The sequence below is a fragment of the Rhinolophus sinicus genome, chromosome X, assembly GCF_036562045.2.
Source record: "Rhinolophus sinicus isolate RSC01 chromosome X, ASM3656204v1, whole genome shotgun sequence".
NCBI classification, from domain to species: domain Eukaryota; kingdom Metazoa; phylum Chordata; class Mammalia; order Chiroptera; family Rhinolophidae; genus Rhinolophus; species Rhinolophus sinicus.
Window position 1 is genome coordinate 44810307 of NC_133768.1, and position 249307 is coordinate 45059613.

A 249307-nucleotide genomic window follows, 5' to 3' on the forward strand; every position below is an offset into this window, starting at 1 on the left:
CATTTACTGGGATCAAAGGATATAGCAGGGGGTTTGGGGGGGGTGTTGGATTTATGGGGAAAGAAGTTTTGGACAGGTTGATATTGAGTACAGCAGGCAGCTGATTACATGGACCTAGAGCTCCAGAGAAAGATTAGGACCAGAGCTGGAGACTTGAAAGGCATTAACATATAGGAATATACTCAGTAGGGGCCTCGGGATGGCCTTTAGGTAAATGGGATGCACAAAAGGGGGCTGGGGAGTTAGATGTAGGTGAATGGTAAAACAAACAAGGGGAAGCAGTAGCTTGAAGACAAATTTGATCAACTTCAAGATTTCATAGGCAATGCCTTAGACTTGGAGAGTGCTTGTTTAATTCAAGTCCACTGGTACAACTGAAGGTGTCCTGCAGCACCACATGCCTAAGGATTCTTAGGATTGTTGAGCATGTTGAGCCAGGATGGATTCCATAGTGCCTATAGTAGGGTGAAAAAATCACCCCTGTCCCCCAAAGATACCTACAGCATAATCCTTGGAACCTGTGTGCGCTACTTTAAATGGCAAAATAAAGAAAGAAAAAGAAAAAGAAAGAAAGAAAAAGAAAGAAAGAAAGAAAGAAAGAAAGAAAGAAAGAAAGAAAGAAAGAAAGAAAGGAAAAGAAAATGCTTCTTTGTTAGGTAAAATAAATTTTAAAATAAATTTAATTGCAGATGTAATTAAAGATCTTGAAACGGGGAGATTATCCTGGATTATCCAGATTGGCCCTAAATACAATCACGTGTATTAGAGGGAGATCTTACACACTTAGAGAAAAAGTGAAGACGGAGCTGAGAGACATTTGGAGATGCTGGCCTTGAACATTGGAGTCATGTGTCTACAAGGCCAAGGAATGCCAGTAGCTACCAGAAGCTGGAAAAGACAAGGAATAGATTCTCCCCTAGAGCAGCCAGAGGTACTATGGTCCTGCCAGCTCCTTGAGTTTGGCCAAATAATACTGATTTTGGACTTCTGACTTCCAGAACTACAAGACAATAAATTTCTATAGTAAAAACCACCAAGTTTGTGGAAATTTATTATAGCAGCCACATGAAATTAATATAGTACTTCCTCAAAGCTATCACTACTTAACACATTTGATCCAGTAATCCCTAATTTTCAATAGGTCTCAGGCCTCATTTGCCACATATTAGACTTAGTGCTCTTGTTATGTGCTTTGGTCAAGTTTTCTTGGAACACATGGAACAGAGAGATCTTCAGTTTCATGGAGAAGGGGAAGGACAAGAGTCTTTACCTGAAAAGCATTATCCATAATTAGCCTGTAACCACCCAAAAAGTTCATGAATGATTCCTGCAGACATGGCAGCTCCTCTGACTGGACTGGATCTTGAAGGGTCATATAAGCCATCTCCCTGTCTTTGGCTGCATACAACCAAGATCCTGCAGGTGAAAGGGTGTCAGGTTTCTGGCAGACACCTGGCCTACTGGTTGGCATGACTACTCAGGGAAGAATAACCATCACATTCAAGAACCATAGGCAGACTGCATCTTAGGAGAAGCTGGCTGGAGAAAGAAGCACATAAGGAGAATAGATTGGAATTTGTTGCTGTAAAAGTGAAAAAGAGCCTACTCACAGCAATGCTGTTAAGATTGCTAGCAACAGTTATCTCTCTGAATGTTAAGATTGGAAAACAACATCTGTGAAGATTGGGACAGAGTCCTGAACACATTTTAGCCAACCTGTAAAATCAGAAGGGTTTCGTAAAATTGCTTTCCTCCCAGAACTCCAGAAATTATCCAGAAAAACTAAATATTCTTTTGTGGATGTTGAAACCAACCTAGTGGTGGAATGCTGGCAGAGTAAACTCCCTACAATTTTCATCTATGGAAGAGAAGCTAGACATCACCCATTCTAAGCCACACACTGTACAGATGTGAAAACTCAGCAGATTTTTCAACCCAATTTAAGACGTTTATATATTAGATATTTGGTAGTCTTGCTTTAGTGCCAATAGTGTTTTACTGGGTTAGGCGCTGATATGTGGCCATGGAAACGTACTTATAAACGCATTTCCAGTACACAGGGCAAGCACAATCCTTCCACTGCCTACCAGGGACAAAGATTAAAATTCCTCCTGCATTCCAGATACCCGTTTCCCGCCCCCTCCGCGCCCGTCTCTGGGACAGAGGAAACCAGGAAATTAGTGGAACGTTGAGCCTGAATGCTTGTAGCTGGTACAACTGCTTTCAGAAAAGAACACTTCCGGCCGGCGAGGACGTACCCCTAACTTGTGGTTCGGTCGACCCCAGCTTTCACATTCCGATTTGCCACGCTAACGCTGGGAGGCGGGCTTGCGTCGGGGTCACGCTCTCCCATTGGCTGCTGGCGCGGCGGCGGTTTGGAGTGAGGCTTGCACGTTGAGCTGAAGGCTGTGTGGAGTATCGCGGCACAAGGATTGGAGACTAGCCCAGGGTCTGGTGGGAATCCGGGACCGGGTCAGGTCTTGGTCCCCGGGGGATGGATCGCGTGTGTAGTGCGTGGTGTGGGAAGTGCGTCAAAGAGAAAGAGTTGCCACCATTCTGGGCCCAGCGCGTCGTGGTCGCTTGGCTCAGTAGGGCCGAATGGGACCAGGTGACGGTGTATCTGTTCTCCGACGACCATAAATTGCAGCGGTACGCGCTAAACCGCATCTCGGTGTGGAGGAGCAGGTAAAGCAACAGGCTCAGCCCTCCTGTCTACGTGCTGGTGGAGCCTCACGTCTTCCTTTGTGGAATTCCTGTAAGGCCTTATTCTCCAGTCTTCTCCCAAATTGCCTAGTGGTGCCCCTTTGCGTGGTTTGTGCGTTGCCTCTCAAGTACCTGGGGAAAGTCGCAGCCAAGCTCTTGCACTAATCCGGTTTGCAGAAAGAAAGGGGGCGTGCCTCAGCAACCCTCTTGTCAAATCTGCGAGCTTTTCCCCTTTCCCCCATCTTGGGGAGGGTGCGGGAGGGACCAGTGTGGCTGATACAGGGCTTAAGGAATAGGTTAACACCCCAGGATGGATTTCCGATTTGAATTAAAGAGGTTTCTGGTGGAGAGCTCACGTGTAAAATGCGGGCGCCTAGTCCAGTTGGTAAGATTGATTTGGGAGTGGACAAGGGATAAAGGTTTCAGGGATAGGATCTTCTCTACCAGAATGAATTGAGGGTTTCAGGGTGAAAGAAAGGGGTGTGTCTATGCTGAATTTTGGGTTGATTGTGAGTGGTTAGATGTCCTGTGTGTAGCTTAGCCAGCCTCTCATGCCCTGTATACTATTTTATCCCAGCGACATTACCCTCCCTCTTCCCACCTTCTTGATTTGTGTCCATTTGTGTGCTCTTCAGCCGGTATATATTTGTAGGCTATTCCAAGTATGTATATATATTCCAAATACATATATTTTGAATAGCCTACAGCTGTTCCAAATATATAGGTTCTGAGGTGGAGGGTGGACCAATGTAAGGGACCTTTATGATGGTGCTGGACTGTGGCCCTTTAGGTTAGGCAACGAACTCCCCCTGGCAGTCGCTTCTACTGCTGACCTGGTACGCTGTAAGCTCATGGATGAAACTGGTGGCGTGGGCACTGATGAACTTAGACTGCTCTATGGCATGGCATTGGTCAGGTAAGACCTACGTGGGTAGGGGTGGAGGGTGCTTTTGAGGGCAGGGGTGGGGTGGGGTAGCATGTGATGAGCAAATCTTGGCGTCAGGTGCTACTTAAAGCAGAAAGCCTTGTGTGTCCCAGTGTATGGGTCACCATGTGATTATTTGACTTGACAGCTTCTGTCAACACACATTCCTCTTTTTCTTTTCCTAAGACCCTTCTCTCTTATTTTTCTTTCTTTCTCTTTCTTGGAATGTGGGGTGGAGGTGGTTCAGACCAAGTGATCTCTGTGGAACTCTTCCTGCTTTGACAGTTGATTTTTTTTCTTCCCCTTTAACTCTTCATGCAGAGGAACTTTTTGAATGGTTCAATGTCCTTGGCCATGGTTTAATGTGGATTTTTCCAACTGTACCCCGTACTACCCTTTTCCCCTTCTCTCCACGAACACTGAAAAGTTGCTAAGCTGTGGAAGCAGAGATGTGGGCTGGGAGTTCCTGGCTTACAGAGTGACTCAGAGCAGTTTTAGCTGTCTCATGCACATTGGCAAAAAATCTGCTACTGAGTTTTCTCATCTGTCAAAGTCTTTGCTCATCTCATCCTATTCCCCTTGTCAGCTTTGAAATCCTTCCTAGCTCTTCTTACCTTCTCCATTGTTTAGCTGTGCTGCCTGTATCATTTGATGTAGTCCTCTGTTCTGGCATTTATAACAGTATGTTCTAGCATAATATGCTATATTGTGGCATGACTGTTTCTCCAAGACTGAACTCTTCAAGGGCAGAGCAGTTGTCTTATTCACCTGTATGGGTTCAGTACAGGGCAGACTCAGTAAATGTTGGACTGGATGGAACCATCCCTGCTCTCACTGATACTAACCATAAGAACAGGACAGAATAGTCAGTGGAAAGGTTGTAGAAAAGTAAGGTGTCAGTAACTCAGCAACATGTTTTGAAGTCCCAGTGGTTTGAGTAAAACTGTTACTTGGGCTATGCCACTTACTTCTCCCCTAACCCCAGGTTTGTGAATCTTATCTCGGAAAGGAAGACAAAGTTTGTCAAGCTTCCCCTCAAGTTTCTGGCTCAGGAGGTATGTATGATAAAATGTTCTTTCTCAACTCTCTCCCCAGGAGGGCTCACTAAGGGGCATGGAGTGATGTGGGCACAGTCAGACTAGCTCATCTCACCACTACCCACCAAGCCCAACAAGAACCCCAGAGCCTCAGCCTCCAGCTTGAAAGAAGCAGACTTGCTCCCTTGCTCATGGCTGCTATCTTCAGTGGGCTTGGCCTGCCCAGCTTGCTGAGGATGACCCAGTGAAGCTGAGGCGCTCAAATGGAATGCATTACTGGGTGGGGACAGGAAAGAGGTGGCAGTCACAGCACCTGCCTCCTGGGAGCTGACAGTCTGAGGGAGGAGACAAGCTCAGCCAAGCTGCATGAAAATGCCAGGCATTCCTGCCCTGAGTGAGTATGTGAGCTGTGTAGAGGCCAAGAGGGCAGGCCAGTTCTCAACCATCAAGAGAAGCTTCCTGGAGGAGGTATAGGAAGGAGAAAGAGAGGGAGGAGGGGTAAAGGGAATCCAGGGAGAGGGACTGGTACAGACAAGGCAGAGGGAGGCTGGAGAAGGTGATTGTTAATGCTCATTCACAGGAATCTCTTTGTGGGAGGAATGTGGTTGGTGGTTGGGGGAAGCAAGTATCTTCTGATTTTCAAGATTAACCTCCTCAGAGCAGTAAAAGGAATAAGGAGACCTGGTTTCTCATCTTTGCTCTGCCACTAAGACCAGAACCTCTCAGGACCTCAATTTCTCTGTCTGTAAAATGGGGGGAGGCCAGGCTAATTCATCTCTGTGGTCCCGCCAGTTTTAATAATTTCTAATTTCTGCACTCATACCCTCCCCCGCAATCAGGTGAACATTCCAGATTGGATTGTTGAACTTCGCCATGAGTTGACCCACAAGAAAATGCCCCACATAAATGACTGCCGCAGAGGTGAGTCCCCAGGGAGTATATCTATCACAGTTAAGCCCAGGGACCTGGGCTGGGTGGCACTGTGGAGAGAGGGAAAGGGAGGAGGGTCTCCACCTGGGGTCAGAGCCAGGACTAGGGTGAGGCAAGTGTGGTGCTTGCCTTGGACACAAACTTTAAGGGGGCATAAGCTAAGTAATTAAGATAGATAACATTTTAATGTGGAAAACCCACGATGAACAAAATACCAAATTTTTAAATGAAGACAGTATTAGTGTTACTGAATTCTTCTGCTTTAGGCTCCAATATGATCCTCTTTGATACCTCGATTACTGAGTTTTTCTAGCATTCCCTTAAATTTTGTGCCTAAGAAGGAGGTGGGGCGGCGGGGGGGGGGCGGGTTGAGAGGTGCGAGCCATCAAATGTCATGAACCCAGGGGTTCTTTGGATACCCCATTCCAACTAAAAACCCCTGATCCAGCCTAGCCCCTTCGTATTGGGGAAAACTGAGATCTAAAAAGGGGAAGAGACTTGGCCAAGGCCATATAACCAGCTGGTGGGGCTGTCCATGTTCTCCCACTTGTCAGCCCTGTGCCATTTTTGGCATCCCATCTCTAAGTCCAGTATTAGTGTTTTGTTTTTTCTAGGAAAAGTGCTAGTAAGCAAGAGAAAGCAGAGAACAGGAGGTTAACCCAGAGCAAGAGGTGCTGCTTCAGATATTGGAGATTTGTGCCTTCTTGGAGCCCAGCCTCTTCTCTGGGGCCTTCCTATAGTGTTTGCAAGATGAGGCTGCTAGGAGCTGCTTGCCTGTAGCTGCTTCTGTGGCACTGCCTTCCTTCTTCCCCTCCTTTAGGCTGCTATTTTGTGCTGGGTTGGCTCCAGCAGACCTACTGGAGCCGCCAACTGGAGAACAGTCTGAGAGAGACCTGGGAGTTGGAGGAGGACAAGGAAGAGACAGATGAAGATGACCAAGAGGAAGAAAAGAAAGTTGTTGATGATGTCACAGAACAGAGATCGGAGCCTAAGGATGAGGGGAAGGGTGCAGAGCTGGATGTCAGAGCTGATGGAGACAGCAAAGAAAACAGAGAGGTTGACGAGCATTTGGAAAAGGCTCAGAGACATAAAGAACTATATGGTAGGTGTCCTTCAATGGGCAGAGAGGGGCCCAGGATCCTGGAAGATTCAGGTGTAGCATTTCCTCTGGGGATGTGGTGAATCTTGGCTTAAAAGAATTACTGTCACAAACCAACTTCCTTAAGCCCTGTGAAGTAGGAGAGGCAAGAATTCTATTTACTCAAGAAATGAGGTGAGAGGGGCTCAGAATCCTATCAGGAAAAGGGGCTGAGCTGGCTGTCCTACCTATTTCCCCATTCTGTTTTCAGAAAGAACCCGAGAACTGCTGGTCTCATACGAAGAGGAGCAGTTTAAGGTAAGAAAGTGCCCTTCACTTGGTGTGTTGTCACCTGCCCCAGTCGTTTCTTTCCTCTTGCCAGCTACCTGAGAGAAGTCCTGAGAAGGAATTGGAAAGAAAAGTGGCAAAGCTTGAGGGAACTTCCCGGAAAGAGAGAGGGGGGAACTAGGAAGGAGACAAGAGGAGCAGAGTTCAGTTGGCTGATCCTCTCCACTGATGGAAGGGAGCAGATGATGGAAGTTTGTGGATAATCTGTCCCACTGGGTGGTAGGGAACAACTGGGCGTACGTAGGTAGTTGCATAGCCCTGCAGTACTGCAGCTGATCATCAGATGGTGCCCAGGAACTTTCCTAGATCAGGTGAGCTTGAGGGGTATTGCTTTTAGCAGGAAGGGAGGTAGCTTAGAAGCAACGTAGCTCAACCCTTCCTTTTCAGAGACGAAGAAATTGAAGCCATGCATAAGTGAAGAGACTGGCCCAAGGTCACATATGCAGTTAGTGATAGAACCAGGATTAGAACTTGGGTCTTCTGATTTCCTTTCTTCCATAACCCATTGTTTCCCCTCACCCCTTGGCCCAAGGGTCTGCCCAACTCCAACCAAATGTCCCCACTGAATATCTCAGTATTGGGGTATCTGGTCATTGGGAGCCACAAGGAATTGGGGGGGGCAAGGGGAGGAAGAGGAGAAGGTCTGGCATTTGAGGGCCAGATACTTTCAGTTGCAGGGCCAATAGGGGAGTGATGGGCCCACCCCTGCACACCCTGCCCTGTCCCCTAAAGGGAGGTGCTGAGAGGTCCTATGGGACGGGGTCCTGAAGGTGTGGGGGCGGGTTGCCTGGCTAAACCAGCCTTCTGATGGGACCTTCTTTGCTGGCAGGTGCTGGAGAAATTTAGGCATTTACCTCAGGCCATTAAGGCATGGAATAACCTGTCCCCACCTGTAGAATGCATCCTGGCAGAGCTCAAGGGCATTACATGGGAGAACAGGTGTGTAACTAGGTAATCAGGGGCCACCTACTCTCTAGGGTAGAACGTAGCAGCCTCACTGATACCAGTTTGCATATCTCAGCTTGCCAACCTCTGCTGTAGGAAATCTCAGGGATGATCCTTATACCCTATGGGTGACCCTGCATTCTGCATGACCCTTTTCCCCTGGCCCTGCCAGCTACCAGGTGGGGGTTGCCAACTCTGAATCACTAAAATGGCCAGGGGCAGGAATGTGTCCTGTCAGCCAGCTTTGTTTCTCTCTGTCCAGTGGTATGTGCAGCTCTTGGCAACTAGGAAAAGTTTTAAATCCTTACCACCTCGCTGCCTAGCCCTTGTCTATAAGTTTGAGGTAAGCACTGCTTACCTCATGGCTGGCACTGCTGGTCTTTTCTTTTGAAATGTTATTGGAGAGTATCAGCATCCCCTGTATAGTCATGGTTGGGGAACAGGAGGGGCCTTCCAAGGCCTGGCTCCTCAACCCCTCAGTATGTCCATGAGCCTTCATTTCCCCCACCCCCCAAAAAACAGTGCTTAGTTAAATCCAGAGCAGTCAAACAATGTCTATCCATTCCTGTCCTTCCTAGCTCTTGGGTGCTCACTACCTAAAAATTCAGCTGGAAAGGGCTTTGGAGAACTTTCTTCTGAGAACCTGTGGAGGCAGTGCTAGACCTTCCGAGCTGCAGAGGTTGGAAGGAATCTGGGATGGAGCAGAGAGTGTAGGAAGGTGATGAGTAGATGGCCGAGTGCGCCTGGGTAGGAGCCTCAGTGCAGGTTGGGGTCGCCCCTGGAGTCTTCATTTCCAGGATGCTACTTAGTCCAAAGGTGTTTTATCAGTGTCTGCCCAGCCTACGCTTCTTTGCTGCACCCTTCAGCAGAGGGGTGGTTGGTGGCCCCCTCAGCAGGTGGAAAACTATCCTTGTGCCCCTGTACAGTAGTATATGCCTGGTTGTGCTGAGTAGGCAGCTGGCTGTCTGCTTTAAGTGCTCTTTCTGGATACTGGTATGGGATACTGAGGAGATACTGAGGAGATGGGAGGTGGATAGAAGGACAGACAACTCTTTCCTCCTCAAGCCTGGTGGAGGGAGGGATCTGAGCTCATGTGACAACTCTCCAGGCACTGAGACACCTTGGGACCGCTCGTTCCCCTCCTAGGCCTGTTCAGCTAGGAGAGCCTCTTGGGGAACTGCTAGCTCTGGAGGAGACAGCTGGCTGCTGCTGGTTTCAGTTTAAGGTAGATGAGGATGAGGGATTGCCCCTAGAACCTGCACTTTCAACCTCTGTAACTTAGTTCTGGGTTTTTGGAGTCCCTAGGATAAGGATCATATTTGGTCCAGCAGTTGAGTCCCCAAAGTTTCTGCTTTTAGGATGTGAAAGAAAGCAACTGGGGAGAAGGGGAGGGGGTAAGAGACTGGAGGAATGTCAAGAGAAATAGTCTGAGTAGGAACTAAAGTCTAAAAGCACTTAACCCTGTGACCTCAAACATTTAACTCCTCTGGGGGCCAGAGACTTTTCTCCATCTGTGCTTTCAGGCTTGTTCAGCTGCTGCTGCTCTTATTATGGGCCTTAGATCAGCTTGTGCTTGGTAAACGCTTGTTCAAAACTCACTGATCCATCTCTGGCCCAGCCCCTGCCCCAAGAGGCTGAGGCCTGAGAACCAACTGTCAGCTGCGTTCCTTTTGCCCCATGCTGCTTTGACCACTTGAGCCAGAGGCATTAGCTGCTTTGGGAGTGGGGCAAGGGGGGGAGGGCGTAGGAGAGAGTCTTCTGTCTACTTCAGTTTGCTTAATTGAGCGTCCTCTTGCTCCAGGGAAGCTGTGCTGGATGCTTTTCTGGATGATGGCTTTCTCATCCCCACGTTTGAGCAGTTGGCAGCTTTGCAGATAGAATATGAAGGTAGGGTCCTGAGGGCTCACTGCAGCCTAGGGTACTGTGTTTGCGGGGCAAGAACACCAGGGGTGTGCTGGGAGGCCCTGGGCTGGGGGGCAAGGGCTCTTACCTGCCATTCCTTAGCCTCTGGAAGCCCCTCTGGGCTGAGCAGAACAGGGAGCCTCACTAATAAGCCCTTGCTGGGCTTTTCTTAGGTGGCCTGGAATTGGGTGGGGTGGGGTGGGATGGGATGGAGAGTCTGTGTGCCGTTATTGTGCTGTGTTAATTGTGATTTAGCCACTTGCTAGAGAGCTAGAACAGCAGAACTGGAAGGGCCTTGTGAGGCCATCTAGTCCAACATCCTCACGTTACAGATGGACAGACTGAGGTCCAGAGAGGGGAAGGTACTGACCCAGAGTCACACAGTGAGTTACTGACAAAGCTGAAGCTAGAACCAGAGTTCTTTTTCTTTTATACTCTGTTTTGAGTCAATTTGTTTCCAGATACTAACTAGTTTCTCTCCCCGCTGTTCTGCTCTTCTCTTTCCTCCTGTTCTGCGGTGGGAACTTTTTTTGTTGTCGGGGCCTCCTTTCTTTTTCCCTCTCTTTCCTCCCCTTCTTTTCTCCCTTCTGTCCCTCCTTTCTGCTTTCTCTCTCCCTCCTGCTCCCTGTCTCCCATTGCCCACTCCTTGCCTTTCTCTTTCAACGGGTGTCCGTTGCAACCAGAAAACATGGACTTCAGTGACATCGTGGTGCCAAAGCCATTCTCTCAATTCTGGCAGCCCCTGCTCAGGGGCCTGCACTCCCAGACCTTCACGCAGGCCCTGTTAGAGAGGATGCTCTCCGAGCTGCCAGCCTTGGGGAGCAGTGGGGTTCGGCCTACCTACATCCTCAGATGGACCGTTGAACTGATCGTGGCTAACACCAAGACTGGTGAGGGAGACTAGCCCTAGCCCCAGGGCCTAACGCAGCCCAGACAAGAACATCTGCCACTGTCCTCAGCTCGGCTGAATAGCGCCAGGCGGACACATCCCTGGTTAAAGGTTTAAGTTTGCCTGAGAGGGCCCTACAGCATCAGTGGAGAAATCTCCCTCCACCTTTTTCTTCTTAGAGCCAACTAAACTGAGCTGGGGACACAGGGCCTGGAATGCTTTGAGCAACTAGGAGGTATAGAGTGGGGAGTATGGGAGGATAGGGAGGGACAGAGCCAAGGTTTTCAAAGTGGACAGGGTGGGGGCTTACTGGTTCCTTCTCACGCCCTCTCTTCTCTCTCAGGACGGAATGCCCGCCGATTTTCTGCAGACCAGTGGGAAGCGAGAAAGAACTGGAGGCTATTCAACTGCTCTGCCTCCCTTGACTGGCCCCAGGTGGTTGAGTCCTGCTTGGGCTCACCTTGCTGGGCCAGCCCCCAACTCCTTCAGCTGTAAGTCTCTTGAATTCATCTTGTAAGAGGGTGATGCCCTGCAGGCCTCAGAGCTGCACAGCCCTAGAATGGCAGAGTTAGACGGGCCCTTGCAAGGACACCTACTCGCGTCTCCCTCCTACTATCCGATAAGAGAACTGAGTCCCAAAGAGGGGAGGGGTAGAGTATTCTTGCTTGAGATCACACAGCTTAAGGCCTGGCTGAACTGAGTCCAGTGTGAGAATGGATGAGACAACTCCCTTAGAGTGCTTAGCACAGTGGCCTGTACAGAGTAAGTGCACAATAAATGGTAGCTGCTGTTTATTACTGAACCTGTCTTCTGACTCTAAGCCCAGTACTGTTTCCTCTGTTATCTTACCAAAGTATACCTCTCATAGGTGCTCAGCAACCTTCAGTGGCTCTCTATTGTCTTCCTGATGATGCCTGGGCTTCTTAGCCTGACATTCAAAGATCTTTCTAATGCTGCTACCCCAACCTATCATGGGGCAGATTCCCCTTTACCCAATCTGCCCTGTGCACTGTGATTCCCCTTTACCCAATCCGCCCTGGGCACTGTGGTCAAATTGAATATTGCACTGGTTCCTGTAAATACCTGTGGTTGTCTCCCTTTCCTTTTCTCTGTCATTTCCTGACCCTGAGCTACTTCCCTCATACTCATAGAAGGCTTTAGCACCTGATTCTCTTCCTGCTTTCTGGAGCAATATCTGTTTCATTTGAGTGACCCATCTGACACTCTGCAGCTCCTCAACTCTGGTGACTTTCATTCTCCATGACACTCACTATTCCATTTCCACCACTCAGAGCTGTTCCATCTCTGAAAGCTGACACCCCAGCATCCCACTCGATGACCACCACCTCTTGTCCTTCCAGTCCTCACCGTCACATCACATGGCATCTGCTCTTTGCCTGCATCCAGACTCCATCCCTCCATTTCCTACCTCATTCAACCTTGCTTCCCCTTGATCCTGTCTGTGGTTGATCACTTCAGCCACTCATCAGGACCCTTGGCTCTGCCCATCCTTTGTCATATCTGACTTGCAAACCCCCAAGCTGGGATTGATCCCTACTCTGCTTCCCCCACTCCTCAGCCCGAGGAGCTGAGCTCTGCTGGAGAAAACCACATAGCACTGCGGATTGCTGCCACTGCAGAGGTATGATTTTAAATCTCGGGCCAGGCCTCAGTTCTGCTTATCTGAACTTTTACTTGTTTTCTGCCCACTTTCCCATTTCCTGACTGTTGTAAACCCTTACCACTCACCTCAAGCCCCTCCCCCTTTCCCATTTCACCCTAGCTTCCTCGAGCACATGGAGGCATCCAGCAGGGCCCCCTCGACCCAAGGTCCAGTCCTCGTGAACTGATCTACAGCTCCACTCAACCTTCTCACCAGTCTCAGAATGAGGTGGCCTTGCCCCACCTCAGAGCCTGCTCCTCCACCTGTGCTCTGGAGCCACCTCTGCCAGCATCGCTGGGGCCTCATCCCAGCCTCTCCCTTGCTCTACTGGCTCTTGCTCTTCAACCTATGAACGTGCCTGAGTTTTTCTCATCTTAAAACAACAATAACAACAATACAAGCAAAATCTCCTTTGACCCTGCATCCCTCTGTTGGGTTATCACCAGCTTATCCCTCCTTCCTCTCCCATCAGAACATCTCAAAAGAGTAATCTACACTCAACAATCTCGATTTCCTCACTACCCTCTTACACCTCGACCTGCCGCAATTTGGCGTTCACCCCTAGAGCTGCTTTGACCTCCTAATTACCAAATCCAGTGGGCCCTTGTCCATTGCTATGTCTGCTGCATTGATGCTGTTTACCACTCCCACCTTGAAATGCCTGTGCTTTTTTACTAGTTCCTATAAAGTGCCGAGGCCCAATTCTCTTTATCTAGCCCTAGCCTTTCCCCCAAGATTCACCCTCCTATATTTGACAGCAAATCAGATATCTCCCCTTGGATGGCCCACAGGTACCTTATTGTGACCAAAAGAGAATTGGTCATCTTACTCCCCACCCCAACCCCAAAGTGGTCTTCCTCCTCTGCTCCCTATCTCATTTGGTGCCAGCACCATCTATCCTGTCATGTTGACTCTCTCAAATACTTCCCAAATCTGAGATTTTGTGTTGCTGTGTCTACTTCCCTAGTGTCTCCTTCCCTCTCTCAGACTAAGCGTTTCAAGGGCAAGGGGTCTGCATAGCCATCTGTACCACAGGACACCACACAAGTCCAGGTCCCAAATAGGCCTCAGTAAACATTGTTGAACTAAATTATACTCTGCTGTCTCATTGCCAGCAGTTCTGTCTTTGGTAGGAGCCGAATCCATGCCTGGGGAATGAATGAAGTGGGAGTCTGGATGCCAAGACCCTCTTAGTCCCCTGATCGCCCCATAGAGCCAGAGAGTCTTGAGCCCTGATGCCATTCAGGGCACAGTAGTAGCTGAGAAGAGAAAAAAAGTAGACTTATAGACAGGGTCAGCCAGGGCAAGACTGGCAGGAGATGGGACTGAACCAAACAGCCAAATCTCCAGATGTGTGTGCTCTAGACCGGAAGTTATATGGATGGGTGGGAAACTGGGAGGAGAACTACAAAGGCCTGGAGGGGTAAGGAAAGCATCACAGACATTTGAGCAATTCGAGCACGAAAAACAATAAAGGAAGTTTAAAAGCCAGAAGGAACACGGCATGTGTATGTAATGGGGGGAGGGAGTGAAAAAAGCAGCATGGAGAGGTTTGGATAGGTGGCCTTCAAGGTACTTTCCAATCCTAAGTGCCTGCAGAGTGGAAGCTGCTGGTCTTGGAGAAGTCTGGACCACAGAGATCTCCCAACCCAAGCATACCAGAGGGATGCGACACATGCCAGCAGTAACAGCGGCTCACTTGGGTACGATTCCTTGTGCACAGATCCTGCTTTTGCCAGATAATCAGTGAATCTAGTCCTAATCACCCCATTACACAGAATGGGAAATGGGATTTCCCCAGGTATGCTGCAAGTCAGTAGCAAATCTGCAAGTCAGAGCTGGGACCAAAATCCAGGTAGTCCAGTCCTTACTCCTGTGGTGTTCTATTAGATCGCATTACTGCAAAAAGCATGTGATTAGGCACATACAAAACAGGGCTTTTGTTTTCTCCAGAGGAAAAATAAAAGATACCACTGGCAATTGTCAGGCATGGTGCTGTGTTTTTTGTAGAAGTTATTTCACTTGACACAGCAGTCTTTGGAGATGGAGGTATAATACCCTTATTTGACAGATAAGAAAGACATTGAGGCTCAGAGGAGCGTAGTGACTTATCCAAAAGTCATGTGGTTTGTTGATGGTGGGGGCAGGGATTTGGGCCCAGGTCTTGCGAGTCCAAAGTCCACCTCCTTTCCACCAACCTGACCTGTGACCCAACAAACCTGAGCAAGGAGATGCATTTTAAGATTCGTATCACCCCTGCACCTCAGTGGTCAGACTAGACAGCTCGAGATAGTAGGTAGGTAATAATAAACAGCGGTGATATGGCATCTTGCCAATGTCAAGTGCCTGGGAATATTTATTATTAATCATATTAATGGGCCACAATGACAGAAGAGAGTTTCTCTCTGGCTTTTCTTCTAGTAAGGCTGGAAGCTTTTCAAGAGCTTCCCCCAGCCAGCCAATATCAATTCAGTTTGAGCCAGTGTCCTCTTGGATATGAAATTAGCCCTACAGAGAGGGTCTACCAGTTGAGTCACTAGCCCCCAGCAACCAGTGACCACGCATATGTGGCCAGACTACCTGTGGGGCCCAGAGAGAAAACAGCCCCCTGAGAATATGTGGCCCCTCTATGAACGGCCCACAGTTCACCTTACACCATACACCGAGAAGAAACCGTCCCATCTGTCCGCTCCACCCATGCCTCCATCAGTGGCCAGGTGCCTTCTAGGTACCTGGTTCTATGTGAGGCTCTGCGAGGGGTTCTCACCCTCTTCCTCCCCAGAAGCTCTCCTCCCCAGCGGCTGTGTATCTGTTGGTGGGTTTGCTGTTAGCGCCGTCCTATGTGTGCACCATGTCACCATCTTTAACTCCCCTGCCTGACTCCTGCCATCTGGTCATCAAGCTGTGCTCTCCGTCCGTCCGTCTGTCTGTCCGTCTGTCCTTCACAGCTTCTCCCTCTCATCTCCACTGCCAGTGCCCTAGGTCAGCCCTCACCAACTCTCCCTGGTCTCCCTGCGTCCAGCCTGCCATATCCAGGCCCTCCTCCACATGGGCACCATGGAGATCTCCAGAAACGCAGCCTTCCCTTGTGCTCAATCATCAGGTGACCCCTCCGCCCAACACACACACTTCACCTTTGTAGCCTGCTCTTCCTCCCACAGCTCCTCAGCACAGCCCTTCCCCCTGGAGCCAGGCTTCTCTCACCACATGCACACAGCACAGTGTGCTAGCTCTTGTCTCTGCATAAAGCCGTCCCTCAGTCTCTCCTGTTGTCCTATGCTCTCTGCCTCCCCCAAGCTCCCGTAGTGCCCGGGCTCTGCAGTGCTCATCTGGCCTCCCTCCCACATCCTGCTTTGTCTTGTCGACTGCTGCTTTTTTTTTTCTTTTCCTCCATTCCAGGCTGGGCTGTAGTTGTTCCCGGAAAGGTATCCCACTTTCGTTTGAGGCAGAAGGAGCCCAGCACACTTCCAGGCATATCTTCGGAGCTCAGGACAGATTGCTCAGCTAGGCCCGGGGAAGAGAGGGATCTGCCATTCTCAGGTCCAGCCCTGCAGGCCTATTGACTAGTTTGTGTATTTACATGGCATTTTAGTACAGATTAATAATAGCTATCATTTATTGCATGCCCACTATGTGCCAGGCACTGTGCCAGGCATTCTATAAGTCGTGCCATTATTGTCCTCATTTACCCAAGAATGGAAGTGAGCCACAGATGAATCACAGAGCTTGTTCAGGGTTCATGGTCTTGTTTCTGTGTCCTGTCTGCTCTACTGCACTGCCTTTCACAGGCAGGTCTGGAAGCTCAGAGACCAAGTTCAAACCGTGGAGTGTTGGGTATGAAGTGACTTAAGATTTTGAATCTTTTTACCCCATCCTTCCCTTTGCTCAGAATCTTCAAAGCCATGGGGCAGCTCTTGCCAGATGAGGACCAGGAGAAACTTCTGGGCATCTGTTCCATTTATACCCAGAATGGAAAAAACAGTCTGGCGCAGGAGGGCTCAGAGGCCTCCCCCATTGGGAAGTCTGCGTACACCCTGGACAGCCTGTATGGGAACCTCAAACCTGCTGGCTCCTGCTCTGGGTCTGAAGGAGAAACCCAGCCACAGAAGGAGCAGGGCAGCCTTAATAATGTCAAGGAAGATGAGAAGGAGGTGAAAGAGGTCATCGAAGACCATGTCGAAGAGGAGGAAGAAGAGGGAGAAGAGGAAAATGATGACCGGGAGAAGTGGAGGGAGGATGATGATGCAGATGATGATGATGACGATGACGATGACGATGATTATGAAGAAGACGAAGAAGATGATGAAGGCAGAATGGATGTGGAGCCTTTCTCTGTGGAAGTGGAGTCCCCCACTGCCGAGAATGCCAGGCTCCTGGCCCAGAAAAGAGGAGCTTTGCAGGGCTCTGCATGGCAAGTTAGTTCGGGTAAGAAGCCTGACACCCACTTTCTCCTCACACCAATCTGCCCTTACTGGCTGGCTCTTGAGGCTTCCTTCCACCCTAGAGCAGAGATGGAAAAGTTGCAGGAGATAGCCCGCATGAGGCAAGCCTGGGTCGCAGTCTGGTGTATGGATAACAGCTAGCTTCCCTACCCCTTAGGATGAAGAGTGTAAGCACCAGGGACCTAAGCACTCATGCTGCAGGCTGCTTCACGCAGAGAGCATGTTCAGAGAGGATGGTGTGGGTGTGGGCCCTGCTCAGCAAAACCAAGAAGGATGCGAGAGGTAGGGGGTGGATGTATGTCTGATTCAGCATGTGTTTTTCATATGCAGTGACGCAGGGCAGGGAGAACACAGTACTTTTTGTATATACGAGGTCTGGCAATTAAGTTCGCGAACTCATCCTAGAAAAAGTGCTACATACCTCATTGCTGAATATCACTATGGTCACCTTTGAAGTACTCCCCTTGGGAAGCTATGCACCAATGTCAGTGCTTAGTCCACCCTTCAGAGCAATTTTGGAACTATTTTCTGGAATGGCCATGAGAACTGTCATCGTATTATCCTTGATGTCCTGAATGTCATTTAAAATGTCTTCCTGTCACTATTTCCTTTATCTTCGGGTAAAGAAAGAAGACATTGGGTACCAGATCAGGTGAGTAGGGAGGGTGTTCCAATACAGTTATTTGTTTACTGGCTGAAAACTCCCTCACAGACAGTGCCATGTGAGCTGGTGCATTGTCGTGGTGCAAGAGCCATGAATTGTTAGCAAAAAGTTCAGGTTGTGTAACTTTTTCACGCAGCCTTTGCAGCACTTCCAAATAGTAAACTTGCTTAACTGTTTGTCCAGTTAGTACAAATTCATAATGAATAATCCCTCTGATACCAAAAAAAGGTTAGCAACATCGTTGCAACAAGTTCTTGAACCTAATTGTCAGACCTCATATGTGCGCGTGCATACACACATGGAGGCTGGGTGGTGATGAGACAGGATTTTGCTGTGTGCGTGAGAAAGAAGGAAACCAGGGGCATTAAATCAGGAAGTGGAAGTAAGATCAGGAGAGTGAGCATAAAGAGTGACATGGTTTTTAGGTGAGCATACAACTTAGTGAGGCAAAGCTGGGAAGGGGACAGGGAGGGCTGGGTGATAAGAAAGTGGGGGAACATGAATCTGCTCCTCCTGAGGGTGGTCTTTTGAGTGCCCTCATTTAGGTTAAGGACCAGGAACCTTAAGCCAGGGCGACCCCAAAGGAATGAAGAGTCTGGTATGTGTGTGCGTGTGCGCACTTGTGTGTGTGTACATGTACAAACTTAGATATGGGGCACAGCCTGTGTGATGGAGCCTAAGGGAGGGACAGAAAACAGCTAGGACTGGGTGTGGTGTAGGGTGGGTATGGTGGGGAACCATAGCAAGAGAGGGGAGGCAGTAAAGGAACTTGGGGGAAAGGTGGAGCCTTTGCCCTTGTGTAGATGTGTGTGCAAGGGCTGGGGCATAATGACAGTGCTAGGGGTGAGGGAACATGTTTTTGTCTGTGTGTGTCAATGGGTATGTGCCTGCCCGTGCTGGACAAAGCAAGGCACAGTGAGAAATCTCTTAGGGCAAGGAGGTCTGTGTTTGTGGGTCTTTGTAAATATCGAAAGTGAAGGGCATTGACACAGGCAGAGAGAGTGTGTGTGTGTGTGTGTGTGTGTGTGTGTGTGAGAGAGAGAGAGAGAGAGAGAGAGAGAGAGAGAGAGAGAGAATGGGCTATGAAAAGAGATCATTGTGAAGTCACTGTACATGCATCTGTGCATACACACATACGTAGTTATGGATGTTTTTGGAAGAGGAGGCTGGAAGAGGAGGCAGGGTTGCCAAGACCCATGGGGACCAGGAGGTATCTGTATGAGGGAGAGAAGTGGCAGCAATGAGGTGGGAGTGTATGGAAATTTGTGAGAACAGGCAGTGAGACCGCCATCCAGAGATTGCTTGTGTGTCCATGCTGTCACTGACGGAACACATACAAGAGTGTAAAGCTAGAGAGACGAGGCAGTGATGTAGACAGGGTTGGGGATGTTAGCGATGGAGAGGGAGGATAGTCAGGTCAGTGACATGGGGACGTTGGTCCTTGTGTACACAACTATCTTTGTACACACAGGGCAAGGAAGGACTTCGTTCCTATAAAAGAGCCGGGGGGGGAGATAGGCAGGCAAAGGAATAGCCCTTCCTGATAGGCTTCTATGGGTAACATAAAAAGCTAGTCCAGGGTTGATACTTTCTAGAATGCATTATGACAGGGAGAATTCTTTGGGTACCAAGAGGCCAGAAACTGAGTCTACTTGGAGAAGCTCATTAGTGAAGGCTTCAAGTGAAAACACTGGATGTATTGGTGTAAGCATGGGGGTGGGGATTTAATGTAATACTGTGTGGACAGTGTGTAAGGCATGGGGCAGGGCAGAGGGGTTGAGAGTGTCTGTCATAGTTCATTCTCCAGTGGAGTATCTGTGGGATGGGGAAAGGAAGGAGTGGTTTGTGAATGTGGAAAGGCTACGACATTAAAACCTTTCCCTCTCCCCTTTGCCATTGCTTTGTCTGTGTGCATACACATATGGGGGGATGCAGTGACACTAAGATTACTGGGTTGTGTGCTTGTATGAGAGGTGTAGGAGGAACAGAGTGAAACTGGGAACATTCATTGAATGGGGGGCTTGATATGTGTGCTTGTGTGTACACGTAGGCAGTGGTGGGGGTAGGGTATGCAGTAAGACAGCCCTTCCTAGACAAGGAATGTTCTTTGTGTACAGCTAGGGGCAATAAGACTGCAGGGGGCAGGAGGAGCATAATGTCTGTGAGGAAGTCCACCCTGAGGTGCTGTGTGTGTGTGTGTGTGTGTAAATCTGTCAAGGCAAAGCCACAGAAATGGCATGGCATTCAAACCTGTCAGAGTTTGTGTACACATATGTAGGAAACCTAGATCATTCAGATACTCTGTGAGTTTGGGGAGGAGGTACAGTGGGAATTCTGGGGCACCCAGACTCTCCAGGACATATATGTGTGTGGAAATGGGGGTGAGGGTGAGACGTTGAGGTAGCGATATAAAGCCAGGTCTGAAGCAGATGTCATTGTCTGTGTCTGTGTGGGGACATGTCTGGGGATGTGGGAGAAGAGTGGAGAGGAAGAGAAGTGTCTGTAGTTCTGTGCCTGTTGTGCAGGTGAGTTGTGGTGGTGGTGGTGTGTGTGTGTCTACACACACGGGAAGAAGGGCCATAAAGAGTGTATGGGGGAGTGGGGAATGGGTGGGGACTGCTGAGGTGGACAGGAGCTCTGGAGAAATGATGCAGAGAAGAGTGAGGCTTTAGATACACGGAGGCCATGCTGAGTGGGCTCACTGAGGTGGGTGGGTAGATAGGGGAGGTGGGCCTGAGAACTAGCTAACCAATCCGCTCTTGCCTCCTCCCTTCACTCCACAGAAGATGTGCGGTGGGACACCTTCCCCTTAGGCCAAATACCAGGTCAGACCGAGGACCCAGCAGAGCTTATGCTGGAAAATTATGACACCATGTATCTGTTGGACCAGCCTGTGCTAGAGCAGCGGCTGGAACCCCCATCATGCAAGACAGGGTGAGTGCCCATGGTGGCAGGATTTATCTCCCCTTCCTCTGCCTCCTGCAGGAGGGAGGAAAGGAGGAAGAGGACACAAAGTGGGGTGGGTGGGGGAGGTAGCTGCCCTTGGTCAGGGCCTAAATTAGTGAAGTGTAAGCTCCAGTCCCTGGCTGGGCCCTTGCCAGGACTGCCAGCCCCTAGTGGGGGAGCCACTGAGGCAGCCACACAGAACTGGCTTGACACCCCTCTCAGATTCCATCCACGTGTGAGTGTATGTGTGTGTGTATGTGTGCATGTGCATCTTGGGAGGAGATAATTCCATAACTTTCAACATGTTCTCTAAAGGGTCTACAACTTTCAAAAGGTCAAGAACAGATGCTCTAATCCAACTTCTTCGTGTTCCTAAGGAGAAAACTGAGGCCCAGAAAGGGGAAGGGATTTGTCCAGAGGTGCACAGAGTAATCAATAGGTCTCCCCACATTGTCCAGGCATCTTGGTAGCAAGGCCTGTGCAGGGCTTCATGCTCTCCCTCAAAACTTGCCTCTGAATCACAGGTGTGGGAGCCCTTGGGTCATCTGAGAGCCTCAGGAACCAAGTGGCCCTTGCTGAGGGTCTCTGCTGGTAACTCAAAAGGAGCCCGTCCAGGAGGCCCATACATTCTGGAATGTGGGGCAGTCATGACTGGGAGAATCCTGTGTGTACCAGAGACAGACCTCTGTGGGCCCATGAAACTGAGAGTTTATCCTTGGGTTACCTGACCACTCCCTGGGAGATGAGCCCATCTTCCTCTGGACATTCAGAGAGAGGGCCACAGAACCCAGGGGCCCAGCAGCAGGCCAAGCCTAAAGCAGTGACATGGACTCACTGTCCGAGGCCAAGGCGCAGCAGGTCTCTTGGAGAGGAGAGGAGGCAGCTGGGGAAGCCAGGTGGTGTAGTTGGGAGTGGCACCCACAAGTCTGAAAGAGGGAGGGAGGGAAGGAGGGAGGGAAGGAGGGAGGGAGGGAGGGAGGCAGAGAGACAGAGAGACAGAGAGAGACAGAGACACCTCTATGCTTCGGTGAGGCAGGCTTGATGAGCACCAAGGTACCAAGGGTGAAATGTGGGCAGGTGGAGCTGATTTGACCCAACAACCATACCCCCTGTAGTAGGAAGGCTTCTTCCACTGGAGCCGGCATTCCCACCACTGCTCCTTGTCTCAGCTCCACCCACTTGGCTTTGTGCCTTGAGCAAGTCCCTCTTCATCTCTGGGCCTCAGTTCCCTTGTCTGTAAGATGATGGGTGATGGGCGGGGCTGGGATTAGATCTATAAGGGTTTTTTCAGCTGCAGTAGTGTAACCATGGATCTGCTTGAGAGGAGGGATGATGGCTTTGCTCTCAGCTGTCACCCTCACCAACCTGGAAGGACCTTTGACCTGCAGGAAGCAGGGGAAGCAAGAGTGTTCTGAGCAGGGCCAGGGAAGGTGAGAGGGCAGTGTCTCCCTAGAGCAATCTTAAAATCCTGGGGTGGGAACTGGGCCCAGCCCTGTAGCCTAAGCCTGGCCTTGGGCCTTTTAACCAGTTGTTGGAGGTGGGAGGGATCCAGCCCTGGGTCCTCTGGGTTCCCAAGCTCTAGGGCCTTGGAAGAAGGCCTGTTAAGGCAGCCACTTTCAATATCTTCCTGTGTGTGGGGTGGTGCAGGTTCCCCTCCTACCTCCACCTACATATCTCTGCTTTAATCTGGTTTATATATTGGGGCTCTGCATAAAGTTTCATTTGAAAAGTTCCATTTGAAAAGTTCCATTTCTTCCCTATCTCCTTCAAGTGAGGGGAGGGCAGAGCCACCACTGGGTCCCATCTGAAGTGGTTTCTCAGATTTGCTCTAGTCCCTTCTTTTTAAAGCTAGGTGAGAGGGAGGGCCCTTCCCACAGACACACACATCAAGCATCCTTACCCCTTCTAGAGCCTAAAGTTGCCTCCTTCCTTAACTGAGTCCCCTGCCCCTCTCCACAGCTCCCTGGGCCTGAGCTGTGGCACTCGCAATGGCAACTGCAATGGCAACTGCAGTGGCAACTGCAGCAGCTGCAGCAACGACAGCAGCAACTTGGAGGGCCTTCTCTGGAGCCAGGGTCAGATGCACAGGCTCAAAACTGGCCTGCAGCTCTTCTGATGCCTGCCTTGGTGCCATTCTTGCTGAGACAGCAGCCCACCCTACCAGTCCACCTGATGTTCCCTGAAAACAATCTGGGAGACAGCCCGAATCAGCAGCATCAGCTCATCTTTCACCACAATGGCATTTTAATTATGTTTTGTGTTGGTTGGGTTTTTTGAAAAAAATAAACAGGCAACTGTTGTTTTGGTGTTTGTGAGGTGAAGATGTGTATGCTGGAGCAGATCAATGTAGTTAGTTTTCCCTTTATTCTGGGGTGTCCAGAGAAGGCAGGATCATAACAGGGCTTTGAGTGGGAGGTGGGTCCTGAGGCCCTTGGGCCCACTGCCCCTGATTGTTTCCACCACCAAGCTCCATTAAGATCTTAACTGAAACCATTTTTGCTCCCCTCAGCTATAGTATGAGGCCAGATCACTTGGAAGCATCAGACCCCAGAAGAGAGGCATTGCTGGCCATAGAGCCCAGCCAGCATCAGGGGAATGTGCTCAGAACCTCCCTGACAGTGGGAAGCCCCAGGCCTTCCTGATGCTACCCAGCAGGCTTCTGACTCATTTCCCTGCCTGCCCTCACTGGGCACCAAACAGCAGTTGACAGCCAAAGAGAAAGTTTTCTTTGTGACTTTCACACTCCACTGGCCTAGACAAGATAGAGTGGACTTCCTGTGGTGGGCACTGGAGCCAGAGAAATCCCTTAGGGACTGACCCAGAGCTCCTTCTCTATGGTCACCTAATTGCCTCAGACATTCAGGGTGCCTATCCTGTGTCACCCAACCCTGAGCTGCCAAGAGGCAGATGAATAAATCATGTTTTCACCCCTCAGAGACATCTGCCTGGTGAGAAAGGACGGTACCCATTATGATAACCCGATTTCCTCTACTAAATGCCTCAAGGGAGCTCCGGTGTGCTACAAATTTTTTGTTTTTCTCAGAGTGATATTTCTAGGGTGGTGGTTGACTGAGGTCAAGTCTGGCTACAGTATCCCCCACCCCCACTCTGGGGAGTGATTAGCTGGGCAAGACAGTGGGCATCTCTGTCAGACCAAGTTTGGGCCCAGATAAGGGGAGCAAGGGACAGAACCAGACAACATTCCAGCCAAGAAGCTGGCCCAAGAAGTGGCTGAGCCAAGGAATGATGGAGAGGGCTTATGCTATGAAAATGCCAAGGAGAAATTTAATGGAAATGTCATGACAGCCCTCAGTCAAGGGTTTTAACTGGGAACCCAAGGGAGTCCCCAACACCTTTTAAAGGATATCCTGAATATCTCTGGGTATGTGTACATAATCGTTTTTCTAGAGTGAGTCCACAGATCGAATCCAGTTATCAAAGGGGTCCATGAGCCCACCAGCCCAATAGGATTACGATTTCCTGTCCTGTATGGACCCAAGCATTAGGCATGGGCAGAGCAGTCTCCTGAACTGATTCACATGAAGTCAGTTTCCCTCCAGCTCTTCCCTCTCCTGCCACAAGGGTAAATGCTATATGTCACATCCTGGAGAATGTCAGGGATGAAGGAGCCCTCAAAGAGCATCTAGGCCACATCTAGTCAAGGGATTTGCGAAAGTACTCTGGGAGATGGCTCAGCGCCTGCTCCATGGGAAGATGGGTGTTGCAAGCTCTTGGTTCCCCTCCACCACTTCCTCTAGAACAGCCTCGATTTTATCCATCATGTATGTATTGGTCTCCTACATAGGATTTTTTGTTTTTCAAAATGGGTTTTGTTGCTAAAAAAAGATTGGAAATTATAGTTTTAATGTAGCCCCCTCATTTTATGCATTGAGACACTGAGGCAGACAAAAAGGGAAGGGATTTGCCCAATGGCAAAGAACAAGTTAATAGGTTAGTGTAGATCCACATTTCTTGCAACATCAGCATCACCTGAGTACTTGTTAAAAATGCAGATATTGAACCCCACTCCTGAGCTGAATCAGAAGGGTTGAAGGTGACCAGCAATCTGGTTTAACAATCTTTTCAGGTGATTCTGATGCACGCTCAAGTTTGAGATGCACAGGTATACCGTGTTTCCCCGAAAATAAGACCTAGCCGGACAATCAGCTCTAATGCGTCTTTTGGAACAAAAATTAATATAAGACCCAGTCTTATTTTACTATAATATAAGACCGAGTCTTCTAATGTAATGTAATATAATATAATATAATATAATATGCCAGGTCTTATATTAATTTTTGCTCCAAAAGACGCATTAGAGCTGATTGTCCGGCTAGGTCTCATTTTCGGGGAAACACGGTAGAGGAGAAAGCTACCTGAAGACCTAGGTTCCAGGTAAGCTCCACCACTTAACGGGAGCAGCCTGGGGCAAATCATGCCACAGCTTTCTTCATCTGTAGAAGGAGGATAATATTTGCCTCACAGGCTTGTTACAAGGATCAAAAAAGATAACAGACGTGAAAGTGCTCTCTGAAGCTCATGCTTTGTATGTATGAGTGATATGAATTCATGCCAGGGTTGGTGGGCCTTGAACTCAGGAGTCAGGTCTCCATATAACCCAGGACAAAGGCTGTCCCCTGGCCCTCAAAGACTGACCTAGAGATGAGCAGCAGGCTGTCTGAGCTCATTTCTAGTCCAGGTCTCGGGAGAGTAAAAGCCAAGGGTCATTGTTGGCCGGAATCTTCCTGAAACCTGGGATTTGTGAAGCCAAGTACCTGGGTGGGCTGCTTCAGATGACAGGGACGGGTGGAGGTGGGGGATGTGGGAGGGGGGTGGCAGAGGACCGGCCAGGGAGCAACCTTAGTCCACTGTCCTTGGACCTTTTCCTTCTGGCTGGAGATCAGAGTAGGAAAAGTCTTTCAACTGCACGCATTTAACTGGGGAACAGGGTTGGGGATCAAGAGGAGGAAGCATAGATTATATTATTATTCAACAACAGTAATTGAGAGTCACCCCTTCTGAATGGAGATAATTCATCAATGATGAAGAACATGATTGCTGCCCCTAAGGAACTTCCTGTTTTGTGGGGGAGTCTGTGTGCCAACATAATTATTACAGAGTGGCAAGTGCTAAAATAAAGGTATTGTTCAAGATGACTGCAAGGCCCACTGGGGGAAGGACTAACAATGTCTAGACAAGGATGTGGGGCAACTTAATAAAGGAGGTGACAGCAATGAATCAGAACAAGGAGTAGAAGGAAGGTAAAAAGTCTGGCGTGGATAGGATAAGAAAGAGCATGTCACATTGTGGCACCTGTGAAGGGTCCAAGATGATTGGTACATGGGTTGTGTGAAGAAAGTGCAGGTTCTGAGGCCAGAAAGGTAAGCTAAAGAGGGATATGGTCAAACTAGTTGATTTTCCACCTATGATTAGGGAGAGGCATGGAACATTGTCATGCGGGAGACCCTGCCGACTACGCCATGTGTCGTGCGGGGTATCCGGTGGGGTCTCTTGCATGACAAATGCCACAGCGAGCAGGGTATAGTGCCAGCCAAAGCTCTCCGAAAGGCGGTGGAGCAGTTTGTGCGTATAAACAGTCAGTCTCAGGAAGACCAGGAGGAGCAGCTGCTGGAGAGCTGGAGCCCCGTGGAGGGGTGGAAAGACGTGGACCGTTCCCCTACCAGCATAGGTCGGAGAAAGTAAAGGTTGTTGCGGCCCTGTGAGCTGGGAAGTTCTTGCTGAGGCAGCCGGGATGAGGGACTTGTCCCAGGAGGAAAGGCTTGCTGAGTTCTCCGTGGGAGATGAGGGTGAGGTCAAGGTCGTCCCTCTCCCCCAGGACAACCCTGGCGAATGACTATGGACTATGGGGAATTGCCTTCCATCCCTAATTTAATGGTATTGTTTGGGAACATACCACCATGTAGTGGAACTGGGGGATATTTGCTTTTGTGTCTTGACTGGCGGCCATCGAGAATATGTAAGCACCTTGTCGTGCGAGAGACCCTGCTCGCTGCGCCATTTGTCGTGCGGGAGACCCTGCTGGGTCTCTGCTCCCGCTCCCCACACAAGAATGCAGGACACGGTGAGGCCAAAAAGGAACACCCACGGAGCCATAGGTAGGGGAGTCATACCACTATATTCTCTCTGGCGGCACTATACTCTCACTGGAGGCTGGATCCACACTGTCCGCAAACCGCCATCCACACTTGCCAGCCCAGCTGCCATCTTCTTGCTAGCCCCCATTCTTCTCTCTTCTCTTCTAGCGTAGCCACAGCAGTTATATTAGTGGCCAATGGCTCACTGGTTACAGCTGACGGCCAACTAGCCACAGCTGATGGCCATCCAATCACAGTTGATGGCCATCTACTACCTGAGCCAGCACCTTTCCACGTGAGGCCGAGAGCCTGGAAACTACTTTCTGGGGCTCTGTCCCCACACACCTTGATTGTGAGTCGCTGTTGTTCCAGCAGGGTACCCTGAGAGGCCCAGAGAGAGGGGCAGTGCCCTGAGAGCCCTGGCTGAGTCCAGGAAGTCTGGCTGAGCCCTGAGATGCCCTGGCTGTTCCCAGGAAGTCGGGCTGTTCCCAGAGAGAGAGTGGCAGTGCCCTGAGAACCCTGGCTGAGTCCAGGAAGTCTGGCTGTGGCCAGAGAGAGAGTGGCAGTGCCCTGAGAAACCCTGGCTGTGTCTGGGGAAACTAGTGGTACCTAAGAAGTCCAGGAAGTCTGGCCGTGCCCAGAAGTACTGGTGGTGCCCTGAGAAACCCTGGCTGTGTCCAGGAAGACTAGTGGTACCCTAAGAAGCCCAGGAAGTCTGGCTGTGCCCAGAAGCACTGGTGGTGCCCTGAGAAACCCTGGCTGTGCCCAGAGAGCCTGGCTGTGTCCAGGATATTGCATTCACCTCCAGGCTCCTCGCACAGGGCCCCTCGCGGAAGACGCTTGTCACGTAGATTGTGAGGCGAGAGCCTGTAGGAGTGGAGTGTGGGGACAGAGCCCCAGAAAGTAGTTTCCAGGCTCTCAGCCTCACATGGAAAGGTGCTGGCTCAGGTAGTAAATTGCCATCAACTGTGATTGGATGGCCATCAGCTGTGGCTAGTTGGCCGTCAGCTGTAACCAGTGAGCCATTGGCCACTAATATAACTGCTGTGGCTACGCTAGCAGAAAATGGGGGCTAGCAAGATGATGGTGGCTGGCTGGCAAAAGTGGATTGCAGAGAGGTGGATGCCGCCAGCGAGGATATAGTGGTATGACTCCCCTATCTATGTCTCCGTGGGTGTTCGTTTTTGGCCTCACCATGTCCTGCGTTCTCTTGTTGGAGGCGGGAGCAGAGACCCCGCCGGATACCCCGCACGACAAATATTGAATTGTCCCTTCTTGGAATTCTAACTATTCTTATCACTCCCTACCTTCATGCTGCCACTGTCCTCCTTTTTTAAAAAAATTAAGTGTATTGGGGTAAGATTGGTTAATATGTTTCAGGTGTACAATTCTATAATAAGGAAAATCTTAATTTATTAATTTCTTCTCTAAGTGTACTTCATTCCCTCACGAGAGTGCAAATTCCAGAAGACAAGGACTGTTCCTCCTCCTAATCCAGTATAGGCCACGCCCCTATTTGGTACTCAGAAAGAACTTGATACAAGCAAGCCTGAGAAATGTGAGAGAAGGCAGCAAGAGTAAAGAGAAAGAGGGTCAGGAGAAATGAGCTCTTAGTCTCAAGAAGGATGGTAAAAGAACAAACGAGATTCTCAGATTCATGAATAGCCACTCCCAAAGGCTCTGTGGGGGCAGAGCCCCAAAAAGTAGTTTCCAGGCTCTCAGCCTCACATAGAAAGGTGTTGGCTCAGGTAGTAAATGGCCATCAACTGTGATTGCATGGCCATCAGCTGTGGCTAGTTGGCCGTCAGCTGTAACCAGTGAGCCATTATACTATTATAACTGCTGTGGCTACGCTAGAAGAGAGAAGAGAGAAGAGAGAAGAAAGAATGGGGCTAGCAAGAAGATGGCGGCTGGGCTGGCAAGCGTGGATGGCGGTTTGCGGACAGTGTGGATCCAGCCTCCAGTGAGAGTATAGTGCCACCAGAGAGAATATAGTGGTATGACTCCCCTACCTATGGCTCCGTGGGTGTTCCTTTTTGGCCTCACCATATCCTGCGTTATGTGGGGAGCGGGAGCAGAGACCCCGCAGGCCGCCCTGCATGACAAATGGCACAGTGAGCAGGGTCCCCCGCATGACAAATGGCGCAGCGAGCAGGGTATGGTGCCGGCCAAAGCTCCCCGAAGGGCGGTGGAGCAGTTTGTGTGTATGAACACTCAGTCTCAGGAAGACCAGGAGGAGCAGCTGCCGGAGAGCTGGACCCCCGTGGAGGGGTGGGAGGACGTGGACTGTTCTCCCACCAGCACAGGAAAAGCCATGCAGCTGCTGGAGAGATGGAGCCCCGTGGAAAGATGGAAAGATATGGACGGTTCCCCAACCAGCACAGGCCGGAGAAAGCGAAGGTTGTTGCAGCCCTGTGGGCTGGGGAAGTTCCTGCTCGGGCAGCCCGGATGCAGGACTTGTAGTCCCAGGAGGTAACGCTTGCTGAGTCCTCCGTGGGAGATGAGGGTGAGGTCAAGGTCGTCCCTCACCCCCAGGACAGCCCTGGTGAATGACTATGGACTATGGGGAATTGCCTTCCATCCCTAATTTAATGGACCGCTTGACTGTTTGTTTGGGAACTGTTGTTAGTGGAACTGGGGGATATTTGCTTTTGTCTCTTGACTGGCCGCCATTGAGAATATGTAAGCACCTTGATTGTGAGTCGCTGTTGTTCCAGCAGGGTACCCTGAGAGGCCCAGAGAGTGGCAGTGCCCTGAGAGCCCTGGCTGTGTCCAGGAAGTGTGGCTGTGCCCACAGAGAGTGGCAGTGCCCTGAGAGCCCTGGCTGAGTCCAGGAAGTCTGGCTGAGCCCTGAAGATACCCTGGCTGTGCCCAGGAAGTCGGGCTGTTCCCAGAGAGAGTGGCAGTGCCCTGAGAAATCCTAGCTGTGCCCGGGGAAACTAGTGGTACCCTAAGAAGTCCAGGAAGTCTGGCCGTGCCCAGAAGCACTGGTGGTGCCCTGAGAAACCCTGGCTGTGTCCGGGAAGACAGGTGGTACCCTAAGAAGTCCAGGAAGTCTGGCCGTGCCCAGAAGCACTGGTGGTGCCCTGAGAAACCCTGGCTGTGCCCAGAGAGCCTGGCTGTGTCCAGGATATTGCATTCACCTTCAGGCTCCTCGCACAGGGCCCCTCGCGGAAGACGCTTGTCGCGTAGATTGTGAGGCGAGAGCCTGTAGGGGTGGAGTGTGGGGGCAGAGCCCCAGAAAGTAGTTTCCAGGCTCTCAGCCTCACATAGAAAGGTGTTGGCTCAGGTAGTAAATGGCCATCAACTGTGATTGCATGGCCATCAGCTGTGGTTAGTTGGCCGTCAGCTGTAACCAGTGAGCCATTGGCCACTATTATAACTGCTGTGGCTACGCTAGAAGAGAGAAGAGAGAAGAGAGAAGAAAGAATGGGGCTAGCAAGAAGATGGCGGCTGGGCTGGCAAGCGTGGATGGCGGTTTGCGGACAGTGTGGATCCAGCCTCCAGTGAGAGTATAGTGCCGCCAGAGAGAATATAGTGGTATGACTCCCCTACCTATGGCTCTGTGGGTGTTCGTTTTTGGCCTCACCATATCCTGCGTTATGTGGGGAGCGGGAGCAGAGACCCCGCAGGCCGCCCTGCATGACAAATGGCACAGCGAGCAGGGTCCCCCGCATGACAGGCTCTTAGGCTGGGCTTCCCTGCAGCCACTGTGGCTATCTCTGCCTGTAGAATGAGACTGGCCTGGAGTAGCAGGGATGAGTAGGAGGCTTCAGAGAGGCCTGAGGGAAGAGCAGACACCATTGTGATAAAGGGCTCCCTGGCCTGGAGCAATGAATGAGACTACTGTTCCAATCCTGACTTTGCCACTAACTCCCTGTTCAACCTTGGTCAAATCTCCAGTTTTTGGAGTCTCAGTTACCACACCTATAACCTGATGTAGTTGATGCAGCTGAACACTCCCCTAGTGACTTTTCTGTGAAGTGTAGGGGTGCCAGGCCACTTCTAGCTCTGATATTCTGGCTAAGGCTCAGCAGATGATGCCCCTGTGATACTGAGGCTATTATTATTCAGGGGAGAAACTGTAGGTTGTTTACAGAAATAAGTCTGGGCTCTGAGCCCTCCAGCTGGTTCTGACCCACCAGTGGGGAGGCCTGGTGCAGCCCAACCCCGTGGAAAACACTAGTTGACTAGCATTTGGAGCTATATTAGTATACAAAAATTAGAGGCCATATGCTGACTATGATAAAATTCAGATGAACTCATTTGGGGAGATCCCTCTCCTTATAGCTTATCTCGAGATACAAGTCCCAAGGACAGAAATTTAATTTTTCAGGAGCAAACTGGAGTGTGTGTATATGTAGACGTGGTATAGTTTTGGTGTTGATGTTCTTAAAGAAACAGAGCCATTAGTGGTTAGTAGACAAATAGTTTATACAGTAAATAAGTGTGGTTACAGTTCATTGTTGTCAATGATACAGCATTTTTCATCATGATGAAAGGTGAAACAAATTAAAACCTCATGAAGTAGTCATAGCACATTCATGCTAGTATGAACGTATTGCAAAGCATTGCACGTGCACTATAGGGGCAGACAAGACTGGGGATGGAGTATATTTTCACTCACCTCTGGTTGGCTTTGTATATTTTGTCATTGAGACTTACATTATGTTTGGGTCAAACAAAAAACCCAAAGAGGTTTTATAAAAGTTTACAACCATTAAACAGTATTGTTTAATCCCACAAATGGATAAAGCAAACTACTATAGCTCAATGATTCACAAACCAGGACTAAAAATAGTCAGTCTGCCTATGTATATAGCTAGCTACAATATGATAGATATTGAATATGCTGAGTCTTTTCAAAGGCATAGACTACTTTAGACAAGCGGGTTCCTGAAATATACTGGTTTGGTTTCCAATGAGAACTAACTGTAATGTCATTTCACTTGAAGACTATGCACTCCTCAGTGTCAGACCTGAGAAGAAGCAAACTAGGGGAAGGCAGAGAAGGGTTAGGAGGAGACCTGAGCAGGACTCTTTGGACAGCTTGACATTACTTAGCCTGTGCAGTTCCAGATCTGGTTCACAGAGTAAAACAAAGTGTATTGAAATCGTTGCCCCTCAAAAAGGGCATTTGTACAAAGTCTCATACTTACAGCATAGATATAATGGTAACTGAGCGCCTCTCAAAATGAATTATTTTTATTAGAAGAAAACCCAGTGCCAAAGGTTAAATGGATATCAATATTTGAATATCGTATAAAGATAATTTATCTAAAATAGAAAAAATGAGATTTAGAAGTATTCTCCTGAAAACTAGCAGAGAGAGAAATTATATATATATATATATCATATATATATATGATATATATCACATATATATCATATATATAATTACTTAGAAGAAGAAAAGTTTTGTAGACCATTTCCGTAAGGCATCTCTCTTTCTCTATCCCGTACCTTGTACCTTAAGAGAGAGTGCAATGGCTGTATGTTACCTTTGAAAAGTCTCCCTGGATTGACCATGCCACTCCAGAGTCACACTTCTTCAGGTCGAAATAAAACATAATAACAACAAAAAGAAAAAAAAAATCACAAAATCTATAAAATCTAAGGCCTGAACAGGCACAGACTTCCTATGAGTTCAGAAACTCAGTGAAAGAATTAAAATTGCAAAGCACCTCTTGCAAAATGTACTGTTTCTTGAAAACCACACAAAACACTGTGCAGTAAACCTGCTGAGTGTTTGGAGGTAAAAATCGGGAAGGACACACACTTAGCCTCAGGAAGGAAGCTTGAGGTTTTTGTTTGTTTGTTTGTTTTTGTTTTTGTTTTATCAAGGGAGCCAAGAGAGTCCCAATGCTTTTGCTATTTTATAATTACAGACAAAATGGAAAAGTAGTGTGCAGACTTCAATATAAAAAAAATATTTCTCTAATAATTTCACTAAGAACCAAGCTGGATTTATGCATTCATAATTAACACAGCTCCATTTATAGATTCCTGCAAATGATTCACTACCACTGACATTTTTTACACAAAATACCTTTTGCAAGGACATATTAAATTGAATGGGCTAAAGAGAACTTGTTGCAATATAATGGTTGAAACTACACACAATAGCTGTGCACATAGTAATAAAGAGGCCTTGAAAAACTGTCTTTGTCTATAAATTATGACTGCCCTTTGGAAATGAAAGCTCCCTCACGACCCTTGGGCTACATACCTGTGACACACAGTGCCACAAACATCATGGTGAAAAGTCAGTACCAAACCTAGTTTAGGATGAGTTTTGTACATTTGTTTCTATACAGTCAGGAAAAAAAGAGATACAATTTGTATCAACAAAAGGTCATTTCTGGTTATTTGAGGCATTGTTCCTAGCCGCTTTGGTTAATACACATTTTATGAGAAGAGAAGAATGACAATCGTTTTTAGGAAATAATACATATTTTGCCTTGGAAAAAAAAAAAAGCTGTTTCTTGTGTTGGGAAAAGCTTACAGTTTTTTGAGTACTGAACGTGAACATGTTCCAGATGACGTGCAGCTGACAAGATTAATCTTGTGCTTCCCTAAAAATTGTGCAGCTAATGGATACTGTGGTACCATTGCTGATTTGGGTAGAAAGATGAACTAACTGGCACAAAGGCAATAGAGTCATCTAAGATTGTTGAATACCCTGATTTAGACATAGGACAGGTTTAGAAGGTCCAACAAGTTGAAAGTATGAAATGGTGTTTGTGTGAAATAGCAAGCACTTCAGTGGCAACTGTCACTCTCTATGGACCTACCTGACAGAAAATACTTTTACACCTTAATATGCTGGGGGATGGAAAGATCAGAGGGTAGGAGATGAATGTGAAATTGTGGTTAACCGAAGAGAAACAATGGTTGAGATGCAGTTTTGATCAACGAGGACAGAGACAGAAAGCCAGAACGCAGCATGCAAGCCATTATCAAACCACCAGAAACAACCCTGACTACAGCCTCACATTCTGAGTGTTTCAGAGTAAGAAACATAGGCAGTGTCACACCTTCTCATGAAGAAATAAAAGGCCAATACTAGGCCTTCTTAACTTTCATGAAAAAACGACCATAGAAATTAGCAAATTCCAGCTCAAGAAACAGTGAGCTGATGTGGTTCAAAATGTTGAACTATACAGTGGATTCAGAAAGGGGGTTCATTTAGCGCAGTTAAAAACAAACAACAACAACAAAAACCCCCAAAAAGTGCCTCTTCTAGAGGCATTTAGCTACAAACGTTCCCACCCTGAGCAAGATACAAGTTGCGCAAATGGTACCACTCAACCCAAAGTCCTGCCTTCTTTAGTAACACATTTAAGAATTATCTAAGGACAAGTACACTCTTTGTGTGAATTTGAACTGCATAACTGAGCCAGCTATTAGCAAAGATGTAGCACTCCCTTTTGGAAGCTGCCTTTCTCCATCTAGAAAATCCCCTGGTTTTGTTTTCTAAGGAAATTCTGCCCCACCAATGATCGACCTTATTGCCCAGAGTGGACAGCAGGAGAAAGTGGATTACATGACTGTACACTGTCCTCCATTACTTTTCATCTTGTGATGTTGAATACTGCATAGATCAGAAGTCCAAAGAGCATCCATTAGATCCTCCTTGAGTGCAGCTTTTGTGTTCATCATTTAATACTCCATGAGTTTGGCCATCTCCCCTGGGATAAGGGAAGCGGGCTCTGGTAGTAAATCCCTTGGCCCTGGTCAAACTCTTCTGCATTTGTCTAGCACACAACGCTTGGAACTTGAGCTTATCCATCAGCTACTCTGCAGAGGAAGGCAGCAATCTGATCCCTAATTTGCTGAGGTGAAGAGACTTAAAAGCTAAGAACTGTCAATAAATGTTGACAAGTAAAAACAGCAAAGGAACTCGAGCTAATTTGCTCTGGTGCCTAAGAAAGCAATGTCAAATATTGGCATGTAATTTCACTTTGAAAACTAGTGAAACTATGAAGTGTGACATAAAATCATCAGGTCAGATTTGTGATCTATACAGCTGTAGACTAGGGACCATGTAGAGCCTATCTTCTCATCATCACTATATAAAAGGTTACACAGAGATACACACACATCTCAGACTAAATACATACAGTCATACATGCAATATGATTGCTAACAATATGTTTGAAATATAGTTCTAGAAGCTTCAATGTGACCTTATAGGTTGGTTAATAAAGATATTGAATGATCAGATCCATGCAATAAAGTATGCATTTACTTTTAAATAGCTTTAAGTATTCCTATTAAAAATCCTAAAAGGTTAATTCGACATATGATCTGATCCTGATGCTCTCTAAATTAGATTTATCATCAATACTTTATAATATAAAATGTGTGACTAAGACAATGTTCATAACGGAACCCTTTGGGGTTTCTTGCATTTAGGCCTCTCCCCTTGGGTTTTGCCCTCCATGACCTGCATGGTGCAGTGCAAAAGGGCATGAGACTTGGAGTCAGAGGACTTGGGTGTGAGTCCTGACTAGGTCATTCCCGAGCAGGTTGACATTGGCAAGTCACTTAATCTCACTGAGCTTCAGTTTCCTTGTCTAGAAAACAAGACATTAATAAGACTTACCTCACAGGGTTGTTATGCGCTTCAATGACATAAATACTCTGTAACTTGTAAAGCGCAACACAAAATTATTAGTCACTATTACCATACTATTAGTGCATATTAGTATTAATATTCATATTTGTATAAAGGAATAGGTCCTATGTCATGTCAACGTGCAGCCCTAAGCTTAGAAACAATCAAGGCTGCCAGTTGTTGGGCATCTGCTGTGTGGGGATTCTTCTCCATCACTGCAAGGACGATGTTGGATGGGAAAATATTGCAGAGGTTCTTGTAGGTCTGATACTGGTGCTCTGGGATCATATGCTCCCTGGAATCATTGCACATTCCAACCCAAGGATTCCTCCAAAGCTGCTCCATCTTTTCAGGCACACTCCGTACCATGACTGGCTCATAGCATGGTTGCATGAGGCTGTTACTCAAGGGATAGGAGTGGTAGCCATAGGAGTCAGTTGCACAAGGCAGTGGGTCCCAGCTGGCATGTTGTTCCCGGCACAAAGGAGGTCGTCTTTGCCTCATGGGGTTGCTCTCATAGAGGCGGGAGTCAGAAATGCTGTCCATCCGAGTCATCACCAGGGCACGTCCTGGCTGGGGCGTTGCCCCAGGATGGATAGTAGGAGGCGTGGGATAGTCTCCAGGACAGCTGGAGCGTGCTCCAGTTGCTGGGTGCTGGGCATGCAGAACTAAGTGGGGCACTGACTGCTTGTGGGGGGCTTGCTTAGAATCCTCCGCACCATAGCTCTGTACTCGCGTTAAGGCTTCATGGTAACCATGAGGAAAAGGCTGAAGACGGTTCTGAGATGCTGAGTGATGCAGCTTCAGACTTCCTTCAGGATGGGCATCAGTTACAGCCATGTACAGGTTGTTGTAAGAGGAATAGTTGTCGTTCCTGGTATGGCTCATACGGCTCTCTGGACAGAGGTTGGGATTCCTGGTGTACACCCCCCGGTCTGCTTCAGCCATGTAATACTCTCGATTATGCATGCTGTTGATGTTCAATTTGGAGAAGTCGCCTAGCATTGAATAGTAGCCATGGTCCCCCACGGACTCAAACTTTGGGTATTGCTCAGCATAGCTAATAGGGGTCCCATGGCTGTTGGTGACCAGGATAGGGGGGTACTGCATGCTGGCCATGTGCTCCAATGAGGACTTCTGGTGGGGGAAATGAGAGGATCCTGGCACTGGGCTGCTGGCTGAACGGGTGTTGAGTGCACCCACTGGATGGCTTTTTGGGGGTGAAATTGTAGGGACACTTAGGGCAGTTACAAGTGAGGGGACAGAACTGGCCTCGGGTTTACGGGCAATGGACAGCCATTCCTCAGGTTCCATAGCCACAGACCGGATGCTGGGATCTGATTGGCGCTTGGGGGCCACACGCTTGACTTCTGAGGTTATCTCACCTTTGGCATTAGACATCCCTGTGCCGCACTTGGCCAGGGTACCTTCGCTCATGGTTTTTACTGTGGACAGTTTGGCACTGATGCGGAGCTCATCAGCCACCGAACGCTGGGGTTGGTTGGCCCGCTCCGGATGGTAGTATTTGCATTTGTGGCCGTAGGTGCATTTTTTGCCTGAAAAATAATGCCTTGGGGTAAGACTCTCTCTCATAGTGGTGCAACGCTCTGTGCCAGAAACTGTCGTAACAATGTGGTCACTCAGATTAGACTTTTACTGTTTAGGGTTAAGGCAAAAAATCAACTTTCCATAAAGATGAGACAGACAACATCAAGGAGGCATCACACACTGTGAGGGGAGAGGGAAGAAGTTAGAGCTGGGAAGGAGACTGCAGTGTCAAAGCTAGGAGCTGAGCAGTTGAACAGCCTTCATTTTTCTATAATTCACAAATTTTCCTAGGCATAACCTGCATGCTGAGGTGGTGTAAAGCAGCAGCAGGCAGCATGGTGCGATGCAAAGAGCACAGGCTTGGAGGCCAGTCAGACCTACGTTTCAATTCCAGCTATGTCACTGAGTAGCCGTGTGACCTTGGGAAGTGAGTTAACTTCCTAAGTCTCATTTTCTTCTTCTGTAAACAAGGTTTATAATATATATAATGCCTATATTATAGGACCATTGTGAAGGTTAAATGAAGATAATGGACATGAAAATACTCTATGATTTAAATAAATGTTAATTGAGAACAAAACCCAAGATGTTCTATAAACAAAATGATTATCCAAAAAGAGTAAACATCCAAAGTAGCCTCAGACCAGGCAGCCCATACTGCACTGTCAAGCTGACAAACTTTGTAACAGAGGGAGTTGGGTGAGATCACGAAAGTACTCTAGAAAACAGTTATTTAAAGAAAAAAGTGTAAATGGAAACAATGTTCAGAAGCAAACTAGAAAGTACAGATCCGAAGAATAGGGTATTATTAGTTGACAGAGGATGCAGTCACCTGCGTGAGAGACATGTCTTTCTTGGGGCCAAACCCAGTTTGGCACTGTCCTTTCTGCTTCTGTAGGCCCTGTGAGGTTCTGTACTTCCCTGCCCCCAGCAACAATGCTCAGGACGAAGGCAGCTAGAACACATGCATCATTTTAACAAGTGATAACTAATCTTCCCTTCAATTCTAGTTACCTTTTTCTTATGCCGTTTCTAGGATGTTTCTTTAAATGCCTAAATGAGAATACATGAAGACACAGACTTTAACACACAGAAAGTGGACAAGCCAGAATTTTCCATTTGAAAGAGAAACCTGGAAGGGAAAACTATTCACAGAGACCTTATGTTTCCCTTAGTAACATAACACTTTACAAGAACTCAGTTTTTCACATTGCTACTCACCATAAGGGCATGGTTGCTTCTTGTGCTCAGGAACAACAGGTCTCTTTCTTAAGAAATTTTCAAGGCTTGGACCATGGCGTCCTAAGGGATCATCTGGAGGCATAAATCTGAAAGCAAGCAAGCAAGAGGTAAATGTTTTCCTTTCTGTCCCCACTACCCCTTACCAGAAATTCAGACCTTCATTACCTCATACCTATACTATTGTCACAGCCTTCTAATTGTCCTTACTGCCTCAAGTCTATCTTTTGCTAAGCCAGCAGATCTTCCCTCTGTTCCTATTTGATCACACAAAAAAAGGATTTTTCCTTTGCATAATTCTTCCATGGACTATGTTTCAGTCATATTGGCATGCCTGCTGGTTTTCCCAACATACAACCTACTTTCACATCTTTATAGCTTTATTCATGATGTCCCCCTTACCTGTAATGCTCAGTAGCCCCCCTTGCTCTGTAAACTTCATCTCAAATGTCATCGCCCCTGTGAGGACTTTTCCTATCATTTCACATACATAAAGGAATTTAAAAAATTCTAACCATAGCACTTATTACAATACATTGTGGTTGTCTCTTTCTCTCTCCCCATACTTTGCACTTCTTAAGGGTAAGCCGTGTCTTATTCAGCCTTTTAGCCCCATGGAAGCCAGTATAATGCATGATACACAGTAAGCGTTCAGTAAATGTTTATTGACATGAAATGAAATCTACTCCTAGTGGTCACTTGAATTTAGGCTATTCAGAGCCCACTGGAAAGAAGCGTACTTGTCGTTCACAAAAGAATACATCAGCAATCGCTCTTCTATAAACTTCTTCCATTCTGGCTTTTCTACTTGAAGGTCTCGATAGTTATCATTGGATACAATGATGCCGTCGGAGTCAAAAGCCAATTTGACTATGAACCGGTCATCATAGCAGACAACTCTCCTGCCCTGGACCCTTCGGGATGGTGTGAAGACAAGAATCTTTTCCTTCTCCAGTTTACGTAGGATATCTTGATCTGTCAAAATATGGATTATATATTACAGAGTAGAAATAATCTTTGCTAATTAACAGCATTATCCCCACATTACGAATACATAATTTGGTACTAGATGAATATTTTATTTGCCCTTAGAGAGAAAGTGGCCTCTATCCCTGGCTATGGCACCAATCTGAATTGTGACCTTAGGCAAGTCATCTATATTCCTCTTTGGACTTTAGTTTTATTTGCAGTAAAATGAAGGAACTGGATTCAATGACAACTAAGTTTTAAAAACTATCACAAAGAGTGAGAAATATGTAATACTGATACCCTAGAATTATTGATGCTTGTTTTGCCCTTTGGCTGAAGCATCAGCTTTTGACTGCTGAAAAGAACAGGGCAGTATGCTGAGGATGTGTCTGCCAGGAAGGGAGTAAAGCATCACTCCTCTGGACTTACATTTTTGCCTTCTGCCTAAAGGAAGGCCATAGCTAAGGGAAAACATTAAGCTGTAGTGTGTGAATACTGACCCCTGTTTCTTTGTGCCTCTTAATTTCTGGAGAAAGAAAGCTTGCAGGCTGGGCTCACGCAGGGCCAGGATCCATTCTCAGACTGAAACTGGGAGCCTATTCAGTTGCTGGCAGGCAGCAACATGACACAGTTCCAATCATTCACTGGACTTTCTCATTTGCCGCATCAGGCAACGTTGATACTCCTAGGGCTGTGGTCTATCTGCTCTCAATTGTTGTAAAGAGCTAGCTTCACATATTGTTGTTAGTGAATGTAGTGATCCTACTGCCATTAGGGCTGCATATGATTTGGGGGAAACTAAGGTACTTTTGCTTTCATAGGACCCTTCTTCCATAAAGAAATATTAAAAATTACACTTTAAACTACATTAGTATAGAGACAAATAATCTAGTTAGATACATCATTATACATTCATTGTTATTATATTCAACTTTTCCTCCTAATGTTAAAAGAAAATAAAATTAAAACATTTCTATGGGACCCTAAAAGTATCATGGGCCCTAGGCACTGAGCCTACTGTGTCTCACAGATAAGTTGGCTCTGACTGCCATGGGACTTTTCTCTCTATATATCCCCTAATTTGCAAACCCACAGTCACGTTTCTGGTACAGAATGAGAGTCATTGTCTATCACAGTTTCTTTAGTCTTTTGGGAAACTTGGTCACATTTATAACCAGATCACCCCCTTTTAGTCTGAAGTCTATGGTCAAATAGAAAACCACACCTTTTTTTTTTTTTTTTTTTTTAACTGTGTGCTTATTCTTTGCTGAATTAAAGTTGTCTCTATTTAACTGTCATATGTCACAATATAGTGATTTTATTTGGATCAGGAAAAATATGTTTAAAATGCACTTAATAAAATACATTTTTAATTAATTTTATTTTTATATTAGTTTTAGGTGTACAAAGCAACGTAATGATTAGACATTTACACCCCTCATAAAGTGATAATGCCTCCAAGTATATTATCTCTCTGACGTCATATATAGCTATTACAATATCATTGACTATATTCCCTATGCTGTACTTTACATCCCGTGACTATACACACACACACACACACACACACACACACACACACACATACATAGGGTGCCAAAAAATGTATACACATTTTAAGAAAGGAAAACTGTATTAAAATTGTAATACCCAATATATACCTATAACAAAAGATGAATACAACTCACATTTGACTTCTGACTTCTGCAATTACAAGTGGTGCTCAAAGTAGATACCATCAGCGTCCAGACATTTCTGATTATAGCTAACTACTGTTTGAGCAATATTGACCAAAGTGTCCACTTGTGTACATTTTTTGGCACTCCCGGTATATATATATACACACACACACATATATACGCATATACACACATACATATATATACATATATATATACACATACATACATACATACATACATACAGAGGGTGCCAAAAAATGTGCACACATTTTAAGAAAGGAAGAAACTGTATTAAAATTACACTGATGGTAACCACTTTGAGCACCTCTTGTAATTGCAGAAGTCAAATGTGATTTGTATTCTTCTTTTGTTGTTGGTATATATTGAGTATTACAATTTTAATAGTTTTTTTTCCTTTCTTAAAATGTGTATACAGTTTTTTGGCACCCTTTGTGTATACACACACACCACACACGCACACAGATATTTAATTATAGTTTGACATGTAATATTATTCTACTTCAGCTTCAGGTGTACTTTGCAACATGGATGGACCTATGCTAAGTGATACTATGTTAAGTGAAATAAGTCAGAGAAAGACAAATACCATATGATCTCACTTACATGTGGAATCTAAAGAACAGAATAAATGAGCAAGGTGAGCGGATTAGAAAGCACAAATTGGTAACCGCAATATCACCATGGGGATACAAAAGACAGTTTGGGGAATATAATCAATAATGTAAAGATTTTATAGGGTGACAGGCACTTGTCTTATTAGGGAAACCACTTCTTGGATGGTGTAGATGCCTGGCCATTGTACTGTACACCGGAATCTGAAGCTGAATAATACTGAATGTCAACTATAATTTTATATATATATATATATATATATATATATATATATATATATATATATACACACACATATATATGTGTATATATATACATATGTGTATATACACATATACATATATACATACATACATATACATATACATGTATGAATTGAATCAATGGAATTGTAACAGCTATATACGATGTCAGAGGGGTAGTAGATTGGGGGAGTGGTGTTATCACTTTGTGAGGGGTATAAATGTCTATTATATTGTTTTGTACACCTGAAAGAAACAGACAAAAAAACAAACAAACCCAGAAACAAAATACATTTAAGTATACTTAACAAACTTAGGAAAATAATTATCTAAATCAGGACCATCAACCTCTCCCCAAACTATCTTACAAGCTTTGCCTCTGGATGAGAAAAAAAATGTCTTATTTGAAATCAGACCTGTAATTGGTGCATCAGGTCGGGATTGCTCCTTTCTCCATGCAGGCACAAATACAGTAATATCTTTATGGCCTTTATCTAGAAACCAATCCACAGCAAGTTGTATTCCTCTGCAGGAGAACTCTTCTTTATTCCCATGGCTTTAGAAAGAAAGAATTTGAGAGGAGAGAGGATTTACAACAGATAGCAAAGAAATACTCCTTAGTATCAAGACATTAATAACAGACATTTTCTTTCTTGATAATGCCAAAAATGTATGTTTAAAAAGAGCAAATCAAATTCTTCTTATTCAATCATTGCAAACATTGCCGTTATTATTATAGTTACATTCAAGGCCACAGATTGTTAATATCAACTCCCAATTTATAGCAGCCCTGGTGGTTATTTCCTATCACTACTTCCATTTTCTCTCTTCTCTTTCTGTTTCTATTAACACTTTCTTTTCAAAGACTGAGATATTCTCAACAGATGAAAAAAGAAGAGGTGTCACCAGAGGTTTAGATAAAGTTTATATGGAGGGTTAGTTGGAGATGAGTTGTAAGCACATATACTAAGCTTAAAAAGGAACACTGACAGCAAAAGACACACATAGATGCTGACTGAAAATAGTTATCACATTTAATTAAATATAAAGCACCAACAAAAATCACATTATTGAAAATTTTAAGATGTGGGAAATGCTCACAATATAATGCTAAAAGAAAAAAGAAAGGGAGTGACGTTTGGCAGCGCTGGGCTGGTGGCGTAGGCCCATCGTCCTGGTAGGTTCCCGTCCAGTGCCTGGGGAGTGTCCGGCCTCGGCGCTGGCCCTGCAGCCATTTTAGCTTAGGTTTGCCCCGAGCCTGCGTGCCTGGCCGCCCAGTCCTTCCAGGGCGCGCTGTGAGGGGTTTGTTAACGGTCTGTCTCTTGTGGAAAGTGGCGCCGCCGCCGCTGGAGGCCTCCTGTATGGTGGAGAGGCCTCGAGCTGATTAGGACCCCTATTTCCCGCCGGGATGGGTGTTGTCGCCGCCGCTGTGTCCTGCGCTGGCCGTTCCGGACTGGGGCCTGCCGATTGTGGCCGAAGCCGCTGCCCTCTGTGGCTTTTCTGCTGGCCCGGGGCCCGGCCTGGGGCGCCGACAACGCCGCGAGGCGAGGCCGGGACCGTGTAGGCCTCTCCGGATCCTGTCCGAGCTCCTGCCTCCTCGTCCGCGTACCTCGCTGAGACACTGTCAAGAGCCGGGCGATGGAACCGGGAACGGACGGGCCACGAGGCGGGCTGGCGCCGCGGACGGGCCCCCTGTTCCGCCTGTCCTTGTTTCGTCGGCGCTCGCCACCAAGCACCGTCAGGTTCCCCACACCTCTTGTCGCGGAGCATCCCGGGGACCCCAAAACGGCCTCCTCTCCCTGGCCTGACGCTCGGACCAGCTACTGGATGAAACTCCTTTCCCAGCTCTTCGCGCCTCTCCCCATCCTGCTTCAGAAGCTGCTGATTTGGAGCCAGCTTTTCAGTGGGATGATTCCGACCAGATGGATAGGTTACACTGGAGGCTACAGCGCCCTGAGATCCCTGAGAGCTCGGGAGGAACCGGCTGGCCCCGCATCGCAGAAATCTCCGAGTTCGCTGCGGCTGGACCCCTCGGCCGACTCGACTGCCGGTCTCCTGGACTGCCCAAAGGAGGAGATCCACTGGCAGCGCTCGTCCCCTGATCTAGAATTGGAACTGAAAGCCCAGGGAAGAGCCATGAACCCTGCGGCCCACGCATTTCTCCTCGAGCAGCAGCTGTGGGGAGTGGAACTGTTGCCGAATAGCCTTCACACCCTGCTGCTCTCTGACCGGGAACTTGGCCTTTCCTCCTCAGGGCCTCGAAACTTTCAGCGCTTAAGCAATTTCAACGCCGTCTCTTATTTGCTGAACCCCTCTTATCGGGACTGCCTGCTGCTGGTAGAGCTCAGCTATCAGAACGGCATCCAAAGTGGGAAACTACTTAACTTCCAGACAGTGAGCCTAGAGTGCAGCTGTCTGCCTGAGGACCATTCTCATCCCCAGCCACTGAATGCAAAGATCATTAGCGCCTTGTGGCAGGGATGTCCACCTCTTTCTAGAGAAGGTCTGCCAGAAATCCATCATGTTTGTATGAAACGGCTGGAATTCCTTCAGCAGGCTAGCAAGGGGCAAGCGTTACCTACCCCTGACCAAGATTATGGCTACCACAGCCTGGAGGAGGAACACAGCCTTCTCCAGATGGACCCGAAGCCCTGCAGAGATAGTCCAACACAGTTTGTTCCCCTTCCTGGAGCCATTCCTGGAACCGCCCAGGAACCCACGGAGGAAAAAATAGAATTGACTAAAGAGGTTCCTCTTGCTTTGGAAAAAGAGGGCCCTTTGGAAAGCTGTGCATCTTGTGAGGTACCTGTGGAAAGAAAGCCAGGGGAAGACCAAATAACTATAGTTGACTTCTCAGACACAGACGATGACCTTCCCATTTCTGCCAGGCCAGCGTGTAGTAACAGATTGATAGATTACATTTTAGGAGGTGTATCCAGTGACCACGAAACAAATTCTGATTCAGAAGGTGTGGACTGCGATGAGGAAGCTAAGGATGACGGTTTTGATAGTGATAGCTCACTCTCAAAATCAGACAAACAAGACTCTGACGGGCTTCACCTTTGGAACTCTTTCTACAGTGTAGATCCTTATCATCCCCAAAACTTTACAGCAGTGATTCAGACTGCTGCCAGAATTGTTCCTGGAGACTCCTTTGACTCAGAGAAGGATTTGTCTGACGAGTCTGATCTACAGAATTCTCTCCAGACTGGAAATCTTCCTGAGTCTCCTGACCATAATTCTAGGGAGGAAGATGACTGGGAATCTAGTGCAGATGTAAGAGAGAGTCTCAAGCTGTGGAACTTTTTTTGTAATTCGGACGATTCCTACAACCTTTTAAATTCTAAAGCTCTCTTTCAAACATCAGGGAAAAATTGGAAAGGCTGTCGTGACTCAGAGAAGCCATCTGAATCCACTGTGGCCATTTCTGAATGTCACACCTTACTGTCCTGTAAGGTGCAATTGTTCGGGAGCCAAGACAGTGAATTTCCAGACTTGTTACAGGGTGGGGTTCTTTCTGGAGAAAGACACACACATATCAAGAGAAAAAAAGTAATCTTCTTTGAAGAAGTTACTCAGTATTATATAAGTGGTGATGAGGATTGCAAAGGACCATGGGCAGAATTTGCACAGGATGGATGCAGGTTCCAGAAACCAATTCAAGAAACACAAGATGCTATTGGATATTGCTTCACATTTGAACACAGGAAAGAATGTTTCATAGACTCCAGGAAACATGCTTCAAAGGACTTGATGTTTTCGAGCCATGTTCAGATGATTTGATAGTCTCTGTCCCTAGCATATACTAACTCTTACTTCAGAGAGGTTTCTTTTAAAATAAAAATTGGCAGCTGTCCTTTGACTTTTTTTTTTTTTAGAGGCTCTATAACTTGGATCCAGCGACCTTTTTTAATATTGTTTTGCAATATATCCCACTCAGAAATGTCCAGGTTTGAAGCCAAGCCTTGATAATGAAGGGTGAGATGGTGTGATTTCTAATCCTCCCCTGTTTTATGTAGTTGGATGTGTTTTTGGATGTTGTTTGCTTGCTGAGGTGAAAAGGGAACTTTTTAAGGTGTAATTTTGCACTTCCAAAACTTACTTTCTTGGGAAACAATACAGGGTTCAAAGCTCATTTTCCATTTTAATTTAAATTCTGTATACCTATCTAAAAACTTTGGGCTCTTTTTTCTCTCTTCAACAATCTGAAATTAATGGGCTTTTGTATTTTCTCTATATTTTCTTAGTGATTTGGCCCTTCTACCTTAAGGCTAAGAAAATAATCTTGCATATGCTACCAACTTAAGGTACATCATCCTGTGTCATTTTTTTTCCTTCTAAAAATGATTTGTGTTGAAAAAAAAAAGGATACAGACTAGTAAATATAATGTAATCCCAATTTTTTAGAAAACAGGCTACGTATAAGTTTAGAGAATAGATATATCAAAACACTAATAAAAATTGTTATTCTGTGTGAAGGTAATAAGTGATTTATTTTCTTTCTCTAATTCTAAAATTCCCTCAAAAATTAAGTATTCCTTTTATCATTAGGACATGATGTCAAAAGAGAAGGTATTCTATCACAATTATTTGTAGGAATAAGCACTGTAAATAACTTTAAAAAGCCAAAGAACTCATTTGACTGGAAATTGGAGGAGGGAAAATTAGCAGATGAATTGGGAAGGATATTTATTGTCATCATCTTAAAAACTCACAAATGGTGTACTAGTTTGGCTGTGAAAATTTTGATCTCTTAGCATAGAATCTGGTGCTCTGACATATACATAAACCACACTAAATTACAGTAAATTCAAACAGCTTGGATGGTAAAACAAAGTGGCTCACACGTACCAATTTTATTGCAAAAAAGTGAATATTATGTGTCAAGATTGATCAGAAGAAAGGAACCCTTTTCCTAGAAGGCTAATTAAGACAATGTGATGAGAGCTCTCTCTTTAGAGTCTTCACTTTCTCACTAATACTCAACTACAAGCTCCAATTATATTGTTTACTTTGGGTGAATTCATACATAACCTCAGGGGCCCCATTAATACATGCACTGCAAGACTTCCCACAATCTTATCACTCTTGAGGCACATGACAAAAATTTATTAAATGCCTTTGTTAACATTTCCAAACATGTTAATCATATTTAAAAGTCTCCAATGAGTACCATAAAGCAATTATACTACTCTACTGAAAGTCAAAGTACTTAGAAAAAAAAAAGAAAGGTAAATGTGTTTAACTGCCAATCTACTGCAAGGTAGCCTTGGAGACAGCTACCACTGATTCCTTCTAAAAAGTTGAACAATGGGTAAATTGGGCAAGCCCATGGCTCTTAAATGGTTAATACTGGATGACACCAGCATGAAACAGGCAGGTAGGGAAAATGTTCAGCTGTGATTTTTCCCACTGCTATAGCACTGGTAAGTATAAGAATAACATGAACTACAGAAAATCATAATTGCCATAAAGGAGAGATTTGGAGAAATGGGATGGGATTTCACTTGCTCTGTGGTACTAAAAAGCAATTGTAGGAATAAACACAGTTTAAAACTAGGAATAAATACAAGAGTAACATTTGCTGTTGGATCCTCCAACTTTATACTTTATACTACAAAATTCTTTCTAAAAATGATTTTTTTAAAAGATTTTATTGGGGAAGGGGAACGGGACTTTATTGGGGAACGGTGTGCACTTCCAGGACTTTTCTCCAAGTCAAGTTGTTGTCCTTTCAATCTTAGTTGTGGAGGGTTCTGTTCAGCTTCAACTTGTTGTTCTTTCAGTCTTAGTTGTGGAGGGCGCAGCTCAGCTCCAGGTCCAGTTGCCGTTGCTAGTTGCAGGGGGCACAGCCCACCATCCCTTGCGGGAGTCGAACTGGCAACTTTGTGGTTGAGAGGACACGCTCCAACCAACTGAGCCATCAGGGAGCTCAGCGGCAGCTCAGCTCAAGGTGCTGTGTTCAATCTTAGTTGCAGGGGGCAGAGCCCACCATCCCTTGCGAGACTCGAGGAATTGAACTGGCAACCTTGTGGTTGAGAGCCCACTGGCCCATGTGGGAATCGAACCGGCAGCCTTCAGAGTTAGGAGCACGGAGCTCTAACCGCCTGAGCCACCGGGCCGGCCCTCTAAAAATGATTTTTGTTTAAAATTATTTTTCATCATTATAAAGGTAATTACTTATAGTAGAAAATATGGAAAATACATAAAATGTAAAAAAAAATCCCTGCGGAATCTGTTCTACTACCACCCAGAGACAAGCATAGGCAATATTTTGATGCATCTGTATTTTGATATGAAATTTTTAGCATACTGAGAATTATGTTAAGAAAAAAAATGTAAAATATTTATAGCATTCCATTGAAAATATATTAAAATCATGCCATTGGAGCATTCCATGAAGTGCACCAAAAGCCTAATGGGAATCAGAATTCATTTCAACATTTATCAAGGTGGCAATGAAGTCCTACACAAAGGCCCAGTTTGCAAAGTGTAGTGCTCAATAAATATTTAAGGAATGAATAAATGAAAAAAAGTGGGAAACAAAGTAACACAAAGATGATGTGTTTTAGCCCAAACACACAAAATGTCCTTTTGCAATATAAAAAAGCTAGAAACTAAAAGCCTATCTAAAAAGCAATCTAAAAGCCTAGGACCTACAAATCACAGAGTGCCTTGGTGACGCTAGAGTTCACTTTGTCCTGTAAACTGGCTTAGATATATATCATGATTCAGGTTCCAAGCCAAATTCTGCCTAGCATATGGGTCCCTGGCCTCCCCCTCTGAGGTTTTTTTGTTTGTTTTTAAATAGGGCTCACATATTTGGGCTTCTCCCAGACTTAACAAAGAATATGGTGGCATTTACATTTGAAAGCCTTAATTCCCTTGAAATTGATTTTTCCTCCCAAAGGACACAGCTTGCTGAATGAATGCACCCTTTAGGATCTTAACATATATGAGTATGTGATTCACAGGTACACCACTACTGTAAATGTTAAACAAATGCTATCAAAGACAAACAAAACATTACTATGTCAATGCAGGCTTCACCTAACGTGCTTGGGAAGAACAAATGTTATAAGATACCAACCATGATAATGTTACAGCTAACCAACAGGAAAAACAAACCAAATTTAGATTAATGGCACTAACAAATTCATAAGCAGACTATGGTGCTGAACTTTGACCATGTAAAATGTGATTGCAGAATAAATAGGACTCATCAGGAATTTACCCAGTTGGACAAGGGAAGAGATGTTAGCAAGGACAAAGCTGGAAATTAAAATAAAATTATGTGGTCCACTATGCACTATTTTAATATGCTCCTAAAAATAAGGTTGTGCTGTTGTTGGTTTTTTTGTGTGTGTTTTTTTTGCTTTATTTAAATTGTGTGAGGTATCCTTAATTTAGTAAGGCAACTCCTACAAAAGATAAAAGTTTATCTTCCTATCAGTATGACAGTTTGCTACTGGCACAGACCAGATATGTTTAAAACAACTACCTTGGTAATTAATCTCTTCATTATTCCTTTCAAAGCAAGAGAACCATACACTATCCTTCACAACTATCAATCCTTGAACAGAAATCCAGACAAGGAAGTTTGTGTATTACCATGAAATTAAAGTCCTCAAAGAAGTCCTGAGTTCATCTCATCCTCACCTCCAAAACAAAACCCCTAAGGAAGGGTAGGCCTTGGGAAGCAAGTCCAATTTAAGGTGTGTTGGGTGGTCTGATCTGATAAGAGATTGAGTTTAGCAGATCCCATACCTCTTCCTCTCAAGAATCATTCTAGTTTATGCTTGTTAGGAGGGGCACAGAATTACCTTTGGCCCTTTGAACATAGAAATCACCCTCTGCTTTTCACTGGTCCACTGCATCATTCTGATTACTGTTTTGTGTACAGGTCATTTTTTTCTTTCTTTCTTTTTTTTTTAATTAAATTTATTGGGGTGACAATTGTTAGTAAAGTTACATAGATTTCAGGTGTACAATTCTGTATCACATCATCTATAAATCCCATTGTGTGTTCACCACCCAGAGTCAGTTCTCCTTTCATCACCATATATTTGATCCCCTTTACCCTCATCTACCTCCCCCCTCCCCCTTTATTCTCTGTGTACAGGTCATTTAACTTCATTGTTATTATGTTTCTAGTGACTCCCCATTAAAACAGGGGAGATGTCTAGCCTGCTTTACCCACCTTGCAATGATGCTGTCATGATTTTAAAAATTTGAAAAAGGAAATCTGTAAATGTTTTGTCTGCTACTAGGAAGGATCCCAAATATTCTTATTAACACTAATAGCCATATACCGTTGCATGATATTGTCAAAGGAGCTTTGGAGTCAGATTCAGGTTTTGAGATACGCGTTGTCACTTATTTCTTGCATAACCTTGGGCAGTTACTCAACGTTTTTGAACCTGAATCTGCTCACCTGCAAAAATGAACCTAATTAGTCCATTCTTACTGGGTTTGTAGTGAGGATTAAATTACATATGCAAAAGTACCGGGCATAGAATATATATTTTAAAGTGTTAGTTTCATTTCATTCTTTCGAAGCCAGAAGACTTAAGTTCAAGTCCTTACTTTGCTACTTACTAGCTACAGCAAGTAACCTTAAGGAAGTTACTTAAACTTGCTGAGCTCTAGTTGTCTCATCTGTCAAATAAAGTTGCTGTGAGGATTAAATAGAACTATATATTAAAGTGTACTTCCAGATAGTCTGCTAGGCAACCCCTGCATGCAGCAATAGTATGGTTCATAAGACTTGCTTCTATCCCCACTCCCTCATATCTCTGTGGGAGCATCCAATACTAGTGTGTTATGTGCGGTGGGCAGGGGGTGGGAAGGAGGTGAAAAGGAGGCAGAAAATAAGGTCTCTGCCCTCAAAAATGATGGGATAGTCAAATGAAAAATTTGTTAGTCTAAGGCTTTTTACTTTGTTTTGATTGTGTATAGTCTATGAATTCTAATGAACTCATCAAGCAATGATGGACTCAATAGAAAGTAAGCTCCTGATCACTAGGAATTTTTAAGCCAAGGCTGGATGACAACTCATTTGAACAATAGAAGGGATTCTTAAGGCTCTTTGACATGAAGTAAAAAAAAATTATATGAGAGAGTTGGAATAAACTATAAAGGTACTCTTGGTTCTGTATTACATTCCTATTGCTGATGTAACAAGTTACCACACATTTAGTGGCTTAAAGTAACACCAGTTTATTTTCTTATAATCCAGAAGGTCAGAAGTCTAAAATCAAGGTGTTGGCATGGCTATGTTCTTTCTGCAGACTTCAGGGGAGAATCCATTCCTTGCCCTTTTCAGCTTCTGGAGGCTGCTCACATTCCTTGGTTCATGGCTCCTTTGTTATATCACTCCTACCTCTTGTTCCTGTCATCACATCTACTATTCATTCTGATCCTGCTGCCTCCCTCCCTCTTATAAGCACCCTTGTGATTACATTGAGCCCAACTTGAGAATCTAGGAAATCTCCTCTACCTCAAAATCCTTAACTCAATCATATCTGCAAAGTCCCTTTTATCATGTAAGATAACATATTCACACATTCCAAGGATTAGAATGTAGACATCTTTAGGGGGCTATTACTCAGCCTACCATAAGTACTGCAGCTTAGAGGTAATCATTGGGATCAGAAAAGTCAGAATGGTGTTTGTGGAGGTGGTACATCTGGAAGGGTATGAAGATAAGGAAGAGGTCACTTCTAGGTTGGGAAATGACATGAACACAAGTAGTGGGTGAAGAAATCAGCATAATTTACATGGAGACTGTTAAAGAGACTGATGTAAATGCAGTATGTGTGAGAGATGCAATCAAATGGGAGGAAGCAAAGGTCAGATCATAAAGCCAAGCAAAAGGACCCAAATTTGATAGAATGGCAATTGGAAATTACTGCAACTTCCCAAGTATGTCCCCAAGTTACATTATACAAGTAAAAGCAATATTTTCAGGATGATTGGTCTAGCCAAGTATAGGTGGGAGAGGGAACCCCTAGAAGAATACAAGCTGAATGGTTATGGCTCCTCCGAAGCATCACTGATGTCTAAGCTACTTTCACAACACCTGAAAACAAATCGGCAACAATTTCAAAGGAGAGAAAAAAGGACAGGGCAGAATCATCTCTGTTCACTTGGAGGAGCACAAGCCACAGACAACAACCAAGGACTCTTATAGTGTTCTGCAAAGGAAGACAATTTCTATGAGCTCCGAGCACTTTTAAAGAAAGAGAAAGAAAATATACCAGTCTTACCTCATTGCCACGTTACTTCCATCGATGACAACTGGCCTCAAATTGTCACTGTTGTCTATTTCATCTTCAAGAGACAGTTCAGGGCTTGCAATCTCTCTGGAGCTGGGCCCCCGAGGCACTAGCAGACTCAAGTTGACCTGCCCTTCCGAATCACCTTTGTTCCCGAGCCTGACAAGCTCTGCCAATACATCATTAATAAGTGATTCTGCGCCCAGCTTGTTCAGCACTGACTGAATCTGTTCCTCTGCATAGCCCAGCTTTAGAGCAAAATCCATCTTGGCTTGGTATTCCTTTTCCAAGTCAATTTTCCCATCCTGTAGAATGCTGCTCTGGGAGAAGCTTGGACGATCTAGGCAGGGTGATCTACAGAGCTGGCGGTGTGGCTTGGAAGGAATTTCCTTTTTCTTTAACTGAACATCCCCGGGTTGGCAGCTATTGTCATTGTTGCTACCACTCTTAAGGCTCATCTGTTCAAGGTCACTCTCAGAGCTCATCCACTCTTCAGGGTCAGCATTGCCCTGCTCCGTGCTGTCCTGCTTAGGCTGCTGCTTCTCTTCCTTGGAGGCACTCTTCTTCATTTTTGTTGTCTCCACTGCAGCTGTGGCCGTCATCCCGTTCAATGAGTATGAGATCTAATCAGCTCTTTTTCTTTTTAGCCTGTTTGGAATCCACGTGCAGTGGCATTTCTTCGTGGTAAAATTTAGTGGTAGCGATGGTTCAAGAGTTTTTCTGTTTGGTTTGGTATGTTCAGATGTTACCAGTCTCTACAAATGAATACACATACCACAATCATATTTCATAAAATTCTGGTAAAGCATTTTAGAATATAGAGGCTTCTTCCTAAGAAGCTACATATTGTCTGACATTTTATTTTTCTGCTTAAAACTACTGGACTCACCTTACATTAAAAATATAAAGAGTCTTTAATTCTACACATGACTTTCATTGGTGGCAATAATGCTGTAATTCCCACACACACAAAAATCACAGGTAAAGTTAACTGCTTATCACAACAACTTTGAAAAAGAGAAATGTGGCATTTCAACAGGGTACAGGAATATATATATCCTTGAAAGGACTCTCCCTCTTCCTTTCTGCCAGGTAAGTTTTCCAGATCCCACATCAGATCCTTCTTGATAAAGCTGAGCTACACTCCTGTAGAGTAAAATCTCTCCAGCACTACTCTTTGCAAAATATTAGGGACCCCATCTACTATGGAAATTAGAAAACCATTTACATTGCTTTCAAGCGATTGAAGCAGGCTGTAAGGGTAACCAATAGAGAGGTGTGCTCCAGATAAGAAAACAGTTTTGTGCATACTCATGAATTCTATCTGCAGCTTCTTTTATTTTTATTTATTGTAATTGTAATTATCGAACTGTAAAAAAAAAAAAAAAAAAAAAAAGAAGGAACCATCAAGAACTGGAAAATCTAAACAGACGGATCACCAGTAAGGAAATTGAATCAGTCATCCAAAACCTTCCCAAAAGCAAAAGTCCTGGACCAGATGGCTTCACTAGTGAATTCTACCAAACCTTCAAAGAGGACCTAATACCAATCCTGCTCAAACTCTTCTGAAAAATTGAAGAGACAGTACTCCCTAACTCATTTTATGAGGTAACTCATTACCCTGATACCAAAACCTGGTAAGGACAACACAAAAAAAGAAAACTACAGACCAGTATCTCTGATGAATACCGATGCAAAAATCCTAAACAAAATTCTAGCAAATCGAATACAACAATGCATTAAAAAGATTATTCATCACGACCAAGTGGGGTTCATCCCCAGGGCACAAGGATGGTTCGACATCCGCAAATCCATCAATGTGATACATCACATAAACAAAATAAAGGACAAAAATCATATGATTATATCAATTGATGCAGAAAAGCATTTGACAAGATACAACATCCATTTATGATTAAAACACTTAATAAAATAGGTATAGACGGAAAATACCTTAACATAATAAAGGCCATATATGACAAGCCCTCAGCTAATCTCATAATTAATGGCAAAAAAACTGAAGCCCTTTGCTCTACGTTCACGAAAACGACAGGGCTGTCCGCTATCACCTATGCTTTTCAACATAGTGTTGGAAGTCCTTGCCAGAGCAATCAGGCAAGAGAAAGAAATAAAAGGCATCCAAATTGGGAATGAAGAAGTTAAATTATCACTCTTTGCAGATGACATGATGCTATATATAGAAAACCCTAAAGACTCCACCAAAAAGCTATTAGAAACAATCAGGGAATACAGTAAAATCGCTGGCTACAAAATCAACGTACAAAAGTCCATTGCTTCATCACCCAGAGTCAGTTCTCCTTCCATCACCATATATTCGTGTAATACAGAATTGTATACCTGAAATCTATGTAATTTTACTAACAATTGTCACCCCAATAAATTTAATAAAATTAAATTTAAAAAAAAGGCCATTGCTTTCCTATATACTAACAATGAAATCTCAGAAAAAGAAATACAAAACACAATTCCTTTGGCAATTGCAGCAAAAGGAATAAAATACCGAGGAATAAACTTAACCAAGGATGTGAAAGACCTATATGCTGAAAACTATAAGTCATTTTTGAAAGAAATTGAAGAAGACACAAAGAAATGGAAAGACATTCTGTGCTCATGGATTGGAAGAATCAACATAGTTAAAATGATGGCCATATTACCCAAAGCAATATACAGATTTAATGCAATCCCCATCAAAATCCAAATGGCATTTTTTAAAGAAATAGAACAAAAAATCATCAGATTTGTTTGGAAACACAAAAGACCCCAAATAGCCAAAGCAATCTTAAGAAAAAAGAACAATACTGGAAGTATCACACTCCCTGACTTTAGCTTGTACTACAAGGCTACAACCATCAAAACAGCATGGTATTGGCAGAAAAACAGACACATAGAACAATGGAATAGAATTGAAAACCCAGAAATAAAACCACATAAATATGGACAGATAATTTTTGACAAAGAAGCAAAAAACATACAATGGAGCAAAGACAGCCTCTTCAATAAATGGTGCTGGGAGAATTGAATAGCCACATGCAAAAGAATGAAACTGGACTACTATTTGTCACCATGTACCAAAGTTAATTCAAAATGGATCAAAGACTTAAGCATAAGACCTGACACAATAAACTGCCTAGAAGAACACATAGGTACTAAACTTATGGACCTTGGGTTCAAAGAGCATTTTATGAATTTGACTCCAAAGGCAATGGAAGTAAAAGGTAAAATAAACGAATGGAACTATATGAAACTTAAAAGCTTCTGCACAGCACAAGAAACCATTGACAAAATAAAGAGGCCACCAACTGAATGGGAGAAGATTTTTGCAAACAGTGCCTCCGATAAGGGGCTAGTTTCCAGAATATACAAGGAACTCATGCAACTCAACAACAAAAAAACAAACAACCCAATTGACAAATGGGCAGAGGACTTGAAGAGACATTTCTCCAAAGAGGACATACAAATGGCAAATAGACATATGAAAAAATGCTCAACATCACTAATCATCAGAGAAATGCAAATAAAAACCACAATGAGATATCACCTCACCCCAGTCAGAATGGCTATCATCAACAAGACAAATAGTGACAAGTGTTGGAGAGGCTGTGGAGATAAAGGAACCCTCATACACTGTTGGTGGGAATGCAGACTGGTGCAGCCATTATGGAAGGCAGTGTGGAGGTTCCTCAAAAAATTACAAATAGAATTACCATATGACCCAGCAATCCCTCTCCTGGGCATCTACCCAAAAAATCTGAAAACATTTATACATAAAGACACGTGTGCTCCAATATTCAGTGCAGCTTTGTTTATGGTGGCCAAGACATGGAATCAACCAAAATGTCCTTCGATAAATGAATGGATAAAGAAGTTGTGGTATATATACACAATGGAATACTATTCAGCAATAAGAAAAGATGATATACGAACATTTGTGACAACTTGGATGTATCTTGAGAGTGTAATGCTGAGCGAAATAAGTCAGACAGAAAAAGCAGAGAACCATGTGATTTCATTGATATGTGGTATATAAACCAAAAACAAGAAAAGAACAAGACAAACAAATGAGAAACAAAAACTCATAGACACAGACAATAGTTTACTGGTTACCAGAGGGTAAGGGGGGAGAGGGGTGGTATATGAGGGTAAAGGGGATCAAATGTATGGTGATGGAAGGAGAACTGACTCTGGGTGATGAACACACAATGTGATTTATAAATGATGTAATACAGAATTGTACACCTGAAATCTATGTAATTTTACTAACAATTGTCACCCCAATAAATTTAAAAACTAAATTAAAAAAAAAAAAAAAAGAAAAGTGAATAGAACATAGTAGGTTTTCAATATATGTAAAGCATGCAAGAGACACCACCAGGGGTTTGGTTTTTGTTTTTAAAGAAAAAGAAAAAGAAGGAGAAAGAGGAAGAGGTGAAGGAGGAAGTTGGGGAGGAAGAGGTGGGGAGGGAGGAGGAGGAGAAGGAAGAAGAGGAGGAGAAGACTGACTGCAAGGCAAGGCTGTAGAGCTGTGAGCACTGACAACCTCTTTGGATAGCAACTGTACTCACTAATTTAATACCAGACTATCTATGTAAACAGTATACTAGGGCTTTCCAGTTACACTTCAATCTTATTTATACAAACAAGAAGAAAAGCTACCAATAGCTCTAAGAATAATATGGATAACTGCATGCTTACCTAGGAGAGTCACATTTGGAAATATCATACGCACACAGAATTGACATCTCAGAACTGACATTCAGGGAGCATATAATAACTCCTCTAATGATCATACTACCACTTGTGACTTCAACATTTTCCTTAATGAGTTAGCCAACACATAGACACCCATTTCACTTTTACCTCTCCATTAATCTTTGCTATTCAAAATTTAAAGACTATTTTCTTTATAAATTCCACATTTACTATTGATTTACATTTTATTCTCTTCAAAATAATTCTAGAGCATTGAGATTTCCCACTCTGCATTTATTGAAAGCTCCAAAGTCACTTAAAAACAACTGTTTACAAGACTAAATGTACATTTTTCTTGGCAAACGAAAGGTACCTATAAAAAACACATTTTACTGCTCTTAGCTACTGGACCATAGAATATTTTCCTCCTTCTCTACTACTTGATTTTCGTTCTGTTCAAATTGACATCGGTGTGAGCACTTTTACCATGTTCACATAGATATACAATAGCAAATTTAAACTCAGGGGAAATCCTACAACATAGGAAACCCTCATTGAAATTACTAGTTATTATTGTGAAATTTACCTACTCAATAACCTAAAGTAGAAGAGAAATAAGTGACTTAGCAGACATAAACTTCAATTTGCTGTTCAAAGCCTTAAGCAGTGAAGTTTTTTAAAAATGTTGGTTGTCTGGCCTACACACTATGTAGGTGTATAAGTATCATGTTTTTTGTGTTTGTTTTGTTTTACAATGCAAACTTCTTGAGGGAAAGATTTCAGGAATATCTTTTTATTCAAAAGAACAGTCATTGAATGTCAGACACTGTGTTTAAGACTGGGGTCTAGGAAGAGAAACCAGAACTGATCCTGTCCTCAGACACCTTGCAAACTAATAAAAATTGGCCAGAAGAGGCCCTAGAAAGTGCTGAAACACAATTCTATACAGGGTTACCATTTAATTATAGTATAAGCTAGGACATTATGAAAGGAGCATTATTATTATGTCAGAACAATATGCATAAACTGGGGATGTCCCAGGTAAACCTGATGTATAGTTGGTTTGTCCTTCAATTTACTTGAAAATTTCCATTGACATACAGAAGAGGGAATGTTCAATTCTGTGCATTGGGTTGTAGATGGGGGTGGTGGTTAAAGGGATTAGGAAAGGATTCAAGAAGGATATAATATTTGAAGTCATTTTTTGAGTTATTAATGAAGTAATTAATTGACATTTACTTAGAGCTGACTATGTGCCAGGGTTTCCTGTTAGGGGCTAGGAATATAAAAACAGACATGCCTGGGGGAGGCCAGTTAGCTCATTTGGTTAGAGTGCAGTGCTTTTTTTATTTAATTAAAGTTTATTGGGGTGACAATTGTTAGTAAAGTTACATAGATTTCAGGTGTACAATTGTGTAATACATCATCTATATATCATATTGTGTATTCACCACCCAGAGTCAGAATATAAGTCAGACACACACAAAAAGTCGAGAACCATATGATTTCACTGATATGTGGTATATAGAACTAAAAACAACAAGACAAACAAATGAAGAAACAAAAACTCAAAAATACACAGACAATAGTTTAGTGGTTACCAGAGGGTAAGGAGGGAGGGGGGTGGTAGATGAGGGTAAAGGGGATCAAATATATGGTAATGGAAATAGTGCAGTGCTCTTAACAACAAGGTTGCTGGTTAGATCCCCACATGGGCCACTGTGAGCTGTGCCCTCTACAACTAGATTGAAACAACTACTTGACTTGGAGCTGATGGGTTCTAGAAAAACACAAATAAATAAATAAAAGTTAAAAAAAGAAAAGAACAGACACAGACCCTGATTTTAAGGTTCTTATAGTGGTCATGGTGGGGAATGGAGACAATAATAAAATACATAATTCACAATTACAAACTGTGACAAGTAATTAAGAGACAGAGAAAGACAAATACTGCATGATTTCACTTATATGTGGTATCTAAAAAACAAACAACAAAAAGATGAACAGACAAAACAAAGCAAAACAGACTCATAGAAACAGAGAACAACAATAGTTTAGTGGTTACCAGAGGGTAAGGGGGGGGGTGGGAGATGGGGTAAGGGGGATCAAATATATGGTGATGGAAGGAGAACTGACTCTGGGTGGTGAACACACAATGGGATTTATAGATGATGTAATACAGAATTGTACACCTGAAATCTATGTAATTTTACTAACAATTGTCACCCCAATAAATTAAAAAAATAAATTATAAAAAAAAAAAGAAACAGAGAACAAAACTGATGGTTGCCAGAGGGGGGAAGGTTGAGAGCATGTGCGAAAAAGGTGAAAAGGATATAATGAATAATATTATGATAACTTTACACAGTGAAAGACAGTTAGTAGACTTAGTGTGGTTATCACATCGTAAGGTACATAAACGTTAAATCACTATGTTATACAACTGAAAGTAATATAATATTGTATGCCAGCTATAATTTTAAAAAGTATAGGGAGCTATAAAGGAAGCTCCCTAGAGTTGAGCTTTAAAGGAAAGAGTAACAATTTGCTGGGCAGGGAAGAGTTTTTAAAATTATAGATATATAAATATTAATATGACATTGTGCCCTTAGTCAACACCTCATGCCTAACATTACTGATGAGCAGTGGTAAATAAAAGCATTGAAGATGGCTAAAAGAAAATAGTTACTTTTGCCCAAAAAGGAAGTGAGTGGGAGAAAAGTTTCAAAGATGATGTTCCAGCAGCTACTTATGATAGGTGTTGAAAAGGGTTTTATCTTTCATTATTATTGATTGAAAAAAATCACAAATGAATGCATTAAATAATAGCATACTTTGGAAAATCACATTAGTCAGATGAAATTATAAGATTGGATATAATTTGTTTTAAGACGTTAGAAACTTTGTTACAGAAAGCCATGTGTTATAGGTACAAAGCTTGCCTGTAATTTGCTTAATATAATTAAGCCAATGATTGCAAACTTGCATTTGAATCTAAAAAAGCAGAGAAACATAAGCAGGCAAAAGCTGCCAATAATGACCTCAAGAAATTTTCACCAAGGGAAAAAAAAGTCTTCTCCTTACCATTTAGTCTGCTCAGTGTATTTTCTTCCTATACCCCTCCCCTATCTTTCTATTAGGAAACAGAATTCATTCATTTTGCATTTGCACAGAACAATTTTCCAAGATCAATCTTCAGGTTCTACTAAAAATTCTGCTTCATTTTTTTTTTTACCAAAATATGCCAGACACCCTGTATGGAGACAGAAATATCTGGCCACATCTAATGAGCCAAAACCATTGGAAATGTTCAAAAAAGCCCAATATCCATCCATGAACGACAAAGTCTATCCAGCAGATGCCAAGTCAAGGACAGAATAATAAATTCTCAATCATCTACATGTGGTTAAGCCACTTTATTATTTGTGGAATTGTTGAATCTCAATCTGTGTTCTGTGAATGTATGTTTTGAGAGAGATGTAGGAACACCTTTCCCTTCTAAAAATTTTTTAAATAGTATGAATCCTCAAAGAAAATACACATATCAAAAATTATCTACTGTGTGGGATTTTTAGTGGGGCCCAGATAATTGAGAAGTGACTATAGTTCAGTCATCATAAGAATACTAAGCTCTTTTCTTGGTTTCTACTTTTTGAACTGCACCATTGTTTTCAGAATTAGCTTTAAAGAAAACAAATTCAAATCTACATTGTATCAATCCATCATATTTTACTTTAAAAATGACAAAAAATAAAAGTTATTATGAAACTTTAGTAACAGTCATAAAATATGAACAATCATTTACATTTCCATTGCAGATTAGGGTTGTTTAAGTGCTTTAACATACACACTTTCAATCAATAGGGCCACATCATTATCTACATAACTCAGATTTGGGTAGTTATGACTTATATAGCCCACCTTTAATTCCCTGTGTCAAGCACATCAGCTGAAGAAGTCACACAAATCCCAGGGAGAAACATAATTTGTAAGCTTTCTCAATGCTTGGGAGGCAAAGGGGATTGAAACCTTTACTGATTCTCAAAATGTAAAAGGTTCACATGAAGGCGATCTAAGAAAATCCAAAATCCAAATGTTTCCATTTTCATTTATGTTAAATGAATTACATACAGCAATCGTATCATAGAAGTGATAAAGACTTGCTTCACTGCTTCTTCAATCTCCAATTACACCCACTTGTTCATGCGCTCTTGGTTTATAGGTAGTAACACTTAGCAAAAGAATAAGTATAAGAAATAGCATATTTTCTATGGTTTGTAAAACTGAGATTTCCCTCAAGCAATGAGAATAAGCTTTTCAGCCTGTCTGTGTATTTTTACACTACCCTCTAAAACGAAGTGGCTTTTTCTTTCTTTTTTTATTTTTTTTAAAATCTTCAATGCATTCTCAATATGATGTGTATCACAGCAAAAATTGTCACCACCAGAACTAAGCATAACTGAGCTTATTTAAAATTTAGGATTTCAATTCACAGCTTTGTATGATTAAATGACCTTAATTCTTATCCCCTGCCCCCATATGAAATGTTGAAGCTTTAGACAAAATGTTTATAGGAAAACAATAGTATGTTGATTTTCATTATCCATTCATCCTTCTAGGATTTCAAACATAACAGACACACAATGATTTGATTTCAAGACCCATTCTTCCCAGGTTTTGAACTGGAGCTCACATTCCTGCTACCTTCCATCACCATTTATCGCATTAGGAAGGACTTATGTCCGTAGCACATCTAAAACACCTTGTACTACAGGCACTTTGTTGTTCAAATTAATTAAAACCACATTGGTAAATGTAACGTGAATTTATATTGGATTCAATTTCCCATACAAAAAGCATTTCTAGTGCTCAACCTTCCAGAAGGACAAGAAAGCTATAGGTTATATACTTACTAGTTTCTTCTTGCTATATAAAGAAGGTCTGGAAAAATATCAGTTGAAATTCATGTGGGAAAGCTGCATCATACACTACAGAAGATGGTCTCTGTTAGAAGAACTGCAGTGACTACGTGTTCTCTGGTCACTAGTGACGGCTGGGGAGCTGTTTATTAAAGTGGCTTCTCCAGAGAAAACACGCCCACTTCTCTGACTCATTGATGAAGTTTCTTATCTCTTTCTCTCTTTGCTCTTTTCTCCTCTTTCCCCCTTTCTCTCCTTCCTCTTCCTTCTCTATTTTTCTCTCTGTGCCACATGCTCCCACCCCTAAGACTCTTGGTTGAAAGCTGTAGTGAAATGTGGCTATGTTATTCTATACTTCCAGTAAATTGAAAAAAAAAAATGCCTGTTTTATGACTTAATCAGCAATAAACATATCTTGAGCATCACATTCAGTTAATAATACTGAGCTCGATCTTTCTTGATTCTCTCCAATTTGATTGCTTTGAAAAATGATTGGAATAGAGTATATCCTATTTTATTTCTTCATATCAAATTATTAGACTAAAATGAGAAAGGATCAATGATCAGGACAATACTGAGGTGTAGCTGCAGTATTGCAGCCGTGATGTCATCAACTTAGGCCTGGTAAGCCCAAAGATCTCCAAGAAGAAATCTGAAAGGTATTGGGAGGCAAATGGCAATAGAAGGAAAAGGGGGAGTGGAACAGTCTTAGAGGTCATGAGACTCTCATAAGTCTTAATTCTCCTTATTTAAACCAGCACATTATTTGTTTTTACTTCTTCAGACAGTTACGTGTTATTGTTGTTTTCAACAGCTACTCTGTTCTATCTCAGCAGCACTGCATTTCTGTGGTCAATGAAGTTCATAAGAAACAATTTAAAAATATTTCAGAGACTTTCAGAATAAGTAATGCTTAATAACGCAATATGCTATACGAAATAATATGTCAGCCGTGTTATGCCATAGGCACTCTCCTGGCTGTTCCATGAGCCTAGGTATGGTGTTGGTGATGCTTGAAGGTTCCAAACAAGAATAGGAGAACCGAATACAGTGATAAGCCTTCTGCATTTGGAGTTGGAGTCAGGAGACATGGGTTCAAATCTTCCTTCTACTAACAAGAGCTGTGTGACTTTATGCAGTCAGCTCACCTATGAGTCTGTTTTCTCACTTGGAAAACGTGGATACTCTTATCTGTCTGCTGAGAGGACTTGTGTGTGGATCAAACAATAACATGTATGATGAAAGTATGTCATAAGCTGTAAAACTGTACAAATGTAAGACATTGTTACTATTGGTTACAGCAGAGAAAGGTATGAAACTTAATAATAAGCAGTGACAACTACAGTAGAATGAGACTCAGGAGACTGAAGTGTTAGTCCCAACTCTACTGTGACTAATTGTGTGATCTTGGGCAAATTATAATACCTCTCTAAGCCATAGTTTCCTCATCTGTAAATTGAGGACAATGATGACACGTATTTCATAGGGGTTTGTAAAGATTGAATGCAAAACAGATGCAAAAGCTGCTTATAAACTGGAAAGCTCTATGCTAGTTCTCCATCTAGCCTATTTTCATATCCCCAGACTTGGTAGGTTGCTATACTATTGAAACACAATGTCAAAGTAGTATTTCTCTTGGGCTTGCATTCCTCTCTTATCTAGACATTGCAACTAGGAGGATATCCAAAAACTGCCCTTCCATATTATATATATATAAAAAATGTAAATTTGGACTTTGAAATTAGGAAATTCTAACTTTTCACTCCCGCTCTCTGCACAATCTGTGCCCAGCACTGTTCCAGGTTCTGAGAGTTCTAAAACAAGTATGTCCCTATAAGGTCTCACATTCTATTAGGTGAGACAAACATATAAATAGTTACAGAACAATGCAATATGTCTTCATAATGTTGTTCATAAGGGAATACCAAGGAGGGAATAAGTAATTCTGTTATATGAGGCAGGAAATAGAATTTGAGCTGGCTTTGAGGGTTCACTGGGGAAAGGATAAGGAAATTGTAGAAAACATGCTGGCCAGAGGGAATACCACATAAAAGGGTATGGAAGTGTGAAAGACCACGGTAGGGTCAAGAATAGTGAGTAATGCTCTTCAAACTCAGTATACTCTCTCCTCTATTTCTCCCACTTCACTTCCTCCCTCATTTGTTACAAGTTTGTCTTTCTCCCCCACTAAAATTTGAGCTCAACTGAAGGCAAGAACCATTCAAATACATGTTTGTATCTCTGCTTTCCCCAATCCCAACACTTCGCACATTGCTATGTACATGGTAGGTTTTAATTATTATGCTAAGCGAAATAAGTCAGACACAACACATCAAGAATGATATGACTTCACTCATATGTGGGATATAAAAATGAAAGCAACAAAAAAAACAAGACCAACAAAAACTCATAGACACAGGGAATAGTTTAGTGGTTATCAGAGGGTAAGGGGGTGGGGGGTGGTAGAGGAGGGAAAAGGGGGTCAAATATATGGTGATGGAAGGAGAACTCACTCTGGGTAATGAATATACAATGCAATATATAGATGATGTATTATAAAATTGTACACTTGAAACCTACGTAATTTTACTAACCAATGTCACCCTCATAAACATAATAAAAACAAAAAACCAAAAAAAATCAATTAAATATTTGCTCTTTGTATTATTGTGGCCTATATATTCATAGAAACCTACCACCAAGTTCAGCTGATCCAAGTTTTAAAATCCATTTGATTTTATGTCAGTTATATTAGCCCTGACTTTTACTTAAATAATGATTAGTTGGGTTAAAATGATTTCTCATGAGTCACATATTATCTAGGGGTTATTTCCTAAAAATATGCATATAATGGATTTTGTATTTCAGTCAACATTAATACTAGGTTTTTTTTTGGAAAGCACTTGTTTTCACTGCAGAGATTAAAAATAATGAAAACAACGGACAACAAACGTAAACCCTCAAAAAAAAAAATCCAGAACTGAAATATGTAACATGATAAAAGAAGAAACAGAGGGAAAAATCATAGACTACGATCATACTGAAATAATAGACAGCAAAAAAATGCAAAGAAAAAATGGAGACACAGTCTTACCAGAAAACTAAAGTACAATGATATGACATCTTCATATATCAATAACCACACTAAATGTAAATGGAACGAACTCACCAAAAAAAGGCACAGAGTAGCAGATTGGATCAAAAAATTAACCACACCATATGCTGCCTCGAAGAGACATCTCAGCTACAAGGACAAACATAGAATCAAACTAAAAGGGTGGAAACTGACACTCCAAGAAAATGGTGTCCAGACAAAAGCAGGAGTATCTGATGATATCAGATGAAATAGAATTCAGGATAAAAAAGGTAACAAGAAACAAAAATGGACATTTCATAATGATAAAGGAGACTATACAAGAAGAAGACATAACAGGCATCAATATTTATGCCCCCAATCAGGGAGCACTGAAATATACAACGCAACTACTAAGAGAACTAAAGGGAGAAATTGACCAAAACACAATTATAGTATAGGACCTATATACGTCACTGACAGCTATGGATAGATCATCCAAACAGAAAATGAATAAATAAATAGCAGCACTATATGACACATTAAATGAAATGGACATAATTGATATTTACAGAGCACTTCATCCTAGAACATCAGACTACACATTCTTTTCCAGTGTACATGGAACACTCTCAAGGATAGACCATATAATGGGACACAAAAATAGCCTCAGAAAATTTAAGAAGACTGAAATCATTCCAAGCATATTCTCTAATCACTAGGCTTTGAAATGGGATATCAACTGCAAAAAGAAAGCAGGAAAAAACACAAATATGTGGAGATGAAACAACATAGCTTTAAAGAACGACTGGGTCAAGAAGAAATTGGAGGAGAGATCAAAAGATACATAGAAACAAATGAGAATGAAAATACATACTACCGACTTTTGGTCATGAAAAAGGCGGCGTGAGGTGAGCCTCTGTAAAGCTCTCCTGGAATTCACAACTAATCAAACAACAATAACTCCACAAAGGACTCCCTGCACAGCAGACAGGCAAGACGAAGAGGCCCACTACTGAATTCACCTACAGGTAGGAGAATCGCACGAGCGGGGGAGGAGGAAAGGAAGAAGTGCGCGGAGACGGAGCCGTGCGAGCACAGGATGCAGACCTAGCTCAGTGCTCCGAGCTCGCTGCTTCCCAAAACTACCGCAGCTGCAGGAGAGGGAAGAACTCGGACTGCTAGGGCTCCACTTATGGCCAACAGGGCTGAGGGGGCAGCATATAACACAGCTGAACCCAACGCTCATGGCAGAGACCTTGGAGAAAAGACTGAGGGAAGAAGGCTGAAAACGGTGGTTTAAGCCCTCACTGCCAAGCAGAGAACGGAAGCCTTAAGCACTGAGACTAGCCGCCACCTCCCTACCCTCCCAGAACTCGCCCCGCCCCCACCTGCCTGGTGCTAGAAGTGGAACAGTAGCAGTGTCAGATCAAAAGAACAGAATATTTGCTGTTCTGAGAACTGTGGACCGCAGACACAGATACACAGCCCAACTAGTTACGGCAAAGGGGAGGGAGATGTGGAAACAGGATCAGCTGTACTTTTAAAGAACGACTGGGTCAAAAAAGGAATTAGAGGAGAGATCAAAAGATACATAGAAACAAATGACAATGAAAATACATCCTACCAAAAGTTTTGGGATGCAGCGAAAGCAGTTTTAAGAGGGAAATTTATATCATTACAGGCCTATCTCAAGAAACAAGAAAAATCTCAAATAAATAACCTCATGTTACACCTTAAAGAACTAGAAAAAGAAGAACAAGTGAAACCCAAGGACAGCAGAAGAAAGGAAATGACAAAAATCAGAGCAGAACTAAATGAAATAGAGAACAAAAAGACAATAGAAAAAATTAATGTGACAAAGACTGGTTCTTTGAAAAGATTAACAAAATTGACAAACCCTTGGCTAGACTCACTAAGATAAAAACAGAGAAGACACTAATTAACAAAATCAGAAATGAAAAAGGGGAAGTTATCACGGACACCACAGAAATACAAAGGATCATCCAAGAATACTATGAAGGACTATATGCCACCAAATTCAACAACCTAGAAGAAATGGACAAGTTCTTAGAAACATATAGCCTTCCAAGGCTGAACCATGAAGAACTGGAAAATCTAAACAGACCGATCACCGATAACGAAATTGAATCAGTCATCCAAAACCTTCCCAAAAACAAAAGTCTGAGACCAGATGGCTTCACTAGTGAATTCTACCAAACCTTCAAAGACGATCTAATACCAACCCTGCTCAAACTCTTCCAAAAAATTGAAGAACAGACAGTACTCCCTAACTCATTTTATGAGGCCAACATTACCCTGATACCAAAACCTGGTAAGGACAGCACAAAAAAAGAGCACTACAGACCAATATCTCTGATTAATACAGATGCAAATATCCTAAATAAAATTCTAGCAAATCGAACACAACAATGCATTGAAAAGATTATTCATCACGACCAAGTGGGGTTCATCCCCGGGGCACAAGGATGGTTCAACATACGCAAATCCATCAATGTGATACATCACATAAACAAAATAAAGGACAAAAATCATATGATTATATCAATTGATGCAGGAAAAACATTTGACAAGATACAACATCCATTTATTATTAAAACACTTAATAAAATAGGTGTAGAAGGAAAATACTTAACTTAATAAAGGCCATATATGACAAGCCCTCTGCTGATCTCATAATTAATGGTGAAAAACTGAAGCCCTTTGCTCTACGTTCAGGAACACGACAGGGCTGTCCCCTATCACCTCTGCTTTTCAACGTAGTGTTGGAAGTCCTTGCCAGAGCAATCAGGCAAGAGAAAGAAATAAAAGGCATCCAAATTGGGAATGAAGAAGTTAAATTATCACTCTTTGCAGATGACATGATGCTATATATAGAAAACCCTAAAGACTCCACCAAAAAGCTATTAGAAACAATCAACGAATACAGTAAAGTTGCTGGCTACAAAATCAACGCACAAAAGTCCATTGCTTTCCTATATACTAACAATGAAATCTCAGAAAAGAAATACAAAAATCAATTCCTTTTGCAATTGCAGCAAAAAGAATAAAATACCTAGGCATAAACTTAACCAAGGATGTGAAAGACCTATATGCTGAAAACTATAAGACACTTTTGAAAGAAATTGAAGAAGACACAAAGAAATGGAAAGACATTCCGTGCTCATGGATTGGAAGAATCAACATAGTTAAAATGGCCATATTACCCAAAGCAATATACAGATTCAATGCAATCCCCATTAATATCCCAATGACATTTTTTAAAGAAATAGAACAAAAAATCATCAGATTTGTTTGGAATCACAAAGACCACGAATAGCCAAAGCAATCTTAAGAAAAAAGAACAATAATGGAGGTATCACACTTCCTGACTTTAGCTTGTACTACAGGGCTACAACCATCAAAACAGCATGGAATTGGCAGAAAAATAGACACATAGACCAATGGAATAGAATTGAGAACCCAGAAATAAAACCACATAAATATGGACAGACAATTTTTGACAAAGAAGCAAAAAACATGCAATGGAGAAAATACAGCCTCCTCAATAAATGGTGCTGGGAGAATTGGATAGCCACGTGCAAAAGAATGAAACTGGACTGCTATCTTTCTCCATGTACGAAAATTAATTCAAAATGGATCAAAGACCTAAGCCTAAGACCTGACACAATAAACAGCATAGAAGAAAACATAGGTACTGAACTTATGGACCTTGGGTTCAAAGAGCATTTCATGAATTTGACTCCAAAGGCAATGGATTAAAAGCTAAAATAAACGAATGGGACTATATGAAACTTAAAAGCTTCTGCACAGCAAAACAAACCATTGACAAAATAAAGAGGCCACCAACTGAATGGGAGAAGATTTTTGCAAACAGTGCCTCCGATAAGGGGCTAGTATCCAGAATATACAAGGAACTCATGCAACTCAACAATGAAAAAACAAACAACCCAATTGAAAAATGGGCAGAGGACTTGAAGAGACATTTCTCCAAAGAGGACATACAAATGGCAAATAGACATATGAAAAAATGCTCAACATCACTAATCATCAGAGAAATGCAAATCAAAACCACAATGAGATATCACCTCACCCCAGTCAGAATGGCTATCATCAACAAGACAAATAGTAACAAATGTTGGAGAGGCTGTGGAGAAAAAGGAACCCTCATACACTGTTGGTGGGAATGCAGACTGGTGCAGCCGTTATGGAAGGCAGTGTGGAGGTTCCTCAAAAAATTACGAATAGAATTGCCATATGACCCAGCAATCCCTCTCCTGGGTATCTACCCAAAAAATCTGAAAACATTTATACATAAAGACACATGTGCTCCAATGTTCATTGCAGCTTTGTTTACAGTGGCCAAGACATGGAAACAACCAAAATGTCCTTTGATAGATGAATGGATAAGGAAGTTGTGGTATATATACACAATGGAATACTATTCGGTGGTAAGAAAAGATGATATAGGAACATTTGTGACAACATGGATGGATCTTGAGAGTATGATGCTAAGCAAAATAAGTCAGACAGAAAAAGCAGAGAACCATATGATTTCACTAATATGTGGTATATAAACCAAAAACAACAAAAAACAAGACAAATAAATGAGAAACAAAAACTCATAGACACAGACAATAGTTTAGTGGTTACCAGAGTTAAGGGGGGGTGGCGGGTGGGAGATGAGGGTAAGGGGGATCGAATATATGGTGATGGAAGGAGAACTGAGTCTGGGTGTGAACACACAATAGGATTTATAGATGATGTAATACAGAATTGTACACCTGAAATCTTTGTAATTTTACTAACAATTGTCACCCCACTAAATTTTTTAAAAAGCCAGTCCATGCAGATTTTTAGTTTGTAATATTTTTTCTATCAGATTTAAAAGACAACTGCGTAATGAAATAATTTTAAAATTGAGTTAGAGACTCAATGTACAAACATGTAATTTGTATGTGAAAACAGCACAAAGGAGAAGGGAGGCCTAACTTACATATGTTGGAGCCAAATTTTTGTACACTGTTGTAATTAAGTTTGTATTAATATAAAGTAGATTGTTATAAGTTAAAATGCTCATTGTAATCCCCACAACCATTTCTTTAAAAATTGTAAAAAGGAAAAGAAACGAATTAAAATGATACACTAGAAAGTACGTATTTAACACAAAATAATTCAGTAATGGAGTAACAGTAACAGAAAAAGATACAACAGTAACAGAAAAAGGTACAACAGTAACAGAAAAGATACAGCAACTGGAGTGGCTATACTAATATCATATAAAATAGACTTTATGACAAACATTCTTACTAGAGACAAAAAGGATATTTTATGATGATAAATTGGTCGACCATCAAGACAAAACTATTATAAACATATATGTACCTAAAAACAGAGGCCCAAAATACATAAAGCAAAACCACACAGAATTGAAGAAACAAACAATTCAGCACTAATATTTTGAGTCTTAAATAACCCATTTTCAATAATAAAAAAGCCAACTTAGCAGAAGATTAACAAGGAAATAATGGTTTCAACACCATTATAAATTAACTAAATATAATAGAAATCTATAGAACACTATATCCAACAACCTCAGTGTGCACATTCTTCTCTAGCGCATGTGGAACATTCTCCAGGATGGACCATACATTAGGCCATAAATAAGTCTCAGTAAATTTTGGAGTATTAAAATCCTACAAAGTATGTTCTCTGTACATTGGAATGAAATAAAAAAATATCAACAACAAAAGGAAACTTGGGATATTCAAAAGTATCTGGAAATTAACCAAATGCCCCTAAATAACCAGTCATTCAAATTATAAACCACAAGGCAAATTTGAAAATACTTTGATATGAATCAAAACAAAACTACAACATACCAAAACTAATGGGATGCAGCAAACGCAATGCTTAGAGAAAATTTTTTACTCATACACACCTACATAAAAAAATGAGAAAGATCACAAACCAATAAGCAATTCTTCCACCGAAAGAAAACTAGAAATAGAAGAACAAACTGAACCTTAAGTAAGGAGAAAGAAGGAAATAATAAAGATTAGAAGATAAATAATGAATAAGATATAATAGAGGAAAATCAATGTAACTAAAAGAAGATTCTTTGAAAAGATCAACAAAATTAACAAACTGGCTAGACTGACCAAAAGAAAAAGAGAGAATATTCAAATTACTGAAATCAGGAATGAAAGGGGATATTACTGTCAAACTTACAGAAATAAAAATGATCATACAGAACACTGTAAACAACTATATGCCAACAAATTATATAATTTAGATAAAATGAAAAAGTTCTTAGAAAGATATAACTACCAAAACTGACTCAAGAAGAAATTGAAAATCTTAAGAGATCTATAATAAGTAAAATGATTAAATTAGTAATAATTTAAAAATATTTCCATAAAGAAAAATCAACTCAGATAGCTTCACTGGGAATATTAACAAATGATTTAAGACTTCTTCCAAAAAATAGAATAGGAGAAAAGACTTCCAAAATATGGGGCAAGTATTACACTGATACCAAAACCAAAGATATCACAAGAAAAGGACATGACAGTCCAATATCCTTTATGAATATAGATGCAAAAATCCGGAACAAAATACTAACAAAATGAATCCAAGAACATACCAAAATTGTAGATCATGATCAAATGGGAATAAACTCAGAAATATAAGTTTGGCTCAACATATGAAAATCAATCAATGTAATATATCATATTGATCAAATTTAAAAACACATAGGGTAATCTCAAGACTCAGAAAAGGTATTTGACAAAATCCAACATCTTTTTATGATAACATTAAATGAAAAACTAGGAATGAAGGAAACTTTCTCAATTTGACAAAGGGCATCTAAGAAAAACTCACAGCTAACATCAAACTTAATGGTGATAGATTGTAAAGTTTTCCCTTAGACTAGGAACAAAACAAGTATTAACACTCTTGCTAATTCTATTCAACATTGTAATTGAAGTTTAGCCAGGACATTTAGGCAAGAAAAAGAAGGAAAATAGAGCCAAACTGGAAAGGAAGGTGTAAAAGTATTTCCATTTGCAGAGGATATATATTTTTTATGAAGAAAATTCTCAGGAACCCAAAAATAATTAGAATTAGTAAATGAATTTAACAATGTTTTGGGATATGAAATCAGTATACAAAAATTAATTATAATTCCATACACTAGCAATAAACGATCTCAAAATTAAATTAAGAAAATTCCATTTATAATAACTTCAAAAAATACCTAGGAATAAAATTAACAAGTAAGGGCAAGACTTGAGAACTGAAAATAACAAAACCTCATAAAAAGAAATTAAAGACCTGAATAAATGAAAAAAAAAACACCTATGTTCATGTAATGGAAGACTTCATATTGTTAAGATGGTGATACTGCCCTCAAATGATATACAGATTTAATGCAATTCCTATCGAAATCCCAGAGCATCTTTTTGCAGAAACTGACTAGCTGATACTAAAATTTACATGGAAATGCAAGTGTGAATATCCAAAACAATCTTTAAGAAAACAAATTTGGAGGACTATTACTACAAAGCTACAGTCTTAATTATACTTTACTAGCTGTGAAACTCTGAGAAATTTGCTTAACTTCCCTAAGCTTCAATTTTATGGTCATTTTTGCTATGTTCATTTTTTAAACATTTAAATGAGTTATGTACCATTATTACCATGCTGTAGAATCTAACTATGACTATATATTTATTATTACCAGTGAGATTTATGCTACCTTTTTGTGTTTTTCCCCCCTTCTTCCACCTCATCCCCCACTCCAGTTCAAGCTGTTGTTTCTCAGTCTAGTTGTGTAGGACACAGCTCCCTGGCCCAAGCTGGTATTATGAGCCTTGTGCTTCGCTCCCCCTCAGCTGAGGCAGTCGGTGGCCAGGGTCATCGGTAGGCTGCTCAGGGCAGCTCTCCTGGCTGCCGGCCACTCACACTGGCCACCGGCTGCTCCTGGCAGTACACAGCAGCCCAGGGTAGCACAGTAGCCCGTAGCAGCACACAGCAGCCCACGTCAGCTCACGCTGGCTGCTGGCTGCTGGCTGCTCACACTGGCAGTGCACAGCAGCTCACGCTGACCTCCGGCTGCTCACAGCAGTCCAGCTCCAGGGAGAGCCGTTGTTCACAATCTTAACTGTAGAGGGCGCATCTCACTGGCCCATGTGGGAATTGAACCAGCGACCTTGGCCTTAGGAGCATGGCTCCAACGACCTGAGCCACCGGGCTGGCCCCCGTTTTCTGTTTTTATTATGTTAATTAGCATTACTTTACTTCCACTTAAAGAACTCCCTTTAGCATTTCTTGTAAGGCAGGTCTGGTGGTAATGAACTCCCTCAGTCTTTGTTTGTTCAGGAAAGTCCTTATTTCTTCGTCTCTAAAGGACAGTTTCACTATGTATTGAATTCTTGCTTACGTTATTTTCTTTCATAGTTTGAATATGGCATCCTATTCTTTCCCGGCTTGAAATGTTTCTATTGAGAAATCTGCCTAGTCTTATGCAGGGTTCCCTTGTATGTAACTTTTCTCTTTTCTCTTGCTGCTCTTAAAATTCTTTCTTTGCTTTGACTTTTTTAAAAGTTACAAATTGTATTTAAGTTAAAATCTTACCTTTAAATTAAAAAGTACAACCTATCCATTCATCTATCGAAGGACATTTTGGTTGTTTCCATGTCTTGGCCACCGTAAAAAAAAAGCTGCAATGAACATTGGAGCACACTTGTCTTTATGGATAAATGTCTTCAGAGTTTTTGGGTAGATACCCAGGAGAGGGATTGCTGGGTCATATGGTATTCTATTTGTAATTTTTTTAAATTAAAATTTGTTGGGGTGAGAATTGTTAGTAAAGTTACATAGATTTCAGGTGTACAATTCTGTATTACATCATCTATAAATCCCATTGTGTGTTCACCATCCAGAGTCAGTTCTCCTTCCATCACCATATATTTGATCACCTTTACCTCATCTACCACCTCCCTCCCCCCTTACCCTCTGGTAACCAATAAACTATTGTCTGTGTCTATAAGTTTTTTTTGTGTGTGTGTTTTTTTTAATTTTATTTTATTAAATTTATTGGGGTGACAATTGTTAGTAAAATTACATAGATTTCAGGTGTACAATTCTGTATTACATCATCTATAAATCCCATTGTGTGTTCACCATCCAGAGTCAGTTCTCCTTCCATCACCATATATTCGATCCCCCTTACCCTCATCTCCCACCCCCCACCCCCCGCCCCCCTTACCCTCTGGCAACCACTAAACTATTGTCTGTGTCTATGAGTTTCTGTTTCTCATTTGTTTGTCTTGTTCTTTTGTTGTTTTTGGTTTATACACCACATATCAGTGAAATCACATGGTTCTCTGCTTTTTCTGTCTGACTTGTTTCGCTCAGCATTACTCTCTCAAGATCCATCTATGTTGTCACAAATGTTCCTATATCATCTTTTCTTACTGCCGAATAGTATTCCATTTTGTTTCTCATTTGTTTGTGTTGTTTTTTTGTTGTTTTTGGTTCATATACCACATATCAGTGAAATCATACAGTTCTCTGCTTTTTCTGTCTGACTTATTTCGCTTAGCATCATACTCTCAAGATCCATCCATGTTGTCACAAATGGTCCCATTTCATGTTTTCTTACCACCGAATAGTATTCCATCGTGTATATATACCACTACTTCTTTACCCATTCATCTATCGAAGGACATTTTGGTTGTTTCCATGTCTTGTCCACCATAAATAAAGCTGCAATGAACATTGGAGCACCCTTGTCTTTATGTATAAATGTTTTCAGATTTTTTGGGTAGATACCCAGGAGAGGGATTGCTGGGTCATAGGGAAAGTTAATCTTATTTTAGACTACATTTAAATAGAAAAATCACTGTTAAAACACAGGAGGCATAAGTCATTTTCACAAACCACATCACAGTTTTTGAACTGTTAATTACTTCTACATCAGATGATAATGGCAAACCATATAAAGCATAAGTAATTGAAACAAAAACAGTAAGATGAGGAGCCTGAATGCAAATATATTAATCTCACTGACATGATTTTTGAAACATAAAGTATACTAATTTCTTTGAAACAAACCTGAAATATATGTTTTGTCCATTAAAAATAAAAGTATAACTAATTCACACTACATATATATATATATATATATATATATATATATTAATGATAAAATAGAGAACAGCTCATCCATCAAACCAAGATTATTAAAGACACTTAGCTAATGTTCCTTAAGATATGGTATAGTACAGGGCAGGGGGTGGGTGGATGGGAAACAAAACCACACTCAGTTTTCAAATTTTCATATATTCTGTCATATATTCAAAACTCATTTACTTGTTTTTTGAGAGAAAGAGAGTATGTGCTCCTCTCATATTTAATGGCAGTTTAGGTGAAATGAAGTAAAGGGAAGGAAGAGAGTATAAAAAAGAAGGGCAGAACATAGGGCACCTAGGATGACTAAAGTATGGACCTGGGACTCAGCTGCTGCTATGTCCCAGCCTTTTGATAAACCACCTTGATGCCTTCCACTCTCTACATCCTGTTTTCTCTGAAATCAAATGAGATTTCTTAAATTCTTTTGACTTTATACTGATTTTCCTGTTCTTAAATAGACAATTAAATAAGCAGTATTTTAAAGTTGGGACATACGGTAGGCTCCAGTTGTTAAGACTCTGAAATTTCAGACTTTAGGCTCAGAGGCTATTAGGACTCTTCCAAAAATGCTCAGAATTAGGATATAAACAATTGATTGATCCATATGTGTTCTCTTTGTTGCATGTATAATTAATAGAAAAGCATTAGAAACAATATTGATATAAATAGTATGCACAATGCCTTTTGATAAACAATGGAGCACAGAAGATCCTTGACAGCAGATAAAAATAGTTACTAGGCTTCAGTGGTAACACTCTCCTGTGTAAGGCCAATTTGCAGTAAAAATGAAATTGTATGCACTGAGCCTCTGGAGCTGGTGAGTGATGGTGCACTGAAGCTTCCATTAGAGAGTTGGGAAGAGAATCCTGTCTTAGGACTGAACAGGGAGAAGGAGTTGGAAGCACAGCAGGAAGAGTTGCAGATAATACAGACTTCTGGGCTGATGGAGGGGGATTGTTTGCAGACATCTGCCTTTCTTTAATCTTTTAAAATAGTTGTCAATTCATTTTCAATGGTATGAAGAGGCTTTTATAATCACAGCATTAAAAATTATGACTGTAGTTTTGGATTTAGTTGAAAGCTTCTTTATTTCCTTTTTAAGCTACTCATGTCGATGATTGTAAGTTCTACAACTGTGAGTTGAATATACAAAAGGTCCTACTTTCCTTAATATCAGTCCCATCAAAAAATTCTTGGTTTTAGGACCACAACCAGGGATTTGAAAAGGATTTAACATCACTGAATTATCCTCATCAGAAAAATAAATTGACATTGCTTAATTACTAAATATCTATTTTCTTTTAAGTCTATTCCTGTCTCTCTTTTAATTTCAGAAAATACATATTGAATAAAAGTTCTTTTTCTGTCAAGATGAAATATTCCTGTTTTTTTTTTATAAGGTAAATGTTTAGGTTTAATCTTTTAATCTATTTAATACTTATCCTTTGGTTTACTGATTTGATGGGACACTTTCTCACATGTCCGCACCTTAAATCACCTTGTCAAATGTCTTCATTTTCATTTTGGGGAGTAAATTTTCCCATCATGAAATACAAATCTTTTAAAAATAGTGCAGGCATATTTCATTTGATGAATGAATCCATTGATAAAAGTTGATTCTTTCTGAGATGTAATTAGCAGAGGAGGGCTCCACCAGTTTGAGAAACTCCGTGCCCACCTGCGTTTGGGTCTCTGACAAGATGTCAGCGAGATTTCATGCACCTCTCAGGATACCACCCTCTGCTGGCCTCTTTGACTTTTGAAAATTTAATTATAATGTGACTTGGTGTAGCCCTATCTGGATTCAACCAATTTGTGATCCTCTGGGATTCATGGATATGAATGTTCATTTTTCTCCCTAGGTTTGGGCAGTTTTCAGCCATTGTTGCTTTAAATACGCTTTCTTTCCTTTCCTCTTCCTCTTCTCCTTCTGGAATTCCCACAAGGCAAATATTACTTCTTTTTATTGTGTCCCAGAATTCCCATAGGTTTTCTTCACTCTTTTTCATTCTTTTTTTTTTTTCTGTTGCTCCTCTGACTGTGTAATTTCCAGTGCCCTATCCTCCAGGGTACTGATTATTTCTTCTGCATGGTTGTGTCTATTTTTGAAACTCTCTATTGAATTCTTCAGTTCAATTATTGTATTTTTCAACTCTAGGATTTCTTTCTTTTTTTTTTTTTTTTTTTTTGATGGTTGCTATTTTGTCATCAAACTTCTCATTTTGTTCATTTATTGTTTTCCTAATTTTGTTTAGTCATCTGTATATGTTTTCTTGTAGTTCACTAAACTTCCTTAAGAGGATTATTCTGAATTCTTTGTCAGTTCATAGACCTCCATTCTTTAGGGTCAGTTATTGGAGCTTTAATTATTTTCCTCTGATTGTGTCACATTTACCTGACTTTTTAATCCTTAATTCCTTAGGTTGCTATCTGCACATTTGAGGAACGGGACTCTTTTTCCAGACTTAACAGGTTTGCTTTGGCAGAGATAGTTCTTCACCAGTCAGTTCAGTTTGGGTTTCTGGATGTGTCCGCTGGTAATGCCGTGTTTCCCCGAAAATCATACCTAGCCGGACAATCAGCTCTAATGCATCTTTTGGAGCAAAAATTAATACAAGACCCGGTCTTATTTTACTATAATATAAGATCGGGTCTTTAATATAATATGATATGATATAATATATCATCATATCATATCATATCATATATCATATCATACCAGGTCTTATATTTTACTATAATATAAGACCAGGTCTTAAATTAACTTTTGCTCCAAAACATGCATTAGAGCCGATTGTCCGGCTAGGTCTTATTTTCGGGGAAACATGGTGTCTTTAGGCAGACGGAGCCTTCTGTTATGGTCTGTATTTGAGTGAGGAAACTTTCCGAGCTCTGAAGTCAAGGATGGAGGTGTGTGTGCCACTGGCTAAGACCAGTTGGATAGGACTGCTGGTTTACTTCCATAACCAAGTGAAGCTATAGGATGGGCTCCAAGGTTGTCTGTATTCTCTGGTCAGGCTTACTAGATGGTTGGGACTGGACACTATATTCAGTAAGTAATAGATGAGGCTATTAATTAGCTTCCGTGCCCTGGCAGGGCAGCAGGCCAGAACCCAGCGACTGTTATAACTTGTTTGGGGGCCTGAATCAGTCTTCATTGTGCACTGAATTCTTTGGTCAGATGCGGCCATTGATTTTGCTCTCCAGATGGCAGAAACCATTAGTTGTGCTCTCTGTTCAAGTGCCACTGTTCACAGGACTGTTGAATGGGCTACACAGCTTCCCATGTGCTCTAATTAGGCTTGCTTGTTGGACAGGCTGAAGACTGTATTCATAAATGAGCAGGAGTATGAATCAGATTCCCTGCCTGGGCACAGCAGGAGAAGCACCTCTAAAACTGGTAAATTGCTTTGTTTGTTGTCTTAACTCAAGCCAAACTGCACCCCAAGTTGCCTGGCCCCTGGCTAAACAGGGCCATTGGTTTCGCTCTGCAAACTATTGGCTCTATCTGCCCTTCCTTTCGCTCAAGGGCCACTGGGCTGCACAGCTTCCTGGAGTTGTTTCTAGCTCTTCATGTCAAATGGAGCTAGAAGACTATCTCCACAGCAGTTAGGGCTATGTCTCAGCCCCCTTGCCTGGAAGGGGTGAGAGGGGATGCTCCAGGCTACTCTCAATTTCCCAAACATGCTTTCTAGTTGGGAGGGGCTGGGAGCTACCTTAAGCCTTGATTATGAATTAATCCCCCCATCATGCATAGCAGGGAAGCCTTCATGCTTAGTACTGACTTTGCTCTGGGGTAATCAGTTCTGCCCACAAACTTCTTGGCTTGAGTGCCACTGTGCAAAACAACTTCTAGGAGTTGTCATCAACTCTTTTGGTCAAATGGGCCTGAAAGGCACTCTCCACAGTGTGTGGTGTTATCACTCAGTACCTTGCCTGGGACTGGGCAAACCAGGCTCCAGGGTTGGCAATACTCATTTGAGGACCTGAGGCAGGCAAATCTGCACCCTGCCTAGTTCCCTACTCAGAGTGTGCCCTTGTCTTGGTTCTATAGACAAGAAAAGCTGCTGGTGGGATGACTAATTAAGCAATGAATGTATGAACTTGGTCCACCTTCATTGCTTAATTAGTAATCCCCTCAGTTTTTGCAAGCTCCAACCCTCTTCTCTGTCACAGTCAGATTCCCAGTGGCTGGGCCCTACAGATTTCTCTGCAATCGTCATGGTGCAAGATCAGAGTAGGGGTTCCCACAAAGTGACCTACAATGCTGGATGAGACTAGTTGGCCCCCTGTGTCCTCTTTTCCTATTGGAGGAACCAAAGGCTCAGAACTCAAAGACCTTTCTGTGGTGATGCATTGACCCTGGGGAGAAGCAATGCAGTCAACATGTAGCTGCTCCTCTTACCCTTCTAATACAGTCTGTCTTGGTCTCTGAGGTGCAGGTAGGTGCTTCAGACCCATACCCATGTTCTAGGATTCTCTCAGTGGGGTCTTATTCTTGAATAGATGCTAGTTGCTCTTCTTGTGAGGGGGAATGAAGTCAGGAATGACCTATGTCACCACCTTGGTGACATCATTCTAGGCTTCAATTTTAATATCTGTAAAGCAGGGATAATACTTTCTGGTTATGGTAAAGATTAAATAAGACAATAAATGTAATGCACTTTGTAAATTACAGATCAGTTTAAAAGTCTAGTAAATATTTATGAAGTACTTGCTATAGGCCAGACATTATTTGTGACACAATGATGTGTAAATAGTCCCTGGCCTCAAAGAGTTTATAAAATTAATGAGTTGTTATAAGTGGTGTGGCATAGTGAAAAGAGCGCAGACACTGTAGTCAGAGACCTATGTTCAAGTCTTAGCTCTAATACTTCTCAACCAAAGGATGTTATTAAAAAATTCCCACAAGGACATCATAGAAATGGCGGTAGTGAGGTGGGCGTCTTGAGTTCTCCCCTGGAAGTTACCACAGATTGAACATCTATAACTCATCAAAGGATTCTCTGTTCATCACACATAACAGCTAAGAGACTTGCACGAGGATTACGTGAAAGTGGGCAAACCTGAAGGTGGGCAAACTGGGCAAACGGGGGAAGAGGGAAAGGAGAGGTGTGGAGACCAGCCCTCATTCACGGCCGCGGAGATGCAGGGGTCCCAGGACGCAGATGAGAGATTGCAACAGCCAAGCTGTGGGCTCTTTCCCTGTGCCCCACAGTCCCACTGAGAAATCAGCATAGAGGACTTTGGTGCCCAGTGTTCCAGGCAGAAACCTCAGCTAAGAACAGCAGCTGGGCTCTCTTGGTCAGACATAAAGCAAACTCCATACCTGGGCCCCTCCCCCCACTCTCCCACAGCAATCCTACCCCCCACCCTTCCAGAGTCTTAAACTGGTCCCCAGACAGAAAGGAGTAGTGTCAGATTACAGAGGAGCTGCAGCTCTCAAGAACTGGTAAAAGCTGGTTTGCAGCTGTGACCTAGGGAAGAGGCTGCGCAGGGAGACAGAAGACACCTTCCCAGCCACCAAGTTTTCTGGGCAGCTCAGGGCAATTACAGCTGAGACCCATGCAGGGGTCAGCAGCAGGTGGCAGAGGCAGCTCTGGGCTTTCAGCAGCTCAGAAATCTCAAGCCCTCCACACTCCCGCACAGAAGAAGTGCTCTAAGACTCAGGAAACCTGCACACAGGGAAGAAGCCCACTTCCCAGTGGCTGGCTGTGGTGCTCTCATTGCACATTTGTGCAGGTGAGAGCAGAAACTGCACTGACTTTGTAAAAACTGCCAACCACACCCCATAGCCCCACTCATCTAGAACTGCATTGCCAGGGCCACTCTGCGTACCAGGTGGACTGCTCTGCCTCCAAAAGAAGCAGAGAAGTTTTTGTACAGCGGAGGACAACCTGGAGATAGCTTGGTGGGCTTAAGCCAAGACTGGTGCTGTTTTTTTTCCTTTGGTTTTTTCTTTGCTTGTTTGTTTTTCTTATTTTAGTATTATTATCATTTTTAGTAGATAGATACACATTTGTTTTCCCCTTTCTCTATCTCTTCTTTTTTCTTTTCCTTGCTCTACTTTTCCTCCTTCTTTCCATTTTTCTATATTGATTGTTTGGGGGGCTGCTGCTATTTTTTTGTTTTGTTTCTTTTATTTTGTTTGTTTCGTACTTTTGATATTTCTGTTTGTGTTGAGTGTTGGTTGTTTTTACATGTGAGTATATTTGGGTTTTTTGTTGTTGTTGTGCTTGTTGATTTGCTTTGCTCTGAAATTGCCTTGCACCAGGGCCCAGCCCAAGAGGCACAAGAATCAACAAACTCAGAAGCCAACTCCAGAACGAACAAGAGCATTACTGAGTTTGACCTACAAATGACACACCCAATGGGAATTCTCTACAGGCACAAGAGCCCATAGGGGCCAAGCCTCATCTGAGGGGTCAACCCTCACACAGCAATTCATACACTGTGGGCACAGCGAATTCTCACAGCTAGTCAGCCTTGGAATCAATACCACCTACTGTCAAGCCAAAAGCAATTAAAGCTCAACTTCAACAGGAGAATACAGACAACACAAGGGACACCTCTGGAACACACACACAGGAGAATAGGGAGACTGTGCATTTCAAATATAAAGGACACATACTACATAAATCCACCTTGCAAAGACTGAGAGACCTAGGGGATGTACTTAATACATAGAAGCAAACACAGAGAGTCACACAGTATGTGGAAACAAAGAAACATGTCCCAAACAAACAAACAAACAAACAAACAAACAAAAAACCAGAAGATACCTCCAGAATTGGAACTTAGTGATATAGACGTAACCAATTTATCAGAGACAAAGTTTAGAACACTGATGATAAGAATGTTTAAGGAACTTAGTGAGAACATAAAGAAGGATAGAGAAATCATAAGAACAACCAGTTAGAACTAAAGAATAAAATTACTGAAATAAAGAACACATTCAAAGGAATTACCAGCAGGTTAGATGAAGCAGAGGATAGAATCAGCGATTTAGAAGACAAGTTAGCAGAGGTCACCCAAGCGGAACAAAAAGAAAAGAATAAAAAACAATGAACATAGTTTGAGTCCTGTTGATAACATCAAGTGCAACAACATGCACATCATAGCAATACCAGAAGGAGAAGAGAGGGAGCAAGGGATCGAGAACATATTTGAAGTAAGAATGTCCGGAATCTTCCCTAACCTGGTGAAGGAAATTGACATACAAACCCAGGAAGTGCAGAGAGTTCCAACCAAGATGAACCCAAATAGGCCCACACCAAGAAACATCGTAATTAAAATGGGAAAGGTTAAAGACAAAGAGAGATCCTAAAAGCAGCAAGAGACAGACAGCAAGTTACTTACAAGGGTAATCCCATAAGACTTTTCTACAGAAACTATGCAGGCCAGACGGGAGTGGTAGGAGGTATTCAAAGTGATGAAAAACAAAATCCTACAACCTAGATTGGTTTATCCAGCAAGGCTATCATTTAAAATTGTAGGACAGATACAGAGCTTCCCTGAAAAGAATAAGCTAAAGGAATTCATTACCACTAAGCCAACACTGCAGGATGTTAAAAGGGCTTCTTTAAACAGAAGAAAGATGAAAACAATCTAACTAATGAAGACCAGAAATACAAACAACAAAATGGCAATAACTATGTACCTATCAATAATCACTTTAAATGCTCCAATCAAAATATATAGGGTGGATGAGTGGATAAGAAAACAAGACATTTGCATATGCTGTGTAAAAGAGACTCACCTCAGATCAAAAGACACACAAAGGCTGAAAGTGAAGGGATGGAATAAGATATTTCATGCAAATGGAAATCAGAAAAATTCTTGAGTAGCAATACTTATACCTGACAAAATGGACTTTAAAATGAAGAATATAATAAAACACAAAGAAGGGCACTACATAATAATAAAGAGAGCGATCCAGCAACAGGACATAACCCTAATAAACATCTATGTATGCAATGTAGGAGCACTTAAATATATAAAACATATATTGACCAACATAAAGACAGAGATCAACAGCAACACTATCATAGTAGGGGACTTCAACAAACCACTGACAGCAAGGGACAGATCCTCCAGACACAAAATCAATATGGAAACAGCAGCCTTAAATGACACATTAGGCCAGTTGGATTTAACCAATAGTTTTAGAGCATCTCACCCCAAAGATGCAGAATATACATTCTTCTCGAGCGCACATGGAACATTTTCCAAGATAGATCACATGTTAGGCCACAAAACAAGTCTCAATAAATTGAAGAAAATTGAAATAATATCAAGCATCTTCTCTGACCACAGTACTATGAAACTAGAAATCAATTACAAGAAAAAAACTGGAAGAAACACAAATTCATGGAGGCTGAATAACATGTTACTAAATAATGAATGGGTCAACAATGAGATCAAGGAAGAAATTAAAAGACACCTCGAGACAAACGAAAATGAAAACACAATGACCCAAAATCTATGGGATGCAGCGAAAGTAATCCCAAGAGGGAAATTCATAGCAATGCAGGCCTACCTAAACAAACAAGAAAAATCTCAAATCAACAGTCTATCCTTACACCTAAGGGCACTGGAAAATGAACAGCAATATAAGCCCAAAGGGAGTACAAGGAAGGAGATAATAAAGGTCAGAGCATAAATAAATGAAGTAGAAACCAAAACTAACATTACAAAAGATCAATGAATCCAAGAACTGGTTTTTGGAGAAGATAAACAAAATCGACAAACCCTTAGTCAGACTCATCAAAAAAAAGAGAGGACCCAAATTAATAAAATCAGAAATGAAAGAGGAGAAGTGACAACGGATACCACAGAAGTATAAAAATATGTAAGAAATTACTATGAGCAACTATATACCAACAAATTAGACAATCTGGAAGAAATGGATAATTTTCTAGAAGCATACAACCTTCCAAGTCTAGCTCAAGAAGAAACGGAAAATCTGAATAGACTGATTACTAACAGTGAAATTGAATCAGTAATGAACAGGCTCCCAACAAACAGAAGCCCTTGACCAGATGCTTTCACCAGTGAATTTTACAATACATTCTAAAAGGAATTATCACCTATTCTCCTCAAACTATTCCAAAAAATCCAGAAGGAAAGAAGGCTCCTAAACTCTTTTTATGAGGTCACTATCACCCTGATCCCAAAATCAGACAAAGACATTACAAAAAAAGAAAACTAGAGTCCGAGATCCCTAATGAACATAGATGCAAAAATCCTCAACAAAATATTAGCGAACAGAATTCAGCAATGCATTAAAAAGATCACACACCACAATCAAGTGATATTCATTCTGGGTATGCAACATTGGTTCAATATCCGCAAATCAATTAATATGATACACCACATTAACAAAATGAAAAATAAATATCATGTGGTCATATCAATAGATGCAGAAAAAGCAAGTGACAAAATCCAACAGCCATTTATAATAAAAGCTCTTAAGAAAGCAAGAATAGAGGGATCATTTCTCAATATAATAAAGGCCATATATGATAAAGCCACAGCTAACATCATACTCAATGGGGAAATGGTAAAACCATATCCCTTAAGATCAGGAACAAGGCAAGGTTGCCCACTTTCTCCACTTTTATTCGACACAGTTCTGGAAGTTCTACCTACAGCTATCAGACAAGAAAAAGAAATAAAATGCATCCAAGTTGGAGTGATGTCATAGGAATGGTGCCAGCTGGGCGCATTTTTTGAGTTCTCCTCCGGATGCTATCACAAACGGGACTTCTATAACCCATCAAAGGACTCTCTGCTCATCACGTAGAACAGCTAAGAGACTCGTGCAAGGATTAATAGAAAGTGGGCAAATTGGGCGAGCAGGGGAAGAGGGAAGGAAGCGGAGTGGAGATGTGGTCCACATCTGTGGCTATGGAAACGTGGTCTGCACCTGTGGCTGTGGGGACGCAGCCCACATCTGCGGTGGTGGAAACGCAGCCGGCATCGGCAGCTGCAGAAATTCAGGCGAATCCCAGGACGGAACAGAGAGTACAAAAGCCAGGAGGTGGGCTCTTTCCCTGCGTCCCACAGCTGATCTCTCCCACCGAGGAGGCAGCATATCCAGCATTTGAGGCAATAACCTCAGCGGAGACCTCCAGTTGGACCCTAGGCCAGACAAAAGACACAAACTCCATACCGGGACCACTTCCCCCGCTCTTCCAATCCTACCCCCGCCCTTCCAGAGATTTAAACTGGCCCCTGAACTGAGGTGTAGTGTCAGATTACAGAGGAGCCTTAGTGCTCAGGCTCTGGGAAGACTGGCGTGCAGCTCTGACCCAGGGAAGAGGCTGGAAAGAGTGTGATTTTTGCTGGGCTAGGAGAGAAGAGACTCCTCCAACCCCAGCCACCACCTTTTCTGGCCTGCGGGAAGAGTGTGACACACCTGGGCTGGGAGAGAGAAGACCCCTCCATCCCCAACCCCCACCCTTTCTGGCGTGCCTAGGATGGGGCAATTACAACGGCAGAGGCAATCCCAAGGATCAGCAGTAAGCGGCAGACACAACTCTGGGCTTTCAGCAGCTCAGAAATCTCCCGCCCCCCCCCCACACACACACACACATACATGGAAGAAGTACCCTAAGACTCAGGAAAAATGGGCACAGGGCTGGTGGTGCTACTCTCAGTGTGCATATGTGCAGGCAAGGGCAGAAACTGCACTGACTTTGTAGAAACTACCATCCAGACCCATCAGCCCCACGCATCTAAATCTGCAGTTCCAACGTCACTCTGGGCAACAGGTGACCAGCTCTGCCTGCATAATACACAGAGGACTCTTTGGTACAGCAGAGGACAACCTGGAGATTACTTGGTGGGCTTAAGCCAAGACTGGAGCTGCTTTTTATTGGTTTTCTGTTGTCTTTATATCTTTGATATCTTTGCCTGTGTTGAGTGAGTGTTGTCAGTAGTTTTTACATGTGAATGCATTTGATTTTTTCTTTGTTGTTGTTGTTGTTGTCGTGCTTGGTGATTTGCTTTGTTCTGAAATTGCCCTACCAGGGCCCAGCTAAAGAGGCACAACATTCAACATACCCAGAGGCCAACTCCAGACCAAACCAGAGTACTACCGGGTTTGACCTACAAGTGACACACCCAGAGGGAATTCTCTACAGGCACAAGAGCCCATAGAGGCCAAACCACATTTAAGTGGTCAACTCTTCACAGCAGAACACCCTGCAGTGGGCAGAGCCAAGTCTCACAACCAGTCAGCCTAGGAGTTAACCCCACCTACTCACAAGTGAAAAGCAATTACAGATCTTCTTTAACAGGACAATATACACAACACAAGAGTCAACTTTGGAGCACACACAGAGGAGAAGAACCAAGTAGTACAAATCAAATAAAAAGGACACATAATACATAAGATAACCCAGCAAGAACTAAGAAATCTAGGGGATCTACCTAATACATCGAAGCAAAGACAGAGAGTCAGCCAGGATGGGGAAACAAAGAAACATGTCCCAAATAAAAGAACAGAAGAAACCTCCAGAAATGGAACCAAATGAAACAGAGGTAACCGACCTATCAGAGACAGAGTTCAGAACACTGATGATAAGAATGTTTAAGGAGCTTAGAGACGACATAAAGAAGGATGTAGAAATCATAATGAACAACCAGTTAGAACTAAAGAACACAATTACTGAAATAAAGAACTCACTTGAAGGCATTAACGGCAGGTTAGATGAAGCAGAGGATCGAATCAGCGACTTAGAAGACAAGTTAGCAGAGATCACCCAAACAGAACAACAGAAAGAAAAAAGAATAAAAAACAATGAAGATGGTTTAAGAGACCTCTGGGATAACATCAAGCGCCAACAACATGCGCATCATAGGAATACCAGAAGGTGAAGAGAGGAAGCAAGGGATTGAGAACATATTTGAAGTAATAATGAGTGAAAACTTCCCTAACCTGATGAAGGAAACCAACATACAAGCCCAGAAAGTGCAGAGAGTTCCAACCAGGATAAACCCAAACAGGTCCAAACCAAGACACATTATAGTTAAAATGGCAATGCTTAAAGACAAAGAGAGAATCCTAAAAGCAGCAAGAGAAAGACAGACGGTTACATACAAGGGAACTCCCATAAGACTATCAAATGATTTTTCTAGAGAAATATTTAAGGCCAGGAGGGAGTGGAAGGAGATTCTCAAAATGATGGAAAACAAAGGCCTACACCCTAGATTGCTGGCAAGGCTATCATTTAAAGTTGATGGAGAGTTGATGGACCTATCATTTAGAGTTGATGGAGCTTCCCAGAAAAGAATAAGCTAAAGGAATTTATTACCACCAAGCCAGCATTGCAATAAATACTAAAGGGACTTCTGTAAATAGAAGAAAGATTAAAACAATCTAACTACACATTTAAAAATGGCAATAACTATATACCTATCAATAATCACTTTAAATGTAAAAGGAATAAATGCTCCAATCAAGAGACACAGGGTGGCTGAGTGGATAAGAAAGCAAGACCCTTGTATATGCTGTATACAAGAGACTCATCTCAGATCAAAAGACACACACAGGCTGAAAGTGAAGGGTTGGAGTAAGATATTTCATGCAAATGGAAATGAGGAAAAAGCTGGAGTTGCAATACTTACATCTGACAAAATAGAATTTAAAATGAAGAACACATAAAAAGACAAAGATGGGCACTATATAATAATAAAGGGATCGATCCAACAAGAGGACATAACCCTAGTAAACATCTATGCACCCAACATAGGAGTACCAACAAATTTTACAATCTGGAAGAAATGGACAATTTTCTAGAGGCATGCAACCTTCCAAGGCTAACTCAAGGAGAAACAGAAAACCTGAATAGACTGATTACCAGCAGGGAAATTGAAACAGTAAACAACAATCTCCCAATAAACAAAAGCCCTGGACCAGATGTCTTTATAGGTAAATTTTACAAAATGTTCAAAAAAGAATTATCACCTATTCTCCTCAAGCTGTTCCAAAAAACCCAAAGGAGGGAAGGCTCCCAAAAACTTTTTTCAAAGCCACTCTCACCCTGATCCCAAAATCAGACAAAGCCACCGAAAAAAAAAAAAAAAGAAAACTAAAGGCCGATATGTCTAATGAACATAGATGCAAAAATCCTCAACAAAATATTAGCGAACAGAATTCAGCAATACATTAAAAAGATCATACACCATGATCAAGTGGGATTCATCACTCATATGCAAGGGTGGTTCAACATCCGCAAATCAATTAATGTGATACACCACATTAACAAAATGAAAAATAAAAATCACATGATCATATCAATAGATGCAGAAAAAGCATTTGATAAAATCCAGCAGCAATTTATGATAAAAACCCTTAAGAAAGTGGGAATAGAGGGATCATATCTCAACATATTAAAGGCCATCTATGATAAACCCACAGCTAGCATCATACTCCATGGGGAAAAGCTAAAACCATTCCCCTTAAGATCAGGAACAAGGCAAGGTTGCCCACTGCCTCCAATTCCATTCAACATAGTGCTGGAAATTCTAGCCACAGCACACAGACAAGAAAAAGAAATAAAAGGCATCCAAATTGGTAAGAAGGAAATGAAATTGTCATTATATGCAGATGACATGATACTAAATATAGAAAACCCAAAAGACTCCACCAAGAAACTATTAGAGCTGATAGATGAATTTAATAAAGTAGCAGAATGCAAAATTAATATTCATGAATCAGTTACATTTGTACATACCAATAATAAAACATCAGAAGGAGAAATTAAAAAAGCAAACCCATTTACAATGGCTCCAAAGACTATAAAATACCTGGGAATAAATTTAACCAAAGAAGTAAAAGATCTGTACTCAGAAAATTATAAGACACTGAAGAAAGAAATGAAAGAAGATACAAATAGATGGAAACACATACCATGTTCATGGATAGGAAGAATTAATATACTTAAAATGTCCATACTGCCTAAGGCAATACACATATTCAACTCAATTCCCATCAAACTACCAATGATGTTTTTCACAGAAATAGAACATATAATCCTAAAATTTATATGGGACCATAAAAGACCCCAGATAGCCTCAGCAGTCTTGAGAAATAAGAACAAAGTGGAAAGTATAACGATATCTGACATCAAATTATACTACAAGGCTACAGTAATCAAAACAGCATGTTACTGGCATAAAAACAGACACATAGATCAAAGGAACAGAATAGAGAATCCAGAAATAAATCCATGTATGTGTATATGGCCATTTTTCTATGACAATGGAAGCAAGACTGTACGGTGGGGTAAAGACAGTCTATTCAATAAATGGTGCTGGGAAACCTGGACAGACAGATGCAAAAAAATGAAGCTGGGCCACCTCCTTACACCATATACAAAAATAAACTCAAAATGGCTTAAAGACTTAAATGTAAGATCTGAAACCATAAAATTCCTAGAAGAAAATATAGGAAGAAACTTCACAGACATTACCCAGAGTAAGATTTTTACTGATATATCACCTCAGGCAAGAGAAGAGAAAAAATAAACATGTGGGGTTACATGAAACTAAAAAGTTTTTTCACAGCAAAGGAAACCATCAATAAAACATAAAGGGATCCTACTGAATGGGAAAATATGTTTTCCAATGATATATCTGATAAGGGGTTAATATCACAAATTTATAAAAAAAATTCACTCAGCTCTACTCCAAAAAAGCAAACAACCCAATTCAAAAATGGGCAGAGGACATGAAGAGACATTTTTCTTAAACGGACATACAGATGGCAAACAGACATATGAAGAAATGTTCAACCTCACTAACCATCAGAGAAATGCAAATAAAAACCACAATGAGATACTACCTCACCCAGTCAAAATGGCTATTATAAATAAATCAACAAACAACAAGTGCAGACGCGGATGTGGGGAAAAGGGAACGCTTGTGCACTGTTGGTGGGATTGCAGATTGGTGCAGCCACTATGGAAAACAGTATGGAGGTATCTGAAAAATCTGAAAATGGAACTACCTTATGATCCAGCAATTCCACTTCTAGGTATCTATCCGGAGAAATCCAAAACTCTAATTCAAAAATCTTTATGCACTCCTATGTTTATTGCAGCATTATACACAATAGCCAAGACATGGAAACAACTGACATGCCCATCGGTAGATGACTGGATTAAGAAACTGTGGTATATTTATACAATGGAGTATTATGCAGCCATAAAGAAGAAAGAATCTTACCATTTGCAACAACATGGATGGACCTAGGGAACATTATGTTACGTGGAATAAATCAGATAGAGAAAGACAAATATCATGTGATCTCTCTTATATGTGGAATCTGAAGAAAAGAATAAGTGAATGAAATAATCAGAAACAGTTTTGGAGGCATAGAGGAAAAACTGAGGGTTGATAGATCGGAGGGGGGCGTGGGGATAAGAGGTTAGGTGAGGGGATTAGAAAACAGGCAGTAATCACAAGATGGCCACGGGGTTTTGAAAATTAATTTGGGGAATGTAATTAATAATGTTATAAAGATTTTGTAGGGTATCCGATGGACACTTGTCCCATTTGGGAGATCACCTCAGGGATGATGTAGATGCCTGTTCACTGCACTGTACACCTGAAGCTAAACAGTAATGAATGCCAACTAATAATTTTATATACATATATGTACATATATATATGTATGTATATATGTATATATGTATATATATATGTATGCATATGGTTACAGGAAGCAGAGTACAGCATTAGGAATAGAGACAGTGGAAATGTAATGGCTCTGTGTGATGTCAGAGAAATAGTGGATGGGGGGAGGGGGTTCACACAGTGTGAGGGATATAAACGATAAACGTCTAAGTATTACTTTGCCTTGTGCACCTGAAACTAATAAAAAAAACTTAACATAAAAAAAACTTAACATAAAAAAAAGATGAGGATCTTTAAGTACTCATGGAAAGAGCTCCAATATATATTCATTTTAAGTTAAAAAGAAAAAACAGAAGTTTTGAATAGCATGTAGTACACTATCTTCTGTGTAAAACAGAAATAAGAATATAAATTCACATTTGTTTATATATGCATGAAGAGACTGAAAAGAAACCGGTAATAGTGGTAACTTGTATGTGATAGAGGTAAGGGATGGGTGGGAAGTGAGCCAGTGGGAATGAAGGAGGAAGGGACTTTTCACTGCCAACTACATACATATGTACATATGCATGTAAGTGTACATGTATGAGTCTGACTGCATTACCCATTTATTTAAAACACAAAAAAATCTTGTGTGCAAAAGGGCCCTAAGTCGTAGTTTCTATCTAGTACCAGTAGTCATTTTCACACTCTTGATAAAAAGTAAAATCTGATCCCATTTTGCTTCAGTTTACCTGAAAATCAACATAACAGATCTTCCGTTTTGCTTATAAATCACCACCCTTCACACAATGAATATGGGCCCAATTAAATAGCCCTTAGCAAAAAAAGCTTGTTGTCTGCTTTTACCCACATCACTAGTGAGTTAACCACATCACTTAATCTCCAAGATGCTGAACCTGAGCTGTCTGATGTGGCTATGACTTGAACTGTGGGGCTAGCTCAAATTGTCATGTGCTGTAAGTGTAAACTACACATGAAAGTTCAAAGATTCGGATGGAAAAAAAGAATGTAAAATACCTCATTCATTTTTAATATAGATTACATATTGAAATGATCATAGCTTAGATATAGTGGGTTAAATAAAGTGTGTTATTAAAATTTAAAAAAAGCGTCCAAATTGGAAAGTTAGGAAGTCAAATTGTAATTATATGCAGATGACATGATAGTATATAAGGAGAACCCCAAAGACACCACCAAAATACTATTAGAACTGATCAATGAATTCAGTAAAGTGGCAGGATACAAAATTAATACTCAGAAATCAGTTGCATTTGCATACACCAATAATAAACTATCAGAAGGAGAAATTAAGAAAACAGTCCCATTTACAATTGCTTCAAAAACTGTAAAATACCTAGGAATAAATTTAACCAAACAAGTAAAAGACCTGTACTCAGAAATTATAAGACACTGAAGAGAGAAATTAAAGAAGATGCAAATAAATGGAAACACATACCATGCTCATGTATAGCAAGAATTAACACAGTTAAAATATCCATACTGCCTAAGGCAATATACAGATTCAACAAAATTTCTACCAAATTACCAAGGACATTTTTCACAGAAATAGAACATACAATTCTAAAATTTATATGGATCCATAAAAGATACTGAATAGCCACAGCAATCTTGAGAAATAAGAACAAAGTGGGAGGTATCACAATACCTGACATTAAATCATACTACAAGGCTATAGTAGTCAAAACAGCATGGTATCGGCATAAAAACAGACACATAGATCAATGGAACAGAATAGAGAGCCCAGAAATAAATCCATGCCTATATGGTCACTTAATCTACGACAAGGGAAGCAAGAATTTACATTGTGGTACAGACAGTCTATTCAATAAATGATGCTGGGAAACTTAGACACATACAAAAAAATGAATCTGGACCATCTCCTTACACCATGTACAAGAATAAATTCAAAATGGATTAAAGATTTAAATGTAAGATCTGAAACCATAAAAGTCCTAGAAGAAAAGATAGGAAGTAAATTTGCAGACATTTCCCTTAGTAACATTTTTACTGATATATCCCCTTGGACAAGGGAAGTAAGAGAAAAAATAAACATATGGGATTACATCAAACTAAAAAGCTTTTTCACAGCAAAGAAAACCAGCAACAAAACAAAAAGTCATCTTACTGAATGGGAGAAGATATTTGTCAATGATATATCTGATAAGGGGTTAAGATCCAAAATTTATAAAAAACTCATTCAACTCAACACGTAAAAACCAAACAACACAATTAAAAAATGGGCGGAGAGCATTAAGAGACATTTTTCTAAAGAGGACATACAGATGGCAAACAGACGTCAAAAAATGCTCAACCTCACTAATCATTAGAGAAATGCAAATAAAAACCACAATGAGATACCACCTCACTCCAGTCAGAATGGCTATCATCAACAAATCAACAAACAACAAGTTCTGGTAAGGTTGTGGAGAAAAGGGAACACTTGTGCACTGTTGGTGGGAATGCAGATTGGTGCAGACACTATGGAAATCAGTATGGAGGTATCTCAAAAAACTGGAATTGGAACTACCTTATGACCCAGCAATTCCACTCTTAGGTATCTATCCAGAGAAATCCAAAACACTAATTCAAAAAAATTTATGCACGCCTATGTTTATTGCAGCGCTATTCACAATAGCCAAGAAATACATGGAAACAACTGAAATGCCCATTGGTTGATGACTGGATTAAGAAACTGTGGTACATTTATACAATGGAGTATTACTTGGCCATAAAGAAGAATGAATCTTACCATTTGCAATGATATGGATGGACCAAGAGAACATTAGGCTAAATGGAATAAGTTGGACAGAGAAAGAAAAATACCATATAATCTCATTTATATGTGGAATCTAAAGAATTAGAATAAATGAACAAACTAATCAGTCTCAGAGATATAGAGAAAAAACTGAGGGTTGCTAGATGGGAGGTGGGTGGGGATGAGGGAGAAGGTGAGGGGATTAGAAAGCACAATTGGTAACCACAAGATTGCCTCGGGGATACAAAACAGTTTGGGGAATGTAATCAATAATGTTGTCAAGATTTTGTAGGGTATCTGATGGATACCTGTCTTATTAGGTAGACCACATCATGGATGGCATAGGTGCCTGACCCCTGCAATGTACACCTGAAGCTGAAGCTGAATAATAATGAATGTCAACTATCATATATATATGGTCACAGGATGTGGAGTACAGCATAAGGAATAGAGTCAGTTGAACTATGACAGCTATATACAATGTCAGAGTGGTAGTAGAGTGGGGGAGGTGGTTGTCACTTTATGAGGGGTATGAATGTCTAACTATTACATTGTTTTGTACACCTGAAACTAATAATAAAAAGAAAAAAGAAAAAGAAATTCCCACAAACTTATTGCACTTTAGTTTCTTGATGTTAGGTGGAAATAATGATAATTGTGCTACATTACAAAAAAATGATTTTTGAGAGGATAATATGATAGAAACTATAGTAACAAAACCATATTTATTATGAAAGTTAGGTAGCATATGGAATAGTCTGAGATTTACAGCACACCAAACTATCACCATGTCTTTACATACACAAATCCGTAGGCGTAGATGTTGGTATGGACACTGTACTTTCAACTTTTTTTCACAAAAGGATTTATTGAGATATAATTAACATACCATACAATTCATCCATTTACAAGTGAAGTGTTCAATTCAATGGTTTTTGGTATATTTACAGATATGTGTGACCATCATCAGTCAATTTTAGGACATTTCATCACCTCAAAAGGAAACCCCATGTGTTCATGGATTGGAAGACTTGATATTATTAAGATGGCAATACTCCCTGAAGTGATCTACAGATTTAATTCAACCCCTATTAAAATCCCAGTGGTGGTTTTTGCAGAAATATAAAAATTTACCTTGAAATTCATATGGAATCTTAAGGTAACAAGAATAGCCAAAACAACCTTGACAAAGAACAAAATCAGAGGTATCACACTTACAGATTTCAAAACTTACTACAAACTCAGCAATGAAAACAATGTGGTACTGACATAAAGAGAGAAATATAGACCAATAGAATACAACAAAGAACCCATAAATAAACCTTCACGTATATGGTCAAATTACTTTCTACAAGGATGCAAAGACCATTTAATGGGGAAAAGACAGTCTTTTCATTAAATGGTATTGGGAAAACTGGATATTCACATACAAAAAATGAAATTGTACCCTTGCCTTATGACATATACAAAAATTAGCTGAAAATGGTACTATGTGTAAAAGGTAACACTATAAAATTCTTAGAAGAAAACATAGGGGGAAACCTTCATGACATTGGTTTTGGTAATGATTTATTGGATATAACACCAAAAGAACAGACAACAAAAGTAAAAAATGGATAAACTACATTAAACTTAAAAACTTTTGCGCAACAAAGGATAGAACCAATAGAGTGAAAAGGCAACCTACGGAATCAGAGAAAATATTTGTAAAATATATATCTGAAAAGGGTTTAATAGCCAGAATATGCAAATAATTCCTAAAACGTCAGAAAAAAAATGACACAATAAACAAATGGACAAAATATGTGAATAGACATTTTTCCATAAAGAATACCCAAATGGCCAATAAGTACATGAAAAGATGCTCAGCATCACTAATCATTAAAGAAATGCGAATCAAAACCACAATGAGATACCACCTCACACTCATTAGGAGGGCTACTATAGAAAAACATAAAATAAATATTGGCAAGGATATAAAGAAATTGGAATCCTTATGCACTGATGTTTGGAGTGTAAAATGGTGCAGCCACCATGGGAAATAGTATGGAATATCCTCAAACAAGCAAACCAACAAACAAAAACAAATTACTTACATGATCCATCAATTCCAGTTCTGGGTATAAACCCAAAAGAATTGAAATCAGTGTCTCAATGTCATCTTTGTACACTCACATTCATTATAGCATACTCACAATAGCCAAGAGGTGGAAGCAATCCAAGTGTCCATCAATGGATGGATGAATAAAAAAATTGTGGTATATACATACAATGGAATAGTCAGCCTTAAAAAAGGAAGGAAATTCTGACATGTGCTACAACATGGGTGAAAGTTGAGGACATTAGGCTAAGGGAAATAAGCCAGTCACAAAAAAAGAAAACAGAAAAAAAAAGAAGTACTCCATGATTCCACTTCCATAAGGTATCTAAAAGAAACAAACTCTTAGAATCAGAAAGTAGAATGGTGGTTGCCAGGGACTGGGGTAAAAGGGAAAGGAGGAACTATTGTTCAATGGATATAGAGTTTCAGTTTTACAAGACAAAAAAATTCCAGAAAGCTACTGCACAACAATATGTGTACAGGTAACGGTGCTGTACTATGTATCTAAAAGTGGCTGAGATAATAAATTTTGTTATATGTTTTTATTATAAACAAACAAACAAAACTTCCAATGCACATGACTTGGTATGACAGAATGAGGAGATAGTCTGTTTAAACTAAAAAAAAAATGGTTAAGGTGATAAATTGTATGTTATGTACATTTAACCACAGCTGAAAATAAAAAATAATACCCTGAAACCTTTAGCTTTCACACACATATCCCTCCATCCTCAGCCCAAATCTAAGTAATCACTAATCTACTAATCTCTATAGATTTTCCTATTCTGGATTTTCATGTGAATGAAGTCATACAGTATGTGGTCATTTGTGACTGGCTTCTTTCACTTAGTGTAATGTTTTCAAGATTCATCCATGCTGTAGCATGTATAAATACTTCATTCTCTTTATGATTAAATAATATTTCATTATATTGATAAAACAAGTTTTGCTTATCCATTCATCTGCTGATGGACATGGGTTGTTACCACCTACTGGCTGTTAAAAACAATGCTGCTAAAAATATTCATGTAAAATTGTCTGTGAAAACACATTTTCATTTCTCTTGGTTATAAAAATATGAGTGGAAGGAATTGCAGAATTATGTGGTAATTCTAGGTTTAATCATATGAGTAAATGACATACTGTCTTACAAAGTGACTGCACCATTTAACTTTCCCACCATCAGTGTATGAGGATTCTGATTCTTCCACTTCTGCTTGTTTATTATCTGATTTTTTTTTATTTTTGACAATTTTTGTGGGTGTAAAGTGGTATCTCATTGTGGTTTTGAGTTGCATTTCCCTGACGATTAATGTTTCCAAGCATCTTTTGATGTGATGTTGGCCCTTTGTATATCTTCTTTTGAGAATTGTCTATTCACATCCATTGTTCATTTTCAAATTGGGTTACTTGTTTTCTTATTGTTTAGTTGTAAGAGTTCTTTATATGTTTCAAATAAAAGTTCCTTGTCAGATACATGATTTTCTAATATTTTCTCCCATTCCATAGATTAGTTATCTTTTCATTTTATTGATGGATTCTTCTGAAACACAAAAGTTTTTAACTTCGATGCAGTCCATTTATTTACTTGTTCCTGGGGCTTTTGTGTCATGTCTTAGTATCCATTGTCAAAAATCCTAGGTCATGAAGATTTGTCCCTATCTTTTCTTCTAAGCTTTTAAAAAAATGTTTTTAATCCATTTTGAGTTAACTTTTATATATGAGGTAAGTGTACAATTTCAGTTACGCCAGTACTATTTTTGGAGAATACTATACTTTTCTTCACTGAATAGTCTTGGCACCCTTGTCACAAATCAGTTGGTCATAAATGTATGGACTTATTTCCAGACACTCTATTCTATTACATTTATCCATATGTCTATCCTTTTGCCAGTAACACATTGTCTTGATTATTGTTACTACTTGATTACTTTAAGTTCTAAAAGCAGGAAATGTGAAGTCCCCTAATTTAGTCTTTTACAGGATTGTTTTGGTTATTTTGGGTCTCTTACAGTTCCATGTGAATTATAGAATCACATCACCTATTATGTTTCTACAAAGAAGCCAGTTGGGATACTGATACGGATTGCATTGATTCTACAAATCAGTTTGGGGATTATTGCCATTTTAACAATGTTAAATCTTCTGATTCATGAACATGGGATGTTTTTACATTTACTTAGATCTTTAATTTCTTTTGACAATGTGTTGAATTTTTCAGATTATAAGTTTTACACTTCTTTTATTAATTTATTCTTATGAATTTTCTTTTTAATGCTGTTGTGAATGGAATTGTTTTGTGTGTTTTTTAATTGGAGAAGGGGAACAGGACTTTATTGGGGAACAGTGTGTACTTCCAGGACTTTTTTTTTCCCAAGTCAAGTTGTTGCCATTTCAATCTTAGTTGTGGAGGGCGCTGCTCAGTTTCAGGTTGTTATCCTTTCAGTTTTAGTTGTGGAGGGGGCAGCTCAGCTCCAGGTCCAGTTGCCCTTGTTAGTTGCAGGGGACGCAGCCCACCTTCCCTTGCGGGAGTCAAACTGGCAACCTTATGGTTGAGAGGACTTGCTCCAACCAACTGAACCATCCGGGGGCTCAGCAGCAACTCAGTTCAAGGTGCCGTGTTCAATCTTAGTTGCAGGGGGCGCAGCCCACCATTCATTGCGGGACTCGAGGAATTGAACAGGCAATCTTGTGGTGGAGAGCCCACTGGCCCATGTGGGAATCGAACCGGCAGCCTTTGGAGTTAGGAGCATGGAGCTCCAACTGCCTGAGCCACCGGGCCAGCCCTGGAATTGTTTTCTTAATTTATTTTCTGATTGTTTATTGAAAGCGAGAGACAAATACCATATGATCTCACTTATATGTGAAATCTAAAGAAAAAATAAACAACAACAACAACAAAAAGAAAAACAGAAATGGACTCAGATACAGAGCACAAACTAATAGCTATCAGATGGGAGGGGATGGATGGGTGAAAAAGGTGAAGGGATTAAGAAGTACAAATTGGTAGTTACAAAATAGTCATGGGATGTAAAGTACAGTATAGGAAATATAGTCAATAATATTGTAATTACTATGTATAGTGCCAGGTGGGTACTAGACCTATGGGAGGGATCACTTCATAGATTATATAAATGTTTAAGCACTGTGCTGTACACCTGAAACTAATGTAAAATAATATTGAATGTCAACTATAATTGGAAATAAAAGAAAGCGTATGGGAATACAATTGACTTTTGTAAACTGAATTTGTATCCTGCAACCTTATTGAACTTGTTTATTAGTTCTAACATATTTTAGTGGATTCCTTAGAATGCTTTAATGTATAAAATCATATCACCTGTGAATATAGTTTTGGTTCTTTCTTTCCAATATGGATGCCTTTTATTTCTTTTTCTTGCCTAATTATCTGGCTAGAACGTCAAGCACAATGTTGAATGGAAAAGGGCAAGAGCAGACATCCTTGTCCTATTCCTAATTTTAAAAGTATTAGCTAATTGGGTTGTTGTTTTTTTATGCCCTTTAGAAGATTGAGGTTTACTTCTACTCCAAATTTGTTGAGTGTTTTTATCAAAAAAGGGTGTTATATTTTGTCAAATGCTTTTTCTTTGCCTATTAAGATAATCATGTGATTTTACTTTTTTTATTGATATGATGTGTAACATTAATTGACTTGGGATGTTAAACCAACCTTGCATCCCTGGGCTAAATCCAAATTAATCATTACGTAAAATTCTTATTAAATGTTTCTAGATTTTATTTGCTAGTATTTTGTTGAGGATTTTTGTGCCCATATACATAAGAGATATTGGCCTATACTTTTCTTGTGATGTCTTTGTCAAATTTTGGTATCAAGGTAATATTGACCTCATAAAATGGGTTGGAAAGTTTTCCCTAGTCTTCCACTTTTTGGAAGAGTTTGTGAAGAATTGGTATTAATTCTCTTTGAGTGCTTGATGAAATTTAGCCATGAAGCCATCTGGGTTTGGGCTATTGTTCATGGGTAGTTTATTAGTAGTAGTATTACTAGTAGTGTTGTTATTACTGATTAAATCTCTTCACTTATAGGTCTATTTAGACAGTCTATTTCTTTTTGAGCCACTCTTGGTAGTTTGTGGTTTTCTAGAAATGTTTCCATTTCATCTAAGTCATCTAATTTTTTGGAGTAAAATTGTCATAGTATTCCTTCATAATCCATTTTATTTTTGCAAAGTTGACAGTGATGTCCCTTCTTTAATCTTTGATTCTAGTAATTTGAGTATTTTGTGGTTAAACTAACTAAAGGGTTGTTAATTTTGCTGATCTAGTCAAAGAACAAGCTTTTGGTCTCATTGATTTTTCTCTATTGTTATTATATAATTTATTTCATTAATTTCTACTCTAGTCTTTATTTCCTTTCTTCTGCTTATTTTTGGTTTAGTTTGCTGTTTTTTCTCTAGTGTTTTTGGTGGAAGGTTAGATTATTAATACGATTTTAGTTCTCTTACTATAGGCATTTACAGCTATAAATCCATCTTTAAAGAGTGTTTTGGCTGCATCCCGTAAGTTTTGGTATGCTGTGTCTTTATTTTCATCCATTTCAAAGTATTTTCTGATTTCCCTTTTGATTTCCTTTTTTAAAAATTTTATTGGGGAAGGGGAACAGGACTTTATTGGGGAACAGTGTGTATTTCCACGACTTTATTGGGGAACAGTGTATTTTCCCCAGGACCCATCAGCTCCAAGTCAAGTTGTTGTCCTTTCAATCTTAGTTGTGGAGGGGGCAGCTCAGCTCCAAGTCCAGTTGCTGTTGTTCCATTTTAGTTGCAGGAAGCACAGCCCACCATCCCTTGTAGGAGTCGAAACAGAAGTCTTGTGGTTGAGAGCAAGCGCTCCAACCAACTGAGCCATCCGGCTGCCTGGGAGCTCAGTGGAAGCTCAGCAGCAGCTCGTTGTCTTCATTCTAGTTGCGGAGATTGCAGCTCGCTGGCCCACATGGGAATCGAACCAGCAACTCTGTTGCCCAGAGCTCATGCTTTAACCAACTGAGCCACCCGTCCACCCCAGCTCCTTTTGATTTCTTCTTTTACCAATTGATTGTTTAAGAATGTATTGTTTAATTTCTACATATTTGTAGTTTCTCATTTCTTGTTATTGGTTTCTAACTTTATTCCATTGTGATTAGAGAACATACTTTGTATTATTGGATTATGTCCTCACACATGGTCTATCCTAAATTGAATGCTCCTTGTGCACTTGAGAAGAATGTACATTATGTTGTTGGTGGTTTGAGGGTTCTATGTCTGTTGGATCTAGTTCATTTATTGGGTTGTTAAAGTCTTCTATTTCCTTACTGATCTTGTCTCATTGTTCAATCCTTACTGAAAGTAAGATAGGCTTTTCTATTTCTCCTTTTATTTCTGTCTGTTATTGCCTCCTGTATATTCATGCTCTATTATTAGATGTATACATGTTTATAATTGTTATATCTTCCTGATGGGTTGACCCTTTAGTCATTATAAAACATCTCTCTTTATCTCTAGTAACCTTTTTTTCAAAAGACTATTTTGTCTGATATTAAACCACTCTAGTTTTTTGGTAGTGCTGTTCACATAAAATACAATTTTCCACCATTTTTCTTCCAAACTATTTGTGTCTTTGAATTTAAAGTGTGTTTCCTGTTGTCAACAAATAGTTGGATCAGGGCCAGCCCAGTGGCTCAGGCGTTTGGAGCTCCGTGCCCCTAACGCCGAAGGCTAATGGTTCGATTCCCATTTGGGCCAGTGGGCTCTCAACCATAAGGTTGCTGGTTCGACTCCTCCACTCCCGCAAGGGATGGTGGGCTGTGCCCCCTGCAACTAACAACAGCAAATGGACCTGAAGCTCAATTGCGCCCTCCACAACTATGATTGAAAGGACAACAACTTGACTTGGAAAAAATCCTGGAAGTACACACTGTTCCCCAATAAAGTCCTGTTCCCCTTCCCCAATTAAAAAAAAATAGTTGGATCATGTTTCTTTTTTTTAAATCTAGTCTTTCCATCTCTGGCTTTTGATGGAATTGCTTAATCCACACATATTTAATGCTATTATTGATATAGTTATATTTACATCCACAATTTTACTTTTTGTTTTCTGTATGTCTCAGCTTTTTTCTTCTTCTGTTTCTCTTTTACTGCTTTCCGGGACACTTTTAAATGTAGGATTTAAATATAATTAACAATTTTTCACCATTTTTAATTTTATATTTTTAGTCATTGTTTTAGGACTTAAGATATACATCTTAACTATCAGAATAAGCTTCCGATTTAAACTATCTTAATTCCAGTGATATAAAAATTTTACGCCTATATAGCTCTATTTTATTTTCTTCCATTTTTTTGGGTGTTGTTATTATATATATTGCATCTATAAATATTACAAACTCAACAATACATTGCTATAATTATTACTTTGCCATCTGTATTCATTTCCTTTTTCTCCCATTCACCTCCTTTGTAATGTTATTGGAAAATATATTACACATGTATTATATTTGTACTTATTATAGGCCTAACAATACACTATAAATTATCTATACTTTTACATTTTAAATCAGCTAAGAGAAGAAGAAAAAATTTATAGTGTATTTTATAATTACCTTTACTGGTGCTGTCTGTTCGTGTGGATTCCAATTACCTTCTGGAATCACTTGTTTTCAGCCTGAAGAACTTCCATTATTATTTTTTGTAAAGTTGGTCTGCTAAAAAAAAATTCTCTTAGTTTTTGTTTGTCTGAGAAAGTTTTTATTTTACCTCCATTTTTCATGATAGCTTCTTTGGATATAAGATTCTTAATTGATAGCATTTTCTTTAAGTAATTTAAAAATTGTACTACTATTGTCTTCCAGCCTCCAGTGTTTTTGATGAGAAGTCAGTCGTAAATCTTATTGGGGTTCTTTTGTTCATGATGTGTCATTTTTCTCTTGCTGCTTTCAACATTTTCTCCTTGTCTTTGACATTCATCAAATTTAGTATGATTGTTAGTTTCCGGGTGTCTTTGTATTAGGTTGGCGCAAAAGCAACTGCAGTTTTTGCAATTATTTTTAACCTTTTAAACTGCAATGACTTTTGCAACAACCTAATATTTATTTTTCTTGGACTTACTGAGCTTCTTGGATTTGTAGACTATTGTCTTTCAATAAATTTGGAAAGTTTTCAGCCATTATTTCTTTGATTATTTTTTCTTCTCCTTTCTGTCTCCTTTCTTTCTGCTATCCCCAGTAGGCTTATAATGGTGTCCTTATTAGTGTCACACATTTCTCTGAGAATACGTTCATTTTTATTCATTCTTTTTGCTATTTGCTTTTGGCTTGCATAATTTTATTGACCTAATTTCAAGTTTGCTAATTCTTTCTTCTGCTAGTTCAAATCTACTGTTGTGCTCCTTTAGTTAATTTTTTAAATTTCAGTTTTTGTACTTTTTTAATGCCATATTTTCTATTTGACTTTTAAAATAACTTCTATGTCTTAATTGATATTCTCTATTTGGTGCAATACTGTCATTATACCTCCCTTTACTTCTTTAAATGCTTTCCTTTACTTCTGTGAACATATTTATAATGATGTATTAATTTCCTGGGGCTGCTATAACAAAGTACCACAAACTGATTCATCTAAACAGTAGAAATTTATAGTCTACAGTTTTGAAGGCTAGTAATGTGAGATTAAGGTGCCAGCAAGCCCATGTTTCCTCTGAAGGAGCTATGGATGAATCTGTTTCAGTCCTCCTACCATGTTTCCCCAAAAATAAGACCAGGTCTTATATTAATTTTTCCTCCAAAAGATGCATTAGGGCTTATGTTCAAGGGGTATCATCCTGAAAAATCATGCTAGGGCTTATTATCTGGTTAGGTCTTATTTTTGGGAAAACGGTAGCTATTGTCAGTTCGTTGGTTTGTGTCAGCACAACTCCAATCTTTACATGGCATTCTCCTTGTGTGGCTGTCTGTCCAAATTTCACCTTTTTATAAGGATATAAGTCTTATTGGGTTTGGGGCCCATTCTACTACAGGTATGAGCTTATCTTAACTAATTTCATCGTCAATGAGCCTATTATCATATAAAGTCACATTGTGAGGCACTGAGGATTAATACTTCAACATATGAATTTTGGGGGGACACAATTAAACTCATTTTTGTTGTTGTTGCAACTAGACATTTCAGATAATGTATTGTAGCAACTCTGGATACTTTCCCCCTCCCCAAGGGCTTGCTATTTTCTTATTTGTTTATTGACTGGCTGGAATTCTTTCAGTTAAGTGTACTCCTCTACTCCCAGGTTAAGCCTCTAACATTGTTCCTCAGGGACACCTTTGGGTATGTCCATAGTCACTCTGGGATGACAATAGTGTTGGCAACATTCACTTTTTCTCTTTACCTTACCTTACCCAGTTGTGAAACTCCATTAATTGCTGGCTGATTGTCCTATTGTTTTCAACAGGGCCCTGGGGCATAAGTTCCTTTACAAACTAATCCAATCAAAATTGTATCTCCTTTGATGGAATCGTTTCTGAGGTCAGTATTTGATATCTGTTCTCACCCTAGCTGGATTCTTAACTACCTTACTCCCTGGTTCCCTCTTGTGAGCTTGCTGGCCTATAGTCTAGGCTATATTTTCATTTGCTTTACAAATGTCCTCCCAATTGTCTTTCATCAACCTCCACTGTTCTTGAGCGCACCCTCAGGTTTAAATTTTTCCTTGCTTTGTTGCAAATGAAGTCAGTTCCTTTAGGAAAATATTTGGAACTCTTTGTTTTATGGCAAAACCACTGTGCCAGGCCTCTGGAGCTGGGGTTGGGATAATGGAAAACTTCTCTTTGAATGACATTCTTACTCTAGTAGCTAAGTACGTGGTGGGTGGGAAGTAGCCTGAAGTCCCTTGCCTTTTGTGGTGTAGAACCACAGCCTCATGAGCTCAGGAAGGACTATCAGTGTACCACGTCCAGAGTAAAGCTTCTGTTCCATTAGTGGAGGTTGGTCTCCACTTCTTTGGTAGTCCGTCACCTCTCTCCTTTACTTGCCTACGCCTTAGCCTCAACAACAGTTAGCTGGGAGAAGGATGAGAAACACTGAGGTCCTGCTCTTCCAAGGAAGAAATCCCTCTGGATGGGAGCTGGGGTAGAGGGAGCCCTGTGTTCTTGGTTGAAGCAGTCTGGAGTAGTTTCTGCCTCACTGAGCTAGGAGTGTAACTGCAGTACCAGCTCAATTTATTCCTATCCTGCTTCCAACAAGATACAGAGTTGCTTTCCAGAGACAATAGACCAAAACTGTAAGTCATCTTTCTCCTCCAGTTGTACATGGAACCAAAGTCTCACTTCCACCACCATGGAACCAAAGGACCAGGAAAAACATGACCAGAGCTTGAACACCAGAATCATTTCAGAAGCCAAGGGTCCATTGTCCAGGAAGATCCAGTTCTGAAGCCCCTTACCATATCTTACCATAAATGGCCAAGTTCCAAATCTCTCTAATCAAACCTGCCCTGCCAACACTCTGCATATGAACCTGTTCTCCCTAACCTCTTTAAACTTGCTCCAAACTCTGAATTGGGGAGACATATTTGAGCCTTGCGGCCTGTCTCCTTGCCAACTGACTTAGCAATAAAAGCTTCTTCTTTTTTCAAAAGATGGTGCCATAGCATTGGATCCTATGCGAATTAGGCAACAGGCTCTTGCTCAGTAACAGGAAGGGGAAAGGAGAGAGCAGTGTTGGTTCTAATACCACAGACTGACTTTTCTTAAAATATTTTCATAGATTTTCTTAAATAGATGTTACTAGGTTTGCTGATTGCTTTTAGGACCATTTCCAAAGGCTTTAAATGGCTGTTTTTAAAAAGATTTCACCAGTTGCACTAGGGAAGTCATCAGAGCTGCTCATGTTGTCATCCTGGAAGTTTATTTCCTGTGTATTTAATCTTGGTAAACATTTATTAAAATAGTTAATTTCTTAAAGATCTTGCGCCCATGCTAAAGTGTCTGGTAGAACTTCTGCACATAACAGCAAATTACATCCAATGAATTTGCCTTATAATGCAGATATATTTTTCAAGCAATAGACGGTAATTCTTGCAGCTAATAATTTGGACCTACAATCGATTTCATTTAGTTTGTGAGTGTTAAGAGCTGTCCTCCTTTAAAAATAAAAAGTGACCAAAGAATTATAGAAAACTTTAAAGTACGCTTGGATCTCAAGGATAATCTAATTAGGGGTAGAGGTAGACTAGAGCCCAAGTGTCCAGATGCTCAGCTTTGTTGTGCACTTTGGAGTTAAGCATAATGCCTGTCAGACAGCAACAAACAGATTGTATATGCTTCAGAGTGTAGAAAACATTTTAATCTATATTATCTAATGTGATCTTCACAACAACCCTGGAAGGGAGCTTGGGAAGTACACTATTATTTTCAATTCACAGATGAGGAAACTATAGTTCAAATGTCCAATATGGAGGTAAAATGACCTTACATGGTAATCTCACTCAAACCTCCTCCTATTCTTTCCATTAAACCAGATTTCAAATTAGGTACCCAAGTTGGTGCATAAACTTTCAACCTTGAAACAAAGAGTCTCACATTCTAATCATAATAGCAACATTAATTCAGAGGGATAAACTGAACTAGGAAAATTGACACTTGGTGCAATTTTTATTTTATTTATTTATTTACTAATTTACTTATTTATTTTAGGAGGACACATCTAACAGTGGCCGATATGGGGATCGACCTGGCAACCTTGGTGTTATTTTTTTTTTAATTAAAGTTTATAAGGGTGACAATTGTTAGTAAAGATCCACAGATTTCAGGTGTACAATTCTATACTACATAATCTATAAATTCCATTGTGTGTTCACGACCCAGAGTGAGTTCTCCTTCCATCACCAAATATTTGATTCCCTTTACCCTCACCTACAACGATCCTCCCCCCTTACCCTCTGGTAACCACTAAACTATTGTCTGTGTCTATGAGTTTTTGTTTCTCATTTGTTTGTCTTGTTCTTTTCTTGTTGTTCGTACATATACCACATATCAGTGAAATCATATGGTTCTCTGCTTTTTCTGTCTGACTTATTTCGCTTAGCGTTATATTCTCAAGATACATCCATGTTGTCACAAATGGTCCTATTTCATTTTTTCTTACTGTCGAATAGTATTCCATTGTGCATATATACCACAACTTCTTTATGGATTCATATATCAAAGGACATTTTCGTAGTTTCCATGTCTTGGCCACCATAAATAAAGCTGCAATGAACATTGGACCACACGTGTCTTTATGGATAAATGCTTTCAGATTTTTTGGGTAGATACCTAGGAGTGATATTACTCAGTCATATGGTAATTCTAATTTTAATTTTTTGAGGAACCTGCACACTGCCTTCCATAATGGCTGCACCAGTCTGCATTCCCACCAACACTGTATGAGGGTTCCTTTTTCTCCACAGCCTCTCAAACACTTGTTACTATTTGTGTTGTTGATGATAGCCATTCTAACGGGTGAGGTGATATCTCATTGTGGTTTTTGTTTGCATTTCTCTGATGATTAGCGATGTTTAGCATATTTTCATATGTCTATTTGCCATTTGTATGTCCTCTTTGGAAAAATGTCTCTTCAGGTCCTCTGCCCATTGTTCAATTGGGTTGTTTGTTTTTATGTTGTTGGGTTGCATGAGTTCCCTGTATATTTTGGATATTAGACCCTTATCGGAGGCACTGTTTGCATAAATCTTCTCCCATTCAGTTGGGGGACTCTTTATTTTGTCAATGGTTTCTTATGCTGTGCAGAAGCTTTTAAGTTTCATATAGTCCCATTCATTTATTTTAGCTTTTACTTCCCTTGCCTTTGGAGTCAAATTCATAAAATGCTCTCTGAAACCAAGATCCATAAGTTTAGTATCTATGTTTTCTTCTATGCAGTTTATTGTTTCAGGTCTCATGACTAAGTCTTTCATCCATTTTGAATTAATTTTGTTACATGGTGACAGATAGCAGTCCAGTTTCATTCTTTTGCACGTGGCTATCCAATTCTCCCAGCACCATTTATTGAAGAGGCTGTCTTTCCTCCATTGTATGTTTTTAGCTTCTTTGTCAAAAATAATCTGTCCATATTTATATGGTTTTATTTCTGGGTTCTCAATTCTATTCCATTGGTCTATGTGTCTGTTTTTCTGCCAATACCATGTGGTTTTGATTATTGTAGCCCTGTAGTACAAGCCAAAGTCAGGAAGTGTGACACCTCCATTATTGTTCTTTTTTCTTAAGATTGCTTTGGCTATTCGGAGTCTTTTTGTGGTTCCAAACAAATCTCATGATTGTTTGTTCTATTTCTTTAAAATATGCCATTGGTTTTTTGATGGGGATTGCATTGAATCTGTATATTGCTTTGGATAATATGGCCATTTTAACTATCTTGATTCTTCCAATACATGAGCATGTAATGTCTTTCCATTTCTTTGTGTCTTCTTCAATAACTTTCAAAAATGTGTTATAGTTTTCAGAATATAGGTCTTTCACATCCTTGGTTAAGTTTATTCCTAGGTATTTTATTCTTTTTGCTGCGATTGCAAAAGGAATTGTTTTTTGTATATTTTTTTCTGAGATTTCATTGTTAGTATATAGGAAAGCAATGGACTTTTGTACGTTGATTTCGTAGCCAGAACTTTACTGTATTCGTTGGTTGTTTCTAATAGCTTTTTAGCGGAGTCTTTAGGGTTTTCTATATATAGCATCATGTCATCTGCAAAGAGTGATAATTTAACTTCTTCATTCCCAATTTGGATGCCTTTTATTTCTTTCTCTTGCCTGATTGCTCTGGCAAGGACTTCCAACACTATGTTGAAAAGCATAGGTGATAGCGGACAGCCCTGTCGTGTTCCTGAACGTAGAGCAAAGGGCTTCAGTTTTTAACCATTAATTATGAGATTAGCAGAGGGCTTGTCATATATGGCCTTTATTATGTTCAGGTATTTTCCTTCTATACCTATTTTATTAAGTGTTTTAATCATAAATGGATGTTGAATTTTTTCAAATGCTTTTTCTGCATCAATTGATATAATCGTATTATTTTTGTCCTTTATTTTGTTTATGTGATGTATCACATTGACGGATTTGCGGATGTTGATCCATTCTTGTGTCCTGGGGATGAGCTCCACTTGGTCGTGATGAATAATCTTCTTAATGTATTGTTGTATTCGATTTGCTAGAATTTTATTTAGGACTTTTGCATCGGTATTCACCAGAGATATTGGTCTGTAGTTTTCTTTTTTTGTGCTGTCCTTACCAGGTTTTGGTATCAGGGTAATGTTGGCCTCATAAAATGAGTTAGGGAGTACTGTCTCTTCTTCAATTTTTTGGAAGAGTTTGAGCAGGATTGGTATTAGATCCTCTTTGAAGGTTTGGTAGAATTCACTAGTGAAGCCATGTGGTCCCAGAGTTTTACTTTTGGGAAGGTTTTGGATCACTGATTATATTTTGCCACTGGTGATCAGTCTGTTTATATTTTCCAGTTCTTCATGGTTCAGCCTTGGAAGGCTATATGTTTCTAAGAACTTGTCCATGTCTTCTAGGTTATTGAATTTGGTGGCATATAGTCCTTCATAGTATTGTTGGATGATCCTTTGTGTTTCTCTGGTGTCCGTGATAACTTCCCCTTTTTCGTTTCTGATTTTGTTAATTAGTGTCTTCTCTCTTTTTATCTTAGTGAGTCTAGCCAAGGGTTTCTCAATTTTGTTAATCTTTTCAAAGATCCAGCTCTTTGTCACATTAATTTTTTCTATTGTCTTTTTGTTCTCTATTTCATTTAGTTCTGCTCTGTTTTTTGTTATTTCCTGTCTTCTGCTAACCTTGGGATTTATTTGTTCTTCTTTTTCTAGTTCTTTAAGGTGTAACATGAGGTTATTTATTTGGGAGTTTTCTTGTTTCTTGAGATAGGCCTGTAATGAGATAAATTTCCCTATTAAATCTGCTTTAACGGCATCCCAAAAATTTTGGCAGGATGCATTTTCATTGTCATTTGTTTCCATGTAACTTTTGATCTCTCCTTTAACTTCTTCTTTGACTCAGTCGTTCTTTAAAAGTATGTTGTTTAATCTCCATGTATTTGTGTTTTTTCTTCCTGTCTTTTTGCAGTTGATATCTAATTACAAAGGATTGTGATCAGAGCATATGCTTGGTATGATTTCAATCTTCTTAAATTTGCTGAGGCTGATTTTGTGTCCCAATATACGGTCTTTCCTTGAGAACGTTCCGTGTACACTAGAAAAGAATGTGCAGTCTGATTTTTTAGGATGAAGTGCTCTATAAATGTCAATTATGTCCATTTCATCTAATGTGTCATTTAGGGCTGCTATTTCGTTATTTATTTTCTGTTTGGATGACCTATCCATGGCTGTCAATAATGTATTTAAGTCCCCTAGCATAATTGTGTTTTGTTCAGTTTCTCCCGTTAGTTCTGTTAGTAGTTGCTTGGTATATTTCGGTGCTCCCTGATTGTGGGCATAAATATTGATGACTATTATGTCTTCTTGTTGTATAGTACCCTTCACATTATGAAATGTCCATCTTTGTCTCTTGTTATCTTGTTTACCTTGAAGTCTGTTTCATCTGATATCATTATGGCTACACCTTATTTTCTCCGGATAGCATTTGATTGGAATGTCAATTTCCACCCTTTCACTTTAAGTCTATGCTTGTCCTTGTAGCTGAGATGTGTCTCTTGGAGACAGCATACGGTTGGGTTTAGTTAGTTTTTTTTTATCTAATCTGCTATTCTGTGCCTTTTTATTGGTGAGTTCAGTCCATTTACATTTAGGGTGATTATTGATATGTGAGGATTTCCTGTGATTCTATCTTTAGTTTTCTGGTAAGGCTGTGTCCCCATTGTTTCTTTCCCCGTTTGTTGTTGACTGTTGTTTCTGTGTGGTGGTATTCTATGATGTTTCCCTCTGTTTCTTCTTTTATTACAGTATATATTTCAGTTCTGGATTTTTTTTTGAGTGGTTACCCTTAAGTTTATCTAAAAGAATCAGTGACATCGAAGATAGAAACCTGGAAATTACACAGATGGAAGAAGAAAGAGACTTTAGACTTAAAAGAAATGAAAGAACTCTACAAGAACTTTCTGACTTCATCAAAAAGAGCAATATAAGAATAATGGGCATGCCAAAAGAGGAACAAAGAGAGAAGGGAACAGAGAGTATATTCAAACAAATAGTCAATGAGAACTTCGCAGATTTGTGGAAAGAGCTGGATCCTCGAAAACAAGAAGCAAATAGAAAACCTAATTACCTCAACCCCAACAGACCTTCTCCAAGGCACATTTCATTGAAGCGGTCAAAAATCAATGACAAATAAAAAATCCTCAAGGCAGCCAGGGAAAGGAAGATGGTAACCTACAAAGGAAAGCCCATTATACTATCAGCAGCTTTCTCAGCCGAAACTCTGCAAGGCAGGAGGGAGTGGAACCAAATATTCAAAGTATAAAAGGAGAGAAATTATGATCAAAGAGTAATATACGCAGCAAAGATATCCTTTACATATGAAGGAGGAATAAAGACCTTTCCAGACATACAGAAGCTGAGGGAATTTTCTAATACACGACCTGCACTACAAGAAACACTGCAGGAGGCTATTTGACCACCATCAACAGGGACAATTTATGGCAACCAAAACATAAAAAGGGGGAGAGTAAATGCCTGGACCCGAACGTGGGAATGGAGAAACTAAGCATTCTGAAGAAAATGGACTACTCTAAATATCAAACTTTGTTTTACATAAACTTAAGAGTAACTGCTCAAAAAAATCCAGAACTGAAATATATACTGTAATTAAAGAAGAAACACAGGGGAAAATCATAGAATACCACCACACATAAATAATAGACAAAAACAAAAAGGCAAATAAACAGTGGAGACACAGTCTCACAAGAAAACTAAAGAAAGAATGATAGGAAATTCTCACATATCAATAATCACCCAAAATGTAAATGGACTGAACTCATCAATAAAAAGTCACAGAGTAGCAGATTGGATAAAAAAAACTAAAGCAAACCATATGCTGTCTTCAAGAGACGCATCTGAGTTACAACTACAAGTATAGACTCAAAGTGAAAGGGTGGAAATTGACACTGCAAGCCAACGGTAAGCAGAGAAAATCAGGTGTAGCCATAATGATATAAAATGAAACAAACTTCAGGGTAAAAAAGGTAACATAAGAGAAAGATGGACACTTCATAATGGTGAAGGGGACTATACAATAAGAAGACATAACGGTCATCAATATTTCTGCCCCCAATCAAGGAGCACCGAAATATAGCAAGCAACTACTAACAGAACTAAAGGAAGAAATTGACCAAAACACAGTTATACATGGGGACATAAATACATCATTGAGCTATGGATAAATCATCCAAAGAGAAAATAAATACGGAAATAGGAGCCCTAAACGACACATTAGATGAAATGGACATAACTGACATATATACAGCACTTCATCCAGAAACATCAGACTATGCATTTTTTTGTAATGTACATAGAACATTCTCAAGGATAGACCATATATTGGGACATAAAATCTGCCTCAGCAAATTTAAGAAGATTCAAATCATACCAAGAATATTCTCTGATCACAAGGCTCTGAAATTGGATATCAACTGCAAAAAGAAAGGAGGAAAAACCACAACTAGATGGAGAAAAAATAACATACTTTTGAAGAACGACTGGGTCAAAGAAGAAATTAGAGGAGAGATCAAAAGATACATAGAAACAAATGACAATGAAAATACATCCTACCAAAATTTTTGGGATGCAGCGAAAGCAGTTTTAAGAGGGAAATTTATATCATTACTGGCCTATCTCAAGAAACAAGAAAAATCCCAAATAAATAACCTCATGTTACACCTTAAAGAACTAGAAAAGAAGAACAAATGAAACCCAAGGTCAGCAGAAGAAAGGAAATAACAAAATTCAGAGCAGAACTAAATGAAATAGAGAACAAAAAGACAATAGAAAAATTAATGTGACAAAGAGCTGGTTCTTTGAAAAGTTTAACAAAATTGACAAACCCTTGGCTAGACTCACTAAGATAAAGAGAGAAGACACTAATTAACAAAATCAGAAATGAAAAAGGGGAAGTTATCACGGACACCACAGAAATACAAAGGATCATCCAAGAATACTATGAAGGACTATATGCCAGCAAATTCAATAACCTAGTAGAAATGGATAAGTTCTTAGAAACATACAGCCTTCCGAGGCTGAACCATGAAGAACCGGAAAATCTAAACAGACCGATCACCAGTAACGAAATTGAATCAGTCATCCAAAACCTTCCCAAAAGCAAAAGTCCGGGACCAGGTGGCTTCACTAGCAAATTCTACCAAATCTTCAAAGAGGATCTAATACCAATCCTGCTCAAACTCTTCCAAAAATTGAAGAAGAGACAGTACTCCCTAACTCATTTTATGAGGCCAACATTACCCTGATACCAAAACCTGGTAAGGACAGCACAAAAAAGAAAACTACAGACCAATATCTCTGATGAATACAGATGCAAAAATCCTAAATAAAATTCTAGCAAATCGAATACAACAATGCATTAAAAAGATTATTCATCATGACCAAGAGGGATCATCCCTGGGACACAAGGATGGTTCAACATCCACAAATCCATCAATGTGATACATCACATAAACAAAATAAAGGACAAAAATCATATGATTATATCAATTGATGCAGAAAAAGCATTTGACAAGATACAACATCCATTTATGATTAAAACACTTAATAAAATAGGTATAGAAGGAAAATACCTTAACATAATAAAGGCCATATATGACAAGCCCTCTGCTAATCTCATAATTAATGGTGAAAAACTGAAGCCCTTTGCTCTACGTTCAGGAACACGACAGGGCTGTCCCTATCACCTCTGCTTTTCAACATAGTGTTAAAGTCCTTGCCAGAGCAATCAGGCAAGAGAAAGAAATAAAAGGCATCCAAATTGGGAATGAAGAAGTTAAATTATCACTCTTTGCAGATGACATGATGCTATATATAGAAAACCCTAAAGACTCCACCAAAAAGCTATTAGAAACAATCAATGAATACAGTAAAGTTGCCGCTACAAAATCAACGTACAAAAGTCCATTGCATTCCTATATACTAACAATGAAATCTCAGAAAAGAAATACAAAAACAATTCCTTTTGCAATTGCAGCAAAAAGAATAAAATACCTAGGAATAAACTTAACCAAGGATGTGAAGGACCTATATGCTGAAAACTATAAGACATTTTTGAAAGAAATTGAAGAAGACACAAAGAAATGGAAAGACATTCCGTGCTCATGGATTGGAAGAATCAACATAGTTAAAATGGCCATATTACCCAAAGCAATATACAGATTTAATGCAATCCCCATCAAAATCCCAATGGCATTTTTTAAAGAAATAGAACAAAAATCATCAGATTTGTTTGGAACCACAAAAGACCCCGAATAGCCAAAGCAATCTTAAGAAAAAAGAACAATAATGGAGGTATCACACTCCCTGACTTCAGCTTGTACTACAGGGCTACAATAATCAAAACAGCATGGTATTGGCAGAAAAACAGACACATAGACCAATGGAATAGAATTGAGAACCCAGAAATAAAACCACATAAATATGGACAGATAATTTTTGACAAAGAAGCAGATAACATACAATGGAGAAAAGACAGCCTCTTCAATAAATGGTGCTGGGAGAATTGGATAGCCACGTGCAAAAGAATGAAACTGGACTGCTATCTGTCACCATGTAAGAAAATTAATTCAAAATGGATGAAAGACTTAAGCATAAGACCTGACACAATAAACTGCATAGAAGAAAACAAATGTACTAAATTTATGGACCTTGGGTTTAAAGATCATTTTATGAGTTTGACTCCAATGGCAAGAGAAGTAAAAGCTAAAGTAAACTAATGGGACTATATGAAACTTAAAAGCTTCTGCACAGCAAAAGAAACCATCGAAAAAATAAAGAGGCAACCAACTGAATGGGAGAAGAGTTTTGCTTACAGTGCCTCCGATAAGGGGCTAATATCCAAAATATACAAGGAACTCATGAAACTCAACAACAAAAATCAAACAACCCAATTGCAGTCAAATGCTCTACCACTGAGCTAAACCCCCAGAACAACCCAATTGAAAAATAGGCAGACAACGTGAAGAGACATTTCTCCAAAGAGGACATACAAATGGCAAATAGACATATGAAAACATGCTCAACATCACTAACAATCAGAGAAATGCAAATCAAAACCACAATGAGATATCACCTACCCCAGTTAGAATGGCTATCATCAACAAGACAAATAGTAACAAGTGTTGGAGAGGCTGTGGAGAAAAAGGAACCCTCTTACACTGTTGGTGGGAATGCAGACTGGTGCAGCTGTTATGGAAGGCAGTGTGGAGGTTCCTCAAAAAATTACGAATAGAATTGCCATATGACCCAGCAATCCCTCTCCTGGGTATCTACCCAAAAAATCTGAAAACATTTAGAGATAAAGACACGTGTGCTCCAATGTTCATTGCAGCTTTGTTTACAGTGGCCAAGACATGGAAACAACCAAAATGTCCTTCGATAGATGAATGGATAAAGAAGTTGTGGTATATATACACAATGGAATACTATTCGGCAGTAAGAAAAGATGATATAGGAACATTTGTGACAACATGGATGGATCTTGAGAGTGTAATGCTGAGCGAAATAAGTCAGACAGAAAAAGCAGAGAACCATGTGATTTCACTGATATGTGGTATATAAACCAAAAACAACAAAAGAACAAGACAAACAAATGAGAAACAGAAACTCATAGACACAGACAATAGTTTAGTGGTTGCCAGAGGGTAAGGGGGGTGGGAGGGTGGGAGATGAGGGTAAGAGGGATCAAATATATGGTGATGGAAGGAGAACTGACTCTGGGTGGTGAATACACAATGGGATTTATACATGATGTAATACAGAATTGTACACCTGAAATCTATGTAATTTTACTAACAATTGTCACCCCAATAAATGTAAAAAATAAATTAAAAATAATGAATTAAAAAAAGAGATGTTGTGGTATATATACACAATGGAATACTATTCGGCGGTAAGAAAAGATGATGTAGGAACATTTGTGACAACATGGATGGATTTTGAGAGTGTAATGCTAAGCGAAATAAGTCAGATAGAAAAAGCGGAGAACCATGTAATTTCACTGATATGTGGTATAGATACCAAAAAGAACAAAAGAACAAGACAAACAAATGAGAAACAGAAACTCATAGACACAGGCAATAGTTTAGTGGTTACCAGAGGGTAAGGAGGGAGGGGGGTGGGAGATGAGGGTAAGGGGTATCGAATATATGGTGATGGAAGGAGAACTGACTCTGGGTGATGAACACACAATGGGATTTATAGATGATGTAATACAGAATTGTACACCTGAAATCTATTTAATTTTACTAACAATTGTCACCGCAATAAATAAAAAAATATATACTATGAAGGAAAAAAGCAGCTTCAATCTAATCAGTTATATATATTTCTTAATCTTATCATATCTTGCTATTCAATAAGATATTAATACAGTTTGTGTATTATTTTTTAAACTACAAATGCCTGGGTAAATAGTAATCCAAGTGATCACATCCGCATGGGTTCTTCCCTTTCCCTAATTCAAGATTTGTTGTATTTTGAATCTTGTAGACCCTGGTTCAAATTTTGACTCTGCCACTTGCTAGTTGTGTAACCTGTAGCTTCAGGCTCCTTATCTGCAAATGGGGTTAATGAAACAAATTAAAGTGCTCTCATGAGAGGAAAATGAGGTAACGTGTATGAAGGAAACAGCACATTGACTAGAACACAATAAACACTCAGTGGGTATTCTTTCTCTTCCCTTTCTTTTACAATTAACAGTGAGGAAGTTAGTAACCATGAAGTTCTCAGAGAACAATTCAGTCTACAGGTATTTCATGGTATTGATTCTGTGTGAAAAATTCAGAAAAGCCAGACTAGTGAGAAGATTGCAATGATTAGAGAAGTATTCCTGAAGGAGGTGGGAGTTGAGTTTGTCTTTAAGGGATGGATACCCTTTAAATGGATACTCCAGTGTATCTCAAAATCCTCTATTTGAGCACCAGGATTCTGCATAATGGGCCAGGGTGTCCCATTTAAATAAAAGATAACATTCTCTCAATTTGAAATTTCCGTTTTATACATGTCTTTAATTCTCTGACACTTGCTACAGCTTCTCTAAATTAAAATAGAGAATAAGATAGTAATGAATTTACTCTTATAATGAGTTATTTTATGTTCGATAAAGTTATTTTGTGATATTCTACAAAGAGAATCATGACTTCAGTTGTTCTGCCACCTGGACACATTTAAGACTCACTGAGATGGGTGAAAAACATGAAGCAGATGAGGAACAGCATAAAGATATCATAAGAAAAAGTATTTGATGGTATAATGAACAGACTTACATGGAGTGAACAGCATGGGTTATGGATTCATAGAAAATAATGGTTAGGTAATAATAAGGTATAGTACTATCCTGAGTATAGTAGTTTATAATTTGCAAAGAGTTTACACATATCCGAGCTCACTCTCATAACTTTGTGAAATGAAGAGGGCAGGTAATAATGTTACAATCAACACTGAAAGCTTCTAATTATTGAGCATTTACTATGCACCAGACATCATTGCTAGATGCTTTATATACAGAGGGTGCCAAAAAATGTATACACATTTTAAGAAAGAAAAAACTGTATTAAAATTGTAATACTCAATATATACTGATAAGAAAAGATGAATACAAGTCATGTGTATACATTTCTTTGGCACCCCCAGTGTATTATCTCTAATGCTCATAACAACCATGCAATATGCTGTTGTTATCTTAATTTTACAGTTGAGTAAACTAAGGCTTAGAAAGATTAAGTCATTTATCCCAGGCCTGCACCTAGAAAAGAGCAGGTGCTTAAATTTGAACCTCAGGTCTGTCTGATATCAGCTCCACTATCCTATTCTAACAGCACGAAGAGAGGAAAGAGGTAAAAGTGTATAGGGCAGTAACAAGTACATGACACTGTAGCTTACCTACAATAAACCTAAGTTTGGGACTTCTCGAAAATAAACTAGAATAATATTTAAGTCTGTTTTATATAAATAGCAGCAGTGCTCTCAATCCTGAAACTCAACACATCCCATTTTGAAGGTCCAATTGCCATACTGAAGTATTTTGGGGACACTGAGTTCACTTCAGAACTCATGCTCTGGAGTAATTTATCTAACCTGAAATGGGAGAAATGAAAAGCTTTCTAGGTTGACATCCTTTACCATTTATTTGTTTTCCTCCCTATGGGAAGCAACCAACACAAACCCCTTATGTAACAGTAATGTTTAAAGCAATCCACAAGGTGAAGCATGAGTACTTTCCATGACGGGCTCCCTATCAAGGCATTTTCTTTCCATAAGGAGAGGTTCAGAGATTGCCAAAGCCAGGCATCAGCAGCAAGGCCTGCCTTGAAGTTCCATTTCCTCTTGAAAGAGTGAAACATTCATGATACTCGTTCAGAGGGAACAAATGGTTTCACCCATGGGAAAAGGTTTGGATTGTCAATACCCTTCAGGGAGGAGATAAATGCTGACACTAGAGTTGAGACTAGAGAAAAAGCAGCATCTATTTTAGCTGCCAGACAGAATGATGTAATCTGTCATAGAATGTTGACCCTGTGGTAGGGAAGCTTTGCTACCCCTTCCCTACTGGAGGCATACTTAAAACCCAGAAGACATAGTATTAATAAAAGGCCCCTGAGAAGCTGAAAAGATGACACTGGGTCTAGAAACTAAAGTTCATACAACTTTACTCATAGGAGAGTTCCTCTGTTCTGTACATAAAGCCACTGATTAACTCATATTATGATTTTAAAACTTCATTTTTTTAATTTAAAAAAATATGAAAAAACACCCTTGAAAACTATTTGATTTTTGGAGAAAATTGCATCTTTTGCAACAAGAAAGATTGATACATTTTTACTTATAGACAAAATTCTGGGTTAAAAACATTCAAAAACAAAGTAAAATAAAAACACTTATATAAAAGTACCTACTATATAAGATTCTAGGGCCTTACTACTCAAAGTGTGGCCCACCTGCCAGTAGCATAGGTATAACCTAGGAGCTCATTTAAATGCTGAACATCAGACCTCTTAAATCAGAATATGCATTTTAACAAAATCCCAGGAAAATTTGAGAAGCATTGGTCTAGGCTTGGGAAACATTTCTCCAAGTGTGTCTTTTGACTACTTTCATTAGAATAATCCTGGGTATTGGTTAAAAATTAAGGCTCTTGAGTTCTAATCCAGACCTACTAAATCACATCTCAGAGTGGTACGCAGGAGTGTGAATTACTAACAGGTATATTAGGGCAGTAAATCTCAAACTTCAGCATACATCAGAATTAGAGGGCCTATTAAAACACAGACTACCGGGATCTACCCCAGAGTTCTCTGATTCAGTAAGTATGGAGTGCAGCCTGAGATTTTGCATTTCTAACATGTTTCTCAGTGACGTTGATGCTACTGGTCCAAGGATCACAACAGGAGAACTACTCCATAGACATAATTTTAACAAGTTTAATTATATGGTTCTCTAGTCTAGGTTAGCAGGTAACAATGAGAAAGGGAGTAGAGGCAGGCATACCAATAGCAGCAAGAAGCAATATCTGACAGGCTGAGGATGGAGGGGAAAAACAGGTACTATGAAAAAGAAATATAAGAAATAAATGAATATATATTTCTCAGGCTACTGAGTGTAAGTGTCAAGAACCTTACGTGTCTCACTCCCACCCCTCTTCCATGACTACCAGTCTCCTACTCCTTGAGGATAATCACTGTTATCTTATGTGATAGTGATGTGAGATAATGGATGCTCATTAATAATGAACCCCAGTCATCAAGAAGAGGTTTAAATCTGTTTAGTTTACTGTTTAAGCAGGTAGAGAATTGTACAATACATTTTAGAAATATTTCCATTGATGGTCAACTTTTAAACACTGTTTAAGTTGTCTGATAAATTCACTTTTGAAAACCACTCTATCAATTCCAAATGATGCAGGATAAACGGAGATTACCTAAAACTGGAGTCCAGGAAATCCAAAGATGATAATAACAACATCTAACATTTAAAAACCAAGTTCATTTTTTTATGTAATACTCACAATAATACTTTGAGACACATATAATCATAGTTTCTTAAATGATGACTATCTAAACTAAGGTTCAGAGAATTAAATTAAATTGTTGAGATCACACAGGTAGTTAACTGGTAGTGGAGCTAGATTTGAACTTAGGTCTATCTGACTCCATTTTTTTTTTTAATATCATGCTGCTTTCTTTACAGGGAATAAAAAAGCTCAGGCTGAGAAGCTGGATACGTAGACAGTTCTTCTGGGTCTCTGCAGGCCGTACTCCTTGTAGAGCGTCCTGTAAGACAGGCATCCAAACTTCATTAGCATGAGCAGTTTCTTTCACTTACAGAAACCAGAAGAACTCTCTTAATGCTTCTGTGTGCCTTAACTTACAATATGCCCTTTCTTCCTCCTTCACCACTGTGCATTTCACTGTTGCCTGAAACCACTCCTATCTCTTCCTACACCAATTCTTCTTGCCCTATGCTCCAATTCTTTAGTGACAACACAGAGAACTAATGGGGATAGGAGAGGCAATCAGAAATAAAGAGAGAGGAAAGACCTAAGGTCTGTGTAGCTGTCTCTCTTCTCCCATTCCCTACTTCCTTAGTGCCTGGCCTGATCTCCACATCCCTCTCACAGTCTGTTCCTGCTCCTATGGTAAATGACTCAAACTCTGAGGCTGGCCGGTCATGTTATAAAGATAAAGATCACTTATCCCTCCAAGGATTTAGGCCCCTCCATTCACACATATGCACACATTCAATTTTTCTGAGAGGACTAACGGAATCGGGTGGTTTAGAGAAGAAACTCTTTTCATATCTGTCTGTTTCATGTAGTTGTTGGCAGTTGGTAGTCTTCAAAACCTTCAAAAGAGCAGAGTGCTTGCTTCATTCAGGATGGGCTACTGAGAAGAGATATTATTTTATTCCGTAGTGGGTCTCAAAAGAAAGAAACTGGGAAAAACGAAAAAAGCAAAAGTTTTGTGTGCAGCAGACCTAGATAAAATTCCTTTTTTAAAATTAAAGTTTATTGGGGTGACAATTGTAAGGTAACATAGGTTTCACGTGCACAATTCTGTATTATATCATCTATAAATCCCATTGTGTGTTCACCACCCAGAGTCAGTCCTCCTTCCATCACAATATATCTGATCCCCCTTACCCTTTTTACCACCCCCCACCCCCTTACCCTCTGGTAACCACTAAACAATTGTCTGTGTCTACGAGTTTTTCTTTCTCATTTGTTTGTCTTGTTCTTTTGTTGATTTCCATTCATATACCACATATCAATGAAATCATACGGTTCCTTGCTTTTTCTGTCTTATATCGCTTAGCATCATACTCTCAAGATCCATCCATGTTGTCACAAATGGTCCTATTTCATCTTTTCTTACTGCCGAATAGTATTCCACTGTGTATATATACCAGAGCTTCTTTATAAATTCATCTATCGGAGGATACTTTGGTTGTTTCCATGTCTTGGCCACCGTAAATAAAGCTGCAATGAACATTGGAGCACATCTGTCTTTATGTAAAAATGTTTTCAGATTTTTTGGGTAGATACCCAGGAGAGGGATTGCTGGTTCATATGGTAATTCTATTCGTAATATTTTGAGGAACCTCCACACTGCCTTTCATAGCGGCTGAACCAGTCTGCATTGCCACCAACAGTGTATGAGGGTTCCGTTTTCTCCACAGCCTCTCCAACACTTGTTACTATTTGTCTTGTTGATAATAGCCATTATAACTAGGATGAGGTGATATCTCATTGTGGTTTTGATTTGCATTTCTCTGATGATTAGTGACGTTGAGCATTTTTTCATATATCTATTTGACATTTGTACGTCCTCTTTGGAGAAATGTCTCTGTTTGTTTTTTTGTTGTTGAGTTGCATGAGTTCCTTGTATATTCTGGATATTAGCCCCTTATCAGAGGCGCTATTTGCAAAAATCTTCTCCCATTCAGTTGGTTGCCTCTTTATTTTGTCAATGGTTTCTTTTCCTGTGCAAAAGCTTTTAAGTTTGATATAGTCCCATTCATTTATTTTAGCTTTTACTTCCTTTGCCTTTTGAGTCAAATTCATAAAATGCTCTTTGAACCCAAGGTCCATAAATTCAGTACCTATGTTTCCTTCTATGCAGTTTGTTGTGTCAGGTCTTATGCTTAAGTCTTTGATCCATTTTGAATTAATTTTGGTACATGGTGACAGATAGCAGTCCAGTTTCATTCTTTTGCACGTGGCTTTCCAATTCTCCCAGCACCATTTATTGAAGAGGCTGTCTTTCTCCATTGTATGTTTTCTGCTTCTTTGTCAAAATTATCTGTCCATATTTATGTGGTTTTATTTCTGGGTTCTCAATTCTATTCCATTGGTCTATGTGTCTGTTTTTCTGCCAATACCATGCTGTTTTGATTATTGTTGCCCTGTAGTACAAGCTAAAGTCAGGAGTGTGATACCTCCATTATTGTTCTTTTTCTTAAGATTGCTTTGGCTATTCGGGGTCTTTTGTGGTTCCAAACAAATCTGATGATTTTTGTTCTATTTCTTTAAAAAAATGCCATTGGGATTTTGATGGGGATTGCATTAAATCTGTATATTGCTTTGGGTAATATGGCCATTTTAACTATGTTGATTCTTCCAATCCATGAGCACGGAATGTCTTTCCATTTCTTTGTGTCTTCTTCAATTTCTTTTAACAATGTCTTATAGTTTTCAGCATATAGGTCTTTCACATCCTTGGTTAAGTTTATTCCTAGGTATTTTATTCTTTTTGCTGCAATTGCAAAAGGAATTGTTTTTTGTATTTCTTTTTCTGAGATTTCATTGTTAGTATATAGGAATGCAATGGATTTTTGTACATTGATTTTGTAGCCAGCAACTTTACTGTATTCGTTGATTGTTTCTAATAGCTTTTTGGTGGAGTATTTAGGGTTTTCTATATAGAGCATCATGTGATCTGTAAAGAGTGACAATTTAACTTCTTCATTCCCAGTTTAGATGCCTTTTATTTCTTTCTGTTGCCTGATTCATCTGGCAAGGACTTCCAACACTATGTTGAAAAGCAGAGGTAATAGGGGACAGCCCTGTCGTGTTCCTGAATGTAGAGAAAAGGGCTTCAGGTTTTCACCATTAATTATGAGATTAGCTGAGGGCTTGTCATATATGGCCTTTATTATGTTAAGGTATTTTCCTTCTATACCTATTTTATTAAGTGTTTTAATCATAAATGGATGTTGTATCTTGTCAAATGCTTTTTCTGCATCAATTGATATAATCATATGATTTTTGTCCTTTATTTTGTTTATGTGATGTATCACATTGATGGATTTGCGGATGTTGAACCATCCTTGTGCCCCGGGGATGAACCCCACTTGGTCGTGATGAATAATCTTTTAATGCATTGTTGTATTCGATTTGCTAGAATTTTGTTTAGGATTTTTGCATCTGTATTCATCAGAGATATTGGTCTGTAGTTTTTTTTGTGTTGTCCTTACCAGGTTTTGGTATCAGGGTAATGTTGGCCTCATAAAATGAGTTAGGGAGTACTGTCTCTTCTTCAATTTTTTGGAAGAGTTTGAGCAGGATTGGTATTAGATCCTCTTTGAAGGTTTGGTAGAATTCACTAGTGAAGCCATCTGGTCCCGGACTTTTGCTTTTGGGAAGGTTTTGGATGACTGATTCAATTTCGTTACTGGTGATCTGTCTGTTTAGATTTTCCAGTTCTTCATGGTTCAGCCTTGGAAGGCTATATGTTTCTAAGAACTTGTCCATTTCTTCTAGGTTATTGAATTTGGTGGCATATAGTCCTTCATAGTATTCTTGGATGATCCTTTGTATTTCTGTGGTGTCCGTGATAACTTCCACTTTTTCATTTCTGATTTTGTTAATTAGTGTCTCCTGTCTTTTTATCTTAGTGAGTCTAGCCAAGGGTTTGTCAATTTTGTTAATCTTTTCAAAGAACCAGCTCTTTGTCACATTAATTTTTTCTATTGTCTTTTGTTCTCTATTTCATTTAGTTCTGCTCTGATTTTTCTTATTTCCTTTCTTCTGCTGACCTTGGGTTTCATTTGTTCTTCTTTTCTAGTTCTTTAAGGTGTAACATGAGGTTATTTATTTGGGATTTTCTTGTTTCTTGAGATAGGCCTGTAATGATATAAATTTCCCTCTTAAAACTGCTTTGCTGCATCCCAAAAATTTTGGTAGGATGTATTTTCATTGTCATTTGTTTCTATGTATCTTTTGATCTCTCCTCTAATTTCTTCTTTGACCCAGTCGTTCTTTAAAAGTATGTTGTTTAATCTCCATGTATTTGTGTTTTTTCCTGCTTTCTTTTTGCAGTTGATATCCAATTTCAAAGCCTTGTGATCAGAGAATATGCTTGGTATGATTTCAATCTTCTTAAATTTGCTGAGGCTGATTTTATGTCCCAATATATGGTCTATCCTTGAGAATGTTCCATGTACACTAGAAAAGAATGTATAGTCTGATGTTTTAGGATGAAGTGCTCTATAAATGTCAATTATGTCCATTTCATCTAATGTGTCATTTAGGGCTGCTATTTTGTTATTTATTTTCTGTTTGGATGATCTATCCATAGCTGTCAATGATGTATTTAAGTCCCCTAGTATAATTGTGTTTTGGTCAATTTCTCCCTTTAGTTCTGTTAGTAGTTGCTTGGTATATTTCGGTGCTCCCTGATTGGGGGCATAAATATTGATGACTGTTATGTCTTCTTGTTGTATAGTCCCCTTTACCATTATGAAATGTCCATCTTTGTCTCTTGTTACCTTTTTCACCCTGAAGTCTGTTTCATCTGATATCATTATGGCTACACTTGATTTTCTCTGGGTACCATTTGCTTGGAGTGTCAATTTCCACCCTTTCACTTTGAGTCTATGCTTGTCCTTGTAGCTGAGATGTGTCTCTTGGAGACAGCATATGGTTGGGTTTAGTTCTATGATCCAATCTGCTACTCTGCGCCTTTTTATTGGTGAGTTCAGTCCATTTACATTTAGGGTGATTATTGATATGTGAGGATTTCCTGTCATTCTATCTTTAGTTTAGTTTTCTGGTAAGGCTGTGTCTCCATTGTTTTTTTGCTTTTTGTTGTTGTCTATTATTTCTGTGTGGTGGTATTCTATGATTTTCCCCTGTGTTTCTTCTTTAATTACAGTATATGTTTCAGTTCTGGATTTTTTGTGTGCGGTTACAATTAAATATATGTAAAAGAAAGTTTGATATTTAGAGTAGTACATTTTCTTCAGAATGCTTACTTTCTCCAATCCCATGTTCAGGTTCAGGCCTTTACTCTTCCCCTTTTTATGTTTTGGTTGCCACAAATTGTCCCTTTTGATGGTGGTCGAATAGCCTCCTTTAGTATTTCTTATAGTGCAGGTCGTGTATTAGAAAATTCCCTCAGCTTCTGTATGTCTGGAAAGGTCTTTATTCCTCCTTCATATCTAAAGGATATCTTTGCTGGGTATATTATTCTTGGCTCATAATTTCTCTCTTTCAATAGTTTGAATATTTGGCTCCACTCCCTGCTGGCTTGTAGGGTTTCTGCTGAAAATCTGATGATAATCTAATGGTCTTTCCTTTGTAGGTTACTGTCTTCTTTTCCCTGGCTGCCTTGAGGATTCTTTCTTTGTCGTTGATTTTAGACAGCTTCAATACAATGTGCCTTGCAGAAGGCCTGTTGGGATTTAGGTAATTAGGTGTTCTATTTGCTTCTTGGATTCGAAGATCCAGTTCTTTCCACAAGTTTGGGAAGTTCTCATCGACTATTTGTTTGAATATACTCTCTGTTCCATTCTCTCTTTCATCTCCTTCTGGTATGCACATTATTCTTATATTGCTCTTTCTGGTGGAGTCAGGAATTTCTTGTAGATTTCTTTCATTGCTTTTAAGTCTCAAGTCTCTTTCTTTTTTCATCTGTGTCATTTCCAGTTTTCTATCTTCGATGTCACTGATTCTTTCCTCCATCTGGTCAACTCTACTACCTAAATTAGCTATTTCATTCTTCATTTCTTCTATTGAGTTCTTAATCTCCAGAAATGACCTTTAGTTCTTTTTGAAAATTTCAATCCCTTTGTTAAAATGTTCATGTTGTTCTTTGATTGTGTTTCTGAGTTTAATAAACTGCCTTTCTATGTTTTCTTGCATCTCATTGAGTTTTCTCATAACTGCAATCTTGAATTCTCTGTCATTTAAGTCACATATTTCCATATCTTTAAGTTCCTTTTCTGGAGACTTTTCACTTTCTTTCTGAGCTGTCTTGTTGCCTTGGTTATTCATGGCAATTACTGATTCATTATTTCTTTTCCTAGACATCTACAGGAGTGGCTTCTGCCACAGATTGATAAGAAGAGGTCTTTCTTTTGTTTTCCAGTATGTGTTGGTAGAATGTATATTTTCTCTCTGACTGCAGCCTTTTTTTTCTCTCTCACACTGTAGTGTTATGTTTTCTCTGCACTATTCCAGCTTCTCACACAATGGGGGGATTCCCTGGGAGACGGGCTTCTCCTCTGTTAATAGTTCATCTGGGTCACAGCGTGCAGTGTCCGTGTGGGTATGCAGAGAGCTTTTGAAGTTCCAAATCTCTTCCTGCACCAGATTCAGAGCCCGTGTGTTTCAGCAGCTCTGTTCACTCCTACAGGGATCTGCACAGATAAGTGGGGACAGGGGCGGAGTGGGTTGTAAGAGGTGGCCCAGGGCAATGGCGGCGACCACCAACATAGCCGGTCCTGCTTCCACAGCTCCCGCCCCTTTGCCAGCACTAGTTGCACTGCCAATCTGTGTCTGGGGACCACAGTTCTCAGAGTTGCAAATATTCTGTTCTTTTGATCTGACACTGCTACTGTTCTGCTTCTCGCAATGGGCAGGTGGGGGTAGGGTGAACCCTGGGAGGGTAGGGCGGTGCAGCTAGTCTCTGTGTGTAATCCTTCCCTTCTCTGCAGCAGTGAGGGCTAAAACCACCATTTTCAGCCTTCTTCCCTCAGAGTTTGCTCCGAGGTCTCTGCTGTGAGCGTTGGGTTCAGCCGTATTATATGCTGTCCCCTCAGCCCTGTGGGCCATAAGTGGAGCCATAGCAGTCCGATACAAACCACGTATCATCTACAACAAAGTGTTGGAAAAATAAAACAACATACACTGTTTGAGGACCCTAATTTAGCAAGAGGAGTGTGGTGATCCTAAAGAAAATCATTACCTGATCAGCAGTACTTGAAGCAGTTGTTCTCTTCCAGTGTTACATAAGACAATGCTCAACCTGAATGCAGGAGAATAGTGTGAACATGGAAAAAATCAGTCCTTGATATATGGAAAAAGTTTTTCATATATATCACAATGGACACTCACAGATGAAAAAATGAGGATATTGTCCCCACAACATAATGGACCTGAGATGTGGTGCCTATCCATGAAATGAGACAGAGCAGGAACCACATATTTCCTATGAGAAAGGAAATGTAACAATCAAGAGGGAAAGAGACAGGCAATGCAGTAAAGACAGCAAGATCTTCAGACATTCAAAGGGAGCACTGTGAGATAGGAGTATGTAGGTCCAGAAATATTGACAGCCATCTGTTGAGACAGAATACACAGTGTGAGAATGATGTACATAGATCCTCAGGTATCACCTGAACATTGCAATTTTATTTGTAATTGTCTGTAACTTAAAGCATCAAAAACAACATCTTTGTAATATAAGACATTAAAACTATTATTTTATAATTTGAACTCAGATAGGAGCAGTAAAAGGAAGATAATTAGGATATTTTCTAGGACCAAAGCTCTCCTAAGTCTGAAACTGTGAATTAAGGCAACAATCACAAGAGATTGCAAACATCAGATGACTAGGCTAATCTAAAATTAAATGTTCATATTTCTCTAAAACACAAATAAAAAAAAAACCTCCAAAATTGAAAAATGAGCAAATGAATTAGACATCTCCCAAGAACTACAAATGAAAGATATATAGCATGGTCTTCACTAAAGGAAAGAAATAAATCACAATGACTCACCTCCTGCTTACTGTATCATAAAATCAGGCTCATGCTTAAATAAGTTTGGTAAATTCTTGGAGAAAAGGAACAAACTGTTGGTGGAAATCTTAATCAGACATAGCCACATATACAGAATATGAATATTAAGAATTAATTGCTACATTATCTGACCAATTTATCAAAAATCTGAATCTTATATAGGTCTTGTATGTAGCCTGCCATAGTGATCACAGAGTCATGTGCTTTGATGATTATAAATAAGTATGTGAGATGTGAATATCATATGAAAGACAGGACATACTGTTTGTGGATGACAGAAATGGATTTATAGATGATGTAACACAGAATGAGACAGGAATTCATGTGAATGAAAGAACTCTCAACACTGATACTCAACAAATGACTGAAAAGAAAAAACATAAACACAGTAGTAGTGTCTACAAGTTACTGGGAAGGAGATAGGGAATGAGGTCTATATGGTGATGTATTCAGCATTTAGCTCTAATTCTGAATCCCCATGAATGTCACACATCAAATGTACTCATTTTAGAATTGGAAATAAACATACATAATGTTCAAATGAGTCATGTTTATGATATATTACTGAACATGAACCTATATTATTTTCTGTTAAAAAAATGCCCTGTATCAAAGTAGTAAACCCATTTGTCTGCCAATTACATGAAATACCATAATTCTGAATTTTCTTTTGGTAAAAGGTATGTACTTGTACATCAGTGGAAACATTTGCACAGCACTGTTTATTTTAACAATTCAGCAAGTGTTTTCAGCTGTTCAGACCCTTATAAATGGACTGAATTTCAGAGCCATAAAAGAAGATACTGATACATTTTCCAGTGGATGGGAGATGTCTGAATTCACATGAAAGTTGAAGAAGTGACTGAGCAGATTTATAAATGAAATTCAAATCATGAAATACTCACTATCATAAATCAACAAATATATATCATTAAACAGAGAATAAGTTTCACTACAGTGTTTTTCTAGGCTTTGCAAATTTTTTCCAACTAAAGACTGGGGTTGGAGAAAAACATGTTGATCTGCCACATTGATTAACTTTAGATTTATGTGTGAATTCACTTAAATAGAATTTCTAAATTTATTTGAATCAAAACTGAGTCTGTTGAAAAATTCCTAAACTAAAAAACTGCTGTGCATGAAAGAAAGTATGTAACTGAACTGTAAATTTTGGCTGTGCCATATGAGTAAATTATAAGTTCATCTGATGTATTTAACTACATTTTGAACAGTATCTGAAGAAATTTGTCACCACCCAAATCAAGATTGGAATACTCTTTGGATGCATAATTTGAAAGGACTGCTTCTATTTGACTCTGAACCAAACATGAAATTTGTGAGTTTTAAATTTTGTAAAAGCATGTCTTTCATGTCAGACCATAAATGAAATTATATATTCTGAATTTTTCTGACCTTTTTGGCTCACTGAATCATGTCATTCTCATGGTCCATGGCTGGATTTCTTTTGAGTATATATTTGATAACAAAAGAAATTTAACATTATTTTATAAACATACACTTTAGTCAATGGTGGGTGTATCTAATGAACATCTAAGCAGGGCTAGATAATATTGCCACCATATTAAACATTGTAGCTGAGATCATGATAAGTAAACTTTCATCCAGGGAGAACTCCAGTCAAAATCTAGTCCTGCTTTCACATACAGAGGCCATGAGTGATAAAACCAGGAAATGTTATACCAGTCTTATATATAGTCACTATAGTCTTGCTGTCAAAGATTGTTTTCATGTGTTAAGATGTTTCATCTCATAGTGTTACATGTCTTCATAAAAATCTATTGAGCCCTTGATATCTTTGCAAGTAATCATACTCACCGCCATAGCATTTGAAACACTTTGGTATCTGTTCAAATTATAACTCTGTTGATAATTGTCATCATGAAATGGCCACTGGTGCAATTACGAATGATCCTGATGCAACTAGTGAGCCAAGACATCTCTCACATCAAGCTCTTACAGCTAGCTCATCAAATAGAATGCTCTTGCTACCCCGTGTAACTGCGAGCCAGAGATTATGCATTTAAATGTTTCAGCTAATGTCACCAACAGTTGACAGGATTTGAAACTAGCCACAGGATGGCCATTACAGATACTCCAATCAATAACATGGCTCAGAGCCCCAGAAATTGCAACAGCAATTCTGAAGACCTGCATGTTGGCTTTATAAATTAAGACATACTCTGCTTTTAGGTAATTCATGCAAAAATGATATAAGTTTCTTTTATAGCCTTAAACTATAATTAGCAGGAAAAGGCATTTGGATTTCTGGTTTCAATTGAGACATGTTCAAAATATTTTAAGCTTTAATTTTGCTTGAAAAAGTACATAATGCAGAATTATAATCAGATAAAACTGCCAGCTCTTAGCATCTGCATTCAAAAATGATATATTAAGAAAATTAGGGACTTCCGAAAAATGGCGGTGAGGTGAGCCTCTGTAAAGCTCCCCTGAATTTACAACGAATCGAACAACAAAAACTCCACGAAGGACTCCCTGCACAGCAGACAGGCAGGACGAAGAGGCCCACTACCGACTGAAATCACCTACAGGTGGGAGATTCGCGTGAGCCGGGGAGGAGGAGGAAAGGGAGAAGCACGGAGACGGAGCCCCGCAGGCACAGGACGCAGACCCAGCTCAGTGCTCCGAGCTCGCTGCCTCCCGGAGCTACCGCAGCTGCGGGAGAGGGAAGAGCTCGGACTGCTAGGGCTCCGCTTGTGGCCCACAGGGCTGAGGGGGCAGCATATAACACGGCTCAACCCAACGCTCACGGCAGAGACCTCGGAGAAAAGACTGAGGGAAGAAGGCTGAAAATGGTGGTTTAAGCCCTCACTGCCGAGCAGAGAACGGAACCTTAGGCACTGAGACTAGCCGCCCCCTCCCTCCCCTCCCAGAGCTCGCCCCGCCCCCACCTACCCAGTGCTAGAAACGGAACAGTAGCAGTGTCAGATCAAAACAACAGAAAATTTGCTGTTTTGAGAACTGTGGACCGAACACAAATTCACAGCCCAACTAGTTCCAGCAAAGGGAGAGAGCTGTGGAAGCAGGACCGGCTGTGGTGGTGGTCGCCGCCATTGCTCTGGGCCACCTCTCACAACTCACCCCGCCCCTGACCCCACCTATCTGGGCGGATCCCTGCAGGAGTAAACAGAACTGCTGAAATATACGGGCTCTGAATCAGGAGCTGGAAGAGCTTTGAACATCAAAGCTCTCCGCATACCCACAGGGACACTGCGCCTGTGACCTAGACGAACTATTAACAGAGGAGAAGCCCGTCTCCCAGGGAATCCCCCATTGTGTGAGAAGTTGGAATAGTGCAGAGAAAACATAGCACTACTGTGGGAGAAGAAAATAAGTTGCAGTTGGAGAAATAATAAAACATTCTACCAACAAGTACTGGCAAACAAAAGAAAGACCGCTTTCTATCAACCTGTTGCAGAAGTCACTCCTGTAGATGTCTAGGAAGAGAAATAGTAAACCAGTAATCGCCATAACCAAGGCAACAAGATAGCTCAGAAAGAAAGTGAAAAATCTCCAGAGAAGGCACTTAAAGATACAGAAATATGTGACTTAAATGACAGAGAATTCAAGATTGCAGTTCTGAAAAACTCAACGAGATACAAGAAAACACAGATAGGCAGTTAAATGAACTCAGAAACTCAATCAAAGAACAGCATGAGCATTTTACAAAGAGATTGAAATCTTAAAAAGAACCAAATAGAATTTCTGGAGATTAAGAACTCAATAGAAGAAATTAAGAATGAAATAACCAGCTTAGGTAGTAGAGTTGACCAGATGGAGGAAAGAATCAGTGACATCGAAGATAGAAACCTGGAAATGACACAGATAGAAGAAGAAAGAGACTTGAGACTTAAAAGAAATGAAAGAACTCTACAAGAACTTTCTGACTCCATCAGAAAGAGCAATATAAGAATAATGGGCATACCAGAAGGAGAAGAAAGAGAGAAGGAACAGAGAATATATTCAAACAAATTGTCGATGAGAACTTCCCAAATTTGTGGACAGAACTGGACCCTCGAATCCAAGAAGCAAATAGAACACCTAGTTACCTCAATCCCAACAGGCCTTCTCCAAGGCACATTGTATTGAAGCTGTCTAAAATCAACGACAAAGAAAGAATCCTCAAGGCAGCCAGGGAAAAGAAGACGGTAACTTACAAAGGAAAGCCCATTAGATTATCATCAGATTTTTCAACAGAAACTCTACAAGCCAGGAGGGAGTGGAACCAAATATTCAAACTATTGAAAGAGAGAAATCATGAGCCAAGAGTAATATAACCAGCAACGATATCCTTTAGATATTAAGGAGGAATAAAGACCTTTCCAGACATACAGAAGCTGAGGGAATTTTCTAATACACGACCTGCACTACAAGAAATAATAAAGGAGGCTATTCGACCACCATGAACAGGGACAATTTGTGGCAACCAAACTCAAAAAGGGGAGAGTAAAGGCCTGAACCGGAATACGGGAATGGAGAAAGTAAGCGTGCTGAAGAAAATGGAATACTCTAAATATCAAACTTTCTTTTACATAAACTTAAGTGTAACCACACAAACAAAATCAAGAACTGAAACATGCAGTGTAATAAAAGAAGAAACAGAGGGAAACATCATAGAATACCACCACATATAAATAACAGACAACCACAAAAAGGCAGAGAAACAATGGAGACACAGGCTTTCCAGAAAACAAAAGATAGAAAGACAGGAAATCCTCACATATCAATAATCACCCTAAATGTAAATGGACTGAACTCACCAATAAAAAGGCACAGAGTAGCAGATTGGATCAAAAAAATAAACCCAACCATATGCTGTCTCCAAGAGACACATCTCAGCTACAAGGACAAGCATAGACTCAAAGTGAAAGGGTGGAAATTGACACTCCAAGCAAATGGTACCCAGAGAAAATCAGGTGTAGCCATAATGATATCAGATGAAACAGACTTCAAGGTGAAAAAGATAACAAGAGACAAAGATGGACATTTCATAATGGTGAAGGGGACTGTACAACAAGAAGACATAACAGTCATCAATATTTATGCCCCCAATCAGGGAGCAATGAAATATACCAAGCAACTACTAACAGAACTAAAGGGAGAAATTGACCAAAACACAATTATACTAGGGGACTTAAATACATCATTGACAGCTATGGATAGATCATCCAAACAGAAAATAAATAACGAAATAGTAGCCCTAAATGACACATTAGATGAAATGGACATAATTGACATTTATAGAGCACTTCATCCTAAAACATCAGACTATACATTCTTTTCTAGTGTACATGGAACATTCTCAAGGATAGACCATATATTGGGACATAAAATCAGTCTCAACAAATTTAAGAAGATTGAAATCATACCAAGCATATTCTCTGATCACAAGGCTTTGAAATTGGATATCAACTGCAAAAAGAAAGGGGGGGAAAAACACAAATACATGGAGATTAAACAACATACTTTTAAAGAAGGACTGGGTCAAAGAAAAATTAGAGGAGAGATCAAAAGATACATAGAAATAAATGACAATGAAAATACATCCTACTAAAATTTTTGGGATGCAGCGAAAGCAGTTTTAAGAGGGAAATTTATCTCATTACAGGCCTATCTCAAGAAACAAGAAAACTCCCAAATAAATAACCTCATGTTACACCTTAAAGAACTAGAAGAAGAAGAACAAGTAAAACCCAAGGTCAGCAGAAGAAAGGAAATAACAAAAATTAGAGCAGAACTAAATGAAATAGAGAACAAAAAGACAATAGAAAAAATTAATGTGACAAAGAGCTGGTTCTTTGAAAAGATTAACAAAATTGACAAACCCTTGGCTAGACTTACTAAGATAAAAGAGAGAAGACACTGATTAACAAAATCAGAAACGTAAAAGGGAAGTTATCACGGACACCACAGAAATACAAAGGATCATCCAAGAATACTATGAAGGACTATATGCCACCAAATTCAACAACCTAGAAGAAATGGACAAGTTCTTAGAAACATATAGCCTTCCAAGGCTGAACCATGAAGAACTGGAAAATCTAAACAGACCGATCACCAGTAACGAAATTGAATCAGTCATCCAAAACCTTCCCAAAAGCAAAAGTCCGGGACCAGATGGCTTCACTAGTGAATTCTACCAAACCTTCAAAGAGGATCTAATACCAATTCTGCACAAACTCTTCCAAAAAATTGAAGAAGAGACAGTACTCCCTAACTCATTTTATGAGGCCAACATTACCCTGATACCAAAACCTGGTAAGGACAGCACAAAAAAAGAAAACTACAGACCAATATCTCTGATGAATACCGATGCAAAAATCCTAAATAAAATTCTAGCAAATCGAATACAACAATGCATTAAAAAGATTATTCATCACGACCAAGTGGGGTTCATCCCCGGGGCACAAGGATGGTTCAACATCTGCAATCCATCAATGTGATACATCACATAAACAAAATAAAGGACAAAAATCATATGATTATATCAATTGATGCAGAAAAAGCATTTGACAAGATACAACATCCATTTATGATTAAAACACTTAATAAAATGGGTATAGAAGGAAAATACCTTAACATAATAAAGGCCATATATGACAAGCCCTCTGCTAATCTCATAATTAATGGAGAAAACTGAAGCCCTTTGCTCTACGTTCAGGAACACGACAGGGATGTCCCCTATCACCTCTGCTTTTCAACATAGTGTTGGAAGTCCTTGCCAGAGCAATCAGGCAAGAGAAAGAAATAAAAGGCATCCAAATTGGGAATGAAGAAGTTAAATTATCACTCTTGCAGATGACATGATGCTATATATAGAAAACCCTAAAGACTCCACCAAAAAGCTATTAGAAACAATCAACTAATACAGTAAAGTTGCGGCTACAAAATCAACGCACAAAAGTCCATTGCCTTCCTATATACTAACAATGAAATCTCAGAAAAAGAAATACAAAAAACAATTCCTTTTGCAATTGCAGCAAAAAGAATAAAATACCTAGGAATAAACTTAACCAAGGATGTGAAAGACCTATATGCTGAAAACTATAAGACATTTTTGAAAGAAATTGAAGAAGACACAAAGAAATGGAAAGACATTCCGTGCTCATGGATTGGAAGAATCAACATAGTTAAAATGGCCATATTACCCAAAGCAATATACAGATTCAATGCAATTCCCATCAAAATCCCAATGGCATATTTTAAAGAAATAGAACAAAAAATCATCAGATTTGTTTGGAACCACAAAAGACCCCGAATAGCCAAAGCAATCTTAAGGAAAAAGAACAATAATGGAGGTATCACACTTCCTGACTTTGGCTTGTACTACAGGGCTACAATAATCAAAACAGCATGGTATTGGCAGAAAAACAGACACATAGACCAATGGAATAGAATTGAGAACCCAGAAATAAAACCACATAAATATGGACAGATAATTTTTGACAAAGAAGCTAAAAACATACAATGGAGCAAAGACAGCCTCTTCAATAAATGGTGCTGGGAGAATTGGATAGCCACGTGCAAAAGAATGAAACTGGACTGCTATTTGTCACCATGTACCAAAGTTAATTCAAAATGGATCAAAGACTTAAGCATAAGACCTGACACAATAAACTGCATAGAAGAAAACATAGGTACTAAACTTATGGACCTTGGGTTCAAAGAGCATTTTATGAACTTGACTCCAAAGGCAATGGAAGTAAAAGCTAAAATAAACGAATGGGACTATATGAAACTTAAAAGCTTCTGCACAGCAAAAGAAACCATTGACAAAATAAAGAGGCCACCAACTGAATGGGAGAAGATTTTTGCAAACAGTGCCTCCGATAAGGGGCTAGTATCCAGAATATACAAGGAACTCATGCAACTCAACAACAAAAAACAAACAACCCAATTGAAAAATGGGCAGAGGACTTGAAGAGACATTTCTCCAAAGAGGACATACAAATGGCAAATAGACATATGAAAAAATGCTCAACATCACTAATCATCAGAGAAATGCAAATCAAAACCACAATGAGATATCACCTCACCCCAGTCAGAATGGCTATCATCAACAAGACAAATAATAAGAGATGTTGGAGAGGCTGTGGAGAAAAAGGAACCCTCATACACTGTTGGTGGGAATGCAGACTGGTGCAGCCGTTATGGAAGGCAGTGTGGAGGTTCCTCAAAGAATTACGAATAGAACTGCCATATGACCCAGCAATCCCTCTCCTGGGTATCTACCCAAAAAATCTGAAAACATTTAGAGATAAAGACACGTGTGCTCCAATGTTCATTGCAGCTTTGTTTACGGTGGCCAAGACATGGAAACAACCAAAATGTCCTTCGATAGATGAATGGATAAAGAAGTTGTGGTATATATACACAATGGAATACTATTCGGCAGTAAGAAAAGATGATATAGGAACATTTGTGACAACATGGATGGATCTTGAGAGAGTAATGCTGAGCGAAACAAGTCAGACAGAAAAAGCAGAGAACCATGTGATTTCACTGATATGTGGTATATAAACCAAAAACAACAAAAGAACAAGACAAACAAATGAGAAACAGAAACTCATAGACACAGACAATAGTTTAGTGGTTGCCAGAGGGTAAGGGGGGGGGGTGGGGAGATGAGGGTAAGGGGGTCGAATATATGGTGATGGAAGGAGAATTGACTCTGGGTGGTGAACACACAATGGGATTTACAGATGATGTAATACAGAATTGTACACCTGAAATCTATGTAATTTTACTAACAATTGTCACCCCAATAAATTTAATAAAATAAAATAAAATAGGAAAAAAAAAAAAAGATACAGATAAATTCTGTTAAGAGACAACACACCTTTTTCTACTCCAGTTTCCTTTTATATATATTCACAGGTTCCATATATATATATATATATATATATATATATATATATATATATATATATATATATGTATATATGTATATGTATGTATGTATGTATGTATGTATGTGTGTGTATATATATATATATATATATATATATATATATATATATATATATATATATAGTGGGGACAGAGCCAGGAGTGCAGTTTCCAGGCTCTCGGCCTCAGGTAGAAAGGTGCTGGCTCAGGAAGCAAATGGTCATCAACTGTGATTTGCATGGCCATCAGCTGTGGCTAGTTGGCCGTCAGGTGTAACTGGTGAGCCATTGGCCACTAATATAACTGCTGTGGCTATGCTAGCAGAAAAATGGGGGATAACAAGAAGATGGTGGCTGAGCCTGCAAGAAGTGCAGTGACAGTTGTGAATAGTGTGGCTTCTGCTTCCTGTTTTTCTAACCCAGCCGCCAGTGAGAATATAGTAGTATGACTCCCCTACCTATGGCTCCGTGGGTGTTCTTTTTTGGCCTCACCATGTCCTGCGTTCTTATGTGGGGAGTGGGAGCTGAGACCCCGCAGGCCGCCCCGCACGACATATATATATATATATATATATATATATATATATATATATATATATATATATATATATATATATATATATATTATTGGGGAATAGTGTGTTTCTCCAATGTCCATCAGCTCCAAGTCATTGTCCTTCAATCTATTTGTGGAGGGCGCAGCTCAGCTCCAAGTCCAGTTGCCGTTTTCAATCTTTAGTTGCAGGGGGCACAGCCCACCATCCCTTGTGGGAATTGAACTGGCAAACTTGTTGAGAGCTCGCATCTTAACCAAATGATCCATCTGACAGCCCCTCCAGAAGCTCAACAGCAGCTCATTGTCTTGAATCCAGTTGTGGAGGGCGCAGCTCTTTGCTGTTGAGAGCTAGCACTCTAACCAACTGAGCCACCTGGCCGCCCCAGGTTTTTTTTTTATTACTAGTTTCAGGTACACAAGACAAAGTAATACTTAGACGTTTATCATTTATATCCCTCACACTGTGTGAACCCGCCTCCCCCCATCCACTATCCCTCTGACATCGCACAGAGCCATCACATTTCCACTGTCTCTATTCCTAATGCTGTACTCCGCTTCTTGTAAGTATATACATACATATATATATATAAATATAAATATAAATATAAATATATATATATATATATATATATATATATATATATATATATATAAAATTATAGTTGGCATCCATTATGGTTCAGCTTCAGGTGTACAGTGCAGTGATCAGGCATCTACATCATCCCTGACATGGTCTCCAAAATGGGACAAGTGTCCATCGGATACCCTACAAAATCTTTACAACATTATTGATTACATTCCCCAAATTAATTTTCAAAACCCCGTGGCCATCTTGTGGTTACCGACTGTTTTCTAATCCCCTCACCTTTCCCCTGATTCCCAACCCCCGTCCATCTAGCAACCCTCAGTTTTTCCTCTATGTCTCCAAAACCATTTCTGATTAGTTCATTCACTTTTTCTTTCCTTTAGATTCCACATATAAGTGAGATCATATAGTATTAGTCTTTCTCTGTATGAATTATTTCACTTAACATAATGTTCTCTAGGTCCATCCATGTTGTTGCAAATGGTAAGATTTCTTTCTTCTTTATGGCTGCGTAATACTCCATTGTATAAATGTACCACTGTTTCTTAATCCAGTCATCTACCGATGGGCATTTCAGTTGTTTCCATGTCTTGACTATTGTATGTAGTGCTGCAATAAACATAGGAGTGCACAAAGGTTTTTGAATTAGAGTTTTGGATTTCTCCAGATAGATACCTAGGAGTGGAACTGCTGGACCATGAGGTAGTTGCATTTTCAGATTTTTGAGATACCTCCACACTGTTTTCCATAGTGGCTGCACCAATCTGCAAGCCCACCAACAGTGCACAAGCATTCCCATTTCTCCACATCCCCACCAGCACTTGTTGTTTGTTGATTTATTGATAATAGCCATTTTGACTGGGGTGGTCCAGGGCTTTTGTTTGTTGGGAGATTGTTGATTACTGATTCTATTTCCCTGGTGGTAATCAGTCTATTCAGGTTTTCTGTTTCTTCTTGAGTTAACCTTGGAAGGTTGTACGCCTCTAGAAAATATTCCATTTCTTCCAGATTGTAAAATTTGTTGGCATATAGTTGCGCACAGTAATTTCTTAAAATTTTTTGTATTTCTGCGGTGTCTGTTGTCACTTCTCTTTCATCTGATTTTATTAATTTGGGTCCTCTCTCTCTTTTTTTTAATGAGTCTTGCTAAAGGTTTGTCAATTTAGTTTATGCTCTCTAAGAACCAACTCTTGGATTCATTGATCTTTTGTATTGCTTTTCTGGTTTCTGTTTCATTTATTTCCGCTCTGACCTTTATTCTCTCCTTCCTTGTACTCCCTTTGGGCTTATTTTGATGTTCTTTTTCCACATCCCTTAAGTGTGAAGGTAAACTGTTGATTAGTGATATTTCTTGTTTCTTTAAGTAGGCCTGCAATGCTATGAATTTCCCTCTTAGGACTGCTTTCGCGGCATCCCATAGATTTTGGGTCGTCGTGTTTTCATTTTCGTTTTTCTCGAGATATCTTTTGATTTCTTCCTTGATATCATGATTGACCCATTCATTATTTAGTAACGTGTTATTCAGCCTCCATGAATTGGTGTGTCTTCCAGTTTATTTCCTGTAGTTCATTTCTAAATTCATAGCACTGTGGTCAGAGAGGACAATAGGTATGATTTCAATTTTCTTAAATTTATCAAGACTTGTTTTGTGGCCTAACATATGGTCTATTTTGGAAAATGTTCCATGTGCACTTGAGAAGAACGTGTATTCTGCAGATTTTGGGTGAAATGTTCTAAAAATATCGATTAAATCCAAGTAGTCCAATGTGTCATTTAAGGCTGTTGTTTCCATATTGATTATCTACCTGGAAGACCTGTCCATTGTTGTCAGAGGTGTGTTGAAGTCCCCTACTATGATAGTGTTACTGTTGATCTCTGTCTTTATGTCAGTCAATATGTTTTATATATTTCGGTGCTCCTATGTTGGGTCCATAGATGTTTACTAGGGTTATGTCCTCTTGTTAGATCGATCCCTTTATTATTATACATTGCCCATCTTTGTCTTTTAATATGTTCTTCATTTTAAAGTCTAGTTTGTCAGATATAAGTATTGCAACTTCAGATTTTTTCTCATTTCCATTTGCATGAAATATCTTACTTCAACCCTTAACTTTCAGCCTTTGTGTGTCTTTTGATCTGAGGTGAGTCTCTTGTATAAAGCATATACAAGGGTCTTGCTTTCTTATCCACTCAGCCACCCTATGTCTCTTGATTGGAGCATTTAATCTGTTTACATTTAAAATGATTATTGATAGGTACATAGTTATTGCCATTTTTAAATTTGTGGTTAGATTGTTTTCATCTTTCTTCTATTTGCAGAAGTCCTTTTTGTATTTCTTGCAATGCTGGCTTGGTGGTAATAAATTCCTTTAGCTTATTCTTTTTTGGGAAGTTCTTTATCTCTCCATCAACTTTAAATGATAGCCTTGCTGGATAAAGCAATCTAGGTTGTAGGCCTTTGTTTTCCATCACTTTGAGTATCTCCTGCCACTCCCTCCTAGCCTTCAATGTTTCTGTAGAAAAGTCATTTGATAGTCGTATGGGAGTTCCTTGTATGTAACCCTCTGTCTTTCTCTTGCTGCTTTTAGGATTCTCTCTTTGTCTTTCACCTTGGCCATTTTAACTATAAGGTGTCTTGGTGTGGGCCTGTTTGCGTTTATCCTGGTTGGAACTCTCTGTACTTCCTGGGCTCGTATGTTGGTTTCCTTTACCAGGTTAGGGAAGTTTTGGGGCATTATTACTTCAAATATGTTCTCAATCCCTTGCTTCCTCTCTTCACCTTCTGGTATTCCTATGATGCACATGTTGTTGCGCTTGATGTCATCCCAGAGGTCTCTTAAACCATCTTCATTGTTTTTTATTCTTTTTTCTTTCTGTTGTTCTCTTTGGGTGATCTCTGCTAACTTGTCTTCTAAGTCGCTGATTCGATCCTCTGCTTCATCTAACCTGCTGTTAATTCCTTCAAGTGAGTTCTTTATTTCGGGAATTGTGCTCTTTATTTCTAACTGGTTGTTTGTTATGATTTCTATATCCTTCTTTATGTCATCTCTAAGCTCCTTAAACATTCTTATCATCAGTGTTCTGAACTCTGTCTCTGATAGGTTGATTACCTGTTTCAATTGGTTCCATTTGTCAAGGTTTCTTCTGTTCCTTTATTTGGGACATGTTTCATTTCCCCATTCAGGCTGACTCCCTGTGTTTGCTTTGATGTATTAGGTAGATCCCCAAGAGTTCTTAGTTCTTGCTGGGTTATCTTATGTAATATGTGTCCTTTATATTTCACTTGCACTACTTGGTTTTTCTCCTCTGCGTGTGCTCCAAAGGTGACTCTTGTGTTGTGTATACTGTCCTGTTAAAGAAGATCTGTAATTCCTTTTCGCTTGTGAGTAGATGGGGTTAACTCCTAGGCTGACTAGTTGTGAGACTTGGCTCTGTCCACCGCAGGGTGTTCTGCTGCATGAGGGTTGACCACTTAAATGTGGTTTGGCCTCTATGGGTTCTTGTGCCTGTAGAGAATTCCCTCTGGTGTGTCACTTGTAGGTCAAACCCAGTAGTACTGTGGTTTGGTCTGGAGTTGGCCTCTGGGTATGTTGAATCTTGTGCCTCTTTAGCTGGGCCCTGGTAGGGCAATTTCAGAACAAAGCAAATCACCAAGCAAAACAACAACAACAAAGAAAAAATCAAATACCTTCACATGTAAAAACAACCGACAACCCCCACTCAACACAGGTAAAGATATGAAAGATATAAAGACAAAACAAAACAAAACAAAAAGCAGTGCCAGTCTTGCCTTAAGCCCACCAAGTAATCTCCAGGTTGTCCTCTGCTGTACAAAAGAGTCCTCTGCGTATTGTGCAGGCAGAGACGGTTACCTGGTGCCCAGAGTGACGTTGGAACTGCAGATTTAGATGCATGGGGCTGAGTGGTCTGGATGGTAGTTTCTACAAAGTCAGCACAGTTTCTGCTCTTTCCTGCACATATGCGTACTGAGAGTAGCACCACCAGCCCTGTGTCCAGTTGTCCTGAGTCTTAGGACACTTCTTCTGTGTGTGTGTGTGTGTGTGTGTGTGTGTGTGTGTGTGTGGCAGGCGGGAGATTTCTTAGCTGCTGAAAGCCCAGAGGTGCATCTGCTGCTTACTACTGATCCCTGGGAGTGCCTCTGCAGTTGTAATTGCCCCGCACTAGGCAGGCCAGACAGGGTGGGGGCTGGGGATGGAGGGTTTTTCTCTATCCCAGCCCAGCCATGTCACACTCTTCCCACAGGCCAGAAAAGGTGGTGGTTGAGGGTGGAGGAGTCTCTTCTCACCTAGCCCAGCAAAAATCACACTCTTCCCAGCCTCTTCCCTGGGTCAAAGCTGCACACCAGTCTTCCCAGAGCCTGAGCACTAAGGCTCCTCTGTAATCTGACACTACTCCTCAGTTCAGGGGCCAGTTTAAGTCTCTGGAAGGCTGGGGGTAGGATTGGAAGGGTGAGGGAAGGGGCCCTGGTATGGAATTTGTGTCCTTTGTCTGGCCTAGGGCCCAACTGAAGGTCTCACTGTGGTTATTGCCTCAAATGCTGGATATGCTGCCCCCTTGGTGGGACGCAGGGAAAGATCCCACCTCCTGGCTTTTGTATTCTCTGTTCCGTCCTGGGATCCCCTGGATCTCTGCAGCTCCGGATGCCAACCGCGTTTCCCCAGCCACAGGTGCGGACCGCGTTTCCACATCCGCAGATGCGGGCCGCGTCCCCACAGCCACAGATGTGGGACGTGTCTCCACCGCCACAGATGTGGGCTGGGTATCCACTTTGCTCCCTTCCCTCTTCCCCTGCTCGCCCAATTTGCCCACCTTTAAGTAACCCTTCCACGAGTCTCTTAGCTGTTCTGTGTGATGAGCAGAGAGTCCTTTGATGGGTTATAGATGTCCCGTTTGTGATAAGATCTGGAGGAGAACTCAAAAAGTGCACCCAGGTGCCGCCATTCCTATGACCCCCAGGTTCCTTTTTAACTAGCACCAGATGGGGGTTAGTTCAGATGACCTTTGAGGTTTCCTCCCTATTCAGAGATATTATAATCCTCCAAGTTGTTAATGGGAGAGCCATCCATCCTTAAAACAATATCCTCAGAGTCAGCTTTTTGTACACTGTGGGGACAGAGTCCCAGAGAGCAGTTTCCAGGTTCTCGGCCTCACGTGGAAAGGTGCTGGCTCGGGTAGTAGATGGCCGTCGGGTGTGGCTAGTTGGCTGTCAGCTGTAGCCGGTTAGGTAATTGGTCCCTGATATAATTGCCGCAGCTGCACTGTGGAGTCTGTTGGTTGGCAGGCAGAAAAGCAGACAGCAGGTCGCATGTCGTGTGAGTCCAGCCTCCAGTGAGACTGTGGTGGTATGACTCCCCTACCTGTGGCTCCATGGATGTTCCTTTTTGGCCTAGCTACATCCTGCGTTCTTGTGTGGGGAGTGGGAGCTGAGACCCCGCAGGCCGCCCCACATGACCACACACATCATATGCATCACACTTTTATACTTTAGCAAGTAATAATAGTTTACATTGTTTAATACTTTTTAATTTACTAAGTGCTTTTACACATGTGATCTTACTCAATCCTAGCAATGGTACTGTGAGGGTAATGACATCATCTCTGTTTTAAAAATGAAGAAAGACTCAGAGAGAAGGTTATTCATTACCCCCCTTTTTCTTTAATTAGACAATCTACAAGACTGACTTTAGGTATTATATCCTTCATGAGGAAAACATGGACTGATTAAGATCTATATTGGATTCAGGTCACCCCTCTCTGAATTCTTCTTGAACTTATGCTATTTTGGGGACAGAGTCCCAGAGAGCAGTGTCCAGGCTCTCGTCCTCATGTGGAAAGTTGCTGGCTCAGGTAGTAGATGGCCATCAGCTGTAACCAGTTAGCCATTAGCCACTGATATAACTGCCATGGCTGAGCTAGCAAGCAAAGATTGCAGTTAGCAAGTGGGGTTGGTTTGCAGAGAAGCGGAGGGGAGCAGGCTGCGGACAGTGTAGCTCCTTGTGGGGACAGAGCCAGGAGTCCAGTTTCCAGGCTCTCACCCTCACGTGGAAAGGTGCTGGCTCAACTGTGATTGGATGGCCATCACCTGTGGCTAGTTGGCAGTCAGCTGTAATCAGTGAGCCATTGGCCACTAATATAACTGCTGTGGCTATGCTAGCAGAAAATGGGGGCTACCAAGAAGATGGTGGCTGGCAAGCACGGACTGCAGTTAGCACAGCGGAGTGTGGGTTGCACAGAAGTGGACGGCAGGATGCAGATAGTGTGGCTCCTGCTTCCTGTGTCTCCAACCCAGCTGCCAGCGAGACTATAGTGGTGTGATTCCCCTATCTATGGCTCTGTGGGTGTTCCTTTTGGCCTCATCATGTCCTGCATTCTTATGTGGAGAGCGGAAATAGAGACCACACCCAACACCCTGCCTGACATTCCTGCTTCCTGTGTCTCCAACCCAGCCGCCAGCAAGACTATAGTAGAATAACTCCCCCACATATGGCTCTGTTGGTGTTCCCTTTTGGCCTCACCATATCCTACATTGTTTTTGTTTGTTTGTTTTTATTTTTTTATTTATTGGGATGACAACTGTTCGTAAAATTACATAGATTTCAGGTGTACAATTCTGCATTACATCATCTATAAATCCCATTCTGTGTTCACCACCCAGAGTCAGTTCTCCTTCTATCACCATATATTTGATCCCACTTACCCTCATCTCCCACCCCCCACCCCGCTTACCCTCTGGTAACCACTAAACAATTGTCTGTGTCTATGAATTTTTGTTTCTCATTGGTTTGTCTTGTTCTTTTGTTGTTTTAGTTTATATACCACATATCAGTGAAATCATATGGTTCTCTGCTTCTTCTGTCTGACTTATTTCACTCAGCATTATACTCTCAAGATCCATCCATGTTGTCACAAATGTTCCTACATCATCTTTTCTTACCGCCGAATAGTATTCCATTGTGTATATATACCACAACTTCTTTATCCATTCATCTATCGAAGGACATTTTGGTTGTTTCCATGTCTTGGCCACTGTAAACAAAGCTGCAGTGAACATTGGAGCACATGTGTCTTTATGTATAAATGTTTTCAGATTTTTTAGATAGATACCCAGGAGAGGGATTGCTGGGTCATATGGCAATTCTATTCGTAATTTTTTGAGGAACCTCCACATTGCCTTCCATAACGGCTGCACCAGTCTGCATTCCCACCAACAGTGTATGAGGGTTCCTTTTTCTCCACAGCCTCTCCAACACTTGTTATTATTTGTCTTGTTGATGATAGCCATTCTGACTGGGGTGAAGTGATATCTAATTGTGGTTTTTATTTGTATTTCTCTGATGATTAGTGATGTTGAGCATTTTTTCATATGTCTATTTGCCATTTGTATGTCCTCTTTGGAGAAATGTCTCTTCAGGTCCTCCGCCCATTTTTCAATTGGGTTGTTTGTTTTTTTGTTGTTGACTTGCATGAGTTCCTTGTATATTCTGGATATTACCCCCTTATTGGAGGCACTGTTTGCAAAAATATTCTCCCATTCAGGTGGTGGACTCTTCATTTTGTTGATGGTTTCTTTTGCTGTGCAGAAGCTTTTAAGCTTCATATAGTCCCATTCGTTTATTTTTGCTTTTACTTCCATTGACTTTGGAGTCAAATTCATAAAACGCTCTTTGAACCCAAGGTCCATAAGTTTAGTACCTATGTTTTCTGCCATGCAGTTTATTGTGTCAGGTCTTATGCTTAAGTCTTTGATCCATTTTGAATTAATTTGGGCACATGGTGACAGATAGCAGTCCAGTTTCATTCTTTTGCACGTGGTTATCTAATTCTCCCAGCACCATTTATTGAAGAGGCTGTCTTTCCTCCACTGTATGTTTTTAGCTTCTTGTAAAAAATAATCTGTCCATATTTATGTGGTTTTATTTCTGGGTTCTCAATTCTGTTCCATTGGTCTATGTGTCTGTTTTTCTTCCAATACCATGCTGTTTTGATTATTGTAGTCCTGCAGTACAAGCCAAAGTCAGGAAGTGTGATACCTCCATTATTGTTCTTTTTTCTTAAGATTGCTTTTGGCTATTCGGGGTCTTTTGTGGTTCCAAACAAATCTGATGATTTTTTGTTCTATTTCTTTAAAATATGCCATTGGGATTTTGATGGGGATTGCATTGAATCTGTATATTGCTTTGGGTAATATGGCCATTTTAACTATGTTGATTCTTCCAATCCATGAGCATGGAATATCTTTCCATTTCTTTGTGTCTTCTTCAATTTCTTTCAAAAATGTCTTATAGTTTTCAGCATATAGGTCTTTCACATCCTTGGTTAAGTTTATTCCTAGGTATTTTATTCTTTTTGCTGCAATTGCAAAAGGAATTGTTTTTTGTATTTCTTTTTCTGAGATTTCATTGTTAGTATATAGGAAGGCAATGGACTTTTGTGCGTTGATTTTGTAGCCAGCAACTTTACTGTATTCGTTGATTGTTTCTAATAGCTTTTTGGTGGAGTCTTTAGGGTTTTCTATATATAGCATCATGTCATCTGCAAAGAGTGATAATTTAACTTCTTCATTCCCAATTTGGATGCCTTTTATTTCTTTCTGTTGCCTGATTGCTCTGGCAAGGACTTCCAACAGTATGTTGAAAAGCAGAGGTGATAGGGGACAGCCCTGTCCTGTTCCTGAACATAGAGCAAATGGCTTCAGTTTTTCACCATTAATTATGAGATTAGCAGAGGGCTTGTCATATATGGCCTTTATTATGTCCAGGTATTTTCCTTCTATACCTATTTTATTAAGTGTTTTAATCATAAATAGATGTTGTATCTTGTCAAATGCTTTTTCTGCATCAATTGATATAATCATATGATTTTTGTCCCTTATTTTCTTTATGTGATGTATCACATTGATGGATTTGCGTATGTTGAACCATCCTTATGCCCCGGGGATGAACCCCACTTGGTCGTGATGAATAATCTTTTTAATGCATTGTTGTATTCGATTTGCTAGAATTTTATTTAGGATTTTTGCATCGGTATTCATTAGAGATATTGGTCTGTAGTTTTCTTGTTTTGTGCTGTCCTTACCAGGTTTTGGTATCAGGGTAATGTTGGCCTCATAAAATGAGTTAGGGAGACTGTCTCTTCTTCAATTTTTTGGAAGAGTTTCAGTAGGATTGGTATTAGATCCTCTTTGAAGGTTTGGTAGAATTCACTAGTGAAGCCATCTGGTCCCGGACTTTTGCTTTTGGGAAGGTTTTGGATGACTGATTCAATTTCGTTACTGGTGATCGGTCTGTTTAGATTTTCCAGTTCTTTGTGGTTCAGCCTAGGAAGGCTATATGTTTCTAAGAACTTGTCCATTTCTTCTAGGTTATTGAATTTGGTAGCATATAGTCCTTCATACTATTCTTGGATGATCCTTTGTATTTCTGTGGTGTCCGTGATAACTTCCCCTTTTTCGTTTCTGATTTTGTTAATTAGTGTCTTCTCTCTTTTAATCTTAGTGAGTCTAGCTAAGGGTTTGTCAATTTTGTTATATTCTGCATTCTTATATGGTGAGCGGGACCAGAGACCACACAGGACACCCCACATGACAAGTATGTCCTGTGTATTTTACTGCTAAAGTGTTACTTTTCCTTTGTCTATCTTGTCCCATGTGTTGTACAAAGAAATGTGTAGATTTTGTAATTAATGGGTTTGAATCCTGACCTTGCCATATACTACTGTGTGACTTTGGGCACGTTACCTAAGTTTTCTGAACCTGAATTCCTTACCTCACAAGCTAGTTTTGTTTATCAAGTAAGATAACGGATGTAAGGTATCTTTCAATGTCCACCATTAGGATGTAAGCCCCAGGAGGGTAGTGTTCATATCTTAAAGCTCTGTCACCTCCTCAACAGACTTGATTTCATAGTAAATATTTGATACCTACTTTTCCATGGACTGTAAAGGCTTGGAATTCATGTTTTTGGAACAGTAGGCTTCTTCAGAATGCATATAGACTTATCTTCCAGAGTCTTTGTCTCCAATATACCTAAATCTCTTTTGCTGGATCTGATTACAACTTTAACATGCTAATTAGCAAGTTAATGCCTTCCACATTCACAAACCATTTATTCATCAGAGATAGGGTTTCTTTAATTTTAATGCATAAACTCCACAGAAAAGACACATTTTCTGAAATCATTACTAATAATGACTTTTAAATGCAAAGTCTCCATTGGTTGCTTTTTTGTTGGTATGACACAAATAACAAGCAGCCACTACACCCATTGACAGAGATTACTCACTGTAAACTCATTAAAGCCTAGAATTATATTTATTGGGACATTGATTGAAAAAGCATGGGAAAGGAAAAGTAGGGAATATAGCAGTTGACACAAAAGTCTATACTAACACAGTGAATGTGATAGATGATCCTTAGATAAATGCACATCTTCTTATATACCTTTATATTTCCTTTATTCTTTCCCTTTCTATTGCATGTCTGAGGGTGATTGCTCTAAATGTTATATTTAAATAGTCATATTCTTCCAATGATATTAAAATATGTTACAAATACTATTTCTTTAACCTTTCATAATCCATAGGGCTCTGAAAGATTCATTTACATTTTATTTGTACAATTGTTTCAATGTGGTTAGCAGCTTCAGTTTCAAATGTGAAGAATTTTTAAGGAATATAAAAATCATCCTTATTCTTTACTTTCAATATATGAAAAAACAGTAAGTTTTTTTAAAAATTCATTTTCTAGAAGAATTCCACTTATTCTAAGCCTAGATAAAATCACCTAGGTAGGTTGGTGTAGTGGGAAAACATTGGGCTTAGAGACAGACAGACCAGAGTTGGATTTCTGTCTCTATCATGTGCTAACTACCATGTTTCCCTGAAAAATAAGACCTAGCCAGAAAATAAGCCCTAGCATGATTTTTCAGGATGACTTCCCCTGAACATGAGCCCTAATGCAGCTTGTGGAGCAAGAATTAATATAAGATCTGGTCTCATTTTGGGGGAAACACAGTATGTGACTCTGTAAATTTTTCAACCTCAGTTTCTTAACTGATTACAAAACTGAATGTATTATAAATTCTTTGAGTCTCAGTTTCTTAATTTATTATGTAAGAATAAGTGAAGAAATACCATTATTTTGAGACTCAAAGGAGATGCTAGATCTTAAAATACTTTAAAAATGTAAAAAATTATGTTAATTATACCCCAATACAGCTATTAACGTAAATGAATGTTTATTATGACACAATGTAGAAACAATTTGAGTAATTTTTCCTTCTTCTTTTTGAGGTGTAAAATGGTATCCTAAAATCTATACAACTTGAATATTCTTATTATGATTAAAAATAGGATCACAGATTGTCAGTGCTGAAATAGACCTTGGAGATAATCTAGTCTACCCCACATAATTGCATAGAAGCCAAGAAGGAAAAGGGACTTGCTTTTAGATTATGCAATTAGTGACGAAACCAGGATTGGCTCTCTGATATCCTTTCTTCCAGGCCAGTGCATTTCCTACTCTACAACAATGTCTCATCTCAATGGTCCTTTTGGGTTTTGTTATGAAACTACTGTCTATCCCAAAAGTTCCTTTAATTGCCCTGAACCAAGATATTGATATGTATTGTTAAGCAGGCTTCTCCTTTATGAAAGATCACTTTACATGAAGAGAATAAACTAGGAGGTAGTTCTTCCATACATTTTTACCTTCCTGCCAGTATCTTGTCAACTACTACATGACTACTGGGGCAATACATAGGAGAGTTGGGAAATGTGACCTAGTGTGGGGCATGCTTGTCTTTCTCAGAAATATGCAGGACTTATTCTTGTTGGGAGCAACAAAGAGAAAATAAATTATCAACTAATTATCACAGTGGTAGGTATTCCCTTACTGTTCATTTGATTCTCTTTCCCCTTACATAGTGATAGAATTTTACTGTCTACAAAGTACATTCACATTTATTATCTCAAGTTATTCTCACAGCAACTACATGAGGCAGGGATTATTATCCTCATATTACATATGAGAAAACTGAGGATCAGAGAGATTAATTACCCAAATTTGCATAGTAAATAAGAGGCAGAGCTGACATTTCAATTCAGATTCTCTGATTTCAAATCACGAGATCTTGCTGCTATAGCAAAGTTGCCTATAATTTTGGCACACTTACTGAACTCTGAAAAATATTAGTAAAGATGTAATTAAAAGTTAATAAATGCCATCCAGAATAAGTTCTAAGGCTGTAACTTCATAAGAATTGACTAATATTTCCACCTTTGAAACTATCTAAATGTTTCTAAATTATAAAAAATAAAAGAGGCTTAAATTCCTTAGACTGATCAAATGTCCAAAAGTATGAGACATGAGTTTAGAATCAGTTGACATGAACATTGCATTGCTGCTTTAGCTAAATAAATTCAACATATATCAAAATGGAAGGCTTCCTTTATACACTTACAAAGGGTATAAATGCTCTGGAAAATTTGGTTTACATTTATATAATATGTGGGAAAACGAAGAAGGAAAAAATAATAAAAAGTCAGAGCCACATCTATTTCATTACTTGAGAATGGTTGCTTCTATCTCCAGTGCTGATTTTTTCCTCAGTTGAATATATTGTGGTTGCTGAAGCATTTTCTGAATACTGTGTGAAAAAACTTTCCTGAGAAAACTAAAATGAAGTAGAGGTACAATTCTTCATAAGAAAACCATGAAATGATATAGTCAGTTTTCTCTTAGATATTTAGTACTCTCTATGTACAGTGTTAGAGTTCTGAGAGACCTATATCTAAAACAAAACTCCAAACTTAATAACTACATGAACTTAGGAAAGTAAAGTAACCCGCTCAAGATTGTTTCCTCTGTGTAACATGGAGATAACACTGTGTTTCTCCCAAAATAAGACATAGCTGGACAATCAGCTCTAATGAGTCTTTTGGAGCAAAAATTAATATAAGACCTAGTCTCATTTTACTATAAGACTGGGTAAAATATAATATAATATAATATAATATAATATAATATAATATAATATAATTAATATAATTAATATAATATAATATAATATAATATAATATAATATAATAAATACCGGGTCTTATTTTACTATAATATAAGACTAGGTCTTATATTAATTTTTGCTCCAAAAGACGCATTAGAGCTGATTGTCTGGCTAGGTCTTATTTTCAGGGAAACACAGTAGTATGTACCTCATAGGATTGTTATGAGGATTAAACAGGATAACACATGTAAAGCAGCTGGTATTTGATTAGTAAAGCTCAATAAAGAACAGTTCCTTTTCTCTCACTCCCTCCTAGGCTGGTTTCCTGTTACAAAAGCCTACGTATTTTTCAACCTAAGAAGATAATCTTATTAGCTGTGTACTTCAGATTTTCACCACTGCTTTGATAACTTTTCTGAAAGAAAGCTTAATTTTCTCATAAAAGTAGCCTCAGCTTTTTATATTATACAAATCATGATAATCTTCTCACTATAGTCTACACACACACACACACACACACACACACACACTCATCCTTTAATAACAATAACCACCAAAGTACCCACCTCTTAACATCTCAGACATTTCCAACTTCTGGCACAGATCCTCAGCAAGCTCAATTCTTTTTGAGGCCTGTACTCCACATCTGTATTTCTCATTTGTGTGGCTTATCCATCACATCGTGCCTTTTATTCTCTGTTGCTGAGGCAGCAATGTTCAAAAGAGTCCAAAGCCTTGGGAAAGGGAAATTCCAATAAAGTTGTATGAGCAGAAGGCAAACCTTCCTCTGAAACACATTTTACCCATTTAAAACTTCATACTATAGTCAGGGCAGCAGAGTTTTGGATCTCAAAGGTTGACAGTTCTTTTCAATAATTGTTGTAATTTGAGGTATAGCATTCTTATAGTTTTCTATATACTCGTTTCCTGACACTCAGAATCTCGCACACGCCTAAGAGAATTTATCTCATAACTGTGGATAAAACTCAGTCTAAAAGAATAGTAGTTGAATTATGTGCGTGTGCACATGTGTGCACACGCACATATACAATTTTTAAAGAAGAAAAATACAGACGAACAGTGAATTTAAGAACTACTTAATCTAGAGTTTTCATTGAGTAGCACAATGTTTCCAGATAGATCCTATGTAAAATTTTCAGATTAGTTACTAATATTTCCTCTTGTTGATCTTCTATGCAAAACAAAATAAGATCATAATCTTAAAGTATCACAATTCAGAATAAACATTAATTTCCTAATGATTTGAAATATATCAAATTTACACCTTGAGGAGACTTTTCTGTCCTTTAGTTCCTTCATGGTCCAATTAACTAAAATGTCACACATGCAGTTTACAAAGTTGACAGAAACAAGAAAAAAAATTGAACAAGACTAGCTTTGAAACTTTTACCCACTTCCTTTTATGGCACTCCAAAATAAATGAATGAATCATTCTTTTGGAAAATTTAGTGATTTTCAAATTTTCAAATTTTTTGGAAAATTTTAATGATTCCAAAATGCTAAATCATGGTCAGTGAGCAGGCATCTACACCATCCATGAAGTGGTCTCCCTAATAAGACAAGCGCCCATCTGACACCCTACAAAATCTTTACAACATTATTGATTATATTCCCCAAACTGTCTTTCCTATCCCCATGGAAATATTGTGATTACCAATTTGTGCCTTCTAATCCCCTCACCTTGCACTGTACACCTGAAGCTGAAGCTGAATAATATTGAATGTCAGCTATAATTTTATATATACATATAAATATATATACATACATATATACATCTATACATCTATCTATCTATCTATCTATCTATCTATCTATCTCTCTCTCTCTATATATATATATATATAGTCACGGGATCAGTGGAGTACAGCACAGGGAATAGAGTCAATGGAATTGTAACAGTTATATACAACGTTAGAGGGTAGCAGATTGGGGGAGGGGGTTATCACTTTGTGAGGTGTATAAATGTCTAACTATTGCATTGTTTTGTACACCTGAAACTAATTTTTAAAATGCTAAATCATTACACTAATAACCAATTAGTGTTTTCTAATTTTAAGGGTTCAAACATGTTTCTCATCTAGAAGTTAGGACACTAAATCATGGTCCAGGAGCAAACTATGGCCTAACAAAGGTTTGTGGAGGTCCTTATGATTACTCCCATTTCCTAGCTTTGGGTATTGTCCCATTCCCTGAATATTATTTTTAGTGGTGTGGTGACTATATTTTCCAAACTCCAAATTAGGCCATAAGATCTGACAAATGAGGTTTTTGTGTCACTTTTTGGTGCCAGATACAATCCAGTAGATGTAACTCTAATATTGAAAAAATAAATGGAACTTCTGGGACACTGATGATTTGGAGAGACAATAGGAGAGAATGTTTGAAATTAAGAAAGTCTTGAAAATTTGGTTACTGTATGAGTAGAACATCTGAGTCAATGATACTGGATAGGTGAAAAAAATCAGTTAAAAGTTAAGGCAGGAAAAACTGACAATAATATTTAACCTGAAATCATTAGAGAATATATTTCATAGTTCATTTAGACATGTAAATTTCCAGAAAATGGTATACAGTTTTATGCAAATACACCTATGACCCTCTATTAGATGTCAAACAAGTTCAAGAGTGAGATGCTGTTCTGGAGTTGATACCCTATGTATATTTTATCAGAATATTAGGGTTAGCTCAAGCTGGCATCACCAATCTGTAGTTAATATATTCCCATGAGGCACTGGCATCTGAGCTGGCCATATCAGCAACTATGTTGTTAGTTGTAGCTCCTTGTTGCCACAGTTACCGTGAAAAAAGGATCAACCTTATTTACCCACATCTTCTCATTCTACAGTTTTAGTGATTTATAGATGCAATAATTCTACAATTGTGGGCAGCCAAGACTTACAATCTGACTCTGAAGTCTAAGAGACTGTGAAGAATGTCCTCAATAGTTTTCATTCTGCTAAACTAAGCTTCTTAGGACAGGGTGAGTCTTGTTCATCCCTAAGACCCCGGTGCTAAGCTTCACACTAGCAGATGTTCCACAAATATATGCTAAATAGCTTATAAGATCCAAAAGGAACGAGGAATTTTCCTGACCTTCCAAGTTTTTCCTTCTTGTCTTGATCACTGAATAGCAGCTATTTCCTTGAGTAGATTGTCATAAACAAGCAGGATAAGAAGCAATGTTTTGAAGCAGCAGATAAAGTTATTCACACAATGCTGCAAATGGGAATGTATGTCTTGGAGGAGCTGCTATTCACCTACCTTCCTGTGTGCCCAGGATGAGGGAGATAGGTGGTCATTATCTCTCTTTCCAAGTGCCACCTATGAAACTCCTGGTCCTTAAAAGAAGCAGTAGTATCTTGTAACTTGGCTATTTAGGCTACTTCCTTATAGAGGGATTAGAAGAAGCACAGTTGGTAACTATTGACTATGTGCCCCCCCCCTTAAAGTGAAATCTTGCTAGAGTACAGAAGGTAGTGAACAGGGTTAAGAAAGTGTATCAGTCTTCACTAACTTTCGAGAAATCTAATCTACAATGGTCTGACTGGACGGGGGTGGGGGGAGGGAGAGAGAAAGAAAGAGAGAGAGAGAGAGAGAGAGAAAGAGAGAGAGAGAGAGAGAAGCAAATTAAAATAAACATGATCTAGAAATAACAAAGAATAAATACATAAACAACAGGATCCCAAGAATTTTCTAAATTTCATGAGCAAATTAAAGGGCTACCTATCAGGACAGATGACCATCCCAAGGAAGAAACAAATCTCTATTAGAAGAAGAAACCAAATCTATAAACTTTGTTTCCTATTTCCCAGTTGGAAAGAAGAATCATTCCCCTTTGTACAGCTGATAAATCAGAAATCATTTCCCCCGATGGGAAAAATACCCTTTCCTTTGCATATGTATGTATATAACTTCTAAATGTAACAAGGAATATATCACTACAGTAGACAATTCATATGTAGTAAATCATTAGTATAAGTTAAACCAATAAAAGCCAAACAGATCCAAATTGTGACTGTTAAGTAGTCTAATGCTGTGCACTAGTTCAATGATTGACTTAGTTTTGCATATTTTCTTTGGTGGCATTACCTTTGTATAGTTTTGTTTTATGTTCTTATACAAATATTGCTTTAAGAAGGTCACTAAACCAAACAGAAGAAGTCTGTACAATCTTGGATCACAATTTACATGTGTAAATACTAATAATATTTTCTCATAATAAAGATATGTTCCAATCTTAAGACTCTGAGTTTAGCCATTTAAGAGTAACAGATGGACTGGATATTTTTGTGCCCCAAATCTCTTATTGGAGTCCAGAAGCCAAGAAATAGAATTCAAAAACAGAGCATAAATATTGTTGGTGTGCTAAAAAGTAAACAGTTATGATGATATTCTTGCCACCTCTTATCAAACACGAATCAACATTCTAAGAATGTCCAAATGTATCAACTATTATTTACGACTTAAAGGAGCTCTCAGGCTACAGTCTTCTTTAATATGAGAAAACATTAACAGAAAAAAATCAGATTTCAGAAAATGTATTTTCATGCATTCAATCAGAAAAAGAAATTAAAATGCCAATAAAAAGTCATACAAATATAGTTTACCAAGCAATTCCATATATTTACCTCATTTGAGTTTCAGAACCAACATATTAAACAAACAAGGTAAATATTATTTACTTATTACCTAAATTAGGAAACTGAGGTCTTGAAATGTTATGGGACTTATTCCATGTTATGAAACTGCACTGGAATACAGCTTTTCTGACCCCTAGTACTCTTTTAGTTCTGAGAAGTATTCCACTGTATGTATATACTACCATTTGTTTATTCGTTTACCTGTTGATGAGCCTTTAGGTTATTTCCAGTTTTATTTAAAAAGGTGCTGTATTGTATACAAATATGTGTATGGACATGTGCTATCATTTCTTTTAGTTAAATAACTATGAGTGTAATGCTTGGTTCCTATGGTAGTTCTACATTTAACTTTTCAAAGAGCTGCCAAATTGTGTTCCAAACTAGTTGCAACAATTTACATTCTCATCAGCAGTGTATGTATAAGTTCTATTTTCTCTACATTCTTGCTAACATTTTTTATGGTCAGGTTTTTTGTTTTTTGTTTTTTTTTAATTTTAGTCATTCTATTAGGTATGTAGTAGTACCTCAATGTGGTTTTTTGTTTTTAGATATTTTTATTAAAAATATACATAACATTGGGCCGGCCCAGTGGCTCAGGCGGTTAGGGCTCCATGCTCATAACTCCGAAGGCTGAGGGTTCAATTCCCAGGTGGGCCAGTGGGCTCTCATATACAAGGTTGTTGATTCAACTCTTCGAGTCCCACAAGGGATGGTGGGCAGCGCCCCCTGCAACTAAGATTGAACACCACACCTTGCGCTGAGCTGCCTCCCGGATTGCTCAGTTGGTTGGAGCACGGGCTCTCAACCACAGGTTGCCAGTTTGATTCCTCGAGTCCCTCAAGGGATGGTGGGCAGCGCCCCATGCAACTAAAATTGAACACGACACCTTGGGCTGAGCTGTCGCTGAGCTCCTGGATGGCTCAGTTGGTTGGAAGCCATCTTCACAACCACAAGGTTGCCGATCCGACTCCCGCGAGGGATGCTGTGCTGTGCCCCCTGCAACTAGAAAAAGACAACTGGACTTGGAGCGGAGCTGCGCCCTCCACAACTAAGACAGAAAGGACAACAATTTGAAGCTGAACGGCACCCTCCACAAGTAAGATTGAAAGGACAACTTGACTTGGAAAAAAGCCTGGAAGTACACACTGTTCCCCAGTAAAGCCCTGGTCCCCTTTCCCAACAAAATCTTTATATACATAGCTAACATCAAAATGGCGGCGTGAGGTGAGCCTCTGTAAATCTACCCTGGAATTTACAACTAATCAAACAACTATAACTCCACAAATGACTCCCTGCACAGCACATAGGCAAGATGAAGAGGCCCACTACAGAATTCACGTAAAGGTGGGAGAATCGCTCCACAGGGAGAGGAGGGAAGGGAGAAGTGCGGAGGCGGAGTCACGCGGGCGCAGGACGCAGACCTAGTTAAGTGCTCCGAGCTTGCTGCATCCTGGAACTACCGAAGGTGTGGGAGAGGGAAGAACTCGGACTGCTAGGGCTCCTCTTATGGCCCACAGGGCTGAAGGAACAGCATATAAAATGGCTGAACCCAACGCTAATGGCAGAGACCTCGGAGAAAAGACTGAGGGAAGAAGGCTGAAAACAGTGATTTAAGCCCTCACTGCTGAGCTGAGAACAGAAGGCTAAGGCACTGAGACAAGCTGCCCACTCCCTGCCCTCCCAGAGCTCGCCCCGACCCCACCTGCCCGGTGCTAGAAGCAGAACAGTAGCAGTATCAGACCAAAAGAACAGAATATTTGCTGTTCTGAGAACTGTGGACCGCAGACACAGATTCACAGCCCAACTAGTTCTGGAAAAGGGGAGGGAGCTGTGGAAGCACGACCGGCTGTGGTGGTGGTCGCTGCCATTGCTCTGGGACACCTCTCACAACTCACCCCGCCCCTGGCCCCATCTCTCTGGGTGGATCCCTGCAGGAGTAAACAGAACTGATGAAACATATGTGCTCTGATTCTGGTGCAGGAAGAGCTTTGGAACTTCAAAAGCTCTCAGCATACTCACACGGACACTGCGCCCTGTAACCCAGGCGAACTATTAACAGAGGAGAAGCCCGTCCCCCAGGAAATCGCCCCATTGTGTGAGAAGCTGGAATAGTGCAGAGAAAACATAGCACTACAGTGTGAGAGAGACAAAAAGGCTGCAGTCGGAGAGAAAATAAAACATTCTACCAACAAGTACTGGAAAACAAAAGAAAGACCTCTTCCTATCAACCTGTTGCAGAAGCCACTCCTGTAGATGTCTAGGAAGAGAAATAATAAATCAGTAATTGCCATGAATAACCAAGGCAACAAGATAGCTCAGAAAGAAAGTGAAAAGTCTCCAGAAAAGGAACTTAAAGATATGGAAATATGTGACTTAAATGACAGAGAATTCAAGATTGCAGTTCTGAAAAAACTCAATGAGATGCAAGAAAACACAGAAAGGCAGTTAAATGAACTCAGAAACACAATCAAAGAACAACATGAGCATTTTACGAAAGAGATTGAAATTTTAAAAAGAACCAAATAGAATTTCTGGAGATTAAGAACTCAATAGAAGAAATTAAGAATGAAATAACCAGCTTAGGTAGTAGAGTTGACCAGATGGAGGAAAGAATCAGTGACATCGAAGATAGAAACCTGGAAATGACACAGATGGAAGAAGAAAGAGACTTGAGACTTAAAAGAAATGAAAGAACTTACAAGAACTTTCTGACTCCATCAGAAAGAGCAATATAAGAATAATGGGCATACCAGAAGGAGAAGAAAGAGAGAAGGAACAGAGAATATATTCAAACAAATTGTCGATGAGAACTTCCCAACCTTGTGGACAGAACTGGACCCTCGAATCCAAGAACCAAATAGAACACCTAGTTACCTCAATCCCAACAGGCCTTCTCCAAGGCATACTGTATTGAAGCTGTCTAAAATCAACGAAAAACAAAGAATCCTCAAGGCAGCCAGAGAAAAGAAGACGGTAACTTACAAAGGAAAGCCCATTAGATTATCATCAGATTTTTCAACAGAAACTCTACAAGCCAGGAGGGAGTGGAACCAAATATTCAAACTATTGAAAGAGAGAAATTATGAGCCAAGAATAATATATCCAGCAAAGATATCCTTTAGATATGAAGGAGGAATAAAGACCTTTCCAGACATACAGAAGCTGAGGGAATTTTCTAATACACGACCTGCACTACAAGAAATACTAAAGGAGGCTATTCAACCACCATCAACAGGGACAATTTGTGGCAACCAAAACATAAAAAGGGGGAGAGTAAAGGCCTGAACCGGAATATGGAATGGAGAAAGTAAGCATGCTGAAGAAAATGGAATACTCTAAATATCAAACTTTCTTTTACATAAACTTAAGGGTAACCACTCAAAAAAAAATCCAGAATTGAAATATATACTGTAATAAAAGAAGAAACAGAGGGAAACATCATAGAATACCACCACACAGAAATAATAGACAACAACAAAAAGGCAAAGAAACAATGGAGACACAGCCTTACCAGAAAATTAAAGATATGATGACAGGAAATCCTCACATATCAATAATCACCCTAAATGTAAATGGACTGAACTCACCAATAAAAAGGCACAGAGTAGCAGATTGGATCAAACAACTAAATCCAACCATATGCTGTCTCCAAGAGACACATCTCAGCTACAAGGACAAGCATAGACTCAAAGTGAAAGGGTGGAAATTGACACTCCAAGCAAATGGTACCCAGAGAAAATCAGGTGTAGCCATAATGATATCAGATGAAACAGACTTCAAGGTGAAAAAGATAACAAGAGACAAAGATGGACATTTCATAATGGTGAAGGGGACTATACAACAAGAAGACATAACAGTCATCAATATTTATGCCCCCAATCAGGGAGCACCGAAATATACCAAGCAACTACTAACAGAACTAAAGGGAGAAATTGACCAAAACACAATTATACTAGGGGACTTAAATACATCATTGACAGCTATGGATAGATCATCCAAACAGAAAATAAATAACGAAATAGTAGCCCTAAATGACACATTAGATGAAATGGACATAATTGACATTTATAGAGCACTTCATCCTAAAACATCAGACTATACATTCTTTTCTAGTGTACACGGAATGTTCTCAAGGATAGACCATATATTGGGACATAAAATCAGCCTCAGCAAATTTAAGAAGATTGAAATCATACCAAGCATATTCTCTGATCACAAGGCTTTGAAATTGGATATCAACTGCAAAAAGAAAGCAGGAAAACACACAAATACATGGAGATTAAACAACATACTTCTAAAGAACGACTGGGTCAAAGAAATTAGAGGAGAGATCAAAAGATACATAGACACAAATGAAAATGAAAATACATCCTACCAAAATTTTCGGATGCAGCGAAAGCAGTTTTAAGAGGGAAATTTATCTCATTACAGGCCTATCTCAAGAAACAAGAAAACTCCCAAATAAATAACCTCATGTTACACCTTAAAGAACTAGTAAAAGAAGAACAAGTAAAACCCAAGGTGAGCAGAAGAAAGGAAATAACAAAAATTAGAGCAGAACTAAAAGAAATAGAGAACAAAAAGACAATAGAAAAAATTAATGTGACAAAGAGCTGGTTCTTTGAAAAGATTAACAAAATTGACAAACCCTTGGCTAGACTTACTAAGATAAAAAGAGAGAAGACACTGATTAACAAAATCAGAAACGAAAAAGGGGAAGTTATCACGGACACCACAGAAATACAAAGGATCATCCAAGAATACTATGAAGGACTATATGCCACCAAATTCAACAACCTAGAAGAAATGGACAAGTTCTTAGAAACATATAGCCTTCCAAGGCTGAACCATGAAGAACTGGAAAATCTAAACAGACCGATCACCAGTAACGAAATTGAATCAGTCATCCAAAACCTTCCCAAAAGCAAAAGTCCGGGACCAGATGGCTTCACTAGTGAATTCTACCAAACCTTCAAAGAGGATCTAATACCAATCCTGCTCAAACTCTTCCAAAAATTGAAGAAGAGACAGTACTCCTAACTCATTTTATGAGGCCAACATTACCCTGATACCAAAACCTGGTAAGGACAGCACAAAAAAGAAAACTACAGACCAATATCTCTGATGAATACCGATGCAAAAATCCTAAATAAAATTCTAGCAAATCGAATACAACAATGCATTAAAAAGATTATTCATCACGACCAAGTGGGGTTCATCCCGGGGCACAAGGATGGTTCAACATCCGAATCCATCAATGTGATACATCACATAAACAAAATAAAGGACAAAAATCATATGATTATATCAATTGATGCAGAAAAGCATTTGACAAGATACAACATCCATTTATGATTAAAACACTTAATAAAATAGGTATAGAAGGAAAATACCTTAACATAATAAAGGCCATATATGACAAGCCCTCTGCTAATCTCATAATTAATGGTGAAAAACTGAAGCCCTTTGCTCTACGTTCAGGAACACGACAGGGCTGTCCCCTATCACCTCTGCTTTTCAACATAGTGTTGAAAGTCCTTGCCAGAGCAATCAGGCAAGAGAAAGAAATAAAAGGCATCCAAATTGGGAATGAAGAAGTTAAATTATCACTCTTTGCAGATGACATGATGCTATATATAGAAAACCCTAAAGACTCCACCAAAAAGCTATTAGAAACAATCAACAAATACAGTAAAGTTGCTGGCTACAAAATCAACATACAAAAGTCCATTGCTTTCCTATATACTAACAATGAAATCTCAGAAAAAGAAATACAAAAAACAATTCCTTTTGCAATTGCAGCAAAAAGAATAAAATACCTAGGAATAAACTTAACCAAGGATGTGAAAGACCTATATGCTGAAAACTATAAGACATTTTTGAAAGAAATTGAAGAAGACACAAAGAAATGGAAAGACATTCCGTGCTCATGGATTGGAAGAATCAACATAGTTAAAATGGCCATATTACCCAAAGCAATATACAGATTCAATGCAATCCCCATCAAAATCCCAATGGCATATTTTAAAGAAATAGAACAAAAATCATCAGATTTGTTTGGAACCAAAAGACCCCGAATAGCCAAAGCAATCTTAAGAAAAAGAACAATAATGGAGGTATCACACTTCCTGACTTTGGCTTGTACTACAGGGCTACAATAATCAAAACAGCATGGTATTGGCAGAAAAACAGACACATAGACCAATGGAATAGAATTGAGAACCCAGAAATAAAACCACATAAATATGGACAGATAATTTTGACAAAGAAGCTAAAAACATACAATGGAGCAAAGACAGCCTCTTCAATAAATGGTGCTGGGAGAATTGGATAGCCACGTGCAAAAGAATGAAACTGGACTGCTATTTGTCACCATGTACCAAAGTTAATTCAAAATGGATCAAAGACTTAAGCATAAGACCTGACACAATAAACTGCATAGAAGAAAACATAGGTACTAAACTTATGGACCTTGGGTTCAAAGAGCATTTTATGAATTTGACTCCAAAGGCAATGGAAGTAAAAGCTAAAATAAACGAATGGGACTATATGAAACTTAAAAGCTTCTGCACAGCAAAAGAAACCATTGACAAAATAAAGAGGCCACCAACTGAATGGGAGAAGATTTTTGCAAACAGTGCCTCCGATAAGGGGCTAATATCCAGAATATACAAGGAACTCATGCAACTCAACAACAGTAAAACAACCCAATTGAAAATGGGCAGAGGACTTGAAGAGACATTTCTCCAAAGAGGACATACAAATGGCAAATAGACATATGAAAAAATGCTCAACATCACTAATCATCAGAGAAATGCAAATCAAAACCACAATGAGATATCACCTCACCCCAGTCAGAATGGCTATCATCAACAAGACAAATAGTAACAAATGTTGGAGAGGCTGTGGAGAAAAAGGAACCTTCATACACTGTTGGTGGAATGCAGACTGGTGCAGCCGCTATGGAAGGCAGTGTGGAGGTTCCTCAAAAAATTAAGACTAGAATTACCGTATGAGCCAGCAATCCCTCTCCTGGGTATCTCCCAAAAAAATCTGAAAACATTTATAGATAAAGACACATGTGCTCCAATGTTCATTGCAGCTTTGTTTACGGTGGCCAAGACTGGAAACAGCCAAAATGTCCTTCGATAGATGAATGGATAAAGAAGTTGTGGTATATATATACAATGGAATACTATTCAGCAGTAAGAAAAGATGATATAGGAACATTTGTGACAACATGGATGGATCTTGAGTGTAATGCTGAGCGAAATAAGTCCGACAGAAAAAGCAGAGAACCATGTGATTTCACTGATATGTGGTACATAAACCTAAAACAACAAAAGAACAAGACAAACAAATGAGAAACAGAAACTCATAGACACAGACAATAGTTTAGTGGTTACCAGAGGGTAAGGGGGGTGGGGGTTGGGAGATGAGGGTAAGGGGGATCAAATATATGGTGATGGAAGAATTGACTCTGGGTGGTGAACACACAATGGGATTTATAAATGATGTAATGCAGAATTGTACACCTGAAATCTATGTATTTTACTAACAATTGTCACCCCAATAAATTTTTTAAAATATGCAAAAATTTATGCCACAAATGTTTATCAGTTTTATTTATAATGCAAAATAAAAATGACTTGCCTAAATGTCTAACAATCGGGAAGTTATTACATAAACGATAGTATAATTATTGAATTGGTTATTACACAGCCATCAAAAATGTTTACAAATAATTTTAATGACATGGAGGAAACTTTTAAATAAAAACAATGTTAATGAAAAACGGAGAATGAAATTGTTTATCAGTATGATCTAAAATTATGTAGAGCAATATGGATAGAAGGAAAGAAATTCTCTGAAATGATAACTGGTTATCTCAGGCACTGGTAAGGAGTCACTGATGATTTATTGATTTTCTTATTTATATTTTTTGAAGTGTTCTTTTTTTCAGTTCTTTTTTTAATGGATTATTGATATGTATTCTATTTTTAAATTAAAGTTTATTGGGGTGACTTTAAGAGGGAAATTTATATCATTACAGGCCTATCTCAGGAAACAAGACAAATCCCAAATAAATAACCTCACGTTACACCTTAAAGAACTAGAAAAAGAAGAACAAATGAAACCCAAGTCAGAAAGAAGTTTTCTACCACAAATATGTTACTTTTATAATCAGAATAGAACTTTGTTTAAAGAATATCATTCCCAAGCCGGATCCTGCAGCTTCCAGAGGCAGAGCGCTGTCAGGACCCCAGTTCTCTGCTGCTGCCCTATTCTGGGCAGGACTTCAGGGCCAGAGCCATGAGTCTGGGGCAGTGGGGTCCGGCCAGTTGGGCCGCGTGTCTCTCTCCAGCCAGAGATCCGTGAGCAGAGAGGGAAGAGGGCAAAGAAACAAATCCACTAGATGCAACCTCAGACTCCTGCCTCCTGCAAGAAGCAAGGGATCAACAAAAACAAAATGGCACGTCCCGGTCTCCTGCTTTGCCTGCTGTCAGCAAATGTTGTCTCTGTGCTGGGTGGGAGTTCCTGTCATAAAGGCAGGTGTCATAGGGACCCCAGAAACATCCACCCCACCATCATCCTGGTGCTGATGGATGAGCAGTTCATGGAGCTCAGTTCCATGCAGGTGATGAACAAGATCAGGTGCATCACAGTGCAGGGCAGGGAGCCCTTCATCAATGCCTTGGTGACTAGGCCCATTAGTTGCCCCTTGTGCTCCGCTCTCCTAACCAGGAAGTACATCCACAACCACAACACCTACACCAACAACAAGAATTGCTCCTTGCCCTCCTAGCAGGTACAGCATGAGAGCCATACCCTTGCCATGTACGTCAACAGCACAGGCTACCAGACAGTTTTCTTTGGGAAGTAACTGACTGAATACATTGGCTCCTATGTGCCACCAGGCTGGATGGAGTCAGTCAGCCTCTTTAAAAACTCCTGCTTATAACTCCATGCTCTACTGAAACAGGGTGAAGGAGAAGCATGGCTTTGACTACTCCAAGGATTCCCGGACATCATCAGCAATGACAGCGACATTTTCCCACACGTCCAAGATGTACCTGCACTGGCCAGCCCTAATGGTCATCAGCCAGGCAGTCCTACAAAGCCCCAGGACTTAGGCCTTCAGTACTTACGCCTCTTCCACAAAGTGTCGCAGCACATCACTTGGAGCTACAACTATACGCACAACCCTGACAAGCACTGGATCATGCACTACACGAGGCCCATGAAACCCATCCATGGAATTCACCAACATGCTGCAGCAGAAGCGCCTGCAGACCCTCATGTCTGTGGATGACTCCATGGAGACAATTTACAACATGCTGGTGGAGACAGGTGAGCTGGACAATACCTACATCATGTACACCGCTGACCACGGCTACCACATAGGCTAGTTCAGCCTGGTGAAGGGTAAGTCCATGCCTCCATGCCGTATGAGTTTAACATCAGGGTCTGGTTCTACTGAGGGGCCCCAACATGGAGGCTGGCTCGCTGAATCCCCACATTGTCCTCAACACTGACCTGACCCCCGCCATCCTGGACATTGCAGGTCTGGACATCCCATTGGATATGGATGGGGAATCCATCTTCAAGTTTCTGGACACAGAGCAGCGGGTGAATCAGTTTCACTTGAAAAAGAAGATAAGGCTCTGGTGGGACTCCTTCTTGGTGGAAAGAGTCAAACTGCTACACAACAGAGACAATGACAAGGTGGATGCCCAGGACAACTTCCTACCCAAGTACCAGCACGTGAAAGACCTGTGCCAGCATGCCAAATACCAGACCGCGTGTGGGCAGCTGGGACAGAAATGACAGTATGTGAAGGATACCATGGGGACACCGAAGGTGCACAAGTGCAAGGGCCTGGCCCAGCCTGGGGGCAGAGCCCCGTCCAACCTGGTACCCAAGTACTATGGGCAGGGCAGCGAGACCTGCACCTGTGATGCTGGGGACTACCTGCCTGGACATCAGAAAAAGTTCTTCAAGAAGCACAAGGCCGGCTATCCCTGTAATCATTCCATCCACTCAGTGGCCGTCGAGATGGATAGCGAGGTACACCATGTAGATCTGGATGATGTGTCCCAGTTCCACAACCTTACCAAGAAGCACTGACCAGGTCCCTGAGGACCAAGGACAGCAGGGACTTCAGTGGCACTGGAGGCCTTCTGGACTACTCAGCCTCCAACCCATTAAAGTCACACATCGGTGCTACATCTTAGAGAACAACACGGTCCACTGTGACTTGGACTTGTACAAGTCCCTGCAGGCCTGCAAAGAACACAAGCTGCACATTTACCATGAGATCGAAACCCTGCAAAACAAAATTAAGAATCTGATGGAAGTCCAAGGTCACCCGAAGAAAAACCGGCTAGAAGAATGTAATTGTCACAAAATCACCACACCCAGCACAAAGGCCACCTCAAGCATAAAGGCACCAGTCCACATCCTTTCTGAAGGGGCTGCAAGAGAAGGACAAGGTGTAACTGTTGCAGGAGCAGAAGAGGAAACTTCGCAAGCTGCTCAAGCGACTGCAGAACAACAGTGCAGCATGTCAGACTTCACGTGCTTTACCCATGACAACCAGCACTGGCAGACTGCACCTCTCTGGATACTGGAGACCTTCTCTGTCTGCACCAGCACCAATAACAACATGCACTGGTGCATGAGGACAATCAAGGAGACCAACAATTTCCTCTTCTGTGAATTTGCAATTGGCTTCCTCAAATACTTTGATTTCAACACAAACTGATACCAGTTGATGCATTCAGTGAATACACTGGACAGGGAAGTCCTCAGACAGCTACATGTACAGTTCATGGAGCTGAGAAGTTGCAAGGGTTACAAGCAGTGTAACCCCTGCATCCAAACATGGACCTGTGACAAAGACGGAGGGAACTATGAGCAGTACATGTAGTTTCAGCACTGAAAGTGCCCAGAAATAAAGAGACTTTCTTCCAAATCACTGGGACAACTGTGAAAAGGCTGGGAAAGTTAAGCAGCACGAGATGTACCTACTAAAACAGAGGCATCATCTGACTGTACAGACAATGAGAAAACGGATATGATTTCAAGCATATGAAATCAACCTATGCTGTTGGCCAGGAGATCTGAGAGACACAGAACTTGATTTCAGTCAACATGGCAAATTCTCTGGAAGAGAACCACCAGGAGTAATGATACTTCAGGTAGTCTATCTTTGCCCCTGCTTTTACTTTGGATTATACCTCACTGGCTGCACAAAATGCATTTTCATATCAAAAAGTCACCACTGACCCTCTCTGAGAGACTCACAAGGGAAAAAGAACAAAGAGAAAGATTTCTTGGAAATTTCCCTCATGAGTGAAAAGTCATTGGATTTTTTTTTTTTTTAATCATAAGGCAAGAAGCCTGTTTTAAATCCTCTTATTTTTTGGGTTGTCACAAAGAAGGAACTAAGTAGTAGGACAGAGGCAACTTACAGATGCTAGAAATGTTGCACAGAATTTGACAGGGAGTCAACAGCACAAAAGAAGTGACACTTCTCTAGCACTATAACCCTGGCTGCCTCTGAAGGAACTAAATTCACTGTATATGCATGACTATTTATATGAAAACAGCATGGGAACTTTCAGGAGAGTCTAACTAATAAGAAAACCCAATTTTCAAGAATGGTGGTGTCAATAAATGCTCTGTGGACAGTGTAAGAGGAAAAAAATTAAAAACAAATATTATTCCCTTTAATTAAGGTGTTGCTATGTTATCTATTTTTTATTATAAATTTTTCTCATCTCCTTTCCCAACAAAACTATAAGAAGCCTAAGGACAAATGGTATATGTTTTTTTAAAACATATCTGACAAAATTTGGCATAGGACTCTTGTTCAAATTTTTCTAGAAAGCTTCCTAATCCGGTGCTATAATGTTCCTTAAACATACTACAAGCACATAAATATTCATGCAGAGCTACTTTTAAGGGGGAAGATGTTGCTACCTCTTTCTCAGAGTCATATAAGCCAGACCAACAATAAGGAATCTCATAAAGCAGTAGAGGTCAATAGCTAGTTTTTAACAAAGCAGGATGAATTTAATGTCCAAATGAAGTAAAATATATGCATGCATTTTAAGTTTCCATACTAGTAAAAGGCACCTTATATTCTCTATATGCTTTTTTTAAAATCAGTGTATCACTTCCCACTTCCCCTGAATGTGATACAAGAAATCCATTGCACAATCTATTTCGACGGTGAAAAGCCAGGAAAGAAAAAGAAAAGGGAAAATATGAAGTGTAAGGAAAAAATATGGTGAATGTTTAAATTAAAAAAGCATTTATTACAGTAAAAGACACATTACCATTAATCCCCCTCAAAATACTCCTCCTCACTTAAAACATACTTATCCCATCATTCTTGCCACTTTCTGAGGCATTTCTGGAAGTCCTCTTTCGTGTCTTTAGTTGCACTGTTGTGGCTGCCTCGATGTCCTGAATCGATTCAAAATGTTTTCCTTTCATGGTCATTTTGACTTTGGGGAAGAGCCAGAAGTCACATGGTGCCAGATCCAGTGAATAAGGTGGATGAGGACACACTGTAATGTTTTCATTTGATCGAAATTGCTGAACCAGAAGCAACTTGTGAAACGGAGCATTGTCATGATGGAGGATGAAGTAAAGACACTCACAAAAGATGATTCCAGAACTCCTTCAGAAAGTGGCAAGAATGATGGGATAAGTGTATTTGAAGTGAGGGGGAGTATTTTGAGGTGTATTAATGGCAATGTGTCTTTTACTGTAATATTTTTTTTAATTTAAATAGGCACCATGTTTTGTGATCATACCTCATATGGAAGTTTAGTATTTAATAGTTTGTGGTACTTGTGATTAAATGGTAAACTTCACTGTGCCTTTCCCCTCAAATTCTGCTCGGTCTAAGGAGGACTACACGGGATACTGGTAGGAGTTCCATATGAATTGTTCTCCTCTCCCGTTATTCTTTCTCTCACAGTTTAGTTGAGGAAATAGATGACAGAAATTTAGCCACTTGTTTCTAAGAGTAAAGAAAAAACTGAAATGAAAACTACAATTAATGGAAACACAGTCAAGGTATGGCATTTCTTGTGGGTAATAGTTTTCTACCTATATTTATGAAAAATATAAGTATTATGCTACAAAATAAAACACTTTAGATATTTTATGTCCTTATGGATACATATTAAAACATACCATTTATTAAAATGTAAATAATTAATTAGGTTTTTAAAAATTAAATATCAAACTCCCACTAAATAAGTTGTAAATAATTAAATTTAATAAAAATAGGTAGTTATTACAGGGGAAATGCATTCTAGTACTTTTTGTTTTAACAAAAAGAGTACTGGTTATAAATACAGTAATTTGTAGCTCAAACATAAGAATAAAGACGTTTTTCATATGTTGGTTATATAAAACATCATCTCTCTTTTTCATAATTCTGTTCTTTTAAAAAACAGATAATTTGATACTGGTTACATTTACTTTCACATATTTATTTTCCAGTTTTGGTGGAAGTGTTTAGAAGTTTTTCATGAATCCTTTCCACTTTTCAGGTTACTTACTACTTTAGTTACCTACCTGTAAAATATTAGAGGTAAAGGAAACTAGTTTGTCCTAATTTATATCACACGTTTCTTAGAAGCAAATGTGCTAATTACATGAAACTTTATATGATTTGCTTAAATAATAATAGCTTCAAATGCAATAAGATACAATATTTACATTATAATAGTGGACTATGGGAGTTTATGGGGAAATATTTCTCAAAATGATAAAGGAAACAAATCTGAAGTATAACTAGTCATAGTTTATTTCTCTATTAAATATTTTCATGCTTGAAAAAATAACAAATGTGAGAAAACATTCAGAAGGTAGAAATCCTGGGCAGGGTAGATGCCTGAAGAGATGGGTACCAGCCAATCCAGAGAAACTCAGGGTTGGGGAAAATACCCATTGAGACTAAGATATCCTTCTCAATCTGCTTCTCAAGTTCCCAAATTGGGAAGCTTTGTGGAAGAAGGGACAAGTGTGCCCTTGGCGTTTATGTAGCACTGAGGAAAGTTAAAGGTGAGATTTAATGAGCTTCATGGTCAGAAATAAAAGTAGAAAGCAAAAATCTTGCAGAGCTTTTAGTTACTATCTCAAAGTGAAACAGGAACTGAAGAAGAGAGATCGTGGCTATGAGAATTTTACTAGATTCTACGATTTTTGTAACATCATCCCCTAGACTGTGATCTGCTCAAGAGCTGTAATGTTCTTAAATAGGCTGTGATATTCAAAAGCTTATCCATCTTTATATCCCAAGAGCTAGTACAGTATCTAACATATTATGAACACCTAATAACAAATGATTGCAGAAATAAACTGACTTATTTGTTTGTTTTAATTCTCTGTTCCCAAGAATAATTAGAATTAAACTACAAAAAACTAACCAAAGAACAAATGGGACATCCAAGATGGTGGAGTAGATAAACACTGTGCCTGCTTCCTTCTGTGAACACATTAAAATTACAACTAGATTATAAAATAATCAACCAGGAGAACCATCTGAAGTCTGGCTAAACAGAGGTTTTATAACTAAGGATATAAAGAAGCAGCCATGTCCAGACCAGTAGGAGGGGTGGCGACATGGAAATGGCTAATCCCAAACCTCTGTGTGGCGGTTGAGAACCTGGATGGATGTCTTGGCTACAGAGGATCCTGCCAGAGGAGTGAGGGACCGCAGCCCCATACCAGCCTCCCCAGCCCAGAGTACTGGTGCCAGAAAGAGGAGCCCCCACAACATATGGCTGTGAAAAACAGTGGGAATTCCAACCATCCAGGTGGACAGAAGGCTATGGGAAACCCAGGCATCCTCTTAAAAGGCCTGCCCACAGATTCACTCGCTTGCAGGCATTCACCCTGGGCTCCAACAAAGGGACAGTGACTTGGGAGGTGTCGGAGGCATACGGGGGTCAGACTGAGCTGTGTGGCTTCAGGGCAGGGCTGGAGGACAGACACCATTTTCCCTGTGAGGGGTCCTACTCCTATGAAGCCAACAGGCAGGCGCCATCTTTCCCATGTTGAGTCCTCCCTCCACAGGCCAAATTTGAATCTGATTGGCCTGGTGAGCTCCACTGCTGCTGACTCACTGGGACCCCACCCTACACAACTCCCCCAACGCCAGAGGCATTTTCTCAGGAGCAGCCAGCCCCACCCACATTGTACACTTTCTTGCAAAATTATTGGAGTCAGCCCGTTCCAGGTGGGTGGTGACTGACCTCAGTGTGCCTTGCGACTTTTGCTGAGTAGTTCCAGGTTTAACACTGGCACCAAACCAGAGTCTACACTAACTGGTGACCACAAATCTTCCCACACTACTGACTCCCTGAGGCCCTGACTCACCCAAATTCACGTACCACACGAGGCTTTATCAGTGACTGAAACTTAACGGAGCCAGCAGGAGGCAGCAGACTTTGGGGTGTCCTGGCTTTTTGAAGAGACACCCAAGGCCCAGCATTAGTGGTAGCCATCTTTGAATTGCAGTGTGTCTTCTCCTATTTGCCTCCAATTTTAGCACAGGCGATGAACAACTGTGGATAGCTTTATAGCTCCTACCAGATAGTCCCCAGGTGGTCGCAGGCAGTGGGTGACCTGGACCTGCACTGAAGACCCTCCCCAGAGTCCCCAGAACCAACATACTTGGAGGGGGGGCTTCACACCACAGCAGAGTACAACCCAATTAGCCCTACAAGTGGCACACACAAAGGGAGGTCTCAACAGGTACCAGAGCCTGCTGTGGAGAATCTCACTCAGTGGGGTAAGCCCCCACCACAGCATCCCATAAGCTGTGGACATGGCCAAACCCCACAGCCAATCAGCCTGAGGGCCAATCCTACCCACGGACATGCCAATAGCAATCAAGGCTCAACTATAAAAGGAGGGCACACACAATGGACACTCCTGGAGCACTCAGAGCAGGTGACCAGAGAGACTGTGCCAGGGCCCCATAGGGCACCTACTACATAAAGCCATCCGGCCAAGACTGAGAGACAACAGATCTACCAAATTCATAGAAATAAACACAGAGAGGCAGCCAAAATGAGAAAACAAAGAAATATGTCCCAAGTGAAAGAACAGGAGAAAATTCCAGAAAAAGAACTAGACAAAATGGAGGCAGGCAACCTACCAGAGAGAGTTCAAAACAATGGTTATAAGGATGCTCAAGGAACTTAGTGAGAACTTCAACAAAGACATAGCAAGCATAAAGAGGACATAGAAACCATTGTTTTTAAAAACGACAGTCATAAGTGAAGAAGACAATAACTGAAATGAAGAATGCACTAGAAGTAATCACCGGCAGACTACAAGAAGCAGAAAATCGAATCAGTAATTTGGAAGACAAGGTAACAGAAAACACCCAAACAGAACAGCAAATGGGAAAAAGAATTGGAAAAAAAAGAGCATAGTTTAAGAGACATCTGGGACAACAGCAACAGTAACAACATTCGCATCATAGGGGTACCAGAAGGAGAAGAGACAAAGCAAGAGATTGAGAACCTACTTGAAGAAATAATGACTGAAAACTTTCCTAACCTGGCAAGGAAAATAGACATACAAGTCCAGGAAGAGCAGAGAGTCCCAAACAGGTGAACCTAAACAGGCCCACACTAAGACACATTATAATGAAAATGGCAAAAGTTAAAGACCAAGAGAGAATCCTAAAAGCAGAAAGAGAAAGGCAACTAGTAACTTATCAGGGAGCCCCTATAAGAGTGTCAGTTCATTTCTCAATACAAACTTTGCAGGCCAGAAAGGATTGGCACAAAATATTCAACAGGATGGCGGAAAAATTGCGGAGTGAGGAGAGCCTCTGTAAAGCTCCCCTGGAATTTACAAAGAATCGAACAACAAAAACTCCACAAAGGACTCCCTGCACAGCAGACAGGCAAGACGAAGAGGCCCACTACCGACTGAAATCACCTACAGGTGGGAGATTCGCAGTGGAGGAGGAGGAAAGGGAGAAGCGCGGAGACGGAGCAGCGGCAGGACGCAGACCCAGCTCAGTGCGCCGAGCTCGCTGCTTCCCGGAACTACCACAGCTGCGGGAGGAAGAACTCGGACTGCTAGGGCTCCGCCAGGGCTCCACAGGGCTGAGGGACAGCATATAACACGGCTGAACCCAACGCTCACTGCAGAGACCTCGGAGAAAAGACTGAGGAAAAAGGCTGAAAACGGTGGTTTAAGCCCGCACTGCCGAGCAGAGAATGGAGCCTTAGGCACTGAGACTAGCCGCCCCTCCCTCCCTCTCAGAGCTCGCCCGCCCCCACCTGCCCGGTGCTAGAAGCGAAACAGTAGCAGTGTCAGATCAAAACAACAGAAAATTTGCTATTTTGAGAACTGTGGACCGCAGACACAAATTCACAGCCCAACTAGTTCCAGCAAAGGGGAGAGCTGTGGAAGCAGGACCGGCTGTGGTGGTGGTCGCCATTGCTCTGGGCCACCTCTCACAACTCACCCCGCCCTGACCCCACCTATCTGGGCGGATCCTGCAGGAGTAAACAGAACTGCTGAAACATACGGGCTCTGAATCAGGAGCTGGAAGAGCTTTGGAACATCAAAGCTCTCCGCATACCCACGGGACACTCGCCCTGTGACCTAGGCAGACTATAACAGAGGAGAAGCCCGTCTCCCAGGGAATCCCCCATTGTGTGAGAAGTTGGAATAGTGCAGAGAAACAGCACTACCGTGTGGGAGAAGAAAAATAAGTTGCAGTTGGAGAAATAATAAAACATTCTACCAACAAGTACTGGCAAACAAAAGAAAGACCGCTTTCTATCAACCTGTTGCAGAAGTCACTCCTGTAGATGTCTAGGAAGAGAAATAGTAAACCAGTAATTGCCATGAATAACCAAGGCAACAAGATAGCTCAGAAAGAAAGTGAAAAATCTCCAGAGAAGGCACTTAAAGATACAGAAATATGTGACTTAAATGACAGAGAATTCAAGATTGCAGTTCTGAAAAACTCAACGAGATACAAGAAAACACAGATAGGCAGTTAAATGAACTCAGAAACTCAATCAAAGAACAGCATGAGCATTTCTGAAAGAGATTGAAATTTTAAAAAAGAACCAAATAGAATTTCTGGAGATTAAGAACTCAATAGAAGAAATTAAGAATGAAATAACCAGCTTAGGTAGTAGAGTTGACCAGATGGAGGAAAGAATCAGTGACATCGAAGATAGAAACATGGAAATGACACAGATAGAAGAAGAAAGAGACTTGAGACTTAAAAGAAATGAAAGAACTCTACAAGAACTTTCTGACTCCATCAGAAAGAGCAATATAAGAATAATGGGCATACCAGAAGGAGAAGAAAGAGAGAAGGGAACAGAGAATATATTCAAACAAATTGTCGATGAGAACTTCCCAAATTTGTGGACAGAACTGGACCCTCGAATCCAAGAAGCAAATAGAACACCTAGTTACCTCAATCCCAACAGGCCTTCTCCAAGGCACATTGTATTGAAGCTGTCTAAAATCAACGACAAAGAAAGAATCCTCAAGGCAGCCAGGGAAAAGAAGGCGGTAACTTACAAAGGAAAGCCCATTAGATTATCATCAGATTTTTCAGCAGAAACTCTACAAGCCAGGAGGAGTGGAACCAAATATTCAAACTATTGAAAGAGAGAAATCATGAGCCAAGAATAATATATCCAGCAAAGATATCCTTTAGATATGAAGGAGGAATAAAGACCTTTCCAGACATACAGAAGCTGAGGAATTTTCTAATACACGACCTGCACTACAAGAAATACTAAAGGAGGCTATTCGACCACCATCAACAGGGACAATTTGTGGCAACCAAAACTCAAAAAGGGGAGAGTAAAGGCCTGAACGGAATATGGGAATGGAGAAAGTAAGCGTGCTGAAGAAAATGGAATACTCTAAATATCAAACTTTCTTTTACATAAACTTAAGGGTAACCACTCAAAATAAATCCAGAATTGAAATATATACTGAAATAAAAGAAGAAACAGAGGGAAACATCATAGAATACCACCACACAGAAATAATAGACAACAACAAAAAGGCAAAGAAACAATGGAGACACAGCCTTACCAGAAAACTAAAGATAGAATGACAGGAAATCCTCACATATCAATAATCACCCTAAACGTAAATGGACTGAACTCATCAATAAAAAGGCACAGAGTAGCAGATTGGATCAAAAAACTAAACCCAACCATATGCTGTCTCCCAGAGATACATCTCAGCTACAAGGACAAGCATAGACTCAAAGTGAAAGGGTGGAAATTGACACTCCAAGCAAATGGTACCCAGAGAAAATCAGGGGTAGCGATAATGATATCAGATGAAACAGACTTCAAGGTGAAAAAGATAACAACAGACAAAGATGGACATTTCATAATGGTGAAGGGGACTGTACAACAAGAAGACATAACAGTCATCAATATTTATGCCCCCAATCAGGGAGCACCGAAATACACCAAGCAACTACTAACAGAACTAAAGGGAGAAATTGACCAAAACACAATTATACTAGGGGACTTAAATACATCATTGACAGCTATGGATAGATCATCCAAACAGAAAATAAATAACGAAATAGTAGCCCTAAATGACACATTAGATGAAATGGACATAATTGACATTTATAGAGCACTTCATCCTAAAACATCAGACTATACATTCTTTTCTAGTGTACATGGAACATTCTCAAGGATAGACCATATATTGGGACATAAAATCAGTCTCAACAAATTTAAGAAGATTGAAATCATACCATGCATATTCTCTGATCACAAGGCTTTGAAATTGGATATCAACTGTAAAAAGCGGGAAAAACACAAATACATGGAGATTAAACAACATACTTTTAAAGAAGGACTGGGTCAAAGAAGAAATTAGAGGAGAGATCAAAAGATACATAGAAACAAATGACAATGAAAATACATCCTACCAAAATTTTTGGGATGCAGCGAAAGCAGTTTTAAGAGGAAATTTATCTCATTACAGGCCTATCTCAAGAAACAAGAAAACTCCCAAATAAATAACCTCATGTTACACCTTAAAGAACTAGAAAAAGAAGAACAAGTAAAACCCAAGGTCAGCAGAAGAAAATAATAAAAATTAGAGCAGAACTAAATGAAATAGAGAACAAAAAGACAATAGAAAAAATTAATGTGACAAAGAGCTGGTTCTTTGAAAAGATTAACAAAATTGACAAACCCTTGGCTAGACTTACTAAGATAAAAGAGAGAAGACACTGATTAACAAAATCAGAAACGTAAAAGGGAAGTTATCACGGACACCACAGAAATACAAAGGATCATCCAAGAATACTATGAAGGACTATATGCCACCAAATTCAACAACCTAGAAGAAATGGACAAGTTCTTAGAAACATATAGCCTTCCAAGGCTGAACCATGAAGAACTGGAAAATCTAAACAGACCGATCACCAATAAGAAATTGAATCAGTCATCCAAAACCTTCCCAAAAGCAAAAGTCCGGGACCAGATGGCTTCACTAGTGAATTCTACCAAACCTTCAAAGAGGATCTAATACCAATTCTGCACAAACTCTTCCAAAAATTGAAGAAGAGACAGTACTCCCTAACTCATTTTATGAGGCCAACATTACCCTGATACCAAAACCTGGTAAGGACAGCACAAAAAAAGAATACTACAGACCAATATCTCTAATGAATACCGATGCAAAAATCCTAAATAAAATTCTAGCAAATCGAATACAACAATGCATTAAAAAGATTATTCATCACGACCAAGTGGGGTTCATCCCCGGGCACAAGGATGGTTCAACATACGCAAATCCATCAATGTGATACATCACATAAACAAAATAAAGGACAAAAATCATATGATTATATCAATTGATGCAGAAAAAGCATTTGACAAGATACAACATCCATTTATGATTAAAACACTTAATAAAATGGGTATAGAAGGAAAATACCTTAACATAATAAAGGCCATATATGACAAGCCCTCTGCTAATCTCATAATTAATGGAGAAAAACTGAAGCCCTTTGCTCTACGTTCAGGAACACGACAGGGATGTCCCCTATCACCTCTGCTTTTCAACATAGTGTTGGAAGTCCTTGCCAGAGCAATCAGGCAAGAGAAAGAAATAAAAGGCATCCAAATGGGAATGAAGAAGTTAAATTATCACTCTTTGCAGATGACATGATGCTATATATAGAAAACCCTAAAGACTCCACCAAAAAGCTATTAGAAACAATCAACGAATACAGTAAAGTTGGCGGCTACAAAATCAACGCACAAAAGTCCATTGCCTTCCTATATACTAACAATGAAATCTCAGAAAAAGAAATACAAAAAACAATTCCTTTTGCAATTGCAGCAAAAAGAATAAAATACCTAGGAATAAACTTAACCAAGGATGTGAAAGACCTATATGCTGAAAACTATAAGACATTTTTGAAAGAAATTGAAGAAGACACAAAGAAATGGAAAGACATTCCGTGCTCATGGATTGGAAGAATCAACATAGTTAAAATGGCCATATTACCCAAAGCAATATACAGATTCAATGCAATCCCCATCAAAATCCCAATGGCATATTTTAAAGAAATAGAACAAAAATCATCAGATTTGTTTGGAACCACAAAAGACCCGAATAGCCAAAGCAATCTTAAGAAAAAGAACTATAATGGAGGTATCACACTTCCTGACTTTGGCTTGTACTACAGGGCTACAATAATCAAAACAGCATGGTATTGGCAGAAAAACAGACACATAGACCAATGGAATAGAATTGAGAACCCAGAAATAAAACCACATAAATATGGACAGATAATTTTTGACAAAGAAGCTAAAAACATACAATGGAGCAAAGACAGCCTCTTCAATAAATGGTGCTGGGAGAATTGGATAGCCACGTGCAAAAGAATGAAACTGGACTGCTATTTGTCACCATGTACCAAAGTTAATTCAAAATGGATCAAAGACTTAAGCATAAGACCTGACACAATAAACTGCATAGAAGAAAACATAGGTACTAAACTTATGGACCTTGGGTTCAAAGAGCATTTTATGAACTTGACTCCAAAGGCAATGGAAGTAAAAGCTAAAATAAACGAATGGGACTATATGAAACTTAAAAGCTTCTGCACAGCAAAAGAAACCATTGACAAAATAAAGAGGCCACCAACTGAATGGGAGAAGATTTTTGCAAACAGTGCCTCCGATAAGGGGCTAGTATCCAGAATATACAAGGAACTCATGCAACTCAACAACAAAAAAACAAACAACCCAATTGAAAAATGGGCAGAGGACTTGAAGAGACATTTCTCCAAAGAGGACATACAAATGGCAAATAGACATATGAAAAATGCTCAACATCACTAATCATCAGAGAAATGCAAATCAAAACCACAATGAGATATCACCTCACCCCAGTCAGAATGGCTATCATCAACAAGACAAATAGTAACAAATGTTGGAGAGGCTGTGGAGAAAAAGGAACCCTCATACACTGTTGGTGGGAATGCAGACTGGTGCAGCCGTTATGGAAGGCAGTGTGGAGGTTCCTCAAAAAATTACGAATAGAATTACCATATTACCCAGCTATCCCTCTATTGGGTATCTACCCAAAAAATCTGAAAACATTTATAGATAAAGACACGTGTGCTTCAATGTTCATTGCAGCTTTGTTTACGGTGGCCAAGACATGGAAACAACCAAAATGTCCTTCGATAGATGGATGGATAAAGAAGTTGTGGTATATATACACAATGGAATACTATTCGGCAGTGAGAAAAGATGATATAGGAACATTTGTGACAACATGGATGGATCTTGAGAGAGTAATGCTGAGCGAAAACAAGTCAGACAGAAAAAGCAGAGAACCATGTGATTTCACTGATATGTGGTATATAAACCAAAAACAACAAAAGAACAAGACAAACAAATGAGAAACAGAAACTCATAGACACGGACAATAGTTTAGTGGTTGCCAGAGGGTAAGGGGGGTGGGGGGGAGGTGAGGGTAAGGGGGATCGAATATATGGTGATGGAAGAACTGACTCTGGGTGATGAACACACAATGGGATTTATAGATGATGTAATACAGAATTGTACACCTGAAATCTATGTAATTTTACTAACAATTGTCACCCCAATAAATTTAATTAAAAAAAAAAAAATATTCAACAGGATGACAACCAAGGACCTACAACCAAGGGTACTCTTCCCAGCATAGTTATCATTTAAAATCGAAGGACAGATAAAGAGCTTCCCAGACAAGAAAAAGCTAAAGGAATTCATCACCAGGGACTTCTAAAGAAGGGGGGAAAAAAGATCAAAATTATGAATAATAAAATGGTAATAGTTACATAACTATCAACAATTACTTTCAATGTAAATGGATTAAATGTTCCAATCAAAAGACATACCATGTTTTCCTGAAAATAAGACCTAGCCATACAATCAGCTATAATGAATCTTTTGGAGTAAAAATTAACATAAGACCCAATCTTATTTTACTATAATATAAAAACGGGTCTTATGTAACATAATATAAGACCAATTCTTATATTAAGTTTTGCTCCAAAAGACACATTAGAGCTGATTGTCCGGCTAGGTCTTATTTTCAGGAAAGCTGAATGGATAAGAAAACAAAACCCTTATATATGTTGTCTAAAAAAGACTCACTGCAGATTGAAAGATACACACAGAAAGTAAAGGGACAGGAAAAGTTATTTCATGAAAATGAAAATGAAAATGAAAAAAGAAAAAAAAAAACAGAGCTGAAGTAGCAATACTTATACCAGACAAAATAGACTTTAAAAGAAAGGCTACAATCCCTCTCCTCGGTATCTACCCCAAAAATCTGAAAACACTTATCCATAAAGACATATGTACTCCAACGTTCACTGCAGCTTCATTTATGGTGGCCAAGACAGGTAAACAAACAAAATCTCCTTTGATAGATGAATGGATAAAGCAGTTGTGGTATATATACACAATGCAATACTATTCGGCCATAAGAAAAGATGAAATAGTACCATTTGCGACAACATGGATGGATCTTGAGATTATAACGCTGAGCAAAATAAGTCAGACAGAAAAAGTAGAGAACCATATGAGTTCTCTGATATGTGGTATATAAAACTGAAAACAACAAAAGAACAAGACAAACAAATGAAGAAACAAAAACTCATAGACATAGACAAGAGTTTAGTGGTTACCAGAGGGTAAGGGGGGAGTTGTAGAAGAGGGTAAACAGGATCAAATATATGGTGATGGAAGGAGAACTGACTCTGGGTGGTGAGCACACAATGTAATATATAGACGATGTATTACAGCATTGTACACCTGAAATCTAAGTAACTTTACTAACAATTGTAACCCTAATAAACTTAAAAAGGAGGAGGAGGAGGAGGAGGAGGAGGAGGAGGAGGAGGAGGAGGAGGAGGAGGAGGAGAAGAAGAAGAAGAAGAAGAAGAAGAAGAAGAAGAAGAAGAAGAAGAAGAAGAAGGGACAAAGAAAGACCCAATGATCCCACTTCTGGTATTAATCCAAAGAAACCAAATGCACTACTTCAAGGGGACATGTGCATCCATATGTTCATTGCAGCATTGTTTACAATGGCCAAGATGTGGAGGCAGTCTGGGTGTCTGTTGATGGGTGAATGGATAAAGAGGAAGTGGTACATATATACAATGGAATATTGCTTGGCTTGGAAGGTAATGGGTTCTTGCCATCTGTGGCAGCATGGATGGACCTGCAGGGTATTGTGCTGAGTGTAGTATGTCAGACAGAAACACAAATGCAATGTGATTTCACTTATATGTGGAATCAAAAGAACAGAAATAAATTCATAGATACAGAAAACAGTTTGACGGTTGCTAGATGGGAGTGGGGTTGGGGGTCTGGGTGAAAAAGGGAAAGGGATTAAGAAGTACAAATTGTTTGTTAAAAAGTAGTTATGGGGGGGCAGCCAGTTGACTCAGTTGATTAGAGCGCAGTGCTCATAACACCAAGGCTGCCAGTTCGATTCCCATATGGGCCAGTGACCTGCACCCTCCACAACTACATTGAAAAAACAATGACTTGGGGCAGCCGGATGGCTCAGTTGGTTAGGGCGTGAGCTCTGAACAAAAGGGTTGCCAGTTCGATTCCCACATGGGCCAGTAAGCTGCACCCTCCACAACTAGATTGAAGACAACAAGCTGCCGCTGAACTGCCAGAGGGATGGCCGGATAACTCAGTTGATTATAGCGCGAACTCTCAACAATAAGGTTGCTGGTTCAATTCCCGCATGGGATAGTGGGCTGCGCCCCCTGCAACTAACATTGAAAACAACAACTGGACTTGGAACTGAGGTGCACCTTCTACAACTAGATTGAAGGACAACGACTTGGAGCTGATGGGCCCTGGGGAACACTGTTCCCCAATATTCCCCAATAAAATTAAAAACAAAAACAAATACAAAAAAACGACTTGACTTGGAGCTGAGCTGCACCCTCCACAACTAGATTGAAAACAATGACTGACTTGGAGCTGATGGGTCCTGGAAAAACACACTGTTCCCCAATATTCACTCCCCCCCAAAAAAAGCAGTTATGGGGACATAGGGTATAGCATAAGCAATATAGTCAATAACATTGTAATAACTATGTATGGTGTCAGAGGGGTAGTAGATTTGCTGGGGTGATAGATGGGAGGGGGTTGCCAGCAGCGTGAAAAAGGTGAAGGGATTAAGAAGTACAAATGGTAGCTACAAAATAGGCATGGGCATGTGAAGTACAGCATAAGGAATGTACTCAATGATATGGTAATAACTATGTATAGTGCTAGGTGGATACAGGACTAGTCAGGGGGATCACTTCTTAAATTATACAAAAGTCTAATCACTATGCTGTACACCTGAAACTAATATAAAATAATATTGAATGTCAACTTTAACTGACAAATTTAAAAAGGGGGGCAAGGAGCAGGGGAATAAGAGGTCCAAATTTCCAGGTATAAAACTAATAAGTCATGGGGATGTAATGTACAGAACGGTGAATATAGTCAATACTATTGTGAAAGCGTTGTACAGTGTAAGAAGGTTGCTGGACTTATGGTGATCACTTCTTCAGGTATATACATATTGAATAACTATGGTGCATGCCTGAAACTAATATAATATTTATGTCAACTATATTTTTAATAAATTATTTTAAAAGAGCAAACAAGACAAAATAGAAATACTCTCACAAATATAGACAAAACTGATGGTTGCCAGAGGGGAGGGGGTTGGGGAATGGGTGAAAAAAGTGAAGAGGAGCTCCAATGTTCACTGCAGCTTTGTTTACAGTGGCCAAGACATGGAAACAACCAAAATGTCCTTCGATAGATGAATGGATAAAAATTGTGGTATATATACACAATGGAATACTATTCGGTGGTAAGAAAAGATGAAATAGGAACATTTGTGACAACATGGATAGATCTTGAGAGTATAATGCTAAGCGAAATAAGTCAGACAGAAAAAGCAGAGAACCATATGATTTCACTGATATGTGGTATATAAACCAAAAACAACAAAAGAACAAGACAAAAAAGTGAAGAGGAACAACAGGTACAAACTTCCAATTACAAAATACATAAACCATGAGGATGTAGTGTATAGTACAAGGAATAGAGTCAATCATATCATAATAACTTTGCATGGTGACAGATTATTACTAGACTTATCATGATGATCACATTGTAAAGTATATAAATGCTGAATCACTATATTGTACACCTGAAATATAATATCCTATGTCAAATATACTTTAATAAAACACATTTTAAAAGAATAAAACCTCATAATAAAAAGGGATTTAAAAAGGGGGGAATTGTTTGCTTATCATTGGAAGTAGCTAGGAAGGAGATGCAGGGGAGATTGCATAGCCATTCTTCAGCCAGATTTATGGAGACTAGAACCCCAAAGGACAAAATGAGTAGTAACAGGTTTCAGTAGAAGAGGAAACTGAGGAGAATGTCATCTTCACAGAAAGAAGCAAGGGAGGTAAAACAAATTGCCTTGGATCTTAAAAATGGAAAGGTGTATATGGTTTTATAGTTACTAATCACATTTTAAAATACTGAAAGATTCCATCTTTGTCTCAGCAAATATGAGGTCCAGAAGGAGTGGGTTGATTTAAGCACTAAAGAGATCTGCATTTATAGCCCTAAATGAATAATGCCCATACTGCTTTATTATTAAATCTCCTTGAAGATTCCTGTCACCTTTATGTTCATTAGCCATAGTCCAGGGAGAAAATAATGAAGACCTATACAACTGTGGAAATGGAAAAGGAAGGGGAAACAGATACTTAAAGCGATACTTAAAGTGAAGAATCCAAAGGATTTCTCAACTAATTAGATGTAGTAAGGAAAACATAAAATAAAACATGACATTGGGGTTTCAAATGAAGAAAGGATGCTGTCGTGCAGGGAGTCATGTGGGGTCTCTGCTTTCGCTCCCCACATAAGAATGCAGGATGTGGCCAGGCCCAAAAGGAACACCCACGGAGCCATAGGTAGGGAAGTCATACCACTATGGTCTCACTGGAGGCTGGGTTCACCGGACGTGCAACCTGCTGTCCGCTTTTCTGCCAACCGACCGACGACTCTCCTCCACTCTCCTCGACTCTCCTCCGTAGCCGCAGCAGTTATATTAGTGGCCAATGGCTCAATGGTTACAGCTGACGGCCAACCAGCCACAGCTGATGGCCATCTACCACCCGAGCCAGCAGCCCTCCATATGAGGCCGAGAGCCTGGAAACTGCTCTTTGGGGCTCTGTCCCCACAGATGCATTCATACATATTTATCCTTTTATGTTACTGGTTTTTTATGAATTAGGGTGCTTAAGGAATTCTATCAGTTCACTAGCTTTCTGTTTTTACTTGGAAAATGTATGTTATATTTCTTAAGTACTTTTATTATTAAGACCTGAAAGTTATTACAAGTAGTATTTTAGAGGGGTACTTACTAGAAATGCCCACGTCACAATGTAATTTTTAAAGTGCTTTTATCATAAAGGAATGTTAAATACTATCCACTATGCCATTTCATCTTCATAACAATATCAAGAGCTAGATAAGTGCTCTTCTTATTCTTCTTATTTCTGATTGACAGAGAAACTTGGGCACAGAGAAGTCAAGTAACCCAAGTTCATATATTCTTTAGACACAGAGGCCAAGCTAGGATGCAGCTCAGGTGGTCTAAGGAGAGCATTTGGTTTCTCAAATGACAAGAGGTCTACAGGCCTGGTGGAATAGAGGCAGATATCTCACAAGGAACACCTGGATTTATCACTCCCCCAAGCTTCAGGCTCCTTAGATTTGGAAACCTGGGGGCTCTGAGACAGGAATGGGTAATAAGAAACAGGAGGGCTGGGTATTCTTTCCTCCACAAGCCCTAACCAAATACACAGATAAAGAAGGATACTTTAAATCCCAAACAACTAAAATTTTTGTTAAACACAACGCTTTAGCATAATTTAGTGGGAACAGAAAAGAAGACAGAAAAAAGAGAGAGAGAATCACCAAGAAGAAAAAGAGCACTGATTAGAGGATGCCTTAGACAAACTGCAGTCAACATTATTCCAGCCCTGTGACCCACACAAGCTCTAAGTCAATTTTGCAGTAAACTAAATTATCTTTAACAATCCTTTTTCAGCATGTTTTATTGGGGAACAAAATATTTAGCATTTTCCAAGAAAATTATCTGGGGACAATTCAATGTCTGCTGCAACTATTTTTTTTTTTAATTTATTGGGGTGACAATTGTTAGTAAAATTACATAGATTTCAGGTGTACAATTCTGTAATACATTATCTATAGCTCACACTGTGTGTTCACCACCCAGAGTCAGCTCTCTTTCCATTACCATATATTAGACCCATTTACCCTTTGAAAACAACAAAAGAAAAAGACAAACAAATGAAGGAACAAAAACTCATAAACATACACAATAGATTAGGGGTTGCCGCAACTATTTATAAAACTCTTGTAAGAGGTAGTGTTTCCCTGAAAATAAGACCTAACCGGAAAATAAGCCCTAGCATGATTTTTCAGATGACATCCCCTGAACATAAGCCCTAATGCAACTTTTGGAGGAAAAATTAATATAAGACCCAGTCTTATTTTGGGGGCAACACAGTATGTGGCTATTATCAATAAATGATAATGAAGTGGAAACTATAAAACTTAATATCTTTGAAATTTCAGAACTCAAAATTATTTTTATACACAGAGGGTGCCAAAAAACTATACACATTTCAAGAAAGGAAAAAATGTATTAAAATTTTAATACTCAATATATACCGATAACAAAAGATGAATACAAGTCATGTTTGACTTCTGCAATTACAAGACATGCTCAAAGTGTTTACCATCAGTGTCCAGACACTTCTGATTACGGCAAACACTGTTTGGTAGAAAAGCAATAAATAGATAATATCTCTTAAAATGTACATACATTTTTTGGCACCTCCGGCATGTTCTTAACTTTAAAATTCTCAAGCCAATGAACTTACCACTTGGACTTTAGCTGGACCTCCCCCTCTTTGCACCCCTTGCCCATAAATACAGCCCACTCAAAACCCCCAATGGGCTCTCCTGTAGCTTGCTACAGCACGCATTTTCAGAATTGCAATTCCTTTTCTACTATCAAGTAAACTCAATTTTGGTAATTTGAGCTTGTCTTAGTTTATCTCTTTATTCAGGTTGACACTGAAAACATCCCAAATTTGGCCAGAGATATAAAACCTCAGACTCAAGAAGCTGAGGTAGACCCAAACAGGATGAGCCCAAATTATTCCATGACAAAACACATCATAATAAAACTTGCAAAAATTAAGACAAAGAAAAGATACTGAAAGAAACCAAAGGAAAACGACACCTTGCTGGGGGTGGAGGGAGGGGGGATTAAAATGATAGCGGAATTCCCATCACAAATGATGAAAGCCAAAAGGAAGTGGAACAATATTTCTGAAGTGCTGAAAAAACAAATGAATTTTCAATCCAAAATTCTATATCAGTGAAAATATACTTCAGGAATGAAAGGGTAATCAAGATATTCTCAGATGAAGGAAAATTAAGAGAATTTGTCATAGGCATACTTACCCTAAAAGAATGGTAAATTTCCCTAAATAGCAAGGAAATAATAAAAGGAGAAAACCTAGAATTCAGTAGGGAAGAAAAAAACACAGTCAAAACATTAGTAATAAAATAAAGTTTTCCTTCTCCCCTTGAGTTTTTAAAATTATGTTTGACATTTTAAGCAAAATCATAATACCGCCACATATGCTTCTAAATATATATATATGGAGAGGAAATATTTAAGAAAACTATATATGCGAGTAAAGTAACATAAAAGTTGTTAATGTTTCTACACTTCACCAGAATTAATAAAATGATGACAGTAGTACAGTGTTATAATATATACTATATACATAATATGTAATGTATAAAATAACATTGTATAATGTAACATTTAATATACATTAACATATACACTATATATACATATATGTGGTTGTTCTAGTACATATATATGTATATACCAACTTACTACTAAATTCAATATATAGAGATATACTCAAAAACACTATAGATAAATCACAAGGGAACTTTAAAATAGGCTTAAGTAACCACCAAGAAGGAAACACAGGAGAAACAGATGAAAAAGAAATAGAATATACAAAAAACAAACAACAAAATGGCAGGCTTAAAAGCCCTAATATATCAGTAATTACATTTATTATAAATGGCACAAATACACCAATTAAAAGCGAAAGACTGGTAGAGTGGAATAAAAAATATGACTCACCTATATGTAGTCTAGAAGAAAATCACTTCAAAAATAATATAGGCAAACTGAAAGAGGATTGGGAAAAGATATAACATGCAAACATTACTCAGAGGAAAGCAGGGTTGTCTGTGTTGATATCAGATGAACTATATATCAGAGCAAAGAAAATAATAGAGACAAAGGAAAAATGATAAAATTGTAACAAGGTCAATTCACCAAGAAGACACAGAAATCCTACATATCAATGCACCAATATATAGAGCTTCAAAATATGTGAAGCAAATACTAACAGATCTGAAAAAAAGAAAAACAAAAATCCATAATTATAATTGGAGATTTCAACATCACAAAACAAGTGACGGGGCAGCCAGATGGCTCAGTTGGTTAGAGTGCGAGCTCTGAACAACAGAGTTGCAGGTACAAATCCCACATGGGCCAGTGAGCTATAACCTCCACAACTAGATTGAAAACAATTAGCTGCCGATGAGCTGCAAGAAGGGCAGCTGAATGGCTCAGTTGGTTAGAGTGAGAGCTCTCAACAACAAGGTTGCCAGTTCACATTCCCTCATGAGATGGTGGGCTGTGTCCCCGGCAACTAAGATTGAAAACAGGAACTGAATTTGGAGCTGAGCTGCGCCCTCCACAACTAGACTGAAGGACAACACTTGACTTGGAGCTGATGGGCCCTGGAAAAACACACTGTTCCCCAATAAAAAAAATTTTAAAAAAAGAACAGAGGATAAAAATCACATGGTCTTCTCAATAGAGTCAGACATCAACAGAGTCAAAAAAAGCTTTTGAAAACATTCAAAAAATTTTTCCACACTTTCATGATAAAATCTCTCAACAGTCATCAAAATGGCATCGTGAGGTGAGCCTCTGCAAAGCTCCCCTGGAATTTACAATGAATCGAACAACAAAAACTCCACAAAGGGCTCCCTGCACAGCAGACAGGCAAGACGAAGACGCCCACTACCAACTGAAATCACCTACAGGTGGGAGATTCGCGCGAGTGGGGGGAGGAGGAAAGTGAGAAGTGCGCGGACACGGAGCCGCGGGCGCAGGACGCAGACCCAGCTCAGTGCTCTGAGCTCGCTGCTTCCCGGAACCACCGCAGCTGCAGGAGAGGGAAGAACTCGGACTGCTAGGGCTCCGCCAGGGCTCCACAGGGCTGAGGGGACAGCACATAACACGGCTTAACCCAACGCTCATGGCAGAGACCTCGGAGAAAAGACTGAGGGAAAAAGGTTGAAAACGGTGCTTTAAGCCCTCACTGCCGAGCACAGAACGGAAGCCTTAGGCACTGAGACCAGCCGCCCCCTACCTCCCCTCCCAGAGCTTGCACCGCCCCCACCTGCCCGGTGCTAGAAGCGAAACAGTAGCAGTGTCAGATCAAAACAACAGAAAATTTGCTATATTTGAGAACTGTGGCCCAGAAACACAAATTCACAGCCTAACTAGTTCCGGCAAAGGGGAGAGAGCTGTGGAAGCAGGACCTGCTGTGGTGGTGGTCGCCGCCATTGCTCTGGGCCACCTCTCACAACTCACCCCGCCCCTGGCACCACCTATCTGGGCGGATCCCTGCAGGAGTAAACAGAACTGCTGAAACATACAGGCTCTGAATCAGGAGCTGGAAGAGCTTTCGAACATCAAAGCTCTCCGCATACCCACCGGACACTGCGCCCTGTGACCTAGACGAACTATTAACAGAGGAGAAGCCCGTCTCCCAGGGAATCCCCCATTGTGTGAGAAGCTGGAATAGTGCAGAGAAAACATAGCACTACTGTGTGAGAGAAAAAAAAAGCTGCAGTTGGAGAAAAATAAAACATTCTACCAACAAGTACTGGAAAACAAAAGAAAGACCTCTTCCTATCAACCTGTTGCAGAAGTCACTCCTGTAGATGTCTAGGAAGAGAAATAGTAAACCAGTAATCGCCATGAATAACCAAGGCAACAAGATAGCTCAGAAAGAAAGTGAAAAATCTCCAGAGAAGGCACTTAAAGATACAGAAATATGTGACTTAAATGACAGAGAATTCAAGATTGCAGTTCTGAAAAAACTCAACGAGATACAAGAAAACACAGATAGGCAGTTAAATGAACTCAGAAACTCAATCAAAGAACAGCATGAGCATTTTACGAAAGAGATTGAAATTTTAAAAAGAACCAAATAGAATTTCTGGAGATTAAGAACTCAATAGAAGAAATTAAGAATGAAATAACCAGCTTAGGTAGTAGAGTTGACCAGATGGAGGAAAGAATCAGTGACATCGAAGATAGAAACCTGGAAATGACACAGATAGAAGAAGAAAGAGACTTGAGACTTAAAAGAAATGAAAGAACTCTACAAGAACTTTCTGACTCCATCAGAAAGAGCAATATAAGAATAATGGGCATACCAGAAGGAGAAGAAAGAGAGAAGGAACAGAGAATATATTCAAACAAATTGTCGATGAGAACTTCCCAAATTTGTGGACAGAACTGGACCCTCGAATCCAAGAAGCAAATAGAACACCTAGTTACCTCAATCCCAACAGGCCTTCTCCAAGGCACATTGTATTGAAGCTGTCTAAAATCAACGACAAAGAAAGAATCCTCAAGGCAGCCAGGGAAAAGAAGACGGTAACTTACAAAGGAAAGCCCATTAGATTATCATCAGATTTTTCAGCAGAAACTCTACAAGCCAGGAGGGAGTGGAACCAAATATTCAAACTATTGAAAGAGAGAAATCATGGGCCAAGAATAATATATCCAGCAAAGATATCCTTTAGATATGAAGGAGGAATAAAGACCTTTCCAGACATACAGAAGCTGAGGGAATTTTCTAATACACGACCTGCACTACAAGAAATACTAAAGGAGGCTATTCGACCACCATCAACAGGGACAATTTGTGGCAACCAAAACTCAAAAAGGGGAGAGTAAAGGCCTGAACCGGAATATGGGAATGGAGAAAGTAAGCATGCTGAAGAAAATGGAATACTCTAAATATCAAACTTTCTTTTACATAAACTTAAGGGTAACCACTCAAAATAAATCCAGAACTGAAATATATACTGAAATAAAAGAAGAAACAGAGGGAAACATCATAGAATACCACCACACAGAAATAATAGACAACAACAAAAAGGCAAAGAAACAATGGAGACACAGCCTTACCAGAAAACTAAAGATAGAATGACAGGAAATCCTCACATATCAATAATCACCCTAAATGTAAATGGACTGAACTCACCAATAAAAAGGCACAGAGTAGCAGATTGGATCAAAAACTAAACCCAACCATATGCTGTCTCCAAGAGACACATCTCAGCTACAAGGACAAGCATAGACTCAAAGTGAAAGGGTGGAAATTGACACTCCAAGCAAATGGTACCCAGAGAAAATCAGGTGTAGCCATAATGATATCAGATGAAACAGACTTCAAGGTGAAAAAGATAACAAGAGACAAAGATGGACATTTCATAATGGTGAAGTGGACTGTACAACAAGAAGACATAACAGTCATCAATATTTATGCCCCCAATCAGGGAGCACCAAAATACACCAAGCAACTACTAACAGAACTAAAGGGAGAAATTGACCAAAACACAATTATACTAGGGGACTTAAATACATCATTGACAGCTATGGATAGATCATCCAAACAGAAAATAAATAACGAAATAGTAGCCCTAAATGACACATTAGATGAAATGGACATAATTGACATTTATAGAGCACTTCATCCTAAAACATCAGACTATACATTCTTTTCTAGTGTACATGGAACATTCTCAAGGATAGACCATATATTGGGACATAAAATCAGTCTCAACACATTTAAGAAGATTGAAATCATACCATGCATATTCTCTGATCACAAGGCTTTGAAATTGGATATCAACTGTAAAAAGAAAGCGGAAAAACACAAATACATGGAGATTAAACAACATACTTTTAAAGAAGGACTGGGTCAAAGAAGAAATTAGAGGAGAGATCAAAAGATACATAGAAACAAATGACAATGAAAATACATCCTACCAAAATTTTTGGGATGCAGCAAAAGCAGTTTTAAGAGGGAAATTTATCTCATTACAGGCCTATCTCAAGAAACAAGAAAACTCCCAAATAAATAACCTCATGTTACACCTTAAAGAACTAGAAAAAGAAGAACAAGTAAAACCCAAGGTCAGCAGAAGAAAGGAAATAACAAAAATTAGAGCAGAACTAAATGAAATAGAGAACAAAAGACAATAGAAAAAATTAATGTGACAAAGAGCTGGTTCTTTGAAAAGATTAACAAAATTGACAAACCCTTGGCTAGACTTACTAAGATAAAAGAGAAGACACTGATTAACAAAATCAGAAACGAAAAAGGGGAAGTTATCACGGACACCACAGAAATACAAAGGATCATCCAAGAATACTATGAAGGACTATATGCCACCAAATTCAATAACCTAGAAAAAATGGACAAGTTCTTAGAAACATATAGTCTTCCTAGGCTGAACCATGGAGAACTGGAAAATCTAAACAGACCGAGCACCAGTAACGAAATTGAATCAGTCATCCAAAATCTTCCCAAAAGCAAAAGTCCTGGACCACATGGCTTCACTAGTGAATTCTACCAAACCTTCAAAGAGGATCTAATACCAATCCTGCTCAAACTCTTCCAAAAAATTGAAGAAGAGACAGTACTCCCTAACTCATTTTATGAGTCCAACATTACCCTGATACCAAAACCTGGTAAGGACAGCACAAAAAAGAAAACTACAGACCAATATCTCTGATGAATACCGATGCAAAAATCCTAAATAAAATTCTAGCAAATCGAATACAACAATGCATTAAAAAGATTATTCATCACGACCAAGTGGGGTTCATCCCGGGCACAAGGATGGTTCAACATCAAATCCATCAATGTGATACATCACATAAACAAAATAAAGGACAAAAATCATATGATTATATCAATTGATGCAGAAAAAGCATTTGACAAGATACAACATCCATTTATGATTAAAACACTTAATAAAATGGGTATAGAAGGAAAATACCTTAACATAATAAAGGCCATATATGACAAGCCCTCTGCTAATCTCATAATTAATGGAGAAAAACTGAAGCCCTTTGCTCTACGTTCAGGAACACGACAGGGCTGTCCCCTATCACCTCTGCTTTTCAACATAGTGTTGGAAGTCCTTGCCAGAGCAATCAGGCAAGAGAAAGAAATAAAAGGCATCCAAATTGGGAATGAAGAAGTTAAATTATCACTCTTTGCAGATGACATGATGCTATATATAGAAAACCCTAAAGACTCCACCAAAAAGCTATTAGAAACAATCAACGAATACAGTAAAGTTGCTGGCTACAAAATCAACGCACAAAAGTCCATTGCCTTCCTATATACTAACAATGAAATCTCAGAAAAAGAAATACAAAATCAATTCCTTTTGCAATTGCAGCAAAAAGAATAAAATACCTAGGAATAAACTTAACCAAGGATGTGAAAGACCTATATGCTGAAAACTATAAGACATTTTTGAAAGAAATTGAAGAAGACACAAAGAAATGGAAAGACATTCCGTGCTCATGGATTGGAAGAATCAACATAGTTAAAATGGCCATATTACCCAAAGCAATATACAGATTCAATGCAATCCCCATCAAAATCCCAATGGCATATTTTAAAGAAATAGAACAAAAATCATCAGATTTGTTTGGAACCACAAAAGACCCCGAATAGCCAAAGCAATCTTAAGAAAAAGAACAATAATGGAGGTATCACACTTCCTGACTTTGGCTTGTACTACAGGGCTACAATAATCAAAACAGCATGGTATTGGCAGAATAACAGACACATAGACCAATGGAATAGAATTGAGAACCCAGAAATAAAACACCATAAATATGTACAGATAGTTTTGACAAAGAAGCTAAAAACATACAATGGAGCAAAGACAGCCTCTTCAATAAATGGTGCTGGGAGAATTGGATAGCCACGTGCAAAAGAATGAAACTGGACTGCTATTTGTCACCATGTACCAAAGTTAATTCAAAATGGATCAAAGACTTAAGCATAAGACCTGACACAATAAACTGCATAGAAGAAAACATAGGTACTAAACTTATGGACCTTGGGTTCAAAGAGCATTTTATGAACTTGACTCAAAGGCAATGGAAGTAAAAGCTAAAATATACGAATGGGACTATATGAAACTTAAAAGCTTCTGCACAGCAAAAGAAACCATTGACAAAATAAAGAGGCCACCAACTGAATGGGAGAAGATTTTTGCAAACAGTGCCTCTGATAAGGGGCTAGTATCCAGAATATACAAGGAACTCATGCAACTCAACAACAAAAAAACAAACAACCCAATTGAAAAATGGGCAGAGGACTTGAAGAGACATTTCTCCAAAGAGGACATACAATTGGCAAATAGACATATGAAAAAATGCTCAACATCACTAATCATCAGAGAAATGCAAATCAAAACCACAATGAGATATCACCTCACCCGTCAGAATGGCTATCATCAACAAACAAATAGTAACAAGTGTTGGAGAGGCTGTGGAGAAAAAGGAACCCTCATACACTGTTGGTGGGAATGCAGCCTGGTGCAGCCGTTATGGAAGGCAGTGTGGAGGTTCCTCAAAAAATTACGAACAGAATTGCCATATGACCCAGCAATCCCTCTCCTGGGTATCTACCCAAAAAATCTGAAAACATTTAGAGATAAAGACACGTGTGCTCCAATGTTCATTGCAGCTTTGTTTACGGTGGCCAAGACATGGAAACAACCAAAATGTCCTTCGATAGATGAATGGATAAAGAAGTTGTGGTACATATACACAATGGAATACTATTCGGCGGTAAGAAAAGATGATATAGGAACATTTGTGACAACATGAATGGATCTTGAGAGTGTAATGCTGAGCAAAATAAGTCAGACAGAAACAGCAGAGAACCATGTGATTTCACTGATATGTGGTATATAAACCCAAAACAACAAAAGAACAAGACAAATGAGAAACAGAAATTCATAGACACAGGCAATAGTTTAGTGGTTACCAGAGGGTAAGGGTGTTGGGGGGTGGGAGATGAAGGTAAGGGGGATCAAATATATGGTGATGGAAGGAGAACTGACTCTGGGTGGTGAACACACAATGGGATTTACAGATGATGTAATACTGAATTGTACACCTGAAATCTATGTAATTTTACTAACAATTGTTACCCCAATAAAGTTAAAAAATAAAATAAAATAAAAATAAAATAAAATAAAATAAAATAAAAAGAAAGTGGTACATTTACACAATGGAGTATTATGCAGCCATAAAGAAGAAAGAAATCTTACCATTTGCCACAGCATGGATGGACCTAGAGAACATTATGTTAAGTGAAATAAGTCAGACTGAGAAAGACAAATACCATATGATATCAATTATATGAGGAAATCAAAGAAAAGAATAAGTGAATGAACTAATCAGAAATGGTTTTGGAGACATAGAGGAAAAACTGAGGGTTGCTAGATGGACGGGGGTTGGGAATCAGGGGAAAGGTGAGGGGATTAGAAAACAGTCGGTAACCACAAGATGGCCACGGGGTTTTGAAAATTAATTGGGGGAATGTAATCAATAATGTTGTAAAGATTTTGTAGGGTATCCGATGGACACATGTCCCATTTGGGAGACCACCTCAGGGATAATGTAGATGCCTGATCACTGCGCTGTACATCTGAAGCTGAACATAATGAATGCCAACTATAATTTACATATATATAGATAGATATCTATCTGTCTGTCTGTCTGTCTGTCTGTCTGTCTGTCTGTCTGTCTGTCTGTCTGTATGTACTTACAAGAAGCGGAGTACAGCATTAGGAATAGAGACTGGAAATGTAATGGCTCTGTGCGATGTCAGAGGGATAGTGGATGGCGGAAGGGGGTGCACACAGTGTGAGGGATATAAATGATAAACGTCTAAGTATTACTTTGTCTTGTGCACCTTAAATTGATAAAAAGAAAATAAAGCCTCATAGACACACAATAGTTTAGTGGTTACCAGAAGGTAAGGGGGGACAGGGGTAGTAGAAGAGTGTAAAGGGGGTCAAATATTTGGTGATGGAAGGAGAACTGACTCTGGGTGGTGAACACACAATGTGATATATAGAGATGTATTATAGAATTGTACACTTGAAACCTATGTAATTTTACTAACCAATGTGACCCCAGTAAGTTTAATAAAGGAAAAATGTTGTTGTTGTTTTCATTTAGCTTGAAGTGGACCTCTATTATTTGCAACCAAAAATCCTGAATCAAAACAAACACAAATGGGTCAGCGGTTAACAAAGAAAATTATGCACAACTTAAAGCTCCAGACATCTTATGCAAAGCATCCTTGCCCTAGTTTCATTACATACTTGAATTAATCCTTAGTTAATTAGAAAATTCATCAACCACGATGTTTTTTTCAATAGCCTTTATTTAACTGAGTCTCTGGTATTACCTAGATTAGAACCATGTGCATTCAAATGTCAATAAAATCTTCCCCTACAAAATCAAATAATTAAAAAAAAAATTCTAAGCTTCTGCCCCCTCCTGTTAGTGTAGACTACTAAGAATTAAATAGATTTCACTAATTCCTATTCTGCATCGGATGTTTAGCTATGAGAAAAGTGTTACATGAATACTCAGTCTCTATTCCTCTCAATCATAATGGTAAAGGGGGTGGGAAATGGAGAGTTCTAATTAGTTTTAAAAAATTCCAGAAGGCTAAATTTTTATTCTAGTTCATCCAATAACCTCTGCTCTTTCTCCTAAACTCTAAGATCTATAAGTGAAGAGCAATGAGTTCCATAGTAGAGGCAAATTATCATTACTGTAGAAGGCATGAAGCAGAAAACTAGCTTTTGTCCCCTCCCAAAAGAATATCAATAGTAAACAATAAATGTCTAGCAACCCTATTATTAGGTGTAGTTGTGCTCTGTCCTGGTTAACTTTGACATTCATTCCAACTTCTTGTTAGAAGAATTTCATTCCATAACACCATAAATGCTGGGTTTTAGAGCTTACTGAAACATAACAAAAATAGAACAAATTTGTATCAGCATGCATGCATGCATTACATGATTATTAATTCAGAATTGAAGAAGAATGATGTCCTGAAGTTTTACTGCTTTCAGAGCTGTTACAACACCATTAACATATTAAGACAACTGGCTGTAACTTTTAATGCACACTTTACTTTCCTACTCTGATGAATTGATAAACATTTGTAAGTGTACAGAATTTACATGCAAATAATACTGCTACGGTAGTTTTTAAAACATCTGAGAGCAGTATACCATAACTATTGCCCTGATTTTGCTTAAACAATGAACTGATGTACAAATCTCTTTTCTTGTAAATAGCCCAATGCAATTAATATCCTAATTCTCAGATACTCAATAGAGCACTTAAATGTTTTTAAATACATAAATATAAATGTTCCTACCTTCATCCCTCCTAGCACTTATTTTAATTCAGTATCAGTGATTTGATAGCTGCTAAAGAAGTTCTAATATTCTTAACCTCTTCCGGAGTGTAATGCATCACCTGCACGGGGTAAACAGCCTACTGAAGATATTTTTAGCATAAATACGATATACAGGCTGTAACAAATTATTGATTAGTGGGGTTTGAATTAAGGGAACTTTATTGTACTGTAATTTGGACCCTACTTATTCAGAATTTGTGATAATTCAGACAGGGCTGAAATTAAATTGACCTTAGTATTACTTATAAAGAGTTTGTTAAGCAAATTAATAGTGTAAACAAGATAATAGAGAAGATATCGAAACTACTTAAAACAAATGCTTCTAAGCACTTTTAAATACTTTAGAAATATCAATTTCCATAGAGAGGGTGCCAAAAAAAAATGTATACACATTTTAAGAAAGGCAAAAACTGTATTAAAATTGTAATACTCAATATATACGGATAACAAAAGATGAATACAAGTCACATTTGACTACTGCAATTACAAGAGGTGCTCAAAGAGGTTACCACCAGCCTAACTTTAATATAGTTTTTTCCTTTCTTAAAATGTGTATACTTTTTTTGGGCACCTCTGTAGAGTTAATTGATACACTAACTACAATCCATTCTCATCTGTTTATTAAAACAAGTTCCCTAAGGGTAATGCTTTTTAAACTTAGTTCTGGTTACTACATGTATAAGGAAGCCATAAAAGCTGCAATTCATAAAAATATTCTAAAATTCAAAACTTCAACCATTTTAAACCTATTCCACCAAAGTTATTGCAAATTAAGACAAAACTAAAATATATAAAATCTAACATCCACTCTTCTTATACCCCTACTTTTTCTCTTCTTCTATGTAATCACAGGTATCTGTACCAATTTGGCAGCAATACCAATATAATCTATTAAATCCAGTGATGATGAGCAAATACAAGCCAGTTAACGATAGCCTTGAAAGTATAGAGGAAGAGAAACAAGTTAAGGATCTGTATACACATTTAGAGATTAAACTCAGCAAGAACAATAAAATATATTAGTATATGATATATTCCCAGCCTGGAAAAGGGCAAGGAACAACTAATAAGTAATGAAACTGGCTTATGTATGACCTGTGGAATTAAACCTATTAGTCATGTCACACCTCATATGTCAACTAGTTGTCAACTTGAAAGATAAATAAAAATAGTTCCAGGTGAATGATAAGAAATGTCACAGAATGTAAAAAGAATACTTTGAATTCCTCAGTTGAAAGATGCTGTATAAACATAAAGTATAGCAATAAGACAGAACAGAAAAAATAGAGAAGACATACCTTTTCTATTCTAAAATTTTTATTTTATTATTTTATTTTTTTTTTTGGTGGCTTCGTCTGATTTTCGGATCAGGGTGATAGTGACTTTGAAAAAAGTGTTTGGGAGCCTTCCCTCCTTCTGGATTTTTTTCAAACAGCTTGAGGAGAATAGGTGATAATTCTTTTTTGAACGTTTTGTAAAATTCACCTATAAAGACATCTGGTCCAGGGCTTTTGTTTGTTGTGAGATTGTTGATTACTGATTCGATTTCCCTGGTGGTAATCAGTCTATTCAGGTTTTCTGTTTCTTCTTGAGTTAGCCTTGGAAGGTTGTACGCCTCTAGAAAATTGTGCATTTCTTCCAGATTGTAAAATTTGTTGGCATATAGTTGCTCATAGAAATTTCTTAAAATGTTTTATATTTCTGCGGTGTCTGTTGTCACTTCTCCTCTTTCATTTCTGATTTTATTAATTTGGGTCCTCTCTCTCTTTTTTTATATGAGTCTGGCTAAAGGTTTGTCAATTTTGTTTATGTTCTCTAAGAACCAACTCTTGGATTCATTGATCTTTTGTATACTTTTTCTGGTTTCTACTTCATTTATTTCCACTCTAATCTTTATTATCTCCTTCCTTGTACTCCCTTTGGGTTTATTTTGCTCTTCTTTTTCCACATCCCTTAAGTGTGAAGATAAACTGTTGATTAGTGATGTTTCTTGTTTCTTTAGGTAGGCCTGCAATGCTATGAATTTCCCTCTGAGGACTGCTTTCGCAGCATCCCATAGAATTTGGGTCATCGTGTTTTCATTTTCATTTGTCTCAAGATATCTTTTCACTTCTTTTTTTTATCAACTGGTTGACCCATTCATTATTTAGTAACGTGTTATTCAGCCTCCATGAATTGGTGTCTCTTCCACTTTTTTTCTGTAGTTCATTTCTAATTTCATAGCACTGTGGTCAGAGAAGACAATTGGTATGATTTCAATTTTCTTAAATTTATCAAGACTTGTTTTGTGGCCTAACATATGGTCTATCTTGGAAAATGTTCCATGTGCGCTTGAGAAGAACGTGTATTCTGCAGCTTTGGGGTGAAATGCTCTGAAAATATCGATTAAATCCAAGTGGTCCAATGTGTCATTTAAGGCTGTTGTTTCCATATTGATTTTCTGTCTGGAAGACCTGTCCCTTGTTGTCAGAGGTGTGTTGAAGTCCCCTACTATGATAGTGTTACTGTTGATCTCTGTCTTTATGTCAGTCAATATCTGTTTTATATATTTAGGTGCTCCTATGTTGGGTGCATAGATGTTTACTAGGGTTATGTCCTCTTGTCGGATCGATCCCTTTATTATTATATAGTGCCCATCTTTGTCTTTTAATATGTTCTTCATTTTAAAGTCTATTTTGTCAGATATAAGTATTGCAACTCCAGCTTTTTTCTCATTTCCATTTGCATGAAATATCTTACTCCAACCCTTCACTTTCAGCCTGTGTGTGTCTTTTGATCTGAGGTGAGTCTCTTGTATACAGCATATACAAGGGTCTTGCTTTCTTATCCACTCAGCCACCCTATGTCTCTTGATTGGAGCATTTAATCCATTTACATTTAAAGAGCTTGTTGATAGGTACACAGTTATTGCCATTTTAAAATTTGTAGTTGCATTGTTTTCATTTGTCTTTTATTTACAAAAGTCCTTTTAGTATTTCTTGCAATGCTGGCTTGGTGGTAATAAATTCCTTTAGCTTATTCTTTTCTGGGAAGCTCTTTATCTCTCCATCAACTTTAAATGATAGCCTTGCTGGATAAAGCAATCTAGGTTGTAGACCTTTGTTTTCCATCACTTTGAGTATCTCCTGCCACTCCCTCTTGGCCTTTAATGTTTCTGCAGAAAAGTCATTTGATAGTCTTATGGGAGTTCCCTTGTATGTAACCCGCTGTCTTTCTCTTGCTGCTTTTAGGATTCTCTCTTTGTCTTTAAGCCTTTGCCATTTTATCTATAATGTGTCTTGGTGTGGGCATGTTTGTATTTATCCTGGTTGGAACTCTCTGTTCCTCCTGGGCTTGTTTGCTGGTTTCCTTAATCAGGTTAGGCAACTTTTTGGACATTATAACTTCAAATATGTTCTCAACATCTTGCTTCCTCTCTTCACTTTCCGGTATTCCTATGATGCGCATGTTGTTGCGCTTGATGTTATCCCAGAGGTCTCTTAAACCATCTTCATTGTTTTCCATTTTTTTTCTTTCTGTTGTTCTGTTTGGGTGATCTCTGCTAAGTTGTCTTCCATGTCGCTGATTCGGTCCTCTGCTTCATCTAACCTGCTGTTAATTACCTCAAGTGAGGTCTTTATTTCAGTAATTGTGTTCTTTAGTTCTAGCTGGGTGTTCATTATGATTTCTACATCCTTCTTTATGCTGTCTCTAAGCTCCTTAAACATTCTTATCAGAAGTGTTCTGAACTCTGTCTCTGATAGATTGGTTACCTCTGTTTCATTTGGTTCCATTTCTGGAAGTTTCTTCTGTTGTTTTATTTGGGACATGTTTCTTTGTTTCCCCATTCTGGCTGACTCTCTGTGTTTGCTTCGATGTATTATGTAGATCCCCTAGAGTTCTTAGTTCTTGCTGGGTTATCTTATGTAGTATGTGTCCTTTATATTTGACGTGCACTACTTCGTTCTTCTCTGTGTGTGCTCCAAATGTGACTCTCATGTTGTGCATATTGTCCTGTTAAAGAAGATCTTTAATTGCTTTTTGCTTGTGAGTAGGTGGGGTTAACTCTTAGGCTGACTAGTTGTGAGACTTGGCTCTGTCCACTGCAGTGTGTTCTGCTGCGTGAGGGTTGACCACTTAAATGTGGTTTGGCCTCTATGGGCTCTTGTGCCTGTAGAGAATTCCCTCTGGGTATGTCACTTGTAGGTCAAACCCGGTAGTACTCTGGTTTGGTCTGGAGTTGGCCTCTGGGTATGTTGAATCTTGTGCCTCTTAACCTAGGCCCTGGTAGGGCAATTTCAGAACAAAGCAAATCACCAAGCACAACAACAACAGCAACAACAAAGAAAAATCAAATACCTTCACATGTAAAAACAACCGACAACCCCCACTAAGCACAGGCAGAGATACCAAAGATATAAAGACAAAACAAAACCAAGAAACGCAGCGCCAGTCTTGTCTTAACCCCACCAAGTAATCTTGAGGTTGTCGTCCGCTGTACCAATGAGTCCTCTGTGTGTTGTGCAGGCAGAGCCGGTCACCTGGTGCCCAGAGTGGCGTTGGAACTGCAGATTTAGATGCATCGGGCTAAGGTCTAGATGGTAGTTTCTACAAAGTCAGTGCAGTTTCTGCTCTGCCCTGCATATATGCACACTGAGAGTAGCACCACCAGCCCTCTGTCCAGTTATCCTCAGTCTTAGGGCACTTCTTACGTGTGTGTGTGTGTGTGTGTGTGTGTGTGTGTGTGTGTGGCAGGCGTGAGATTTTTGATCTGCTAAAAGCCCAGAGCTGTATTTGCCGATTAATACTGATCCCTGGAAGTGCCTCTGCAGTTGTAATTGCCCAACCCATGGCAGGCCAGAAAGGGTGGGCTCTGGGGATGTAGTAGGGTCCTTCTCTCTCACAGCCAAGCCATGTCACACCAAAGATATCCTATAGATATGAAGGAGGAATAAGACCTTTCCAGACATACAGAAGCGGAGGGAATTTTCTAATGCACAACCTGCACTAAAAGAAACACTAAAGTAGGCTATTAAACAACCATCAACAGGGACAATTTGTGGCTACCAAAATGGGGAGAGTAAAGGCCTGAAGCGGAATATGGGAATAGAGAAACTAAGCATGCTGAAGAAAATGTAATACTCTAAATATCAAACTGTCTCTTATATACATTTGAGGGTAACCACTCAAAAAAATCCACATCTGAAACACATACTGTAATAAAAGAAGAAACAGAGGGAAACCTCATAGAATACCACCGCACAGAAATAATACACAACAACAAAAAGGCAAAGAAAGAATGGAGACATAGCCTTACCAGAAAACTAAAGATAGAATGACAAGAAATCCTCACATATCAATAATCACCCTAAATGTAAATGGACTGAACTCACCAATAAAAAGGCACAGAGTAGCAGATTGGATCAAAAAATTAAACGCAACCATATGCTGTCTCCAAGAGACACATCTCAGCTACAAGGACAAGCATAGACTCAAAGTGAAAGGTTGAAAATTGACACTGAAAGCAAATGGTATCCAGAGAATATCAGGTGTAGCCATACTGATATCAGATGAAACAGACTTCAGGGTGAAAAAGGTAACAGGAGACAAAGATGGACATTTAGAAATGGTGAAGGGGACTGTACAACAAGAAGACATAACAGTCATCAATATTTATGCATCCAGTCAGGAGCACCGAAATATATCAAGCAACTACTAACAGAACTAAAGGGAGAAATTGACCAAAACACAATTATACTAGGGGACTTAAATACATCATTGACAGCTATGGATAGATCATCCAAACAGAAAATAAATAATGAAATAGTAGCCCTAAATGACACATTAGATGAAATGGACATAATTGACATTTATAGAGCACTTCATCCTAAAACATCAGACTATACATTCTTTTCTAGTGTACATGGAACATTCTCAAGGATAGACCATATATTGGGACATAAAATCAGCCTCAGCAAATTTAAGAAGATTGAAATCATACCAAGCATATTCTCTGATCACAAGGCTTTGAAATTGGATATCAACTGCAAAAAGAAAGCAGGAAAAAACACAAACACATGGAGATTAAACAACATACTTTTAAAGAAAGACCGGGTAAAAGAAGAAACTGGAGGAGAGATCAAAAGACACATAGATACAAACGACAATGAAAATACATTCTACCAAAATTTGGGGGATTCAGCGAAAGCAGTTTCTGAGGGAAATTTGTATCAATACAGGCCTATCTCCAGAAACAAGAAAAATCCCAAATAAATAACCTCACGTTACACTTTAAAGAACTAGAAAAAGAAGAACAAAAGAAACCAACCTCAGCAAAAGAAAGGATATAATAAAAATCAGAGCAAAACTAAATGAAAAAGAGAACAAAAAGACAATAGAAAAAATTAATGTGACAAAGAGCTGGTTCTTTGAAAAGATTAACAAAATTGACAAACCCTTGGCTAGGCTCACTAAGATAAAGAGAGAGAAAACACTAATAAACAAAATCAGAAATGAAAAAGGGGAAGTTATCACGGACACCACAGAAATACAAAGGATCATCCAAGAATACTATGAAGGACTATATGCCACCAAATTCAATAACCTAGAAGAAATGGACAAGTTCTTAGAAACATATAGACTTCCAAGGCTGAACCACGAAAAACTGGAAAATCTAAACAGACCTATCACCAGTAACGAAATTGTATCAATCATTCAAAACCTTCCCAAAAGCAAAAGTCCAGGACCAGATGGCTTCAAAAGGGAATTCTACCAAACCTTCAAAGAGGATCTAATACCAATCCTGCTCAAACTCTTCCAAAAAATTGAAGAAGAGACAGTACTCCCTAACTCATTTTATGAGGCCAACATTACCCTGATACCAAAACCTGGTAAGGACAACACAAAAAAAAAACTACAGACCAATATCTCTGATGAATACAGATGCAAAAATCCTAAACAAAATTCTAGCAAATCGAATACAACAATGCATTAAAAGATTATTCATCACGACCAAGTGGGGTTCATCCCTGAGGCACAAGGATGGTTCAACATCCAAGAATCCATCAATGTGATACATCACATAAACAAAATAAAGGACAAAAATCATATGATTATATCAATTGATGCAGAAAAAGCATTTGACAAGATACAACATCCATTTATGATTAAAACACTTAATAAAACAGGTATAGAAGGAAAATACCTTAACATAATAAAGGCCATATATGACAAGCCCTCTAATCTCATAATTAATGGTGAAAAACTGTAGCCCTTTGCTCTACTTTCAGGAACACGACAGGTTTGTCCCCTATCACCTCTGCTTTTCAACATAGTGTTGGAATTCCTTGCCAGAGCAATCAGGCAAGAGAAATAAACAAAAGGCATCCAAATTGGGAACGAAGAAGTTAAATTATCACTCTTTGCAGATGACATGATGCTATATATAGAAAACCCTAAAGACTCCACCAAAAAGCTATTAGAAACAATCAACGAATAGAGTAAAGTTGCTGGCTACAAAATCAATGTACAAAAGTCCATTGCATTCCTATATACTAACAATGAAATCTCAGAAAAAGAAATACAAAAAACAATTACTTTTGCAATTGCAGCAAAAAGAATAAAATACCTAGGAATAAACTTAACCAAGTATGTGAAGGACCTATATGCTGAAAACTATAAGACATTTTTGAAAGAAATTGAAGAAGACACAAAGAAATGGAAAGACATTCCGTGCTCATGGATTGGAAGAATCAACATAGTTAAAATGGCCATATTACCGAAAGCAATATACAGATTTAATGCAATCCCCATCAAAATCCCAATGGCATTTTTTAAAGAAATAGAACAAAAAATCATCAGATTTGTTTGGAACCACAAAAGACCCTGATTAGCCAAAGCAATCTTAAGAAAAAAGAACAATACTGGAGGTATCACACTCCCTGAATTTAGCTTGTACTACAGGGCTACAATAATGAAAACAGCATGGTATTGGCAGAAAAACAGACACATAGACCAATGGAATAGAATTGAGAACCCAGAAACAAAACCACATAACTATGGACAGATAATTTTTGACAAACAAGCTGAAAACATACAATGAAGGAAAGACAACCTCTTCAATAAATGGTGCTGGGAGAATTGGATAGCCATGTGCAAAAGAATGAAACTGGACTGCTACTTGTCACCATGGACCAAAATTAATTCAAAATGGATCAAAGACTTAAACATAACACCTGACACAATAAACTCCATAGAAGAAAACATAGATACTAAACTTATGGACCTTGGGTTAAAGAGCATTGTATGAATTTGACTCCAAAGGTAAGGGAAGTAAAAGCTAAAATAAACGAATGGGACTATATGAAACTTAATAGCTTATATACAGCACAATAAACCATTGACAAAATAAAGAGGTAACCAACTGAATGGGAGAAGATTTTTGCAAACAGTGCCTATGATAAGGGGCTAATATCCAAAATATACAAGGAACTCATGAAACTCAACAACAAAAAAACAAACAACCCAATTGGGGAGACAACGTGAAGAGACATTTCTCCAAAGAGGACATACAAATGGCAAATAGAAATATGAAAAAATGTTCAACATCACTCATCATCAGAGAAATGCAAATAAAAACCACAATGAGATATCACCTCACCCCAGTCAGAATGGCTATCATCAACAAGACAAAGAGTAACAAGGGTTGGAGAGGCTGTGGAGAAAAATGAAGCCTCATACACTGTTGGTGGGAATGCAGACTGCTGCAGCCATTATGGAAGGCAGTGTGGAGGTTCCTCAAAAAATTACGAATAGAATTACCATATGACCCAGCAATCCCTCTCCTGGGTATCTACCCAAAAAATCTGAAAACATTTATACATAAAGACACGTGTGCTCCAATGTTCACTGCAGCTTTGTTTACAGTGGCCAAGGCATGGAAACAACCAAAATGTCCTTCCATAGATGAATGGATAAAGAAGTTGTGGTATATATACAGAATAGAATACTATTCGGTGGTAAGGAAAGATAATATAGGACCATTTGTGACAACATGGATGGATCTTGAGAGAGTAATGCTGAGCAAAACAAGTCAGACAGAAAAAGCAGAGAACCATGCGATTTCACTGATATGTGGTATATAAACCAAAAACAACAAAAGAACAAGACAAATAAATGAGAAACAGAAACTCATAGACACAGACAATAGTTTAGTGGTTGCTAGAGGGTAAGGGGGGCGGGGGGTGGGGGGTGGGAGATGAGGGTAAGGGGGATCGAATATATGGTGATGGAAGGAGAACTGACTCTGGGTGATGAACACACAATGGGATTTATAGATGATGTAATACAGAATTGTACACCTGAAATCTATGTAATTTTACTAACAATTGTCACCCCAATAAATTTAATTAAAAAATAAATAAATAAATAAATAAATAAATAAATAAATAAAAACAAATCAACTACAGGAAAACTACTGGAAGATACACAAATACATGGAGGCTAAATAACAAGTTACTAAATAATGAATGGGTCAACAATGTTACCAAGAAAGAAATGAAAATATATCTCGAGTAAACGAAAATGAAAACACGAAGATCCAAAATCTATTGTATTCAGTGAAAGCAGTGCTAAGAGGGAAATTCATAGCATTGCAGGCCTACCTAAAGAAACAAGAAAAATTAGTAATCAACAGTTTATCTTCACACTTATGGGGTCCGGAAAAAGAACAGCAAAATAAGCCCGAAGGGAGTACAAGGAAGAAGACAATAAGGATCAGAGTGGAAATAAATGAAATAGAGACCAAAAAACAATACAAAAGATCAATGAATCCAAGTTGGTTTTTAGAGAAGATAAACAAAATCGACAAGCCTTTAGCCAGACTCATTAAAAAAAAAAAAAAAAAAAGAGAGAGAGAGGACCCAAATTAATAAAATCAGAAATGAAAGAGGAGAAGTGACAACAGACACCACAGAAATACAAAAAATTTTAAGAAATTACTATGAGCAACTATATGCCAACAAATTTGACAATCTGGAAGAAATGGACAATTTTCTAGAAGCATACAACCTTCCAAGGCTAACTCAAGAAGAAACAGAAAACCTGAATAGACTGATTACCACCAGGGAAATTGAATCAGTAATCAACAATCTCCCAACAAACAAAAGCCCTGGACCAGATGGCTTTACAGGTGAATTTTACAAAACATTCAAAAAAGAATTATCACCTATTCTCCTCAAGCTATTCCAAAAAATTCAGAAGGAGGGAAGGCTCCCAAACACTTTTTCCGAGGCCACTATCACCCTGATCTCAAAATCAGACAAAGACATTACAAAAAAAGAAAACTACCGGCCAATATCCCTAATGAACATAGATGCAAAAATCCTCAACAAAATATTAGCGAACACAATTTAACAATACATTAAAAATATCATACAGCATGATCAAGTGGGATTCATTCCAAGTATACAAGGGTGGTTTAACATCCGCAAATCAATAATGTGATACACCACGTTAACAAAATGAAAAATAAAAATTACACGATGACATCAATAGATGCAGAAAAAGCATTTCATATAATCCAGCAGCAATTTATGATCAAAACCCTTAAGAAAGTGGGAATAGAGGGATCATATCTCAACATAATAAAGGCCATATGTGATTAACCCACAGTTAACATCATACTCAATGGGGAAAAGCTAAAACCATTCCCCTCAAGATCAGGAACAAGGCAAGGTTGCCCACTTTCTCCACTTCTATTCAACATAGTGCTGGAAGTTCTAGCCACAGCAATCAGATAAGAAAAAGAAACAAAACACAACCAAATTGATAAGGCGGAAGTAAAATCGTCATTATATGCAGACGACACGATATTATATATAGAGAACCCAAAAGACTCCACCAAGAAACTATTAGAGCTAATAGATTAATTTAGTAAAGTAGCAGGATACAAAATTAATATTCATAAATCAGTTGCATTTGTATATACCAATAATAAAATATCAGAAAGAGAAATTAAGTAAACAATCACACTTACTATTGCTTAAAAATGACGAAATACCTGGGAATAAATTTAACCAAAGAAGTAAAAGATCTGTACTCGGAAAATTATAAGACACTGAAGAGAGAAATTAAATAAGATACAAATAGATGGAAACACATACCATGTTCATGGATAGGAAGAATTAATGTAGTTAAAATGTCCATACTGCCTAAGGCAATATACAGATTCAATGCAATTCCTATCAAACTACCAAGGACATTTTTCACAGAAACAGAACATATAATCCTAAAATTTATATGGAACCATAAAAGACCCCGAATAACCTTGGCAATTTTGAGAAATAAGAACAAAGTGGGAGGTATCACCATACCTGACATCAAATTATACTACAAGGCTACAGTAATCAAAACAGCATGGTACTGGCATAAAAACAGACATATAGATCAATGGAACAGAAAAGAGAGCCCAGAAATAAATCCATGCCTATATGGTCATTTAATCTACGACAATGGAAGCAAGAATTTATGGTGGGGTAAAGACAGTCTATTCAATAAATGGTGCTGGGAAACCTGGACAGACACATGCAAAAAAATGAAGCTGGACCACCTCCTTACACCATATACAAGAATAAATTCAAAATGGATTAAAGACTTAAATGTAAGATCTGAAACCATAAAATTCCTAGAAGAAAATATAGGAAGAAACTTTACAGACATTACCCGGAGTAAGATTTTTACTGATATATCCCTTCGGGCAAGGGAAGTAAGAGAGAAAATAAACATGTGGGATTACATCAAACTAAAAAGTTTTTTCACAGCAAAGGAAACCATCAATAAAACAAAAGGGATCCTACTGAATGGGAGAAGATATTTGCCAATGATATATCCGATAAGTGATTAATATCCAAAATTGATTAAAAAAAAAACTCACTCCACTCAACTCCAAAAATACAAACAACCCAATTAAAAATGGACAGAGGACATGAAGAGACATTTTTCTAGAGGACATACAGATGGCAAACAGACATATGAAAAAATGCTCAACCTCACTAATCATTAGAGAAATGCAAATAAAAACCACAATGAGATACCACCTCACCCCAGTCAAAATGGCTATCATCAATAAATCAACAAACAACAAGTGCTGGTGAGGATGTGGAGAAAAGGGAACCCTTGTGCACTGTTGGTGGGATTGCAGATTGGTGCAGCCACTATGGAAAACAGTATGGAGGTATCTCAAAAATCTGAAAATGGAACTACCTTATGACCTAGCAATTCCACTCCTAGGTATCTATCCGGAGAAATCCAAAACTCTGATTAGAAAAAAATTTATGCACCCCTATGTTTATTGCAGCACTATACACAATAGCCAAGACATGGAAACAACCGAAATGCCCATCGGTAGACGACTGGATTAAGAAACTGTGGTACATTTATACAATGGAGTATTACGCAGCCATAAAGAAGAATGAAATCTTACCATTTGCAACAATATGGATGGACCTAGAGAACATTATGTTAAGTGAAATAAGTCAGACAGAGAAAGACAAATACCATATGATCTCACTTATATGTGGAATCTAAAGAAAAGAATAAATGAATGAACTAATCAGAAACAGTCTCAGAGACATAGAGGAAAAACTGAGGGTTGCTAGATGGGAGGGGGGGTGGGGATAAGGGGGAAGGTGAGGGGATTAGAAAGCACAGTCAGTAACCACAAGATTGCCATGGGGATACGAAAGTCAATTTTGGGAATGTAATCAATAATTTTATAAAGATTTTGTAGGGTATCCGATGGACACTTGTCTCATTAGGAGGACCACCTCAGGGATGATGTAGATGCCTGATCACCACACTGTATACCTGAAGCTGAAGCTGAACAATCATGAATGTCAACTACAATTATATATATATGGTTACAAGAAGTGGAGTACAGCATTAGGAATAGAGACAGTGGAAATGTAATGGCTCTATGTGATGTCAGAGGGGTAGTAGATGGGGGAGGGGAGTTACCACTGTGTGAGTGATATAAATGATAAATGTCTAACTATTACATTGTTTTGTACACCTGAGACAAAAAAAAAGGGAAGGAAGGAAGGAAGGAAGGAAGGAAGGAAGGAAGGAAGGAAGGAAGGAAGGAAGAAGGAAAGAAGGAAAGAAAGAATTTGGCTAATGTTCCAAATTCCTTGACCTGGGCTTCACTCAGTTCACTGTTTCCCAATTTATGAATCAAAATGCTGCTTTGTGCATAACTATGAGTTTGCCTGATTAGAAAACTATGGAACATTTAGATCCTTGGGTGATGGAAGCTTTATCTACTCTACTGATTTGTAAACTCACTGGACTAGATTTTATTTATGAGAAATCTTAAAGGATTTAAAAGAAAAAAAAAGCTTGATGCATTAGCTGTTGTAGAGGTGGGGAATCCAAAACCTAGCTGCTCCATAGAGCTCTTGCACCAGTTTGAAAATCATTGATTTGCTGTAACTCTTACTGGTAAGAAAACCAAAGATCAAAATGGACCACAGATTCAGATGGCGTTGGAGTGCTAATTCCGATGTGTAAACCCCATCTTCAAATCCTGGGTCTAGTCTGCTCTCTCTCCACGAAGCTATCTGTTCCAGCTTGCTGGAGTTAATGTCTGTATTTGGAATACTAAGTGAAAAAAATCTCACAACCTGTTTGCCCTGAAAAATTAAGTTCTTGAAATTCTTCCTCTGTAAATGCAGAATACAACAATCAAAAAAAGAAGAAGAAGAATATGATAACAGGGGCTTCCACTCAAGATGGCAGAGTACTCGCTGTGCTTGCCTCCTCCCACAATTACATCAAAATTACAACTAAATTCCAGAACAACCATCATTGAGAATCACCTGAAGTCTGGCTGCACAGAAGTCTTATAACTATGGACATACAGGAGAAGCCACGTAGGGACTGGTAGGCAGGGCGAAGATGAGGAACAGATTGGTCCCACACCCACGTGTGGCAGTTAAAAATCAGGAGGGATATCTCAGCTGCAGGGGTCCCTCCTAAGGAGCAAGGGATCCCAGCCTCACACCAGGCTTCCCAGCCCATAGTTCCAATGCTTGGGAGAGAAGTCCCCATAAATTCTGGCTATGAAAACTAGCAGACATTATGGCTAAGTGAGAGAGAGGGCTGCTGGAATCCCAGACTTTCTTCTTAAAAGGCCTGCACACAGACTTAATTGCTGATGGACTCACATGCTCTGAGCTCAAGTACTGTGGCAGCAGCTCAAAAAGCACCCGGGACATGTGGGGGGGAGGTAATTGAATTATCTGGCTTCATGGCAAAGAATGGAGGACATGTTTCTCACAGACACAAGTGCTGGCAGAAGCCACTGTTCTGTTGTTGAGCCCTCCCAACACTCAGCTTGCACTCCCAGGCAGATGCCATGTCTGAATCTCCATCAACCTAGCTAAAACCGTTTGCCTCACCCTAGAGATTCCATGAGACCCCATCCCATCCAACTTGTGGGCCCACTCAAGCCACTACCAGTGGCTTTTCCATACAAACAGCCTGTCTTGACTCATGCTGCAGGTTTTCCTAAAATCTCTCAAAGGTTCGCAAACCAAACACAAACAGCATCTGGCCTCAGCATGGCCTGTAACTCTTGCTAAGCAGTCCCAAGCCCGGCACTAGCAGCAGCTAGCCTGTTTGCTGATTAGCCTCTTGTAGGCACCTCCAAGCCCAGCACAAGTGGCAACAATCTTCAGATCACTTTGTACCTCATACTAAGTGGCTCCTGGAAGGGAACTGGCAGTTGCTGACCTTGGCCTGCACCAGAGCCCCTCCCAAGAGGCCCCAGAACCAACGCACTGGTGGCCAGCCTCAGACCACACCAGAGCACAACCCAACCACCTCCACAAACAACACCCCCAAAGACCAGACTTGATAAGCACCAGAGCCCCGCTAAAGCGAATCTTGCTCCATAGGGTCAGCACCTGCACAATAGCTCCTCCACTGTAGTTATGGCCAATCCTCACAACCAATCATCCTGAGTGTGAATTCCTCCCACTGGCATGCCAACAGCAATCAAGATTCAACTACAACTGGAGAGTATTCACAACTCACACAAGGGACACATGTGGAACTCCTGACTCAGGTGACTGGGGAGACTGTGCCAATGGCCCAACAGGACATCTACTACATAAGGCCACTCTACCAAGACTCAGAGACATAGCAGTTCTACCTAATATATAGAAACAAAAACAGGGAGGCAGCCAAAATCAGCAAAGAAATATGCCCCAAATGAAAGAACAGAACAAAACTCCAAAAAACGAACTAAGCAAAATGGAGACAAGCAATCTACCAGACTCAGAGTCCAAAACACTAGTTATAAGGATGCTCAATGATCTCAGGGAGAACTTCAACACAGAAATAAGAAACATGAAAATGAAGATTGAAAACGTAAAAAAGAACCAGTCAGAAATGAAGACTACGGAGAGACGTCATCAAAACGGCAGCGTGAGGTGAGTCTCTGTAAATCTCCCCTGGAATTTAAACTAATTTAACAACTATAACTCCACAAAGGACTCCCTGCACAGCAGACAGGCAAGACGAAGAGGCCCACTACTAAATTCACCGAAAGGTGGGCAAAACGCAAGAGTGGATGAGGAGGGAAGGGAGAAGTGCGAAGACAGAGCCGCGCAGGCACAGGACGCAGACCTACCTCAGTGCTCCGAGCTCGCTGCATCCCGGAACTACCGCAGCTGCGGGAGAGGAAAGAACTCGGCCTACTAGGGCTCCACTTATGGACCACAGGGCTGAGGGGACAGCATATACCACGGCTTAACCCAACGCTCATGGCAGAGACCTCGGAGAAAACACTTAGGGAAGAAGGCTGAAAACGGTGCTTTAAGCCCTCACTGCCAAGCAGAGAATGGAAGCCTTAGGCACTAAGACTAGCTGCCCTCTCCCTATCCTCCCAGGGTTCACCCTGCCCCCACATTCCCAGTGCTAGAAGCGGAAGTGTAGCAGTGTCAGATCAAAATAACAGAATATTTGCTGTTCTGAGAACTGTGGACCACAGACACAGATTCACAGCCCAAATAGTTCCGGCAAAAGGGAGGGAACTGTGGAAGCAGGACCGGCTGTGGTGGTGGTCGCCAGCATTGCTCTGGGACACCTCTCAAAACTCACCCCACCACTGGCCCCACTTATCTGGGCGGATCCCTGCAGGAGTAAACAGAACTGCTGAAACATAAGAGCTCTGAATCTGGTGCAGGAAGAGGTTTGGAAATTCAAAACCTCTCCACATACCCACATGGACACTGCGACCTGTGACACAGGCGAACTATTAACAGAGGAGAAGCTCGTCTCCCACGGAATCCACCCATTGTGTGAGAAGCTGGAATAGTGCAGAGAAAACATAGCACTACCTTGTGAGAGAGGAAAGAAGGCTGCAGTCAGAGAGAAAAATAAAACATTCTACCAACAAGTACTGGAAAACAAAAGAAAGACCTCTTCCTATCAACCTGTTGCAGAAGCCACTCCTGTAGATGTCTAGGAAGAGAAATAATAAATCAGTAATTGCCATGAAAACCAAGGCAACAAGACAGCTCAGAAAGAAAGTGAAAAGTCTCCAGAAAAGAAACTTAAAGATATGGAAATATGTGACTTAAATGACAGAGAATTCAAGATTGCACTTCGGAAAAAAACTCAACGAGATGCAAGAAAACACACAGAGGCAGTTTAATGAACTCAGAAACACAATCAAAGAACAACATGAACATTTTACGAAAGAGACTGAAATTTTAAAAAAGAACCAGGGGCCGGCCCGGTGGCTCAGGCGGTTAGAGTGCTCCTAACTCCGAAGGCTGCCGGTTCGATTCCCACATGGGCCAGTGGGCTCTCACACAAAGTTGCCAGTTCAGTTCCTCGAGTCCCGCAAGGGACGGTGGGCAGTGCCCCCTGCAACTAAGATTGAACACGGCACCTTGAGCTGAGCTGCCTCCCGGATGGCTCAGTTGTTGGTTGGAGCCCAGATTCTCAACCACAAGGTTGCCAGTTCAATTCCTCGACTCCCGCAAGGGATGGTGGGCTGTGCCCCCTGCAAGTAGCAACGGCAACTGGACCTGGAGCTGAGCTGTGCCCTCCACAACTAAGATTGAAAGGACAACAACTTAACTTTGAAAAAAGTCCTGGAAGTACACATTGTTCCCCAATAAAGTCCTGTTTCCCTTCCCCAATAAAATCTTAAAAAAAAAAAAAAAAAAAAAAGAACCAAATAGAATTTCTGGAGATTAAGAACTCAATAGAAGAAATTAAGAATGAAATAACCAGCTTAGGTAGCAGAGTTGACCAGATGGAGGAAAGAATAAGTGACATCAAAGACAGAAACCTGGAAATTACACAAAAGGAAGAAGAAAGAGACTTGAGACTTCAAAGAAACTAAAGAACTCTACAAGAACTTTCTGACTCCATCAGAAATGTAAATGGACTGAACTCACGAATAAAAAGGCACAGAGTAGCAGATTGGATCAAAAAACTAAACCCAACCATATGTTGTCTCAAGAGACACATCTCAGCTACAAGGACAAGCATACACTCAAAGTGAAAGGGTGGAAATTGACACTCCAAGGAAATGGTATCCAGAGAAAATCAGGTGTAGCCATACTGATGATACCAGATGAAACAGAGTTCAGGGTGAAAAAGTTAACAAGAGACAAAGATGGACATTTCATAATGGTAAAGGGGTCTATACAACAAAGAGACATAACATTCATCAATATTTATGCCCCCAATCAGGGAGCACCGTAATGTACCAAGCAACTATTAACAGAACTAAAGGGAGAAATTGACCAAAACACAATTATACTAGGGGACTTAAATACATCATTGACAGCTATGAATAGATCATCCAAACAGAAAGTAAATAACGAAATAGCAGCCCTAAATGACACGTTAAATGAAATGGACATAATTGAAATATATAGAGCACTTCATCCTAACATCAGACTATACATTTTTTTCTAGTGTACATGGAACATTCTCAAGGAGGATATACAAATGGCAAATAGACATATGAAAAAATGCTCAACATCACTAATCATCAGACAAATGCAAATAAAAACCACAATAAGATATCACCTCACCCAGTCAGAATGGCAATCATCAACAAGACAAATAGTAACAAGTGTTGGAGAGGCTGTGGAGAAAAAGGAACCCTCATACACTGTTGGTGGGAATGCAGACTGGTGCAGCTGTTATGGAAGGCAGTGTGGAGGTTCCTCAAAAAATTACTAATAGAATTACCATATGACCCAGCAATCCCTCTCCTGGGTATCTACCAAAAAAATCTGAAAACATTTATACATAAAGACACGTGTGCTCCAATGTTCATTGCAGCTTTGTTTACAGTGGCCAAGACATGGAAACAACCAAAATGTCCTTCCATAGATGAATGGATAAAGAAGGTGTGGTATATATACACAATGGAATACTATTCGGTGGTAAGAAAAGATGATATAGGAACATTTATGACAACATGGATGGATCTTAAGAGTATAATGCTAAGCGAAATAAGTCAAACAGAAAAAGCAGAGAACCATATGATTTCACTTATATGTGGTATATAAACCGAAAACAACAAAAGAAGAAGACAAACAAATGAGAAACAAAACTCATAGACACAGACAATATTTTAGTGGTTACCAGAGGGTAAGGGGGGTGGGGGGTAGGAGATGAGGGTAAGGGGGATCAAATATATGGTGATGGAAAGAGAACTGACTCTGGGTGGTGAACACACATGGGATTTATAGATGATGTAATACAGAATTGTACACCTGAAATCTACGAAATTTTACTACCAATTGTCACCTCAATAAATTTTAAAAAAAGAAATGAAGACTACAATAACTAAAATGAAGAAAACACTAGAGGGAATCAATAGTATATTGGATGAACCAGAGGATCGAATCAGTGATTTGGAAGAGTAGGTAGCAGAAACCACCCAATGAGAATAGTAAAAGGAAAAAAAAGTCCAAAAAATGACGATAGTTTAAGGGGCCTCTGTGACACCATCAGGCGTACCAACATTCACATGATAGGGATATGAGAAGCCAAAGAGAGCTAGAAATGGAGAGCCTACTTGATGAAATAATGATGGAAAACTTCCCTATCCTGGCAAAAGAAATAGACATACAAGCCCAGGAAGCGCAAAGAGTCATAAACACAAGATGAACCGAAATAGGCCCCCAGGACACATCATAATTAAAGTGTTAAAGGTTAAAGACAAATAAATCATCATAAAATAGCAAGAGAAAAGCAGTGTTACATACAAGGGAGTGCCCAAGAAAGCACAATCAGTAACCACAAAATTGCCACGGGGATGCAAAAGACAGTTTGGGGAATATAATGAATAATGTTGTAAAGATTTTGTACTGTATCTGATGGACACTTGTCTTATTAGGGCGACCACTTCATGGATGGTGTAGGTGCCTGACCACAGCAGTGTACACCTGAACTTGAAGGTTAATAAAAATGAATGTCAACTATAATTTTTTATATATATACATATATATATATATATGTGTGTATATATATATACATATATATACACATATATACATTCACAGGAAGTGGGGTACAGCATAAGGAATAGAGACAGTGGAAATGTAATGGCTGTGTGCGATGTCAGAGGGGTAGTAGAATGGGGGAGGTGGTTATCACTTTGTGAGCGGTATAAATGTCTAGTACATTGCTTTGTACACCTGAAACTAATTAGAAAATAAACTGTCAGCTGATTGATTTCTCAACAAAAACTTTGCAGGCCAGAAGGGATTGGCAGGAAATATTGAAAGTGACGAAAAGCAAAGCCCTGCAATCAAGATTACTCTACCCAGGGCCGGCCCGGTGGCTCAGGTGGTTGGAGCTCAGTGCTCCTAACTCCGAAGACTGCCGGTTCAATTCCCACATGGCCCAGTGGGCTCTGAACCACACGGTTGCCAGTTCAATTCCTCAAGTCCCACAAGGGATGGTGGGCTCCGCCCCCTGCAACTAAGATTGAACACACCTTGAACTGAGCTGCTGCTGCGCTCCCAGATGGCTCAGTTGGTTGGAGCGCATCCTCTCAACCACAAGGTTGCCAGTTCAATTCCTCAAGTCCCGCAAGGGAGGGTGGGCAGCACCCCTTGCAACTAAGATTGAACACAGCACCTTGAACTGAGCTGCCACTGAGCTCCCAGATGGCTCAGTTGGTTGGAGCGCGTTCTCTCAACCACAAGGTTGCCGGTTTGACTCCCGCAAGGGATTGTGGGCTGCGCCCCCTGCAATTAGCAATGGCAACTGGACCTGGAGCTGAGCTGTGCCCTCCACAACTAAGACTGAAAGGACAACAACATGAAGCTGAACGGCACCCTCCACAACTAAGATTGAAAGGACAACAGCTTGACTTGGAGGAAAAAAAATAAAAAGTCCTGGAAGTACACACTGTTCCCCAATAAAGCCCTGTTCCCCTTCCCCAATAAAATCTCTAAAAAAAAAAGATTACTCTACACAGCAAAGCTATCACTTAGAATTGAATGACAGGTAAAGAGCTTCCCAGACACAAAAAAGCGAATGGCGTTCATCATCACCAAATCAATATTACAAGGAAGCTTAGAGGGACTTCTTTAAGACAAAAAAATGAAAAAAGATTTAAAAGTATGTCATCAACAAGACAAATAGTAAATGTTGGAGAGGCTGTGGAGAAAAAGGAACCCTCATACACTGTTGGTGGGAATGCAGACTGGTGCAGCTGTTATGGAAGGCAGTGTGGAGGTTCCTCAAAAAATTACGAATAGAATTGCCATATGACCCAGCAATCCCTCTCCTGGGTATTTACCAAAAAAATCTGAAAACATTTATAGATAAAGACACATGTGCTCCAATGTTCATTGCAGCTTTGTTTACGGTGGCCAAGACATGGAAACAACCAAAATGTCCTTCAATAGATGAATGGATAAAGAAGTTGTGGTATATATATACAATGGAATACTATTCGGCGGTAAGAAAAGATGATATAGGAACATTTGTGACAACATGGATGGATCTTGAGAGAGTAATGCTGAGCGAAATAAGTCAGACAGAAAAAGCAGAGAACCATGTGATTTCACTGATATGTGGTATATAAACCAAAAACAACAAAAGAACAAGACAAACAAATGAGAAACAGAAACTTATAGACACAGATAATAGTTTAGTGGTTGCCAGAGGGTAAGGGGGGTGGGGGGTGGGGGGTGGGGGGTGGGAGTTGAGGGTAAGGGAGATCGAATATATGGTGATGGAAGGAGAACTGACTCTGGGTGATGAACACACAATGGGATTTATAGATGATGTAATACAGAATTGTACACCTGAAATCTATGTAATTTTACTAACAATTGTCACCGCAATAAATTTAATAAAAAAAAAAAAATCACCCAGAGATGTGGCTGCCTCTATAAAAAAAAAAAAAGTATGAATAAAATAACAATAACTACATATCTATCAACAATTACGTTAAATGTAAATGGAGTAAACGCTCCAGTCAAAATATAGGGTGGCTGAATGGATAAGAAAACAAGACCTTTACATATGCTGCCTACAAGAGACTCACTTCAGATCAAAAGACACACACAGACTGAACGTAAAGGGATGGAAAAAGATATTTCATGAAAATGGAAACAAAAAAAGAAAAGCTGGGGTATCAGTACTTATGTTTGACAAAATAGACGTTAAAACAATGCATATAACGAGACAAACAAGGACCCAGTAATTCCACTTTTGGGTATTTATCCGAAGAAACCCAAAACACTAATTCAAAAAGATATATACATCCATATATTCATTGCAGCATTATTTATAATAACTAAGATATGGATGCGACCTAAGTGTCCATCAATAGATGAATGGATAAAGTAGTAGTACACATATACAATGGAATATTATTCAGCCATAGAAAAGAATGAAATCTTGCCATCCAGACAAGATGGCAACATTAACTAGATCCAACATAGATGGATCTAGAAGATATTATGTTAAGTGAAATAAGTCAGACAGAGAAAGACAAATACCATATGCTTTTACTTATATTGGAATCTAAAGAACAAAATAAACATAAAAAACAGAAATAAACTCACAGATACAAAGAACATTTTGATGGTTGCCAGATTGGAAGGGTGTTGGGGGGATAGGCAAAAAAGGGGAAGGGATTAAGAAGTACAATTTAATAGTAACAAAATAGGCATGGGGATGTAAAGAATAGCATAGGGAATATAGTCAATAATATTGTAATAACTATATATGGTGTCAAATGTGTACTAGATTTATCAGGGTGATCACTTCATAAGTTACATAAATGGCTAATCACTATGTTGTACACCTGAAGCTAATATAATATTGTATGCCAAGTGTAATTGAGAAATAAAAAATTATTTAAAAAATAATGCAATAGCACTCTTTAAATGACATATTTAAGGAAAATTATAACTTACGGATACATCATTGGTTCTTAGTGTAATGCTGCTCTACCTCCCAACTCAGCAATATGGTAAAATTATTTAGTTACCTATTAATATTATATAATAACACAAACTGACAACTCCTTACCCTATTTCTCATGTTGCCACCACTGAGATTTAGCAATTTACCTAAGATGTGTACCTGCCTTAAACCACCATACTACTTAGAAGTTAACATAAGGTAATTTTATTTTCTCAGCAGTTTGCCCATTATTTGAATTCACCAGTTCTCTTTCCAAAGATTTTCCCTTTTGATACCAGCATAAGCAACTAAATAATTGCTTAGCAAAGGAGACTAACACCAATGCCTTCTGAATATATTTTGCTTTCTCTTAACTGGTTAATTTCCAACAATGTTCAAATATTCATTGACTATCTCTGTGGACCATTCTGTTTTCTAACTTGTTTATTTAAATAATTGCTGATGACCTAAGTAGAGGATGCTCAAAACAATTATTATATTTATTAAAACTATTATCTACTGTGAATTAAAGTTTATTAGTAATAACGGTAATCAGAGAAGACTATTGCTGGCAGCAAAAGATACCAAATGGAAAGTATAAGATGGGAGGCTTATAATATTTCCAGTTTGGTATATTTTTCCTTAGAGTAAATCTGTGTATTAACTTAAGATTTCTTTGTATTTGTCACTCTAATATGTGAATTTCTGTTGGGGGAGGGACATATCTCTCTTCTGATGTAATAATTGTAGGATAGTTTCTTATTGTTATTTTTCTATATACAAACATTAACTTACAATGGTTGACTAAAACCCACAAAACTATTAGTCATATAACTAATTAGCAACACTGCAAAAGTTATTAGAAAAGCACGAAAGTAAGTTTTGCTGGTTTGTAATTGCAGTTTAAACACTGATGTTAGCTGCCAAATATTAACACATGCATTACTAATAAAATTATATTAGAACTTTGACTGACATCTATTTGCAGGACTCTGACATACCCTCCCTCCTTTGTTTTCAGAAAATAATAGAAATAGTAGTACTACTTAGCAGTATTAAAACTAAGTTATATACTTTAATAAACAAAAATTCATGTTGCTTATATAATTTCCATTATTTACTTTTTCAAGAAATAGTCTTTAGAGCATATTAATACTGCTAAGGTGTACTAATCAGATCAATTTTAAACAAAACACATAGATTATAACTCTCTCAGGATAAAGTAATATATAAACAGGTTCTAAAAATATGTGAACTTAAAACTCTGTATCGGCTTAGAAAACATTCTCACTTGCCTCAGAAAATAGGATGACTATTTTACATCTGACTTCTGTAATATGTATATGTGAAAAGCTATTTATGTTTAATTTATTAATTTAGTATTTTTCATTAAAAAAAAACTATGCCCACACAAAGGAGTCAATTGCCACTGACAGAGTCCTCCCTCTTTAGGTTTATCAAGAAGAGTAATATTCACAAAGATTAGAAAAATCAAGCGCGTTAGCTCATGCCACGCTGACCACCCCCTTCCAACAGTCTATACTTCTATCAAAAAATGACTCAAGTTTAACTTTCTCTATAAAGCCTTCTCAGACAAACACCAAACTTCAAAGATCTCCCTTTACTCTTAATTATTGTGGCTCTTATTCTGTACTACTCTATGTTCTAATTGTTGACCATGATTTCTCATATATGCATTTTCTTTCTCCAATGGGCAAGCAATTAACTCCTGGGACCTGTCTCTGTTCTATTTTCCACAGTACCTAGTATAGTAATGGGCACTCGGAGAAGATAGAAAATAAAAGCATGTTGAAAGTCAATTTTTTTAAAAATTAACTCATCCAGAGTTTACTGTTCAAGTGCCTTGATTGTACTTGCAAAATTAACTGTTAGTATTCTCTTATAATATGGTCACGACACTCTAGGTAAATGCTCTGGAGTACGTGGCACCTTTGTAGCCATATTCATTACAATAGAATTCTAAACTGGATCCAATGACTGCCTGGTTCTAAAAGTATGTGAAGATGAACAGCAAGTACCCACATGGTACATTATTATTTCAAATAACTCAGACTTGAATTCATCAAGAGCTTTTCCAAAACAAAAAAATCTTTAACTTTGGAAATCTAGGAACTGAAAGCATGTCAGCTTGCCAATTCACAAAACAAACAATACTTGCTAAGGTCCACGATTATTTTGCAATGATAACAGAATTATATCGTGCTTTAAACTATAACTCAAACAGCATGAAAACTGCCAAAGCAAAGCATTTCACCCACTATCAGGGAGTTGTCAGTTTTGACTGATTCACTAGATAAAGTTATCTAATCACAAATGACATCTATATCCTTCTCAAAAATCTTTAGCTTAAAACCATTTATCCAATACTATATTTAGCTTTTCCATTATTGTACTTCTTTTCCACTTGTTTAATAATAGAAACCTGAAATGGCTTAAAAACCAATATGAAGGGAAGAGTCAAATAAAAGAAGGAACCCATCTTTCATTGTGCACAGAAGTACCTTAAAATCAAAATTACTAGTTAATCTAAATTCAGTTTACTTTTGAAAGGGATCAACTGTGAACCATAATTTTTGTCAACATTTTCTTTTAATGAAACAACTTCATTCCTCAAAGATAATATTGCTAATTTTCAAAAAGCACCTTACAACTTTGGATCTTTATCACCCTGTCCAAAATATCACTTCAGGTCCCTCACGCCAATGTTTTTTTGGAAGCAACTGTTCCAAATTCAGTCTATCCCAGGGAGAACCGATAGATCACAACACATCTTCGCTTTTATTATGGGCATTTTAGGTTTCATCATACCGGTATCATTCTGAATGAAGAGTAGTTACTTCGTAAAACCTGTTTCCCCTGTTATCAATCAGCAACTCTGTCTACTTCAAGTTTGATGCCACTTTGGAAGTCAAGTGGTGTGTTTGCTAGTTTTATCATTATCATTATTGAATATAAGTACTGTCTTCCTAATTCATATGTCAGGAGTCTGAAGCTCCCGGCACACGAAAACTGAAAAGGGGCCACGCCAGCTGCCTGTTCAAGCCTTGAGGCATGGAGCAATAGCAGCCTGAGAATCCACTCTTGAGAAGCCTGTGGTCAAGCTGAGCCTCCTGAGAGCAAGAGCGAGGGAAAAAGAGGAGAGCTCGTCACTGGGAAAGTCTTTCCCCGAATCAGGGACCAGGCTACATGATTGTACGTAGAACTATCAGCATTTATGGCATCTAAGAAGCAGACCCAGGCCTTAAGCACCGACCCCACATTCCTGGACGCCGCGGTTGAGGCTGAGAGTGGTGATTTTGAGAAGGAAAACTACCTCAAAGGGAATAGGGAGCCGCGAGCAGATGTACGAGAGGCGTCAGAAGCTTCTGCAAGAGAAAGCAGCGCTTCAGTCGCTTCCCGGGGCCCCGGAGGCCGGAAACGTGCCCCAGCACCAGGCAAGTGCGGTGCCACTACTCACCCCTACTCTCCTAAGGTCCCCGTCGTCGCCCAGCTCGACTCAGCCCCTGCAGGGGGAGCCCCTCCCCCGCCCGCCGCCAGAGGTGGGCTCAGCCAGCGAGAGGAGGCGGCGGCGCAGGTGTCCGTGAGCAGGGGCCAGAGACGCGCCCCAGGAGGAGCTGGGTGCAAGGGAAACAGCCTGGTGCCTTGCGCTCCCTGGCGCCGCCAAATTCACCACCATCGACGTGGAGGGGCGAGGGGAGGCAATGAAGGGGAGGCCCTCGCCCGGAGGCCAGGACCCTCCCGGAGTACTAGGCCGGAGCACCGGCGGGACTGCTGCCCCGGGTCCCCTCAGCTACGCGACCCCCAGGCCTGATTCCCGTCCCTCAGCCCCCGCGGACATAGAGCAGCGGCGGCTCCCTCTTGGGCCAAGGTGGCAGCTGCATCCTTGTGCTCCTCCTCCTCTGGCGCCGCTGCCTACTCACACAGCCCCGGCGCTGTTACAGTCGCGGCGCCCTGACTGCTGTCGCCTAGCAACCGCGCGCATGCGCTCCACCCCCGCCGGCGACCGCCGCCACCGCTGGCGCGGCTGTCAGAGCTCAGTACTCCACCTAAGAAAGTGCATGGAGACCTCCTTCCCAGGGCCTGGATGGAACATCGTCAAAGTAGAAGTGAGATGGGGAAAGGGGCGGATGCTCTGCAAATCTGAAGAGCCTTAAGGGCTTAGATGAGACCGTCTCCTGGCCCCTCCACAAATACTTTGGTGGTGGAGAGTGACAATCCCAACAACCTCCTAATGTATTTTTTAGTCTCTCCTCCACTCCTATCATCCTTCACATGGGCTTCCTGAGGAATGTTCAAAATAATTTCTCTGATCATGTCACTCATCTGCGTTAACTCCTATGGTTAAGGGACAGCCCCTTAACAGGGCCTAACAGTTCTTGACTACTGCAACAAGCATCCTTTCTGGTTCCCCTGACTTTAGACTTGTCTCCCTGCAATCTGTTCTCATACTTCTACCAGAGCGATCTTTGTGAAACATAAATCTCCTACTCTCACTTCCCTCTGGTTTAGAGAATGGGCCTTTGAGTTAGAGCCAATTTTGAATTTCTGCCCCATCACTGAGTAGCTATATTTCCTTAAGCGAGGATGTTTAACCTCTATGAATCTGTTTCATCTGTAAAATGGGAATAATTATAGTACCTATATAATAGCTATGAGGATTAAATGAGAGCATGCACTTCACATACATAACTCTAGTACAGAGTAAGCACTCAGTAAAAATTAGATCTATTTTTCAGGAGATCTTATTGCGTATAATAAAGGATAAAGTACTGACTAACTCCCTAGCTTAGCAGTCGGGGTCCTCTAAGATCTTGCCTCTATTTTTCTAACTGTAGCTCCTTTCCACTTCCCTTTGGGCACCCAACACAGAGCAGTGATTGCACGTTTTGAAATACATCCATATCTGTAAAGTGCCTAAATATATTTCCCCAAGATTCATCTGGGAAAGAAATCTACAAAAACTTTCCAATTAATGAATATGTAAGTATCCAGTGATCCTTCCCAAACTACACATGTTAATTTGATGTCATTCGCTACAAGTGAAGATAGTGAATGTTTACAAAAGTTGTGTAGTTTTTCTGGGGGCTTATTTACTTGATTTGTGTTGTGCAGGAGACCCTGCATGCTGGGCCATTTGTCATGCGGGAGACCCTGCTCGCTGCGCCGTTTGTCGATCGAGGCGGCCTGCGGGGTCTCTAGTCCCGCTCCCCACATAAGAACGCAGGATATGGCTAGGCCAAAAAGGAACACCCACAGAGCCATAGGTAGGGGAGTCATACCACTATAGTCTCAATGGAGGCACTATAGTCTCACTGGAGACTGGATCCACACAACCTGCAACCTGCCGTCCGCTTCCCTGCCTGCCAACCAACTGACTAACCAGCACAGCCGTGGCATATATATCTGTGGCTAATTGGCTAACTGGTTACAGCTGATGGCCAACTAGCCACAGCTGACGGCCATCTACTACTCAAGTCAGCACCTTTCCACGTGAGGCCGAGAGCCTAGAAACCGCTTTCTGGGACTCTGTCCCCACAATCTGTAATGTGTAATGATAAAAATATGTCAACAATTTTGAACTTAATACACCACATAAACATATTTATAAACATTATGTGCCCTGATGGATGTTTATTTAATAAAAGATTTAAAGATTTTAGGAAGTGTAAAAATAGTTGGATCATGTGTAAGAAGTCTGAGAAGCACAAGAAGAATTGCTAATGAAACGTAAGTGGAGAACTCAAATGGAGTATAAGACTAAAATGAAACTTTACGAGGATTAAACAGCCAGAAAATGTTTAAGAGAAGAACAATGGATAGGTGAAAAACAGTGACTCACTCTGAGACTAATTGAATAGAAGTACCAGATGGAAATAATCAACAAACTGTAATCAACAGAGGGAATATGTATCACAACTGTGAATATGACTATGAGCTTGAATAAAGTTCTCACACAGATTATACTTTTCCTTCCATATGATACAGACATGCCTTTCAGGTTCAAAGGAAGACGATTCCTTAGTGTTCAACATTTTTCAAGGACCATCAAGGACTCACAGGAACAGACTTCTAACAGAATTTGCTCAGATCTTCTAAAACTTGTTGTCATATGGGGTGTCATGCGGGGTCTCAGCTCCCGCTCCCTGCACCAGAACGCAGGATATGGTGAAGCCAAAAAGGAACACCAACAGAACCATAGATAGGGGAGTCATACCACTATATTCTCGCTGATGGCTAGGTTGGAGACACAGGAAGCAGGAGCCTCACGATCCGCAACCTGCCGTCCATTTCTCTGCCAACCAACCTCACTTGCTAACTGCAATCCAACAAGCTAACTGCAACCTGTGCTTGCTAGCTTAGCCACGGCAGTTATATCAGTGGCTAATGGCAAACTGGTAACAGCTGATGGCCAACTAGTCACAGCTGATGGCCATCTACTACCTGAGGCTGAGAGCCTGGAAACTGTTCTCTGGGACTCTGTCCCCACACCTGTATTTATATAAAATCTGTAATTTGTGTACTTGTTGAACTTGTTACATTCTATAGCATATATGTATTACATTTACAGTGAATCAGAGGAATAAATATTTCAATTTTGCTAGTCACCTTTAATTCTTCCATATTCCTTTCTATATATGAAGAACTATGTCACTACTGCACTTAAACTCCTTCAATATTTTTCGTAGGGTTTCAATATAAAATCTGAGCTTCTTTGCCCACATCAGCCTATCTGCCTCTACTATGTTGGTGAAGTGAAAACTCCTACAAGCAAAGAGAGACCTATCCAGGAGACAACCAAGATGGCGCAGTAGGTAAATGCTGTGCTTACTTTCTCTCATAACCACATGAAAATTACAACTAATCTACAAAACTACCATTATCGAGAATCACCTAGAAGCAAGCTGAACTGAAGACTTTCAACTAAGGACGTGCAGAAGAAGCCACGTCCAGACTGGTAGGAAGGGTAGACACATGGAACGGGCTGGTTCCACACCCATGTGTGACCATTAAAGATCGGGAGGAATAGTTCGACTATAGAGGTCCCCTCCACCCCACGCCACAGAAAAGCGAGAGATCCTAGCCCTTGCCCAGGGTTCCATGGCTGGGGAGAGAAGTCCCCATAATTTCTGGTTGTGAAAACCTGTGGAGATTGTGACTGAGTGAGACTAAGTGCAGCTGCACTCCTAGGTGCTTCTCTTAAAGGGACCTTGCACGGACTTACCCACCCCACCCAACTTTTGGGCACACCCAGGCTGCTTCCAGTGGCTTTTTCATGCAGACCACCTGCCCTGGCTCAAGTTACAGACTTTCCTAGGGTCTCTCAAAGGTTCTCGGAACCCAGATAATCAGCATTTAGCTTGAGCATGTGCTGTAACTCTGGCTGAGCAGCCCTAAGTGCGGCACTAGTGGCAGCCAGCCTTGGTTTGCAACTTGGCCTCTCAAGGAGCTTCCAAGCACAGCACAGGCAGCAGCCATCTGTGGATTTCTTTGTGGCTCCTGCCGAGTGACTCTGGGTGGGGCATGGGCCGTGGCTGAACTTGAACTACAGTAGATCCCCTCCAAGGTGGTCCTGAGGCTAACGCCCCCAGGAGCCAGCTTCAAAATGAGCTGGAGCGTTATCCAGCCACTTCCAAATACGAAACACCCAAGGGGCAGATTGGACAGGCACCAGAGTCCTGCTGAGGCAGAGCCTGTTCTGTAGGATAAGCCCCTGCACAGCAACTCTTCCACTGTAGTCAAGGCCAATCCTCACAACCAGTGAGCCCAAGGGTCAGTCCCTCACAGTGATGTGCAATTATCAGCCAAGGCTCAAATACAAGAGGAGGGCACACACAACCCACACAAGGGATATACCTGAAGTGTGTGGCTCAGGTGAACAGAAAGACTGTGCCACTGAATCCCACAGCACACCTACTACATAAGGCCACTCTACTAAGACTGGAAGACATAGCAGCCATACCTAATACACAGAAACAATAACAGGGAGGCAGCCAAAATGGTGAGACAAAGAAACATGTCTCAAATAAAAGAACACAACAAAGCTCCAGAAAAAACAACTAAGGGAAATGGAGATAAGCAATCTAAGAGATGCAGAGTTCCAAACACTGGATATAAGGATCCTCACTGATCTCAGGGAGAACCTCAACAGAGAGATAGGAAGCATAAAAATGGAGATGGAAACCATGAAAAAGAACGAATCAGAAATAAAGGATACAATAACATAAATGAAGAATATATTATGGGGAATCAACAGTAGATTAGATGAAGCAGATGATCCAATCAGCGAGGTAGAGATAAGGTAGCAGAAAACGCCCAACCAGAACAGCAAAAAGAAAAAAGAATCCAAAAAATTGAAGAGCGCTTAAGGGGCTTCTGGGACAATATCAAGCATACCAACATTTGCATTATAGGGGTACCAGAAGGAGAAGAGAAAGAGCAAGGAATTGATAACCTATTTGAAGATGTGATGACAGAAAACTTCCCTAACCTAGTGAAGGAAATAGTCATACAAGCCCAGGAAGCACAGAATCACAAACAAGATGAACCCACACAGGCCCACACCAAGACACATTATAATTAAAATGGCAAAGGTTAAAGACAAAGAGAGAATCCTAAAACCAACAAGAGAAAGGCAACTAGTAACTTAGGAGGGATCTCCCATAAAATTGTCAGCTGATTTCTCAACAGAAACTACAAGCCAGAAGGGACTGGCAGGAAATATTCAAAGTAGTGAAAAGCAAAGATATACAACCAAAATTATTCTACCCAGCAAGGCTATCATTTAAAATCAAAGGACAGATGAAGAGCTTCCCAGATGAGGAAAAACTAAATGAATTCGTCAACATCAAACCAGTATTACAAGGAATGTTAGAGGGACTTCTTTAAGAAGGAAAAAAAAAAGATAAAAAAACTAATAATAAAATTAATTAATAATAATTAATAATAAAATGACAATACCTACATATCTATCAACAATTACTTCCAATGTAAATGGGTTAAGTGCTCCAACCAAAAATATAGGGTGGCTGAATGGATAAGAAAATAAAACCCTTACATATGGTGCCTACAAGAGACTCACCTCAGATCAAAATACACACACAGATAGAAAGTAAAAAGATGGAAAAAGATATTTCATTAAAAATTGAAATGGAAAAAAAAGCTGGGATAGCAATACTTACACCAGACAAAATAGACTTTAAAACAAAGGCTATCACAAGATACAAAGAAGGACCCAGTAACCCTACTTCTGGGTATTTATCCAAAGAAACTCAAAATGCTATTTCAAGGGGATGTGTGCATATAAATGTTCATTGCAGCATTGTTTACAATAGCAAAGATGTGGATGCAGTCTGCGTGTCCATTAATGGATAAATTGATAAAGAGGAAGTGGTATACATATACAATGGAATATTGCTCAGCATGGACGAGAATGGGTTCTTCCCACCTGTGGTGGTATGGATGGTCCTGGAGGATATTGTGCTGAGTGGAGTATGTCAGACAGATAAAGACAGATGCAATGTGATTTCACTTATATGTGGAATCTAAAGAACAAAATAAACAAACAAACAAAACTGATACACACTCATAGATACAAAGAACATTTTGATGGTTGCCAGATGGGAGTGGGTTTGAGTGGTGAGTGAAAAGTGGGAAGGGATTAAGAAGTACAAATTGGTTGTTACAAAGTAGTCATGGGATGTGGTGTATAGCAGAAGGAACATAATCAATAATATTGTAATAACTGTGTATGGGGTCAGATGGGCACTAGATTTAATAGGGTGATAGATGGGAGGGGGGTTAGGGGACAGGGTGAAAAAGGCAAAGGAATTAAGAAGTACAAATTGGATGATCCGTATCAAAATGGCGGCTTGAGGTGAGCCTCTGAAAGATCCCCTGGAATTTAACTAATCAAACAACAATAACTACACAAAGGACTCCCTGCACAGCAGACAGGAAAGACAAAGAAGCCCACTACCGAATTCAACTAAAGGTGGGGGAATAACGCAAGTGGGAGGGAAGGGAGAAGTGTGAAGATGGAGCCCCGTGGGCACAGGACGCAGACCTAGCTCAGTGCTCGGAGCTGGCTGCATCCGGAACTACTGCAGCTGCGGGAGAGGAAAGAACTCAGACTGCTAGGGCTCCACTTATGGCCCATAGGGCTGAGGGGGCAGCATATAACTCGGCTGAACCCAACGCTCACGGCAGAGACCTCGGAGAAAAGACTGAGGAAAGAAGGCTGAAAACAGTGGTTTAAGCTCTCACTGCGGAGCAGAGAACAGAAGCCTTAGGCACTGAGACTAGCCGCCCCTTCCCTACCCTCCCAGAGCTCACCCCGCACCACCAGCCCAGTGCTAGAAGTAGAACACTAGCAGTGTCACATCAAAAGAACAGAATATTTGCTGTTCTGAGAACTATGGACCGCAGACACAGATTCCAAGCCCAATTAGTTCCGGCAAAGGGGAGGGAGCTGTGGAAGCAGGACCAGATGTGGTGGTGGTCGCTGCCATTGCTCTGGGCCACTTCTCACAACTCACCCGGCCCCCGGCCCGACCTATCTGGGCAGATCCCAACAGGAGTAAACAGAACTGCTGAAACATACAGGCTTTGAATCTGGTGCAGGAAGAGCTTTGGAACTTCAAAAGCTCTCCGCATACCCACACGGACACTGCGCCCTGTGACCCAGGCGAACTATTAACAGAGGAGAACCCCTTCCCCCAGGGAATCCCTCCATTGTGTGAGAAGCTGGAATAGTGCAGAGAAAACATAGCACTACCATGTGACAGAGAAAAAAAAAAGGATGCAGTTGGAGAGAAAATAAATCATTCTACCAACAAGTATTGGAAAACAAAAGAAGGACCTCTTCCTATCAACCTGTGGCAGAAGTCACTCTTGTAGATGTCTAGGAAGAGAAATAATAAATCAGTAATTGCCATGAATAATCAAGGCAACAAGACAGCTCAGAAAGAAAGTGAAAAGTCTCCAGAAAAGGAACTTAAAGATATGGAAATATGTGACTTAAATGACAGAGAATTCAAGATTGCAGTTCTGAAAAAACTCAACGAGATGCAAGAAAACACAGAAAGGCAGTTTAATGAACTCAGAAACACAATCAAAGAACAACATGAGCATTTTACAAAAGAGATTGAAATTTTTAAAAAGAACCAAATAGAATTTCTGGAGATTAAGAACTCAATAGAAGAAATTAAGAATGAAATAACCAGCTTAGGTAGTAGAGTTGACCAGATGGAGGAAAGAATCAGTGACATCGAAGATAGAAACCTGGAAATTACACGGATGGAAGAAGAAAGAGACTTGAGACTTAAAAGAAATGAAAGAACTCTACAAGAACTTTCTGACTCCATCAGAAAGAGCAATATAAGAATAATGGGCATACCAGAAGGAGAAGAAAGAGAGAAGGGAACAGAGAATATATTCAAACAAATTGTCGATGAGAACTTCCCAAACTTGTGGACAGAACTGGATCCTCGAATCCAAGAAGCAAATAGAACACCTAATTACCTCAATCCCAACAGGCCTTCTCCAAGGCACATTGTATTGAAGCTGTCTAAAATCAACGACAAAGAAAGAATCCTCAAGGCAGCCAGGGAAAAGAAGATGGTAACCTACAAAGGAAAGCCCATTAGATTATCATCAGATTTTTCAGCAGAAACTCTACAAGCCAGGAGGAAGTGGAACCAAATATTCAAACTATTGAAAGAGAGAAATTATGAGCCAAGAATAATATATCCAGCAAAGATATCCTTTAGATATGAAGGAGGAATAAAGACCTTTCCAGACATACAGAAGCTGAGGGAATTTTCTAATACACGACCTACAGTACAAGAAACACTAAAGGAGGCTATTCGAACACCATCAACAGTGACAATTTGTGGCAACCAAAACATAAAAAGGGGGAGACTAAAGGCCTGAACCAGAATATGGGGAATGGAGAAGGTAAGAATGCTGAAGAAAATGGAATACTCTAAATATCAAACTTTCTTTTACATAAACTTAAGGGTAACCACTCAAAAAAATCCAGAACTGAAATATATACTGTAATAAAAGAAGAAACAGAGGGAAACATCATAGAATACCACCACACAGAAATAATAGACAACAACAAAAAGGCAAAGAAACAATGGAGACACAGCCTTACCAGAAAACTAAAGACAGAATGACAGGAAATCCTCACATATCAATAATCACCCTAAATGTAAATGGACTGAACTCACCAATAAAAAGGCACAGAGTAGAAGATTGGACCAAAAAACTAAACCCAACCATATACTGTCTCAAAGAGACACATCTCAGTTACAAGGACAAGCATACACTCAAAGAGAAAGGGTGGAAATTGACACTCCAATCAAATGGTACCCAGAGAAAATCAGGTGTAGCCATAATGATATCACATGAAACACACTTCAGGATGAAAAAGTTAACAGGAGACAAAGATGTACATTTCCTAATGGTAAAGGGGACTATACAACAAGAAGACATAACAGTCATCAATATTTATGCCCCCAATCAGGGAGCACCAAAATATACCAAACAACTACTAACAGAACTAAAGGGAGAAATTGACCAAAACACAATTATACTAGGGGACTTAAATACATCATTGACAGCTATGGATAGATCATCCAAACAGAAAATAAATAATGAAATAGCAGCCCTAAATGACACATTAGATGAAATGGGCATAATTGACATTTATAGAGCACTTTATCCTAAAACATCTGACTATACATTCTTTTCTAGTGTACATGGAACATTCTCAAGGATAGACCATATATTGGGACATAAAATCAGCCTCTGCAAATTTAAGAAGATTGAAATCATACCAAGCATATTCTCTGATCACAAGGCTTTGAAATTGGATATCAACTGCAAAAAGAAAGCAGGAAAAACACAAATACATGGAGATTAAACAACATACTTTTAAAGAACGACTGGGTCAAAGAAGAAATTAGAGGAGAGATCAAAAGATACATAGAAACAAATGACAATGAAAATACATCCTACCAAAATTTTGGGATGCAGCGAAAGCAGTTTTAAGAGGAAATTTATATCATTACAGGCCTATCTCAAGAAACAAGAAAAATCCCAAATAAATAACCTCATGTTACACCTTAAAGAACTAGAAAAGAAGAACAAGTGAAACCCAAGGTCAGCAGAAGAAAGGAAATAACAAAAATCAGAGCAGAACTAAATAAAATAGAGAACAAAAAGACAATAGAAAAAATTAATGTGACAAAGAGCTGGTTCTTTGAAAAGATTAACAAAATTGACAAACCCTTGGCTAGACTCACTAAGATAAAAAGAGAGAAGACACTAATTAACAAAATCAGAAATGGAAAAGGGAAGTTATCACGGACACCACAGAAATACAAAGGATCATCCAAGAATACTATGAAGGACTATATGCCACCAAATTCAATAACCTAGAAGAAATGGACAAGTTCTTAGAAACATATAGCCTTCCAAGGCTGAACCATGAAGAACTGGAAAATCTAAACAGACCGATCACCAGTAACAAAATTGAATCAGTCATCCAAAACCTTCCCAAAAGCAAAAGTCCTGGACCAGATGGCTTCACTAGTGAATTCTACCAAACCTTCAAAGAGGATCTAATACCAATCCTGCTCAAACTCTTCCAAAAAATTGAAGAAGAGACAGTACTCCCTAACTCATTTTATGAGGCCAACATTACCCTGATACCAAAACCTGGTAAGGACAACACAAAAAAAGAAAACTACAGACCAATATCTCTGATGAATACAGATGCAAAAATCCTAAACAAAATTCTAGCAAATCGAATACAACAATGCATTAAAAAGATTATTCATCACGACCAAGTGGGGTTCATCCCCGGGGCACAAGGATGGTTCAACATCCGCAAATCCATCAATGTGATACATCACATAAACAAAATAAAGGACAAAAATCATATGATTATATCAATTGATGCAGAAAAAGCATTTGACAAGATACAACATCCATTTATGATTAAAACACTTAATAAAATAGGTATAGAAGGAAAATACCTTAACATAATAAAGGCCATATATGACAAGCCCTCAGCTAATCTCATAATTAATGGTGAAAAACTGAAGCCCTTTGCTCTATGTTCAGGAACACGACAGGGCTGTCCCCTATCACCTCTGCTTTTCAACATAGTGTTGGAAGTCCTTGCCAGAGCAATCAGGCAAGAGAAAGAAATAAAAGGCATCCAAATTGCGAATGAAGAAGTTAAATTATCACTCTTTGCAGATGACGTGATGCTATATATAGAAAACCCTAAAGACTCCACCAAAAAGCTATTAGAAACAATCAATGAATACAGTAAAGTTGCTGGCTACAAAATCAACGTACAAAAGTCCATTGCATACCTATATACTAACAATGAAATATCAGAAAAAGCAATACAAGGAACAATTCCTTTTGCAATGGCAGCAAAAAGAATAAAATACCTAGGAATAAACTTAACCAAAGATGTGAAGGACCTATATGCTGAAAACTATAAGACATTTTTGAAAGAAATTGAAAAAGACACAAAGAAACGGAAAGACATTCCGTGCTCATGGATTGAAAGAATCAACATAGTTAAAATGGCCATATTACCCAAAGCAATATACAGATTTAATGCAATCCCTATCAAAATCCAAATGGCATTTTTTTAAAGAAACAGAACAAAATATCATCAGATTTGTTTGGAACCACAAAGGACCCCAAATAACCAAAGCAATCTTAAGAAAAAAGAACAATACTGGAAATATTACACTCCCTGACTTTAGCTTGTACTACAGGGCTACAATAATCAAAACAGCATGGTATTGGCAGAAAAACAGACACATAGACCAATGGGATAGAATTGAGAACCCAGAAATAAAACCACATAAATATGGACAGATAATTTTTGACAAAGAAGCAAAAAACATACAATGGAAGAAAGACAGCCTCTTCAATAAATGGTGCTGGGAGAATTGGACAGCCACGTGCAAAAGAATGAAACTGGACTGCTATCTGTCACCATGTACCAAAATTAATTCAAAATGGATCAAAGACTTAAGCATAAGACCTGACACAATAAACTGCATAGAAGAAAACATAGGTACTAAACTTATGGACCTTGGGTTCAAAGAGCATTTTATGAATTTGACTCCAAAGGCAATGGAAGTAAAAGCTAAAATAAACGAATGGGACTATATGAAACTTAAAAGCTTCTGCACAGCAAAAGAAACCATCGACAAAATAAAGAGGCAACCAACTGAATGGGAGAAGATTTTTGCAAACAGTGCCTCCAATAAAGGGCTAATATCCAAAATATACAAGGAACTCATGAAACTCAATAACAAAAAAAACAAACAACCCAATTGAAAAATGGGCAGAGGACCTGAAGAGACATTTCTCCAAAGAGGACATACAAATGGCAAATAGACATATGAAAAAATGCTCAACATCACTAATCATCAGAGAAATGCAAATCAAAACCACAATGAGATATCACCTCACCCCAGTCAGAATGGCTATCATCAACAAGACAAATAGTAACAAATGTTGGAGAGGCTGTGGAGAAAAAGGAACCCTCATACACTGTTGGTGGGAATGCAGGCTGGTGCAGCCATTATGGAAGGCAGTGTGGAGGTTCCTCAAAAAATTACTAATAGAATTGCCATATGACCCAGCAATCCCTCTCCTGGGTATCTACCAAAAAAATCTGAAAACATTTATACATAAAGCCATGTGTGCTCCAATGTTCATTGCAGCTTTGTTTACAGTGGCCAAGACATGGAAATAACCAAAATGTCCTTCCATAGATGAATGGATAAAGAAGGTGTGGTATATATACACAATGGAATACTATTCGGTGGTAAGAAAAGATGATATAGGAACATTTGTGACAACATGAATGATTCTTGAGAGTATGATGCTAAGCGAAATAAATCAGACAGAAAAAGCGGAGAACCACATGATTTCATTGATATGTGGTATATAAACCAAAAACAACAAAAGAACAAGACAAATAAATGGGAAACAAAAACTCATAGACACAGACAATAGTTTAGTGGTTACCAGAGGGTAAGTGGGGTGGGGGTGGGAGATGAGGTAAGGGGGATCAAATATATGGTGATGGAAGGAGAACTGACTCTGGGTGGTGAACACACAACGGGATTTATAGATGATGTAATACAGATTTGTACACCTGAAATCTATGTAATTTTACTAACAATTGTCACCCCAATAAATTTAAAAAAAAGTGAAAATTGGTAGTTACAAAATAATCATGTGGATATAAAGTAAAGCATAGATAATTTAGGGAATAATATGGTAATAACTTTATATAGTACCAAGTGAGTACTAGACTAGTCAGGAGGATCACTTCTTAAATTATACAAGTGTCTAACCACTATGCTTTGCACCTGAAATTATTACTAAATAATATTGAATGTTAACTGTAATTGAAAAGTTTAAAAAGGGGGAAAGAGGTGAAAGAGAATAAGAGGTTCCAATTTCTAGGAATGGATCAAATGAGTCATGGAGATGTAATGCATCATGGGGAATATAGTCAATAATATTGTGATAGAATGGTATGGTGTCAGAAGGTTGCTGGACTTATGGTGATCACTTCTTTAGGTATATTAATATTGAACAACTGTGGTGTACACCTGAAACTAATATAATATTGTATGTTAGCTATATTTTTAAATATTTTTTAAAAGAAAAAAAGAGAGAATATGTGGCCTATGGCATTGCTGAGTCCATGTAATCTAAGCACTCTTATAACATGGTTCCAATGTTATTCTTATTTTACATGGCAGATAGAGCTTAAAATACATTCCTGCTTTTCCCATTCCTTTTCCACATTTTCTAAAACAGGTAAATTATCTCTGATAATCAAGGACAAACTTAAGCATAAACCTAATTAGATAAATACTTAGATTGAAATGGGAGGAGGGCAGTGTTTGACATCTTAGTATTAGTTTGATCTAATTTCTTTATAAACATCCTTTCTAAGTGAGAGATAGAGCAGTAGATTAGATTGTAGGAGAGCTGAATGGTTGAAGACTTAGAGAAAATAGTATTTCCTTAGCACCAAGAAAATACTACATATCCTGAAGTATAAAAAGTAAAAATAATCCCCTCAAAAAAAAAAAAAAAAAAAAAAAGAGATTGCAAAATCAGAATAAAATTCCACATAACTTATTCAGTAAAACAAATACAAAGTTCACTTGGGAATTGAGGTGGCTAGTTTAGTTTAGTTAATTGGCTTCCCCCAAGCAAATAATGAAACTCTTGTAACCGCCCCAAAAGACACCTTGAATCTTCCTGGAAGACAAATGGTTACACCTGGACGTGGGCTTTCATATTAACTCTATAGATATATATTTACATTTCAAAGGGTAATGTGGCTCATTACCTTGTAAACATGTCAACATTCTAAAACTGGACACTGAGCTCTTCTAGTCCCTGCAGAGATTTATCTACATTTCAAAATTTAAAGAAAGGATTCGGGCCCACTACATCTCCCAAAAAGTCACTCTAAGAAGTGGAGAGGAACATAGTCTCTTCTTTACTCACTCTTATTTACCTTTACAGTTCAGTGAGTTCTTCAAAAACAGAACTCTGTGCACAGTAGATGGCACCTAGTAGATCATGAGGAAATCTTTCTTAAATAAATAAGAAAGTCATAGAAGACTTTGGCATTGCTCTGGGTATTGACATATGAGTAAGGGATTTCCAGAAAAGGGTAAGAATATTCCATGCAAGGGGAAAGTATGTTTAAAGGTTCAGAAAATGTGTAAGTTCATAGTATGTTTAGTGAAAGTAAAAATGTTTGACTTATACATCCTATATTTGTATTTAAGAGCTGAGCAGCATAAGGGTGTAATGGAGCTGAGTACAGAGAAGTAGGTTAGAGACAGATTGTGAAATGCCGTAAATGCCATTCCAAAGAGTTTGGAAAAGGTCTATTTATATCTGATGGCTAAAATAAGGCAACATACTAATACTTGTTTGGGGGTCAGGGACAAATAAGTATTAGACAGTGCCCCATTCCTCAAGAGCTTATAATCTGACGGATGCAAGAAGATAACAAAATACCACAAGTTGATAGATATATTTGAAGGGGAGGAAATAGGACTTGTGCTAGACTTTGGATAAAGTTACTGACAAAACCTCCTTGGATGATTTCATCTTGACCTATAATGTAAAGATTCTCCATAATTAAAGTAGTTCCTGGAATTCCAAATACTTGAAACCTGTGTGTCCGTGTGCTGTAGTTCTTCCCCACTTTGTTCCCTGTTTTTATGCCGGCTCATCTGAAGAAAGTCACTTGGACCTTTTAATTCAAACTAATGTCACCACAGATTTAGTTTCTCATCTCCACTTGGCACCACTTGGCAATCCTTTCACTTTTTCTTGGTCAGTCCATCTCCAATTCTTCACAGCTATTATTCCAAACCTTATCCATTCTCCACTCTGACTGATGACTTCATTACCCAACCTTCAAACCCGCTACCTAACTGATTACTTCATCACCAACCTTCTTTAAAAAATTGAAAAATCGTTTTTCTCAGCTACAGTCTGCATCTGCTCCCATATTACTTAGATTCCTTCAGCCTCACATAGACTGTGTAAAACTAAATATTCCATTTGACCTCCTGATCCTTGTCTCACCCAGCCAGCCTCTCAGAGGTCTTGTTCTATCACTTTTCCTGTCTTCAATACCTGATACCTCTCCCTCTCTACTGACTCATTCCCCTCAGCTTATAAACATAGTCAAAGCTCTTCCATCCTTAAAAAAAAGAAAAAGAAAAAGAGAAAAAACTTTCCTTTTATCCTGAAGCCTCTTCTAGTTTTCTTGATGTTTCTCCTGTTACTCTTTTGCCTTTCCTTATCACCCGGAGGTCTCAAAAGTGGTTATCAACGTTTACTGCCTCAATTCCTTCACTTCCCATTCACCTTTCAACCATTGTAATAGGAATTTCACCTACCTCTCCACTGAAACTTCTTTTGTTAAGAACACCAATTACTGACAAATTTCTCTGTGTAAGGGTACTTTTAAGCCCCTTCCTTATTAGACCTTACTGCCACATATGATAGTGTTGATTACTTCAGTATGCTTGAAATTCTCTACTCATTTGACTTCCAGACACATACATTCTCCTTTTTCTTTTCCTTCCTCTTTAGCCTTTTCATTTATGGAATTTTCATGAATCCCTCTTCTTCTACTTACCTATTAAATGTTTCTGTTATCTGCTCATGGCCTATGTTTTCTGTTCTACTCTCCACACTCTTGTACCTATATATGGATGACTTTCAAATCTGTACTGCTAGTTTACACCTCCGTCATCATATCTAGATCAGTAGATCCAACTGTCCACTAGACATCCTCACCTGGATACCCCCCCAAGCAATTCAAATTCATTTTTTCCATAACTAAACTCATCATCTTCCCATGCTAATGTCTTCTTCTTCCTTGTTAAAAAAACACAAAAACAAAAAACCTCACCAAAGGGAGACCATGTTATCACACAATAATTTTTTTTTAATTTATTTTTTAAATTTATTGGGGTAACAATTGTTAGTAAAATTACATAGATTTCAGGTGTACAATTCTGTATTACATCATCTATAAATCCCATTGTGTGTTCACCACCCAGAGTCAGTTCTCCTTCCATCACCATATATTTGATCCCCCTTACCCTCATCTCCCACCCCCCCACCCCCCTTACCCTCTGGTAACTACTAAACTATTGTCTGATCACACAATAATTTCACCTTCTCGCAGAAACAGGTAAAATTACTGGATTATGAGCATTTTATGTGAGTTATCTCAAGACTGCTGTACCATTTCCTAAAAGATAGGCTGCCTATATGCACCAAAAAGGAATTAGTTGCATCATTTGAATGGAAACTCCATGAAGACAGGGATTTTCGTCTATTTTTTTCACTGCCATATCTCTTGTGCTTAGAATAGTGCTTGGAACATAGCAAGCCCTCAATAAATGAATCAATCTATATCGCCTGCTTAAAGAGCTTTCATATAGGAATTCCACTAGATTGCAGCAGAATATATACATATATATTCATATTCATAGATTAAGGAGGAATGTATTCTTTTTGTATCTGAAATGAGGCAAAAGGAAATTGTGACTATATTTCACCCAGATTTCTGTCCATGGGAAATAGAGAAAAGGAACTAGGGGTGGGAAATAAAAACACTTCATCTATCACTTGAAGTGGTCCTTTCTTAGAAATTTGGAATCTAGACAAAGAGATTTCGGCCCACTCTGGCTGCTTTCTTATTCTGAGTAGTGTATACTTTAGAGCTGCTGGCAGCAGCCATTTTTATACCATATGGTCTGGGAAATAGAAAAAACTGGTCTGCTACAAAAGATGAAACAGCCACATAGAAAGATGCAGAGATGAGAAAGGGAGACTCCAGATAGCAGTTGAGTCCCTGGATCCAGCTTATTCCTTTAAGCCCACGTGCCTTAATGTTCTTGGGTTCTGTAAGATACTCTATTGTCATGCTAAATTTCTTTTGTTGCTCAATCTAGTTTAAATCGAATTTCTCTTCCTTCCAACAAAAATCACACACACACACACACACACACACACACACACACACACACACACACACACTGTTCTCCCATATCATGCTGTTTAACACTCCTGTATCTTTGCTTATTCTTTTCCCTTTAACCGGAAAACTATATCCCACCCCCCACCCCTTACAACCTTTCTGCCTGAATAATTCCTATTTTAGCAGAGAAGGTAGAACTCAGGCCTTTCTACCCAGACCAAGAAGGTACCTGCTTTTCCACCCTTCTCTATCCTCATTTTGTTTCAAGAAAAGGGAATACTGATAATATAGGTTAGATGGCATGACTGATTAGGTCAGATTTAATAGCAGGTAGCATCATTGTCTGCAAAACAAAAGTCCCATGTCTATGCATGGCCCTTCCATTCCTATTTCTCCTCTATCTCTATTGTGGATATGATAGGAGAGCCAGAGCCTACCTTATAGCAATTCCAGCATTGCTATCTCTCTCATCTCCTCTCTCTCTCTCTCTCTCTCTCTCTCTCTCTCTCTCTCTCTCTCTCTCTCTCCCCCTCTCTCTCTCTCTCTCTCTCCCTCCCTATCTCTCTCCTCCCTCTCTCCCTCCCCTCCACTCTTTCTCTTCTCCCTCCCTCTCTCTGTCTCCCAATGAGTACTGGCATTAATTCACATTCCTGTGCCTTGTGGCTGGCCAGAGAACAGTAACATTTGGATTTGAGCTTGGGAACAGAAGTGCCATCAGGAAACCTAACTTAGATTTTAAGTCAGCCACATTTCAACAACATTTTCCCATCGCTCTACACCAGGAAATATTTTGAGCAACCCCCTATATTTAGTAACAGCTGCAGCTGGTATTAGTAGGAAAGGAGATTTTGTCCTGAAGTAGGAGATCCTATGGTGAATGTAGACTGAAGAGATAGCTGCACTTCTAATAAAGCTGGATTAGAGGGTAGAGTCCCACATGGAGAAAGGAAGGTTCTCCTTACGGCCAGCCAGGAAAGGACCCTTTAGATAGAAAAAATGTTGGTGCACATGCTTTTAAGCATTGAGTGGAGGGACAGCATCTTTCTCTCACGCACTTCCCAATCTACCCTGTCTCTCACTTGGAGCTCAATAATTGTATATTTCTTCGAGACAGGTCACATCCTCCTGTGGCAGGAAATTTAGATGGGAGAAGAAAATTTGTATTGCTATTTGGTAACCAAAGCCTGGAGAATTCAAAAGCTGATAGAAAACAATACTGCCATGAATCTATGTTTGGTAAGTGCCAATAGTAGCAGCACAGAGCTAATAAATATTTGAGATTGCACAGGCTTTTAGAAAATACATATGGAAGTTTACATGATCTCTTGACAGTTGAATTGTATTTAATAAGTTATAGACACTGCACAATTACTTCAAATTAACAGGCATACAGATGAAGTTAAAAGAAGATTTTAGCTTTTTTTTTTTCTGTTCACCCTCTGTCCATATTCCCCAAACAATAAGGGTAATAACAATAACATGGGAACATTCTTTTTGCTTGGGATTGTCATAAGCACTTGTCCTACATTTTATGAATCTGGTACTGAAACTTGAGAAAAGTGAGACCCAAGGGAGACTTGAAGTTGTATGAATCCAACTTCCAAAGTGTTAGAGTTACAATCTCAGTGAAATGGAGCCAAATATGTAGTTGTTGGAGGAAACCAGACTCCACCCAGGCATCTGAGTGATACCTCGTCCAACTGAGGTATACAAAAATAATAAATTGGAGAGAAGATCATTTGGGGCTTTAATTCCTTTGGGAATTTAATTTCTACAAATGAAGCAGGTTTCCATATGGGACTCTCTATCTTTGCAGAAACTTAATCTTCGAAGGATTTCATATTGTTCAAATGTAAAACATATTGCTGAGCTAATGTTGCATTATCTGGACTATGCTACTATGTTGTACTCATTGAAGAACTTTGGACAATTGTAGATAAGCATAATTTCAGATAGGAAATAAAAATAGTAGGTAAATTTTTCATTTGCTGTGCTGCTGTGGTCCTGGGAGGATACATAGAAGAATGATGAATGTCAAGGAGATGATATCACAAAAGCAGGAGCAGAACTTCCATGATATTCCCATGGCTCTTCTCCCTGAAGTGGGCTGATTACCATCTTGGCTATTAAACCCAAAGAGATAAGAGAGAGTACGAGTTCTTGGTCCTCTACTCATAACATGTGGTTTCTACACCTTTTCCTACTCTTTACTTCCCGCTTCCTAAACAGGATGGAACACCAAACTGATAGATGAGATGGAAAGTCACTGCCTGGATCACATTTACTTGTGAGCTGAGGAATGGATTCATAGACTAAAGGCCAGGCCACCGGGCATGGCCTTGTTCTCAGCTATTCCTCCTTCCATTCTACTGGGATCATCAAAGTTCTTTCTCTTCACCTAAGGTTTTTCTGCCCTGCAGGTAATAAAATGGTGGTAATATTTTTATTCGTGCTGAGCTGGGGAGGTAGCAACCTCTTTCAGGCCTCCAGCCTGTGCCATGTACTTCAAATCAAGTTTTCCAATACTTTGTCTGGACATATTGAGCCCAGGTAGAACTAATAATAACGTAATGCTCTGTTTACCATCTATTATTTTTCTGTGTGTGTGTGGGGGGGGAGGTTTATTAAAGTTTATTGGGGTGACAATCGTTAGTAAAGTTACATAGATTTCAGGTGTACAATTCTGTATTACATCATCTATAAATCACATTGTGTGTTCATCACCCAGAGTCAGTTCTCCTTCCATCACCATATATTTGATCCCCCTTACCCTCATCTACCAACCTCCTCCCCCCTTACCCTCTGGTAACCACTAAACTATTCTCTATGTCTATGAGATTTGTTTCTCATTTGTTCGTCTTGTTCTTTTGTTGTTTTTAATTTATATACTACATGTCAGTGAAATGATATGGTTCTCTGCTTTTTCAGTATGACTTATTTGTCACAAATGGTACTATTTCATCTTTTCTTACCACCGAATAGTATTCCATTGTGTAACTTCTTTATCCATTCATCTATCGAAGGACATTTTGGTTGTTTCCATGTCTTGGCCACTGTAAATAAAGCTAGAGTGAACATTGGAGCACACATGTCTTTATATATAAACGTTTTCAGATTTTTTTGGTAGGTACCCAGGAGAGAGATTGCGGGGTTATATGATAATTCTGTTTGTAATTTTTTGAGGAACCTCACCACTGCCTTTCATAACGACTGCACCAATCTGCATTCCCACCAACAGTGTATAGGGGTTCCTTTTTCTCCACAGCCTTTCCAACACTTCTTACTATTTGTCTTGTTGATGATAGCCATTCTGACTGGGGTGAGGTGATATCTTATTGTGGTTCTTCTTTGCATTTCTCTGATGTTGAGCATTTTTTCATATGTCTATTTGCCATTTGTATGTCCTCTTTGGAGAAATGTCTCTTCAAGTCCTCTGCCCATTTTTCAATTCTACTGTTTGTTTTTCTGTTATTGAGTTGTATGAGTTCCTTGTATATTTTGGATATTAGCCCCTAATCGGTGTAACTGTTTGCAAAAATCTTCTCCCATTCAGTTGTTGGCCTCTTTATTTTCTCGATGGTTTCTTTTGCTGTGCAGAAGCTTTTAGTTTCATATAGTCCCATTCATTTATTTTAGCTTTTACTTCCCTTGTCTTTGGAGTCAAATTCTTAAAATGCTCTTTGAACCCAAGGTCCATAAGTTTAGTACCTATGTTTTCTTCTATGCAGTTTGTTGTTTCAGGTCTTATGCTTAAGTCTTTGATCCATTTTGAAATAATTTTGGAACATGGAGACAGATAGCAGTCCAGTTTCATTCTTTTACATATGACTTTCCAATTCCGCCAGCACCATTTATTGAAGAGGCTGTATTTTCCTCCATTGCATGTTTTTTGCTTCTTTGTCAAAAATTATCTGTCCATGTTTGTGTGGGTTTATTTCTGGGTTCTCAATTCTATTCCAGTGGTCTATGTGTCTGTTTTTCTAACAATACCATGCTGTTTTGATTATTGTTGCCCTGTAGTACAAGCTAAAGTCAGGGAGTGTGATGTCTCCAGCCATGTTATTTTTTCCTAAGATTATTTTTGCTATTCGGGGTCTTTGGTGCTTCCATACAAATCTGATGATTTTTTGTTCTATTTCTTTAAAAAATGCCAGTGGGATTTTGATAGGGATTGCATTGAATCTGTATATTGCTTTGGGTAATATGGCCATTTTAACTATGTTGATTCTTCCAATCCATGTGCACGGAATGTTCTTCCATTTCTTTGTGTATTCTTCAATTTCTTATAAAAATGTCTTGTAGTTTTCAGCGTATAGGTCTTTCACATCCTTCGTTAAGTTTATTCCTAGGTATTTTATTCTTTTTGATGCAATTGCAAACGGAATTGTTTTTTGTATTTCTTTTTCTGAGATTTCATTGTTAGCATATAGGAATGCAATGGATTTTGTACGTTGATTGTGTAGCCAGCAACTTGACTGTATTCGTTGATTGTTTCTAATAGCGTTTTGGTGGAGTCTTTAGGGTTTTCTATATATAATATCACGTCATCTGTAAAGAATGACAATTTAACTTCTTCATTCCCAATTTGGATGCCTTTTATTTATTTCTCTTGCCTGATTGCTCTGGCAAGGACTTCCAGTGCTATGTTGAAAAGCAGAGGTGATAGAGAACAGCCCTGCCCTGTTCCTGAACATAGAGCAAAGGGCTTCAGGTTTTCCCCATTAATTATGAGATTAGTTGAGGGTGTGTCATCTATGGCCTTTATTATGTTAAGGTATTTTCCTTCTATGCATATTTTATTAAGTGTTTTAATCATAAATGGATGTAGTTTCTTGTCAAATGCTTTCTCTGCATCAATTGATATAATCATATGATTATTGTCCTTTATTTTGTTTATGTGATGTATCACATGGATGGATTTGCACATGTTGAACCATCCTTGTGCCCTGGGTAAAACTCCACTTGGTCATGATGAATACACTTTTTAATGTATTGCTACATTCGATTTGCTAGAATTTTGTTTAGGATTTTTGCACCTGTATTCATCAGAAATATCGGACTGTAGTTTTCTTTTTTTGTGTTATCCTTACCAGGTTTTGGTATCAGGGTAATGTTGGCCTCATAAAATGAGTTAGGGAATAATGTCACTTCCTCAATTTTTTGGAAGAGTTTGAGCAGGACTGGTATTAGATCCTCTTTGAAGGTTTTGGTAGAATTCACTAGTGAAGCCATCTGGTCCAGGACTTTTGCTTTTGGTAAGGTTTTGGATGACTGATTCAATTTCGTTACTGGTCTATTTAGGTTTTCCAATTCTTCATGGTTCAGCCTACGAAGGCTATATGTTTCTAAGAACTTGACCACTTCTTCTAGGTTATTGAATTTGGTAGCATATAGTCCTTCATAGTATTCTTTTATTTTATTAGTTTCAGGTGCACAAAACAATGTAATAGTTAGACATTTATCATTTATATCCCTCACACTGTGTCAACCATTCTCCCCACATCCACTATCCCTCTGACATCGCACACAGCCATTACATTCCTACTGTCTACTTTCCTAATGCTTTATTCCACTTCCTGTAACTATATACATAATATATAAACTTGTAGTTGACATTCATTATTGTTCAGCTTCAGCTTCAGGTGTACAATGCAGTGATATGGCATCTACGTCTTCCCTGAAGTGGTCTCCCTAATCAGACAAGTGTCCATCAGATACCCTACAAAATCTTTACATCATTATTGATTGCATTCCCCAAATTGACTTTTGTAACCCTGTGGCCATCTTGTGGTTACTGACTGTGCTTTCTAATCCCCTCACCTTCCCCCTTATCCCCACCCGCCCTACCATCTAGCAACCCTCAGGTTTTCCTCTATGTCTCTGAAACTGTTTCTAATTAGTTCTTTCATTTATTTTTTTCTTTAGATTCCACATATAAGTGAGATCATATGGTATTTGTTTTTCTCTGTCTGATTAATTTCACTTAACATAATGTTCTCTAGGTCCATCCATGTTCTTGCAAATGGTAAAATTTCTTTCTTCCTTATGCTTTCATAATACTCCATTGTATAAATGTACGACCCATTCTTATTCCAGTCGTCTACAGATGGGCATTTTGGTTGTTTCTATGTCTTGGCTATTGTGGATAGTGCTGCAATAAACATAGGGGTGCATAAACTTTTTTGAATTAGAATTTTGGATTTCTCTGGATAGATATCTAGGAGTGGAATTGCTGGATCATAAGGTAGTTCCATTTTCAGATTTTTGAGATACCTCCACACTGTTTTCCATAGTGGCTGTACCAATCTGCATTCCCACCAACAGTGCACAAGGGTTCCCTTTTCTCCACATCCGCTCCAGCACTTGCTGTTTGTTGATTTATTGATGACAGCCATTTTGACTGAGATGAGGTGGTATCTCATCGTGGTTTTTATTTGCATTTCTCTGATCATTAGTGAGGTTGAGCTTTTTTTTTTTTTAAAGATTTTATTGGGGAAGGGGAACAGGAGTTTATTGGGGAACAGTGTGTACTTCCAGGCCTTTTTTCCAAATCAAGTTTTTGTCCTTTCAGTCTTAGTTGTGGAGGGCGCAGCTCAGCTCCAGGTCTAGTTGCTGTTTTCTAGTTGCAGGGGGCACAGCCCACCATCCCTTGCGGGAGTCAAACCGGCAACCTTGTGGTTGAGAGGACGCACTCCAACCAACTGGGCCATCCGGGAGCTCAGCGGCAACTCAGCTCAAGGTGACATGTTCAATTTTAGTTGCAGGGGTCTCTGCCCACCAAGGAATCGAACTGGCAACCTTATGGTTGAGAGCCCATTGGCCCATGTGGGAAACGAACCGGCAGCCTTCGGAGTTAGGAGCATGGAGCTCTAACCGCCTGAGCCACCGGGCCGGCCCGAGCATTTTTTCATGTATCTGTTTGCCATCTGTATGTCCTTTTTAGAAAAATGTCTCTTCATGTCCTCTGCCCATTTTTTATTTGTTTTTTTTGTTTGTTTTTTTGTTTGTTTGTTTGTTTTGGAGTTGACATGAGTGAGTTTTTTTATAAATTTGTGATATTAATCCCTTATCGGATATATCATTGGCAAATATCTTTTCCCGTTCAGTAGGATTCCTTTTTGTTTTGTTTTGTTTTTTGTTTTGTTTTTTAATTAAATTTATTGAGGTGACAATTGTTAGTAAAATTACATAGATTTCAGGTGTACAATTCTGTATTACATCATCTATAAATCCCACTGTGTGTTCATCACCCAGAGTCAGTTCTCCTTCCATCACCATATATTCGATCCCCCTTACCCTCATCTCCCACCCCCCCTTACCCTCTGGCAACTCCTTTTTGTTTTGTTGATGGTTTCCTTTGCTGTGAAAAAACTTTTTAGTTTGATGTAATCCCGCATGTTTATTTTTTCAATTATTTCCCTTGCCCGAGGGGATATATCAGTAAAAACCTTACTCCGGGTAATGTCTGTAAAGTTTCTTCCTATATTTTCTTCTAGGAATTTTATGGTTTCAGATCTTACATTTAAGTCTTTAAGCCATTTTGAATTTATTTTTGTATATGGTGTAAGGAGGTTGTGCAGCTTCATTTTTTTTTTTTTTTTTTTTTGCATGTATCTGTCCAGGTTTCCCAGCACCATTTATTGAATAGACAGTCTTTACCCCACTGTACATTCTTGCTCCCATTATCGTAGATTAAATGACCATATGGGCATGGATTTATTTCTGGGCTCTCTGGTATGTTACATTGATCTATGTGTCTGTTTTGATGCCAGTACCATGCTGTTCTGATTCTGTAGCCTGTGGTATAATTTAATGTCAGGTATCGTTATACCTCCCACTTTGTTCTTATTTCTCAAGATTGCCGAGGCTATCCAGGGTCTTTTATGGTTCCATATAAATTATAGGATTATATGTTCTATTTCTGTGAAAAATATTTTTGGTAGTTTGATAGGAATTACGTTGAATATGTCTATTGCCCTAGGCACTATGGACATTTTATCTATATTAATCCTTCCTATCCATGAACATTGTATATGTTTCCATCTATTTGTACCTTATTTAATTTCTTTCTTCAGTGTCTTATAATTTTCTGAGTACAGATCTTTAACTTTGGCTAAACTTATTCCCCGGTATTTTATAGTCTTTGAAGCAATTGTAAATGGAATTGTTTTTTAATTTCTTCTTCTGATATTTTATTATTCGTGTATACAAATGCAACTGACTTCTGAATATAAATTTTGTATCCTGCTACTTTACTAAATTCATCTATCAGCTCTAATAGTTTCTTGATGGAGTCTTTAGGGTTCTCTATATATAGTATCATGTCATCTACATATAATGACAATTTTACTTCCTCCTTACCGATTTGGATGCCTTTTATTTCTTTTTCTTGTCTGATTGCTGTGGCTAGAACTTCCAGCACTATGTTGAATAGAAGTGGAGAAAGTGGGCAAGCTTGCCTTGTTCCTGATCTTAAGGGGGATGGTTTTAGCTTTTCCCCATTGAGTATGATGTTAGCTATGGGTTTATCATAATATATGGCCTTTACTATGTTGAGATATGATCCTTCTATTCCCACTTTCTTAAGGGTTTTTATAATAAATGGCTGCTGGATTTTATCAAATGCTTTTACTGCATCTATCGATATGATCATGTGATTTTTATTTTTCATTTTGTTAATGTGGTATATCACATTAATTGATTTGTGGATGTTGAACCACCCTTGCACACCAGGGATGAATCCCACTTGATCATGGTGTATGATCTTTTTAATGTATTGCTGAATTCTGTTTGCTAATATTTTCTTGAGGATTTTTGCATCTATGTTCATTAGAGATATTGGCTTGTAGTTTTATTTTTTTCTAGTGTCTTTGTCTGATTTTGGGATCAGGGTGATAGTGGCCTCAAAAAAAGTGTTTGGGAGCCTTCCCTCCTTCTGGATTGTTTGGAAGAGCTTGAGGAGAATAGGTGATAACTCTTTTTTGAACGTTTTGTAAAATTCACCTGTAAAGCCATCTGGTCCAGGGCTTTTGTTTGTTGGGAGATTGTGGATTACTGATTCAATTTCCCTGGTGGTAATCAGTCTATTCAGGTTTTCTATTTCTTCTTGAGTTAGCATTGGTAGGTTGTATGCGACTCAAAAATTGTCCATTTCTTCCAGATTGTCAAATTTGTTGGCATATAGTTGCTCATAGTAATTTCTTAAATATTTTTGTATTTCTGTGGTGTCTGTTGTCACTTCTGCTCTTTCATGTCTGATTTTATTAATTTGGGTCCTCTCTCTCTGTTTTTTGATGTGTCTGGCTAAATGTTTGTTGATTTTGTTTATCTTGTCTAAAAACCAACCCTTGGATTCATTGATCTTTTGTATTGCTTTTCTGGTTTCCATTTCATTTATTTCCGCTCTGATCTTTATTATCTCCTTCCCTGTACTCCCTTGGGCTTATTTTGCTGTTTGTTTTTTTTTTCCAGATCCCTTAAGTGTGAATATAAACGAATGATTAGTGATTTTTCATGTTTGTTTAGGTAGGCCTGCAATGCTATGAATTTCCCTCTTAGGACTGCTTTCACTGCATCCCATAGTTATTGGGTCGTCGTGTTTTCATTTTCATTTATCTCGAGATATCTTTTGATTTCTTCCTTGATCTCCTGGTTGACCTATTCATTATTTAGTAACATGTTATTCAGCCTCCATGAATAGGTGTGTCTTCTAGTTTTTTTCCTGTAGTTCCTTTCTAATTTCATAGCACTGTGGTCAGAGAAGACAACTGGTATGGTTTTAATTTTCTTAAATTTACCAAGACTTGTTTTGTGACCTAACATGTGGTCTATCTTGGAAAATATTCCATGTGTGCTTGAGAAGAACCTGTATTCTGCAGCTTTGGGATGAAATGCTCTAAAAATATCGATGAAATCCAAGTAGTCCAATGTGTCATTTAAGGCTGTTGTTTCCATATTGATTTTCTGTCTGGAAGACCTGTCCCTTGTTGTCAGAGGTGTGTTGAAGTCCCCTACTATGATAGTGTTACTGTTGATCTCTGTCTTTATGTCAGTCAATATCTGTTTTATATATTTAGGTGCTCCTATGTTGGGTGCATAGATGTTTACTAGGGTTATGTCCTCTTGTCAGATCAATCCCTTTATTATTATATAGTGCCCATCTTTGTCTTTTAATATATTCTTCATTTTAAAGTCTATTTTGTCAGATATAAGTATTGCAACTCCAGCTTTTTTCTCATTTCCATTTGCATGAAATATCTTACTCCAACCCTTCACTTTCAGCCTGTGTGTGTCTTTTGATCTGAGGTGAGTCTCTTGTATACAGCATATACAAGGGTCTTGCTTTCTTATCCACTCAGCCACCCTATGTCTCTTGATTGGAGCATTTAAACCATTTACATTTAAAGTGATTATTGATAGGTACATAGTTATTGCCATTTTTCAAATTTATAGTTAGATTGTTTTCATCTTTCTTCTGTTTACAGAAGTCCTTTTAATATTTCCTGCAATGCTGGCTTGGTGGTAATAAATTCCTTTAGCGTATTCTTTTCTGGGAAGCTCTTTATCTCTCCATCAACTTTAAATGATAGCCTTGCTGGATAAAGCAATCTAGGTTGTAGGCCTTTGTTTT

General features: G+C 39.6%; 2 protein-coding genes and 2 pseudogenes across 10 annotated transcripts; 3 read left to right on the top strand and 1 right to left on the bottom strand.

Annotated features, from left to right (window-relative positions):
- Window positions 1–2362: 2362 nt before the first annotated feature.
- Window positions 2363–22771, top strand: LAS1L (LAS1 like ribosome biogenesis factor). Of its 6 annotated transcripts, XM_019717513.2 has the most exons (15): window positions 2363–2685; window positions 3494–3619; window positions 4614–4683; window positions 5505–5586; window positions 6416–6697; window positions 6945–6991; window positions 7851–7960; window positions 9768–9853; window positions 10201–10251; window positions 10552–10758; window positions 11101–11248; window positions 16310–16845; window positions 20310–20460; window positions 21764–21902; window positions 22432–22771. In XM_019717513.2, exons 1-14 carry the CDS (start codon window positions 2495–2497, stop codon window positions 21885–21887), a joined length of 2211 nt encoding a protein of 736 aa, XP_019573072.1. In that variant the 5' UTR covers window positions 2363–2494; the 3' UTR covers window positions 21888–21902; window positions 22432–22771. The 6 variants fall into 6 exon arrangements, with proteins under 6 accessions (XP_019573072.1, XP_019573070.1, XP_019573071.1 ...); XM_019717511.2 differs by lacking the exon at window positions 21764–21902; XM_019717512.2 differs by lacking the exon at window positions 21764–21902 and having other exon boundaries at window positions 20313–20460.
- An 8209-nt stretch (window positions 22772–30980) lies between these two features.
- On the bottom strand, window positions 30981–222035 carry ZC3H12B (zinc finger CCCH-type containing 12B). Of its 4 annotated transcripts, XM_074323581.1 has the most exons (7): window positions 221545–222035; window positions 151151–151318; window positions 51769–52532; window positions 41917–42056; window positions 38715–38949; window positions 37957–38063; window positions 30981–36743 (listed from the first exon to the last, which is right to left on the bottom strand). In XM_074323581.1, exons 3-7 carry the CDS (start codon window positions 52377–52379, stop codon window positions 35323–35325), a joined length of 2514 nt encoding a protein of 837 aa, XP_074179682.1. In that variant the 5' UTR covers window positions 52380–52532; window positions 151151–151318; window positions 221545–222035; the 3' UTR covers window positions 30981–35322. The 4 variants fall into 4 exon arrangements, with proteins under 4 accessions (XP_074179682.1, XP_074179684.1, XP_074179683.1 ...); XM_074323583.1 differs by lacking the exon at window positions 151151–151318; XM_074323582.1 differs by lacking the exons at window positions 151151–151318; window positions 221545–222035 and adding an exon at window positions 101845–101950.
- On the top strand, window positions 43139–45362 carry LOC109437974 (protein phosphatase 1 regulatory subunit 15B; annotated as a pseudogene).
- On the top strand, window positions 163636–166256 carry LOC109439766 (extracellular sulfatase Sulf-2; annotated as a pseudogene).
- Window positions 222036–249307: the final 27272 nt, after the last annotated feature.

Bases quoted from the DNA above. Each gene is read 5' to 3' on its own strand.
- ZC3H12B (XM_074323583.1), bottom strand. From the start codon at position 52,379: ATGACGGCCACAGCTGCAGTGGAGACAACAAAAATGAAGAAGAGTGCC. The intron at 42,057-51,768 runs GTAAGACTGGTA...TTCTTTCTAAAG, and splicing joins GGAAGTAACGTGGCAATGAG to CCATGGGAATAAAGAAGAGT. The intron at 36,744-37,956 runs GTGAGTAGCAAT...ATTATTTTTCAG, and splicing joins GAAGCAACCATGCCCTTATG to GCAAAAAATGCACCTACGGC.
- LAS1L (XM_019717511.2), top strand. From the start codon at position 2,495: ATGGATCGCGTGTGTAGTGCGTGGTGTGGGAAGTGCGTCAAAGAGAAA. The intron at 11,249-16,309 runs GTAAGTCTCTTG...CCCTTTGCTCAG, and splicing joins AGCCCCCAACTCCTTCAGCT to AATCTTCAAAGCCATGGGGC. The intron at 20,461-22,431 runs GTGAGTGCCCAT...CCCTCTCCACAG, and splicing joins CCCCCATCATGCAAGACAGG to CTCCCTGGGCCTGAGCTGTG.